General features: G+C 35.7%; 1 protein-coding gene across 4 annotated transcripts; it reads left to right on the forward strand.

Moving 5' to 3' along the window:
* Positions 1–21,365: 21,365 nt before the first annotated feature.
* Positions 21,366–235,806, forward strand: DIAPH2 (diaphanous related formin 2). 4 transcript variants are annotated; one of them, XM_068411748.1, is made up of 28 exons: positions 21,366–21,643; positions 36,374–36,406; positions 38,821–38,997; positions 39,720–39,824; positions 44,014–44,034; positions 48,547–48,686; positions 49,071–49,145; positions 49,229–49,298; positions 50,619–50,755; positions 51,906–52,014; positions 55,372–55,482; positions 57,240–57,358; positions 58,264–58,380; positions 59,502–59,620; positions 61,045–61,109; positions 62,988–63,092; positions 65,358–65,981; positions 71,086–71,200; positions 91,164–91,265; positions 92,782–92,876; positions 98,042–98,143; positions 105,267–105,506; positions 112,933–113,062; positions 125,896–126,019; positions 146,788–146,953; positions 160,082–160,217; positions 173,282–173,377; positions 231,233–235,806. In XM_068411748.1, the coding sequence occupies exons 1-28, from the start codon at positions 21,530–21,532 to the stop codon at positions 231,295–231,297; spliced, it is 3,612 nt and encodes a 1,203-aa protein (XP_068267849.1). In that variant the 5' UTR covers positions 21,366–21,529; the 3' UTR covers positions 231,298–235,806. The 4 variants fall into 4 exon arrangements, with proteins under 4 accessions (XP_068267849.1, XP_068267850.1, XP_068267852.1 ...); XM_068411749.1 differs by lacking the exon at positions 44,014–44,034; XM_068411751.1 differs by lacking the exon at positions 36,374–36,406.
* Positions 235,807–288,358: the final 52,552 nt, after the last annotated feature.

Consider the following 288,358-nt stretch of genomic DNA (forward strand, 5'->3'; position numbering starts at 1 on the left):
AGTTTTGTGCTACAGCAGGCTCAGCTGCTTTGTGGGAACGCTGATTTCACTTACACAAGTGAGTCTGGACCTAAGTTAAAGTTTAATGAAGAGAACTACCTAGTGTCATGACCACGGTATTTCCATATCTAGAATTCACTGTCAGCCTAATAACCAGCATTTGTATGATTTTAGGCTCTTAAGTCACCTCTGCTTTCTAAGACTTTCTTTCATGTGCTCAAATTTGAGACCTTTTGAGAAGAGCATATCTAAGCACACACCAAGACCTTTATTTTGTCCCTAGGCACTACATAACACAAAGAAAGCAACCCTAATTAAGAGGAATTACAGAATCATGCAACTGGGATGGACTAAAGATAAGCAAGCCTCAACAGATCTACTTCCATTTTCAAGCTAGGCCTCAACAGTCTTGCTTCTACTCCCTGCCTGAAAAAAAAACTCTGTAAATTATATATTCAAATGCAATCAACATCACTATGTAGTGGCAGAATTTGTAAAGTACTTAAAATATAAAGAAAGTGGAATTGTATGAAAGGACATTCAGCTGATGACTATAAAACTGTCACTTAGAAAAGCAGTCAGACTGCATAGTACTGTCTCCACACAGCTTGTACTGCCAGCTGATTTCAGCACTGCAGACACGTTCTTCTTACGTGTCTATTTCCAAAATTTACTTCTTAGAAACGTATAGAAACCGGACTTCCATTTCATGGAATAAAGGAGGTCAAAAAGGTCAAATCCAGAATGTCTTCAACAGAAATCAATGTTTTCTGTGCAGAGGATAAATTTATATGGATAAAACGTGAACACGCTCCTGTCTCTTCAATACAAAGACATTTTTGTTATCCACACATACCTCCCTTCAGAGATACACCTCTCCAAAACTACACGTTCTGTGTACTACTGCAGGTTAGAGACATATATTTTAACTGTAATGACTTAGCAGTCTCCAACTGTCAGAGCCTACTTCTAGAAAGTTTTTATTGTAGTCTCAGCTTCATCTTCAACTAACTTGTTGACTTTTCAAATACCTAAAGAGGCAACACTCTCCCATACCATTAATTTGCAAGTCATTTCTACTCTGGCCTTCAGAGAAAAAAAAAAAAAAAAGAATAATTAAAAAAAGGTGTTTCTTCATCTAATTGCTTTATGTTCCTATTACATGCTGGAAAACAGTATTTCTTAAACACAGCAGTTTCTAGTAGGGCTTCAAAGTAAAGTTTCACAGCACAAAATAGACCCCAAAAGGCAATTAGTATAAAAGTGTTAGACTATAAGGGCAAATTCATAAAACATTAGCCCTTGAAGTCTACATTTAAGTCTACATCACAGATTTTGGAGCTTCAATGTAAAAAACTGAAGACCAAAATGATCTTCCATCACTAGCAAGAGCTTGACATGATAAAGCAATAGAACACGTAAACTGATGATGAAATCATGTTTATATCATATTTAGGTAATTATTTCATAGAAAGCATCTGTTTCTGAAATTATTACTTCACTAAAATTTGCTACAATATTATTGCCTCTTGTTAGGAACCATCTGAATTTTTCTCAGAGCTTTCTTACTTAAAGTATACTTATTTCACTCAATTTTGCATTCTAGTACAAAATACTCTAAGAGCCTGGAAGCATTTGGAGCTTCTCAGCATGCTCATGAGAAGGCAGGTTCATTTGAAATTGTATTTCACAGAATTACTAGTGTACAGTGATGAGGTTCCATTACCATTTAATTTTTATTTCTAGAGCAACAAGTAATAACATTAAATAAAACTGAAAAGTCTGGCACGCAACAAAGCTGAGAGGAAATAATTAGCAAACACTCAACAGTGAATTGGTTTTCATCTGGAGAAAATTTAGATGATAGGGTTGTAGCCCCTAAACTCTTGTCAAATCTCCACAAATAAATTATGGTCAAGGAAACACCAGCTAACTTTCTAGACAGCAGAGCAAGCTGAGGTATTAGAAAGCTTAAGGAGTTGTTTTGGTCTGCTTTTCAGGAGCCACTTTAGTAGCCTACTGAAAAGTCAGCCTTGTTCTGTGCTAAAATCAGCCTTTTGCACTGTTAGCTTCTTCCATTTCTGCAGAATTACCTTGGACCTAGCTGCCACAACTGCAAACTTGTTCCAGCCTTCGGGCCAGGGTGGGAAGTGTGCCTTTCCCAGTATCAGACAATACCCAAAGTTCACAAGCCAAGCTGTTTTATACGTAAGAGGATGATTAAGATGTCTAACATTGTTCCTGTGTCCTAGTTAGCTTCCACCTGAAGCAGCCATAGCTGTTATCTTACATCATCATTGTCCTAGGTAAACTTAAGAAAAAACTCTATATCTTAACATGCTGGTATGTAACCCACAGTTCATAACTGCAGAATTATTTTTACTTACTACTTGAAGTCAGATATAAAGCTGCTTTGTAGGAGATCTAAGCATATTTAATTGTGATTGCTTGATGTAATTGGTTGTTCTGTACCAAGGGATTAGTCTGTTGTGCACCGAATTTGCAATTTACATTTCCATATGGCTGAGAGATCTGTTTCGGAAAATTACAGCACCAGAGAATTTTTTTTTCCAGTGCAAATTATAAATGCATGATACATAAGTATAAATCACCTGCTATAGCTAATTCAAGTTACTGATCCAATGAGCTAGTGCAATCATAAACGTTAATTTATATATTTTTTTCAATTTTCTCCTTTTTCCGTGTCATTAAAGTAATTCTAGCCTATAAACACACATGCAAATACAAGCTAGCATTAAATTATTTAATTAGCAGGGAAGGAAAATAAATTATTTCAAACAAAATGAGCTAGCCCACAAGTGCAACAAATCATTTAAGCAGACACCGTATGTTATCCAGTGTCTGTCATATTTAGAGTAGCCAATTGAGAAAGCAATCTTATTTAGTGTGGCTTTAAACAACTCTGAAACTACTGCCTACAAAACACATATTAATCACTACTCCAGAAATCATGTGAGGGACCCTGCAATAACTTGATGAGTTTGGTTATTCACTATTAAAACCATAAATGAAGCATCTATACACAGCATCTGTTCTACAACATACTTTTTTCCACAGAATTAACTGTGAAGATATATACTATTTTTCAGTAGTGAAATCCATCCTTGTTTCTTTCCACCTGATTCAAACAGGCAATCGATAGGCAACCTTATTTTTGGGTGCAGTAGAAAAGAAATCACAAACCAATCTTGCCAACATTATTCTTAGGAGAGAGGCAAGAGCTCCATCTGCTAGAATAATTTCAGAGTTATACCTTAGATATGAGAACCTGAGCAAGACAATTAAGGAAGTCAGGCTTCACAAACTCTTCTGCACATAAGATTAAGTATCCTTTTACAGCCTTAGTTTTGTTTTTATGATCTGTCATAACTCCCAAAGCATGAATTATTTGAATCTGAACTTAGTTATATTTGAATAACTGTAATCTGAGTTTGGAGAAATCAAGGCAAGTTTTGCAATATTATCTAAGCATTGTAACAACAATCTAGAATGTTACAAAACAAAATAAGGATTTAGCATGTGTAAATTGGGTTAACATAATGCAACTTGATTTTCACAAACATGTTTTGTTGGAAGCTTTCTCCCTACTCATATTCCACTCAGGCTTAAATATCTTAAAAGGAAGCACTTATTTTCAGAAAAGGCTGGGATCCTCTCAGATACGTGGAATGGAAGATTCAAGGCTCCAAATAGAAAACAAACCCTCCTCATCTAGTGACCCAGATCTATCCTATTAACAGGTAGGAGATCACATTGCTACCATAAATGCCTGAATTATTTACTTGATGCATTTATTTGTAATATAAATGATACTGTGCCAGTTAAGTACTCAGCATTTCAGTATCTCATAATCTTGTTGTACTTACATGCAGTAAGTATCCATTACCAGTTGGAACACTCATTTGGCCTGCTCAACTGACTGCTTAATGAGGTCTGGAAAGTAAAAGCCTTATCTGCAAAAAGCCAATGCAGAAAGAAGTACGTGTACACGTGTACAAGTATTTGCTCAGTCTTAATGCGAAAAGGAATTAGATTAGGGAGAGTGTTCAGATAAATAGAAATTAAATAAAAGACAAAATATAGAGAGAGAGTAATGAAAGCAATGCTCTTTTCCATTTGTTGGATATTGTATTGTTAGAATTTTGTTTTGTTTTGATAAATACCATTAGGCTTTCAAAATGTCTCCTAGAAGCTATGTGTTCTCCCTCACCCCCACCAAACGAGTTCTTTAGCAATTCCACACAGCAACAGGTCTAGTGCAGCTCCCTTTAACATCTTTTTTGAAGTGTTTATAATGAGTCAGATGGTCTATGTTTCAGCTCCAGAAATACAGAGTGGGACGTCATTAGCAGCATTTACGCAGGTTTTAATTAACATACTAGTCATCACTAAATGTTTAAAGGATACTGTCAGTAAATGCTGGCTACCTCCCTTTCACTCACTACTCATTTCTAGCTACCTGCAGACCCACAAAGCAAGCCTGTTACTGTTAATCATTGCCATACCACTGCTGCCAATGCAAGTTAAAACAACATACTTTACTTTATAGATGCACAAATTGGATCAGGTAGAAATCTGAAATTGTCATTGAGATCATACAGACTGTTTCTTACAATGTATCTGCAGCAAACCCATAAGTCTGAGTCAAAGGCCCTCAGCCACAAGTATTCGCGATCTGAAACATTTCAAATTGAACCGTATACCCTACATGGCAAAAAATGCCGTGACTGACTACAGAGACCCAGGTTTCTTTTAAGAAGCATTCCATGAACTTATACTTCTCTGTCAACTGGGAAACGCTGTTTTAAGAAGAACATTTTTATAGAGTCATTTCAATGCTTTAAATGAAGTTTATGCTCAATTGGTCAATTACTCCAATGGAGAAAAAAAAATAATATTTGTCATTCTAGCAACTGAAACCGATCTGCTTGTACCCACTTTCTTCACTGTGCAACACTGGGCGTCTCCCAGAGCTGACAAATTAATGTTTAATTTTGAGTAGTGTCATGATGAAGCATTCCCCCCAAAAAGGAAGTGTGACAAAAAGCTGTTTCCTGTTTTCTGCAAACTGTGTGGTCACATTATTCATAATGCAACTAACACCAGCTTAAGTTTGTCTACTGAGAAAGCACTTGTTTTCACATACTGATAAACTCAATCGTAAGTAAAAATACAAACAAAAAATCCACCAGAAAACCCCAGGAAAACTGTTATGTAAAATCCATATGCTTTCTCTTTCTATACATACGCGTTCTTTGTTGCTCACATAGGTCTAGCCTGTGCTTATGACAGTTGTCATTCAAGGGTTTTTTTTTTTCCCCACCCCAAAAATAACTCATTTGTCTCCCCTTACAGTGATGTTCTTATTAGTCTGACACCAGTCAAATGCATTTGGTGTGCCAGTTATATGAAGTCTCCATGTTGCTGTTGCAATTTCATAAGAAAACTGCCTTCATTAAAGATGGAATACAGTGAATTTCTTTATTAATTGTAAATGGGGAATGCTAGAAGCAGCCAAAAACTGGAGGAGCTCTGAGCTAGTAAAACTGAACTGCAGTCAGGGGTTGGCCAGGTATATAACCTTTTTGTAAAGCAAAGAGGTGAGTGGGAAGCCTACGTATTCCCAGGATCCCTAATTCTTCAGACTGTGTTTTCCCATTTTCCTGTTATTCCTTCCCTCATCTTTCACCACTGTTCAGAGAGCTCCACAGATGCTGTGAACTGGGCACATGGCAGAACAAACATATCTAAAGGATGAAACAGCACTGCCCCATGATGGGTTAGCATGCACCTATTTCTGATGTGAAATAAGCTTTTACTTCACACTGGAGAAATTTAAATAGTCCTTGAAAGAAACAGGTCAAAACATCTTGGACAAGCATTAACTCTGAGACAAAGCAACCCCTGAAACAGGATACCAATATGATGGTAAAATATTTCTTATTAGCACTCATCACTCAGGCTAAGTTAGCTTACTCATGGCTACTGGCCATGTACTACACAGAAAAAATAAGTACTAGAACAGCCAATGTTGCAGTCATATGTTAAGATCAAGAATCACAAATTTTTTTCTTAGACGCGTCATAGAATCATAGAATCATTTTGGTTGTAAAGGACCTTTAAGATCATTGAGTCCAAACATTAACCTAACACTACCAAGGCCACCACTAAACCATGTCCCTCAGCACCACATCTACTCGTCTTTTAAATATCTCCAGGGATGGTGACTCCACCACTTCCCCAGGCAGCCTGTTCCAATGCTTTATAACCCTTTCAGTGAAGAAATTTTCCCTGATATCCAATCTACACCTCCCCTGGCACAACTTGAGGCCATTTCCTCTCATCCTGTCGCTTGTTACCTGGGAGAAGAGACTAACACCCTCCTCGCTACAACTTCCTTTCGGTGTCTGCCCTAGTAACCTGCTTATAGTTCCAAGATAATCTCAGGATATAGCAACAATGCTCCATTTAATAGTTAATTAAGATACTCCTAAATGAACTAGCTATTTATCAATATAATTAACAATTCTAACCTTTTATCAGTGTTCCAGGTTGCTCTAATTCGTACAAAGCATGTACTTTAGTGCTATGAGTTGCTGAACTGGAAGTTTAGTCAAGTACAGACAAGCAGAAATAATATCGTATGCATCTGAATACCACTTTCAATCATCAATAAAAGATTAATTAATAAAAGAATTAATGAAAGCCATGATTTTATTGTTCCCAGTAGCTTCATGTGCAATAAGAAAAATGCACTAGTTCACAGATTTCTGCGTAAAGGACAGCAATCATGCCAACCAAGAGTTTTGACACATTTTAAAAAAAATTAAATTTTTAAAAAGCAGAAATGCAAATGTCAACCCAGAAATTCCCCCCTCCAACCCACTGGACTTCAAAATTTATATTGTGTGTGGGGGAAGAAATTATTTTTTTTAATTAATTTTGTCCGATTCTCTTTGTTAAGTAAACCACATCGCCTTTAAACCCACAAAATCCCAAATTTTCACCACTTTTCTAACTTCCTACTGCATATTATGTTAAATGCAGGGATGTTAAACTTGTGAGATTCACAGATCCAAGATCTTTTTTTTTTTTTTTTTTTTTTAAAACCATCTCTGACTAAGGCTCTTTGTACATATGCTATTTTGCCCTCAACCAGTAGCTGAGAGAACCTGGGGTTTTTGAACGTGAGCTCTGCCACTGAAGGAGGACTGCTCCGTGACTTTACATTTATGAAACTCTTTTCCTTCCTACTTCAGAAGTACATTAGAATTTTCTCCTTTGAACTGACTGTGCATTCAGAAAGTACATCTGTATTCTGTAATTTTAACTTCTGTCCCTTTGGTCTGTCTAGTTTTTCTTCCCTCCACAATGTGAATAGCACAATACATGTCTAAGTATAAACTATTTCACTGCTGGAAAAAAGTGCCAAAAAAAGTCAAGCTTGTAAAATACGTGTAGTAATGTGATTAAGTGCTCTACTGTATAAAATATATAGTTCCTCATACAAAGCAAATTTTCTGGCAGGTGATCTTTAAGCTAATAATGACTGTTAAAATTGTCATTTTTTCTGAACATCTAATAGTCACTGCATATTGGCAGAAAGTATCAATGAAGTGGAACAAATACAAGATCTTAAGTTGCATTTTTAAACTCAAGGCTGTCACACGTCAGAACTCTCAAGTTCATTAACAAAATCTACAGAGCTACAAATGTACGGTGACACATAGACAAACAGTATTGCAAACTAAATACTTAAACATTGACATTTATAAATATTTAATATTTGTAATTAATTGCATTTTTAATAAAATATAACAATTAATTCCAATACAGCTTGGGTGTCTGATAACGAGTTACATTAGACAGTATATTGCAGTATGTAATTTGGATTCATCTAACAAAGAAAAGCACTAGGTATGCTACTCACAAGACATAATGAACTCAGCACCTCCACTGATTTTCTTCTGGCAGTCTATGAACAGTTACTGTCACAGAAGTAAAATTCCTGAGGTTATGACTTATTTTGCCCAAAGGTGTACAATATAACGAAGCAGATTCAAAACAACCTCAACACCTGTAACATATCGTAGTAACTTCCCAACAACTACCACTACATCGGAATCACACCTTAACTTCCAAAGAGGACGACATAGCACAATATAGTTGTCTATGTAGACATTTCTACAGAAAAAAAGAATTTGAGAGATCCTATGTATACTAACTGCCTGGACAACTTTTTTCTTCAAAATGATTCTACAATCAAATATGGTTTATATCTTTAATAATTAATGTACATGTTTTAGGACAAGACATTTCATTTCAGGCTAATTTTTGCATGCATTTCTAAACCATCTTTTTATGCAAAATACAAAAAGAAACTGCCAAGATAGGAATGTGTTTTAGGCAACCGTTAATGCTTCTAATATATTTCATTTTAGAGAATCAAACTCCTCTATTCCTTTGTTCAGCTATCTGAATAGGATACTTGATTTTAAAAAAAGCAGCTCTAAAATTCTCCTGTTCATGTCACTAAAACCAGATTAGCATAATCTTGGCTGCTGTGCATCACTTTAACACCTCATTAGCTTCAGTTCTAAGTAAGAATATATAAGCCCAGGAACTAATGTTAAGTTACTGTATTCTACTAGCTCCAATAGTTATCCCATTACGTTCCCTACACTTGATTAGTAAATACAATACGCAGAAACTGACAACAAAAGGCATTGAATTCTGCATTTGAACTACAGATGTGAAGCTAAACAGAGAAAATCACGAATTATCAATGAACAAGATTATCTACATTCTGCTTTATTGCTTTAGAGTGGGAAGAAAAGTGTGGACATACCAAACTGTTTCCAGACTGTGGAAGGGCAAAGCGCAGGAAATGCTCTGCTAAGTACTAACCCTCTTTGTGCCAGCGTTTAATCAGTGGTGCTGACAGATTGTCAACAGAAGTCTGAACTGGGTAGAGCAGTAGTCAAAGCACAGCAATACAGACAGGATCTGAAATAGCAGCGGATATGTGAACTAGGAATGACATGTTTTGGAGAAGGTGCATCAGTTTTAAAAAAAGCTTTCCCATCTTCAGAATGAAGCATTTGGCACCTGCCATCCTGCAATAAGAGCATTCATCTTGGGGCTGGAAGGCCAGTTCTCGCATTCTGCTCAACTGAACTGAACTTGGCATTTTAATCTCCCAGACAGTGCTCTGGACTAGAACATTTTTTTTTTTTTAAACATGTCAGTCACTTCTGATTTTCTCATTGCTTCCATGAAAAGATTATTAGCTTAATATAACCCATCTGCCAGGGCAGTCACATTGTAAAAGCCTGAGGTTCAAGTAATTGGTCAGGAATAAGCAAAGATTGTTTCCTCTATCTCAGTCAAGTGTACAGCTGCTTAGTCACTGAGTACTCTTAATCCACTAATCTGAGATGATAACAAGTTGCTTATTATGGTCGCTTACTTTAAATATAAAAATATTATACAGAAATAAGTGTAAGCATTGGACATATTTGAGTGATCACTTGTCTTTCAAAGCTGGTATTAAATTTAAGGAATTCTAACAGGCTGCTAACAAGCAGCTCCTTTTCTATTTTATAGATTAGACTGAAAGATGAAAAGATCGTAGGCAGGACACATACAAATGACTGACAGGAGAGTCTTTCCCAAAATGCTGTTACAGGGGGAAATTAATTTTAAAGTGTCTATAAAATGGTTGATTAATATTCATATTATACACCCCTTTATTTACAAACACAAGTTTACAGTGCACTTTTCCCACCTAAAAAACTGCAACATCCAAAGACTTTCAAAACTGCTATAAAAATTACATAGTTCCAGTTTCAGGTATCACTGTGTTTATCCAGTAACTTGCCCTTAACTGCTGCTCTGGATGAAAGTTAGATTCATGAACATTTGAAAGCCTAATTACTAATTAACCATGGACATAACACTGTAAATTTCCCAGCTTACTGTGTATTACACTCCAGAATGACTGCATAATGAATTTGTGGGTTTTTTCTAGCCCTTTACAAGCATAAGCTTACTACAGTCAACACTGAAAACGCTGCTTACTGGTATGTGAACCTAGAATGTGAAAAATAAGATCCAAGAAGTTGGTATTTGTTCACATAAGGAGCATGACGGCCAGCCAGTGAAGTTTTCACTGATATGCAGCAGAATTACCTGCCAGAGTCCTGACTCATAAGCAGCTTGCTGGCTGTATTTAGCAGCAGAGGAATGTTTAGTTGATTAGCTCTCCTATAATAATAAATAAGATATTATTGAAGTTGTGGAAAGTATTCTTGAGGATTTCAAGGAGTGTGACATAATTGATGTAAAGCGTGAGACTCCTGATTAACCAAAGGACCCATTATGAAACTTAAAATAATGTCTCCGTTTTTAAAAACTGGGAGTCGTTCACAAATATCTCCCTTATCTAAACATTCATATGACTAAAATATTTTTAACTTTAGTCTGTACAACCATAACCAAGTGACTATGTAATTACATTGATTCAGTGACTCATCTCACTTAAATGACTGGTCTCACAAAAACTACAGAGGAGAACAGGGATACGGTGCTCTGAAACCTAGTTTTACTAAATTGTTTTTCTTTCACAAAGCAAATCTATGTAACAAAACTTTTAAAAAAATTTTTATGTGCTAGAAGAGGTACTCCAAAGGAAGTATTGTAAAAGCTCCTACAGCACAGTCCACTACCATGTTTGCTTCTTTAGGTGTGCCTCAATACTAAGGAGAACCACAAGAACTCAGACTAATCAGTTCAGAGTCTAAGCAACATGTCATTGCTATTGGTAATATGCTGACTAATGCTTTTTTCAGTAAGACAAAGGTAACATAGGATACTGCTGTGCATCAAAATATTTATTCTGCCTTAGCCTGTCTCAGTACACTTACAGCCAGTGCTTGTTTAACCAGCTTCCAAACAGGAATAAGTATAGCTTTGTATAGAAAAAACACCTAAGAAACACTGTTCCATATACAATCCAGAAAAGCCATGATGTTCTAATATCCATCTATGCAGAAGATCAAGAAAACTATTCCTGAAGAATAAACAACTTCAATACACTTGCAAGATATGCACTGTCAGACCTACTCACGTCTGCTTAGATGTCATTCAAGACCTAACAAGAAAACATCACCATTAAATTACAACCTTAAGAGAGGTTAGAAAACTACCAATATTTTTTCATCTTTCTTCTGATAAAGAGACTGTTTCACACTACTTTCAGCTAACCACACCTTCCTTTGATTGCAATGTTGTTGTATGCAGACTGTTTCAGGACAGAACTTGCACTTACTAAGTTAACTCTTACTGGTTTATTACTCAGAAACTAAGTCAGGGTTTTAACTCAGTATGCTACTACCAGTCTCTCAGTAAGCTTTAGGTAGAATTCTACCTGCAGATACTGTCTTGGGACAGGCATTTACTTATTAGAGATAAGAAATGGCTTTGTTAAAGTGCAGGTTTACTTTGGAGAAATCATTAGAAGAGTCAATTTCACTGGTTAACCATGACTATTAAAATTATACTAAGATTAAATCAGTAGAACATAAAGGATAAAAAAAGAAATCTGAGTCATACTAAGACTCTAGTGTTTTATGAATTACTTACAAGTTTTGAAGAAACTTAAGTATTTTACAGCTACATTAGGTTCATTAAACACAGGTAAAGAAAACAACTAACAAAACCACAAACACCATATAGAACTCACAGGATGACCTAAAAACATGAGTCAATTTAAAATACCACATTAAGATCCAAAAAAGGTCCAGAAATAAACAAAAATATTTATCACTATATAAACTGATTTGTCTAAAAGGAATTAAATCCAGAAAAGCTCTTCTCTTGTCATGAAACTAGAAGTACTGCATCTTGATACTTCCTATGTAAGTGAATCAAAACACATCCCTTTCTGTAGTTACATAGTACAAGCCGATAGTACTACTAAAATACACCCTCCATCACTGGTTGGGTCACTGGTTCAGACACCTTCAGCCATGAACAGAGACTGCACAAACAAGATACGTATGCAGCTTAAAAACACAAAAGCAGTAATTTAGAACTTAGCACACATAAAATATAGCTTGGATTTAACAAGTTACTTCATTAAGTTACTTCATTAAGAGTAGTACACTCACCAGGCTAATAAAACACCCAAGGAATCCTCACTGGCCAACAAGCAAAAGTCTGGAAATAAAAACTAGCTTTCCCTGGCTGCAGCAATAGAGCCTTACTATTGCTACATGACTATCTTTCATCAAGTCACTAAACCTTTCAGTTAGGATTTTGCGTGTACCTCGGCCTCTAATTGTCATTTTTTTCACCTGACATGGCTGTATTTTACAGGCCTTCTCACAGCTGTTCCTCAATATTTAGCAATTTCTTCAGCAGCCTGAGCCAAGATGACTCAGCTGGGCCAGAGCAGGGCAGGGAGCTGGATTCCTGAAAGGGGCAGCTGAATGGTGAAGGCGATTTACGCTGCTCTTTTACCTATTTTCCCTCTTGTACCAGCGCAGGCATTTCTGAGACCCCGTGATAGGCAAGATCAAGGAACTGAGGCTAAGTTAAAACCAACATTTTTAAACAAGGTAAATTTTAACCCAGATCACTTTTGCAATCCACTTAACAACAGTCATATGAATGTTTGCTGTACACAAAAGGGAGCACCAGGAGACAGGAAAGGATAACAAGTAGAAACAAAAAAAAATGCTTCTGACAGAAGCGCTAAATTTTTAAAGTGAAACCACAGTTCAACTAAAACTTGAAGCAACTTCCACCTAATAACTTCCCATTAGCAGAACTATAAGAAATATACATAGAAAAGGCAAAGTAAACAAGAACTTCAGAGCAAAGACTTCAGGACTAACTGAACTACTATTACCTGCACATAAGCAGTCCCCTACAGGTGTACACTTCCAATGCCCTCAGGTTGCTAAAACAACTTCCTTAATAAGGGGATGGGAGGCTCAAAAGTCCTTGGAGGATTTAAAGAGACAAATTCCCGCAAGGAATAAGCATGATTTAGACCACAGAACCCCAAATTCCAGCTGAGACAGTGGCCGGGGAGCTCTGTGCCAGTTCCACTCATTCTTAGGCTGCAGTGAAACCACCCCCAGTGAAGTCTGGAATGACCTTCTAGCTGAATTGGGAAACCCTGACCTTTCTTGTGCCATTAGACACCTTCAGCTGACTACATAGCTACCTCACTGACCTCTTTTAGCTTCCTCTTATTGCTCTTGATTCTCTTTCAGACACTCTTTTGGATAGTCTCACCTTCTCTCTCCAGCTGTCTATGCAGATTACAGAGCCCTTTCCTCTGGACTTTAACTCTTTCCTTCTGCTGTCTTCTCCCTGGACAATTTCATCCACAGGTTTCTGTAACATTTCTATTCTGAAATTGTAAGAATGTCAGAAAAATAAGTTTTTTAAAAACTGGATAGTAATCATTGCTGTAAATTGAATCTATATTCTTCTACACAAGAAACTTACAGTTCTTGTTCCATCCTTATCACTGTAGCATTGTGTCACCTTCCTATAATGCATTAAGCAATGGAACAAGCATCTGTCACAGGCTTGTGCTCATATTCCTCCAGAGAGGTATATGCAGGAGAGCATTTTGTTTTGGTAGCTTTGTATTTATACTCCCATCACTGAAGAGTCAATAAAGAACACAATGCCAAAGGGTTCTGACCCAGAAATAGGCAATAATGTACACTGATCTCGCTGACAAGCTTAACTGGCCCTCAGCCTATAAACCTTACTCTTTTTGCACAATTTCAATTGATCTTAAAACACATGGCTGTGAATTGTGGCAGCCTAAGTGCAAACAGTATTCTTCCCTAAGTCAGAATGTGGGAGACAGGAAAGGATAAAAAAATCGGGCCAACTGTTGCAGTACAAACTGTCACATCTCATGAATCAGAGCACTTTCAGTGGAGAGCTAAACGTGAGAGTAATGAGGATTTGGTATTATATTAATGTTAGTCTGGGAAACTCTCACTGCCATACTTGTCCCCTATTCCTTATGTCAGAGCTAGGGATACTACAGACATGTAAATTAGGTCAGTAGACTAATTGGGCAGACACCTATTTTTTTTAATCTATTAATTTTGTATCATATAAGTTTGCTGAACAAATACACTTTGCATGTGGATAGAGAGACCACTCGCCACCCTAAGACTCACCTCCTCTTATACTAAATGAAGTCTAATGTGTGTTCTCGTAATGTGAAAAATCACACTCTCTTGGGCAGAGCCTCAAACTCATCTTCAGCTACTTGTCTGACTACAAATATGTAATTGTGCAGGTGCAGGATAGGATTGGAGTTAATCTTGCTTCTCACTTGTGATATTATTTTACCACACTCCACTCATTTATAAAGAGGACTAAGTTGACAAGCAAAGGATTTAGATTACATGTTCCACAATTTTGCTTTTCAGATGTAAGTTCATTGTAAGCAATAGGTAAGGAATTAACAGACACAAAAGAAAGAATAATTCAGAACAAACTAAAAATGTAGAACAAGAGAAGACACTTTGTTTTCTGTAAGACTCATGCAATATCATCTTGCTAGAACTGTGCTCGATGACAAGGAAGCATACAAGACTTCAGAGATAGGTTTTTCCACCAGAAAAGCTAGACATGAAGTTTATTTCAGTGGTAGTTATTAGAGATTTTTATAAGTTAAACACAAATATTAAGTGAATCAAAACTTATATGGGGAATGCACCAAATACATTCCTGCTCAGGGTAATTTTTCTCATTCCTCAAAGTTGCAATACCTGCTTTTCAAGTTCTTTAACTAAGTAAATTCTTTAAATACTATGAAGAAATTATATAACAAAATAGTATTAGTTTACCTACTAAACAATTGCATCATATAACTAGCTCACCTCCCTTTAAAGAAGCTGTTTAAATAATTCCACTATTAGCTCACGTAAAAGGACACACTTTTAAAATGTGTCCCACCATTCTCCCCAAAAATGATCTTTAGTGGAGTTAGCACAGCTATGAAAAAACCTTGGTGCAGACCTGGTGAAGGTAATCCTTCCACACAGTGTATATACCACCAATAACCAGTATGTGCTATGCCCAAGGACAACAACAGTTAAAAAAATAATAAAAAAAAAGGCAATCCCTTTCTAGCAAGGGAAACTATTATTAATATGCTGGACAGGCAATTACCATGGGTGAAAATTCCAGGAATTTTTACCTGATTCTTTCATTGAACAACTTGAACAAAGATTCCTTAACATGATCTTCAGCTTTAATGAGGCCTAATTTTGTCCATCTGCCTGAAAGCTCTTCATTATCATCTAATAATGCCTTAAACATATGTAGATTTCCATGAAAATTAATTCTTCAACTAATTCCAACCAGAAACCTACTACTTGGAGTATGGGCTATGGTGAGATACATTCAAAACTATTCCACTGATAATTATTACTTCCCTGTACTGTAGAATTCTTATTTACTAAGCTTTCATATCACTCTCAGAAATTATAAACACTATTTCCCCATGATACAGCTTTCTTTGTAGACAAAATAAACAAACTAGGAAAGTTACCATGTAGAGTAGCCTGACATTTAAATAACCAGTTCTGTTCTGCTCTGTTCTAACCAGCCCTGGGTAATCATGAGCTATCTGTGAGGGGTTTGCTAGAGAATGGCTGCAGTAGGGTATTGAGTTTTTGTGAAAAGCTGTGAAGATGGAGAAAAACAATATAAATAGAAAGGTCTCTAGTGCTGAACATGGTCAAGGGAACCCACGTAGTAAATAAAGGGAGTTTATATTGAACTGTTTAGTCATGTTTGAGAATTAAACTGTGCCGAGAGATAAGAACATCAAAAGACTTTTTCTAAACAATTTGGGGAACGTATTAGAGCATGATAAGCTATGTAACTCAGCCATCCGTCTGTAGAGATTTGCAGAACAGACAACAGAATCCCTCAGTAGCCTTAGAGGGGGAAAAAAACGCCCCATTCTTAAGAAAGATCTTTCTGTTCCCTTCTGCAGAACTGCAGGCAATGACAGAACATACTCTGAATTACATTGTCAGATATAGATAGTACATAGGTGCTCAGTGTATAAATACTAGAGATGACAGAAGTAGTGTAAAAATTTAGTAGCTTTTACTAAGACCTTGAATATTCTACTTAAATCAACAACAACTATTGGGATTTGTCTCTAAATCAAAAAGATGTACTCTATTGTTTAAAATTGTAAGGTAGCACATAAGTAATGCTAGAGGTACGTTTGAAAACTGAGACTTACTATTTAGTGGCAATATTATATTTTTTTCTCTCTCTGTATAGATCATCTCCAGTTCTTTCAGGCTGGTTTTAAATTACAGCTAGACACAGTAAGTAAAGTTGAACTACAGGTCTGTTGTGACTACAGAGATAATTACCTTGCTAACAAATGCAACATGAACACTTTTTTCAAACAATAGGTGGGAAGCTGTCAGTTTCCTCTTCCTATAAATAAGTACAGGCGAAATGTGTAAGTTGACTTAAAATTGAAAAGTATATAGCCTAATCAGTGAGCTGTTTTGCAGCCATCTCACAGCTGGTTAAAAACAAAATGTAGCTATAGCCAGAGAAAATTAACCTTGCTGAAGCTGTAATCCTTATCCATTTATAGAAATGTTCATAATTAGCTGTGCTTTTAATTAACATTTGTGATACTGTTCATGATTGTAACATGAAATGTCACTTTGTTTTAATGGTTAATATAGGATGGTTTAATGTACCTTCAAATCACTAACATAAATTTTGTATAAATATGATGGTAACTTCCTGTAACTTAATCTATAGAAACACTATAGAATGTATAATTATTGCCTCTAACAGGCCAGGAAATTATTGTTTTAGATTAAATAAAGCTTTAACAAACAACTATTTCTTAGAATTATCTTATCAGTGACTGGATTTTCTCTGGATTTAGGTTTGCAAATAAATCATATTTATTAAGTGGTCAAAGAGAGTATTTTTTGGAAAGTGAGGGTATTTTGTCAATAGGGAATATCTATTCATACACAAATAATGTTCTTCATTGATTTTCATTACATAGTAGTTAATACTTCTAATCCTATTTTCCTACCTGTTAAGATAAGCTACATACACTGTCATTTTCTTTTTATTTACCATACTCTCACTGTGGACAATTTTAGACTGACTTCCTTCTGAAGGTAAATTTTGGGATTTTAAAAATTCCTAAACATAGATTCCAACAAAAACTGCAAAAAGAAGAAAGGGGTGGGAGAGTAAAAACTGACTGCAGTGATGCTACTACTCAGGAAGAGAGACAAGACAATTTGAAGAAAGTTTACAGCTCGACACGAGTAGCGGAAGGACTGTGGTATGTTTTCTGTGGTAGAGTGGTTGTGCTAATGATATAGAACTTTTGGATGGAAAGCTGGGGAATGTACTACTGGGTGACTTAGCAGCATGCTTCCTGTTTGTGGTTAAGTTAAACACTGTAGTTTTCTCTCGTGGTAGTATACAGAATAATTCCTTTTTTTTTTTTTTTTCCCTGCAGTGCATTTAGAACGAAGATTTCAACCTTGTTAAATTTCCTCTTCACTACTAGAAACCTGGAGAATAGAATATTTCTCAAGGACTGAAATCTGACTGGCTGGTTTGGTGACCAGTTGACTTCAGCTGTTTTAGAACTGCTGTTAGTAAGCAGCAGCCTATGCCTCCTCTGGCAAATGGAAATTCTATCACTAAACGTATAAAATCTCATAAACCCAGAACTGTTTTCTTTTTCAGATATTCTTGGAGCATGTGTCTTCTGGAACCTTGCACGATTGTATTTTTCATACATTTAGAGGGAAGGTGCTAGAGGGGTAAGTTCTTATATTGCTGGGTCAGCCAGTCATCTTCAAAGGCCTGTTTTGTTCAAACTCAGATATAAAACAGTACACGCTTTGGGAAGGCTCAAAATATCTCATGCCTATCAGTCTATGATCATTTTGCTGTAGGATGACTGTGTGACTTTTTTTTTTTACAGATGCGCGTTTGCAGTTTCCTGTCACTGTTAGCTGTTGTGGTTATGTGACTGGACGTTACTGAGATTACATGCGAAACCACAAGGAGAAATGTTAGCATCTACGTAGCAGTGGCCTTTCGAAGTTAGACACTTTTAATGTTCTGAAATGATTTTTGTAAAATGCATAGTTTTCAAATACATTTTCTTCAGAGATGAAGCCAAGTTAAGAACAGTTTGTACAACTACAGTTTCCACCCTCAGGCCATACTGTGTTGCTCTTGGAGATGGGCCAAAAACCGACTGCCAAAATGATCTGAGGTTTGTTTGGTTGCCTTCAGGAGAGTTGTGGTTTTCTGGGTATTTTTTGTTTTGGTGTGGAGGGGCTTTTCCATTTAAATTTTCCTGATTGGGATAGTTGCATTATTTCACCTCACTCCTCTTGCTTGGAATTGCCTGCAGAGTTTATATGCTCACAGGTCCTTGGTTCCTACACAGAATATTAGTTTCTCGGTCCTGGAAACTGGGGGAAAAAAAAAGGGAATACTAAAATGCTGGAGTATTGACTAAAAACATTTTCAAAAAGAACATGGTAGGCTTTAACTTCTGCTGAGGAGGCTGTGAAGTAGATACAGTGATGCTTGATTTATAGTAATCTACTCAAAAGCTGGTCTCCAGAAAATCCTGTAGCAATGTTTTATATAACTCAAACAATAATTTTAAGTCACTGCTGAGCACTCTACCTGGAGACTTGCAAAATATTTGTAAGTTGGAGTTAAAAAAAGGTGACTAACTGGACTAACAAATGAGCCATTTATCCCAGGAGAGCAGGCAACAGCAGGAGGAAAAGAGGAACCAAGAGTACTTGTGGGGTAGCTCTTTCATCAGATGTGTAGTTATAGCCTGATGGTTGCACATCTTTTCTAGATGACTTAGACAGGGGTACAGTTATTATTGCATACCAGCAAATACCAGTAAATGTTTTGTGTTTTCTTTTCAATGTAATGTGCATAGTCCCTAAACTGACTTCAGTGCTTTCTCTCCTGTTTTGTTTAAAATCATGAAAGTGATCTGAGCTTTACTCCATCAAAAACTAAAGTAATTCAATGCCTGAATGTACATTTGCTCAGTTTTCTTGAGTTCTGCCATGTGCACTTGTTTTCAGTCATACTGCAAAGTATTTTTGTAATGTTCTACCTGCAGCTCTTGAATCTTAGAGGTCTGTCCAACGTAAAAGTTTTACTGAAGAAGACTTGGCTAAAGCAGTATGACTAGTAGCGTGGCAAATTCAGAAAATTTGGGTAAAAAATGCTCTTGAGCACTTAAGAGTTATGCTTAACAAATAGTGCTACAGAACTTGGATTAAAAACTGTTAAATTTGTGCACACAGATGTCAAGCAGTTGGAAATAAATCTCTGTTTCTTCATACTCTGGAATGACTGACCTTTCTGCTCCAGTTATGGGTGCTGCTTAATACAGACAAATAAAGACAGCACAGAAAAACAAACAGCCATTAGGGCTAACTGAAGAGAAGAAACAAACCAGATCTGAGCATTTCTTTTTACCTGAAACTAGCGAACTGTTGTTAAACTGTTGCTGTAGAATGATGCAGTGTAAATTATAAACTGATGTGGTTGGAAATAACATTATATTGCCCGTCTCGGCAAACAAATGATTAATGTTTACTTGATTAATTTAATAATTCCAAAGTTACGTGTGGTTAAGATAGCATAAACTATGCCCAAATACTTACTGCTAAAATCAGCAAAATGAAATAAAAGGAAAACTTGTACTAAAAAGAAGAGGTGCATCCCAAAGGACAGTTTAGAACCAAGAACCTTGATGGAGCTGGCCTATTTTATAACCTACTAACTACTGCTGCAAAGATTCTACTTCAAGACCCCCCACAAGTTTTAGAACTGTCATTTTATTTGAAAGCTGGTATTGTCAGATTTTATCAACAAGTTCTCACTATTGGATTTTTTAAAACGAAATATTATTCCATTCAGTACCCAGGTAAGTTTCAGAGAGTAACAAGATATGCAGACAGGAACATGAATCTCGGGCATGCTTTAACTCTGTGTGTATTAGACAGAGATGGGGAAAATTGTGAACTGTGTACTGGTCTCACTTGCCTTTTGAAAAAGAACGAGCCCACTGTGGAAGCAGTGCAGAGTTAGGACCCTTTTCTAGGCGGGTATCAAGTAATACGTTTGTATCTAAATTTGGACTCCAAAGATTTGTGGATTGCCCTTGTCATACCAAAACAACATAGCATGATTGTTTTCATGACTGTTTTCTCAGTATAACTTAATAAGCACACGTTCAGCTACATCAACACAAAAGCTGTATTTTTCTCTTTTTTAAAATAACGATTATATTAATATGAATACATTTGTTAACATGAGCCCCCTAATAATCAGGCATGTGATCCTGGTTTCCACTATCCACACTGATACATCCATGCTGAGAGATCTTCAGCTTAATACAGTGAGGCTCCGCCAAAGGGAATCTGTAATCCACAGAAACGGTTCAAGCAATTTCCTTCATTGTTGTGAACCATGAGCACGTGTAGATGACTCAGATATTTGGGACCAGAGTTCTCAAATTTGAGAGAAAAAAAAGTAAGTCTTTTGTTTGTGGTACCAATAGCTCAATTTTAGTTAAAACACCTCAGTCATCCCTTGTCTCTCGTGTGTTTTCAAAATAAAATACAGGGAAACACACGTAAGCCAGAGCCACCTCATGAGGAAACCCTCTGTGTGTGAGGTGTCCGGGTACTCCACACACGGGGCCCAGCAGCTGCTGCGTGAAGCAGATCAGACGGAGACAAGGCTTTTCTCCAAAACACCTACTGCCACGGCCATCGCCGGCCGTCCCGCTCTCCCGGCAGCCCGTGCTACCACAGACCGGCTCCGGCCGCCTCAGCGCTCTGCCCGCCTATGGACCAGCCACCTCCGCCTGCAAGGAGGCGGCCAAGCCCCAGCCTCGGCCTTTTCTCCTCCCAGCAACCTGTCTGAGGAACGACTCAGCTGGCAGCCCTTGGGACAAATCCACCTACACGCCGGCTCCGTGCCGCTAGAGCCAGGGCTGGCCAGCTCTGTTGCACACTTCACCTTTCTAGTGGGCGTTTCTGCTGGCAGCCCCCGAGCTCCGCCATTTCCCGGACGGGCACCGCCCTCCCCCCGCCGCTCCCGCCCTTCACGCGCTTTGCCGCTGCCTCCGCTGCCCTCAACAGCGCACGCGCAGCGCGCCAACACATGCGCGGCAACGCCGGCCGGGCGGCGCGCATGCGTGGAGGCGTTCGGTGTCTGTGAGGCGGTGGATTGGGAGGAGGCGGCAGGGCAGCAGGACCAGGAACCGCTCCAGCTGCGGCTGGGAGGGGACCGGGAGACGCCCGGTAGTGCGTGTCGGTCCTATGGGGCCTTGAGGATACAGCCCCGGGGAGAGCGGGGGGTTCTGCTGGGGCGCAGAGCCGGTGGGAGGATGGAGGGTCAGTCGGCTCCGGGCGGTGGCGAGGAGCCCCCGAGCTCTGGCAGGATGAACCCGAAGCGGAGTGGGCGCGCCGCGGAAGAGGAGAGCCGGAACAAGCCCAAGCTGGTGAGCGGGCTGTGGGGCTGCGAGGGGGGCAGGGGACGGCCTGGGGACGGCCTGGGGACGCGGAGGAAGGCGGGGGAGGAGGGGGCTCGGATGCTGTCTTGTGCTTCCCAAGTAGAGAATCTGAGGCGGAGGGGCCTGGGGGGCGCCGGGCTTTCAGGAATTAAAGGCTCTTTTTTAAAAATCCCGTGAGGTTCCGTGAGGGTTTTTGGGTGCTCCTTGGAAGAGGGAGGTGACAGCTGGCGGGGGGCGTGCGGCGGGCTGAGGGCCTCGCCGTGGTAACGTGCCGGGGGCGGGCGCTGGCAGGAGCCGGAGCCCCCATGTTTTCCGTGAGGGGGGTGGTGCGGGGAGGCTTCTCGGCGGGGTGTTGCTTGGGCCAGCCCTTGGGGGAGAGGTGCGGTAGCGATACTGTACTGTGAGCAGGACCTGTGGGTGTAACCTCTGTTCTGCTCACCTTTGGGGTGAAAGATCACGGGTCTTTTTTTTATTTTTTCTATCTGGGTTGAAGCATCCAGAATATTGGTGGTTATGATGCAAAGGATGTGCTCCCCAAGTGAACTTCTGAATTAATGTGAAAATAATTTAAAAATTTGTATGTTGTCAGTCTTTTTGGAAAGATCTGACAAGCTTTTGAGCACACAGATCCTTTTTAGGACTGTAGAGTTTGTTCATTATGCCTGTGCTTTTTGATTTAAAAGAAGATACTTCTACTTGCAGACCTGATAACTTGAAACTTAGGTACATTTCAAAGCCAACAGCACTGGATTGTATCTCACTTTATAAATGTAGTAACAGCAAAACCGGTTAATATGACAGTGTTTACTTTTAATTGTTTACTTCTGTTACTTACACTTATTTGCTTTAACTTTGAATCAACTCACTTTAGCTCAGTTCTCTGGTGGATTTTCAAGAGCAGCAGTGTAGCAACACTTAAAACTTACCTGACTTTTCTTATTGAATAGAGTGCTAGTTACAAACTACTTAATCTGTGCAAGGTTTTTCACAGACAGTGGTAGAACTAAGTCAACATGTAAGTGCTCCCACCTTGTGTTCCTTTCATCGAGTATAGTGCAGCAGAGCCCTGGGCTGATCAGCCTGACAGCTGTGTGTTTTTTTTCTGTCACTGAAAATTAAGTCAGGATGCATGTGGGGAAGATGTTAAATTCGTAGTGTATGAGGCATTAAAAAGTTACTGAAAGTGATAATTATTTAAAAGGATGACAGAAAGCCAGAATACTGAGTAACTTGAGATGTGGTATTGAAAGTGACCGTGTATATCTTAGGAAAAGGTAACCAAATATGATGTCTTATTTTGTTTTCTGCTGTTACTGGAAACAAACTCATGCTTCCTTGCACAGGATAAATATAAACAAACTTCTTGATATAAACAAGGTGTTTGTTTATGTTTATACTACCTTTACTATTTCCTCGATAAAGTAGCTAGTAAGCCTGCTTGAAGATGCCTGCAGGGAAGTGATTTAAAAATCACAGGAAAGTGCTTCTATTGGAAGCTGTGGACACAAATTTGAATTTTGCTTTAGCAGAGGAGAACACTTTGTTCTGAAAGAAATGCATGATTTAAAACATCAAAGTGAAATCAGCTCAAAATTGGATTGAACAGGACAACTATTTCCATTGCATGTTCTTTTTAGTTATTCTAGAATCACTAGAGTAGACTGTTTTTTGTTACATTTAGTGGAAAAGTACATTATGTTAATATTTGACTTCTTATGCAGTTATACACTTTTGTTTCTTGAGGGGATGATTGCAGTCCAGCAGCAACATGGATCAGAGAAGTGGTGTGTTGCTTGAACCACGTACCTTCTGAAAGATAGTTTTGCCCTGAGATAAAGTGACTAGACGCTGATGATAAAATTGAGTGAATGGGTTGAATGAGAAGGTAGATTTTTTTTTCATTCTGGACACGGTGGACACAGGATTTACCTCTGAGGAAGAAAAGGGATGGGATTCAGGTGTGTTTTAGGTTGAGGCAGTATGAGTGGACAGCCAGATTTATCAATTACTGCTGTGGCATTCTGAGGGGAGAACAAGACTGTAATCAGGGAAAGGCTTCATCCATTATATAGGAGAATAATCTTACTAAATTTTGCTGGCTTTAATTTTGAAAGAGGAATTGGTTCTGCTGCGGCTAGCAGTATCTTTAGGTACTGAGAGAGTAACCTTACTTGTACCTCATCCCCATTCTCTTCAGTGTGCAAATAAGATGATGGTATATTTGGGACTTCTGTGAGAGCAGCTACGCTATTTGTGCAAGTGTTAAGTTGTCACTGAGTTTGTGTACAAAGCTTCTCAGAGTTTGGTGTGGAGATTTTCTTGATTCAGCTTCACAACTTAGAATTCATCAACTTTCAGTAGAGTTACAGACATGAATCAACCTGCACTGTGTCAGTTTGTTGTGTATAATTCAAGTAATTCTACTGTGTGCTGAGAGGAGCGTGTCTCTTTTCCAGAACTTATTTCACGCATCAAGCAGAGTGCTGAACAAGGGCTTGGTGGGAGAGGGTGTGCAACTACGTACAACAGCAGATTTATTTTTAGTTCCTGGCATAGCAGCTGAAATTAGTCAAGTCATTGGGAAGAAGTCTAGGGGAATGATTTTTATGTGATAGACTAAAAATGGCTCTAGATGACGGGGAGCTAGGAAAGCTGAAGTCTTCATTTTGGGGGAAGGGAGACTCTAGAAGAAGAAGGAGGTGGAAGTTTTTTCTTTCCCCATCCCCTCCATCTGAAAGTAAAAGGTGAGCAGTGGTGCTTGGCTGACAGAAGTTTGGTGGGGTTTTTGTTCTTTGTGGGGTGGTTTGTTTTTTTTTTTTTTTTTTAAGGACTGAAGCCTGATGGATGGCACTTCCTCCTCATTGACAAGACGTAAGACTAGGCTATCCAGAGAGGATCTGTGCTAGAAAAGAAAGCGATGGTTTAAATTATTTTTCTGTGAGATAATTGATGCGTATGTACACACACAAATAATTGAAGATGGGCTATATTAGAACTACTAATTCCATTTTTTTCCTGCTTTGGGTCATTTAAGTTTCATGTAACTTGTTGAACGTGACAACTGCACAATGAGAATTTAGTTCCAGTTTTTATACTAGTAGTGTGTAAACTGGAGTACTTTTCTAAAATTTGATGTCTGTCTTATGAGCACCTTGACGCATCACAGCTGCTAAAAGAGCTCTGATTTAATCTTTTTTTTCCTCATTTTTTGCTGGCACAAGGACTGGAGGCGGGAATGAGTGCCTGGTGTTTTTGTCATTATTTTTGTTAACAATGAAATAGGCAGAAAAGCATTAAATTGTTTTGGCAAACAATCATCTGATCTCATGCCAGCCCTGAGAATAGGCTGGCATGAGATGGCAATGAGCGGCTACATTCCTAACTGGGGTTGGCAATGTGCTTGTTCTGCTTGTTTAAAAGTATGCTTGTTATACTAGAGGAAACAGACTAAATTAAGGTTGCCAGGGAGATTGCTGGGATTCCTGTGTTTGTTAATCCTTAACTTAGATGTTGTTTGCTCTACTTAACACTTCAGTATCACATGGGAAGTATATAATTCTGTTGGGTACCTAGGAATTGAGTAAGTGCTTAGAAGTGTCAGGTCTGATTTGACATAGCTATTGTAGCTTAGCTGAACCCAAAGTCATATCAAGTCGTTCATCTTTTTAGTTGAGAAGTTGAAGCCAGGCTTTGTACAGAAGTTCATACTGGTAGAATGGGAGACACGTCATACAAAGGAGCAGGAGAGGTTACTGGAGAGGAGACTGAGTGTAAGGGTAAAAAAATCATTTGAAGGATGATTAAGCATTGGTTGACCAGAGACACTGGAATCCCTGTCCTTGGAGGTTTTTGAGACCTGGAAACCTGGTCAAAGCCTTTAGCAGCCTGGTTTGAATTTGGTGTTGACCCTGCTTTTTAAGCAGGAGTTCGATCTAAACTGAGAAAGGAATGAGATCCTTTCTAAGGATCTTGTTCCTTATGTGCTTCTATAAATCAGTAGTTGAAAAGAGGCGTTATAACAGGATTTGTGGTGTTTCCTGTCTATTAGAACACTGGCTAGAAGTTAATTTGGCCAATGTTTTTTTAATTAAAGTTAATAATCTATTGTGTTGGTTTAGTATTAGCATAACTAGAAATATTTCTGTGCAGGTGGTGGTTAGTGCCATGCTAAAAGCATGCTCCCTTACCCCCAAGTTTACTTCGGGTTTGAGTGGTAGTTATTTAGTGATAGATACTCCACTTAGCTACAAACTAAATTTCTGAAAGGGGATGTCTTCTGAGTGTGATGCTGTCTTTAAAAGTAGATGAGGAGAAAAATCTTGTATAACATAAAAATCAAATTGTTAGGGGTGAGAGAGAGCTTATTTAATTGGAGAGCAAGTGGATTTGGTGATTCATCCAACAAGGAGCAACTCATACTTTGTTTTAAAAGCAGAAATTGTTTATGCTTAATGCCGAAGTCTTTTAAGCCCCGTGAGCTTTGAGATGAATCAAAAGCTATAAACTCAACATTCTGACTAATGTGCCATAAACTAGTGTCAAGCAGTGGAATAAAAGCTTTTATAAATCAGCTTAAAAACAGAAGTAAACTGACGGTGCTTGGGAGGTTTCCCAGCTAAGTTGCTCCACCCATATCAGTTCAGGAGTTAACGAGTGCTTTGAATTGCATGTAGCAGTCACTGTCAGGCAATGTGCTACAGGACCTGCGTTGCACCATCACCTTTGACTCCTAAGGTTGTTTGATGTCATTCTCCTGTGGAGAGATAATGTGCTCTTTACACATGACTTGTTTAGGTGTTTGTATACTGCATACAAGATCTATGAGTCAGGCTGAGCAGAGATTTTTGGGAAATGAATAATATGTATTACATTTGAGATTATAGTGTCTCTGAGTAACATCAGTGCATGCCTGCAGAGGATTCTTACTTCAAGTGGATGCTTGAGGAAAAAGTGAACTGTAATGCTTGTGTTTTAGGAGACTCTTCGCCTTGTTGGATCAAAGTAAGGGTATTCCAGCAAGTGAAGTTAATTAGGGTGAAAATTACTGAAGAGTAAAATTAGTGTCTTGGGAAAATTTTGTTCTGTTGCTGAAAAGTATGCTGATTGTGCACTACTTCTAATGTGGTACAGGAGGGCATGCTTGGTGCTGATGCTTAGGTAAATGCCTTAGCTTTTAATGTGAATTGATACTGGGGCTGTTTAAATGAGGTGATAGATACAGTGATAAGCCTATCTGCTTGTGGTAATTAAGCTTCCTGAACTACAGAGCTGTTCTGTACAATACAGGAAGCTTTGCAAACAAAGCAGATTCCACCTAGGCAATGTGAAAGACATTTACAGTGAGAACTGACAGTGTGCATATCAAATAAAATGGTGCTTTCTGAGATTCTAAGCACTGTGGTGCTGAATATCCAAGTTATTGACGATGAACTTTTGTTTTTGTATTACAAATAGCCTGTAAAGTGTGCTAATGATACTGTGATTGCCGATGACCCAAAACATTGGCTCAGTGGTCAACTGCATCAGTTGCAGTTCTTTAGAGGTAAGCAATGATGGCTAATAACTTTCCTCTAATTCTTTTCATCCCTATCCAAATTTAGAGGTAAAGTAGAAGAAGAGATGGCGATGGCGGTTGCTGCTGAAGCAACTGACAATTTCAGTTGGTTATTCATCAGTTTACTTGTTCGACCTTAAAACCACAAGAAGTTAGGAAATTACTAAAATGAATGTTTTTACTCAGTTCCTTGCAACATGTATACATGGCCATTCTTTAAATTCAGTATTTTTTTAATCATGCAGTAACTTTATTTTGGAGAAAATAAGTTTTTTGTTATAAAGAGCTATGGTGGTAGAGAAGTTACTTTTGAGAGAAGTTTAACTGTTGAAAGACTTTCTTTAGTATTTTTGTAGCAAATTATAAAGTTGCAGGTAGCCAAAGCTAATTTGTCTTAAACTTGCATGTTATTTTTGTATCAAACTGATCTTTTACTTAAGGTCTGGTCAATCAAGTATCTTTTTCCTACGGGTTTCCTCTCAGTTTCCTGCTTTTAGGTGTAACTTCCTAATAGGTAGGTAAGCTGAATCTTGCTTGACAAAGGTAGTACTAACACAGTCTGCAAAGTGAATATATTCTACTTGTTAACCGTTTATTAATTATATGGAAGAAAGGGATGACAATTAAAGAATCAACTTTTTTTGAGGCAGTGGTGTGGGCTTAAGCAGTCTGTATACCCACCCTGGTGCTCTTAAGTTTTTGTTAAGTTTTTGTATGGCAGTGGGACAAACAAGATCACAAAACTGAGCTAGTCAAAACCCCTCCTTTATTGTTTATTCTTCTTTGATTATTTACTAGAACTAATAAGGTTGGCATTACAGCACACTAGATTTCCTCCTTTTCTATTGGTTTGTCTAAAGTTCATCCATTACTACTATTAAATTATGATTGTGTCTACTTTTCAGCCATCTTCTCAGTTTAGCTGTTCAGTTGGATGTGGTGTGAAAGCTGCACATCATATTCACATGGGCAGATCTGAAAGGGATCTGCTATGGCAATTAAATGATACTGTAACCTAGATCGTGATATAAACCATAAACTCATCTGATTTGTAGAAATTGAGAAATACCTTGGAAGTTCAATTCCAGAACAAGCCCACACATGGAAAATGTTGTATGGTTTGATACAGATACTGAAGGTATTTGGTCCACCTGGGTGTGGTAATATTTGGTCTTAAGGTGTGCATACTGTAATATCACCAGACCTTCCGACTTATATAAAACAAAAATGTTCTTAAGAGTTTCTAATATATATAGACTCTTCCTGTGTAAAGAGGAAACTGTAGTTTTGTATTAATTTCAGTCTATTTTTGGGGGGAGAGTGGGAGAAGAGGATGTTCAGGGTGATGCATGTGACAAGTGGCTTTCTTGTAAGGTTCCCTTCTTGGTCCTTTCAGTGATCCTCAGAGTAAATCATTGGAGACAAGATGGTATTGGAGGAAGTATTAAGTATGCTGAATGTGTGATACATGTTTGCTGCTTGTAAGTGTTCTTCGCATAGTGTTGTCAGATATGGAAGACATCAAAGATGAAAAAAAAATTTTTATTACTAACAAATATTTTCAATTTATACTTCATAACAGTGTGTTTAAACTTGTTTTGAAAGCGTAGAATGTAAGTGTAAAAGTCAGTAGCTGATTAAAAAAACAAAATTGGAAAGAATCCGGCCTTATATTCCTCAGTGATTTGTGTGTGTGTATATACATATTTGTATATTTTTTTTTTTAACAAACATACTCTTACTGCTCTTCTAATTGTAGTGGAAATATGAAGTTATCTCTTTATAACAAAACGTAATTAACATATTTAGTTTACTCTTTTATGTGAGAATAAATACAGGAGAACTGGCTTGAGGAATGTGAAACTTCCAGAGCAGTGCTACCTAGTAGTTTAGAACAGATTACTAAATAAATAAGTTAAGTTTGAGACAGTCAAGGAATAGTACTATAGAATCCCAATACTTGGAGCTACAGGACTGTAGCTGTACAGCCAGTAAAGTAGCAATTGTAATTTTAGGTTGTGTAGGCCAAGGAATTGCAGTAAAGGTCCTGGTGAATACAGATTGGCTTGAGGGTACACAGGCCCATTCTTCTGTTCCTTTGTTCAGGGAGCAGCCAGTCAAATGTTAATAACTTTGTCCTGTCTGGGATCACATTAACAGAACCGCATCATAATGCATATCTAGGCGTGAAGATGAGAGGAAATAACCACAGACCTTAAATGTTCTTATGATACCTTTTTGTCACAACCAGTTAGTGTTTACAAGTGGCTCTGTGTAAATTCATGTTGGTCTCAGGGATGGCTGAACAAGACAAAATAAATACTTGGTCAGGAAAAATGTTAGTTCTGCAGTCTGTTATTCTTTCTTCCTATGGCAAAAGCTGATGATGGCTGTCAGAATATGACCTTTAAAGTTGCCTCTGTGTGTTTGTTTTTTTTTTTAATGGGTGTAGCTGTGTGAGGAACAAATACTAAGCCAACATGAGATTCATTAGATTCTACATTCCGAACAACAGATAAAAGTGCTTAGTTCTTGTGTAGTATCGTTTCCTGCTTTCCTGTTACATTTTGGTTCTTCATATTCTCCTGCTGTGAATTATTTTTGTACCTAGAAAATTGAAGCAACTTCTAAAATACTGTGGCTTCATAATGGAACTGTGCTGGATGTTTGCATTTGTAATTGTGTGAGTGCATGAAAAGATAAGGACTTGACAGTTATTAATAGTTGTGACAGTTACATGCAATGTTCCAGTTGCATTAGAACAGCTAAGTATTTGCATAAAGAAGAGAAAAAGATGACAGCATATCAGGCTAAGTATATACACTGATGCCATATATATTTTAATTTTTATGCCAGCCACATATAGAGGGTACATTAAAAAAAAAACTTTAAATACAAAATCTGAAACTCAAAGAGTAAAGCCATGTCAGCTGGCCAAGTTCAAAAGTTAGCACACAAACTCGAATTAATTGAGATCCTTTAGTCTGAGTCTGTCCCTCTTTGTAACCCATACAGTAGCATTTCTATCTAATTTTGTATACATTGAAATAAAATTTACATACAATAAGTACTGTTTTCATAATCGTTGCAAGTCTTTGCTTATAAAAGCCTTAGCCACTCGCAGATTGAGTGAACTCATGAATATGATGGATTAGTAGAAGGTAGTTTATAACCAGACTTGTGACAGAAGTTGCAACCAAAGCTTCAACGCTGAAGTGCCTAGTAACTGATTTTATCCTGACTTTGGTGTCAATACAGTGCTTTATTTCTGGTACTGCTGCCAGTCTTAAGTCCCATGAAACCAGATTATTATTCTTTTTTTTGGTCTTATTATATAATGGGGCAGCAAGAGCTGTTGCTCCCAGGCAATCCACTTCTCTAGAACTGCTTCAGTTCCTTCTTTCCACTTCTCTATGGCAAGTGTATTTCCCACTGCTTTATTCTTATCAACAGAAAAAAGTGAGGTGAGGAAAATCCTTTTAATTCAGCATATGGTTTCTTGCCTCAGCTAGGAATACAGCAGGTAATGTCTGCTGCAGTCTCTCTAACCTTTACAATCCTCTGTTCTCTACTCTTCTACTGTATTCCAGCAGTGCAGTTTCATTTTCATTCTCCAGTTTATTTACAACTTCGTGGAAATATTCCCAAACTAGAAAGGTAAAGAGTACAGCAGTAGACTTCGATAAAATTTCCATCTGTAAACCAGATATACAATTTTCATTTTCATATTTTACAAATATACATTCATGTGTTCTTTAAGGTTAGTTTACAGTATTCTGTGATTCAGACTAATTCCTGAATGACTGATAAGCTAAGCAGTAAAAACATATTTAAAAACAATTGTTTCGTTAATTTATGGGAAAAGCTTTATAAAAATTCATGTGCGTGTTCATGGGCAACCTAAGCACATACTATACTTCAATAAACCATCTTTTTTTACTTACTTTCTCCTGTAGCAGAAGATAACAGATTCTCCGTAACCCATTACAAGCATCTGTGTAATCCTCCTGAATTCCTGTTACTTCTTAATAGGGAATCTCACCTGTACTGAAGTCAAATGATACTATTGGCTTCCTCATTGTTATGTACAATATAATTCCCCTCTATTCACATGCTTCTTCATTTCCTACTTCCCTGAAGGACAAATGATCTTCTCGGGAAGCTGTTATAAACAGGAAAGAATAGGAAAAGGAAGAGAAAGCTCTTGTGTGTGTCACAGCAGGTATAAATTCAGTTTAACCCAATGTGCTTTGACTATTGAGTTACATTATGGTCCATGCACGCTGAAATTATTCGATCTAGAATTTCTGTTCTTCAAGAAAAAGCTGAAGTTCCTTGCTATGGCAGCAGCGTTGCTCATTTTTCCAAGTTTTATTATCACATACTTTTTTCTCCCATAATAATAAACTAGCTTTACCGTCAGCTTTTTTATGAGGGGATCAAATACTGCTCTGATCAAATACTTGCTCTTTGCTAGGAAGTCTGTCTTGTTAATAATTACCAACTTGGGTGACCCTCTGGCTTTATTTAGCATGAGGAGGTGTCTAACTTCTTTTCCTAGTATTTCTCATTCCTGGATGGTCAGTCTCCTGGGGGGGCAAAAAAAGTAGAGTAATCGGGGAAAACCAGGCAGCTTCCTGGTTGGGAAGATGGTTGCCATCCTCCAGTCTGACAGCGCTGACTCTGTGCTGCCTTTGTGCTCCCAACAGGAATAACTTCCCACCTTCATTCTGGCAGCCTGGTGTAAGTTCACATGCTTCTTGATCCCCCGTTGTAGTGCCCCAGGGAATGTTTACCTTCATGTTTAGGCTATAGATTAAATCTTAATTTAATAATTTAAATAATACATATTTAAGGAATTTGTGAAGTCAACAGCTGCAAAGCAAACAAGAATTTTCCATGTGGTGTCATATAGACCACACGCAAATGTCAACAATAGTAACAAAACTATTAGTGTTGCTAACTTCAACTATCTTTGTAATCCATCATGTATATCAACAGTCATTTCAAGTTCTTTTTGAAAGCATGGTGAATGCTCCTTGAAGTGCCAAAAAAAATTACTATAAAGCAAACATTTTATGAATTATATTTTTACTAATTTTATTAGTAATGCCAGGTATACTTTGTCATGGATAACGATCTTGAAAGTCCGAAACAAGTGTGTAGTTCTAGCTTCTGTACATTAGCTAATGTGACTTGAGTATCTTTTCACAATTTCCTAGGTACGTTTTTATATTTAATTACAAAATTGAATACGTTGACAAGTGGTTAAATTTGTCTAATGGGAACGTTACTCTCTATTGAAGAACAGAGGTTGTAGGAGTGAATTATGGTTTGTGGCTGTAAGACCTAGACTCAAATTGCGCACAACTTTTTGTACTTCAGATATTAACCTGTTTTCGGTTTTGTCCCTTTAAACTCCTTTGGTTCAGGCACTCATATGGGAAGTTATTCCTTTCCTGGCTGTATGCAAATTTATCTGCAGCCAGTTAAAAAACACTTATCCTTGAGTCAGTTTTTATGAAGTCTTTTGCAGGTGTTGTCCAGGTAAATTTTAGAAAACTGTCATATCTTAGTTTAAAAACAGGAAAGTTAAGAGAAGGTCGAGTTTCAGTTTGTTACTCTTAAAAAACTAGGACTGCCAGTAGCCATTGGAGCTGTTACCTGAAGTTGTAGCCTGTGTGCAGAAGTGGGTGTTGCAGCTCATCATGATTTGCCTGAGCAGTGTGCGGTGGAGTGAAGATTGCTGTTAAGTTTAGAAGTTACCCAACTGATCACTTTTTCATTATACATATGGTAAAATGTGAGTTGCTTTTATTTTATTTTTGCGGTAGAAGTGAGTCTTCAGTGTAACAACTAAGAGCATTGCAAAGTAATACTTAAATATAATGGAAAGATCAATCAACCCATATAAACACACCCTAATTTACAACTCATGGCCAGCTCAAGTGATCTGGGAGGTTTTATTAATACATAAGTTAGAAAAAGATTCCAAAAAAGTGGACTTGCTGTGAGTTCTGTGTTAAAAGTTAACACAATCATCTCAAGTTGTTTAATTCTTTGAATGTTGACATTGTTACTGCGAACTATTGTTACATTGTGAACTATGGTAAAAATTTGTCTTCTGTTTTTATGTGCAAGACTTCAATTACTCTGAATATTAACATGTCTGAGACTGACCTTTTAAGGTAAAAGAGTGATGGGGTGCAGTTGCATTAGTATATGCTATGATTTTTATGTGCCTTATTGTCATGATCTGTCTGTATTTAGGCAAGGAGTGGGATACTTGGAGTAAACTAAAATTGGGAGAAGTAAGTAGAAAGTGATATTTTTAACTACTGGTGGACTGGAAAGACTATGTGTGAAAGGGAGAAGCTCTGTCACTTAAGTCTTTAAAGTGAAGAACTAAGTAAATCGGTAGGAAATAGTTCTTTGATATAGGAATTGATGAACTTCCATGGTTGTGTGCCCAGGTGGCCAACAAGGCCAACAGCATCCTGGCTTGTATCAGAAATAGCGTGGCCAGCAGGACAAGGGAAGTGATTGTCCCTCTGTACTCAGCACTGGTGAGGGCGCACCTTGAATACTGTGTTCAGTTTTGGGCCCCTCACTACAAGAAAGACATTGAGGTGCTGGAGAGAGTCCAGAGAAGGGCAACGAAGCTGGTGAAGGGTCTAGAGAACAAGTCGTATGAGGAGCGGCTGAGGGACCTGGGGTTGTTTAGCCTGGAGAAAAGGAGGCTCAGGAAAGACCTTATTGCTGTGTACAAGTACCTGATAGGAGGTTGTAGGGAGGAGCGTGTCAGTCTCTTGTCCCAGGTAACAAGCGATAGAACGAGAGGAAGCAGCCTCAAGTTGTGCCAGGGGAGGTTTAGATTGGATATCAGGAAAAATTTCTTCCCGGAAAGGGGTTATCAAGCAGTGGAACAGGCTGCCCAGGGAAGGGGTGGAGTCACCATCCCTGGAGGTATTAATAAGACGAGTAGATGTTGTGTTTAGGGATATTGTTTAGTGGTTGTTTAGGTAGTGTTAGGTTAATGGTTGGACTCGATGATCTTAAAGGTCCTTTCCAACCAAGGCGATTCTGTAATTTTGTAATAATAGAACTAGGAGAGAGATGATATGCTGCTGTCTTAAATTGAATGTGTGTTTGTACATATAGATATTAATTTAATATCCCTTATCTGCAAATGTTTTACTATAGAGATTTCTGCAAAACCTTTGCATTTGGGCTGCTTCTAAAATCAGGGCGTTAGTGTCTTTAGCAAGCTAGGAAAGGACTGATTTCCTTTTGTCTTGTGATGCTCTGGCTGTCTTATAAGTGGCTGAAAGAATAATGGTAGAGGACTGACTACAAAAACTGCGGTATCTTTAACTTCCTCCTGGGGAGGTAAATACTTTTGGTTTATGTTCTTAAATCAGATTGGAAGCGTGATTTCTTTGTTAGTATAAGAGATTGTCAAAATTGTGTGTCAGTGAGAATCTGCAGGTACATTACTGCCTTGCCTCTGCCTCCAGCTACTTGCGGTTTCTGTTCTTCCTGTTAAATGTGTTGCTTATCTTGAGTAGCTACTGGCAGCAGTGCAGTTTATGCACCATAAGGAGATCTGGGAAGTGAGCTTGAGATGTCTGCAAAAATGTTGTGTAGTATCTTGCTTTAGTATTCTGTATTTTGCCCAGAGGAGTTTGAGTGACAAATGCAATATAAATGTAGAGATGGAATAGATTATCCTGTTCCAGGTTCTGTGAGAGATTGACAGTACTTAAATGAGAAGTGAAAAAAAATTTCTAGTACAAGTGACTGCTAAAACAGATACAGAGTTTCAGAACTTCTTGCTTACGTAGCTGCCTCTGCGTTGAAGTTATGGTTAGGCTTTTCTTCATTTGGACTTCTTGCTCAATAATCTCCATTAAAAAGAGAATATCTATTTACCAGAGTAAGGACATCTTCATTTTGACTTCAAGATTAGAGTATTACTTCCTCTTTTTACCCTACACTAAGTCCAGGTAATGAAAATACAGGAGAGGTGTAGCTGTAAGGAAGAGGTTTGAGATATGGCTTAGGAAAGTGAAAGGTTGGTCTCAACATTTGGAGTAGTAAGAGAAAAAGACTTTATCCTAACTGTCTGTACTGGGTCAGTCTGGGATGGAGTTAATTTTCTTCATAGCAGCCCATATGGTGCTGTGTTGTAGATTTGTGTTCTAGACCAAAAGAGTGTTGATACAACACCAGTGTTTTAACTTCAGCTGAACAGCACTTACCCAGTGGCAAGGCCTTCTGTCTCTTATTGTGTCCCCCCACCCGGAGTAGGAATGGATGGGCTGGAGGCTGGGAGGGGATACAGCCAGGACAGCTGATCCAAACTGACCAAAGTGATATTCCATGTCATGTAACATCATGCTCAGCAGTAAAACCAAGGGTGGTGGGGTGGGGAGGAGGAGTTTTTTCCAAAGTAGCAGTTGCTCAGAGGGTGAGTAGGTACTGGTCTGCTGGTGGTGAGCGATGGCTTTTGCATAATTTGTTTCTTTATCTATTTTTATTTTCCTTCACTTGTTAAACTGTGTGGTAATCTTTGTCAGCAGGTTTTTACTACCGTTAGGGAAAAAGTGAGAAGGCGCTAGAGAGGGAGAGATAGTAGTGACTGGTTTGCACATCACTGGCACACTGGCTTTAACCAGTTCACCTGTCTATTTACGTTACTTGGTGTTAAGGTGAATTTAGGAAATGAAGCAGTGAGAGGTTGGCAGAAGGCTCAAGATGAAGTTAGGGTACAGGAGTTCTCTGACTCTGAGTCTCAAAAACTCTGTCAAAACAGAATATCTGCTGACTTGGTTTGAAGTCCAGTAGTCCGTGTTTGGTTTGGAAAGCTTTCTAAGAGATCTTACTGCATTTTTGTGAAATAATGGGGGTGCTAGAGCTATATGGGTTTCAGGTTCGTGAGTTAAATAGTCAAAAGACAAGCTGAAATGGGATGCAAGCCTACTTTTTCACAGAAAATGCAGTAGATTCCATGCTCATTTAGCCGCAGTTTTGTTAGAACGCTTACTGAAATTTCAAGTGCTTTTTAATGTTAAAATAAATGAAATATAGACTTCTTTATTCTGAAACAGTAGGTAACGCTGTCTTTTTTCTTTGATTTGTGTGTGTGTTTTTTTTTTTAATAGAATATTCAAATAAAAACTTTGGCAGATGATGTGGTAAGGTCTTTGTAACGTCTTAATTTGCAATGGTAACTCCACGCTGCATGCTATTTTACTTCAAATGTTGTGGACAATATAACATGTTCTTATAAGGATATTGAGCATTAGATTTCAGAAAATTGAGTTACTATTCCTAAAGATCTTTATTCTGTTGAAGAAGAGTAATTAATGATATCTATTTGGAGAAGCTTCTTTAACCATATTATAAATACTTTAGTAATACTGTGGATATGCCGAAACTGTTCAACAGATCAAGTGTTATTTCTCTTGACGTTCTTTTTAACAGTAAAAGATCTGCAGTGGTTCTTCAAAGTTAATTGCCATGTGATTTGAGTGGAACCATTTTGGGTAATAAGTGTGTACTGTATGTCAAACAACAAGTTTGTATTCAGTAGCACTAACTTTATAATTCTGAATACTTTGAAACCTGTTGCAAAGTATTTTTACAGAAATGTATATCAAAATTTATTTCAGTAAAATTATGAACTTTTATTTTCTGTATATAATAGTTAACGCCACGCTGGCCACTTAGTTAATCATCACATGTCTGAAATGAAGAAATTGTACCTCATAATCATGTAGAAGACTCATTTATGGCTTCAAAGTGATCTCACCGTTGCAATCTGATTAAACAAATTTGTTGTTAATAAAGTATACTCGATACAGATCACAGTATGGTGAAATTGATCTTAAATGGCTTTTTTTGGTGACTGCTGAATGGACATTTTAATGTAAGTGGACAGTAAAACTGCATTTGATGTGTACTGGCTAATTTTAGATACTGCCTTTCAGGCATTGTGTCATATCTTTGGCCTTTTCAATAGGCTATGTCCTAATTTTAGTTTCAAAAAATGTAATGTGAACTATTCTAATAAGGAAAAAATGGGGTTAAAGTAAAATTCTTACCTTGTTAAAGACGTTAAGAATATCCTTGTAGGTAATGTGTTTCTGTCCACAAATGTAAGACTTCTAAGGAAGAAGAAAACCCAACCCCAACCCCCCTTCCCTCAAAAAGGCAAACAAACCAAGAAAACCTTCAAAGAAATTCAAAGGGCATGCAGCTTATCTAGGGATACTTTCCCTTCAAAAATTTAAGGTAGTCTTGTAGGATCTTAGAAAACAACAAAACAAATCCAACAACAAAATAAACCAAGAAAAAGAAACAGAACAATACAAAAAAAAGAAAGAACCTTTCTTCCCCATATTCCACAGCACTTGATTAAATTTCTCCACTCCTGACTGGACTAATCTAAAATGAATCCAAATTTCCTACATATTAAATACTCCATTAAACTTTTCACACCTCACAGAGGTTGTTTAGTTACAGAAAATATAAATTTTGGTTTACATGTCTTCATAGAGATTGCAATAATGGCTATGAATGATACTGGTAACCCTACATAAGCTGCTGTTAGAAGAAAGCACATCTTCATAAGGCTGTTCAGTGCCTGAAACAAATACACTAGTATTTGTTGATGCAAACAGTTAATTTAGAAAAATCGCTATAGAGATAATGTTCTCAAAATGAACATATATATGTATAGTTAAAGACAGTATTATTAAACAAAAAAAATTTCTGACTCTATTCAGAATAGAGTTCTATATTAATAATACAGTAATAAATGGCCTTATAAGGAAGGTGCTCTTGTTGGTTGTTTCCAGTATTAACAAATTAACTGAGTAGCATGCTTTAAAAAAAAAAGGTGGGGGGTTTGGTATAAGGCATAAAACAAGTCAGCCTTAACCAGTGAAACTTCATTGCAGACTGTATGATATGCTTTCACTAATGTCTGTTATGTGTATTTAACTCTGATGGCTGCTTCCGTGTGAGTAATCCATTACCTGGCTTTTTAAAAACAAGCACTAATTTCAGGAGTACTCAAAAACACTTCAAGGAATTGTGAACTATACTTGGAGCATTAATTCCTCTACGAACTTTATTTTACTTTAGCAGGATTTTTTTATAAGCCCGATGAACTTGTGAGTACCTCCTTCCCAACGCTGGCTTTTTCAGTTGTCCTCCAAAGACTTATAGCTCTTCAGGTGAAGGAACGCTTGGACATTACCTTTGTGGTACCATATTTATTCACTATCAGGATAATTAGGGAGTAATGTGAGAAGATGAACTCAAGATTTTGAAATGCTAAGAGTTTAACATAGATAGTCTACTTTTGAAACTGTGAGACATAGTCATATCCCTTTTGCATGTGACTTGCCATGAATTTACCTTAAATGTTGTTGTCTTTCTATGAAAAGCAGTCTCTGAATGTTAGAGTATTTTTCACTTACAGTTCAGTTTGAGTTTTAACTCTGCTGCTTGGATTAACTAAAAATGTGTGTATTACTGCCATGTAATTGGCTGCTTTCCTATGTTTCTATTTCTGCTTACTTTTAAATGGATGTCTTTGCAGCGTGACAGAATAACAAGCTTCAGAAAATCAGCAGTGAAAAAAGAGAAACCTCTTATTCAGCATCCTATTGACTCTCAGCCTTCTATAAGTGAAATCCCGCTTGCCCAGGCACTTGTTGATGAGCGCTGCATGAACTTATCAGAAAAAGAAGTTATGGATCTCTTTGAAAAAATGATGGTAAGATGATGTGCTACATTGTTTTATGAGGTTTTAATTTGTTTTCATTTTGGCATTTATTATGTAGTAGTGATTTTTCAAATGTTGTTTTGGAAGTATTAACTACTTGGGAGGGCATAGCATAGGCCTCATAGACCCGTCTAAACTGGCACATAAACAACTGAGTAACTCATAAAATGCTAGTATTACTTATGTTTAAATTACTCAGTCTACTTCTACAGAGAAAACAAAGTCTTAAGCTGTTGATTGCTTCATTAAGATAACCTCTGTAGACCCTAGTTGCAGTAGTTAAAAACTATCCTTCAAAGGCAGTATCTAATGGTGTCTGTTGTGATAAGATTTTATAAAAAAACCACAGGAACTTCACAAGAGTTAACACTTATGTGATCAATTTGAGGTGTAGAATTTTTGGTTTTGTCCTCTAGTTTTATTTCTTGAGCCAGATTTCACCAATGGTAGTTACCCTTGATGTAGTTATAATTTTGGCTAAGTGTTGAAAACAGCGAACACTTGAAGTGACAGAATTAAATGAGAAAATCGGGTGGCTCAGAATTAAACAAATTGAAACACAGCTAAGCTGGAAGAAGTCACTTCTGTTTGTTTAAAAATGAGCTGTTTGTTTAAGAAAAGGAATTTGTTTAAGAACAGGAGTGTAAAAATAACAAAGAATAATAAAAAGCATGAAATAGAATCTTGATGTTGTGTGGTCTGTTTCTTTACAGGAAGACATGAATCTAAATGAAGAACGTAAAGCTCCTTTAAGAGATAAAGACTTGACCACAAAACGAGAGATGGTTGTCCAATACATTTCTGCAACTGCCAAATCTGTAAGTAGTCGCCTCTCCAAGACAGATGCAAATCAGAAACTTAGCTTCGTGAGTGTTATGCTTTTCAAGCTTGAAACTTTCAGGTTTTTTGTCTAGATTTATCTTCTAAGAGTGGTAGGAAAAAAAAAAATCTGTACTTACTAATACAGTTTGAAATGCTTACAGCTGTGTCTGAAGGGTTAGTTTGTATTTCAGTTGTTGGGCAATGTAGAAGCTTGATGCTTTCTTGTAAACCATAAGAAATTGCAAATCCAGTGATGTGGAGTAATGGATGGAACCTGAGCATATTTCTCTGGAATTCATCTTATGTATTTTTGGTACCAAAAGACCCTGGAAGGGATAGGATGACTTCATGGTTACAGTAATGACATACATACTAGATGTACAATTTGTGGTGTTAGAAACAGGGAATCAAAATATTGAAAGTATTTAAAATTGAAGTAAAGTCAGTATTTTAGCTTAATTTGAATATGTTGAGTACTGTAGCTGGCTTGAAGACTGCATTAAATATTCTGCTAAGAAATGTTCTGTAGGTAAATAAAATATTCCTTTAGTTAAAAGATGGTCTTAATATGAGTTTCAAATTATACTTTGAGTAGAAAAAAAATATGTTCAGACTTTTCATTCATGTTGATCATTCTCTGTACTTATGTTGATTGAATAAGCCTTAGTTGATGGATCCTTCATGAAGAATTTTTGAAGTGTGTCTGTTTTGGGGTGTCAGAAGTGTAAGAGAACCACTGGATGCCCCAGCACTTGTTGTAGTGGAGAAATACAATTTCAAGTAGTGAAGAGCTGCCATTTATTTTCTGCGGTGGGACTATGAGTACTAATTAGTTATAAAATACAACAGTAATGCTTTTTTTTGTGTGTTAAAAATTGACTATGGCAAATGTAGTTCTTATTATGTAAAAGGAAAATATGCCACAAAAATTCATGAATATTGGATGAAACAGATAGAGATATATGTATGTTGTGATTTCCCTAGAAAGAGGTTTTGCCCTGATTTGTGCCACTATTTGTTGTATAAAGAATTTTAAAGAAGCTAGTGGTGAATTTTGAGGAACTGAATGTATTGCAGTATTGGGGAGAAGTGGGGGTGGGGGTGTAGCTTTGTGTATCCACAGGGCAGTAGTATGCTTCAAATGATGAAATTTGCTATCAGCATAGTTCTTCAATAAAAGTAGCTAATGCATATGATTTTATTTGGAAATTAGGATGAATCTCATCTTTTTTTTCCACACTTAAGTTATTGTGTACAATAAAAAGTTACTGGAAATAAAAACTGTGTGGAATAAATGTTCAAATACATAATGGCAGCACTGCTAGCGGTTCTACAGAGCTGACTCTGAGTGCTAAATACAGATAGTGTTAAATAATAATCAGTTTCTTAGTGAAATAAACTGGCAAATAAGATTATGTTGGTGTCTGCCTAGTGAATCTGTAAGTACGGACTGCAAGCAGTACAGCTGACTTGTTTTTCTTTTAACCTTTAAGATCTGCTCTGCAGAGTTAAATTTCAAAAAAATTATAACTACAATGACATGCAATTATTAAATGCAAATGCTTTGCACTAAGCATTATAGACTTAAGTGAGGAAAAACTTGCATTATAATGTGAAAATGATGATTTATGTTTCTGAGAGGAGTGATGTTCCTGTGTGAGTTCATCTTAAACAAAATCTACAGTCCTTTATTCTGTCCTGGAAGCAATACAGTGCTTAAAGCATGGTCTAGGTAAACATACAAGTTAACGGAGAATTAGTCAAGGTTATGCAGTTAATATTATGAAATTTCATGTTAATATACTTTGCTAGACTATCTTCAGGAACTGTTGATTACGTGCTGTAAGGTTTTTGTCTTCACTTGATGATCAATGTTAAGTGTAAGCAAAAATATTTTATTGAAGCAGCAGAAACTTTCACAATGGAAGTACTTGTAGTTCTTTCCCAAAAAATAGTTGGACGATTGTGATCTCTTGTATGTAGTGATATTGAAATGTAGCTGCCTCAAGTACCATAATTTTGTAGCTGACTAAGAAAAGCATGGCTCCCATTGCATGTGTAACTGCTGAAAATTTTAACAGACTGCCACCATATGCGCTGCAGCATGGGAAACTTAACAGAACTGGGGATGTGTTTGCCAAAATGTACTAACAATTTGAGAAAAATAAAATCCCAAAAAGTCCTCATACATGAATGTGCGCTTTGAACTTAAGTAAGCGCCAGTATGGATGTTTTTTATATATGCAAAATGTTTTTCCTAATGGACAAAGAGCTCATATCAAAGTCTGTGTGCTTCAGTAAGTCCTTCTTGCAATTGAATCACAGCATTTGAATGGAATAATTTAAGGTTAATTTCGTCTTCTGTTTAGTTAAACTACTATTCTGCTTAGTTGAATTCAAGCCCTAACCAATTTTTCCTGCATCATAAATTACCAAACTTTATTTTCTTCAGGCCATTTTCAGGCTTATCTTCCATGAAAATGCTGATTGCATTCAGAATGATCTTTCTTAAAATTTTCTACCTTTTTCTTTGGTCACAGATAATTGTTCATCTGCCTTCCTTTTTATACTGAAAATACTTGAGCCTTTTCTTCTGCTTAGAGTTCACGAAACACTTAACAGTTGATGTGACTTTTCTTCCAGTTCATTTCATATTTGTTTTAGTTAGGCTTTTGAGCTCTCTGTACTGATTTGAAAACATCACTCTCATTTGCTGATGTTGTCTTAGCCAAATTATATTTAAATTTGGTGCTTCATTTTCTCTGCCTTGTGTGCTGTCCGCAGCATGTTGACCATGCTTTTCTGAAATGCTGTACTGTCTTCAAAGTGAGAAAGAAACCTTGGTTTTCAATGGGTGAAAAAAAGCTTTCCTTTTCCTTGGGGGATGGAGGAAGGATAGAAGCTAATAAGCTGGATGCTTTCATGTGAAGTGATTATCTGTGCTCCGATTCCTTCGCTCTTGAAGAGAAAGGTTGTTGACCATGGAAATTACACTTGGGAAATGGTGAAGGCTCAGAATTCTGTTTCAGAACTGAACTTGGTGACATGTCATACTGAATGAGTGGAACAGTGGTGAGGGAAGAAGGAAGTAAATTAGGAAAGGAGATTGTCTGGTGATGACAGTCTGTCTTGTGCTTCTAGAGGAAGCTTCATCAGGAAGAGGAGAGAAGAGGTGATTGTGAAAGACTTGCAGGGACTTCTGTCTTCTGAAAGACTTCGTAAAAGAATAATGGAAGAGATAAGAGTAGAAAATGAAGCAGGTAGAGGCTGAACAGATACAATCAAATTCAGATCTCTGAACAAAATCATACTGTCTCAGGCTTTTAATCGGATAAAAGTGGTCATTCAATAAAGTGGCTGCTATCAGATTGCAGCAAATAGCTTGCAAGGAAAGGCCTACAATGCTTAGGCAGAAGTCCATAGTCCTGGTGTTCACAGGAACATCGTCATTTGTGCAGAGTGGTAGAATAGGACAAAGATGTGCTGCCTTTCTACAGAGTTTCTTCCATGTAAAATCAACTTCATGAATATGCAGAGATGCTGTTCCATGGTAAAAAGAGAAGATGTCATTCTGTATATCACTGTTTAATTATCCATGTAACTAAAAGCATCCATACTGAGCAGTTGAAGAAAAATGCCACATGAGACTTTTCTGAAAGGCAAGTTAGATTTATAACTGTAGGCTATGTTTTTGATTATGAAAACTTAATTAAATTCAGCGATGACATCATCTAAATAGATCAAAAGCTCCATAATAAATGAAGCTGTTATATGTACAAGGAAGTCCGTATGCCATTATTTTTTCCTGTAGTTTTCTCAGCGTCATATATAAAATATGTGACCTGATAATTCTAACAGAATGGCATATCTCTTAATCTTTCAAGATGTAGATGTCAAGCTAGGCATTTAGTTATTTGTTTGTCGATGTGTGAAATACTGGTGGTTCGGCAGGAGGACATAAGAATTCCAAATTATTTCTCCTACAGTAGAACTACTGTTTTCCTGTTGAGAAGCTGTAACTCTTAAATAGTTTGATAAAGTAGTAAAAGAATGTAACTACTACTAATGATTAAACACTGAAAAATTTGTATGATGCTACATCCTACTAGTACTTTGCTGTGTTTATTTATGACTATTATTATCTTTTTTACACAATAACCTCTCTTGGCTGACCACTGCATGCAGATAGTCGGAAGTAAAGTTCCGGTGAGTATGAACGTGATAGTTTTGTTTTTTCTTATGAATACACTTCCATTTTTAGAGATTAGGTTGCAATATTTTGAACTTTTATCTTGGATTTAAAAGCTCAGGGGGCATAACTGAATCCTTGTTTTATCAAAATAATTATCAACTACCTCAGTCATGTTTATCTTACCAGTATAAAATAATTGATTGTGCTTTTGAGGGATCTGTTCTTAAGTTTTCAGGAAACTATTTCCAAATACTTCAGACTGACTGAGAACTCATCTGTTCATTGTGAGCAACAAATATAATTTATACTTGCCTTGCTTTTTATTGAAGGCAATTACCCGAAACTTTAAATTTACGGTATTTGTCTTACTTCATTCTGTTTATACGTGGATTTTTTTAATGTCCTAATTGTTAGCATTCATAGTTTATTGTGGAAATGTCAGCTACTGGATATTAGTGTGAGAATAAGATTAACAGAGAGGATTTAGAGGGTCAATTAATAAGCATAAGATGAGATCACTCACAGCATAACTTTTTTCTTACTAAGTGCTCAGCTACATTTTGTGTTAAGTCATGGTTGAATTTAGTGATTTACTCTTTTTTTAAGCAAGTATTTGGGACTTGATTTGTTGGACTGAATTCAGCAAATTTTTGTTTCCTGGAAAAAAAGATTTTTTGGGGAATAATTACATACAAGTTTTAAATGATTGCTGAAAGCAAAGATATACTTTTTAATTATGGATGGACTTTTTTTATTGCAGCCAAGACAGGCTTTTCAGGTACTGCAAGGTTTTCTACTTAGGTCATATTCAGTACTTCTTTATTCTTTTTACTACAAAATAGAACAACCCATGACTTAAAGCTTTCTAATCATTACCTTATATGTACTTAAATATAGAAGGATATAGCACATAAGGATAAATAAATTGCTGTTGTCTTTGCTTTATTCAGAGTGGTCTTTAAGCAGAGTTTTGTGTCTGTATTCACCAGTACTTTTTTAGTTTTGTACACAGTACTGGTTTGTGTGCTGATGGAGAAAATATGTAAGCACGATGAAGATTTTTAAAGGTATTTGATGTACCTTTATATCCCTTGATTTCTGAGGGGGGTATATATTTAAAGGTATTTGATATACCTTTATATCCCCTGATTTCTGCGGGGGAAAATTAACTTTCCAGTTCACTGGGTTAAAACCAGTTTCTGTTTTTTTTAAAATTCCTGCTGCCGTGTAATTTCCTTATGATGTGAATTAGCCTGAACAGCTGCTTTGTGAAGAGATTATTCTATGAAGGAAACTGGTGTATGCAGAATGGGTAGTGGAGAAACTGTCATACGTGTTTTCTTCCCTATGCCTTTTAATTAGGAGTCTGATGGAGAGCAAGAATAGTTATGCGTTAACAGCATGATTTTGGAGAGAGAACTTGCAAAACAGTAAAATAAGAAATGTTTCTCAGAGTATGGCTTGTGCATATTATTGCTTAAAGAATGCATGCATCTTGGTGTGCTGCTTCTCAGTATATATTTTCATAGGATTCACCGCTTGGGAGCTGGTTGCATCTGCCAGCATGTGTAGTTACTTTCCTGAAGATTTACAGATTTGCTGTGGTAGGAAGGAGAAGAATTTTGGACTGTTGGTGCTAGTACTGTTGGGTTGTAGTGACAATTGCAGAGAAGAGGTTTGCCAGTTAATGGGGAGTTTAGAGCTTTAACTTACTTGAGTTTTACTTGGGATCTCAAGCACTGGTGCCCACTTGTAATTTTAGCTGCCTGCAAGATAACCTCTCCTTGCTTTGATAGACAATGGTAATTACATTGAAACGGCAGCTGCACCTCTGTGTTTATCTGTAAGGCATTAATGTAGATGTCTAAAGTAGGATTAGCTTGTTAGTTCTGTTTTTAATGGGTTGAATTAATGCGTTTGACTAATATCTATGGGATGAAGTGGATATGAACTGTGTAAACTTCTGATTTCTAGTTCAGGAGCTGATAGTGTTTCCTCATAGCTTGAACAAGGATACTGCTTTTCTAAGTCAAATGTGCAACGACTAGAGTATATGTGGCTTAATAATTGAAAACACTTTTATTGCTTTTCTAAAACCAAACAAACCTCCCCCCCTCCAAACTATTTGTCTTATCTGACTTTGTTATTATACTCTAAAATATAGTGATTTCTTTGCTTGAGATAGGAACAGAATTGTATTAATAGAGAGTACGCAAAACCTCTTCAGTTAGTCATTGGCAAGGGGAAAGTATAAGTTATTACTTTCACTTCATTAATAATTATGGTGGTACCAGTTCCTTGTTTCTGTCTAAAGAGTGATTTATTTTCTAAACTACAGAACCAGTGTAGTGAATTGGATAGAAGCGACCACCTCTGATAGTGTGAGATTTCTATTCAGTGTACTAGGCTACCAGCATTCTCGCTGAAGTAAACACTGTCTTGTGAAAGCAAAATACTTGTAACTTCTTCAGCTGAACTCGGCTTTAGCTTGAGACCTAATGAGGTCTGAATTGTCTGGTGCCTCAAAAAGGAGTAGTTTGTGTAAGTTTTCCTACAGTGGAAGGGCAAACCACAGGAAATAATATTTTTGGAAAAACAAATACATCTTGCATTCTAGAGTGCTTTTCAGGGTCTAGCTTAACACATGATGGCATTTGATTGAAGTTGCCATTATCTCATCTCTTTATAGATTTTGTGGCTTACAGCAGTGCTTCTGTTCTCTTCTTTTAGGGTTTGGGGAATGGCTTTTGTCTGAAACAACAAAAGCTGTATCCAGTATGGTATAGATGGTGTACGTTACTTACAATCTTTTTCAGTTTCCATCCAATGCAATGAACGGCATAAAGCTGTTCCTATTTTCTAGTTCATTACCTTATGCTCTTTCAGAGCGATGATTTTTCTGAACTATGATGATTTTTAGTGTGTAGTGCTAATATACTTACCTGATTTAAAGTCAGTTCCTATTCTTATAAAAATAACCTCCACCCCTTTGTTTCTTTTTCTTTTGGTGGAAGGGCATCTCTTTGTTTAGGAGGTTGATAGTGACAGATTGTAGTTCCTTCATATCCTGTTTACTCATCTTTGTAGTGGTCCTTCAATATATAACTGGTATGTGTTGTCCAGCTAAAGGCGCTATGTGTGTCAGCAAGAAACATCTTCAAAGTTGACGTAGTCCAGAGGACACTGTTGTCTTAATGCATTCACAGTCTGCGTCAGACTTTTGTTTGGTTGAGGTGAGGACAAACAGTCTGAAAGTATATTGTGAACTTTTACATAGTTCTGTTACATGCATTAATGCTGGAATGTACGTAGGTCAAAATCATTAACTTCAATGTAGGCAAGTCGTTTTGTCATCAGCCATATTTAGTGTCATTTTTGGAAAATGAACAGTAAGAACTTGAATACAGCAAACTGGAAACTTCATGAAAAGTGTGCCTTTTTTGGAAGAGAGACAATTAGAAGATTACAGTAGTTGGAGAAGTTCCTGATACAATTAAAATCAAATACATATAAATCGTATTCTAGGTCAGACACTTTTCATATTGTCTTTACACCCGTGGCATCTTTATCAGGTTCTCTTCAACAGACCATTTAGAGCTAAGGAGCTTTAGGAACTGCATACTAATCATGACCACTCTTCTGAGATGAAGCCTACTTTTCTGCAACTTGTCAGAGCTGTACAAAAGTTTACTTGCACCCGTTGGTAAAGTGTTTCGTATGTTGTTCATGGTTTTGAATACTACAGCTCTAAAAACTGATTATCGGGTACTTTAATATTGAAATACCTCGTAGGCAGTTATTCTTCTGTAATGGCACTTCAGCAGGAAGATGAGCTCTTTGTCAAATCTTGCTAGGATTCTTTTGTAGCAAACAAGATCCTCTAGAGATCTCTGTTAGTGGCCAAACATGGAATTATGGTACAAGAAGAAATAATCGAGTCATGCAGTTGCATGATTTTAAAAACACTGATTTAACAGTTGGTGGATACCAGCTCCTTTTCAAAGTCATTTGCAGTGGCTTATCTTCTTCCTTTCTTTTGGAGAAGAAAGAATTAATTTTAGAGTCTGGATATGTCCATAGTGATTATGCACAGCTTTTTTGAAATGGAAGACAGGTACAGTGGGAATGATCAGACAAGCTTAATAACAAGTGTGGAGGGTTTTGTGTGTCTCTGTTTATGGTTGTTTCTAATACAGTGTTGTGAAGTAGATGTTAAGTGAGTGTGTAGCAGTTAAACATGTTGATACAACTGAATGATGGAATTAAATTTTTATATCCAAGATATATAGTACATGCACTTTACTCAAAGAAGTGAAGAAGATTCCAGAAAAATATTTACCATTGTCATGCAAAACCTAAACTGTTAAACACTTATGACAAATCAAAGTTAAGTCATGTGTCTTTAATAGTTGTAGAGGGAAAATGTTGATTTTAAAATTCATGTGGAAATATTGGCCTTACGTGTTGTCATCTAAGCGCCACTATGGTCAGTATAACATTAAACAGCATTCTGTCTTCTGTGATAGGGTGGACTGAAAAACAGCAAGCATGAATGCACACTGTCCTCACAAGAATATATTCATGAATTGCGATCTGGAATTTCAGAGGAAAAGCTTCTTAATTGTCTAGAGTCTTTGAGAGTGTCCCTAACTAGCAATCCAGTCAGGTAAGTAAGAATTTCTGCTGTAGTTTTCATCATGGTGTTTTTGCTAAGCAATAGAGTTGTGGGTTTGTTTTTTTTTTTTTTTTTTGAAACCAGAGTAATTATGCTAATGCTTGTTGGCACGAGAAAGTAGTTCTCAGCACAATGGAAAAGGATAAGTGAAATGTTTGCAACTGTCTGCAATAGCTTGTCACCTTTCACAGTGTTTCTCAACAACTTCTAGTTGCTGGAACTAAGCATTGTCTTAATGGTTGATCAGGTCTTCCTGGGAACTGAGGCTTAAAGCAGCATCTATGAAGATATAAACAAGCAGTACTGGAGACATAACTTTGCAAGTTTTACATTGGATTAAGAAATAATTAAAAACATTTTTCTTCCTTTTTCCAGCTGGGTTAACAATTTTGGACATGAAGGTCTTGGACTTTTGTTGGATGTATTGGAAAAGCTTCTGGACAAGAAACAGTAAGGACTTGAGTAATTTGAAGGGAGGGGTGGGGTGTGAAGCTTGTGAAGATTGTGCTTATGTTACTTTCCTCTCTTTCAAGGCAAGAAAGTATTGATAAGAAGAATCAACATAAACTTATCCAGTGCCTCAAAGCATTTATGAACAATAAAGTAAGAAATATTTTAAATTCAGATACTTCTAGCGTGTTTGGGTTTTGTTGACTTCAAGATCTGTGTAGCATGTTGAATCTCAGAAAAGGAAGGAAAGCTTGTATAGCCAGTGTCAGCTGACTCTTTGGAAATGTAGGTCTTAAACCTTTCTGAATATGCATTTTGTCTTAGTTTTGTTAAATATTATTGATTTTTGGAAGTAAAATGTATGGCAAACAGAGGATGATAGTATGGATTTAAGGTAAGTGAAATCAGAAATTAATGGCTTGTGAAATTGAAAGTAAAATATTTCTTTCTAAATTCAGATTTCAATACATGATTGTTTTTGTTAATATAATGTACTTTTCACCTGATTTTAAATTGAGTATATCTTTTAGCTATAGTTTTTAAGTTGGTAGGTAGTGGGTAAAGGATAAAACTTCAGTCTAATTTAAGTTATATCTAACTTGTTTCTAACATGGGTTACTCATGATCACAAAGTGTGAGTACTGTTTCTAGAAGCTGATGTGTTAAACTTGTAATATTGCTTTATTTGTGGCAAAATCTAAAGCGGTGTTGTACTGATTTATTCCCCTCCCTACCCGTAACAAACACAACTGTACATTAAAGGTACTTTTAACTACTGTTACTCTGTTTAGTAAAATCTTACAGAATAGCCTGTCCGATGAAGTGGCAAAAGTAAACTTAAACGGTCACATGCTTCCCCCCCACCGTTCCTACACTTAAAGTGTAACTTCAAACAATTAGATAATCTTATTTACCAACTATTCTTTAATTAATGAAAATTAAAACGAAAAATAATTCTACTTTTAAATAAATGCCAATGTGTGCGGTTTTTTTTTGATTTATCTGTACAGAAAGTGAAATAGAATATACAATAAATGAAAGAAGATAGTTGTTTCAAAAAAAATTTCAACCTATATCTGTCATTGTGTGGAAAATTTTATTTCAACTTGCCAGGAGCCGTTACAATCACAGGAAAAAAAAAAAAACGAACAAATTTTTTGTAGTGTTGAGGTGTTTCAGATATAGGTAGAAAATAAAAAACGATTTGTTTTCTGGTGGATACCTGATTTTACAGAAGACGGTATCTTCCTTAGGAGCTGACTCTCTTTCTTAGGAGAAAGCCTCAAATGTAAGATTGGGAAGACTCACTTGTATCCCCAAGCGGTAAAAGCCAGAAGGTTTTAGTAGAGTGTTGCCAAACTTCTTATGTGGGAGAGGGGGTGTGAGGATTCCTAAGGATCTGAAGCCCAAAGATCATGATGAATATTTGAGGCAAATACAATTGTTTCACTGTAAGCTTTTTGTTTCTTTAAGTACGGATTGCAAAGGATTCTAGGAGATGAAAGAAGTCTCTTGCTGTTAGCAAGAGCAATTGATCCAAAGCAACCACACATGATGACCGAAACAGTGAAAATACTTTCCGCTATCTGCATTGTTGGAGAGGAAAATATGTAAGTAAGCTATAGAAACAATTTTTTTTTTTTTTGAATGCTTGTGAGTTTTCAGTTTGGACATAGGTGAGAAAACTTGTCAGTGAAAACAGATGTAACCTGTTAAGTCTTTACGTTCTCAATGTAGTTTAAATGAAAAGAGACTTTTACCTGTTCTGATGCATTAATCCGATATTAAATCAGACAAGCAAATGAACAGAGATCTCCAAACCATGGCTTAAGTAGAAGGTCTGAAAGGACTATGATTGCTTACTATAGTGAAGATAAGGCTTAATGAGCCATAACTGTTCATAAATGGCTGTTCATAGACCTCTGAGTATGATCAGGAACTGTGAACTTTTAATTACTACAAGGAAAGCTGTCAAGATTTAAAGACACTGTAGAACAATGTGTGTTAGCATGGGGCACTACTGAGCCTATTATTGTGCGGAGGATTGAGATTGGGACATCTACCCTGAGGAGGGGAGATGAACTTATTATATTTGAAAGTTACTGATTTGACACCACATGTTAAGATTTTTCATTAGTTTAGTAGATAACAATATAGAAATAAATATATGTATGGATTGTATTAAAATATCACCTCTCTACCTAAACATCACAAATTTGACAGGGGCAGAAACTTTACATTTACAGCTGAAGTTTTGAATAGTTCAAGTGATGGAGTTACGTAGCACATCTCTATGCGCTTTTTAAAACAAGTATAATCAGTTGGCATATGTTTGCTTTGAAAGATTGTCTTAGTTTACTGAAGATTAAAAACGTCAAACTCCATGTCTTGTATACAATAAATGGATAAAAACATTTTGATTTCTGAAAAGACAATTTATTAGAATTCCCAGATGTCAAACACGTCGGCTAGTATCTAGTGCACAGTCTTGCAATGGTAGTTTTTTTTTTTTTTAACTCATCGGTGGTTTCTTAGCTGAATATAACAAAAATGTAGAGATTTATTCACGTTTTTTTAATTGAACATTAATCTTGTAGATGTTTTAACATTTGGTTCTTTATTTCTTTTCAACTTTATACAGATATATGCATTCAGATTCTCTGTCAGTGCACTAAAGTGTTGTGTAAATAGTGGGCTAAGTATCTTTAAAATGAGAAAGTTGGCTGTGGTATGCTTTTTGACAGTTTATCTTTCTCTTAGGCTGGACAAGCTTTTAGGTGCTATAACAACTGCTGCTGAAAGGCACAATAGGGAACGTTTTTCTCAGATTGTTGAAGGACTGGAAAACCATGAATTCTTACAGCTGCAGGTGGGTTTACTCTTTTGTATGCTTGCTAATACTTCAGAAATAATCTAAGATACTAGAAGATTGTGTATTATTTTATGATGTTTAAATTATTTACCAGCGAAATCTTTCAGTGCTCTTACGCTAGTGTTCAGTAAAAGATGAAAAATAAACAGAAATGGCCTGCTGATACGAGATTTTCTAATTACTAACAGTGTGAAACCAAGAAACTCACTTCGTTGTCCCAAAAATAGGATTAAAAAGTTGTAACCTTAATAAAAAGAGAGTAATTAGTGATATTCCTTTTCTTGCATGCCAGATGTAATGCTTAGGTAATAAGTCTGTGAAAACATTTTATTATCTTTGTCACTGCCTGATCTTCATGACTGGGAATTTTCTGTGGTTTAATGGACCAATAAAAATCCAGCTCTCAGTCTGTCCTCTGAAATGTTTTTTAGTTATTATTACTGGAGCCCTGAGGAGTTTGGAATTTAAGGAGTTGGAGGCAGTGTTCCCTGTGTATCTTTTGGGTTTAGGGAAGAAGCATAAAAAAGTACTCTGAAGTTGCATTGCTTGTTTAAACACTCCCTTTTCCCCCAATCTTGCCCCACCCAAAGTAAACAAAAACTGCTGTACTTATGGCTTTGAGCTGGTCCCATTGAAGCAATGTATTTGTAAAAAGACAGAACAAGTTTGTGTTGTGCTCTTGAAGTGAGTATTTGAGTTTAATTTAGAACCACAACTGGAAAGCCTTAACTGAGCACACACTTGAGGTATCTCACTGTTTGAAGTACCTGTGGCAGGATCATACTTCCAGTATTATTCACCTTTTTGTCATATTACTGAATGAAGACATAGATAAGCATAGATCTTCTTAAAATAGTTAAGTATTTTGAAGGGTTTTTTTTGTACTGAAATTTTCTAGGTACTGCAGTCAAAAGTTTTATTTGGCTATGAAGGATTTTGGTAACTTGTTACCATACCATTCTCCCAGGTAATGACAACTTAGGTTAAATCCTAGCCTATATCTGGTAAATTGAATGGTTTGCCTTTGAAAAATTAATGACACAAGGACACTGATAATTCATTAATCATTTAGTAATATGCGAAGTAAATTGAGTGGGAGTAAAACTGCTAGTTTTAGGTATTTAAAGCTCAATGTTACCCAACATAGCCATCCCTTTACATTGAACAGAAATAAACCACAGTCAAAACTAGTCAGTACTTTCACCTTCAGTGTACTGACTTTATAGTCAGCTGAAGATAACACGCATAGCTTAATGTAACTATATTTGTGCAGGGAGTGCTTAGATTTCTTACCAAGTCATGTGTTGAAAAGAATTACTTCAGGAACTACAGTGCTATTGCCCTGTGGGTAGAGTATAGTAATTTATTTTTATGCTAACCTGTCCTTTGGAGTCCTTCTGTTATAACATGTAACCCTGTCTCCTTAGGATAGGCGTGCAGATTTCTTCCATTGCTAAGAAATCCGCAAGATATACATGCAGCTGTGTTACTACTGCTGGGACTTTTGGCGGCAGTATATGCAGCCTCTTAAATATTCAGATATATAATAGCTATGACAGATGTGGATGAGGTGTGTCCATTTTTGTCAGGGTACCTTTTGAGATTAGTAGTGTGCAGCAGGATATCGTTGCTACTTTTGTCAACGAGAACTGTGCATTCATTGGTGTGTGTTTGACATCTGCCCTTCATCAGCCACTGGTGCACCTCTAGGAATAATCTAGTGAGTTTTAAAAATTATTTTTATAAAATAATGAAATAAACAGTCTTCTGTGCCAGTGGTCTTTACTGAGTCGTGTCCTGTGTCCCATGTTCGTTGCTCCTTATGTGTTAGTAGATAAGAGTTTCTTATTCTCTGTATACACCTGAATAGCCCAAGAGTTTTGATTGATACTAGAATGCAAGCTTTTTTAATAGCTTTTTTTTTTAGTGACTGCAAGTGTTTGCATAGAGACCAAGTGACTGAATATCCTACTAAAGGATGACTTTGACTTATTTCCTTCTCATAATACAGGATTTATACAAATTTTGTATTGCTAAGGTATCTTGGCTGAAAGAGATGGAAAACTAGAATGCAGGCAGGGCAGGTATACCTGCATGGAAGGTATACCTTTTCCCATTGTTAGATCATATATATGTCAGCTATAGTTATCTTAACAAGATGTTTACCATCAGTAGTTCTTCTTCCAGAGCTGATGAGTTAGTGTTGTTCAATAAGCTTCTATAAATGACATCCTGATCTTAATAGTGCTATCACAAAAGAATTCATTTTGAAGTGCTCTCCTACTTTATGACCTTGTTGATTTAAAACAAACAAAAACAACCACACAACATTCCGTTGTCTGTCGTCCCCCCCACTCTGAAACCTCACTTACACATCAGTAAAGGTACAATTGCAAGACTCATTAACTTGTTTCTGACAAAGTCGTTCTTTACGTGTAATGTATTAGCACAAGCCATTAAGCCAGAGTCTCTTCTGGCAAAAGCAATCACAGCAGATGGCACCTCTTCTCTCTATTAATTTCAGATTGGACATGTACTTTGGCTTGTTAAGTCATGTCATAGTAGTGAAATAACAAGAACCATTCAAGCGAGCATGATGATACTACATTATCTGAAGATACAGCTGTATAAAGGGAGTGCCTTTGAACGAGTGCTTTAATAGAAATTCAAGACTCCATAAGGTGTTCCATTAAAACTAAATAGTGAATGTAATTAAAACAGGAAAGGTGCTTTTGTCTGACTTTTTTTTTCCTCTGCAGCTATTGATTCTTTTAATTATTTGTTTATTTCTACTCTGATGCTATTTCTGTTTGCAGTTAACATCTTTTACCAAACTTGGTATTTCCCTGGAGTCCCATTTTAGTCTTTTAACGTGTATCAGCACTTTTAGCATTATGCTATTGTCTACCTGTTTTAAAGTCAATCAATTAAAGTGCACAGCTGTTCAATTAAAGCATTAGCCAGTACCCTGAGACTTCAGGTGTTTTGCAGAAGTGCTGTGCAGGAGTAGAAGAGACACCTGGTGATGTGAATTATTTTGAGTATGGGTGGTTTTGGGTTTTTTTGTTGTTTTATTAAAATTTTCAATTACTGTAAAAGCAGGTTGTTTTCAAATTGGTGAATACTGAGGAGAAAGAGAAGGAGTTGCAGTGTGGAACTGTAGTTCTGGAATAACTTTCTAAAAAAAAGTATGATCCTTTGTGATACGATTTTGGCATAGCAGAAGCATGCACAGTATGAAAACAGGAGAATGTTTGATGTTGCTTAATTTATAATTAAACTGAAGCAGTCAAAGACGGTATTTATTTTCGTTCTATATATACTAAAAGTTTTTGCCTATATTTCCGATAACAGGTAGCATGTATGCAGCTCATCAATGCCCTTGTTACATCTCCAGAAGATCTTGATTTCAGGATACACTTGAGAAATGAATTTTTACGTTGTGGCCTGAAGAAAATATTACCTGTAAGTCATTTGTGTATAGCAATTGATCCCAGTCAACTCTCTGTGATTGTTGAAGGTAACCAAATTGTTTTACTGAGAGTAGCAGATATGAAAGATTAGGGGTAGGGGGGGTCAGACCTGGAAAGGGCTACCAATCCAAATCTGCTTTCATTCTGCATAGTTGCAAATTTAGGCTCTCATGAACGATATAAACCAGAATGGTAGTTGAAACAAGTCAATATATTAGAAATTAAATTAGAGTAGTCATCAAATTTAGCACAGTGAGCTCAAAGCACACGCAGTAAAAGTGAGTTTGGCTGTGGAACAAGTCTTGGATTAACTTTGTATATGCCATTCTTGTTTTGTGTGAAATCTGTTGTTCTTTGATCTGCCTTCTGAAAATGCATTTGGAATTTTTAGGGAAAAATCAAATTGGCTCCTTTGTTGTCTTTGAGACTGCATGTCTTCATGGAACTGCACAGAAGTGTGCCTTTATGGGTAGTTGTGTATGAATATTTGTTACTTAGGGGTAGATTTATATCTGCATATAGATATATAGAAACCATGCTGATGCTTACATCAAGAATATGTGTAATTAAGCTACCCAGCAGTTTCTCACAAAAGATGAGAGAAATTTAAAGAGTACCTGCTTATATTTGTCTGAAACAGAATTTATACTGCTATAACTTTTAAGATATGAAGTTTTGAATCATCAACACTTGACAGGAATAACAACGTTCAGTTTTTAGCATGTTCAGCTTTGAAACTGTTACTGATGTGTGTATGTTAATTTTTCGTAGGGTATGTATTTAGATTTTATGCCATGTAGATACATTAGGGGGATCTGCTGTCTTTATTTGCTGTAGAACATCTGAAAGCCTGAAGAACTCTTAGGTTTTTTTTTAATCTACTGAAAGTTTATACAATTGATAAATGCTTAAAAACCTTAAGAATTGAGTGTGGGTTAGGTGGCAAATAAACTGAATTGTAATGACTCATGATAGAAACCTTCGCAGAGTGTACTAACATACAGATATATGAGTTTAAAAGCAATTAACATTTAGTGATAACAACCTTTTCTAAAAATGTTGAACAGCTATTGTGTTGAAATTCTGTCTCTAGTAAGGTTAATTAATATTTTATGTAAGCTGTAATATCAACTAAAATAGTCAATACGATCTTGCTGTTAAATTATTTGTAAGGTATTTATTACAACGTACACATTGAGCTCAGATCATTAATTCTGCAGGGAATGAATGTCCAAGGTGGAGGAGGGTTTTTTGCATTAGAAAGCAACTTTCTTAATGATAAAGCATCTTAAGCAGACTTCATGCTCATAGCTGTCCTTAGGGGTAAATTTTCAAGAAATTTATAAATGAGAGTTTCTGGAACAAAAAACCATCAGGAGGTAGATCCATATTTCTCTCTCTCAATCTGTCCAGATTCACAGGAGCCTTCTCTGGTTTTCAAATGTTAGAATTAGGATAAGCTTCTGCTTTTTAGGGGAACATACACGGTTGCCATTCAGTTTGTGCATATCCAGTTATGATAATTCCAGGCCAATTGTCATTAAAAGCATGGAGTGCATTCACACTAATGGCTTTTGAACTAGTTTCCTTTTTTTTTTTTTTTGTGATTTGCCTAGTAGGAAGCTAAACTTGTCTCTTAAGTGTATATTTTGTCTTATATTTTGTCATTATATAATCTTTGATAAGGGGGGGAATTCTTGCTTTAAAAAAAAAAGAGAAAATTAAGATACACTATGCCTTGAAAAATAGGGCTTGAAAGATAAGGATAATGAAGAGCTTGATATTCAGCTGAAAGTGTTTGATGAGAACAAAGAAGAAGACTTAATTGAACTGTCACATCGTCTCAATGATATCAGAGCTGAAATGGAATATCCTTTATAGAAATGGTGTTATAACTTGTTGCATTGTTTAATAACTTTATTAAATGTAAGTTAGAATGCTCTGCTTGCAGTTTATTTGTCACAGTTGCGTATCTTGGGACTTTCTCAGGCAGATTTCTTCCCACTTGTTTTGGTTAAAAACTTATTTAGAAAATTAGTACTTAAATTTGCATGTCAACTGTAAGTAATTGGGAACTGAATAATAACATTTACTACGCTAAACTCCGTCTTGTAATACATGAAGATACAAACTTCCATGGGTGCAATTTTATAAGTTTGAAGAAAAATAAGTTGGAATAAGAATTGTAGTAGGTTCTGAAGCACCTAAGATGCAGCCTTCTCTAGATGTGAAGAAGCAGTAAATTTAAAGTTAAGTAAGTTCAGAATGGTTGCTTGCAGTTTTTAAGAGTAGCAGCTGGTACTTAAGAAGCAGAGGAAGGTAAATGCAACCAATGAGAGGAATATAAAGTCATTAATAAGTAATGTTGTTGCATTACAGAACAAGTAATTACAGGTAATTTTCTTTAAGAAATTAAAATGATTGACTAGAATGTATTTGCTAATAGCCTGGCTCACTTCAGAGTGAAAATGAAAGCTTGGTCTGAAATATGTTTACAGGATTCCATGATAAGTAGTATGTAGTATAATTTTTCTGAGTAGTAATGAAACATGTCTTAATTGTTAAACAGGGGACAGTTTCTGTGGATTATCTTAGTGGAAGAAGGCTATTTATTAATAAGGATAGTAGTTCAGAGCATTGCAATACAAACAATAGCTAGGGAACTGGGTTTGGGGTGGGGTGGGTGTTGCGGTTTTTTCTTTTTCTTTTTGTGTTTTTTTTTCCTTTTATTTCTGTTTTTTAAGTCCTTGTAATTCCTTAACAATATTTGCACTGATGTGAATGAAGTATTTCATCTGCTGTATAATATGTTGAAAGATACTTCTTCTGAAAACTACTTCTTGTCAATTCTCCAACATTTCCTTCTCATCAGGAATGATTACTATGTCCGGTAAGTGTCAGCTGTCAGGTTTGATTTTTTTTTGTTTTTTTTTTTTTTTTGGAAGGGGTAAGGGAAAGAATATAAATCAAGACCCTGGTAAACTGAGTTGCTCATAATCATGCATAAATAGTTGCTGTGTAACTGATGCGTTATTTGTCTTTCTGCTCAATGTTAATATTGAAAAGATCTTGTTAAGTATAATAACGCTTTTTTCAAGATTTGGACCTTATTCTAACACCCTTATCCCAAAATCTCTTAACTCATTGAACACTTTTTTCCTTTATTCAAGTTTGATAGCTTCATGACTTCAAAGAACTTGAAAGTTAGTTGTATAATTTATAATTGAAAATAGTTCCACAGTGCCTTGTATCTTGTCTTTTCAGTGTAAACTTCTCTTATATGTGCACCTCATAGTGTCTTAGGAGTGTCAAAGTAAAGATACAAAATCTTGTTTTAAGAAGCAATTTTTTGTTATAAAGGGATGGTAGAAACAATTGATATTCAAGATGATAAAATTAAGAAGTAAAATATAACCTGAGAAAATTTTTTTTTTTTTTTTTTTTTTTAATTTGGAAGTTTGGAATATAACCAGTTTAGGTTTGAGGGTTTCCTACTTTGAGAGCTCTATGGTATGTGAAATTGAGATCTAATACCTTGCACTGGTAAGAACTAATAATTTTGAGCACAGAATCCCCTAATGTTAGAGGTTCCCGGTGTTGTTGTGTGGAGATGTACATCAAGAGATTAAGTTAATAATTAACTTGTTTTTTTTTAAGTAGTTGAATAGTGGTACCATTGCCAGTGATGGAATTCACTGTGTTGAGAATGTGCTAAATAATTTTCTCAGCATATATTGAAAATACTGAAGACGTTGTTTATTTTATTGATTATTGTCTGGCAAAGGATAAATGAAAAGTGCACAATATTTTGTGGAGTCCTGAACTTCAGATATCCTTCTGAGAAACTGATAACAGCTCTTTATTAGCCAGAGTACAAATAAGATTTGATCCTTTTACTGGCAATTGTATAATTCATATATTAGGAGTTAAAGTTGCCCCTTTTTCCCCCCTTCATGTTACATAAATGATTGTTCATGTTCTTATTTTCTTGTAAAATGTGTTCTCCGTTAGACCTCAGTATTACAAGATAATAGAAGAATGCATATCTCAGATAGTATTGCACTGCAGTGGTGTGGACCCGGATTTTAAATGTAGAGGAAGAATGGACGTGGATTTTACTCATCTTATTGGTTTGTATACTATAAGCAATTTTACCATTGTTTACTGAAGTGCATGTTTTTCTTTGTAGTATTCTGTCTAGACTTAAATTGACTGTGTGAATTTTTTCAGTTTTCTGGAAATATACATGTAAGCTACAGGTGTGCTTGTGGAGAAGGCCGGATGAGACTCTGCAGCCTTTAATAAAATGACGCTGATGAAGTTTGCTTCTCCAAATTTGTCTTGACTTTTAATCTGAATACAATAGTCTTGATAACCAAAAAATGCTTGTTCATAACTTCTTTGAGTTTCAGGTCTGTTACAAATATCAAAATTTACATTAACATTAATTGTTAATGGATTTATAATTGTTATATGATTCATTCTAAGAATATTTTCTGTAATATTTTCAGAGTGTTTGAGGTTAGTTTAAGGTAAATGTCATGTCAGAAAAAAAGTAGCTGAATAAATACTGTATTGTTTAAATGGCAGTTATCAGCATTTAGAAGCGTTGTTTTACGCTTTTAAGATTGGTGGGGTAGATTGTGTTCTTGAAATACAAAGGCGTCTCTGGAGTAAGTATTCATAGAGGGAAGTAATTACTCTTGGAGAACGCATTCATTTGGGAATATGTGGTTTTGGTGACGTGACAAAAAGAAAGGATGTTGTACTGGTTGACTTTGGGGGGTTGGGGAATGACAAAGTGCTTTCTAAAAGGTATCCTGCATATCTAAGAAGTATTTCTGCATTTTCTGTTCACTTATGACTCTAGGAATGTGATTGCTTGATCTTACATTAAGATCTTACCTCACCTTGCCTTCTGTTTCCACTGACTTACTGGTTTTAGGGATAACTGGTTTGTCTCTCTCTGCCAGTTCCTACCTATAATATATAGTTACTTGTGTTTACCTCACTTAAAAAATGTTGAGAGTTTTATACTGCATGAAAAGTCAATAGAATTGCTTTGTACCATTGTTGAGTGAAGAAATCTGTGCTTCGCAGTCTGTCCAAATTATTCTTGCCTATGAAATAATTTTACTGAAATAAGGAAATGCCTGATTTTGGATTCCTAATCTGAAAATGAGGCTTTCTGATTTAAAACCTCAGAAGTAACTATTACTTCATGCTAGTGTAAAAATTATTTTTTCATCTCTTATTTAGTAGTAGATTCATATAAAAGAGAAGGGTTGCAAACTCGGATCTGTTAGAGACAGAACAACTGTGGTGATTTGTCTTCAACTTTCTTGATCATGTGCCCTCACCACTTTTTTTATTTACGGATTTTGCTTATCAAAATAATTCACCAAATGTTTGGTCAGATCAACCTAGTAATTAATTGTATATTTTATCTGTTGCTTTTGTGTCATGGGGTCATAGGGTAATTATGGTTGGAAGACACCTGAGAGCTATGACACATTTTACCTGACTTATGTGTGGTATTTTATTTAAATTCTAGATGCATGTGTGGACAAAGCTAAAGTAGAAGAGAGTGAAAAGAAAGCAGCAGAATTTTCCAGAAAGGTAAGTCCTGCTCATCACTCTTTTTAAGGTATGGAACAGAAGCTTGACAGGAACACTGTAGGCTTGTTTCACAGTAGAAACTTAGTGGAAACTGGGAAATAGTGTATTGCACAGGCAGGCTGTTCTTTCACATTTAATAGCTCTGTGGGTTTTGAGTTTTTCTGTCTGTGTGTGTGCAAGTCTCAGGTTCCAGCTTACTCTGAATTCAGAAGCAGGTGAGTGCTTTTAGCTGTACATATCTTCACTTGTATTCTTCTGCTGTAGACAACTGATGGGAAAAATTCCACTTGTTGCTATTTTGTCCTGAAATACTTAGTCATAGTTAAATACCTAAAGTGCTGCTATATGCTTTAAAAGAAAAAAAAAAAAAAAAGAGGCGGGGGGAGGGAAAACGTTCATAACTCTTCATCTAGCTTTGTTTTAGAACCTGAAGAAACTTAACGAAAAGCAGTGTCATTCAGAGTTTGAAAAAGCATCAGCTCTTAAGGCACAGAGTTGCTAACATTAAAGCACTTCTTTATTTGCTTATGATGCCCATGATAAATTATTACGTTATGAGGGAGAGTAATTTATTTCCTTATTATTGATGTTTAGGAATCTTACAGTGCATTTTGGAACCTGTTTTGCTAACAGTTTTATTCTTCTGGTCCAGTTCTCTTTTATTAGGAACTTGATAACTAAGTCCTATTTTGGTCATGGGCAGTTTTAATTTATTACTAGATACAGGAAAGGTTAGATGTTTAAAATTATTTCAGTAGGAAGAATTCCAGCTCAGTATATTTCTTGTAATAAATTTTTTGGGACGTGTTTCTAAATAAATTGACAGTTATCCTTCTGCTTTATCGCTATTGGTGTTTGTGCTGAAAATACCTTGATAGAACATATTTTCTCAAGTTACTTAAATTTCTGTTTCCTAGATTATGCTAATAGATAATTTGTTAATCTCAGCTCATCATATCCTATCTAAGGATATTAAATGCTGAATGTACTATATTAGCTGCAGTAGTACTAAAGTTCATATACCATGTTGTTGCGTATTAAAAGCATTGAAAATTTTGATCTTTACCGGCCTGGTATAAGAAGCCTTTTGCAGGCCAAAAGGCAGTACATGTTCTTGAACATGATGATTACAAATTTCAAATGAAATGTTGAATGAAATCATGAGCTTTTCTCTCTTCAGTGTTAAATGTGGATGTATTTTTAGTAGGAGTTGTGGTGTCTGAGCTTTATAGAAAGCAAATTGTTATGATGCTTCCCTGGCAGTTATTTATCATCATGTGCTTTGTTAGTGGCAGTCAACACATGTTCTTCCTAGTGATAAGTTGGTTTGTTCCGTGGAAGAATGAGTAGCAGAAGCTTTTAAAGATGCTACTAATCTCTTAAGCCTAGCAAACAGTAGCAGGATGAAAATATAGAGCAAATTTCTTACAGTCATGTTGTAAACTGGACTTCTGTTTTATACGGGGACATCAGGGCTAAAGGGATCACTAACTTATTTGGATACCTCTTTCTTACGTTACTTTATGGATGATACTGCTGAAGCTGCACACACCTCTGCAGATTTAAGCTTGCTGCATGAGATGTATCCTCGAGTTTAGTTTGAGAAGTCTGCAGTGTTTTGTTGGGGTGGGGAAAACCTCTTGAACTTACACTGTACTAAGTAGCTGGATCTGAGTGGTTCTGTGTCATGATTTATTGACTGAATAATTTATGTGATACTAGAAGAACACATACTGGAAAAGTACTTTTTTTTTTTTCTAAAAACTTTGAAGTGCATCAGTTGGTCTAGTTGTGATATTGTTCAAAGAATTCCTGAAAGTATAATATCTAGTGTGGACATAAATGGACAAACACTCCTGTGTTGGTTAATCATTACAGTTTGATGAAGAGTTCACAGCTCGACAAGAGGCACAAGCAGAGCTTCAGAAACGAGAAGAGAAAATCAAAGAACTTGAAACAGAAATCAAACAGCTACGAACCCAGGTAATAAAACTAAATCATAATAAGTTCCACAGTTGAAAGGGTTTTTTTATTTTTTTTAAGAATTGAAAGGAAATTGACCAAGAATGTGGTGTTTCTATGGAGTTTGAAATGTATGTTACAGTTGTATTGATTTGTTTTTAAGCCAGCATAAACTCCTAAGGATAGTTAATGGAGGTAGCTTTTTTTCAAATAGCAGTATATTCAACATCTGTCACAGATATTTGCTGTATTGAGGGGAAAAAAATTCCTTAGGCTATGAAAAGGTTGAATCCAGCCTGACTTTTTTTTTTTCCCACGTATTTTTTTATGCTTTGACATTACTACTTCTGTATGTTTTGCAGAAAGTGTTTGTTTTGGAAGGCTTTATACTTGAATTGCAAAGGTGGAAATCATGATAGCTGTGCATGCACAGTATACATACCTTTCAGCATGTACATGCAACCAATAACATTTTGTTTTGAACTCTGGATATCAGACTGTAGCCATTTTCTAAAATGAATATTACACTAGCTTTATACAATCTCAGGTAAATATAACAAAAAATGCAAGGCCTTGTGGCAGTGGAAGGTGATACTTAGTTTCAGCAAAGCTGATTTTACTTGTGTTCATTTCCTCATGAATTTTGCTCACAAGCACCAAAACTGTATCTCCAAGTGATCTGTCCTGGATCACTAGTGAAGCAGAGAGGACAAGAGATGCTGCCTGTTGAGCCCTCACAGTATCTCTTGGGTTTCTTTTGTTTAGTGACAATGAATTGAGTTTTAGACAGGTCTTTTATACCCTTTAGGAACCAACAGATACCATAGTTTGTTCTTTTTGCCTTGGCCTCGCTTATTTCCTACTTCTTCAATGATAGGCAAGGTCTGCCTGTTGCCTTTCTTTCCCCATTGTGGATATCTTAATGCCTATGGTCTCATTCGCTATTTGGATAATAAGAGGAAGAATAGCGTGTGATGTGCTATAACCTGGTTGCCATCATCCTGCTTTCAGGATGCTGGTCTTCTGCTGGCAAGTTGTCTGTGCTATAGCCTTATCAGAGCACTGGCCTTCTCATCTTAATGTAAGCACATTACGTTGCACTTAACAGTTGGATTGCTGTTCATTGTGTCCTTTGCTATCAGTACAAGTCATTCTTGTAACTTGTGGTGTCTTATGATTTCTTATTCTGTTTTTACACACAGACATTTCTGTTCATACTTCATTCTTACCAATTTTAATGTTTGTTACAAATATTTACAAGACAACGTTACACTGAAATTTGACAGACTATTTTAATGAGTTCACCAGTTGTTGCATTACAACACTCCCCATACAATATATTGTGGCATTTATTTTTAGATGCACTCAGGTTTCTCTCAGCTTGATTTTTTTTTTTCTTTGCTTGCTTCCTTTGAACTAGGAACAGTAAATAATTGTGTAGGGAAATAGTATGCAAATCAGATTAAATTAACAGCCTATATTACATAATAACTGTAATAAAACATTAGTTAGTAGAGGGAATAGAGTATGAGCTCGTATGGCAGTTTGTACATAGCTCCTGATGCTGCTTTTTGACAGATACTCTTGAAGGACAAAAATCTTGTGAGGAATTCATACTAGGCTAGGATCATGTTAGCACTACAGAAACCTCTCTGATGGTTTAACATGCTGCTGTTTTTCTTCATTGTTCCTTTTACAACTTATTAGAATGGATATTGCAATTGCTCTTTCTTCCTATCACCACAGAAACAACTGCAGCTGAATTTAAAAGAAAGCACGATTGTTTTGGTTTTTGTGTTTTGTTTTTTTTTTTTTTCCCAAAACAAGATGTCAGGATAGTTATGAACAACTGTGGCCCCATAACCTCTTGCACTGCAATAGCTGCTTCAGTGATTTCTGTGGCAAATTTTCCACCAGCAGATTAGTGTTGTTAAAATACAGTGTGGTTATTACCATTTCTGATGCTCCAGCTTGCCGGGATATCCTAAGTGGGATAAATGTTTTGTGCATTGGTAAGAAATAAAATGCTGTTCTGTTCACTTAAACGTTACTGCTATTAAATTTTCTTTAAAACGGAAACAATTTGTTTTTATAAAAATGCTAGGTTATTCAGTTTACTTGGCAGTTTTATGGTACAATCTATTGTTATTGCTTCTCATTTAAATAGGAGAATGATTGCATTTCTCACTTTCTTGAGGTACAGTTGACTACAAGGCACCCTAGTTGGTTCAATTGATATTAAACTTCCTCCCCACCCTGATGAAAAGAATTCCTCTTATATTTCAGGGTCCAGGCCTGACTGGTCAACTGACAGAAGTAGCACCATTACCTACAACCCTACCAAGTGAGAATGTGCCACCACCTCCAGCGCCTCCACTACCTGGTGGAGCAATACCACCTCCTCCTCCTCCACCGCCTCCGCTACCCGGTGGAGCAATGCCTCCTCCACCGCCTCCGCTACCTGGTGGAGCAGCGCCTCCTCCACCACCACCTCCACTGCCTGGTGGAGCAATACCTCCTCCTCCTCCACCACCACCTCCACTACCTGGTGGAGTAGTACCTCCGCCACCGCCTCCGCTGCCTGGTGGAGCAGCACCACCTCCTCCTCCTCCACCACCTCCGCTGCCTGGTGGAGTAGTACCACCTCCACCTCCTCCTTTACCTGGTGGAGCAGCACCACCTCCACCACCTCCGCTACCTGGTGGAGCAGCACCACCTCCACCACCTCCGCTACCTGGTGGAGCAGCACCTCCTCCTCCACCACTGCCTTTTGGTGGGCCTCCAATGCCACCACCTCTTGGAGGTGTTCCTTTTGCTCCCTTTCCGGTGATACCAGCGTTACCACATGGGATGAAGGAGAAGAAAAAGTATAAGCTGGAAGTCTCAATGAAGAGAATCAACTGGTCAAAGGTATTACAATGCTTGGTTTTTATTCCCATTGATAAAAAGTGGCTTTTGAGGAATAAGGAGGTAATGTGCTAGGGTTTACATTAGATAGTTAACAGTACTTAGGAAGTTTGGGGAATTCATTCCGTTCTTTATCCAAAACATTTTTGATGCGGTGATTGTGATTCAGTTGGTGTCGGTTTTCAAAGACACCTTATGCTATGGAGTAAGCTCCAAGTGTTCAATGCTGCCAAGAGCCAATAACACCCCATATTCTGGGGATACCTGTAGCTCACAGCTCTCAAAATTTTGGCCAATTTTGTATAGAGTGAAGTTCTACATGTTTTCAGCTGTAATTAATAATTTCACTTGCCAAGTGAGCACTTAAAGGTAAAATGTCTTGTTTAAAGCAGATTTAAGTTATCAAACAGTTAAAATGTTTACTTTATAAATCATGTTAGTACTTTTTTCAGCCAGAAGTTGAGATAGTTGAAGGATTGCTGGATTTTAGGATGGGGAAATGAATCTTGAAGTAGACAATTGGGTGGAAAACTGTTGGGAAGACTGCCATTTGGGAACTTTGACAATCTGGCAGTTGACAGAAGGATCTGGAGTCAAGGGATAACTATAGCTGTTTGCTTAACTGAAGTAGCTGTGTCTCAGTAATGAGAAAGGATGTTGAGAGAGGAGATGTATTAAGAGGTTTTACTGAGTTTCTAAGTATAAAATGCAGTAAAACTTGATATGAATGGGTACATGGAATTTTGGAAGACAATGCAAAGCAGAACCTTGATTTTAGTTTTGCCTTCTCTGGGTTAAGCAAGCTGTGGGAGCCATAAATTGTGGTTTATGATTTTTTTCCCCCCACCACACCTTGCTTTTTTGAGGGCAGGTTGAAAAGTGCATCAGGCTTTCAGAGACTGTAATTTTAGCTTTACTATCTTCTCGACAGAATAGTGCATGATTCCTTTGGTTATGCCTTCCATGAATTTCTTTTAAAAATGAAGTATGAGTGAAACCGCTATGGTGGTAATTCATTGGGTTATCTAGTTTCATTTTAAAAGCCTTGCATGCAACTTAAAAACTTGACTAGCTTGAAGAGATGAATGGGAAGGCATTGGCAAAAGAATTTTTCCTAATTAAAAGAAATAACTCTATACTTACCATGATAGTAAGTATACAGACTTAAACTACTAAAATTTTCTGTTTAGCTATCTAGTTTTGTGTAAAATTATTACTGCATTTGATTTAGCAGCATGTGATTTGATATTAAACTTGAGTTAGTCATGGCTCTATTAGGGTTGTGAAGCTGGTGTTCCTCCCTCCTTCTTTATTTTACAAATATGGTTGATACTGTATACTATAATGAATTTTGAAGTGAGATTCTTGTCGACATAACGTTGTGTGTGATGTTTGAGAGATGAGTATCCCGGGAAGCTTAGTTCCAGTACAAAATTATTTTTAAAAAGTCTGTGTGTTGCACGTTGCTGAGCAAGAGATACCTTCCCATAAGAGCTTTCAGAGAATGTGTGCTAAGATCAGTGGATTTATGTAATGACAGCAGGAGATGGCAGTAGGTAACTGCTGTGTTTTCCTTTTCTTTTGGCCCTGTCATGAGGGCAGGTCTGAGAGGACATCTGTGACTCCTCTGAGGTATGTGGACTGTCATTGGTGGGTTAATGCTCACTGAATTTCATAGTTCTGCAGACAGTTGTATGTTGGTCTGTGTCAAAGCAGAGAGAAAAACTGTGGTGACCCAAATGGAAAGATGAGGCACCATTCTGTTAGGTGCAGTGAACATGAATTGTGGCTTTGCATTAAGTTGTGTACAGATGTCCAAACCATTAGCAATAGTTCTAAAGCAGTTTTCAAGCATAGATAACAGCATACTATTTCATGTCGACACCTTCTAAGTTTGTGATGTCTGATGTAGTTGTAAGTTGAGATTGCTGGTATCTGTGCTATAATGGTACTTGTAGGTTATTAATCTCAGAGACGTTAATTGGTTGTTTCAAATGAGTGATGTGCTAGGGCAGGGTTATGGCCACTGGGAGGAGCTACGGGACTGCTCAAGGGAAATGTTTGGGCACCATGAGCTTCCAATGAACGTGAGCTTCTGCACGGTCTTAACATGGTTATATTTAATCAGATTTCATTTTGGAGTAACAAATAAGAGCAGGATCATGAACGATTAATCCCACTAACTTTGGAAGGAGGAATCTAGAAGATTGAGATAAAACTTGCGTGGAAATGCATGGCATGTCAATTTATAGTTTCTTTTACCAGAAGAATAAATGTTTGCAAATTACCTTCAGTATTTTGCCACTGGATTTCAAAATATTTGGAGTTGTGCCAAAACAATCTGAGTGTGTTTCTGGTAGCAGTAGTTTAAAAAGAAGCTTTCAAACTATTTAAGTAGAAAGATATTCAAAATAGTCAACCATGATTTTAATGTATTAATTTTAATAAATGTTAAAATAAATTTGAAAAACTCTTTACTTTTTCTGTCTGTAATTCTTATAAAATAATCTGCATATAAGGATAAACAATAACTTTCCTTCTTTGTTGTGGGAGGAAGAATTAAAGGTATCCAAGGGAAAAAAGACTTTCAGTCTTTTGTTTTGGTTAACATGCATCAATGTTATATCAGCATTCTTAGTGCTACAGCACAGTATGACAGTGCTGGCAACTTGAGGCCCGCTATAGAGAATTGTAGATGAGGGTGATGTTATAAGTAACTGTAGAGAGTGCAGCAAAATGAAATTGGTGAGGAGTTTTCTTTGTTTATTTACATATAATTCTCAGTGCATTTCCAGAAAACTGAACAAAAATGGACTGTCTTAAGTAGCCTAGTTATATTATTAAAAAGAAATGAGAATGTATGAGTTGTCATACTGGAAAATGTATCAAGCATTGGAACAGGCTGCCCAGGGAAGTGGTGGAGTCACCATCTCTGGAGGTATTTAAAAGACAAGTAGATGTGGTGCTTAGAGATATTGTTTAGTGGTGGACTTGGTAGTGTTAGGTTAATGGTTGAACTTGATGATCCTAAAGGTCCTTTCCAACCAAAACGATTCTATGAAAAGATGCTCCCGTATTACTTTGAGAAATATGGCATTACCCAGTGTTGGAATCCAGAGATTTGGGATTGCTTTTTTCCTTTGGAATTCATCTAGCCATATAAAAGATCTTTTAGTTCATGTACTCTTTTATGAATCATTTGAATTATACAATTTTATAACCCTTTAAAACCCTGATATAAAAAAGGTAACTTCCCCTCCCATGAAATGTTCATTGTTTATTGAAGATATTTTACCATTGAATGTCCTTATCTTCTTTCCGTTTAGAAGATTACTCTCTTCAAAGCTTCTATTATACAATTTTCTGGATTTTTATAAACTATTTTCCCTCCTTTTGAAATGGAGCTCTAATGTTAGAGAAATGCATTTCTACCTGGGCTTTCAAGAAAATGTTTTGTGGCTATTATTTCCGTTAGCTTCTCTTACAATCTTAGACTTCCAGATTCTTATATTAACCCCTTGTGTCTGTTTGGGTATTTCCGTCTGGACTCTTTTCCTCACAGAATGTAGGTTTCATGACAGATTTATATTTTGCCAATTTTCTTGAGAGGGAAGGAAATTTTTATGCCATGGACAATATCATTCTGTCCTGAAGCTGCTGCTCATCTTTGACTCGCCACTGCTTTGTCTGGTTAAGATACTTTCTCTCCTACAATTCACTTGTCTTGTTCATTGATTTAGGCATCTCACTTAAGCAGGGAAGAATTCCTGCCATACGTGTAACTTATGCTTTCTATGCTCAGTTGTCCAGTCAAGTAATATGTGATTCTAGGGGCACTAGTTTTGTAACTGTGTAACATAGAGAGTACTATCCTGTAAACATATAGAAAAATAAGCTTTTTAGTTTATAATACTTATTTATTATTGCAGCCGATATCATAGTAATCAATTATGTTCATGTGTTTATAGAAATAATTTGTAAAGTGTACATCTGAACACTGTGTATGACAATGGAAAGTAACTGCAGATGGACACTTTGCTTAAGTGCTCTGGGAACAGTGCCAAAGATCTCCTGCATGCTGAAAAAGAGGAAAGGCTATTTGATCATCACTTTTAAGGAGCCATCATTTTGGGAATAAAATTGTTCCTGTTTAATTTAGTGCGTTTTGTTGTAACTGTCTTCCCCATTAGTGTTCGGTTAAGGTGGTTTTTAAAAATGTCTTACCTTCAGCTAGTGGTAAAGCAGCTACACATTAATAGATTGATCATGTGGTGAAAGGCGGAGGACCAGTGTGTTGCCGTGAAATCCTAGTGAGGCTTAAAAGCGTAGGATTGATAAATTTCCTGCATATCATCTTGAGATAAATAGCCCTTGAAAATTAATTGGCATTTAAACAAACTTGTAAACAAGAATTGATAAGACTTTAAAAACTGAAAGAGGAACACACTTTGAAAAGAAAATAGTTGTTCCGAATCATACATGAAGAGTACAATTGGCTTTCAGCTTCTGTACTGCAGGCTACTTTTTTTCTTTTAATAAAGACAGTATCAAATAAGGTACTGTAATGAAATCTGTGTTTACATTTGAAAAGTGGAAACTATAAAAATTATTATGTATAATTTTTCTTGTGATATTTAAGAAGATAATTCTTCCTACAGACTTCATATTGAGTCACTGAAAGGTCCACTTTGACATATCATTTGCAAAGAAGGTATTCCATACTCTGGCAGTGTAAGAAAGATTATTCCTTTTACAGTTCTCAAGTAGCAGGAATGCATATCAGTGGTGAAGAAGAAACTTTGGGAACTACCTAGAAAGTAAACAAAAGAAAACTAGAACACTTTCAAACCCAAATGCTAATATGTTATCAAGCTTGGTTGGAAAACTTGTTGAACGGGAGAAATATAATAAAAAATCATTGTGTAGACAGACAGCAGTGATTCATCTGTTTGTGTTCTGCTTAGGAAGCATCTTTAAGAGAATATAATACCTGGAACATACCTAAACTTAATTCAGTCCAATTATCACAAAAGTCTAGTAGCATTGGCTTTAACTTGGCTATGGAAAATACTAGGTATTAACTTTGGAGATGCCATTTTTGTTTCAGGTTGAGCCTCGGGAGATAGCAGAAAACAGCTTTTGGGTAAAAGCTGAAGAAGATAAATTTGAAAACCCAGAACTGTTTGCAAAATTGGCGCTTACCTTTGGAACACAAATGAAAGGTACATTCTTCTTTTACTTCGTATTATGCTTTTATTAATTTTAAAACTGTGCAATGACAGTCTCTTTTATGCTTTGTGCAATACCGTGGAATTCATATAATGGTTTTCAAGTAGGAAGATGATGTAAAACACTTGTTTTCATTAAGCATAGCAGTCTATTACAAGAATTGCTTCTCCCTCACTTTACAGCAGGGCAGGGAGGAACCTTTTATAATAATACCTCTTTAAAGTGCAGGGTATGTTGCAGGGAGATGTGAATTTTCTTCAAATTAAGTTATAATTAAATAGAAATTCTAATCCTAAAATCACGCTCATCTGCATTAATATTGCTAGCTGCAGGAACTGTAAGTTGTCAGGTTCTTTTAGATATTCCATACATCGAGGTTTTGATGTGTAACAGAAATTTACTTGTATCACTCTGCTAAATCAAAATCTTCTACAAGTACAAGACTTAGAATGTAGCAATTACAATATGCAGTTGGATCACAGCTCTATAATGTGCCTACTGTCATGATTCTGAAATATGTGGATTGAAACCATCATTCTTTACAGAGTTCTTGTGTTTGTGTCCTTTAGTCTTTGCTTTCACTTTTTTTTTACTACTATATGCAGCTCTCCTTTAAGAAAAAAGAAAGTCTTTAAATATACTCCTTTAATTAGTATTTGAATTTGTGTTGTGTAATCTAAGAAGCATCTCCCCCAAGAAGGTTATATACAGTTAAACTGTCACTAGTGAATGATGTAAGTTAGTTTTCAAAGGGTTGAATGTGTGAGTGCACACTCTTTAAACTGTTTGCATAATACCAAGGGAAAGTGTCAGATAGTCTACTGATTTTTGTTGGAACACAGTGTGAAATGTGTCTGACTACTAGAGAGAACAATACAGTGAGAATAAAACCTATGATGGAGCTTTCTGTCAAGTGTAAGTGAGGCTGCTCAGTATGTCATGTAAATAGCTCTTCTGCTGTTGGTTTTAGATGAAAAAAATCATTAATTTCTCAAACACTTAATTCTTTCAATAGGACATATGATGATAATATTTATATCTGAGTTGGGAATGCAGTTACTAACAGCTAAATACCATCCTTAGCTCTTCATGGCTTTCATATGGTCTTTGAGTGCTTCTGAAGCTGAATAGAGTCTCTTCAAGTCTTTTCATTATTATCCATGGTTAATGGTCAATTGATCAGTGTTTCATATGTGGCCGTTTACTGGTAATTTGTTTCAGGCACTGAAAAGAAGCAAGTACTGTTGAAGTATGGTTCAATAATAACTTACTCAGGAGCTAATGAGGAAGCCCAACAAATCAGAGTCCAAAAAGTGGTAGATACTGAAAGAATGAATTACTGATCCAGCTACAAATCTGTTGTCCATTTATCAACCAGTTAGAATACAATATACTTTAGGGATGTGCAGTTCCTGAAGGTGGATGAGCCAGACGTATCAAGTGTTCATAGGCCAAATCTGAATAAGGAAACAAGCACTGAGGATTCTGAAGTGTGTACTGACTGTAAGCATTTTTGTGCTGCTGTTTTTTTTACTTTAACTTTTTGGCTTTGAGAATTAACAATTCATGTGATGCTTTGTATTTTAACCATAGGGATTCTTCTGTTTTAATTCGAACCACTACAATGCTCTCACTTCTACTAATTACTTGAGGATTTTATTACTTCAAAATTAAGTCGTGCTGCATGTAGAGGTTTGTGGTATCCTGGCTGTTGTCTGAATTTCATGAATAAGAACTGCAGTTTATACTAATACAGTGTTTGAAAAGTTAACTCAGGTTAAGGAAGGTCTCTCAGAGCACCATAACTTTCCTGAATCATTCCTTGAATAGATTCCTTGAGTTATTTCTGAGTACGTCTTTTTCTGTGCTCTTTTGAAATCCCTTCAAAGAGTTTGTCATAGCTGTGTTTTTTGTAAGATAAATACAGAGTTCTTTCACTCAGAGCTCTTGCCCTTTTCAGTAGTCACTGAATCTGAACCGTTAGTATTCTGCTTTTACAATGCTTTCTGCTCTAAATGTTCAGATATTACACATGGTAATACAGAAGCGTCATATGTAGTAATTTAACACTTTTTTCCAATACAGAAGTTTGATAGATTCTTGGCTCAGAGCCTTGCAGTGAGGTTAAAATGATGTGGAGTTCGTCACTGGTTTTAGTGTGACAGCAAGACAGGAAAACCTTTAAGGGAAAGATCCCCTAGCAACAGGTAACACTTACAACGCGATGAGGCCCTTCTTAATGAAAATGACAAGCTTCTGCCTTGACCTGAATTCTTTCATCAGAAATGTGAAGAAATGTTTCTGAATTCCTGAAAGGCTTCTTCATTAAAAATGCTGAAAAAACCCTCTTGAAATTTTGACATAGCTGTCGGTTTCATTTGAGGGGAAATTCTTGTTGACGTAGTTGCACAGTTCTAAAACTACAAACAACAGAAATTCTCTAAATAGCTTACTGTGGTCGTAGCCTTGCAGATATTTTTTCTGTTGTTCCTTATGTTGTTCTCAGGTAATGGTTGTAGAAAATAAGATGCCGTAACAAAGAATGGGAAGACTGTTAAAAATGCTACTATGTATTACCCAGGATATTAAAATCTTATTTAACTGACTAGTAGAGAAGGTCAGTATTGTCTGTCTTTAAGCTGAAGTTTTTCTTAAAATTTGAAAACCTACTAGAAGTCAAGAAGAGTCTCAGAGAATTTAGTTGCAGCACAAGCTCAGATAATTGCATTCCACAAGCAACTTTTTAATGCAACTGCTCTCTGCAAAGGGAAACATTAAATGATATTCACGATTCTTCCTCACCTTTTGCCTTAACAACCACAGGCAGCTCATTAATCCCCAAAATACTTACTTCAACCAAAATCTAGGATCAAATTTCTCTTCTGCTTTAGTCCCATTTCTTGGTGTGATCTCCTAGTATGTTGCAGGAGAATGATAGAAATACAAATAGAAATGCATTCTATATTCTCTTGAGAGCATAGTCAGCATGTAAAACAAATAAATGGATGAGTGGAAGAAAACTGACAATTGCCAAAAGCAATTGTGATGACTTCGTGATTACTATCTTGTATTTCATGGCATTTTGGACTGTCAGTGGGAGCTGAAGTAAAACAAATTCCAGTATACATGCTTACTAAAAATGTGTAGTTCCGTATAGGTTGCAGCACTCAAATTTGATTAAACCTCTGAATTATATTCATGATTCTCTGGCACAATGAGAATGACACTATGGGGTTCTTCCTCATTTAACATAGTTTTGTTTTAAGATACTCCAAGAATAACTTTATATTGGTTGTCACTAAACTATATGCTGCCTTGCTATCTGAGTACCGCCTGTTTTCAAGGAAGGCAGCCAAAGCTGTGGGGATGTGGTACTTTTTGGAGACCAAAATTGAATGGGCGGAGGGCGGGAGTGTCATAACAGGACACTTCTGAAGCACAATTTTCATTAGTTAATGAATTATTACATTCTCCAGTCAGCTGCTTGTAAAACATAAGAATGTTTAATCACAGAGCACCAGGAACCAAAAAGGAGTCTTCCCTGACTGGTAAAATAATTTAACTTCAAATATGCTTAGATCCAAATTTTCTTCTAAAAAGTATGCATAAGGTTAAATCTTTACTTGCTACTGTAACACTAAATATTTAATACTGTTGCTCTGTGACTATGTAGAGCGTACTTAGGTTCAAATCAGTACTAACAGTCAAATTGCAGTATTTGGTCTGTGAAATCAGTTACTGAGCACAGTTATGAAAACATCTGTTGTACAGGGAGCAATGGAAACATTAAAAAGTATTCCCTTTCAGACTTTACACGATTTTGAGATCTTGGGATTTGAACTAAGTTAACTGAGATCTAATTATCACTGTCTCAGTACGGTCTGGAAGGATTTTCTCCATTTTTCTTCAAGAGAAATACAGATGGTCCGAATACCTTTTAAGGGCCTCTAATGAATGGACTCCAGGGCTTCAAATTTTCATTAAAGATCTTAGATGAGTGTTTTGAGCTTGGAACTGTGCTTCCAGATGCAGAAATTGAAATAATCATTGTAGTCTTACAGACCATTTTGGCATTTAAATGATATTCCAGATCAGACACACTTGAAAATCAGTGGGCAGCTGTGGTGGTTGTTAACGAGTTGGGTGGTATTAAGATGTGGGACAGTTACTGCATTGTGGGTGGCAATGAAACACACAGATGCATGTTTCCTTGTGTAGCTGCACAGAGGGAAAGAGTAAAGATAGTATGAGTTTCCAATCAGTTACTTGTTTGGTTTTGACCTAGTTAATTCTAAGAGAATGGGATATCATCCAGAATTTATTTTATTGTGAATCACGTGTTGCTTAAGAGTGAAAGCGGTGATTTTATTGGTGAAAATATACATCATCCTTTTACAGTTTTTGAGTCATGACTTGAAAATTTCAGGCTCAGTAGTATTTGGTTTTCAAAATGATCTTGTCATGGGTTGATTTGTGTTTTGATATTTAAATAGCAAGAGACAGAAATTCTGTTGAGGTATTGTTAGCTCAACCTTATCTTCTTATTTTTAAAACAGTTAAATCTTACCTGCAAACACCAGTGTCTTCAGACAAGGTTTTTTTAACAAGGAGGATAACCTTTACATAGTGAGGTTTTTTTACTTTTTAAACCTTCTGTGATGAATTTTAAGCTTTGTGTGATCACATAAATGTTTTCTTAGTTAAAAAAAAATTCCTTTCCAGTTTATGGAGTATAAGGAAAATGTGAAACAAACTCTATGAACAATCCTCCTTAGCTGGATTACATAGTCTTAACCCTGCAGTATTTCTTAATAACTGAAGAGAAGAGACCCAAGTGATCAGATAAATGCATCTTGTCCTTGTGAGTCTATTATGTGATCTTAGGTCATTAATTGCTGTTAATGCACAATGAAATAATGAGGTACATTGTCAACTAAGAATGCCTTCTTGTTGATGTCTTTAGGTGGTCCCACTACCAAAATTCTAGAACTAAAAAAAGTTACACTTTTTTGATTAAATGCATGATAGTAATTTTCTAGTGAGGGAAATATTGTGATGAGGTTGAACAAGAATTTATGCTTAGTATATTAATCCAGTCTGATTATACATTTGGAAGCTTGGACTACTGCTTTTTGGTGGGGTTGGGGGTCTGTGTGTTTGTATTTCTGTAGAATGTCTTAAAAAAAAACAACCAACCAAAAAAAGTCCAACCAACTAGAATGAAGTGCTTAAAATGTTAGAGTTCTTGGCAAGAACCTACTTAATAGCAAATCTTTCAAATCATTTAAGCAGGTCATATTATGTTGTGCAGCTGGAACATTCTTTTTCTAAATTTTGCTTTTGTCCCTTAACTGACATCAAATTATATTTTTTGGCTACTGGTATAAGGGAAAACAACACCATCCGCAGCAGTGTGATGTCTATGGAGCTTTGTGGAATATGATCTCAAAAACTCCCCATGCTGGTGTTTAATTTTGTGAATATTAAATACATATATAATTTCATGATGAAGTGCCTTCTAGCAGGTGAAGGATTAAAATGTTATGACTCTGTCGATAAGTTGTGATATGTCCTATGCTTGGGGCCTCAGTTAGCTTTGTAATAATGTGGCAATACTTAATGTATCTGGCCTGCTGCTATCAAAATCACTTTTTACTGTTTGATTGATAGTCTAATTGCAAAACACTACAAAGCAAGTTAATGCCTTCTCCCTGAAGGATCATGTTAATTTCTGGCTCTTGCAATTTAGGTTGTGTATTTTGCCCGTCAAGAATGATAGTGTGCTCTGAAGAAATTAATTATGTGTACAGTAGATCTGTAAAGGTAGCAATTAGTACATAATAGTCTGTAACTACTGGGATTGTTCCAGTATAGAATTCATTATCCATCCAATTTACCTCAGGGGAAAACTTCTCAATCTGTTGCTTCTTTATGATTAGACTTCTAAAATACAATTCAACAATCATTCTGATATGTTTTCAAAATTGAAGTAAGGTTTTAATAGCTGAGTTGTATTTCTCGCATTACAGGAGTTTGAGTGAGAAAAGACAAGAGAAGATACAAACTTGCATGTAAACTATAATTGAACAAAATATTCAGGTTTTTATTTTTACATGTATAATGTAATAATATATACGTAATATAAAATATATTAAATAGCTAACTGAAATACGATCTTGTTTTAGTAATTACAATGTGAAAACTTAGGTGGCTGTCCAGTCCTAGCTTTGATATCTCCCTCTGTGAACAACTTCTAGGGCTTATCTGTAGCTCAGTTTTAAAATATCAGTAATCATGAAAAATTAGTAAAATGTTGCTAGGATTAACTAAAATTTAGTTTTAACTTGTTCATGTTTTGGGTCAGTGCTAGGATTTTAGTATCTAAACATGTTTTGTTGGTTGAGGAGGGAGAGGGTTGAAGTGGGCGACTGAATATAGTGTGAAAAGGTGGTTGGAAAAATTTAAGAAAGAGCATTAACAAACGTACGAAAAAAGCTGAAGAACACAGTCCAGGGAGACAGTGTTGCTCCTGAGGAAGAAACCACATATGATGTGATAAGGTTAAGAAAAAGATGATGTTTAAATAAGAGTAACTAAAGTGATGATATCAACATTCTCTGTTGTCAACATTATTAATAATACTTATTTGAAGGTGGTAGTTTCTTTTTTAGGCTATAAAAGTTAGACTCTAAACAGTTCAGGTAACTGTACTTGTGCAGGACTGTAAGCAGATAACAGTGCTTACCCAAATGAGTTTATTGTAAACTTTATAAGGTATATGTTTTTAAATTTGTTGGAAATAGCGAGGGGACTGGCTCTAAAAATAGACGAAGGTGCAATACTGACTATTACTTGTATGCAAGTGGTATGAAGGGTGTATGCAGGTGTTGCACTCAGTGTTTTCATAAACAAAAAGTATACAACCCTTATGGAGACTTCAACACTTATTTGTACTTTATTAAGGTGTTAAATCTAATCAAAATACAACAAACACTTATCCTTATTCCAGTTATGTTGATACTAGCACTCAAACAGGAACTTGTTATCGTCCACCCCTGCTTTTTTCTGATGTTATGCTCACCTGGCGATGTCCCCCTGAAGAGTTAAGGTCAAATGATGTTGCAGCAAGTCAGCAGCATCTCAAGTTCTTCACCACAAGTTCTATGATCTTATGGTGGAGACTTTCCTCCTTTTAAGTCTCCTTAGAGTTGTTCTAGCCTTCTGATAAAATCCTATTTAAAAGATACTGACGATTTTCTTTCTGCTAGTAGATGATTGACTATGGTCTTCTGTTTGCATTTGTTGATTGGGGTAGGTCATCAAGACTTCCTTCAGTTCTGGTAAAATTTCTGTACTTTAGTGTTCTCTGCCTTAAAGTGTTTGGATGACTACATTCTAATTAAAGTGAATTATTAAAGCTTGAGCGGTGGTAGTCTTCTGATTGCCTCCTGCTTTCTGTGGATACATGTCATTTGAGATCTAAATGTCAGCTTTCTTGGAGTAGTGAGTTAAAAGCCAGAATGTAGGTGGGCTGCTATTCCCACCCACTTTAGCTTTTACTTCCCCTTGCTTGCAGCATCCACAAGAACACCTTATTACACCTTAAATATATATTTTCCATTGTTAAGAAAACATGCCAGAAAATTTGAACAACTTAAGTATTTGAAATTATTCTTCTTCCCAAAGAAGTTCTATAGTAGAGCAATATGAAAGGCACAACTGTCTGTATTTAATTTCTTCATATGTGTGGAACAAATTAGATAACTTAAACCAGGAGGATGCAAATGTCCTTAATATATTTTTTTTCGGGCTTTAATTAAAACAACCCTTCTCGTTTGAACACATTTTGTTGATACTATTAACATGTTAATTCTGTAATATCCATTTGCAAGTATATAGTGTAGTCTTACTCGTTAGCATCATACAGAAGATGTTCATGTTATGTTCACATGTGGAATACCCATGTGCAGTCTTCAGTGAGTTTTCTTTAAGGCCCCTTTGCTGCTACTTGTTGAGCCGTTGAATGTTCACAATAGATTGTGTCTTTTGAACCTTATTGTACCTTCTAATTTCGGTTGTGCAAGGTACCTTTATGCAAGAAGGGAATGTATAACTGACTACCAAATCACCTAGTCAGGAAGGGCATTTTAAAGCTGTCTTTTGTGTTCTACATCTGATATAAAGCAGGCTGATTATTGATCTGAAGAAACTAGTATGTAATTTTTTTTCCTCGGTGAAACCACCTATTCTTAAAGGATAGTGTCTTATTTGCAGGTTTTTTTTTTTAATTTCTGGAGTAACTTATACTCTTTTTCTATGTACACCTCTGCCAGATATTGAGGAGAGGGCAGACTCATGATGTATTTGTCTCTGGATTGCAAACTGCAGGTGGCTCCCTTAGTCTTCTGATTAATTCAGCATGTGTATGTTTGTTTCCTTTCTGTCCTTGCCCTCTCCTTTTCCGTACTGTATGAATCCAAACCAAAGGAAGATACTGCGTCGCAGTGTAGGGTAACCAAATATTTCTGTGTCTTACAGGGTTTTAATTTAGTTAGACTGTATGCTTAGGTAATCAATCTTCATACCTTAGTTTCACATAGAAGTGAAGCAGGCTGGTTTATTTTCATCTTTCAGTGTATTTGAAATTGTTGTTCTTTTTCAACAGCAGAATAAATTCAAGTACCATAAAAAAAGAGTGATTTATTAGTTTGCCATTTTTCATCTTTTCCTTTCCTTCTCAACTGGATTGTCCAATCGGTAAGCTGTTGAACTCAGGGATGGAAAAAGCTTTGCGTTGTTTAAATAAACTGATGCCTGAAATTATTACCACTTAGCATAGATTTATATGCATGTGTCTACTGGTATTTTTATATATTTACGTATGCATTTTTTTAATTCTTAAATGACCTTAGAATTAACAATGATCACAGTAAATGCATAAGAATGTATTTCTTGATTAGGGAAAAGATATATTTGTATATAATTACCAACGAAATAAAAGCTTTTCTTCCCAGAAGTGTCAGGGGCAATTTGTACCAGATAACAATACCCAGTCTTGCTGTGTTTAAAGTATCAAGAGAAAAAAGATAGGGGTGGGGGAAAGGCGCATGTGTTCTTTGTATTCGATTTTGCATTAGGTACTAAGGCTTAACTGTAGCAGTTGACTCCTTAAAAGTTATACTTTATAAATAGAATTTCACTAGTTAGATTAGCACAGTTTCCAAATTGATCTTAGAAATGATGCATGTAGTTTCTCTGCAGCTGGGCTGTTGTTCAGGAGAATCACAAATGAGGCCTCCCAAGAATTACTTGTATGTATGTATGTTCCTGTGTAAAGTTTTTTGTATGAGGAAGGCACTGTGCAAATGGTAGCTGTTGGACAGCATCTGCTCCTGTTGAAGGGAGTGTGTGTCTTATTTCAGGAGCATCAGTACCCGTTTCATTCATCATAGTACAAAAGGACTAAAATGAGAATAGCATTCTGAAGGGGCTGAAACCAACAGCTTCCAATTAGGAGGCAATGTTTGTAAATTTTATTTCTTCATATTTTATTTCAAATAGCATTTTAGCACTCTTTCCTTTCAATAAGTTAAACGATTCCTTTTCTATGTGGAAAGTAATTTGTAACAATGAGTCACAAAGAATATATATTTTGTTTTGAAAAAACGTACTAAGTAAAATAAATTTACTGTTGGTATGACCTACTAACAATTATACTACTTATTTGCTAGAAGTAAATCAGAAGCTGAATATTCACCCCCAAATTTGTATTTAAAAACCACTTTAACAAAAAAGTGGTTGCTTTACTTAGGAGTGCCTGACAGTTCTATGTTGATTGTATTTAACACTAATTTTGTATGATAAAACACAGTATTGTATGATGAAATGTACAGATAGGTGGTGTTGTAAATATTATTGAGAATAAATGAAGTAGTTCTTTTCATACATGACTTTGCTGATGCTAATATTTTGGCTGCAAGTTTTGTCTGTGGTGGACTCATGTGAGGGAACGCTGGTATTTTGTGAAGACTTTCTTTTGAAACATACAGGAAATCTGAAATCCTTCAGATCTGGGATATTGGAAAGTTGCTAGCTTTGAGGTATCTCATAATGTATTTCACACAATTCCTATAATAAAATGAGTTAATTTTCAAAATCAGCATTATATTTATTTAGAATCCAGGTCAAATGCTCTAATGTGGAGGCAATTCCTTCAGTTTTCGTTTAATTAGCACTGCTTAACCCTTTTGAAATGTCACTAGGACAACTTAGTCTTCCCCACTGGAGACTTGAGGAGCAAGGATACAGTCAGGAAGTAACTAGCAGGGTTTCTTACTTTCTATTACTTCTACAGATACAGACTGATTATCTGCCTTTTTTAGTGTGAAGCGTGAAACAGAGTTTGTAGAGGATGTCACATGTATATATGCTTGGTGTAAGACCATCATTTGGTTAAGAAATCTGTGGAAATGAAAGTGTTGATGAAGAATATTAATAAAAAAACCCCTGCTGCTCAACTTAAGCAGTAGAATTTAAGAAAGGCTATTTTCTTTTTTCTGAAGTATGAGAATTTTACTATCATAGTCTTTCTGCTTAAGTGAAGTATGATAGTTCTACTGCTTGAGTAATTTTAGGTATTTTTTGGTATACCTTCAGTAAACTTGGGGAACAGCTTAGTAATTCTAAAAATGTAATAAATTAATGGACTTCTGTGTTTCATTGATAAAAAAATGATTTTTGGAAATGTTAAGAACTGATGTTCGGAAAGTGTGGTTGGTGTTGGGGTTGTGGTGAACATGTAGAGCAGTGTTTTGTGTTAAAGGCTTGGAAGGAGAAATACTGGAGTGAGAACAGCCATGTATTGTCTTAAAAGGTCTCTTGTAAGTGTTTTTAACAATGGTGTGACTGAGCTGTCTTAGTTATAATGTCTTAGATTTTAGGTGGTAACTTACGGAATTCATGTATTTATTTCTTAGACCCGAGTTCTCAGAATTTAAGAATTAAAATCCTGAAGAGGAAAGGTGGAAGAGTCAGAATTGACTATAAAGAAAAGTCAAGGGGAGGTAAACTCTCAGAGGCATGCACTGTTTTTTTCCTACGTTTGGTGTCTCAGAGGTCCCCATTCAAAAAGAGCAAGGAGTAAGAGTACTTCTCTTACACAAACAAGGGCATGGTACCCACATACATATATTCAACAAGTTTGGGATTCCAGCCTACTGTATGCCTTGATTTTCTAAGGGAAATCGAGCTTTTGTTTGTAGCAGCTTTATAAAATACAGCAGAGGAAGAAAGGCAGTTTTATATTCTGAAATGTCTATTTCAGTCTCGGCGATGCAGTGCTCAAATAAACTATAGCGCATTTAACGAGCAGTTGAGGACAGAGACACATGTACTAGGCACACCAGGGAAAGGGATTGTGTACAAAGACTAATTAGCATGAAATATGAATACATTCATGAAGTGGTCTTGATCTATAATGCTTTTACAGAGAGAGTATTTTTTTTCTATGACTTCGATGAAAATGAAATTCAGAAGTTAAACTGAAAAAAGAATCTGCGTTGAACTGAAAAAAAGAAGTGGGTTTTGTTTGTTTTTAAACAAATAAAAATATGTATTCCTGGAATAAAACATGTTCTGTATGAATAGGTAAAAAGATTAGACTGAAAAGAATGCTTTCTCTAATGTCAAAACAGGAAAAATAACCTTCAAAAGAGAGTTGTCTTCAAGTATTTTTTTTGCAACTTCATATTTTGCAAGGGAATTTAAATTAGATACTAGAAAAATCTGTAGAATTTGAGGCTAGTTACTCAGAACACGATTAAATAGCCCATTCCGTGGATTTTACAGTAATATTTTGTTAAATGAACTGTTAAGATGATCTGTTGTGGAAAATTTCCTAAAGTGTGGCTTACCTCTCCTGTGTAAGAATTTATATCTATATATGTTCATAAAATACACTGATAATGAGTTGGAGGTCAGTCACTTGTCACTTCTAGGTCTGTGTTCTGTAATTCTGCCCGGGGTGGTTTTAAAACGATGCCTTTTGCCTTCTGATGTGTTATTTGTAGCTGTAGCTAATGTTTTCTGGAAACCTCAATATTGGTAAAGGAAGCTCCATCTCTAGGTACTGCTAGAAAGCAGGTTCTTCAGCTGAAGTAAAGCCATGCAGTTGGCTATCAATTTGTGACCCAAGGGAAAGAGGGAGGAAAAATGAAAGTCTGAAGGAAAGGATGGAAAACAGAGCAGCTACTTACCAGGAAAGTTTGTGCTGTTACATAGACTATGCACCTGTATTGTAATATCCTGAAAGCTTCCAGCAGAGTTCCAGGAATAACAGTGTATTTTTTTAAATAAATAAAAACCCACCGTAAACAAAGAAGTAGTTATAAGCAAAATTTATGACATTACTTGTAAAATAATTCTTTTAAGTCTGTATTAAAGAGATGTCCCCACCATCTTTCAGCAGAACCTACTACATACTATATTACTTCCTAAATGTACTTTCTCTCAAATTTCTCTTATATGAAAATCAGTCTGGGTTTTTTTTTTTTCTGTAAAAGTGTAAACTGACAAAATGTGGTCTGATTCGTGGCCTAGTTCCAGCTACGTATTGTGCTCACCTGCAATGATGTCTTGTTTACAAAAAAAGGCTCCCCTCCCCATGCCTGTTGGGTTTATGTGCAAAACTGATCTTTCTTCCTTTTTTGCTGACCAAAAAAAAATATTTCCTCATCTCCTTTTGAGATTGCAACTTTTATTTGATTGATAGTTGTTTCAACTGTAATGCTATTAGGAGATGCTTTGAACAGAATATCTGCCACTGCAGGAATTTCTGCCATGTATACACAGCGTAAGGACAGATCTGTTATCTGAATGAATAAAGGCTCTTTACAGAAAGAGACATCAAAAAGCTATCTAAAGGATTAAAAGTTAACAATTGTGCTATTAACTTTCTTAATTCATTGAGAAATTGAAAATACTAGGTACATAGGCATTAACACAGATAAAAAGCTGATAATTGTGTTGAGTTATTGAATTACTTGTTAATGATCTCTAGAGGATGTAAAGTTGAAATCACACCATTGCATATTCTGTAAGTGTTTTGTGTCTTGCGGAGTTGTGGAAAACAGAAACTTCTCTGAAACTCCATTCTTTCAGATACCTTTTCCTTTTCAGTAAGGTGGGAATATAATTGTTTTATAATACTATTATGGAATAATTTCTCAATGTGAAGAGGCAAGCGATAAGAAATTTATCACTTAAAGGCTTCCTAAAAGCAAAAAGTCCTCATGGTATACTGGCTGATTTTTATGTGTCAGTGTGGAGCTATCTGTAAGCTGTGTATTCTGAACGGTAGCACACATGGAATAAGTTTTGACATTTTCCTTTCGTTGTTTTTTTTTGTTCTTGCATTTAAGACATTTAGATCATTAGAGCTGAGGGCTGCTGCCTTAATGAATCCTTTTAGCCAAATTTTGCTTATGTTGTTAACATAAAGGTAAGCAGAGCATAGATTATATCTGCTAAATTTAGAATATACTGTGGATTCTGTATGTGTATATGCTTAAAATGGGCTGAGGTGAATAGTGAAACCTGGCTGTTGATAAAGGTGAGAGACCAGTAGCTGTGCATTTCAGGACTATTTTTAGTCTGCTACAACGCAAGTGGCTTAATTTAGTACTCAGGTAGGTCCCCTAAGACTAATCCTGTAACGTGGAAGTAATTTATCTTTACCTCTTGAAGGCAGATAATCATTGCACGTGTATTCAGTGAGTGCTTGGGTGTTTTCAACACACTTTGAGATATTTGGACCCCAAGAAAGCTTTTTCAAGGTAAATCTGTTAGAAGGTAGTAGTAACACTTAAAGCCATACAGGCTCAACCGGCCTGAGGACAAAACCCTCGTATTTTGTCTTCATCAGGTGACTGAGAGCAGATGCTTGGCCAAAAGAGTACATGTATGTTAATATATATATATATATATGTGTGTGTGTGTATATATACGTCTGTCTTTTTATGTATATAGACAGAATAAACTAAATAGTGATACTTCTCAGCTTCCAACAGTTGACAGTTTGTTGTGGGGTTTTTTTGGGTTTGTTTTTTTTTTTTTTTGAGCCACAGGTCACATCTTTATACATAGCAAAATCTTCAGCGAACTCATGTTCTTTTACCATTCATAACCTGTGGCAACAATCTCTGTATTTCAAGCAGATGTGTAGTTTTCCAGTGTTTTAGTCCCGCTGCTTGTTAGTCTTCCTGGTTTGTTGCCTCCTTTTTCTGTCATTACAAATTTTATTCAGAACTAATTTAGATTTACTTTCTCTGTGTTTTCGAAGATCACTGTTACATCAAAGGTGCAGACATGCTACACAAAAGATAAACAGTAATACATCATTCAGTGATGGCAATTACCTAATCCGTGGATCTAACTCAGTTCTTGTGGGGGAACCTCACGGTTTTGGTTGTCTTAGTATGAAATCTTCCAAGTCTCCATTACTGTGTGTTTTTCAGAGAGTTACATTAGTATGCCAGAAATGTTTCACTGTCACAGTGTAGTGAAACTATTGGGATGATCTTAGTTAGAGTGATCATTAGTCAAAACGATTGTAATGTGGAAAGATGCAATACATCTTCCCTGTGATGTATGGTGTGGCAGTTCCTGGTCCAAACAAGTCGTGGTCCTCTAATGTCTGGCTAAAACTGTAAGTAATTCTAATCTAAAGGTTGCAATAGCTTGTATTCTTGTCACTGACGTAGCAAAAATATTTGTGCCCACATATGATTAGGTTGAAAGGTATGCTTGTTATAGATCACATGCAACTAAGTAGGTTTATTTGATACTGTCCACCACAAGGCCACAGCTTCAAACATTTGTTTATGGAAGACTAATTTCTCAACATTTCATAAATAAGTTTAGTAGTTTAGTTAGTCTGTTAAACACAGTTTAGTAGGCCTGTTGAGAACATTTTCAGTTGAATCATTGTTTACCTGTTGTTTTTTGATTTCTGATGCTCAGAAGGAGTACTTGCATGTATTTCTGTGATCACTTGTATGTGCGGATTTGTTATATTTGCTTACTGTCTTTCAGCAAAAGCATCATCTTTTGCATTGGTCTTTGGCAGGGTAAAAAGGGGGCAAAATCAGTTGTGTGTGGCTTTTTATTTTTTTTTAAATAAAGTATTTGTGGCCCAGATATCTGCTTGATATCAAGCTGTTGGTAGAAAGCTGAAAGCAACTGCAATATGGAGTGGTTAATTAAGTACACTTCAACAGTACAACTTTTCTGCACAGGTTCCTGATGCAGATTTTCAAATTGCACTTGAAAATTAGACTAGTTTCCAACCATTTTAGGGCAATTTTAATAGAGCAAGAAATATTTCATATAGTCATTAAAAATGGGGTGGTCAAATATAATAACAATCAATTGTATTATAAGAACAAATAATAGGAATGTAGACATCTGCTATTTTTTGACAAAACTCATCTGTAAAACTAAATCATGATTTTTTTTTTCTTCCATAGAGCATAATCTGTTGGGTTGATGTCACTTCCTTCAGCTTGATTACATTAATTAGGCAAAAAACCTAGGAGATTGCAAGAGGTTCCATATTTTTTCTCCTGACAGTTTTGTTTTGTTTTGTTTTTTATTTTGAGAGCTCAGACGAAGATCCACTTTCAGATCTATTGCTTGTTTTCTTTGTAATAAAATTGTTTTCTTTCTCTTTTTTTTTTTTTTTAAATACTGTACCAGGTATTTAGCTCTTCTGATTGCAGAAAGGACAGAGTGACAGCAGGAGTGCTTAATTAATCTTACTTCAGGAATTGATAACAGTGATTTTAGGTGAACTGCAAAGTGCCAGGTGGTATTGGGAATAATTAAGTCGGCAGCTGTGTGATTCGTGTTTGACAAGAGGGCGCGGCTAGCGTCTGTTAATGCTCTTGCATTTATCTCTGGATAGTTGGGAAAATGGTTTGCTGTTTGTCAAAGTTTGAGACCAAATGACAGTGTGGAGACTATAAATGGATTTGGATACCTAACCACTTTAGTCTCAGTTTATGCAGTTCACAAATTGCATGACAAATGTGTTCTGCAGGAGAGATGATGTGGTCCAGGAGAGAAGTTGTGGCTTCAGCTGTGTGAACCATGGCATCTCACAGAGTCTCTCCTCTGGGACCACTTGAACATTTAGTTTCACTGGTTACAGGATTAGATAGAGAATACCTCCTTGGTCACTGGTCCATTTAGCTAGCACCAATGTTTTTTGACTTGTTGCCATTGTCAGGGCTCTGCTTGTTCAGGATGCTTCTGGACACATTTGCACGTCTTGATGATCAACAGGTTCTTTGCATAGTTTGACTCTCTGTTTCCTTGAGCACACAAGCTTGCCAAAATTCATTGTGCTGTCTGGAGCAAGAGGTTGGTCATGTTTCATCTACTTTACTGAAACACGTGGTTGGTGGAAGTTCACAGGCTTATGCTAACAGCTACGCTAACTAGGCCTAACTTGTGTGAACTGCTGCACTGTTTGATTTGAGTGTGGGAAGTATGTGGTTAGGCAAATGGAAAGACTCAGGGGTGGTGTATTGGTGAGGGAAGAGAACAAGAGCAAATTTGAGACGACACTGTTTGACTTTCCTTCCTCTCCTGCTTTCTTTGACTTTTATTTCCATTCTTGGGTGCATCTAGAAGTAACACAGAAATAGAAAACTGTCAGTAGCTTCCCAATATCATCCATTTAGCCAGGCTTAAAGAAGTTTCATTAAGTTGCAATAGAATTGATTGAATTTTTGTGCTACAAAATATCTTCTAATCTTTCAATGGCATTCCTAGGTTCCTTATTTCATTTTTTTGCCAAGTAATATCACATGGGTGTTGTTTTGAGTGAACTTCTCAGTGTAATTAATCGTTTCAGCTGTTCATACTCCTGTATGTATTTTTTCATCCCTTGAAACTGTATGTACACTTAGTTTTTTTCCTTCTGTACCATAGGTGGCCTTTCAGGTAAAGGGAATAATAAAGCAGTCAATTTCTTCTGTGTATTTACTTTAGCTGCCAAATACTAGTAAATGCAATTGGTAAGCCTCTCGCTAGATGGAAATACAAAGAAATTAGTCATTCATTTCCTGTGACAAAGTAAGGGCGTGTGTTCACTGTGGGTACAGACTTGATAGAAATTGGAGTTCAAGGCTCAGATTCAGATAGGCTAAAGTTCACCTAAATCTCTGCTTTCTTTACACTGTAATTTGATGTACTCCTTTTTGTCTCCCTTTAATTTTCACCCTCATCATAATAATGACTGTCAGGTTTTACTGTTATTTATTAAAATTATTCACTCCTTATCTAAAAAAAGAAAGGGGGAGGTTAAGATGAACTGGACATTTCAGCTGAGAGTAAAATGCTTTAGCAGCTCCAGTAGAATTAAATAAAATTGTATGTATTTCTAAAAATTTATTGTGGTGGCTTTTAATGCCATTCAGTAGCTGAATTAATGAAGAGGTGTAGGATGGCAATTTTCAAGAGCCATGTGCACTTGCTTTTGTTGCTACAGAAGCACAAAAGCACTGGTGGTAGAATTTTTGTCTTAATTACATCTCTGAAGTATTTCACCATGTTTGTGTATGTTCTTTGCCATGATTATCATTAGTCTTGTTTAATGTATTTTAGACTTAGATAACATTTTGTTTAGTGTTACCATTTTTTCTTTCAACACTACATGGGTTTCAAGCAGTGCACTGTGGGATTAAATTAGTTCCCAGCTGAAGGCATCAAAAAAGGTATGCACTTGAGGTGCACATGCGCTGTGTAATGTAAGATGAACAGAAAACAATCCCTTGCAGCATGTTGCATCAGCTTTTTTCCTCCAACACTGATAAACAAATATGTTGTTACTAACAGAACTCTAAATTAAAAAAAAGAAAAAAGCAGGTTGTGTAGTGTTGGTGTTTAGATCTGTATTTTTTGGTCTTCAAAGACACATTGGTGTATGCTAAAACTACCTTCTCCTCTTTGGCTTTATCATGTTGGCTCTTTCCCGTTCCCTCTCCTCTCTGCTTGAGGTAGACAGTAAAGAAAAGTAAACTCAAGCAAAACATTCTGTAGGTGTAACGGGTGTGAGGTAACTATGCATCAGTGGGTATTTTGTCATTTCAGTGACTGTTAATTGTTTTTTTTAAAAAATGCTTGCTTCTTTCTTACTTCTTACCAACTGAATGGGGAAATAGTTTTAGACAACCAAGAATATCATGTTCTCCACTTCTTCAAAACAAGAAGTCCACATATATATGTGTGCCTGTTTGTGTGTGTGTATAAGTATATATATATATATATATATATATGTATTCCGGATAAGTCCAAATACTAATCTACATAAATTTGTGTGACAATGGCTTAACTTTCAAGAAGAAAAGCAGAGGTGTAGGGTAGGGGATTTAAAAATGCTTTGCGTCAACACAACAGAAGTGCATTAGCTTTGTCAGTTATCAGAGACACGGTGATGTGAAATACAGCCTGACAGGCCCTTTGAGTCTGAACTCTACTCTGCTGGTACGGAGGCTCCTTTCGTGTGGGGACAAAGTACTTGGGCTTCTTGAATCTCTTACTGAGAACTTCTGAAGGAGTTATTCATCACTTTTGCAAAGAGTGACTTCCTAGAGTACGTAGACAGGTTTAACCACTTGTTGGAGGATTCTGCCATCATTCCAGGGCTGTTAGTGCAGTGGAGGACTGACATAAACTTGCATTGTTGTTGAATTGTCTTTTCTGTTTAACTTTTTCTGCTTTAGGCTTTTTAGAGGTAGCTGAGCATGAGGGAACTATCTTGTACTAGCTTAGTTAGTGCTGGTATGAAAATGCCCAAGGCAAACTCATTATTCAAGTGGTATAAACCCAGTAGAATTATTTTATGCCAGATGTTTTCCTAGTGGTAATGTGTATAAGGAGAAAAATAACTGTTTTCTTTGTTCTGTGTTTTTGAAGAGGTTGAAACGGGGGTTTTGGTGTTATTCTTCATACTAAAAATTAACATCTGTTCTTAGGAGATACCTGTAATGAAACCCACACTGATGAAATTAGTACAGCAAAAAACAATGCTTAGAGAGGAAAGGCATAATTAGTCTGCTTAAAACTTTCTCTTAATTTGACTTCCAAGTTTTTCAGTTACTTTTGAATGTCTTCAAATGTTCATTAAGTTTAATTAATGTTAAGCACCTTAAGTTTCTATTTCATCAGTGCCAAATATGTGATATTTAAAAGGAAATAAATCCTTGTTAATAAGTTTACTTAATTAATACTTAAGAAAATTCTGTGAAAATTAAATATGTTAAATTATGCAAAAATCGGCATATATTTTAAATATTTCAATACCACATTACTATCTATATAATTTTAAGTACTGAATATAAGGCAGGCTAGTGATCCTTGCTAATGAAAAATAAATCAATTTAAAATATATGGTATTTTCTTATTTGGTTTCGCTCTTTAGCAGTGACAACATAAATAATTAGTAAAAACCTACCTTTCTGTAGTGTGATAAATCTCAAATGATTTCTCTTATTGGTTTTGGATTAAGAACTTCAAATGGTATTTGAGTTATTAATATTTCAACAGAGGGCACTCATGTGCTTTGAGGTAACACTAAATCACTGTTTTTAAAAGTGCCTGGAATAAACTGGAGCTGAAGATTACAAATTTTGTTGGTTAAAATGTATAAATATAATTTGATAGTGCTTGGGAAAATTGATCATTGTCATATTAACTTTTTCATTTCACGTTCCTCCTAATTTTGTAAATTTGTTTTGTTTCTTTGGATATTTTACCATTGAGGCAGTGCATTCATTTTCCTTGAACTGATTCTAATAGATGCATTACTATGGCTTTCTAGCTGAGTTGCTATTAGTCTGTTAAGATCGAACAGTTGTAATAAGAATCAGAATTTAATAAATACATTCTTTCCAGCTAAAAAGGCAGTAGAAGAATCAGAAGAAAAGAAAATAGCTCAGTCAAAGAAAAAGATTAAAGAATTAAGAATTTTGGATGGAAAAACCGCACAAAATTTATGTAAGTGATGTCAAATGCATTAGGTGAATATGTAATTAGCATGTACACATGACTGTTCTTAAATATTCTTCTTTGTTTACATGTGCAGTATTCTTTCTCTAAAAACTGGCTAATGGGAACATAAGTCTTAAGTTCAGAAGTGTTTTACATACATTTGATTTGAATTCACTCTTCAAATTTGGATAGTTTTAAAAAGTAACATGGAAAAATGGTGTACACTTAAATGTTCATGAGCTATATTTTTTTGGTAACAAAAAGTTGATTCTTTCATTAATTGCTTTAGACTGGAAGTATAATTAAATGATAATCAGTGGTTCAGGGAAGGCACTGTGCTTGTAGGTTTTGTGGGTTAGGGTTGAGAGGCCATTCCTAATGGTTCTTTCTCATTAGAGTAATGGAGAAATAGAGCTTGGTGGGGGTTAGACTTTTAAAGAGAAAAATATTATAAAATAGGATATTAGGTGCAAATACTACTTCTATAAATTGTAAGGAAAACAGTCCTACTTCTTTTTTTTTTTTTTTTTTAAAAAAAACTTGCTTTTTCTCTCTTTAATTATGGAGGGAAATCAATCATTAAGATTAGTAGACTCTTTTATTTGAATTAGAAATACCATAAAATGTCACTAGTCCATCTATGGTCGTGGCAAATGAAGTGTGTAAAATCAAATCTGTGCATTGTTTATTACCACATCCATGAGCACATTTTCTTAAGAAGAAAATGAACTATGACACAAGCAATATAAATGTTTTTATAAAACTTTTTAAAAGTGATATAAAAGTGATTTCAAGTTTTGAAAATATGGATGCAGGAAAATCATCCATAGTAGTTAGGTTGAATATACAGTCATTTATTAAAATGGTATGCTAATCCATCTGTTACGAATACTTTGTAGTTTATTGAATGGGGCTCTGTTGGGATGTTATAACATCCTGAGATCAAATTGCTTTGAGAACTCCATCTTTGAAGGGTATACAATATACATTGTCTCTTGTGTAAGTTTAGTTACCCTAAAAAGTGGTAGAGTTGGGGTATTTTTTTTGTCTTTGCCCAGCTCTTCATTATCCTTTTGACATGGAATTTTTTCTAGAATGTCATGTAAATATAATTTGGCCAATTGTAAGTGCAGTACAACTGTTAATACATGGTTATGAAAGCAAAAAATAATAAATAAAGTCTTCTAGTGGCTGAATAAGTCTGTTAAAGTAGTAATGCAGATGTTGCCATTCATAAAAATAGGGCTTTATTGCTAGAGATAGCACTGCTAGGGAGCAACTGAGGCCGATTAAACAGGTACAAGTGTTGTCATAGTTTGATTTCTTAGAAATGAAATTCATTGTAAGGCGAACTGCAATACTGTGCCTCATCTAGCATTTGTTTTCTATAGAAAACTTCTTAATTGTGAATCATCTTAATTTGGATCAAGATATGATTTTTCAGTAGCTAGAAATTAAGTTTGCTTTCTTATATAAATCTTTTTGACCCTTTTAATTCTAATTATTTATTACTGAATTTCAGCAATATTTTTGGGTTCTTTCCGTTTGCCTTATGAAGAAATAAAAAATATAATTTTAGAGGTGGATGAAGAGAAGCTGAGTGAATCCTTGATTCAGGTATGTGAAAATATCTCTGGTTTTGTTCATAGCTTATTTCCCACATAAAAATGCTCTAAAGGCTCTAGTTTTTCAGTTTCGAAGGCAAGCATTTACCAGGTGGATAATGAAGTCTCATCAGGCTTCTTGTGGAAACAACTCTGCTTGTTACTAGTGATAGATGAAACTACCTGAATGTTTCAGGATACTGCTACAACCCAAAAGCCATCTGTAAATCAAACCTGCTTTCAGGCTGGTTTGGTCTTATTTTGAGCACAAAATATTATGAGGGGCTGTCTCCTGCTTGCACCCCTGTCCCATTCTCTGTAAGACTTTCTAAATTAATTTCTTCTTCCTTTCTTGGACCTGGGAAATGGTTATTCTGGGGACACTGGGCTAAATTGAGTTGCCTGGTCTTTTCACAGTTAGTTATGTAATTCATAACTTCTTCAAATTTTAACATGAATGTTTTTAAATAAAACTACTATGTTGAAAAATGTACAGTGTAAATGGAATTAAATTAATCAAATTAAATTTGCTTATCCTTTGTCTGCGGTTTTTCTTGCATCACCGAAACCCTCCTCCGTTTCTGGCGTTTTGCTTTCTTGAGGCTCTAACACAAGGGCTGCTGTTTTCTCATAGACCTCACACTATTGGACTTAACAGCATTACATACTGTTACATTTTCTTAGTTTCATATTCTGAAATATATACTACCTAAACTAATGTGTTTGGAAATACATATTTGGTATCCAAAATTCTCATTCATATTTCATTTGGGAAATCCTTGATATTTTTTTTTTAATTTTTTTTTTTTTTTTTTTAATTGCTATGGCATAATGGTTTTGGAAGTTCCCATTTGATGGGAAACTATTTCTAGTCTGACTTTATTTGATGAGTTTCGCTATGGTGTCCTGCTTCAGGCCATGTTGGCATGAAATTGATTAGCATTTCTAATATATATTTACGTTGCTAAAAGTACTATCTTTGACCACTGAGTATGTATTCTCACAAAATTCTTATGCACGTGATACGTAGTATTTGGAAATAAGAAGTCCTAAGTTTATGTTTACTGATCAGGGATATCTGATTGTTTGATTGAGAAGTCTACAAGATTAGTAAAATCAAAAACCAAGAGGGAGGAAGAAAACCCATCTTGAGTACCTCAGATGCAGAATAGTTTCATATTGGTATATTTATCTCTACAACAAATGTAGAAATATCTTGAGACCAAGATTAATAGAAACAATGTAATACGTTATGCTGAAGCATAAGGTCTTGCTCTTCCATGTAAATTATAAAATGCTGGAAGCTAGTGGTGTAGTAGTTGCTTATCAGTTGGAAATGATTGAGAGGCAGTAATAGCCTGTGCTCAGCAGGACTAGTATAGCTGCACTGGGGTGTAGCTGTATGGGGAGCAGCTAAGCCCTTGCCCTGGCCTGCTTGTCAGGGCAGCGGGGGGCAGGTTGCCCACCCCAGGCCTACTTGCAGAATGAGAGACAGAGAAGGCCTTCAAGCTGCACAAGCACTGTTGAATAGTAGCTAAAACATCAGTGTGTTATCAACACTGTTTTGGCCACAAGTCAAAACAGCACCATATGGGCTGCTATGAAGAACATTAACTTAATCCCAGCCAGATTCAGTACAGCATAAAAAAGGCAAATGTGGCTGCAAGGTGTATCAGGTCAAGTATTTCCAGTAGAGGAGATAATTATTATGCTCTTGAATAATGCGCTCCTAAGACCTTATCTAAAACACTCAGTACATTTTAAAAAAAGGAATTTAAAGTGGAAAGCTGAACTTAAAAACTACTTATGATGATTGAGGAATGGAGAAACAGTCTACAGAAGGAAGCTAGAAAAGATTGTCTTGATTAGATTAGCAATATAAATAGCTGAGAGAGGACATGACTACATTATAGCTATGTGGGGAGAAGAGTGATGTGCATAAGCATTGGGGAGAAAAATGAAGTTGCATAAGTAAAAGGCAATGTTAATACCAGAGTAAATGTATATGAATTCATCATGAATGCAACTATCTAGAAACTTAGCTGCCTATAGTCTTAAAAAACCTGAGCCTTTGGAGATTGGTCTGTTTCTGAAGGGAATGGTGTGGCAGAGTTGCTTCTAATAGGAGGGTGACTTAGCTGATAACCCATAAGAGATTCCTTCTGTGTTTCTAAAGATATTCTTAGGAATGTATTGGGTTAAATGGGCTGTATCATCTATTTCATGTTCAGTCTAATCTGGTTTATTTTTATTCTAATCTTCTGACTGAGTTATTAACTAATTTACCAGTTTGACAGTTTTCAGTACTACTGATTGGAAAAATTTTACAAAGCAAACCTTGATTTCTTTCATGCTTAGCAAAAACTTGTCCTTTATAAAAATGCATATGTAGTAACTGCCTTGTTCTGAGTATCAAAGTGGTGAAAGCTAAATGGGTGTAGCATAACTGAGCATATAGAAAAGTGCTTTTTCAGTTATGCTTCTCAAGTCCTCGTTTCTTGCTGCTTTTCAAACTTATGTTGTAATACTTACTAAAATTAATTGGATTAATCAGTTTGAGTACGTGGTAGGCCATATACTGTTGTAACTTCCTTGAGGAAAACTATTCTCAATTCCCATTGTGTCTTTGAGAGCTTAGCAGAATTCAGCTTCAGCATTGTGACAGTAGTAAGTGATAGTTTCAGCCTCTTAATGTTAGCCTTAGATTTGTACTTCTTTTTATGTTTATGCAAACCATTTTTTTTTTTTTTTACTGTTACCCTGGGTTTGTAGGAAAGGAAGCATGCTTAGGTTTAAATATGAGGCCATAGCTTAATTGTATGACATCCAGGTGAATCGGATGCTTATCTCTGTCAAATATATTGAACTCTGCTCACTGAGACACTCGGTAGCTCCCTGGTGTAAGTGTAAAAAAATCTTTCTGTAACAGGGATGCTTTGTATTAGACTGCTTGGTATCTTTTTTTTTTTCCTTATTAAGATGGGTGAACGTTTGATTCTTTCAGCTTGGAGAATTAACTTAACGATCACTTGCAAATTTGACAAATTAGACTGATGCGTTTCTGAAAGTTGTACCTTCATGCCTACTTCATCAAGCCTGACAGTGATCAGTAATCAAATTCTCCTAATGAATAAGAACATTGCAAGAGTGATGGCAAGATTGGTATGGTCTAAAAATAAGGCATGTACCACTAATGGTACAGGTTTTCTCCAATTAAGGTTTTTATATCTGGAAGAAATATGCTTCTGTAGTGCTAGTTGCTGTTCTGATTTTAAGACACATAATTTTTTTTTTGTATTAGAGTCTTTTTGTGACATAGACCTAAACAGTCATTATCAGTTCTCTGATAGCGTCAGTGTGCATCTCCCTTCTGTTTTATACATATCTTATGGGAACACCTGGCAATGCACCTTTTCTGGTGGGAGGGGAGAAGTGATGTGCTAAAAATCTAACCAGAAGAGCTCTAAGTTAAAGGGGCATGTTCTGAAATGTTTTACTTCTATGACTAGAGTTGCAGAAAGTATCAAAAGATTTAATCCCTGTAGCTGTAGCACATTACCCTATCTTCACTAAAATCTGTGTTATAATCAAAATGCTATAGAATTGCATATTCCACAGACACTTTATTGGAAGTAAACCTCTAAACCTGATGGCGAGTCTACTATTTACTTAATGCAAGTTTCAGAGAGCGGCTTCATTATGTAGGAGCTGCTTGTTGAAGAACATTGACTTACCCCTTTTCTCTTTAATACCTCGGGACCCACTGTGTTTGTATAGAAGCCAAAGTGATTTCTGTGTGAAGACATTTTTTTTTTCTTAGTTATTTGATACAGAAGTCATGGCACTGTAGACGTGGGTGAATCTCATGTTGATTTTTTAAAAGCTATTAATAACAAAAGCGCACTACTTCTTTGGCTCCTCTATGCGTATTAAGTGTCTATACAGCATTCAGAAACAGGTCGCTTCCTTTTACTATGTGGTTAGGCAATTATCCCCCCCAAAAACCGTCCCCCTAAGGGCCACAGTGGGAAAGCAGGGGGGGCTCTGTGTTCACGTATATCTGGAGGTATGTCTGCCTGTCTTCTATAGGCAATGTCTCCGACTCAGTCCCTTTGATTTCTTCAGTGGTTAGTGTTTGCCCATAACTCAACACCCTTTCAAATTCCACAGAATCACACTTCCCTCCAAGCTACTGCAGTGTTTTGGATACCATATCCAGTATCCAAAATATTACAGTATTTTTGTTTCTTAATTTTTCCTGCCATACGTCTTTAATATGAACAGTGGTGATTGGAAATGAAGTAAAGGACAACTGCTGTGTGTGGACAGCTGTAGTGTAATCGTATCAGCTAGTAATATTTTAATACACTTTGGTTTTTTTGATCTTAAGATTTACGAAACTTTTTGAACAAAAAAGGCCTATTGACTCTTGCTGGCTGGAATGTATCCATTTTACCTTTGAAGAATTAGATTATTGTTTTGTTTTCAACTAACATATATATCAGAATTTAAATACAACCTAAACTTCTGCTGAGTATCTCTTGAAACAGTGTATTTTTCAGCCTTAATATAAATATTTTATACATTTAGCATATCTGTATTTTGAGATATTAAGATCATATAATAAACCATACAGTTTTCTTTTGAGGGCATAGATAAGATTTCAAGAAAGTCATACTTTTTGCTGAGTTCCAGCATAATTGCCATCCAGAAGATCTGTATAATTTTGAGATGTTGCTCTTTTCTTGTGTAAGGTGTTTTTAAGTAGCATTTGTGCACAGCTATTTTGAATAATGTCTGAAGATTTTTGTATTTTTTTTAGGTAGTTACATCTTGCTTTACTCAGATCAGTTATTTCTTGTTTAATATTTAATGAGCAAGATGCAATTATGATGACAAAAAAAGATGGTGGATAGAGTATAATTCTTCAGGGTCTAACTTTTTAATATACTAAGAAGGCATTCTTCAGATTAGAGATGGTAACAGAGGTACTCACATCTGTATTAAATAATAACTGGTTTGATTTGATGTTTATATAGTATTAAAGCTGCGTAAATAAAATAAGCTTCCTGTAACTTCCACATGTATTTCCATGTTGTGGTATTTTAAGCGTGTTATTGTAAGATCTCAGCTAGCTTAATGTAACAAATTTAATATAATGCTTTTTTTTTTTTTTAGAACTTGGTGAAGAATCTTCCTGAGCAGAAAGAACTCAATGCCTTAGCTGAATTAAAGGATGAATATAATGATCTTGCTGAGCCAGAACAATTTGGAGTTGTGGTATGTATTAGTGCAATAATTAACTGGAGAGTTCTATTTTGTCAAATAGATTAAAAAGAAAAATTTTAGATTTAAGTTATTTGATTAGTGTTTTTGCAAGTTCTGCTGTAGGAAAAAGTTACCATATATTTATTGATGAGCAATAACCTAAAAATCTCTGTAAATAAGTTTTAGGTGTATTTCTGGAAGGAATTATGGTATGCCATTAAGAGCAACAGGCAGTTCTGTGCCAGACCAAATCTTTTGTCTGACTGTCTTGTCTTGTATGTTTATTAAACAGTTATGGAGAACACTCTAGGTTCAAGTAGCTAAATTTCCAAGAGTTCATAACAGATCCATTAGCTCAATGGCATTGACAACTTTGTTAAATTTATTCTGCTGTATCAAAAACTGTAAACAGCTGAAAGGTTTAATATGCCCATAGTATCTCATGTCATGTTTTACCCTTTGGTTAAAAAAAAAAAAAAGAAAAAGTATGTGTGTGTGTGTATATATTTTATGTGTACATGTATATAAAAAATCTGTTTACAAGCACTGGAGGAATACTTTGTTTCCTATTTGGCATGTAATACATACTTTTAAAGTGACTAGAACAATATGATGACATGACAGTCGTACTTCCAGCCCTACAACAAGATGGGCTTTTGATCCCTGGGGAGGAAGAAAGGCCGGGACAATTGCCCTGTCTACTCTCTGCTTCCTACCTGTTTTTGAAATGACGGTGAGCAAAGGATGCCAGGGAGTGACTGATTTGCCAAATGAATATTTCCTCATTTCCCTTCTACATAAATAATGCCAAGCAAAGTGGGAAATTACTTAGATTTTGTGCAAGGAGAATATCTGAAATGTGTCTAAGGAAAACACAGAATGGAAGCAAGCAAAGTGGAGGGAGGCATGAGAACAAATGAAGAATCTGATGCCTATGAATTCTGTTCAGTTGACTACTTAAAATAAGCCAAGAAATTCAGAAAATTGTGCATAATGACCTTGATTTAAGAGACTCTGTAGCCATTCCTCCATTTTACTGCTGTAAGTTCCTTAATATTCCACCACTGATCTTTATAACTTGAATTCTTTCCCAACTCAATCCTTTCTTTTGCCACACATTTCCCTTTGAATAACAACATACCTACCTTGTCTCTTCTCCTTCAACCTTCTACCCTATTTGGTTTTTACTGCGTTGTTCTCTATAGCTTTTATATAAAAGATATTTCTGGATTAGTGTACTGTTTATCTGGATCCTCCCATCATGCTGCTCGATGGTAGTTAGTAGTAAATTACCCTTCTGCTGAGGAAAGCTGTGACAGTGGCACTGCATTCAATGTTCAGCCACCTTTGTGGTCAACAATGTTTTCCTTACATACAGTCAAAATTTCTTGAGTACCGTGTTGTATTTTTCTTCTTGTCCTATCACCATGCACCTTCAAGGATCCTCTGGTTCCATCTTTTCTGTACCTTCCCTTTAGGTAGAAAAAGGTAACAGGGAGTCAAGAGCAGCTATTCAGAAAAGAACAGGACTTGTGGATTAACCCTGGTAGGCAGCTAAGCACTGCACAGATGCTTACTCACTTCCCCCTCCCATGCCCAGTGGAACAGGGAAAGAAGAAAGGAAGAATGAAAGTAAGAACTCGTTGGTTAAGATAAAAATAGTTTAATAAGTGGAGAAAGCAAAGAAATAAAACAAATCACTTACTGACTCCCATGTGTAGACAGATGTAGAGCCAGTACCTGAGCAAAAGAATGCTAACCTATCTAGGCCCCTCTGTTTCACATTTTATTGCTGAGCATGACATTGTATGGCATAGGATATCTCTTTGGTTAGTTTGGGTTGTTTGGCTGGTTGTGTCCCATCCCAACGTCTTGCACACCCCTACTCTATTCACTGGGTTGTGCAGAGTGAGAAGTGGAGAAGGCCCTGACACTGTGCAAGCACAGTAGCTACAGCATTAGTGTGTTCACAGCGTTGTTTTGGGCACGCGTCTAAAACACAGCACTATCCAGGCTGCTGTGAAGAACAATTCACTCCATCCCAGCCAGACCCAGTACAATAGGATTAGTCAAAGTTTATTCTGTTACCACCAAGGTTTGTTTGTTTTTCCTAGGCTTGCATAGAAGTAGATGGTTTTTAAGAATCGGGGTAGCTATATCTGACCGCTTATGCAGACACAATGTGCTCGCTGTTTTTTTTGTAGATAAAATTATATCCCCAATTTCACCTCTATGCAGAAGGTATTATGTGAGAGATTTGTTAATGTCTGCAAGTTCATTAATCACCTAGTCTGAAATTTTGGTGGGGCATAAGACAGGCAGGATCAGGTTCTGCTTTTTTCACTAATTTTGGTGATAGTTGACCAATGGCATTTTCATTTTGGGTATATGCTAATATGCGGCTGGAAGTGAAAGACTGAAAATAAATTTAAGGTATAATTGTTATAGGTATCAAAAGGTTGATCTAAGACATTGGAAATGTTTTTCATTAAGTAAATAAAACCTGCAAAAATAAGTATTTCATTCTTTGCCACGCATTTAGCTTCATCTTGGTTGGATGAGTATAAATTTGGTAAGTGAAAGAATGTAACTCATACTCTTGTTTAACTGTTTGTATATGAATTGGCTGCACAATGAGTATAAATGAATGCAAAAAACTAACTTTTCTGTTAGTAAAGTACTGCGATACTGCAAAACTTAAGTATATGACAACACTTGGAGAGTGTTTTTGTTCTCATCTTTGGAAGATTATTTACCTTCAATTCAGAAGACCACAGGTTAGAAGGAATAGTTCTTTTGCTTTGTCTTGATGTAGTGGTAAAACAGAAGCATTTAATGAAGTTGCCAATACGCAAGTAGTGTGTATTAAGTGTATGAAGATAGTAAGTGTTCTTAGTGCACTTTTTACCAGAGTTTGAATTCATGTCAATTTATGTTTTACTGATAGATACCTGGAAACCACTTGAACTGAGAGGAGTAGCCTTGTTTTTTTTTTGCTGCTGTTGGATAGCTTGCTTTTTTTTTAATTGGATGTTTATCAGTTAGGTCTAGTACTTACTCTTATTTCCTCATTCTTTTTATATAGTAGTATGATTTGTTTCTGTCTTGCAGTGTTTCATTCTGATTCTGTTGGCAGTTTCTTTCCCAGAAAATGATACAATTATAAATGAAAGTCACTTGGGAAACTCTGTAATCTCTGTTGGTTGTCTTACATACGTGAGGATCATGCATTTATCTGGTTTATGATTACTACTGGATTGAAACTAAATGGTCCTTGTTTTTTCAATCGATTGTATTGAAAAAGTCATAAAGTATCCTTATTTTCCGACAGTACTAATATAGTTGTGATCAATTCTTTGTTGATGCTTTCTTTTGAGGAATGACCGAATACAAAAAGTTGAGAAAGAATTTAAAAGTATTTAATGGTACATTAATTAGAAAAAGCTGCTTAATCAAACATCTCTGAATGGTGATGTTTGCCTCATGAAGGAACTAAGTTTCCTGGAGTTTGTTTGCTTATTCAACTTTACCATCTGGTTTAATAAAAAATATTACATTTCATTATGGGTAGTGACTCTGTCTTATTTTTAGAGGCCTCTGACTACATTAATACTACTAAAATGCTGGTTTTGTTTCTGATTTCTCCTATTAAAGTGGAAGAAATGCAGCTGAACTTGAGCTCTTTACTTGACTGGAGTCCTTTTTCACTATGTGTCAAATTAATTTCAGAGTTTTGCATTAATAATAATCTTACCCTTGATGTTAAGAAGAATATGTTTAGGAACAGAAGATGATGGACTATGTTAAGTAATATTTAAAATGTGTACCCTTATTTGTATGTAAATTTAAGTATGCTAATTATTAAGAGATGTTAGTTGGATAATCACTGTGCCCATCAAATTCAATAAAGGTTGGAATAAGTTGTTTAAAATTTGTGTAGAAAAAAGATGCTTAGTAAATGATTTACTTATTAGAAGAGACTGATTAACTTAATATTCAGCTGATCTGTAAATGAAAATTAGAATTGGATTTTCATTTAGATGAAATGTTAAAATCAATTATATATTCAAATTAGTTATTGGAACTGTTTTTGAAGTTATATCCTGGGATCAAAAAAGGCAACACGGCTTAAAATAAAGAAAAGTTTGCATTGATGTTGTAGAGCAAGAAAAATAGATTAACTGTATCAGTTGTATAACTAAGTAACTAAATAAGCTATGCAGAATGTTCTCTGATTTTTAAATGCAAAACTTGTCTTTAAGAGTTAATTTTTTTAATGTCAGCTGCAACTTCAATAAGGATACTTGCTTTGACTTTTGCTGCCAGTTGAACGGTTAAAGTACTATAAAAGTGTAAGTCTCATCTGTGCTATAAAGTGTTTCTATCAACCATTTCCTGTCAACTCAGAGGACAGGCTTAAAAAAAATAAAATCTTTTGCAGTGTTAGTGGTATTTAAACTCAGCGAACTTTACCCACTTTACTACCACCAACTGTGCATTTTGAAGTCGAGTTAAAAGGAGTATTACCACTTTTAAAGATCACCCCCCAATAACATAGTGAAGGTTTTAGTTCACCTTAGTGAACCAACAAAACAAGTGACTGGAGCTGACCAAAGAAATGGTCAGTGTTTCATGACACTCCACAGCATTAAAAAAAGGAAGTAAGTACAGACTGACTGAAGTGCTGTAAAGGATTATTCTTCACATATGTTCAAGTCACACTGTTCTGTTAGCGTATACATGTTTAGTTGCACTCTGTTTTCAGCATCTAAAGGTTTTGACCTTTTTTTCTGTGCCATTTTGAGTAAAATCAGTAATTGGAGATTGTTCTACGAAAGTTAAAGCAAATTCAGTGATTAATTTTAATTTCAATCTACTGCAGCTCAGTGAAGGTAGACCCTTTCAAGGCAGATGTTTTCAGTATAGTATTTCTGAAATACAGAATGATTAAAAGAATAATATTTCAAAACTTTGCATGATGTTGTCTTATAGAGGCTCACAGAAATTTGTGACAATGGAGATGTATAAAAAAAGATTGCAAGTTATGCTGAAGTGCTTCTTTTCTTATCCTTTCCTTTTCCTCATTCCAGTCTGATCATATGAATTGTTTGAGACCATCTGGAGTGCCTTCTTCATATTTATGTTCCGTTTAGTATGAATTCATCATTATTCAGGCCACCCAAGTCTTTCCTGTGGAAATTATTGCTGCTGCTTCTGGTAGCTGTCTGTGGTAGATAACACCAATAGAAGAATCATGGTTCCTCAAGGAGCTGTGGTAAAGCTTTGGGCAACAGAAACATGAGCACATAAAAATCTTTCTGTTTTGATAGCCAAGATCTGTGATTTGTCACATAACAAAGCTTTTCTTTCAGGGGAACAAAGTGCTTCAGGAACACCACTGATAGTGAATACATTGAGGGAGAAATCTTTCTGTATTCTGCTAATTAAAATTAGGAGTTAGATTTGGAAGGTAATCATCCTAGCATTTAAATGAAAATTTTTAAGTGGATTAAAAATTTTCAGTACATATTTTCTCTTAAATTTAAATCTCTCTTGTGTATTATAGTCTGCTGCTAAGTAGGAGGAAATATTACTGATCACTTGTGCAAAATATGAAAGACATGGACATAATTTTGGTATCTAGTCTAAAGAAACTGATCTTGGGGATTTAAACTAATGAATCACTGTTATAGAGACTTTTCAATATCTCTGTCATTTACCATGTTACAATGCTGTGATTTATAACCTCTGATCTTTTTATCAGATCAGGAAGGAATTAGTCCTATACTACCTTTTGCAAAGTGTCTGAAACATAAAGGTGATAGTATCTTGGGCAGTAGTTTTACAAAATTTGTTTAAAAGGACAAAAAGACAAGAGATTGAAAAGCAGGCAGTATGTTGCCTACAAAATACAATGTTATGGGTTCAGAACTGAAAGACAACACCAGAAGTATATCCTTACTTTAGTATCTCTGGGTATATTGCTTTTTTTAGATAGAAATTACTGCCATGAATTTCAGCCAAAACCTCTTTATCCACTTCCTGAATCAGATTATTCTTTGGGATACACAGATTGGGGATTTTTAATGCTGTGAACTTGAAAAGTCTTAGGATCAAATATATATCATAGTGTATCTTTAAAATATCTTTGAGCTTGTTTGATAGCTATCAATACTGGTAGGATTCATACTTTACAAGTTATACTTTATAACTTGCTATAAGTGTAGATAATAACTGAACAAGAGTTTGGGTTTAATTTTAATTAAAAACTGCAAAGATAAACACCTTGTTAGATGTAGCACTGATGTGATCTGTAAATATTACAATTAACAGCTCACGTCAGTACAATGGCAGAAAATATTTCATGAACAATAGTACTAACGTGACCTGGCTTTATGTAAATATCTGACTAGTGAAGCTTGATCTCCTGTGTTTCAAACTCACTTAGATGTTCCCATGTCCTTCCACAAGGGTCCCTCAGAATTCATTGTCCCTCTTCCCTATTGCTCTCCCAGGGACGAAAAGCAAGTTGAGAGCTATGCGTCAGCTCTGTAAGAGATACTATAAATGGAAAGTACAATTCTTCAGCTTAATCAAACTGAAACGTAGCTGTTTGTGCTTGTGTTGATATCAGCACACACGCCTGAGAGATTGTTGAACTGTTTCTGAAGGAAGGAAAACTGAGAAGCTTAGTTCTAGGAAATTGGTAAATAGCGGAGTTCAAGGGTAACTTCACTGGAGATGTGATGAAGTGTTTGCCACGTGTACCGTCAGGCTGATCTGCAGTTCTTGTTAACTGGTGGAATTGGCTTACATTTCCTTTGCTGGGAGGAGGGGTTTTGGCAGGGTGCATTTAGTGCCAGTGAGTTTGGAATTGACAAGTTAAATAGTTTGTTAACACAAAGAACTCTCTTATTTTCAAAATGTTGCTTCACTGAGTCTTTCAGGAAAGCATATGGTTTGGGGACAAATATCCGTGGGCAGGTACAGATTCCTGGAAATCCAAGACAGGCAAAGAAAACATAGAGAAACTGTAGTCTTGGTGGCTGCACAATATTGTTTTTTAATGCAAGCTACTTTGCATAAATAAGCTTTTGTTTTTTTATGTTCTGATTCAATGTCTCTTATTTTGTAGATGAGTTCAGTGAAAATGTTGCGGTCACGTCTCAATGGGATCCTTTTCAAGCTTATGTTTGAAGAGCATGTAAACAATATCAAACCTGACGTTATGGCGGTTACGCTGGCTTGTGAAGAGCTGAAGAAGAGTGAAAGCTTTAGTAAGCTTCTAGAGTTAGTGCTGTTCCTTGGAAACTACATGAACTCTGGCTCCAGAAACGCACAGTCTCTTGGCTTTAACATCAGCTTTCTTTGTAAGGTAAGATGAAGCTATAAAACTTGTAAGAGCAGATTCATGAAACTCACGGCACGTAAGTTTAGGTACAGGGAAAACCATTCAATCAGTGTAGTTTATTCACTGCATCTTCTTTATTAATAATGGATAAACAAATACAGAGTAAACTTTTCTAGGATGGTCCCCTCCTCCATTTGTCTTTCTCAGTGCAATGGGATTTAAGGCAGTTGTTAATTGTAAGTCTGTTCTGACTTTTTCTGACGCATACAAGTAGAACAGCTTTTTTGATCTGAATTTGTTTAGCTATCATCTTGTCAATAGAATATACATAGAGCTCTGAATATGTTAAACAGCTCTAGCTATTCATCTTTCTTCCAGTCTTCTACCCAGCTATCGCTCAAGCAGTGTCACAGAACTAGGTATTTGGGGGTAAAGATGGACATTGTTATCCTAGGTTTAACTTCAATTGTGGTGGCAAAGCATGGGATGCAAGGAGAACTTCAGAATCTAGAGAAGTCAGAATTTAATGTGCAGTGCTTGTTTGTTTATATGGTAAAATGTGTGTAAGGCATTGATCTGAACTTGACCCTTCTCAGTTTGTAAAGTACCTTTGAAAGTATCTTTAAAATAAAGGGATGCAACATTTGTAAACAGATTAAAAAAAAAAGTTAGCATAAATCTTGCATAGGATTTTTTTAATTCTTTTTTGTTTGGGCTAATCAGAGGGTCCAGGTTTCAGGTCCCTCTTTTGGGCACCAGGAGGAAATCTGTTGTGTAACTCAAGGAGATTTAACCTTGGGGGAAAATAATATTTCAAATACACAGTGAGTCTCATGTGACATATTTCAGTAGAGAAAGACTCTGCTTGCTGTAGTTTAATACAAAGACGTTGCTAACTTCTGGTCAAACGAAAACCATTACCTGAGAAATATTTCCATTCTTTAACAGCTTTTTTAAAGAGAGGCCAAGTTTAAGGATTTTTTTTCATAAATCTAGTGCTGGGTTTTCTTTTCGGTATTAGTGGAATCTAAAGGGAAATTAATGTTTTAAGTAGAAAACTACTTATTAATGAGGGGGAGGGGAAATGATGACTGTGCACGAAGGATACTCTAGCATAGCATGGATTTGAGAAGGTATTCTTGCACTCCAGGTGATAGATTTATGAATTGCTGTCAATGCAAATCCCACAGATGTTGACACGGCTAATGTAGATTGACTTATCCTGCAAATTGTTCTCTACTGAACTAAATAATTGCTGAAGCATAGCTATCTGCTTACAGCTAAATTCCATTTAAAATAGCTGAGACAAAAATCTATGACTGTTTAATTAAGTGTTGCCCTCAGAAACAAAATCTATTTGTTAACTATTTTTTTTTGTTTTCAAGATAGGTATTTCTGAGGGATGTGTTCATTTTTTTTTTTTTTTTCCCCCTCCTTGTGAGATTTAGATAAATACTTAAACATTCTCCATAATAAAATGTTGACTGTGCTGTTGCATTTAGGTACTAGGTATATTTTGTTATAAGGTGATGGCTAAAAATCGGGTAATCACAAAGGCAGTGATGGTTGTTGAAGCAAAGAAGGTCTTACCAAAATCTAGACGTGAAATTGTATCATTAATAGCTCTACATATTGATTAAACCTTCTGAATTATCACTCGTAAGTTCCAAACTCAGAACAAGTCACTTAAGTTAATGGAAATGTTGATAAGTTTCTCCGGACAGAGTGACATGTACATTGTCTGCAATTTAAATTTGTTGTTTATTACTCAAGTTAAAAGATATTTTCTACTATTTGAAGTTCTGGTTGTCATTGCTTTATGTATTTGCCATTCTAATTTGAATTAGATCAGTATAATGTGCTTTTGCAGGAGTTATTTTTTCTCAAATGGTTTTGTACCTGTACTTTGTAGAATCATAGAATGGTTTGGGTTGGAAGGGACCTTAAAGATCATCTAGGTCCAACCTCCTGCCATGGGCAGGGACACCTTCCACTAGACCAGGTGCTCAAAGCCTCATCCAACCTGGCCTTGAACACTGCCAGGGAGGGGGGAATACTTATGCTTTAGTATTGTATTTAGAGAAGTGACCTTCTACTCCATTGATGTTTAATGTTATAAATAAGAGGTATTAACACAGTTAGTATTTGCAATGGATTTTTTTTATTTAATTACTGTTAATCCAAATTTATATTTGAGTAATGACTGTTTTTATGCATTGGCTATTTTCAGCTGATAATTGTACTTAGTTCCTTTGTTTAATCGCTTTAAAATTCTGCCCTCCCATTTTTCACTCAAAATAGTAAGATGGCTTTATTGGCTTTGTGTTATTAAGTAAGAGTACAGTCTGAGAGGTCTTTGTTAACTGTTGGGAATAGTACAAAATATTAAACTATATCAGGTGATGATATCTTTTATAAGCACCAGGCTTAATATCTGTCTACAGCCACTTACCAGCTTTATTACATTATTCAAAGTCTCAAAATTTACGATTGGTCAATAATAGGCCTTCACTGTGAAAATGAAAACTTCTCTATGTGTAAGCATGGTAAGGTGAATGTATTGTCCTGTTTACTGACATCTTGCCGAGAATTAAAATTTCTAATTTATGTTTCTTGGCTGAAGAAGGCAATAAGAGGAATAAGTGACATCTGACTGCAAGAACAAGGTAGCAGTCTGGTTGCCAGTGTCATGTGGTTTCCATGTTTTTGCTCTGTGGGGCATCTGGACGCTACTAAATTTTGAAGGCTGTGTTAACATTGAAAGTTCTTGTGGTTTTGTGTTGGTTTTTGTTTGGTTGGTTGGTTGTTTTTTTGTGTGTGTGGTGACAATTTGAGAAGGCACTGTTACCATATGAGAGGTCTTCCCTGAATAATTTTCAAGTGTCTTTATTTCTTCTCCCAGGCAATGTATTTCAGTCTTCAAGCTTTTCTAGAGGAATTTGCAAGCCTTTATTTTGCATTCTGATAGAATATTTGTAAAGCATAGAAATTACTAACGTATTTTAATATTTTGTGAAATATCTTGTGCCCTCTTTGTTTTTATGTATGGAACCATGATGAGCAATAGGATGTTACAATTTACAGGTCACTCTTCCATAACCTTGTGTACATTGTTAGATTAGAAATCGGATATAATGTGCCAAAGAAACTTTGTCCTGATTTGTGTTTTGCTTGCCGTGAAACCTGCTGCTACTTTTTTCTTCTTTTTTTTTTTTTTTTTTAAGCAACTTTAGAATGAGGAGAAGAAATTCTTGCCACTTATAAACATTACTTGCCTAAAGTAAGAACTGGTTCAATAGGAGTTTTAAAATCAAACAAGACCATCTGGCTTAATATTTTAAAATGTTGGTCATTTCTTTGTCCAATTTTTTGACTTTTTTTGGTGACTCTCACTGGAAGATACTTGATGGGGCAAAGTAAGATATAAGTTAAACACCAGTATTTTTTTTAGAACAATATTGTTCTGGAAGGACTTCAGCTGTTATGTGAACAGAATTTATAACAGATCTAGCTAACTGTGACTCATGTTAGTTTTTAGCTGTTCTTTACTGTAGGTTGACGTTTTGCCCAAAGACAAGGATTTAAGTCTCAGGAAAAAATAACCAGAAAACATATTAGGATAAGGGGAATCAAACCACTGGATATGTGATCAATGATTTTTAAAGGCTTGATGTTTAAGTTTTTAGTTTGTGGGTTTGTGTTTTCTTTTCTCTTTTAAACCAGTGATTTAAACTGTCTTTAATGTCAGTGGACTTTCTGTCTGTGATAAGAGAGCTTTTAAATTTATTTTTTTTGAGCCAGCTGTCAGCAAGGTAGAACACACGTCTATGTGTACACATTTCTATCTGCAGAATACACATAGAGTTGTTTTAATGATGAGGTATCCTAATGTGATGAATTCACTTTTCAATAGACCTGGTTTTTGTATTGATTTTTTTGTTTGTCCTCCTTGAACAATCTTAAAATTAATTATCTATATAGTAGATGTAGTACTTACACTGTATGGTCTGAAAACATAAAAGAAAAAAGGCAGATATTGATCTGGGATAAATGTTTGATTTTGTAAAATAAATGTTCTGAAAACAGAGCTATTCATTTCATACCCACAAATCTGTTGTTGTGTAACAACTTTTATTAAAACATGATAAAGAAAAAAAAAAAGAAAAGAAAGCATGAATTCAAACCTGTCTGGTCATTGCTAAAACGCTAATGCCTGTATAGTAATTGCAAATCCTTAAAAACAGATTATCTTTGTGGATGTTGTATTGCAGTGTATGATGTTATTGAAGAAAGAAATTATTTGTAAACAACCTTTGGCAGAAGACAGAGAACTTAATTTTGTTCAAATAAGAGATCTACATTAGAATTCACATGCTGTATCAGGACTGGCAAGCAGTAGCAGCTACTCTGATGTATGCGCTGGAGTATTCATGGTTGCCAAAGTGTTAAGTGCTCTGGGAAAACATAAATATGGCAGAAAAAGTAATAAAGTTCAGGGAGGGTGCTGTAGTAATTCACTAAAGGTAAATCTTTTTACTAGTTGTGGCATTTGATTAATGTGTACGAATGATCCAACTGCTATTCTGAGCCCCTATTGCAGCAATTACTATCTCTTGTCCAGGCCAGGAGAACCCTCATGGTTCTGTAAAGTTATGCTAGGCAAAAATTAAATTGAAAGAAAAGAGGTTTGCTTTAGGCATATATAGGGTACAACTTCTGTTCTTTTTGTGGTGAATTAATGTGAGGACTAACAGCAAACATCCCTCTGTTTTAATAAAGCTTTTGTGGTATTCTAGCTGGATCAATGTGTATTTTATGTAATGAGAAATATTATATTACTTCGTGTTCATAGGGCAAATAGTACAAGACAAGCTGTTTATCTAGTTTGAGTATGACTGAGTAGTGTACATTTATTAATTTTCTACCAACCCCTTTTCTGTTAAATTGTGAAAGATTTCTAGGTTATGAAAAGTTATATAATGTTATGAAAATCAATACAAAGCTTTTTTTTTTTTTTATAGCTATAATAATCAAATGTCACTCTAGTGGTAGTTAGAACGTACATAGATTTTTCCCTTAAGTTGGCTGTCACTTCTAAACCCTCATACCTGAAAATGTAATCCAAAAGTATCTGTGGGGTGAAAAAATATTCTGGAAGTGGGTTATGGTATGATTTGCATGTTGTAAATGCTTTACCAAGATACTACATGTACTGGGAGATTTTTGTTATATTGACGTTCTTTCTGAGCTACAGACCTAAACATCGTACTCCGTGTATTACTTGATTAGAATGGGTGTGCTGTGAGTATTATGCTCTGTGTACATTAGTCTTTAATCCTTTCCCAAACAATGAATCTGATAGTATTGACCACTCAAATTGATGCCTCAACATTCATCTGGAAGCTGCTTTTGGAAGCCTACACTGATCCACTGATTTTTTTTTTTTTTTTCCCCTACTAAATGTGTTATTCCCAAATTCTGTCCCTCAGGTAAAAAAAGGCCATAGAGTCAAAGCCTGTATTTGAAAATTTTAATATCACAGTATTAGTAAGTGAATTCGACACAGTTGTTTAAGAACTGAATGACTGTTTACTACAGGTTTTAAACAACTCAGCAGGTGCTAATATTAACTCTGGTTAATATCATGTTACTGTTGGTGACAAGACGTGTTTCAGTTGTAATCTGCAGGCAAAATAATTTTGTCCATTTAGGAAAAAAAATGCTTTATCTACTTGATGATGTCAGAGAGATCAAAGACTGCAAATCCCACAGTTCTTGTTCACAGACAAATTGAAATGTGATTTCTTTTTACCATGCAGATGTTTATCCACTAAAACTACAGGTTTTTTTAAGTTGGAAAAACTTGTATGTACATAACACATTAAAACCTTTTAACTGCATACCCTTACTGAGGAGCATTGTTTAGTCTTTAATCACCGAATCGGTATGAATTAAATTGCATTCTTAATTGCCTAAATACCTTATATTTTTAAAAGCCTGTTTTTTGACTGCACTCATTTATTCTTAACAGGGTAATCCTTAAAGCTGAAAGGCTTGTATTAAATTGAACATCGATGGAAAGCCTGTCACGAGGATTATAGAATTAGAACTTCTAGTGATTTAGAGAATGAGAAAACAAATAGGAGATTTTACACGCACATTCCTGTATTATTCTTAAATAAATCCTTGATTTCATTTGCTGTGTATGTTGTAGCTTACTTCTCTATAAGAACTGTATGAGATGAGTTAGTAAAATGTGGTTAAAAAAAATGTTTACAGATATACTTGTACTACTAATTCTCTATAAAAAGGGAAGTACGCTCATCTCAAACTCTTGCGTACGCCTACTATCTCTATTGCCTTTGTCAATAAAGGGTAATCTCTGCTTCCACTAAATCTTCCATTAACTCATACATTCATTCTTTGTCTGCATAAAAATGGAGAAACTGAATTTGGACTTTAATTCATTTTCTTAAGTTCATGATGTTCCTTTGCATATATACATGCATTTTGCCATGGGAGTTAGCCACAAGTATCTATGTTTGCTTGGGAATTTGGCACTAGCCCTGTATTTTAACAATTATTTCACAATTATTTTTTTAAAATAATAAACTGTTTCTAGCAGTTGATGCACTTAGGTTAATGGAGAACAGAGGGTCTTATCACCTTCAAGAAGACTAGTTTGTTTCAGACCACTAAAAATTGCCTTTGCAGTTGAGAGGATAGTGAAAATAAGCAATTACCTATTCCTTCACAGTGTGCATAGTTTTCATGCAGCTTTTCATGAATAAAACTGGATGTACTAAATTTCCTTTACTGGCAGTTAGGATTACCTTTGCTTTTCTATTGTCATTTTGTGTTCCAGTAGGGTGGGGTGCGTTTATTTCATGGGTCTGTGTAGAATTTGTCTCAAAGTCTTTAGGATAAAGCAGTATGCTATGTATTTTTCTTCAATAAAAAATTGTGGATTTACGACAAGGAGTTTCTTTAATTTTACTGGTAACAGAACAAATTCTGGCTTTTAGCGTGCTGTCCAGCCATGCAACATTTCAGAGGGATTCCTTTAGAAATCTGGCAGTGGGGGGCATTGAAGGAATGAACTAAATTCTGTTCTGTTTAATCTCTGTTCACAGCTTTTTTTTTTTATCACAGCCAGCATTCTGAACTGGCGTTGCTAAAATGTCAGAACTTTATGGACTGCCTTCAGATTTTGTTCTCAGCATAATTAATTACTCTTCAAAAAATAATAGGGATACATTCCCTTTGTAGTCTTAAATTATAAAGAATTACAGAAATTTCATTTTTTAAATAATTTATTTCATTTACAGACAGCCAGTGTAGGTAACTTTTTTCTAATGAGTTTACATCTGCAATATTCACTTTATTTAAACATTTTAATAAAACAAAAGTGATATTTTTCTTTTTCTTTTCTCCTGTGTTCACTTTTTAGATTCGAGATACTAAATCATCCGATCAGAAAACAACCCTATTACATTTTCTGGCAGAAATCTGTGAGGAGAATTACCGGGACATCTTAAAATTTCCGGATGAATTGCAGCATGTTGAAAGTGCAAGTAAAGGTAAGCAAATAGATAAACGCCTAAAGGTAATAGCTGTTTGCTTTGACATTAAATACTTCCAACATTTCATTTTAGATTGTAGGATTATGTAACCTGTAAGCATTGATAATCCATGTGGATTTTGCTTTTCTGGTGTTCATTGACCTGAGAAATAGTGAAGGGGGGAAAACACTAATAAAGTAACTTCTCTTCTTCTGAAGTAGGTTGTGAAAATAATGCAGCATATTTTAGTAAAGTACTTACAAAATCACGTATCAGAAGTTGTGTAAGCACGTTAATGATGATTAGTTTACCGTGTGCATGTGCGTGTGTACATGCACAGTATGTTTCTCATTATAACACTTGATTTAACACCTGAATAGAGAATAACAATACACTTTCTGAAGTTCCCACTCTGTATATGAAATGTATAGTTTAATTATACTGTACAGTTAGTGATTAATACTGATTTTATTCTTGGTCAGTCAGTAGTATAGCCTGGTGAATGTAATAGAAAAATTAATTCATTTGTTGGACATCTTTTTATGTGCAATATGTTGTGCTGCTTCATGCACTTGTTGCTTACCTATCGAAAGCGAAGGCTACGTGGTAGTGGTTGATGAAGATATCGCAAACTCTTCTATATCGCAAACTTCTCTTTCAGCCCTTCTTTGCTTTCTGTAACAAAGACTTTTTGCAGAATAAATGTGATTTGTGCAAATTGCTTCATCTCTTCCCCATGGTACTTTTTGGTTTTTGTTTAATCATAATGTTTATCTGCTCTGTCATGTGCGGTCACTTTTTCTGTGTAGGCAGTTAACATGCTTTGTGTGGAAGAGAAGATTTTCACTTTCTGTTTATTGTTTGGTGTTTTATAAACTAGTGGTTCAGGGATGGACAGTTGGGTTTATTTTTCCTGTAGGAGGCTTCTTTTGGAATAAATTGGCTACAGACACTGGGGCATTGACATCACTTAGTTATACATAAAATAGAAGGAAATCTACCAGCAAATAATATCTCTATGAATTTTAACTAAGGAAATATGAGCAAAACAGGTGACAATCTGATTTCTTGAGATGTATGCTTCTGACTTCTTAGGCAGAAGGCAGCCTGGTAGTTTGAACTATATGTAAAACTCCAAATACAAGACTTACCATGTTCAACTTTTTAAATAATCTTGGATACATTTTCTCAGTTCCCTGGAAATAAAAAGAAGGTCTTGTTTTGCTTCAAATTTCATATAAGAATAAAGAATCAGCATCTGAACAATGGATATATGATTCTTTTTTTAACAAATAGCAGATAAAGCATAAAACTGGATTTTAATATGAAAAGGTCAATGAGATTAGATGAACTGCCCATGCATGTTCTAAAATCTTCAATAATCTCATATTAGGTATAATAAAATATTTGATCTTTTTAAAGATGGAAGATCACCCTAGAGGTTTATGAAAAGCAAAAATAAATTAGGAAACAGTTTTATTCTGGAAAGTATAAGCAAAGGTCAAACTGATTAACTGTCAAGAGATTATTGTAAAAGTATTCCTTCTTACGTGAAGCAGACTGTAGGAAAGGAAAACCAATTAAAAAGATCACAAGATTGTGACAAACTGGATTATTTGATGGAAGTGATATTCACTTACCTTACCCCAGTCTGCAGTGTTTCCTCTTGTTCCCCTGCAGTTGAAATTATGCAAAGCCTTTATTCATCTTTCTACCTTGTTCACTTGACTTGTTATTCCAGTTGCTGCTTTTCATGGTGTTTGCTCTTACCATTTTATAATCTGTGATTTTACTAAACACCTGACAAATTCTCATCCCTTTCTGCACATACGTTCAAACAAAAACTTCAAAACAAAAACAAGCAGTACCTTACTGAAGTCAGATAACAAGTCTGGATTTTGTAAAAAGCATAATTTGGAATTCCTTAGAAAATATACATATTTCTTATTTTGAAACTCCTGATTGTCAAGCGTCCAATATATTTCTTTTATATGATTGTCAACCATATAAAAGAAATACACGACACGTAAAATTAAGAGGAGGAACATTACCCATGTATTTTATAGTAACAACTTAACTGTTGCTCTTTTAAAATCTGAAATTATAAATCACAGTTCATGGTTTAAACATCGTGTCGATATTTAAAATAAAACATAACCATATCTTTATCAGTTGAACATTGTGTCCAGCTTCTCCTAAGTTTAGCAGGTTTTGGCATACTTATGTTACCTGCTTTGTTTGTCTGCCGAGAGTGGGAGTTACTAGGCTGTGTAGAGTCACAGGGAGTTTTGTGAGCTTGTGTTGTCCCACTGGTGTTTACTTCAGAAACCAGTGGATATAAAATGCTGTTGTCTGTAGTCGGCCATTGGCCGTTCTATATGTTCTCCTGATTTGTTGGACAAGGTAAAGTCATACATCATATGTATAGATGGAGCAGGGGTTTTGGGGTTAGCTGAGCAGTTTTGTAGGACTCCCCAGAAGAGCTAAACTCTAAACAAGGGGCTGAGCTTAGCTGTGAATGCAGCATAAAGTCTCCTTCAGAAATAATGAGGGTTTTTTCCAGTGCTTAACATACAGAATTCTGTGCCTGATATAAAAGTATACCACTTAATAATTCTTTTAGAGTATTGTTAAAAGAAACACAGAGCATTCTGAGTAAAATGAAGTGAAAGATGCCTTGAGGGAGGTGAATTATGTCTGTGTAGCAGACTAGAAAGTACTAATAACAGGAGCACAGATTTCTCACTCATGTTGACACAAAAAATGTATGTCTTTTAATTTGCAAGCATATGGTTCTGATGGTTGAGGCATCTCTCCAGAAAGGACATTAGCAATCAGACACACTGTGGAATGCAAATATGTGTATACTTAATATATTATTAAAATACTGTAAGAAAATATTTATTTTAAAATTCTCTACAGGTACTTCACTCTGATTTAATGTCATAATTTTAGAGTGGGGAAAATATTTTAAAACATTCTGTGCCATTGTTGCTTTAAAGTATAGCAATTCAAAACATACTTATAAGTAGTAGTCATTTTCTGTCAAACAAAAGTTATATAGTTTGTTGCAGTAGAAGAAAGTGTTTTTACAAAGATCTGCAGTATTTTCCACCTTGCGCAGTTTAAATTGCTTAAACAGATTTTGCCCAATCTGGCACATTAGTGGATATAAAATAGACAATGCCTTCTGGCACGAGAAGTTTAATGCCTGCATCTGTGACTTTTCTCTCTGTAATAGAATCTGAAGTTGGCATTTTGCATCATAATCAAAAGTCAATCTTGCACTGTGTAGTGACTTCTATCATTCTTTTCATTCACATAAACTGGAATATTGAAATGTCAGAAACTCTCTCAATGCGTCTTTCTGAATGTAGTAAATACACAGTTAGGCCCATCAAATACTAGACAACATCTTTCTCTAGTAATAGTCCTGTATTTGCATATAGCATCGCCGTATTGATGGTACCTTATGCATCATCTCATTAAAAGTTTTTTCGACAGACGTTTTCTCCTTCATTGACAAGCGTCAGTGAGAAAGACAGGAAAGCTGAAACTTCACAGATCATTTCTGTGTTGTAGTTCCAAGGTACAATTTCTGAAAGAGATCCTGTTGGAGACACGGTAGGATTTTGGATTGACTTAGAGTCTGCAAAATGGCTTACTAAACGTTCCCAGTCTGTGAAGATTTTTATGATTTATTTAGTTGCTATCTCCTAACGTGTAATAAAAGGTATGCAAAATCATGATAGTTCTGAATTCTGAAGCTACATTTTGAAGCTAAAATTTGGATTCTACATTAAACAAAGTTATTTTGTATGGCATACATTTTAAGGATCTGCTTCCTTCCCTGAAGTGTAAATATCAAGGGCAAAATTAAAGAACAGTTCAAATGACTCTCACGGGCTGTTGCTTATTAAAGAAATGAAAGCATTTAAGTATTTCTGACTGTTGTTAAACCAATTCAGATTTGAAGACTGCTTTAAATGACTTCTCAAATTATGTAATCCTTTAGAATTCCTTAATACCAGCCGCTAGAGAGAGGTGGAAGCTACAAACCAGCACTTCTTTTTTTTTTTTCTCCTTATCTGTTCTTGAATTTGCACTTTCATTTGTGTAAGAAAGGTTGTTACACCTCTGGAACCATGGCTTGCACTTCAATTAATTGGAAAGAGCAAACTCCTGTTACAAGTTGAAAGCCTGAAGGGAGGACTGGTGGATGAAGCTGCTCAACACCTTCTCTAATGAGTTTTTAGTAACAACAGATAGGTTGTGTAACAAAAGCTTTGTTCCTTCTCTTTCTTCCTTACTTTCTGCGATTTTTACACACATGCACCACTGAGTATAGTGTGCCATAGCTGCTTCACAATGAATTACAGCATGTGTGTATCAGTTTGATATACAAACCAAGCAAAGTTGGACTATGGAGGAACAGCGACAGGGAAAAATATGGGCTTTTGAAATAAACACAGCAGAATTTAGCATGTTCAGTTAACACTTCCAAATCTGGATGCAATGAATAGAACATCGAAGTCCAGTTGCTTCTCTCCCTTGCCTTGCTTGCGACTTGCCTTATACCTTTACCAGGAAGCTTTGTTCAAGTATGCTCATTTAATAGATAACAGGTTTGTAATTATAAGCCCTGTTTTCAAAATTAACTCGACTTTTGAGATCTTGAAAGACATTTGTAATTAAATTAACATCAAAGTAATGTGAGTTTCTGGCGTGCTCTGGAGGAGATATGCATGTTGCCAGGAGCATGTTACTGGACACAATGCTATTCTCACTGATCACCTCTAATACTTCTGGTTATCTTTCTGAAATTGGGGCATCTGTTTCCTAAAAGATTATTCGTAACATGAAAAGTCAGTTCACATTCAACTGATAAAGATTATATTCTACAGTATGCTATTGTTTGCAGTTCATTCAGTGAAGTAAACCTGAAAAGTTAGGTGAAAAGGCTGGTATTGACAAGAGAGTTCGGAGAAGGAAGGAGGTTGGCACACACAGAATTTATTCAGGTCGCGAAAGTAAGCATAACACTTGTCAGGATTCAACCAGAAGGAATCTTAAGGGCTCAGACAGTTTTTTCTTTTTCAGAAAAATGATCTTTTGTTGCTAATGTATATTTGACCTTAAGAAGTACACAATTTTGAGTCAGTAGTGAGTCGGACAATATGACCTGTCCAAAGGAAGGAAGAGATTTCATGTTCCAGTATATCACTTAGGAGATCAAGGACTTTGTGCTGTGCTTTGGAAAGGAGTTTTAACAACTGGCTTATGTCAGCAGTGATAGTGGTAATGCATTTTGGGCTCCTAAAGCAGTTTGTTGTTTATAATTGATTCTTAATGTCTTAATAAGTTGTGTTATGTGCCTCAAAATTGCTCTTTTATTCTTAAAACATGTACATAGGCACATAATGGCTGGAACAGAGACAAGCAGATTCATTCCCTAAACCAGTTCTGTACATACATTGATATTAAACGTAAGCTACCCATGGAAATTTCGCTTTGTTCTGTGGATATATTGAGTGTTTCAGGATTATGCGTACTGTTTGTAATTTCCTCAGCTCTAGAGGAGAGAAGACAACGTGCTGCTCATGACGTTTCTGATTTTAGGCCTAACAGGCAATGCTGTTTGTTTTTTTTTTTTCCCCACTATCTCACTTGTCAAGGCAAGCTTGTTAATGGCATTTGCACTTCAGTGCGTGTAATATTTAAATTAGATTTCCTCACTTTAGATGGCTGTTATTGTTATGCACAGAAGCTGAAAATCTGTCCATAGTTTGTACCCAAAATTTGCTTTTTATAGCTTTTTAGCTTGTGTGGTATAGTTTTTTCCAGATGTGTGTTTAAAATCTGTCATCCTTTTCTTAAATTTTATCAGCTATATCTGTTTTCTTTCTGTGATAAGACATATGAAAATGTCATATACATTTGTAAACATTTGTATTGTGATGATTTTAGGTCTTTATCCCAGTTGAGATTTTTTTTTTTGGATAAGGAATGAACAATATTGCAATCTAGAGCTTCTGCACATATATGCCTAATTAAACATAATCACAGACTGAAAGATAATTAGTGTCTTAGACTGAATCTCATTAAACTTTAAAGGCAAGAGCTATTTGGGGCTGGACTTGTTACAATGTGCTCTTACCTTAAAATTGTTGCTCACCTCTGCTTGCAAATGGACAGAACAATGGAATCAAGGCACAATTGCTTTATCTTTCATTAACTAAGATTATGATTTTGCTGTAGAAGTCTGAAGTGATAAAGCGTAGCTGTGTCATTGCCTTCCTTCACCATTCTATATCAATGTCGTGATAAGGCAACTAAAATGCAGAGACCCTGCTAGTGAATGAAGTCTTAGCATGCAAATTAGAAGTACAAATGCACATCTATGTGTGAAATGTATCTGTTAAAAATTCTCTTTTAAAGCTTTTTCAAATTACATGTTTTCATTTACAATATGTTGTCATAATATATAAACAAAACATTATAAACAGAACAATTTATAAACAACCATTTGGGCAGAGTTGCTGTTTTTCCTAAACATCAAAGGTTTCAGGAAAAAATCTGTGAAAAATTTACAGGAAAAAAGTGTATGATGCACAATGTATTGACTGTTAAGCAGAAGTAGTCTGTGTCAGAAAGCTTACCCTTCTTTGGAAGGAGCAGATGGTGATGTGCCCTAGCTAGTTAGGATACTCTCTAGTTTTTCCCTTTGATCCCAAAGTGTTTAAACAGCCACTCTTAAGCATTTCTAACACTTCTTTTGAGGTTATGAACTTATTTTTTTTTTTTTGCCATTATTTGGGGTTTTGCTTTGAAATTTAGACACTGTTGGCCTGAGAATGTACTTGTCAATACTTCTTCTTTTGCCTAAGTTATGTTAAAAACACGTGACGTTTGTCTGGAAGGAGGAGTGTTTGCTTGTAGTAGGCTTGGTGGGATGTAATCTTAAGAGTTTGTCTGATCCCACTTGTCTGACTGTTCATCTAGTTTCTTCTTCAGAACTTCTAATGATTAAGTTCAGTGTCTTTCCTGGGAAAAATATTTCAATATAGAGTTATATTTGCTGTTGAAGATTGCTATAGGTCTATCACACTAGCATGTAGTGAAGACCTAGTTTCTGATAAAGGAAATTGTGTGTGTGGTATCTGCATTCCCCCACCCCGCCCAGTGTTCAGGAGGAATTAGGACCCAAGCCATATCTGTACCATGCTTTTCAGAGTCATTCTTCTAATGCTGGATTTAACTTCTTAGCATAATGGTTTATCTGTATAGCAAAGTGCAGCAACATGGTTGATCATAGTTTGTGTCCTGTAGACAATATAGCTGTGTTAGGAAAGACTCTAGTTTGAATAGTGACGTGTTAGTTACTTGAGAAATGGCACGTTAAGGGAGCTGTACTGCTTTCAAATCTGGAAGCTGTTCAGCTATGAAGCTTCAAGTATGGGTGGTTTTGTGTAGTACAGGTGTACTGTGGTATATATCACAGATATATGTGTGTGTGTGTATACGCACATGTAAGTGTATGTACATATACATACATGCCTGTGAGATATACATGTCATGGTACATATGTATCACACAAAAAATGCATATATAAACATAGATATATGTATGTATACCTGTGAGATACATTTATCACAGTAGATGTACATGTATACACACACATATAATATACAGACATACTCCGAGGTACACACGTGCACACTGGTACTCTGAATCCTCAAGTAGGCTGCAGCAGCACTGTTCTCCTAACTCCAACAGAATGTTTATTCTCTTAATAAGTATGAATTGAGTAATCAATGCTTGTAATTCCTGCAGATTATGTATTTGCTCACCCATTTCCCCTCAAACATTTTTCAGATCTTTGTGAGACTACTTCCATCTGCCCTCAGGCAATAAGAAATAAAGAATCATTAGTATGCTCAGAATGTAGTTGTGACACAAATACTGTCTAGACTTACAAATCCACCAGTTCATTTGCTTCATATAGACTTACCTTTGCTTACTAAGTCATTTATATCGTTGGCGCTCTCACTTTAGAGTTTTTACTGAACGCGGACATGGCCATCCCTCTTCTGCATCATGGTCAGAGACCCTTTGAATATATTATGCAAGAGACACAGCACCTAATCAACATGTATAATTTCACCCGTTGTTATAGGGGAGGACTCTTAGTCTGACACAATCTTATTTTGGAAAGGATTAGTCTGTCCTTTGCTACTATTACTGTATTACTGTAAATATAAAATGCTTAGCTTGACTGTGGGGACTAGCGAGCATTTGACATTAACATGAGATTAACTGCTTGTAACATTTTTGTAGGACTAAAGTGGTCTACCAGACATTCACTAAGCCTTCCTTAGCGTGCAGTCTGTGCAACTACTTTCTCAAAAATAATTGGATAGGATTTTTTTTTTTTTTTTACAGAGCAGGAATTAATAGAGGGAAAATAGTAAAGTGAAGAAAAAAATTATCACCTTTCATGTCAAAAGGCCATTGTGCCTTCGCTTCAGTGAGTGTGGATTTCTGTTATAAATAAATAATAATATACAAAATAATCTTTTAATCAGTCGTACATTTGATGATGCGTGATTAACTGAGCTTCATTCAGTATTTGTGCAGAGAGAATATTGATAAATCTGGGTGCTTATATTAGTCTTCCACTGACATGAAAAAGAGTCACAACATATTATGCATAACTTCATATTCACCTTGTTTATGTTAATCCTATATGTTAATGGTAATTCTGTGTGATAATACTTTAGTTAGTTGAAAAATACATGTTTAATTTCTGGTATTGGATTTTTCCTCTGTCTCATAAATCCTTTTATTATAGGAGTTTGAGGTACACATGCTAAAGATGCTGTATTTCTTTCCATCTTAGAGTCACAGCAGCTCTCCACAAGCCAGTCTTTTTGTACTGCTAAATACGAGGCCACTCTGTTACAGTTTGGTACAGATTGAGAAGCCGTGTTGCCTTTTTTCTGCTCTTTGGCCTTGAAGATGGGTCCGTATATAGGTTTTGGGGTTTATGTGTTTTTTGACTTAAGACATAAGGATGTACTAAGTGCCCAGTGTTCCACCCAGCCTGATGCTCTGTCCGGTGCTGGCAGCGAGATGAGCTGTTTAGGGAGAGCACTGCAGTTCTTGCAATCTGTTTCCCCCTCCATCCACACATGTTCTCAGAGATGTATTACACATTACGTCCCTGCCTGTTCCTTTTGATATCTGTTTATGGACCTGTTGTATGTGAACCTAAACTTTTCTAAACTTGTTTATACCATCTGCCTCCACTATTCCCTGTGTCAGCGAATTTGACTTTGACTTCTCAAACTTTCCCATTTCTTAAATTCTGACCTTTCCACTATGGATGGGGGTCTTAATTCTCCTATAAAGCTGTGAGGGTGATAAGGTGGATTGTTTATTGCTGCTGATTTGTTTTACTTTTGAAATGTGGCAAATATTTCCTCTTTGCTGCAAATGTAGGGAAATGTCCAGGCTTCTTGTACGCTGCTTCCTTTTTTTGGGGACTGTTCATTGTAGAGTGGGGGGGGAGGTTGGAGTTTTTTGTTTTTTTTTTCTAGTGGTTGTTGCTGGTTGTTTTTTTTCGTTCTTTTTCTTGTTTTTTAGTATTTGCCTCATTGTTCCTATCTTGAAATCGGATCTTCGTGTACTGGATTTAGTTGGTTGTTTTCTCCTGCTGCAACATTAAATGGAATAGTAATGTAATTGCTGGTACAGAGAGGCTTTCCCAGTGATGGTTCTCGAACAGTGCTTGTGTGCCACTGAAGGCCAAATGCTACCTTTCATGTAGATTTTTAGACTAGTTCTATTAGGATGCCTAAATTTCATGTAGAGTGATGGGCAAATTGAAGGTGAACAAGCCTTTGTCTTGTGACCACCAGCTTTAAGGAGCATAGTGATAGAGACAGTCTTTTAGTATGTGCATTTATGGAATGGTTTCAAAGAAATGGCGTTTTGCTGCAAATAGAGTTTATGCTTTCATAAATTAAAACCTTGCAAGACTTTTAAGAAATTCACATGATTTTCCCTGAAAGACTAAAAGGTATTCATGTTGCCTCCTCTTCACATTACTGAAGTAGTAAATCTTCAATAAAACAGTTTTTTGGGAGGAAATGCAGATATTTTATTATAGACTATATATATACGTTTCCTGTTACATGGTCTTTTTAAGCTTGTCTTGCAGAACAACAGATTCATAAATTGTTTGAACAGAAACTTGTACATTTGTCTGGGTAAGGGAAAAAAAAGAACAAAAATGAATATTCTGTAATGCTTTTTGCTAATTCAGTGTGAATATGGAAGTTAGTTATGGGAAGCACAGCTTTTGAATGTAGCCTTCTTGCTTAGACAGAGTTCCTTCATACTTCCAAAGTCAGTATGCACCTAATCTACACTGTTTTCTGAACTTACTTGAGTAAAACAGAGTTACAGAAGATGCTTTTCTTCCATTTTAATCACAGAGGCTAAGATTTCTTGTTGGTCATTGCTCCCTGAATTTCTTTACACTTGTAAATTTCAGACAAAAATAAACTACTGGTCTTGCTAAGCAGTCATGCATTTAAATATTTTCAGATTGCTGAAAACAGTTAAACTTTTATCTTTATCTTTTAAACTTTTATGTTGCCTATTTACTCACCAGCTGCTATTCTTTTTCTCAACAAAATTACCATTTCCATCCTCCTAATTTATTTTTCAGTTCTACCATTTTACTTCAGTGCTGTTTGTCTCCCTATCCAACTACAAAACAGCCTATAAAAATGTTGTAGTAATTAAAGTTCTTTAGTTCTAGCAAAAATGTGTGCTCCTTTTCCGACAACAGTATCAAATGATTAAACTAATGCAGCCATAACCTAAAAGCTTTGATAATGCTGGTTATTCAGACTGCTTTAGTGGTTGATTTCAAGGTTAACTCTCAAATATTAAGTTAATAGCTACAAGGATGCTGTGGTCAGTGTAGATTTATTTGGTTTTTCCCCCCAATTAAGCTTAAAAAGTTTTTCACTATAGTTTTAAGATTACGTGATTAGTAGTTCCTTTGGTACCGGTATGAAATGGATAAAATGGAAAATAAAATCAAGATTTTGTCTGTGATAAAGACATCTGTATTGATGCCTTGTGTATTTGAACATGCTTGTGAGAAGTTAAATCAGTGGTGTTATGGCTGATATGAATCATTATTTACAAAGAAGATAGTATTAATTCTATTCTGGGAACAGCTTCCTCATTTACAGGATTGTTTATTTCCTATATACTGTTTTTCAAGCCATCTTGAATCAAATTCCTGCTACTGTTTAATGACACATAGTCACAGCACAATGTTTTAAATTACAAGTAAATAGGAAAATAAGCTGTTCTTTTGAAAAAAAAAACCTGTGCAACTTTTGGACAAATGGCTTACAATGGAAATAAAAAAGTGGAAACCCCTTTAAAAAAAAAGGTCGTGCTTATCTTGACTACACAAAGAATCCTTGGGTTATCTGGGATGCAAATCTCCAGCGTTAGCTTTGTGTAGCAGCTGCCTGCAGTCAGTCAAGAGCCCTTGACTTGGCCAATTACTGAAGGGTAGATAATGTGCTGGATGTTCTCACCTCTGATTCCACATAGCAAAAGTTGCTTGTGGCACTGTCTTTTTAAGAACTCACCAGGATTATATGCACTGTCACTAAAGATTAAGTAGTTTGTAGAGTATAAATCGCCTCTGAAACAGAGTATGCTTGAAATATTCTGTACTCAGTTTCAAGGGAGGACGTGGAATGGTGCAAATGTTACAGTGCTCTTTGGGAAAGGTGGTGTTGTGATAGCCTGCTTGTTCTTGAAAGCCGGTAGTTGTAAGCTGTGCAAGAAGAGACAAAGGACAGAAGATAGAATTTGATTCTAAAATGCATCTTTAGATTGAGAGCAAATGCTGATCAAACTACTGCTTATGATTAAATTGAGAATGATAAGTGGACTTTATGTATTGTGTCATAAAACTCAATATTATGGGTTCAGTTTGTTTTAATGTTACAATTTGTCCAGGGGCTTCTCTACAGAGACTGTCACTTTTCATCTAGTTTTGGTTTCTTTGTGGTACAATATTGCTCCACCTTCAAAATTGTGATGTCATGATTTCCAGTGGAGATTTCTCTCAAGATGCAAGTAGTGGCTGTTTAGTACAAGTTACAGAACTAGTGGTTTACATTAGAAAAGCATGACAGAGTAAGCACTGTTTCTTTAGAGTAGCCTCGCTTTTTTGGTGCTGTACTGCGAGTCCTTTACTTCTTTTTAATTATCAGTAGCTTTTAGTATTCAAATCTACCTTTGATGTTAACAGATGATTTCACAGATGTTGGTTTCTAGAAATCAGTTGAATTTCAAGAAAAGAAAAATATTTGATCTCTTCTCCATGTCTATTCCTTAAATCATTTCTGTAACTGAGTACGTGCATTAATAAGATCATTTATTTAACCAAGTACATGCATTAAAATCTCTTTGAACCTTAGTTACTTTTTAATCTTTGAATTAGATTTAAAAGAATGAAATATTAGAACTTTTACCAATAAATTTAAAAAGAAATTGAATAATTTGAACTAATGGTAGAATTAAGTGGTGACATTTCAACATTAAATATGATGATTTGGTGTATTACATTAGATATTTTCACTTAATTTTTATGAAGAGTAGAATTTTCATGAGCAGTAATTCAGGAAAAATGTGAGTCTGCTTAATGGAATCATTCTCCTTAAGGCTATTTATGCTACCATTGTTTTTTCCCCTTCTGATGCCCTTTCTAGAATCTGGAAGCTTTTTACTCATTGTCATTTTTTTCTTAGTTTCAGCCCAGACTCTGAAGAGCAACCTTGATTCAATGAACCATCAGATCCAACGCTTAGAAAATGACATTGCGAATTTCCCTAAAACACAAGACGAACATGATAAGTTTGTAGAAAAGATGAGCATATCCTTTTTGCATGTCTTCATTGGTGATCTGAACACTCTGATCGTCTGGTTAAGTATTTATAGCACTTGAAAATAAGTTTTAAGTCTCTTCTTCCATGCTTTTATTCTAGTGCAGAGGAAAGCATAACAGAACATGCTGAATGTAAGAAAACATATAACTGAGTATAACTTAAACCATTTATAATCAGACTTCCAAGGGGGAAACCAGATAGCTTTCTTGAAGGAAGTAGTTATAGTGACTGGTCACAAAGATAGTAGTATGGGGGTTTTTTGCTGTAAGAAATGATATTTAATGATATTGTTGAATCATTTCAATCTGGAAAACTATCAGCAGTAGAGTTGAGAGCATTTATTATTTTACCTTCAGATATGTTGGTTTTTTTGAAGGGCAGAGTATTAATTTTGTCAATGGTGTTTATTTTTTTTAACAGATCATTTTAGAGAAAAAATATTTACGTTTTTTGTGCTCAAGAGTGATTTGTTCTTTTATTTCTGTAGGGAATAGAGACTGTAGGTTCTTTAAGGACTAGCAAGTAAAATCTGTGGGAGAATACCAATGATATCTGTCTAGCCTGTTTTCCTTCCAAAATTTTCATATATGTAGCTTTACTTTTGCTCAAAAGTATGAAGCAGTAAGTAAAGTATACTGTAGATGTAAGAAGCTCACAAAACTGTGAGAAAGACTAAGCAAAAGTCCTGGTTTTCTTAAAAGAGATTTGCAGGTTTTTATTTTGCACAAAGCACGTTTCTGTGTATGTGGAAGTATTCGGAGTATGGTACATGGTGAAGTCCAAAGCATTTTGTGAATTTAGTTCCTGTGACACCTATTCTTTCTTACTGCAACCAGACAGAAGTCGTGGTTTTGTAGGTTTTTCAAAGGAAAGAAAAAGAGGGGATTGATGTCTAAAGCCATTCGTAGCTGCTCATCACATTTAGTAGGTGGATATAATGAAGAGGATCTCCTAGCTACTGTGTATTTGGAAACTAAGTTTTAGCAGGATTAACCATCTGAATGTATTCAGTGACAGAAATTCACGAGGAGATATTTAATATTTTCTCTATATGGATTTATTTTAAGTTCCTGACAAGACTACAGTAAAGTAGCTTAAGGGAGACAACTCATGACTAAGTGGAAAATTGTTTCTTGTTACTTACGTATTCTCTTCCACCTTGTCTTATTTACAAGGTTAGGAGCCTTGCTAGTAATCACATTTACCAGTTCTGCTATAAAAAAAGAATTTTGTTTTCCGGAGAAACATTCACATAAGAAAATCTCATTATATTACCTTGTAATTGTTCTTTGCCTTGTCATCATGTGCGTACGTTGAATGCTGTCAAGTAAGCCCCGCTTTTGTTCATAAATGAAACCAGCGTATTGAAACGTACCTTTTGCAATCGTGTTTTCTTGTTAAGCTTGACAGCTCTGTTTTAGGCCTGACAGCTTATATACATTACTTTTCAGTTGTGTTGAGTAAATGGCTTGCCATTTGTTGTTTTGCTACCTATGTATTTACAGTACTTATAAAAATTATTTGCATCACTCAAGTGCTTTGGTGAGAAAAAAGAGCCAAGTAGGTAATGTTTATGTTTTTCTGCTCTGCGGTTTATCACCTGAATTTCTTAAAGAAAAAAGATCATCTGACAATGCAAGAGAGTTTTTTAAAAAAAAAAAAGTACTGATGCTTTTCTGTATTAGCAAAAATACGAGGTTGCTATGAAATTTTTTAAAATTAATTGTTGAGAGTGTCCTGAGCAGCCTTGCTTCTGCGCACGTACATTGATGTCACAGCTAGATTACCGATTCCTGGTAATTAAAATAGGCACCCTGAACTGTAGGTATCTGCCAGCTTTTATCATACTAGTGAATTTGGTGCCTTGACAAAATAGATAAGACTGTAAGAAATGAACTGATTCTGCCGAAGGATTTATGTTTTCATAATTAATAGATGACCTGATAAATGGTGTTTTTCTTTTTTAGAAAGTCATCTCCAGTTATGTCAAGTGATCAAATTTGTTTCTGCTTATCATTGAATATTTTTAAATTTTCTACACTCCTGTATTTTTTTTTTTTAGACTGAAGAATAAATTTTAAGGGGGAGGAAGGGGGGAATGACATCTTAGTCTTCAGTATGTATTTCTCTTGTTTCTATCAGCTTGTTGAAGAATTGTTGTTGATAACACATACTGAGATTAGAAAGTTAAGGAATTTCAGGCTGCACATCTCTCTATCTGCTTGAGTGATTCAGAAAATTTGAGACGTGTCTGAACATAAATCATCTCTCAGTAGAGAGTTTTAGGATGCAGGAGTTATACCATAATTAAAGGCATAGTTTCTCTTTCCCATTTCTGCTAATAAACAAAGCTGTTTACTGGTAATTGGGATGAGACTTTCTTCAGAGAATATGAAAGGAGTCTTGCTTGGTATCATACTAAGGTAGGAGATCAATTACAGTAGCAATATAATTCATAGTATTCATCATAATAAGATGAATTAATATAATACAGAAGCAAAGGCTATGAAAGAAATTACTTAATTTTACATTTTTAAACTTTGTTTTAGCAAATAAGGCAAGTTTTTGGTACTGTGAGTGATAAAAAGATGAATAGAAATTCTACTTATATTTTCTTCTAGGATTTCTTTCTTGACCCATTTCTAAGCAGGCTAATTTGTGATTTCACTTGATCAGTTTTTTAGTGCATACAATTATACTACTTGGTGTAACTCTCGAATGCCTAAAAATAGCTTAAAACTACTTTAGGAGTTAAATACAAAGACAGGAGGAGTAGTATTTTACTATTCTACAACTATTTAAAAAATTGCGATATATTGCAGAAGTAATATGTTCAGGTAAATATACTCCATTGATTAAAAAACTTTTAATTAAAGATGCTAAAATTAAATTTTTCAAGTTTTGACTGCAGTCTGCTAACCTGATACATATCAAATGGTTATTTTAATACATTTTTATTATTTAAAAACTGAGGAAAATGGGTTAATGCTATCTGAATAGTTCATATTTAAAGTCAGACTATAGGCAACTAAATGAAATGATTCTTATTAAATAGAACAACAGCAATTTGTGAACTAATTTTAATTTTCAGAAAGGAACACCATTCATTAAAACAGAATCCTTTTTATGAAACAAAAAAGCTGCCGCCTTGAAAGGCATATATTATTTTCATTTGATATATATTTATTCTTCTAGTTCTTTCTAATAACGACTATTGCCTCACAACTAAATATGAGTTATGTTAGTTCCTTACTTGATGTACTTCAGTGGTAGTGAAATGATCTGGGAAGAAATCTACTGTGAGTGCAATTAGCGATAGGACAAGAGGACACAGCCTCAGGCTGCGCCAGGGGAGGTTCAGGTTGGACATTAGGAAGAATTTCTTCTCAGCAAGGGTCATTAGACATTGGAAGGGGCTGCCCAGGGAGCTGGTGGAGTCACCGTCTCTGGATGTGTTTAAGAAAAGACTGGACATGGCACTTAGTGCCATGGTCTTGTTGACATGGTGGTGTCAGGGCAATGGTTGGACTCGATGATCCCAGAGGTCTCTTACAACCTGATTGATTCTGTGATTCTGTGTGTGTGGGGGGGACTTCTATGCACTGAGAATGTTAGATAATATTTAACGTGCACTAAAAATCAACTGATCATTCTCTTTTACGAACCACTGTACTGCAGAATCTCTTCTAGCACCCACTAGGGAAGAAACAAATATGTTCTGAGTCAGAATCTCAGCATCTGGAAATGGCTGTGAACCTTTTTTCCTCTCTGAGTGACTGAGCAGCAGGACATCATTTACACACTGACATGGAGCGCTGAGAGAATGTTAATGGCATTAACACTCTTGTCATCTGTTAACACTTGGGATTTCCACCTAGCTTGTTATGGAAAAATGATTCACTTAGTGTTTTGAGATGTCATTTTTAGGAAAGCCTGGTTTTGTTTTCCAGACAATTTGAAATGCACTGGTGCCTTCATTTATTCATGAATATGTACATTAATGTCTGAATTTGGTCATAACTAGGGGCTTCTCAAAAATAACCCCAAAGCGGGAAACTTTCTAGGAACTTTTGTATATGCCCCTACATTTGAAGTAACTATCTTTTGCTTCAGTATATTTGAATGTATTTTTAAATGTAGAGGCTTTTGTCAGTACTTTGGGAACTGGAAAAGAGAACCATTCAGTGACTTTATCAAATTCTAGGTCATGTATAATCCTTAAGACAATTCTATACATGCGCCTTTTCTTACAGTATTTATGTAAAGTTTTTGTTGTTACTGTCTACCAAAATGACATTTGAAAACACCTTCATTGGAAAGTGCAGTTCTTGACTAAAAGAGGTATTTTGGGAAAACAATAGTTATTTTCCTCAGTAGTGTCCAGGGAAAAAAGGTCAACCTTACTGAAGCTTGCACATCAATAAGATTTTTCAGATTTTTTTTTTTAACTTCTCAAAGAACTTGGTTCTTATCCCCTCCGTACTTCCTTTTCTTTCTCTCTTCTCCCCCCTTTACCCAAGTTAGAAAATCTATTGTCCAAAAAAAGGCAGTGAAAAAGCACTTATTGTGGTTTGAAAGTTATGAAGTATTATGTTATAAAGTATTTTTTTTTTTTAGCTATGGTTACATTATGTGAATGTGATCAGGTGTTTTGTTACTCCTAGTGTTGAGCATTTGTTTAAAGGTAAGCCACCTGCTTACAGTTAAAAACAAACTCCAAGGAACAATCAGCAGAAAGCATGTCTTAAGATGTGCTAGCACCAGGGAATAAAGTCTTGTTTAAGAAGACTTACGAGTGCATGCAGTGGAAGGAAATGAAACAGGAGTGATTTATTCTAGATTGAGATCAAATTGTCAGCTGTTCTCTCCAAGTCTTACCTCAGAAAAAATTAATACTTGGTTAAATGCTTAGACAAGCATTTTTTTGTTTGTTTTCAACCATCAATTGTTAGTCTTTCTTGTTAATATAGAGAAAACAGAACATGTAACACTAAGTTCACATTATTGATATTGTTTGTAAATGAGGAAAGGCTAGAAACTATGGAACTTTAGAAATACAGAGATAAATAAATAATTTTCTTCAGTTGAAGGTTCTCTGGTTTCCCTTCACTTTCTCTCCAAGAAGAGTACAGACAAATATACCATGTTAGAGGAAATGTAAAATCATCCTCTATGCTCTTTCTATGCCGATTTCCTATTTGACTTCTGATTCTTACAAGCCCATACGGGCTGAGGACAACTGCTGAAGTAAGAATCTAAATGGAATTAATTTTGAAGCTATGATTCGGTTGGGCTTCCTGTCTTATCACTTCCATTTCATTGTTGTGTTCTAGGCAGATGTGTAAAATAACAGAAAGGGAAGTGAGAATGCAATCAGCTACAGAAAGTTTGGAAGACAATATAGTAAGAGGAGAATGGGAAGTAGCCAGTGGATGGAAGGATGAAGATTGAGTTTTCAGGTGTTGAGATAAGGGGCACAGTGTCAGAATGACAAGGTTTAGAGGTCCTCTGTTAGCAGCAGGAAAAGTTCAACATGACAAAAAGATGTGAACTTTTCCTTTCCACCTACACCCTGAAAGTTACAAATGTGTGTTCCGTCTTTGTAGGCCATTCTTAGTATATGCTCAGTACTTCTTCAATGGAAAATTCTTTAAGCGTAAGTCTTATTATGCTGTACGTCTTTTGCTTTACAATTCATTTTGTACTTTAGGTGGGATTTTTTTTTTAATGCTTGTGTGTCTTTAGAATTGCAGTTGTATGGATTAATCTGCAGGCCTACTTTTGACTGTAAGCGACTTTTTCTCCTGATTGATGTTCAAGTTCTCTGGATTTCTGTTATCCTAGTGCATTCCCAAGTATATAAATTGTTCATGTTGCGAGGAACTTTTTGAAGTAGAATGTACATTTAAGTACTAGCAATAACATTTTTTCCCCCACTACAGACTTGGATCAATTTGAATTATTTGTTAATGAGATATTAAAATGCTCTTAAGAACTTCCACCTTCTACTACGTATTCTATAGGCTTTTTACTCAAATTTGTATAGTTATTGATGTAATGAGGAAAAAAAAAAAATATGTGATTGTACATTAAATTTTGCATTCAGGATGCTCTGTTCTAAGTTCATGTGCCAAGACAGCAAAATTTGTGACTTCAGTATCAGATTTGAGATTTCAGTGAGTTAGCTGCTTGACTAACAGCCACCAAACGCGTATGCCCCAAATTTGCATTATTTTGTGTTGCCCCAAATGCATGAAAAGAATCGCTGAAATGCACTTTTGAAAAGGAAAGCAACAGTATATCATCTTGAGAGGTTACACTTTAAAACCTTTTATCTCTGAACACTTGCATCGTATTTAAATGGATATGCTAAAGCAACCAAGACACACTTGATTAAACCGATCGTGCTTGTAATTCTTAGAAGTACATCTGAAGGTCTGACGTATTTCATTAGCATAGGCAGAAAATCCCACTTCTGAAAGCACTGTGATAGAAGATAGGAAGAATTAGTACATACATATAATCTGCTTTTCTTTTCTAAACTAGCTGCTTTTTTAGAAAATTCAGGGCATCAATGAATAAACAGTGTTTTCTTTTTCCAGTTTTGCATTGCTAATTGTTGAAGCTCATAACATCTCAGCATTATGAATCCTATTGAAGAACTGACCCTGCCAAGTTCAAAATCAGATTACAAGCAATTTGTGCTATGTTTAGTTATGTATATTCAATTGACATTATTAAGCTATGGGTAAAAAAAAAGGACTATTTGATGTCGTTGAGCTCAAATGTACTTCAGTTGTTTACTTAGTCTTTAGAGAGTGTCTCTCCCCAGCATATAAAATGATCTGTTTGTGCAGATTAGCCTTTTTATAGGTACCAGTTTAAAATTGAGATAATCAGCAGGACAGAAATATGGCCAGGACCTATTGCAATTAGAAGGCACAGTATCAGAAACACATTATGAAGGTCTCGGTCCTGAGCAGCAGAGCAGCACTCACACAGAAACAATCCCAGAAACTGTAATTTTTTTTTTTTTGTAGGAGATCCTGTTGTTCAGTGGCAGTCGTGATACAACTGTTGCTATTCAATTTCGTTTCCACTGAGAAATGTCAGTATGGCCTTGTGGCATTTACTAATCCTTTTATTTACCTAATTTTTCACCCTGAAAAAAAAAATCCCCCACTAAAATTGCTTTGAAATATTTGCGTGACTGGTGTCACATTTTGTATGACTAGGTATTCGTCATGAAGGTCAATAGACATCATAGAATTAATATAATGTTGAATATACTCTTTTTTTTTTGTTACTTTAGTGTTGGTCTTTAAAGGGCTCTTCTCTATCCTCCTTGGTTTCCCCTTCAGTCAGATGTAGGCAGGAAGAACTGAATCATCCGCAAAATGTCTTTCTGCCAGATTCAACACACAACACTTTTTAAAGAGCTTTCAACTTCCTTTATTATTGTACGTTCTTTCTTTTCTTCATTTTTTTCTTATTTGATTCATCTTTCTTAAAGCAAACTGAAAATGCCTATGGTGTTCCAGGTGATAACTATAGGATTATATAGGTATAATCATTGCTTAGACTGAGCTTGAAAATCACCTAATAATGTGTGATGTTTTAACGCATAATGTTCATTTCTCTTACAACTATTTGATATCCGTAAAAGAAATGACAAATCCCTTTGGAAAATGATCCTTTGAACTTTAATTGGTCTGGACTAAGGTATGAAAATTTAATATTTAAAATTACAGGAACTATGGAATGTTATAAATGAAAATAGTGTTACACAAAGCAGATAATAAGTTTTCTTTCTCACAGTATGTTTCTACCTTCAGATCTTCATTTCTTTTTAAGAAGGAAAGCCTTGATGTGAGGGGACAGATTATAATATTGATTTCTTATTGGCCTATGCTATAAATCCTGTGAACGGGAGCGTACAAACAATCTGTAGGTTCCAAGATAGCCTGGATAAAGGAAGAAATTGGACAAATGTTACAAATGGGGAGACGTAATGATACGCAACAGGCAGCTGTGTGGCAATTAAGAACTTCAAATAGCTTATTTTTCTGATTTTTATTTATTGAAAAAAGTATATTCTGTAAATTATATAGTGCAAACTTTTGTACGTTTTTTTAAGCCCAGACATTTGACTATAGATTTGTGTTGGATTTTTGTTTAATCCCTGAGATTATGTAGGTTTACCACATGAGGGAGCTGCATTCTACTCTGCACCTTGAAGACTGCGTCTAGAATTGTGCTTCAAAGCTAGTACTGAATAAGATTGAGAGGATTTTATACAAGAAAGGAGAAAAGTATGAAAAGGTTGCTGAAATGCATTTTTAGAGTATATGTTGGCGAACTAGTGGGAGAAAACTTTCTTTGACAGTAGTCTACACAGACACATGAAAAATTATATAGGAGTAAAAGCCTGCTTGTTTAGGAGATTCTAAAGAATAAAATTCTATGAACAAAAAATCTACTTAAATACATGGAAAATAAAAGGATTCTTGATTGTGAATAATTGCCCGAGGGGAAACTGTGCTTTCATCCTTAAATTTATATTAAACCAAACTGGCCAGATCTCTGAAAGATATTTTTGTAAAGAATTGTGCACTGCTAGAATGATAATTCATTAGAGATCCATTTTCTAATTGCTGTATGCTTATTTTAAAATCTGAAATTAAAGGGAGAGTGCCCTCTATAAATCCCTGGAGCTGCAGCATTAGATCTCAAAATCAAACTATCACGAGACATTGCTTCATCAAAAATGTTGGTGTTGATGGAACTGCTTTTTGCCCTCTACCCTTCTCCACTCCCCAAAAAGAAAAAGAAATAAGAAAAAAAAAAAACAACAACTTTTTGGAGTAAGTGTACTCATTTTCTTCTTTAAAGCATTGTGTCTGAGGTTGCCCTGTGTTATGCTCTTTGCTTTTCTATCTGACCACAACATTTGTTTAAAATATCCTTAAGTGTTTGTTGCCGAGACAGAAATTTGAGGGATTACTTCACTTTCCTGACTTTTCTTTGTTTTAATCCCAGTCATTTCTGTCTCCTTCTCTGGAGACATTCAAAACACACCTGATACCTGTGTGACGTGATTTAGGTAATCCAGCTCCAGCAGGTGGATTGGACTAGATGATCTTTCGAGGTCCCTTCCAATCCCTGACATTCTGTGATTTGGGGCAAAGCTATTTGTGTGCATACGGTGGTGAGTTCCTAGCAAATAATTGCCCAATAAGTTATGGTTAGACATTTTTGGTATTAATATCTGGAGAGAAGAGAGGAGGGAAAGGACATGCACCATTTTACTCAAATCATATATGATGTGTGGTTTTAATTATGCAACTGGTATTCAAAATACTGTTTAGGTGCAAAATAGACTCTAATTTTTAGTCTGTCGCTTTTCACTCTAATTTTTTTCCTGTGCTTGAATTTATGAACACTTCATTACAACAGTTGTTTGCAGTAAACAAATCTCAATTTTAATAAATTTATTCTATGCTTTTTATCAGGTGATGTAAAATCATTTATTTTCCCCCTTGATTTCGAACATCTAGGCTCTTGAAACATTATATGATATGAACTTTTTCAGATTTCTGAAAACAAGAAAATGAGGACTTCTGACATTGCTGCATTAAAGGAAACCTAGAAATATGAGGAGTCACTTCTCTTTTCCTTCCCCACACTTTACCAACAAACTTTATCTAGATGACGTAACCATCAGATCTACTGACTGAAGCTTGTTAAAACAGGGTACAACTGGCAGCTCAAACATAGCTCTCTTAATTAAATCCAGATGAAGTGGGGAAAAACTGCATGATCAAAGAGAAAGTGAATGTGGTTGCAGTTTCTCTGAAAGATTTAGGGCACACAAAGCTGTAATTATTGTCTAAGGCATCTCATTGTGTGTTCCAAAGGTAATATAATATTTCTAGGAGCGGGTACCTTACCATGGGTTTGCTGAAATAGGTATCAACAAGTAAGTTTTTTAGTTGTTGTTAGAACATTGTTTGTCAATGCTTTGTGTTATTTGAAACAGTCACATTTAAATTAATTTTAATATAATATGCAAAACAAATTTTGTGGAATCATTTTGTTTGTACTAGCTGCATTTTAGTTGTTTTCTTTCTTGTTTTCATTCATCTAAACAGATTTTTATCTAATTGTTCTCCAGGGAAGGTATGCTAGAAATCCATTACTCTTGCAACATTTTCTGTTTGTTATATTCTTGACTATCATGTCTTCTGTGTTGTTTTCTAATTAATGCATGAATAATGATTATAATTAATTGTGTGCCACCACAAAAAAAAAATGAGGGAGATTTGAGTTTGAAAAAGCTGCAAATACCACTCTTCATATAGTGTCAAATTATTTTTAAACTAAAATATCACAAATGAGAATTGACTGAAGACCTAGGATGAAGACCTGCATGAAGTAGACAGGGAGTGACTGCTTTTCAGACTGCTTAGTATGGGATTCCAGGCAAAAATGTGATCCATGAGTGTGAAGGACCTGAGCAGAGATCTATGAATTTTGTCCAAGTATAGGAAAATAACCTGTAAAGCATTACCAAACTGGAATAATAAACTGGAGAATTATTTATGTTCTTCTCTAATTTTAGAAGACTCTCATTGCTTTTCTTCTCTCCTGCCATCTAGTATCCATTGTTGTAGCACTCCCATCAGTTACCTCTTCTTCACGCAATCATCACATTGAAGTACCTGCTCTAGGTCTAAAAAGGCTTAAGTACTGCAAGGGAAGATCATGAAATACGTGACTAATATACACTGAGTGTGAAGCTTATGGCTATACCTGTATCCGTCTGTTTCATTCTTCATCTGGTATAATCATCTTTTTCCTTATTTTTTAACAACTCCAGCTCTCACAACTTCTATTTCAGAAGAAATGAAGCTAAATAGTCCATCTCTTTCACTCATAAATGGCATTTTGCCATTCTCTTAAAAGGATGTTTTTCACCCGTCAGGCAGTGTCAGTAAATTCAATTCCTCTCAGCATGTTTTTGCAAAAGCAATTTCAAAATTCTGGTGAGTTCATCAGTGGAAATAAGATTTTTGTTTTGTAAAGATGAAAGGTGTGTTTTGCTTTCAGGAGTTTTAGAGCTTGTAGAAATTGTTTTGATCTTTCCATCTTCTGTTAAAAATGGGAGTATGGACTTTGGGGATTATTTCCCTGTTACAATTATGGAAAAAACCCTTAACTTGGAGATTGTCAGCTGTCTCTTTCTCTGAAGAAAAAATATATTAGTGGTTTTAGGTTAATTTAGGTTAATACCTAGCTCTAATTTTGAAGTTTCTGCAATTTTAAAAATTATTTTAATTTAAGATAGGCAAGAATCTTCCCTTCTCTCTAGCCTGTGACTTTATAAATGCTGCCTTTTATGTGTTCTGTTTGAGGAGCCAAGTGCTCTTATTTACTTCTAAAGTTTTCTTCTTCATGCTACCACAGGAAATTCCTAAATCTGCATCGTAAGTCTTTGAGCAGACGTTCCCAACATAAACCAATTTAAGCAGCACCTTGTGGAGCTTTGTTCCTTGGACTGAATACTTTATAAAATAGGCTCTTGTTTATCAGTTTTTGCCTAGAGAGTTCCTATGGGACTTTTAGAGAAATGAGCGCTGATCTCTGCATCCTGATTAACAGAGGTATAAATAAAAAAGGCAGTATTGAAATTATGTTGACTTAAGCTTTCTCTTGTGCATACTAAAGTGGTATATATAGAATCAATGGAAAAAGTCTTTTCACTGTTGAGAAGTTTGAATGCATTGCATGAAAATTAGGAATTGATAGAGCTTAGAGCTCAGAGTACGTAAACATTGACAGGTTTTTCTCGTGCTTATCACAGTGAAAGTTTTATGACCATTTAGGGACAAGTCAGAAAGTCTCATCTTAATTAACATGAGCTTAAGCATGATTCTGCAACGCAGGGAGAAGGAGCAGGTCACAGCTAGCATTGTTACCAGATGGTTATGATCTTTCTGTGCTTCATTTTCATGCACACAAACACTGAAATAGTGTCTGTGCACAGTGAATGCAGCTGTATTAAATAATTCTGATAATTAATGACTTCTTCAGGTACTAATGTAATGAAGACCAGAGGGAGGAATAGACCTCTTTGCTGTGTGATAACTGAGAAGCAACTGTTCTTCTGTGTTTTTTTTTCCTGGACTATTCTGTCAAATGCTGAATGATGAGGTAATTTGCTTTGTAATGAGAAAGAAATTCTCACACTGAACTTTTTGTGGCTATTTTATTAGGGAATCTTTAAGCTCTTCAGAAGCACATGATTTTGTGTAAACAGATAAAATGGGGCTCCTTCTATAGGTCTTGGTTTCTTTGGGTTCTCATATGGGTAGATGAAGTGTATTGTAATGAAGATTTCTGCCTCTTTTTTTTTTTTTTTTTTTTGGAATACAAAGGGTTTCAACAGGAAGAAGAGATTAGGTATATAATTGTGATTCATAATTATCTGTGTATGCTCCAGAAGTTGTTTTCTGTGTAGTCACAGAGATTCATTATGTATGTAGTGCAAATGATAGAATTGTTAGCATCTGTTTACATACTGATAGCAGGTGAAAATAAAGCTATCACTGTAAATGACTTACAGCATGCTATTAAAGCTGAATTTCTGTCTTCAGCTAATAAGTTCTGTTTGTGTTTCTCCAGTTCAATTCAAAGAATGCTCTATTATGGATGAGCTTGGAGATTAGAAACTAAGAGCACTGGTACATCCTTCATTAAAGATGATGACACTATTGAATCAAACTTTCTCTTCTAGCTATATAAAACATATTTTTTGCCTAGTTTGGCAGTGCCTTGATCCAGAATCCTGCTCTGAAATGGTATGCTAGAGGTTTGAAATGACAGAATAGTGTTTGTATAGTTGAAATATTTTTAGTTAGTTTTCACACTTAGTGGTAGTTGTTTGGAGATAATTACAGAAATATTTGTGTTCTTGTTGAAGTGTATTTCTTCAGTATTAGTTGTAGATAAGTGTAGCCATAGAAAAAAAAAAGTGTTTTGCTCAATGAACAGTGTATGACAATAGATTAGCAAGCAATCTACTTACGGTTTTAATTTCAGGTGATCAGGTCAAGGGATTACGTTATTTTCACAATGAGTTTGAATCATGGGTTTGTTTCTTTTTTGTAACGTCAGACAATGAGTCGGCTTAAGGGTGGATAGGAAGCTAAATCAAACCCAGTGCAGATAAATAAACTCAATTATTTGGTCCTTATACGTGCTTAGCTGAATTGTTAGTATCTTGTGAAATTCTGATGATGATGAGAATAATCCATTTTATTGAAAAACAAGTTTAAATAATAAAGACCATTTGATTTATTGAAATAATGAACTATTCAGCAAGTAATTTTAAAACTGGATGTCTATAGTTCATAGTGAGGATTCTGAAAAGCTGGTTTGTTCTTAGTGTTTCATGTTTGTCTTCACCAGTTCTCATAGTCTGATTGAATTTTGGCATGCTCGGAGTGGGAAAAGCTATATTTGGGTAAAGTACAGTGTGTAAAGTTTATTTGTAAATTTGGGATTTTTTTAATGGAATGAAGTTTCATTATATGTCCAGCTTACAGGGAAAGAAATGATTTGAGACGTTATATATTGAAGTTGAAATTACATATAAGCAGAGTAATCAAAGCCTTGTTCATTTAGATTTGTCAGAGTCACAGAATGGTTGAGGTTGGAAGGGAGGTCTGGAGATCATCTTGTCCAACCCCCCTGCTCAAGTAGGGCCGTCTAGAGCAGGCTTACAGAACCGTGTCCAGGTGGCTTTTGAGTATCTCCAAAATGCCACCGCCTCTCTGGACAAACTGTTCCAGTGCTTAGTCACCCATTTAAGCTCAGTTTGGCTGTTAGTCAGTGCTTAATTCAGACTCAGAAATGTAGACGGCCAAATATTAATTAGGTTGTGAATTTTCATTGAAGTACCCTTGGGTGTAAATGTGGTCCCCTCTGTAGAAGCAGACTCTTCTGATTGTTTTCTGCTTTCTTGCCTACTGTACTGTACACTTAATTTCCTTTTGTAGCTAATTTCTTACTGCTGAGGCTGTCAAGTGCCACCTGTGAGTAAGGTTAATTTGCAAGTAGATCTGGTGATCCACACGTTGATATTAGTAAAATGCAACATTTATGATTAGTGGTGTCACAAATGTTTTTTAATCCTGCTCTTGTATGCTTTATGTAATACGTCATAAAGGCATACAAACAAAAATCAGCTGTTGTGTGAATATTTACATAATTCTTTCTGCCTAATTAGCACTCTCCCAACAATGTCATTTCGAGCTCCAACAATTTTACTTTCAGGCTTTTCCAATAGGCAGTTTTTCAGCACATTTATTAATTTTCCCACAGTGTCTGCAGTAACATGTTATGGATTGAGCTGACTGACAGTTAATGGAAGTAAAACTAACTTCTGTTTCTTCAAAATAGAAAAATACAGAGTAAAGATAATAGACTGGGTTTATACTGTTAAAATGTACATACTCTGTGTTGGATTAATAACCAAGTTATAATTTTATCAAAGCATCGACTGTTGGTATGTTAGTTGTTCCAGATATTCCAGATGTCTCAGTCCCTTTAAATGGTTGCAGTGGGTGTATGTCCAGAATAATAAGGTGGCATTATGTGTGGCTGCATTCCCTTCTGCTTCAAGTGCTGCTGACATTAATTCTGTAGTTCTGCTCAGGACAGGAGAGAAACATTCAAACATATAATCTGTCACGGAAATTTTAATAAGCCAGTTTTAATTAAACTGTATTATCTGAGATGCAGAACATTCTGATGGAAATTGTCAATTTTCAGAACAGCAAATGAGTACTCAGGAGTTTGGAGTAGCTAACAGAATAATAAACTATTTCAAATTGTAAATGCAGTAAAGCATGAAAGAATGCACATTGACATATATATTTTCAGTCTTGCAGTAGTTAGTATTATGAAGGCTCAGAGCTTTATCATTGTGTGATGATACAGTTCATGGACACTTTGCACTCCTCAGGGCAGATTTATCAATCTGTAACTTAAAGCTAACAAACCAACATTGCACCTTTTTCAAAAATGCATTATTTTAAGAAAAAATTATTTACACTGGAAATAGTAAATGGATTACCAGTTTTCGTATTGTAAATTATAAATTGATTGACTGTAATTTTTATCTAAAACCAGTGTGTCATAAAATCTAACTGTAAAAGCAAACAGGAAAGTGCCTAAAGACGACAGATGTGGATGAATTTAAAGGAAATCATATGGAGATTTATAATGAAGCCATGTTTCTGTGTTTTTAATGATGCTGTGCTCTCTTTTGAGAACAGTTTCTGTCTGTAATGAATATTAAGATCAGTGTGTATAGTAGAATAAGAAACCTTGATGCATTCAGTAAAACTGAAATGAAATGAAAAATAAATAGATCAAATATTTAAATAAATAAATTTAGTGGCTTTGCTTTCCAGACTCTTAGAAAATCCCAGGCTGATTATTTTTTACCTCCTCATTATAGTGCTAATTTATAGAATATGCTAAATCCATTTACTCTTCCCTTTAGGTTGAGTATATTTGTAAATGAGAACATCTTTCGTCTCTAGACCCAATAGGCCTTTATTTTCTTTTGTCCTTGTGTTTTCGCTCTCTATTAGGAGTTAGTCCATCTGTAGCATAATGCCACCTGCCTCTTTCTTAAATGATTTTTTTTGTGTCAGCACAAACTTTTGAGAGTCAAGCAGTACATGAAAAACTCTCCCAATGGAATGCTGCTTTCACCTGTTTTCAGCTTCCTGTAACCAGACATGTCAAAAGAACTTCTATTCAGTCTTTGAAGTGCGTTTGGAAAGTGTTAAGAAGTTTCTGGCAGGTATCTCCTTTTTGTCTTGCAGTGGATTCTTCCTTATTCTGGAGGTATCAAAGACATCAACTCTGTGGTCTGTTTGTTTTATTGTTTCAAACCTGTGGTCAACACCCCTTAAATTCCATTTTTATAGTGACTGTATGCCCTGGAAAGGGGCCTCCTTAGCTGCTGTAACACCACTGCATTTTTTATAATTATAGTTAAATTATCAATGTTCTTTCTACTGTGGCATATTTATTGTTGGTGAATGCCAAGCTGTCAGTGTTGGCTTTCACTTTCTTTGTAAATGCTGACAGTAATGGGCCTTGCCTTTGGGCAGGTGAGTTTTTTGGGTGTTCAGGTACTTTATTAACCCTATTATTCAAGTTATTGATATATTGATATGAAATTCATAGCAGATGTTATGGTAGAAGTGATGACTTATCCTCCAGCAGATTTGGGGTATTTAACCTTGGTTTCTCTGATCTCTTTTTTTCCTCATCTGTTTACATAGAAGAAACCAGGAGAAAGCATGGAAGGACCATGGTAGTGGTCCTAATATAGACATAAAGAATTTAATTCTACTATTGATGGTAATCAGTGATTCTTTATCTCTGACATAATGTAGTAGTATCGTGTCATGGTAACGTGTATCCATCACTTGCTTAATTAAGTGAATTAATTTAGGCATTGCACTGAAATGCCAGCAAACTGTAGTCATCTGGTCATCTTTCAGAGCGTAAAACAATCATTGACTTAATGACTGAAAATATCTTTTCTGTAAGTACAGCTGGATTTATGCAGCCGTGCTAATACTTACCTGTATTCTGATACTGACACTAGACTTACATTTTCACTCCAGAAATCCTTATCCATTTGGGTATTTAAATATTTTTTCCCCTTCCTGGTGATGGTCGTTGTCAAGCAAACCACACAACTGGGTGGAAACTTAAGTTGGCAGCTGTAATGCAAGCACATAAGCAAAATCCTTTAAAAAAGAAAAAAAAAAAGTTTGGAAGTTTCCCAGCTTCTCTTTTAACAGGGAGAAGAGACAGGAAAAAGTAGAATTAGTAGATTACGGAAGTTTGGCAACAGAAGTTAATAAAGTAATAAGGATAATGGAAGTTAATGGTCTGCGTTTACCTGTATCTTTGTCATTTATAAGACATGCAGTTTTCTTTTGTTCTTTATTTGCATTTTAATTTTCTTTAGAGTTCTTCAGTGACATGGCATACCGTGTATTTTACTGGATTGCATGGTAAAGCATATGTTGTTAACTTTTTGATACCAGTTACTGGACAGTTAGTTAGTCATTTATTAATCTCAGGGTGATGTGTTGAAACCAGTGAAATAGGATAACACTTTTGGAAGATACCTGTAAATTTTAAACTGAAATAACACTTCTTCAAAAATTCAAACTAGACACTTAGAAAAATTTCAGAATAGTTTTGTGTAGTTGCCTTCTGCAGTAGTATTAAAGTGAAAAAGGAAATGGATTGAAGGGCATAAACTTTCCTCTAGCTAGTAAGCACTAAAATAAGTATTTAAAAACTTCAGTAGGGATTATATTTACAGAGTTGCTTAGATGGTGATTAGATATGGTTCTGTTATTGTTGCAGTGGTGTATTTCCTAATCTTAGTAAAGCAATAAGTCTCCGTATATTCAGATTTACAAACCCATTTTTCTCGGTTTATGTGGAACTTAGGGAGACAGGTATGGTACTGAAGACGGAAAAATATTTCCAAGCGTGTGTTTTTTTCTTTTTTATTTTTTCAGATAGTATTTGCAGTAAAGTCTTGGCTTAGTTTCTTTCATAGCCAGAAGAAAATTCTAAAAAATGTGTGTATGTGTAAAAACAAGCTTGTGAATGGAGTAATTTCCCTTAGTTGAATAAGCATCTTTATACTTGATAGTTCTGTGATTTTTTGTTTTGGTTCAGAATAGTGAGAATGAAACCTTGTTTACAGTTTTTAAATGAGCACTCATTAAAGCTTCAGTCTATATTAATGAAAACTGTTGGAATTAAGTGTTTCTATTATGCAAAGTTTTGATAGCTCAGACTTTTCAATAATGTTTTTTTCATGAAATAGACGAGTATGGCTTTGCTTCTCTGGAATGGTTATACCGACTAAGTCTTTGCAACGACTTGAAGCAGTACATTTCAAGGTGATGTTTCAAGTTGCTAATATTTTATAAGTATGAGGATTGTATGAAGCATATAGAGTGTGACAACGAATAACTTTGTTAATATGACATGGTATATGACTAGAAACTATTGTCTCTACAGCACTGACTTGTTTTCTTCAAAATTAAGTATAGTTAAAATACTCTTCTCACTTAGCTCATCATATTAATTCATCTTACCGACATTCTTTTGTCTTACAAGCCACCAGTTAATGGTGTTTCTTATTTGCAGTTTGGTACTTATTAGAAAGAATAATATTGAAAATACGCTATAAGTTTCTACAGTATTACTTTAACATATGTTCTAGTTTCAGTAGCAGTATTGTTTTTTTTCTTTTTAGTGCTTCTGTTTTGTTATTTTTCCTGTTGAATGTGCAACCTGAATGGAGAGTTTGACTCTGGAAGCTTTGTCTCAGAATTACTTTCCAAGCTGGAATGTTTGAAGGTGTTTTTTCTTTCAGACTTTTCAGTCATTTTTAGTATAGTAATTTGGTTTTCTATTCTATGAGATTGTTTTTAAAGGAACCACAGATACAATTTGTATAATTATATACCTTCGTATTTCTTTTTCTTCCTATTTTTGGTGAGTTGCTCAACACAGGAGTCTGCTGACTCTAAAGCAATTCATGTTTTTCTAAAATTTTCCGACTGTGCTCAATAATTCAGTAATGTGCCATTATTACCTATTCAATGTGTTCTTGCCATTAAACTTTCATTGCCTTTTGTACAGTTAAATGTCATTGAAGACTGAACAATACCAAGTTTGTCTTGTATTAGGATGAGCGATTCAATGGTCCAAGCTTCAAATTCTAACCAAGCAGGTTAAACTTCATTTCAATAAACTGAAAATATAGGTATTATTACTGTGTTTGCACTGGTGTGAAACTGTATTGGTAGGTATTACCATTTCAAAATCTTGATATTTATATATTAAGATCCATTACCGTGTGTTTTTTTTTTTTTTTACCATTCTAAATGAACATTAGAAGCTAAAAAAATGTATACAGCTCTCCTTTTATGCTATTGAGGCTTTAGTGAAGAAGAGATTACTTGGAAAATAATTTCTTAAGAGGAAAATTTACATTATATGAAGTTTTCAATCATATTTTTAAAAACCAGTTTTTAAATGGCTATTTACATACCTTCCCATTAGTTAGAGTGTGAAAATCCAGGTGAAATATTAGGCCTCTTTCTAATGGAAGGTATTTTCAACTTTGTTACGCTTGCATGTAGCTTGTGAAATGACAGCCTTTTAAGTAGTCAACAGTACCCAAACACTATGGAAATGTTATGAATAGAATATCCACCTCAATTTTCTTTCTTTGTTTTGCAATTTGTTGCCTATTTTCTGAGGAATCATTTTTGGGTTTAGTCTAATCTCAAAAATAAATGGTTTGTACGATTTCTCTGTATGTCTCTTTCCCCTCATTAGTTTCCAGGTTGTTTGTTATTTTGCAGAGAGACAGGGATCTCAAAAATATTGAGTCATTAGAAATGTGATACTAGGCAGAGTCTCAAATTGGTCTCATGTATGGGGAAAGGTTGAAGCATGAGCGCTGCTCTATTAAGAACCAGAATCCGCATGGAAGAGAGTCGTTACAAGTAAAAGCCACAGGGAGCCCGGCTGCTTGATTTTTGTAGTTCAGGGAATAACTTGTGTCTTTTGTTCTTGGGTTTTGATATGTACAGCACAGCACTTCCATCAGTTACAATTCAGTATCAGCAGAACTAGTTTAATCACGTACTAGCTGGTTTTAACAGTGATTTGGGACTTTGTGGATATAAACAACCGTGACAGAAGAAAACAGCAGACTGAAACTTACTTGCTTTGAGGCAAACTAATATTTCCCTTAGTAGCTTGCACCCTTCTTGTATTTGCAAATGAATTGTTCTAAGAATATATTTTTCATATGGGGAAAAAAATGCTACATTTTTCTATTTAAAAGGATTATGCCAAACTTTTAATGATGACTGGTGGGATGAAAGTCAGTATCAGTTTCATTTCCAGACTTGTGTACTTCCTAATGGAAAAAGAGACTTCTGTTGTTCCATGGTGTTTTTCTTAGTAATAATTTTTCAAAGCTGTTTGTCAGTTAACTGGGGCCAGTGGGTGGATATTCCATTTTTATAAGTTCTGTGAAATTATATAGTTGACAGTGCGCCCCAAATAAGTGTACCTAGTACAGGAAGCCTGAGCTATGTGGCTAGGCATTAAAGAATCCACAAAGAAGGTACATCTATAATGAAAGGCAAAGAAAAATAGGCATCATACTGTATTGTTTTGTCATTGGTAGTTAAGCACAATGCAAATTTTACATACAAAATATGTGTACATAATACAGGGGGCATGACATCACTTGAACAGAGTGGGACATCATAGGTTCTCACAGCAAACTGATTTTCAGTATGTCTTTTCGTAGAATGTATTTTACAAAATGTCCAAGATATTTGGAAATTCTATAAAGTCAATTGTAGAGTCTATTAATGGCAAATCTTCACCATTGGGAAGGGATCATTTAATGGAAAACTGTGCTACCACCTTATGTTGGTATGAAATTGCAGACGTGTAAACATGAATACATAAAAATATTGTATTTGAAAGCGGGACAGTGCCAGCAAATTTTCCAGTTCTAACCTTTGTACTGAGTTTTCTTTACTTTTTTTTTTTTTTACTATTAGATTGGATTATATTTGAATCATTTTCCTTAACAAAACCTTACAGCTTTGCAGAGAGTGCCCGAGAGCAGTATGAAAAATTGTCCAACATGCACAACAACATGACTAAATTGTATGAAAATTTGGGAGAGTACTTTACCTTTGATCCCAAAGCAATAAGCATAGAAGAATTCTTTGGTGACCTGAGCAACTTCAGAACTCTATTTTTGGTGAGTAATGTCTGCAAAACATTATACATATTCTTATGTCTTCTTTCTCCCAATTTTAATTCTTTCCTCTTCTCTCTATTTCTTGTGTTACAGTTAACTTTGTTTTGTTCTGTGGCAGGAAATTGGATTAGTGTTTCCAGAATTATTTAGCTTTTGGTCACTGCTAGCTATCATCCTCCAGTTAGTAACTTGCAAACTCAACTGTCAATGTGATTGAGACATACGCATAATTAGAAAATATTTTTCCTCTTTTCAAAAACGTGGCTGTTAGTTGATGCGCAACAAACAGGCGTAATACTGTAAAACATGTTAAAATCAAGACCTGTATGGACGTGTCTGTGTTCATGTTGTGTTAGAATCTGGCTGATGCCTTAATGATGCTGTGGTGCTAAGGCTGAGACTTTCAAGATGAGCTCGGTATTGCTGACAGAAATCATGAAGTTCACTTAGATGCTTATATTACTATTTCCAGTCATTCAGTGTGGTTTATGCCAGGGTATGACTTTTTTTATGAAGGAATTTAAGAATTTCATTTTAAACAGCTCAGTTTTTAATGGGTTTGATGTCATCTTTCCTAGTGGCTGTCTGGGAGCCATAATTAGCTGCACCATAGGAAGTGTGCAGGGAAAACAGATGCCTAGAATGTCACATTGTGTCTCTAGAGAATTTTAACATCACTTAGAAATACCACTGTTTACCATACAGCTGTGGCTCACTGATCTGTCTGTTGCCAGTAGCTGGCTTAATTTATCATGTAATCATAAGGACTTTGAGTTTCAGTCTGATGGAGGAATAACAACTTTAAAACATAATTTTCATACGAAGTTTTCTTTATTAGAAAACTTTTACTACGATTTATTTAACTATTCATTTTAAATTGGATGAAATTGGTTTTTTTTTTTTCCCATAAGCAAATCACCATTTTATTTGTAATTACTAAGAATGCCAACACATCTGCGTGAAGACTTGTCAAGAACAGGAATAGTTGTCATGAGATATTTCAGTGCATTTACTTTTTCATAAATCCAAGGCTTTTCAATGAATTTGTAAACCTACTCTATTGTAACTACTTGAAACAGACTTCAGACTAGCAATGTCCAGATATTGTGATGAAAATCTGTCCTCCAGTATGTATTTAAACTGCAGTGAAGGTGATAGGAGCTAGAGGGCAAATGTTTTCTAGAAGGTATGTTAAAATGAAAATACTTCCATTTGCTTACTTTTATTTTCCATCCTTTTGACTTCCTAAAGATCTGGCTGATGGCCTGTTGCTCTTCAGTGGTTATAATAGAATTTCCAGGGAGAATATTTATAAGAGATTCATGCATTGTTTTGGAGTGACTAAGTAATACCGGGGGGGGGGGAAGTGGCATTTCAGGTTTTCAGTGTGTAAATGTGAGAAATTAAATATGAAGTGCAGTAATTCTTCTAATACAAAGCTGGAATATTTTTGTGGCCTTTCCAAATGAACCAAAAGCAGAAAAGAAACTACTATGTGTACATCACAGTTCCAGGAACAGATGAAAATGTCATTGTTTCAGGTTTAGAATGAGTTTCTGTAAGTAATTCTGTAAGAGTGAAGTGTTGAATTCGGGGGTGAGGGTGTTACTGAATCATATGTAAAAGATCTTCATTTTGCAGCAAAAAGATGTATCTTGGACTACATTATGTAGTATTAATGATGTATGTTTTCATATTATGATTTCAGTAACAGTTGTTCTTTTCAATGTTTTTGCATGCGTATAACTGATTGGGTGTTGCTAATTGTTTTGATAAGAAGATGAAGTGCAATCTAGCTGACTACATTTTATCCACACTTATTCATTGCTAGTTGAGGAAAAAGGAATTCTGAGATTTATGTGTATATCCTCATACAGAGAGGGCAAATCTCTGAGTTTCAAGGTGTAATAGTTTTATATTTTCTACATGAACGTTCTCTAGAAATAATGTTTTTTCCATCCTTTAGCCTATAATATAATGGCTATATGATGTATGATTATAATAATGCTTTACCTATGTCTATTGTTTTGATAACTTAAAGCTTTGAAAACTAATGTTAAAGACTTTTGACCATCATTAGAGGAAGTGCCATATATCGAATGGAAAATAATGCCCATCTTTGATTATTTGAAATAAATATATGCATGCGTCATCTTTTCTAATTGCTTGCCTTTTGCAAGTTGGACAGAACAGTATTTAATAAATGCATGTCCACACGGTCTAAGCATTCAGAAGTTGTTAGGCTGAATGACAACATGCAGAGTAGAGGAGAAAAAAATTTTCTGGAACAGTCAGTGTTGTTTTTTCATCTTTCATTCTTCTGATCAAAGTGTAGCAGCAATACAGTGATACTCCTTTGCGTCCAGTAGTTTCTCTTCAAGTTATTTTCCAACAACATTTTCCATATAAATAAGTTGTTATTCTGTTATCCCTCAACAACAGGAGGAAAGGAAATTATAAGTAGGCAGTGGGGCTGATACAGTAGCTGACCTTTCTCGGTTTCTTTGTGAGACATATTGATTGCTGTTGGAACACTTTCTGTACTTTTCCCAGCAATAGACAATTACCCCAGAAATGGACTTATTTGTGGACATCTTGTTGTTCGTTGTTTTATGTCTTTAAAACTGCCCAGATACAAAGTTTCCAGTCAAGTACCAAATTGATCTTTTGTAGTAATTTTTTTTATCAGCATCTGTCTACCTTCATGGGAGAGAGAATAAGTATTCTTTTGGCTGTTCTGTGATGTTAGGAGGAGAAAAAAGCACTGCGTAGTTAATAATTCACGTTCTTAATTGACACCATTAAAACTGCCCATCATATGATTGCAAATAGCCAAATAAACTTACAGCACCTCTGACCAAATATTCCTTGTGAGCCATTTTAGTTCATTGAGCTAAATAATTGTAATAGTAATATAGTGAATCAACCTAGAGATGCAGATAGAAGAAACAGAGTTTGTTTATTTATTTATTATTCTGTATTTGCTCCCATTTTATCCCCAGGCTTCTCTAACCATTTTTGCAGGAAACAAAATTAGAGCCAAGGGGGTAGTGAGCCAACAAAATAAAGTTTACATCACTTTACCCCTCTACCTCTTGCAGTTAGAAATCTCGTCCCTCGTGGCTGTACTGCTTCTTGCTTAGTCTTCTTTTATTCTTTTTTTTTTTGTTGTTCCTAAGATTAGGTAAAATATTTAAACTTTTGAAGTGAGCTTTTAACTAGATTTTTCCTGGTACTTGTGTCACCTCTGTCTGTGTTTGCTTCTTTGATTTTGTGCTTAAGTATGTCTTGATAACCTCATTGTATTTAAGTCATATCACAAGAAATAAGTAAAACACTTCAGCATGACTTTCCTCTGCACATGGAACACGATTCAAGCCTGGGGGAAAAAAAAAGGTGTATTTATTCTTCTCTTGGAGCTGGCGATTACAGAGAAATTGAATCAAAAGTAGCAATAAGGGTTGTTTTGTTGGTGGTGTGGGTTTTTTCTCTTTGCAGTTAAAATACTAGATCCACTGAATAATAATACACCTTTTATATTTGGGACTATTTTGAAGAAGAAATGATTTTTAGATTTTATTGATGTAGTCCTTTCTTCCATTGAAAGTAAACACAAATTTCTGTTGTCCTTGAGGACAATTGCAACCTAATATATTTTGGTTTGATACAGTTTCAGGCTCTTATCAAATAATGATTTATCAGTTGCCTGAAGCAAGATGCCAGTTTGTTCTTTTCTGTTTTGGTTCTTCACTTCAACCTGCTGTCTCAGAGAGTTTATATCAAATGATCTGAAATATTTTTTATCTGTTACTTTCTGTATGTTTGTTGGTGGTATTTAAAAATACCAACCAAATCCATCATGCCTACATTTGCAAATGGAAATAAACTTCCTTATAATCAGATTGTGTGCTTCGTGGAAGTTGTATGAAATATATACTTCAGCATTAGATGGGAAATGTTCTTTTTTCTTACACAGTTTTTAAATGTTTCAGATTTTATTTGCTCTGTGGGCTCCCCCTTTAATGCAGATAGTCTTAAAGGTGAATTTTGAGTCTAAAAAAACAATGTTGTAAAAATGCCTGTAAGAATAGTTGGGTAAAATTTGAAGCAGTAACAACAGGCATTTATGGGCATAGTTGTTATGAAATGCAGAGAAGCTTTTCCCTTCAGTGAAGTGATTTTTTTTTTCTTTTTAATATCTTGTAGACAGTTTATCAGTGGTGACTGCTTCCCTCACCTAGAAAATATATGTGTAAATGCAGCTCTTTGAATAAGGAATTAAATCTTTAAATTACATTATAAATGTACTGAGGGAGAAAGGGTTGTTTTCTAGTACCAGTAAATATTTAAGCAGATGTAACTCGTCAACTGGCAGTATGAGAGATGGGTCCTTGTAAAAGACCTATGAAATAAACTGCCCTTTTGTATCAACACTGACTGCTGATTGATGATGAATGTGTGGCTGGGATCTTTAACAGTGACCCTGTAATACAAGATCCAGAAAGTGAAAATCCCCCCAAAATGATAAGACATATTAAATGATCAGTAAGCTGACACTTCTTATTGGGTGACCACTACCCTGGTCATTCAAGATTTTATAAGATTGATGCCCTGTACCAGAGAGGAAACAAAATATCTGTTATGTTGCTTTCATGAGAAAAAACTTGCACCACAGTGGATTCAGCATCTTGAGTATAAATGTACCTGTAAGACCTTTTATTCTTTCTAATATTTGTTTGTAACTTGCTTCAAAGTAAATTTCAAGCTCCATGACTTGGGAACATTTTTTCTGTGTCTTTTTTGAAATATCCCTTGAATACAGCAGGTCATTGGCTACAATAATACAAAGCAATGAATGTACAAAACATAAATTAATGCATAATAAACATATGTTTTACTATGAAATACAATACGTAGTCAAGCTAAATTCCCGGCTTTCAAACTCATAAATTGAGTTTGTAATTCGAGAGTGGTTTAAAAGAAAGGCTGTATTTATTCATTGTTCTCCCTGGTTATTTGTCTGGGAATACAGTTTCTCCCTTCTGCCCAAAAAGTAACAGTTCTTTAATGTAGTCTGAAAGATAACAGTTTCTAGCTAGCAGGAAGCTATGAAAAAAAGAAAAGAATAATGAGCAAGAAGTATTTCCTCCAGTGAAATTTCCCAAGAGGTAATATCAAAAGTGAAACATTGTCCTTATTAACAGGCAGTTTACAGCAAGCCCTGCCTCCCCCCTGCCCCAAAAACCCACACCAAGACCCTTTTGTAAGCTCCCTGAATTATCATCTGAGTGTACACATCCATCTAGTGCTGAGGAGAATGGTTTTTTTTTAATCATGATATTGAACAAATCAGGGATTAGGTGTAGGCTAGGAAATTTATAAGTAATGGAATCAGAAGCAAAAGAATTCACATGGGAGCGGTAACTCATAAACTTTATTAACAAGCTGTTAGTACTGCTAGATAAGTAGCTACTCTATTCATGACATAGAAGGGAAGGATGACACTTATCTTGGAAGATACCCAGAAGATGTAAAAATAAATAATAATAAAAGAAATTAAACTGAATTACAGTACACTGCCTTTGCAAGCACTTAAAGCAAGTGTAGAAATAACAGGCAGCATAGATCGGGTTGGGATTTGTTTCCTATAAGTCTCAGTTGTTTCTGTGGCGACGTGATTGCCCTTGTGGATGGGGTAAAAGCAATAGATGTCGTATTTCACAGTAGTGATGCCTTTGATTAAGTAATATTTTCAGAGGCAACATAGGAAAACATGGTCTAGACGAAACTATGAAGTTTTGTAGCCTTGAAAAGGAACAGGATTAAAAACTTTTCTTTAGAATTTTCCATTTGATAGTTTTAAACAGACTGTCCATTCAGTGCTGATGGCAGCGAGTCCAACTGAGTAATCTCATTATTCCCACACATTATCTTGAAAGTCTATAATATTTAAATAAGGATTTTGCATCCTCATTCCACTCTGGAAACCAGGCATAGTTTTGGGGGTTTGACTGTCGCAATAGTTAAGATGTGAATCTAACCCAGATGTTGAAAACCTCTTGTAAAGCAGTAGACTTTATTACCTGCTCTAAGTGACTCCCTTTGGCAAGATTCTAGGACTAAAAGAGACTCTTCCCGTAGAAGATGTTTACAGGCTACGGATGCTTACATCTGCACCTAACATATTTCTGAAAAACTGTCATGAGTTAGAAGGAATCTGACATCTCGCTAAAACCTCCACAAGAGTCTTTCATATAGTCTTAGGCTCATCATTCTGTTTGTTAGTATATCATAGTAAGATAATTTGATAATTTGAATCCATGTTTGTCTTAATTGTTATTTCAGATTGATCACTGCATTATTGCATCTTCAATTAGCTTGCTGATGTTGTAGTAAATTATAGCTCATTCACTTCCTTAAGTTCATATTTGCTTGCTTATCACATTTAGGAAAACCCAAAGCATGCTAATAGAATTGGATTATCCTGTCAAAATATAATATGAAGCGTGAAGTGGAAGGTGTAAGAAACCTCAAGAAAAAAAATGGAGATGAATAAGTGTATCCATTCAATGTTGGGTTTTTTCACATTTATCCTTTCTTTGGAGTGTAATGCCACAAAACCCCTAGAACGCTTTCTTCTGATAGTCCATCAGCCCTGTCTTGAAGGAAGTGTGCAACATCTTTCAAACCCAGGCCATTTTATTTTGTTATTTAAATACTTTATATCAATATACACTGCATTGTGTGTAATTCTCACAGTCTCTATTAAAATTTCTCAAGGATTTCTAGCCAGAAACTTTGAAACCTTTCAACACATTATAGTCAAGGTCCTGCTGTTTAAAAAAAAAAAAAAAAAATCACTTTTTGTAGGAACAGATGTTGAAGATTTACCTTAGAAAGAGAGATTTGTTTCTTAAATAATCTAAAGGGTTGCGCTTGCATGATGCTGCAAGGCTGCATGCGCCAACCTATTGACTTGCCTCTCCCTTGATCCAGAAAGATCACTTTTTGAACAAAACAATAATTCCTTGGCCGTGGGCCTTGGTTTCTCTTCTCAGATTGTACAAAAACAGCTAACATTTGTTTTGCTGGGGCTTTTAATTTTTTTTTTTTTTTTTTTTTTTTTTTTTGTGTAATGACAGTAATACAGTTTTGTTAGTGTGTGTGTGTGTGTATTTCAGCTCTCTGTCTCTTTTAGGAATAACCACAATTAGGCATGCGTGTTTATTCTGGTATCCAAATATTGATTTAAAGGAGCTATTAAAACAGTCCCAAATCTGTCCACTTGAGGGCTGTTTAGTAATTATTCAAACTATACTGTTAAATAATTAAGACATACAATATAGTTTTTCATTGGTAGCCTTAAACTTGGTTCAGTAAACACTGAAAACCTCTTCTACTTTACACTGCTAGACAGTTTTGGGTGTTTTTGCAACACAGCTGATGAGCTGACCGCAAAACCCTTCTCCCTACTTGAATATACACCAGCAGCTGCACTTGCCAAAAATCTTCATCTGTAATGGCACGCCCAAGACATTTCATGTCACATGTAATGGCCCTGATGCATGAACCATGGGGCAGTATCCCAAACGTAATCTTTCCTACTTATTGTTTCATGCCCACCCATCAGGAAATTCAATTTGTTTGCTCTTGTTTAATACCAGCTCATTGCATCTCTTTTCCATTATTTTCATAAGGATAACAATGTATTTGAATATGATATCCTCCAAGGAATACTCATGACAGATCTTTCTTTTACATGTAAACTGATGGCTCAATCTGCTGTATTTTAACTCTCTTTATTTCTGTAGATTAACTTCCAGTTAATCTGAGTTCATTATTCCTAATGAGTTATGACTGAAAAAGTTTATTTTATTTTTTTCACTGGGAATTCGGTTCACATACTTTGCATTGCAAGGCAAATTTTGGGAAGGCTTGGGGGATCACAGGCAGCCTTCGTTATTGTGCATGACTGCTTTGTAGCCAACTGCATCTTTAATATCCAAGGAGATTTGTGCATTAGTTTAGTTTCTTTCTTCTTGTTTTTAATAATTTATCTTTGAGAGTCTATTTACAACCATGTTGGGGTGTGAATATCTGTTTGTCTGTCAAAACAAGACATGTACAGAATGCGAGAGATTAATTTTTTTATTTGCTTCTTAAGGAAGCCAAGCTATAAACGGGCAGTCCTGAGTACAAGAGCCTTACTTCAGTGAATCCTAATAAAGACAAGGGGGAACATCAAGCTATGTGCCCTTTCAACTAGCTCCCTTAACAAGAGATAATATTCCTTTCTGTATCTGTTTCTCTGCTAGGAGAGAGAGTAATTTGGTTTTGTTTTTGTTTTTAAAAAAAAAAAAGGCAACCCACACTCAAACTTTCTCTAACTTTCAATATGCACTTGAGTTGGCAAAACTGCATGCTGTTACGCACCAAACAAAAATAGAGGGTCATGAATAGCACATCAAAAAAGGGGTTATATACATAAAAATATTTCTGTGAGATTCACTTGAAAATTATTTCAGTTTTTGCATGCACTTATATGTTTTGAAAAGACAGTGTCTAGATGAATACTTTTCAAAATGTTTTCTGAAGCTGTTGGGAAGGCTTTTATTCTTAACTGTGGATTGCTTCTTGCTTTGTGATGTTTGTCTGATACGTTATATTAGTTTATTTTTATCCTTTAATTAGGGAATAAATATAATTGGGTAGCATACACCTATGAACACTAGTATGTACTTTGTCACTGTTGAGCTACATTGCAGTAACAAAACTGCTGATTTTTTTTCCCCCTCTTTTAAAAGCAATGCCAATTATAGAGCTATTTTTTTCAGTATTCAGACTGATCTCTACCTTTCTAGGTAATTTAGCCTGCAAACCTACACAGAAAGGGTATCACTGGCATTTGATACTTAAAAATAACCTGATAACCTGAAATAGCACTGTTCTGTGTTAAAAGACCACCACTGAAACTCAGGAGTTTGAAAGAGAATATGTATAGAGGAATATAAAAGTATGCCAAAGAAGAGAGGTGACAGCATGAGTTAATGTCCACATTTCTTTTAACTTAAGGCTTAACTTTAGAATAGTGGGGCCAAAATAACATTGTGCAGGTGCAGGATCATGTCATCTTTCTATTAGAAATTGTTAGGCTCGTCCCCAGTCTGGAGGTCTAGCAAGGAAATAGTAAATAATGAAGTAATCGAAGCCACGTGAGAGAGAAAAATAACCTGTTGCAGTAAGACTGTAGAACAGGAAGTTTAAAGGATTGGTGGTATAATTCAGGCAGAGCAAATGCTGTAGAAACCACTATACGTCTGAGTCAAAATTCTCTTTACCTTTATTTACAGTCATCTTCATCAGCTTTGAAAAACTATGATCAAATTTGTTAGTAATATTAATTCAAATATACGGTATGTTTATAAATACAGATGAATATTTTGCTTTCGGCACATAACTTGAAAACAGCTGGGAGTATGTTCTTGCAAATGATTTATTTCAGGCTTTCGTCCAACTCTTGACTAAACGTACAGCACTAAATGACATAACAAATGTGAAATGGTTAAGAGTCAGACTGCCTGATGGAGAGTAATAACAAACAAGTAGATTCCAGGTGGTTTGGTTCTGAGATACATTATGAAGGAAAGGGATTGCATTCACTAAACCATGGTGATGACTCAAGTAGATCTTCCTTGTTCTTTTTTTCACAATATTCATTTTGAATTGGTATGTAGATGAGAAGAAGATATGATAAATTTCAATGAATGTGGCGTAAAGCTATTTGGGTGAGTAGGAGGTTCAAGAGAATCGGGGATGGTAGGAAAGAATTGACTAAGCAGAAATACTAGAGCTGTTACCAAGCAGTTACCAGACTACTACAGCAAAGCTAAGAGCAGATAAGATGCTTTTTTTTTTTCTCTAGAGTAACCCTTTTAAGTTGTTATGAAAATGTTCCTGAAGCTGTATGTGTGCAGTGCTGCATTGCACTGTCAGTTTGGCAACAGCCGATCTAGGGACCAAGAGCCCCAGAGATGTATTGGTGTGATGCTCTGCTGGGGTTTCTCTCTCCTGCCTTGCAGAGTGCCGAGTTTGACCACTGCAGAAAGTGCTGGGTGTTAATGCCCCTTTGCTGCAACCTATACCTGATGTAGCAACATGTTGTTTTGAAAAAGCTCTGCTATTTCAGGTTAGCACTTAGTGGATTTTTACTTGCTGTCCCCAACTCTTCCTTTATAATCTCTGGAAAGAGACTATATGGGAAGATACTCTACAAGCATTTACATTCTGGAAGAAAATAAAATACTAGGAAATGTACATTTTGAAGAAATAATGGACAGGCCCATCTGACCTCTTTGTGCTTCCTGTGCTGCATGTGTTGGAATGGTAGGGTTTGTTTTTGTTTGTATGTAGATATGCATGTATATGAAGGGATGGGTGCAGGTAGATGAAGATAGGCACCCTCACACACAGTTACCAATACTTTGTTACCTTACTGTTCTTCAGGAAGATTGAACCTTTATTTTTAATGGCTTTTGTTTGAATCATCATTGGTAGGCAGCATATTTTATGAACTGCAGCCTGTATTTTCATATAATCTTCCTTCAGCTAGGACTTGTAGAGTCTGGCTCAAAGTGAATTTACGGATCCAATAACTTTCAAGCTTGTTTAGTTTGGTCTATTGTAGCCTTCCTGTTAGAAAATGCAACAATCTGTGATCTAATCGTAGTATGTCAATGGCTAGTAGGCTACTAGTTCAGCCATGACATTTCTTATTTGCTTTGTCTCATAAGATTGTGGGCATTGACTTTCATTACAGTCTTTGAAGTTGCAGTAAAATGAAATCTCTGTCAAGTGTGATTGAATGTGCAGAGACAGAACTGTCCAAAACCAAAAAGGATAAAACATTGATTTTTCTCCTTTAATTCTCTTTTCTCTTTTCTGAAAGCAAAGGTGTTTCTCAGTGCAGTCGGTTATGTGATGGTACAGCAAATGCAGTTCTTGGTCCAATTTTCAAGTGCGTCCACCAGTAACATCACTGATAACTGTGGTATCCAACATCTCTGCAAAAACAGTATCAGCTATTAAAGAAGGGGCTATATGTAGTATTTTACTTCAGCAAACTCTTGAAATGGCATATGCACACTGAAATATGCTATCCGTTGCTTGAGTGAATATTCTGTGTTTAGAGGCATTTGGGAGTGTTAGGTTACCAAATACTGATATAATTTGTATAAATCTTAACACTTAAAGGTGCTTTAGATAAGATTTTCTTTTGGAAGTGGCAGTCGTCATCCGTAGTTTCTTCCTAGCATGTACACAGTAAGGTGAATAGTTATCTTCATTTATAAATATTTGAAATGTAATTTCTGAGGAATATATAGAACTGTGTAATAGGAGTCTGCCCCAGATTTCTTAAGGAAATTTTACTTGTGGAATAATAACTGATAAAGTGTCCTGGATATTTACAAAGACATGCACAAAGAAATCGTATATATTCACAAATAGAAAGAAAGGTGATTTTCCTAGTTTTTAAGGTATGATTTAATTGCATAGGAAATAAAGCAAACATTGACATGGAAAACATTTCTCTTATACCCTGTGCTTAGTAAGTATTGACTGTTCGGCTTTCTATGCTGAAACATCATGCAGTACGTGGCATGTTAATTCTGGACATTTTTGGATCCGGTACCTTCTTTACTGTTATTACTATTTGTTGGACATAATATGTTGGGACTCCCACAGTCACCTGAAGCCCAGAGCTACAGTACTTGTAGGCAGAGGATGTTAGTATACTGTGAGTTGGAGAGGAAAGGGAACAATAAATTTGTAGCTGTTGTGAATATAAATTAGGAAATTATCCCTAACATTTATCATGTCTGTTTGTAACACTAGGTGAAATTCCATCATGACGGATTTCAGTGAATTTCTTTGTGATAAATGAATCTTAGGGAAGGCAAAACTTAAGGAGAAATTTAGGATCTTGGGGAACAGCTTAAGGGAATTCAAATATTTCTTTTTTGAGAGAGCGGGCAATGTAAAAGGAGTTATGAAGGTATTTGTGAAAAGAAGTGATGAGAAGTGTAAGAGGTTTACGTGTCAGGGTGCTGAGAGGAGGGCTGCAGGCGCCTGCTCTGTGAGGAGAGGCCTGGGCTGCCCCATGCCGGACACGGCCGGTTCCAGCCGGTTCTGGGCAGCTCCACACCAGCCCCACCACAGGGCCCAGCAGCAAAGCTGGTGGTGTCTGTGTGAAAACCTGGTTACAAAAGGGCAAAATGTTGCCCAGCAGGGACGAGTGAGGGGGAAAAAATGTGAGAATCAGCCCTGTGAGCACCCGGGCCAGAGAAAGGAGGCGGGGAGGAGGTGTTCCACGTGCCGGAGCAGGGATTCCTCTGCAACCCGTGGAGAAGACCCCCGCTGGAGCAGGTTTGTCCTGAAGGACGGTAGCCTGCAAGGAGGGCCCACAGTGGAGCAGGTGAAAAGTGTGAGGAGGAAGGAGTGGCAGAGAGGAACTGTTATGGGCTGACTGCAACCCCTCCATTTCTCCCATCCCTGCTGCATCACTCAGGGGGTGTGTGAGGGCATAGAGGAGTTGGGGATGAAGGAGTGAAGTTGAGCCTGAGAAGAAGGGGGAGAAGTGTTTTCTTTTTTTGTCCTTGTTTCTCACCATCCAACTCTATTTTAATTGGCAATTAATAAAATTAATCTTCCCCAAGTGTTTTGCCCATGACAGTAATTGGTGAGCGACCTCCCTGTCTTCATGTCAACCCATGAGCTTGTCATCTTATTCTGTCCCCATCCTGTTGAGGAGGGTGAGTGAGAGAGTGGCTAGGTGGGTGTCTGGCAGCAGCCTGTTCCAGTGCTCTGTCACCCTCAAAGTAAAGAAGTTCCTCCTCATATTCAGATGGAACTTCCCATGTTTCATCTTGTGCCCATTGCCCCTTGTACTGTCACTGGGCACCACTGAGAAGAGTCTGGCCCCCTCGTCTTGACACCCACCCCTAAGGTATTTGTAAGTGTTGATAAGATCCCCTCTCAGTCTTCTCTTCTTCAAGCTGAACAGACCCAGCTCTCTATTCTTTCTAGTTTTCCTCAGTGTATAGACACCCAAATACGTTTTATCTAATGCAGGAGGCGTTAAAAGAAAACAACAAGAGAAGAGAAATGGAGGAGAAAACGAAGAGAGCCAAATTAGCAAAAGAGAAGGCTGAACGAGAGAAACTGGAGCGACAGAAGAAGAAGCAGCAGTTGATTGACATGAACAAAGGTAAGGCATCATTTTTAGTAGAGAGATTTGTTAAAAGAAAAAGAAAGGAGTAACAAACTGAAGGCTATTCCTGATCAGTATGAAAAATACTTGTGGTCTGTTTGGAAAGCTGAAAAATAATTATATTTTTCAGTGAAAATTCTGTTTTGTTTTAGCGTACCTGATCATGTAATTCCATATCTGCCACTTACTGTGTAATGTTCCTTTCAAGGCGTTTTGTTGTGAATTATTGACTTGTTTTCATTTGTAGCAGTTAATTGATTTTTTTCATATGGATTTACTTCCAAGAAGAAGTATCTTAGTTGCTTTGTTGCTAATTTCATTCTGTAAACATCTCTGTAATCAAGGTAGTGTGGCAATTAACGTCGGTCTTTTTGGGCTTGGAGGCTCCATGTTATAATGGATGTTCTCCCAACAGTCCTATTAGGAGCTGGAAAATCTGGTTGAGCTTGGAGCCTAAGTACAGAGTGACATTTCAGCATGATAAAAAGCAATGTGTTGAACTTGTCAGCTGTGAGAATATTGTATTTTGCATGAGGCCACCCTAAGAGAGAGGGAAGTAAGAAAGTAGGAGGAATCAGGTGGTCCTGGTATCAGTGCTGTGCGGATCCAGAAGGTTGTAAAACACAGGCTTTATTCTTTACCCCTTTGACTCCAGAAGGCAAGTAGAGGTGGTAAAATTGTACGTTGGATTGCGCAAGAGATTACTTGAGGCTGCAATTTTTTGTTCCATTTCCATGAGTTTGTGTTAATCTGCTACTCTGACCCATCTGCAAAACACTTGTCCTTTTTATCTGCTGAGGAGTCTTAACAGGTACATACTCATGGAAAAATGCTGTTTGTTTTTTGATTATGATGGACTTTATGGAAGATGTGATGATGTATTAACTTTGCATAAGGATGATGTTGCAGTAAACCGTATAATTATGACAAGCTAACCTAGTGCTGTGCTGGAGATTGATCAAATGGGGGTAAGTTTAGAAATAACACTCCCTTTCAAGGGCATATGTACAGCATCTGTAGAGTCAATTTATACAAGATGAAAAATATTGGAGAAATACTACACCAGGTAAACAGACCCACTCCAACATGTGAGAGGATGACTGTGGAGGTGAACACAGAGCCATGAAAAGACAAGGTACTGCTCAGAATTTCCATCACTTACAATGTGGTAGTACAAAAATAATGTCACATAATACTTACGATACCGTTTGGTGTCGCATATATTTAGGATGTCAGCACTTCTGGCACATCAGTAAATTTCCCATCACTAGTCAAAATCTAAGACTTAATATACTGTAATTTGAATACCATTATAGAAAACAAATTATTTATGTGGGAATCTTTTAAAAATTCTTGTGTGTTTGTGTACATCACTTTGCCACAAAGCCTTAGAGTTTTGCTGTTTATTTGCTTAGTTTCTGTTGTTTTTAAAGTGACTTCCCTAGGGCTGGTTTGGAGCTTTTTGCAGTGGTAGTACAAATCCTATTATTTTTTGCCTTGCTTGAAGTGGCAGTGACACTGTGTGGAATATACTGTAGCATAAGTTTTAGTGAGCAACTGTTGCTTTGTGTAGATGACAAACTTAAATTTCTTACCATATAACAATTCTTCTAATAATTTCAGTTTAAGTATTAAAAAAGTATAGAATTTAAATACAGGTGATGCATAAATATATTCTCTATATTTTGTGAAGTTAAGCTCATGGAGATGTCTTATGAGAATTTTCTAGTCCACTCTTTCAGCATTTGACTGAACTTTCTTTAGTATGTGTCACCTGACAAAAACAAGTGCTTTGTAATATGGCCAGACACTTTTCTGTAAGTGGGGTAAGAAGATCCGAAATATCCCATCATCACCCTCCCCTCTACCAGTGTGCTTGAAGACATACTGAGAGAGGTTAGTTTAAATACTACTTAAGACAATGTAAGCAGTTTCATTAAAGACTTTTCCTGTCAACAGATACAACTAAAGTTTAATTTTTCATTATATTTCTTTTTTACTGAAACTGCAAATATGTGAATAACTGTACATGGCCAAATGCATCAAAACTGCCGTTTAAATAACTGATATTTCTAAACCAGTGACACAAAGTTAGTTTAATACTTCTAAAATATTTTTTCCAATATTTAAATATATTGAAATATCCATTTCACATACTACAACTCTATTGCCGTGGTAGAAGGCGGGAGGATAGCTCCATCCCCACTGAATTCCACGACATTGATATTCAATTAACTGTTTTTGCCAAGTAACTATTTTTTCTTGATACATCTACTTCTGTATGCTCATTGCTGCTTATATAAATAGTTTGCAAATTTGTCTAAGCAAATGTGACACAGAAGACTTAGAGGAAGGAGGCAGATGTCCTCTCAAGCTGTCATTTTGACAAGGTGATTTTCACCCAAAGGGTGTTTTAACCTAACTCTCTTTCAGTCATTTCTCTAGCTATATCTTCAGGAATAAAATTCAACGCATTGCTACAGCCTTTCAGGTCAGAGCAATAGGGTTCCTACCTTTTCCAGCCTTTTAGTACATAGTTCTATAATAAGTATTTTTTGCTCTTACCTGGTTATACATCTACAACTTTTTTTTTGTGGCTACTGGAGAAACCAGATTAGAGTTCATTATTCATCAAATATTACAATTAATATCTATTTCTTGGTGTAACTGAGAGTGCAGAAAACTGCAGTGTGGCCAGAATCAAGGACTGTCCTGTATAATTCCTAGTTACAAAGTAACCTCGCAGTTGCCAATATTTTAAAGACCAGGTTACTCAGTTTGGTGTTTCAGTTTTGTGCTTTGTGTAACTGAGATGCCATGTAAATACTATGTAAACTGATATAAATGCTGCTAAATATTCCAAAATGTGTAAAGATGAATGTAAAAATACAGAAAAGCTCTCAAGTTTGTATAAACTTTGAAGTGGTTTACACTGGACAGCATCCTACGAACTTAAATAATTCTAAATCTTAAAATACATCCACATTTCAAAATACAAGTTTTCTCGTGCAAAACCGAAAGTGGGCTGATAGCTGACAAAATCAATATATACCTTCTAAAATAAAAAATTGCAATAGGAACTTATCCAACATGTACACTTCTCTTTGCCTCAAGAAAATGTCATTATATCAATGTGTATTATTTTTTGTAAATAAGCACAGTAATACATACAGAAAGGTTAAGCGCTTCTCAGTTAAACAAAAATAAGAATTAAATGAGACTAAGATCTTTTGAGCCTGTGGTTTATCTTGAAGTCAGTTATATTGGAAGTTGTCTTCTTTTCACTCTGTTATTTATGCATCTCTGTTATGTTTCTTGGACTAGTAAGATACTTCTGTGTGCCTGTTTTCCTGGAGAAGTATGGAGACATAGACTGACGTGACTTACCCACACACCTAGAGAGCCCAGATTTCACAGTCTAAATAACGAACCATTCTTTCTCATTACAGGAGAGGAATTCTGTAGGAAAAGGGCTCAACAGTCTCTTCTCTTCGTTAGCATTCACTAGCTCTATGGCAAGAGAACATTCTTTACAGCTGTTTTTCAGCAGTGTTTCCTGTTTTGGGGGGGATTTAGCAGACTGCACTGTGATACATTCATGCGTAGTCTTTCAGGACTTCCATCTGATTTAACATCTGCAAAATTCTTGCAGCATTGCTTCCATGTGCGTAGCTGAACAAGAGAGAGGAAAAAAAAAAAGAACTGAAGATAGCTTTCTAGGAGCTGAAAAGCATATAACAGCAATTCTGATGCAAATGTTATTTAATCAGAAACAGTTTTGCTCTTCATTATATCTGATTACTATGGCAATTAAAATCACCTTTTAACTACCAGTATTCGGATAAAAGATAGAATTAGCTTCCTCAGTCCCAATTAGTATTAAATTAATTGTTTTGAAGACATATAAACATTCTCCCCTAATGCAGATGAAGATAATGGAAATGAAGTTCTGTGCTAGTGGTTGACGGATATTCCTACTTTTCCCTTTTCAAGTACTCATATATAAGAATTCATATGCTATTTGTTCTAACTGGTCTGTGCTAGTATCAGCAATACTTCTGTTATGTTTCCTTCAGCAGTTGTTACACTTCCATTAGCTGTTGCAGGATACAATTCAAGAAGGTTACTTTTGCTACAGTTTTCTAATGGTTCTGTGCTTTCCTGATTGTTATTTCTTCCTTCTATGTCCTTTAGCATAAACAGAAATCCATACTACGTTTATTACGGGTTACATATTATTTTGTAAATGTATTAGCCTTAATCCTTTTGTTTTATATATTGGCTAGTGTTTGCATGGCGTACCTGGAGGGACAAAACTTGGGGCTTATTTACATTCTACAGATTATTAGTTTATGCTGCTGGATGTCAATGAGGCGAGTGTTACAATTCCTTTGGGAAGTCATTATTTTCATATTGATGTCAATGGTCTGTTTGAATATGCTGCATTCTTTCTGAAATACAATAGTCACAGAAAAATAGATGGAGATTTACAGTTTGCTTAAGTGTGAGCATCTATAGAACCAGGATGAGGGGTTTTTCTTCTTCAAAGCAATTATGCATGAGTTGCTCAAAATTTTTTAAGATCTGTTATGCAGGAGTTTGAAGGCATCTTGAGAATGGGAGTGGAGATGTCAAAATTACTGTAAATGTTATTACTATGGGTCAAAACCAGCTCAAGAGAAATGCAAATAGATGTGAGCATGGATGGGAAGTTAGAAAGAAATTACAATTTAAAATTTAATCTCACTTTTTAAAATTTTGCAATGGAAAAAATTCTGTTTGTTTATGAATATGGCATATGGTACCTTCCAAGTAAACTGATTTAGTGAGGTAATTTGTCAGGGGAAAAAAAAGTTATTAGACTCAGTGAAATCTGAGGTGAAGAAAGGCAGAACAATTGGATTCTTTTCTCTTAATAGTAGGTTTCTTGGGGACTATTTACTGAACAGTAACAAGTGTTAACTCTGGAGAGTTGTCTATGCAAATTCAGCTTTCCATTTCCTTGGAGAAAGTATTCCTTTTTCAAAAAGCAGGTATTGTTGTTAATTTTGAAAATACCTGTATTATTCTTTATCTCAATGTAATTGCTATGTAACGTTATATTTGTGTATTTTGTAGAACTTCCAGTGTTAAAGCATTTCTGTAATAATTAAATTAGTTGATCAACTAACTTCTTTAGTGCAAGGATTGTTCAGGAATCAGGTAACAAGGAGAATTACATGTAGAACTACTGTGAAATGTAAGTTTCCTGTAATGGCAGGACAAGTTTAGTGGCTAAATTCTGTCTTAGGGGAATGATTATGTTTTTCTGTGACTGTAGTATCTCATTTCTAACAGAACTGTCAAGATGCTGTCTTTACAAGAGAGGTTTCCAAAATTATGTAGGAAAGAATGTTATATTTATGAGCTTCTTTCTACTGTATGCTTACTGTTAAACACCCTCCAGTTGTTTAACAGTAGTATATGTAAAGTTAACTCTTAAATAATGATCATTTCCCAATATATATCATAATAGATCTTCAGTAATAATTTTCCATATGAAGTATCGAATAATGAAATGTCGTAACACTTCCACAAATGTTAGTGCAGTTTTCTACTCCCATACAATCATTGTACTCAAAGGTAATTTAAAAGGCTGATGATAGGGCAGTGTATACTTAAACGGAAAAGTTCTGTAAGGCACCAAGGGACATTTATTTTAATGATGGAAGTCTAATTCTTCTCAAATGTAGAGAACTAATTAAATGAACTTGAACTTTATGGCATTGATTTCAGTGCTGCTTTGTTAGTTGTATAAGCAGAGTCTCAACTTGAAATTGCTGGTCATTGGTGAGTTGTGCAATCCACTGGTTGAAGACTTAAAAAATTCTCAGCGTACTACATTTCATCTTCTAAATGTGCAGCAGAAACAAAGACTCTGCTTCTGAATTTGTATCCAAAAGATATATTTTTGTTGAAAGCAGACAGTAAAAATATGGTTGTTTTTTTTTAGACATTGCCAGATGGGCAATAAAGGTAAAAGTACGACTTTGCAGGTCTGGAAATTTACATTTTAAACCTAGAGAGACATGATTTGGTGTCATATTCTGTAAGGTGAGAGCCATAATGTAGTAACATTTTTCTTGAGAGTACAAAATGTTCAACTTTACCACATAAAAAATGATTTTCAGAGAGGCATCAAAAGCTAAAAACAATATCTCTTTAGACAATAAATACTGTAGTAATGAGAAAACTATCAGCTAGAAACTTTGCAGAAAAGTCAAAGTACCAATACTTGGTCTGTGCCACTATAGCAAAGCAGGTAACTGTATTAATGAGGAAATTTGTATTCAGGGTTAGGCTATAGATAATAAATGAGTTCTGAAACTATGTGTGGTTTCTGCTATCTTCTGTATTTTTGTAATTATATACTCTGTAGTAATTATTGTTTTGAGTGAAGTTTTCCATGGCTGCAGTAGGGCTTGACTAGTCAGTAGATTCCAGGTAAATCCTGTGACATATCAGGGTCAACAGTAAATTTCCTCTTGGAAACATCTTGGGCTACACATTCTAAATTCTGGTAAGTTTTGATGTCTGTGTTATATTTTAAAAATTCCATACTTCTCCAGTCCGCTTCAAATTGGTTAATCATCATGGAAAAACAGTGTAGGCTTCAGAGCAACTTTGGAGTCTGTATAGAAAGGATTCAAAACCGGAATAAATTACAGCTTGACACGTGCCATGGCGTTTTTCTCTGCACACATTCTTAGTAGAAAAAGTCCTGAAGTAGCACGCTTGACTTTGCAACCCATATTGAAAAAGCTAATTTGCATAGCTGAAGTTTAATAAAGATCCTTTGAAGGAATTTTTAAATTTCTTTTTCAAACTGGATGTATTATGAGGTATGATGCTAAGAAATTAAGTTCGGCAGTTTAGTCTGAACTAATTGCTTGCTTTTTTTGAGATTAAATGTGGGATAAAAAGTGAAGATGTACTGATTAGGCTGTCAGGAGCTGGCCAAGAATTCTGTAAGCCATTTGATGAAAGATAATTGATTCCCTAGCATATGGGCATGCAGTTGTTTTTGCTCTAAAATAAAATGTATTTTTAAAAAGTTTTCTTTCTTGCAAACTCTGTAATAAGAAAAGGTCAGCTACAGAAGTTTTCTTCTAAAAGGTAGAAAGGCTCATATAAAAAAATTACTGTCTGATGAATATTTTGTTATGTGTCACAGAGAAGTTTCTTTGTTACCTATTTGACTTTGTAATTGTCATCCCAAAATGAAATTAAGATCAACATTGGTCACTTCTGGTTCTGGCACTGAAATCTGGTATTTTTTATGACATCAACTAGTACATTGGTAAAATTGTTTTAGGACTTGGAATAATTTAAATATAAATTGAATGATGTCACTACAAGATTAAAGAATAATAGTAAAAAATTAGCAAGAATATGTAAGAAATCCTCCTTCCTCAAAATGAGTTCCCAAGACTGGTTTCTTCCCTAAAATATTGGAGCAGTTGTTCAACTATAAGCAATTTTAAGAAGAAAGTGATTTTCTTAATGCTTAAAGCATGGATGATTTTGTGCTGCCATATGTATCTGCTAATCACATAAATTAAAAGTTGCTTAATACTGTAACTGAAATGTAGCTTTCAAACAGTGGTAGAACTTGATTACCAATGCATTTAATCGGTTAGGTATTATGGTCATTTTTCTTTAAGTTTTTTGAGTTGCACATTCTTTTCCTTCCCACATAGAGGCAATGTCTTCCCATTTGTTGCTCAGTAATCTAAGTTAAAGCCTGTTTTTTACATTTAGTGAAAGTCATCCTTGCAAGGGGCATAAGTCCTTTCAGGCCATTCATGAGGCCCCAGGGGTAATGCTGATGCATTTCGATTAAATAGATTCCTGCTGAAGTAGACCTTGACCATTGTGACTTTTTCTGAAAATGAAAAAGTGTGTGTATTTCAAAAATTGTTTTCTATAACCTGCCAGTACAACAAAGGACATTTTTTCTCATTCTATTAACTTTATGTAAGCCTGAGATCAGGTTATCATACACAATTAACTTAACTGGGGTGTAAACAAGGATTTGCTTTCTTTTGTGAACTGACATGAGGTATAGGATGACTTATCAGTCATACTGTCCTAACGTGTTCTCCTTTAATTAAAAAGTAAATAACAGTCATGAGATTGTATTCTAGTGCAAAATGCCGAAGAACGCTGCTTCCTGAAGGTATTTATTATGCATGCAAAATGAATTTAGCGAATTAATAAAATGCAAATATATGAGAACACAAAAACACACTTTCCAAAAGACACTGAAAACTGACCTTTTGTGAGGTCAAAGTGAGGATATTGCAATTAAAAGTTCTGGTACTGATTATGAATAATACATCTGATTATGAATAATACTTTCATTCAAAAAAAATCAGTGAAAAAGGAAGTTAAATATTTTAAAAATTCTTTTAAAAATAGCTCTTAAGAAGTGAGCTTGGCTTCAGGTAAATTAATAGTTGCCTTCTTGAAGAAATCAGGAACCTATTTTTAGGACAATTCAGTACGATTGTTTAGAGGAGAGAAACGAAGAACTCCCTTGAAGCTGAAATCATCAGAGCTGGCCACTGCCACAGAAGCAAGCTCAAGAATGCCTACTGAAACAGAGGCAACCCAAGAAGTTAAATATTCCCATTTTTATGTAGAGTCTATGAAAGAGCTCTGATTTTACGTACATTTGTCATTCATGATTCAGGTTAGTCCCTAAACAGAGCACTACCACGTGTTTTCTAGCGTGGTCTCTCAACAGTGCTCTTGTAATTGCAAGAATGACTTTAAACGCCTCATAGCCTACAGCAGACTAAACACATTTCAGTTGTCCATATGAAATTTTAGCAGCTGTTATTTAAAAAAAAAAAAAAAAAAAGAAAGACAGTAAAACCTGTTGTCCTGCCTCAGCTGTAGCTTTTATTGCTACTCAGGAAGCATGCTAGTGGAAGAATGATACTTTACCTGCCTATTTTTTGTCACCTTCAGTTTTCATTTTAATGATATGAGTTATAAATAGAAAAGAACATTATTTTGCATTTAATATTGGGAGATATGGATGTTGGGGTTTCTTTTTGAGGTTTAGATGAGATTTGTCAGGAAGTGATAAAGGAATGTAATATTGACAAAAGGATGCTAAATCTAACTTAAGGGTCGTATTTCATAAGGTGCTAGCAGTGATAGCAAAGGAAAATATTTTATCCTCATCTCCCTGTTGAAATGCTTCCTCTGTTTCAGAGGAACTCTGCTGAAACAGAAAATGGCTACAGAAGCAGGTGAAGGATTGAGTTTGCTCTGTGAAAAATAAGATAAAGTAAACATTCTTTATCATTCTCAAGTGTTTGTTTTCTACCTTTATAACACAGTCCTCATGGTTAATTTAGCAGTATACAGATTATGCTAAAATAAATCACCTGCCTCTACTGAGGAATTTTAGTTCTACATCTATGCCAGATATAGTCATAATACAGTGCAAGAGCAGGCTGTTTCAAATAATTATTTTAAAAAGTGAAGATACTTTAATCCATCTGCTGTCTTCCAGAGGTAGGTTAAATGTCAGCTCCGTACACTTATTTGTCTTGGGTAAAAGACGTGATGTGCTTAATGAGCTTTATCTCTGGACTGTGTTAAGTGTGTGAACTCTCTTTACACAAATCCTCATACAGTGGATACAAGCAACATAAGGCATGCAGAAGAGCAAAGCATCTTGATTTTTTTTCTATTTTTTTTTTTATACATTTCCTCTCAAATACTTGCCAAAGAGAGTTCTCTGTAAGGAGGATGACAATTAAAAAACTTAAATGTATGTACAAAGCAGAAGGGAGACTCAGTCAGTGGTAACAGGACTTGTCTAAAAGCGTGCTTGAAACTTTTAGTCCTTCATGTATTGATTATTATTTTTTTGAATCTTGAATTTATATTTTACAAAGGGAGGATTAAGGATTAACATCCAGAGTATTGCCTTTATGTACAGCAAATTTGTTTATAATGCATGATATGACTATTCCTCAGCATTCATAAGTGGATGGAGCTTATGCCAGTCTTTTTCATGTACACTTTCGAGTTATGGCCTGCTCTAATTCCTTTTTCTTTTTCCCTTTCTCTGGTCAAAAATTATGAAAAGTTTAGATATCTTGATATTAAGGTTGCCTTCTCATCTCAAATGTCTCTATTGGTTCGTTGTATCTTATCCTTTGTCTCTGTCTGTGCCTCTCAGCTTCCTTGGGGCTATTCAGCAGTGTAAGAAGCAGTAATACTGTTCTATGGAAGAAGAAAGTTATTTTTGTCTTCATTGTCATTGAAAGTGGCCAGAATCTATTGACTAACACTGGTCTAAATTGTGGGACCTGCAAGAGGACAAGTCTTACAGTAGCCTCCTAAAAACGCACCCATTTACAAAACAGACTGCATGTGTAAACAGAATCTGCAATACTGGTGTGAAATCCAAATGAAAATGAACGGGGCTTGTAGTTAACACATCAAATTATGATTAAGATTTTTTTGTGCCTTTTCAGTTCTGTTTAATACTTACAGTGAATCTGGCTCTTTGCTAAGGCTAATCAAACATTATAGAGCCAGTCATAAGATGGAGACAGCTTGCAAATGTCTTTGCATGTATGCATACATTTGCTATCTCCTTAATGCTTGAAACCAACTTGGAAAAGAAAGAATGAGCAAGAAAATTGCTTGTTCCAGGTGAAATTCCTATCCTTGTGTACAATGGAAGTTACCTAAAAGATAAATAAGGATTATGTATTTTATTTCCACTGACAATTTCTATTGGAAATAAGTTTCTCCGATTAGAAACTTATGGTAGTTTTTATTTCTGATTTGTGCCTACAAGTTGCTATAGGTAGTGTAAAAAAAAAAAAAAGGCAAATCAAGGCGATAGCTGGTCATATGTGAAGTACCTCAGCAAGAGCCCTGGGGAAAGGCTGAAATGCCTATTGAATTTTATTTATGAATTTTAATGAAGGCTAAGTGAAAATGCAGTTCTTTGTCCAGTTCCCACTTAATCACCTGACGACTCTGATTAAGATGCAGTGCTGAGATCAGACCTAGCATAAATTTTACTTTGAGGAGTTAAAAATCTCATCACTGTGTTCTACAGCTTCCTTAATTCATTTGTCTTTATATTGTGTATTTTGATATTCCAAAAATAGGGTGTTTTTTAGCAGTTGCAGTAATTAGCAGGTAGAGTAGCACACTCAGCAAAAAAGAAGTGGAAGGCTGCATAAACATTTATGAAGTGTTGAAGGATTTTTGTCTCTTTGAATAAACTCTGCCAACTCTTACTTTTCAAGAAGATGGAATGATATTGTAATTTTTCTGTGCATAAAATGTTCTAACATATTAACTAGTTCTATGTATTATAGTCGCATTCATTAAATGTTTCAGATCAACTTGTGTATTAGTTCGGACAAAGTCTATTCACGGACCTTTGATTTAGAAAATAAGTTTATTACAGAGCCAACAATAAGTCAATGAATAAACATGTGTAGGATAAGGAGCACAACGCAAAATAATTATGTTGTATGCTTTAGACAAGATTCTGGCCTTGTATATGTGAGTGTGAATCACGAGAAGCTAATTTACTTACTTATTTTGCAGGAGCTTAGTTTTTTAAGGGTTTTAGACGGAATGTAATTAAAACTGGTATGTCAGAATCTTCTGCTGCTTGCTGTTCTTGCTCTGCTCCCTTTCATCTTATACTGGAGAGAACTATGTATGTGTGGTGTATTATACATAATGGTTTAAATTACGTTGATGTATAATTTAAATTTATCAAGTAGTTACACTGATGATCATCACGTAGAAATTTGAACCAGGTACTGTTTTAAGATGGGCGTGCTCTCATATCAGGTCTGGATTTAGTCTAGTAAATCTAAAGGTAATAAAGAAGCAGGACAGAATACCTTTTGCATTAATAAGCTTCTTTTAAACTTGAACATTTGAGAGCTTGAATGTACATTTAACCTCCTACACTTTGTGTGAGTCAGAAGTGGTTTACTGTAATGTAAATCTTATGCATAAAGTAATTATATTCCCCCTCCATAATGGGGAAATTTATATTAACTTGAAGTCTGAGAGATGTGAATAAAATGTCCACCTACCTTCTGAGTCTACTCTATATTTCAGTTTTGGGTTATAACACAGATGTGAACAGAAAAAGGGGCGCTCATCAATAGTTTTGTAACATTGCAGTTCTTTAACCTCTATTTCTCGTGCTGTTGAATGCTGCGATCAACTGTTATTAACAGACTGAAATGCAAAGGAAAATTAAAGACTTAAATACGTAAAAAGAAAGTAATCTTTCTACCCAGTTTTTAATAATGCACCGTGAAGTCCAGCAATTTAAAGGCTGCAGGTTAGCTTGGATATGAAGAAAGCAAGAGAATTTAGCAGAAGTAAAATTCAGCTTTTAAGAGATGTTATGCCATGTGCTTTCACTGCATGATTCTCCCCTCCTTGTTCTTTCCTTACCTTACCTTAAGATCATCCATGGTATACTGTTACATGTGTAGCATATGGCGTATGTATCCTTACATGTGGTGTAGATAAATATTTTTTTTCAAGGATTTCGTGCATCATAAAATCGGAGGCAACATATATTTGTAGTATTACAATATTTAACTTTGTGCCATTCAGCTTCATCAGATTTTCCATGTGCATTGATTAAATCAAAAAGAGATGACCTGTTTCTGCTTCAGCAAAGTCTTAAAAGAGTTTAACAGTGAAACAGCAGTCATTCACCAGCAGCTGTCTATCTGCATGCTGAAGATGTTCATCAATAATGCACAAGATAACATCTCTAAGTTGAAAGAACAGCAGGATTGGCATCAATTTTGCTTAATAGAGCATCATAAGCAAACTAGACAGTGATACCTGAAGCACTGACAGCATCTGTTACATTAAAATATGTATGTCTCTTATTTGGAAGTGTTATGTAAACTTGACAACACTTTTACTTTTTTTCTTTCTAAAGTCTGATTTCAGTTGCACTGAAATTAATATTATTTTTCTCCTATTCTCAGAGGGTGATGAGACAGGAGTGATGGATAGTCTGCTTGAGGCCTTGCAGTCAGGAGCAGCATTCAGAGATCGCAGGAAACGAACACCAAGAGGACAAGGTAAGATGCTTTCTAAAAACTTTTAGTTAGGAACTGAGTGGGCAAAAGTTGTTTTTCAAAGATTTACCAACAGTTTTCACTGAAAATCGTTAAAGTACTGTTGGTCGTTGAGCTACTATGAAAACTCAGCATATTCTTTGTGATCATGGATTTTTTAACTTGGTAGCTCTATCTTCAGATAACTGTGGGCTCTAAGATATGACAAGGGCTCCTATTGTGTTTGAAGTGGCATTTAACACATTGTTGCACAAAGTATGTTTGTCTTAATCCTTAAAACCGTAAGTATAATTAATTTCTTGTAGGTGGCACTGTGAAAAATATTAGCTGCTTATATCAATAAGAGTTTGGGCGTATAGCTGACAGTCTTTTTCAAGCACTTTGGTTGGAAGTTATAGTGTGTGTAGTCATAAAAGTCAAATTACAATAAAAAAAGTATCTTTACTTTCTAGAGGGAGACAATAATATTGTACTGAATTTAGTCTGATTTACTGGTTTAGTCTGAACAATTATTGCTTCCTGTAAATATAGTTTTGAGAAAACTTGAGAAAAGCCTAAGCAACTGCAGTGTTTCCTCTATTCACTTCTCTTCTGCTTATGATATGCCAGTTGTGTACAGTTAGTGAACTGCATTTACTCTGCATTTACTTTTCATCAAAACTCATGACAGTATACTGTATTTTGCAATTTTTCATTTAAAACGTCTTATGGTAAAAAATACAGTCTTAAAAATTTAGTCTTAAAAATTGTAGTTATTTGGCATGAAATCAAAAGCTTATGTCGGTTATTTGCTGGTAAAGGTTTGGCAAAATTGAGTCATCTTATTTTATAAACAAGCCATGTATATCTATATCAACCTCAATGAGCTGGGGTTAGTTTCATGTTGGTTGATTATTTTTGTTAGAGGAACAGAAGAGTAAAGGCAAATTCTACCCTCTTTCATCTAGCTAGCAAAGATGGTATATAATTATTTTTAATTTGCCATATGCCTGATCTTATGGAAAAAAATAAAAATAAGTTACATAATTTGTTCAAACTAGGACATTAATTCTGCTACAGTTCCAGTATCATTCTTAATTCAGAGCTTGTTTCTGCTCTCAGATCAGAACTGAAAGAATTCCTCGATCAAAACGTGTTTTTATTCGTATCTTGAGAAATATCAATGTGGGAGATGGTATCTTTGCGTAGTGGCTTGGAGAGATTTGTCACCCAGCGGTGACAAAGAAAAGCTTCCCAGGGACCAGAGGAGATTGCACAAAATCTGCTGCATCTGAGAAAGCCAAGGAGATGACTGAACCCAGGTCCAAAAACAGTGACTCCCCTGCAAAAATAGGGGGCAGAGCTAATGAAAAATTCCTTTTATTTCTCTTCTGTTTCGTATAGTCACTTTGACTTCTGTATATTTGAAATTTCATTGTGTCAGTTTCTGTTCTAGTGGGGTCTGACTTTTAAATTTAAGGAGCTGATTGACTTGCGGAGCTTCCTGTGCGAAAAGATCTAGGTAATCTGTTTCCAAGCTCTGGCCAACTGTAAGTCTTCTCATAAGTGGATAAGACCATTATGTAGAGTTCTCAGGAGGCAGCTAAAAATTTAGACAAGAGGCAGTAAACGTTAGTCCCAGTCAAGTATCTGATTTAAACTATTATGTAAATTTTCTCATGTGATTTAGGAACATACACGACATCTAGTCAGTAACTTGTCTACAAACCAGAAGACACTTAAAAATATGGCTATGACATCTCTAACCAGTAAACTATAGCATTAAAAAAGCAGGGACCTTGTTTACAAACTTCGTATCTCTCCTTACAAAATTGAAGGGACAATGACAGTTTTTTCATTGGTATGAACAATAGACTCTGAGTGTTCTGGAGAGTTTAATCCAGTGAGATTTTAATAAACAGTTAACTCCATGCCTCCTATGGTTCAGCAGAAGGAAGAAAAAAGTAAATAAAAGCTATGGAAAGAACAGGTTGGGGGATTTCTGGGCTTTCTGGGTCATTTGGTTGTGATTAGCAAGCATATAGCAAATGGTATGGTGCTGTCTATACACGGGGCACAATGTAGGAGTGTTCTGTACATTAATGATAGCTTGCTGCACTGTCTCTGTAATTAGCGTGTGTTCTTAACGCACAACAACAACAAAAAAGGTGCTGCTATTTTGAAAGTTAGACTTGTACAGCAAAGTTGGTAGCTGTCACAGTCTGAGAAGAAAAATTGTTGTTTTCTGCCTGTTTGGACACAGATTTCATTTTTGTGTGTCACTTATAACTGGTATTTTACATCTAGTGAGGAGAAAAAATGACTTTGGCTTGCTTACTTTTTGCAGTTTTATTAATTACTTGATAACAGGTAGCCCCTACAGAAAACCTAAAACCAAAACAAACTAAAAACTCACAAAATTCTAAGAAAATGCCCCAAAAAAACACTCAGTGGTACAGTAAGTTCACTTGTGTACATCTTCATGCATGTGCTATAGATCTGTCTTGTTGCAAACTTGCTTATTCTGTTTGCACCTACTCAGGGTGAAAATGAAAACTTTAGAAGGTTACAACCCTCTCAGTGGTTGCAACTAGTAGACCATGAAAATTTGGCTTTTGTTGTATTTTCTTCCAGTGGTTTCACAGAATAAATTTAACTCAAAGGAGAAAACTGTAGCATCACTACTAGTGACATTCTTGATCAGTTTGGCTCAAAATTTAAAAAAAACCCACAACTTGCCAGAAGAAAAACCTCTGCAATGGCATGTGTTCACTGCTAGCTTTAGGTGAGTAGGTTGGACCTAGGAGGGATCATTTCATTTGAGTAACAGAGTTCCAGTTACTGCAGGCCTACAGCTACCCCAGAAGAGTGTCATTCTACCAAAGATACTTGTTCAATTAGCCTTTTTTACAGAGGTCCCTGGTGTACCTTGTAGCATATATTTGTGCTCCCATGGTCATGTCTTTAAAATATTTAAAGAGTAAGAGGCAGACTGACTGGGTAAGAGATGGAGATAGGGAGGGAATGGTGCTCTGCTTGTCTAGAATGGGAGCCCTATGCAAGGGGAACTACTCAGTATTGCAGTTTTCCTACTGGGCAAAAAAAATTTGGTGAAATGTACAGACAGGTTTGGAAAAGTAAAACTCATTTAAAATATGTTTACCTGCATTGTTTTTGTTTGTTTGCTAAGCCTGTAAATGAAAAGCTACACTTTAATGGGTTACATTGTAACTATAGGCTTTTCCAGTAAAAATCTTTTTGTTATAAGGTCATGGAAGTAATAATAAAAAATTCCTCTTCCAGTTTTTCATTCCATTGTACTCTTACGCATTCTTTGATATGTAGGCTTTTCAATGTGAAAAAAAGTGTCTGTGTGGTTTCTTTCTCCCAAGCTTATTACTGCATCTTTATTGTTTCTAGCTACTGTATTTTAAGGATAAAGTTTGCCCTTTCAGTAGATTGCTTTGCATATAGAGTCTATAAAATAATAATTAGAAATCAGTTTCTAGAAATGTTGCTTCATCTTTCAAAAATATACTTTATTTTTGCAAGTTTGCTGATATTGGAATGAGAGTATGATAAAGAACGGTATTAGCTGGCATTCATCACAGGGTACCAGTGTAAAATGTGTGTCCAGCACTACTATTGCACCAATTATCCCTGACCTTTTTTTTCTGGCCTTGGGGTATGATATTATTAAGGAAGACTGATTCAGGAATATTTTCTCTCTAATGTTAGCTTAAGCAAATTTCTGCACAGTGCTAACTGTTCGGTTAGAGTTCTTTCTGTTAAGCTGCTAAATTTTTTGCTGTGGAATTTAAGGTGGTTTTTTTTTCAGAAATGTTAATAACTAGTGCCCTCTCCTATATATCCGAACTATTGCAACTGCAGTGGTAATATGTGCTATTATTTCTATAATCTTTCACTACCGGAAAAGCATTGCTATAAAGAACACACATGCAGGTTCTTTCTGCTTCAGATTTCAGTATAAAGTATATTTATCAAGTATTTACTGTGGTCTCTTAGTACACTTGTTTTGGGTTATTTTTTAAGCCATATATCAAAATCAAATCAGTACAGTGAGGTGGATAGTAGGCACAATTTAGGAACTTCTGAATTTGATTTTATTGAGAGTTGCTACACTGTCATTACTATTTCCATATTAGCAGTACACCTTGAGAGAGAAGGAGAAAGAATGAATGTCCTTTGTTCAGTTTCAACATCTAATTTGAATCTTTTATGCAAGCCATCTGAGTGCTGCCACCACTTGTTTGACTTTAATGTTGAGGCAATGGAATATTACTGCTTTTTAATGACTTTTGATAATTTTCAGATGACGTTCAGATACTTCCTTTAAAATATGCTTTTTTAAAAATAAAAAAAAAAGTAGGTGCATATTTTGTATCAAAGTTCATCAAAATTCTAATAAAAATGCTATAGTTTTAGGAATTTTGTGTCTTCTGTTTGAAGACATAGCGATGCTGGAAGTTAAAGGTTGACTTCTATGTTTCTCTTTGCACTGATTTTATTAAATAAATTCTTGAGAGTTAGTTAGGTTTCTGGGTGCACAGTCCTTATTTACCTAAAATGCATTCAAATAAGTCTTCAGTCAAAGCATATCTGCTTTACTGAAAGCATTGTGAATCATTTTGTATGTGGCAGTTTTGGAAATAAACTGATTTTGGCATGCTTATATCTGTCTGTGAATTGATGAGAAGATTTATCAGTGTTAAAATCCAAAAATGTGGTAGGTGCACTTTTAACAGATCATGATTTGTGCTCAACTAAAATGGTGTTTGCGTAGCCTTGTTTGCTGTCTTTCAGTTGAACAGCATGTCATTGTCTTTATCATCAAGTGTCTGTTATGAAGTTAGAGATATCCATAATGGACTATAAAAATGCTAATCTCAAGTTTAAAAAAACAATATGTATTTTTAATGTATTTGGTCAGCTTTTAAAATATACTGTGGTAAAGAACTAGTATTCCTATTGTTAAGTTCAGCTAGTATCTCTTAATTTTTTGTTATTTTACTTTGAGAAGCTGAGTGTTTACAAGCATGGTTTGCTACCTCAGTTATATAATGGAGGTGTTCTGCTTACAGTCAGGAATTGTGGACTAATGAGTCTTACACGTATCATCTAAATGCTTCAGAATTATCACAACTATAATAACAAGAGCTAAATGAGGATCGCCAATAATAAATTTACTGGGTTTGCCATAAGGAATTATTGTGAGATTTAAGTTTGCTTTTATTGCTGAATATAAATATGGGTTGTGTAAAGAAAATCTATTTGTAGTACCATTCAAATCGAGTCTTAGCAAATTACTTTAGTCCAGAGAGCTCCATAAACAGTCCCAAAGCTATTTAAAAATAGGTATTTGTGGTATAATCTCTTTTTACTGTGTATGCATTTTTGCTTATGATTTTTGTAATTAAAGGAGTAGTATTAGATAATATATTATTCTGGTGGCCTAGTGTGAAAGCCACAGCTGTAGTATGTGGAGGTTTAACTTGGCATTTCAGAGGAATTTTACTTAAAAGCAGGGTGAAGGAGAAGTTGTGAAAAAGGGAGGGGAAAAAGGAACTAAAGCAGACTTTAACCTCCAGCCTGCTCAGCCTGGGTTCTCCAGGCTTTTAGATGGACAACACCCTTCAGCATGCAGGGAACTAAGAGGCTCTGACAACACCTCATGACCAATAAGTGTATGGACATAAAGACAACAATTCAAGAATTGTATACATTTGAATAATTGTTTTCACCTGTGTTTTTGTGTTAATTAGCCTTCACTGGAGCAAGTATTGAAGATTGATTAGTTGTAAAATTTTACACTGAAAGTATCAGAACATTTTTCAAGTTTTAGCATTTAAAAAAATCACCACTGGTGTTACTTTACTCATCAAATTGTCCTAAGATCCCAAAATATAAAGTTCTCATTTTTTATGACTTAAGACATAGCAGAGTGCCTGTTTCCTTGTGAAGTAAAAAACACATTGCCCATTAATGATGGTGAGAATTACATGGAAGTACTGAGGATTATTCTGCAGCCTCATGACATTTGTAAGTTGCATCATGAAACATCTGAGTTCATGCCAGTCTGTTGCAGGACTGTGCCAGTTGCTTCAGACATTGGAACTGACTTTATATTTATTTCTTTAAAGTTGGTTTTGTCTGTTTCGTCGTAGCACTCTGCAGGTAGCCAGAACAGCTAGAGAGTTCATACAGAGTGTATATTATGGAGTTTCTTTTTCTGAGAGTTAACTTGGCACAGTTGCTTCTGAAGATCTTAAAAGCCTTTAGAATTCCAAAAGCCTTTTTGAATGTCCTACATTGTGAAATGGTTTTTTAGAACTAAAACAAAACTCTTTGGTTTCTGAGAACCGAAGAGTTGTTCATAGTAACCAGCCTCTCAAAAAGAGTAATCCAGAAGGAGGCTGCCCAGTTCACATGGTAGAATTTTGTACGAGTTGGAAGTCACCCACAGTTCTGGATTTTTTTTTTTAATTCACACTGAATCTGAAAACTGTTCTATTTTAATGAGATATGTCTTGCTAGATGTTAAGGCCTATATTTCTAGAGATGGATAGCTGAGTTTTGGCTACATCTGTATGCGGTAGCTGAAGTTAGAGAAATTACTTTTACACACAGAGAAAGGATATTCATGCATTCATTTACCAACTACATGAGTGGCAATGAATGATATGCAAGGCTAACTTAATTTGCATTTGGACATTTGAATTTTCTTTGTCAGTGCTGATGCTGTTATCATGCAATTATTGTGAAACACTTCTATTTGAAAAATTTTCTACTGTAGTACTGTTTACTGAGGTGATGCACATTGGCTTTAATATTTTAATATATATACATAATGAATGTAAAGGAAAGGAAGGAGATGAAAATCACTGTTGCAGTGTATGACTTGGTAGCATATTAATTTAACTGACATTAGGTCAAAATACTTATTTTGCAGATAGGGATGCTTTCTGTTCCAGCCTGTTGTAGTCATGTAGTGTAGAATTGACAGTCCTCTAACCTCAGCATGGAGAGACTGTCCCAGGTTTTTTACTAGTGGTTGTCATCTTGACTGTAACAACTTAATTAGTTTACTTTCTGCAAAGACAATATTCACCCTACTGCTTATGACGTAACAGAACAAATTATGGAAATTTTAATTTTCTAGTTGTATTTGCCCTGAAACCATAGTCTTTTATTTTTCACTTATAGTAGGTTCTCAGTGGTTTAAACTTCTTATCTGGTGCAAGGTTTGTTCATAGAAGCCTAATGAATTCCTGCCCAAGCCCTCTGTGTTTTATTCTGAAGTCAAACAAGTGATGGGTTTAAAAGAGGGTATTGGTGGCATTACTCTGTATTCATTGTGTTGTCTTTATCTGAAAATCTGAAAGCTCTTTACAGAAGTGAGCACTACTCCCTGTTCCATCATTTAACAGATGAGTAAACAAATGCAGTAGTTCTGCCGGCTTCCAAAGCTAGCATAACCTAGCACTGGTGCGCAAAGAGCAGTTTTGCTCTGGCAGCTTATTTTTTGTTTAAGTTTGTAATAAATTCAATGATTCAGTGTCACTTTGTGGCTAGCCCAGATCTTTATTTGACTCTCGAGAGGGTCTGTTGCTCATGCAACAAGCTGTACGTAAGTCCAGAGTCTGTTGCAGGCAGAAGCAGGCCGAACAGCCAGCGAGTCTGAAGCCAGCCAGCTACCAGTCAGTTTTCTAAATGCTCTTTAGATTTGGCTAAGGCAGTGCTGATCCCAGCCCAGTGAAGACCTTTGGAGGCTCTGAAACACTGCACTAATGCAACTGTGTTGGCTTTTGAGTGACCTGCGGTGTAGCAAAGGCAAGTTCATGTCTGCAAAAGACGCAATAGGCATTTCTTTCATTTTTTTTATAATAGTTGAAGGAATAAAAAAAAAAATCTTATATGTGTATCAAGAAAATAAGTTAAAAAGCATTAAGTAGTGTCCTTTTTTATTGATCGTTTAGGAATCCTGATATTATATTTGCATGTAAGTTTTCTTGGGGTTTAGCATGGAATGATGCATTATAATTACAGTGGAATTAGAAAAATGTCTCTGCAGTATTCTTAGTTTAATGCATTTTTCTATAGAGATGTACCTGGAAAGTACAAAGTTGAAATATTCAAACCAGATAGAACCGTGTAGTTCTCAGCTGTCTAGGGAAACATTCAAACTACTGACGTGCATTGGGGGGACAGACTTTTTAGTTGAGGACAGGCTTTTTACTAGGGCCTGTTGCGATAGGACAAGGGGTAACGGTTTTAAACTAAGAGAGTAGGTTCAGACTAGATATAAGGAAGAAATGTTTTACGATGAGGGTGGTGAATCACTGGAACAGGTTGTGCAGAGAGGTGGTAGATGCCTCATCCCTGGAAACATTCAAGATCAGGTTGGGCGGGGCTTATAGTTGAAGATGTCCCAGCTCACTGCGGGGAGGGTTGGACTAGATGACCTTTAAAGGTCCCTTCCAACCCCAACTGTTCTAGGATTCTATGAAAGTACAGCATCACTTTCAATTTAGGGAAGAGTCATATGCAACATACAAGATTCTTTAGCATGGCATCAAATTCTGCTAGTGCAGTGTTTAAAGGGGAAAAAGAAGCTTGTAAGAAATCTAAAATGTTTACTCCATGTGTGTATTTATAAAATCAGGTGGAATTACTTATTGTTCAGTTGATGGAATTGTTCTAGATAATGAGTTTGCTTAATTTAAACAGAGCAAAAGTCCTTACTGAGGGCCAGATGTCAGAGTGAGTGACGAATGCCTAGAATTGGCACTGTTGTGTATAACAGCAGCAATTATGGGACCTGCTGGCTACTGTGCTTGTTACAGACTCTGGGCAATTGCTGCATATCGCATCCTTTTCCTCTCTGGAGCAGACCATGTTTCTGTCTCTTTATAGCTTAAGTATCTTGCTTATTTCCTGCAGAGAAAGAGAAATCTTGTTTTATTTATGTTCAGCTTGTTCCTTGCATACCTTGTTGAGATTTATTGTGCGGTGGGTTTGGTGATGTCTTCGTAATAGGCACCTTCAGCTGTTGGTTGAATGCCTTTTTTAGGTAAGCCAGCTGAGACTAATTTGAGGGTATTACTGTTTTTCTTCTCAAAAGTTTCACCAAGAGGGAAAAAACTCACTTTCCCCCCCGCGCAAGTTTTGTGTTCTACGTAGCATTCAGTGGGTTAGTATTTGGGAGAGCTGAGCAGTTTATATGTATTAATTGATCCCTTATAAACTCTTGACTGTCAATATTTTATTCTATTCACTGACTTGTGTAATTCTCACTTAGCTTAATTTTTACAGAAGACTGTTTCTAGGCAAACATTAATAATTTCTGATGGAAATACACTGTAAGTTATAAGATACTGGTCAAGTTTCAATGTTCCTATTAAGGTTTTCATGCCAAAGAGCAATTTTTAATGTATTTTTAGCATACTAATAAATGATTAAGCTGCCGAACTGGAGAGTACTATTGCAAATACAAGATCAAAGCATGGAAGTCAATGATAGACAACAGGAAATATCATGAAACAGAACAATTTGCCGATGAAAAAGTAGAATAGTTTAGCTGAGGAAGCAAACTAGTCTTAATTAGAGTTGTAGAGAAGACCTTATATGATCTGTGTTATTTTTTTCTATGCTTAAACTTTTGCTATTATTACGATGTTAATCAGAGGCATGCTACCAAAAAACGTACTTTCATCTTTGTAGCTTATTACAAGTGGAAAATTTTACCAATTTGGGGGTATAGCCTGAGTTCAGTTACTTTTAAGCTTCCAGGAATTTTGGATAAGATAATTTTAGGAAGATATTGGCAAGCTGCTGGCTATTTTTATCCTATGGTTTTTTGCATCTTTCTCCAAAGCGTCTTTGGCCATTCATTCATAATATATTGGACTTAAAAGACTACAGGTCTGACTTTTCATGGCAATGCACTTTGTCAGATTAGATTTCCTACTGTTGTGATGCAGGCAAGTTTAAATTTCAGGGAGCATATTGAGACCTGGTCAATCAACATTTTTAACACAACTTCATGTCAGTATCTCCCTTACATTTCTGAAACTGTAGCACAGGTGGTTCCTCTAATTATTGCACACTATTGCCTCAACGTAATGTAGCTGTGCTGTTACATTTGTAATATATGTAGTTCCAAAATCACTCTCACATCTTAAAAACTATCAGTCCTGGTTATTTGTAATACATTTGCATTGCTAGATTGTTTCGGTTTGAATAGTGTTACATTTTAGAGTGCTACAATTAGGGTGAAGTTACTTTTAATGACAAATAAGACCAAATGTGAGATATTGATAATGTAGGTTAATAATAATTCTAATAGTGATGTATTTCGAGTAACTCTAATTCCAAATCCTAGAATGATCTATATTCTGTAAAAACAAGACACCGACTTTGAAAGAGGTAGTTTTCTTTAGTCCTCTTCAAAACATACTGCAGAAGATAACCTTTGATATGATTTGTTGTGTTTGTCTCGCCAGATCTCTGCATATTATACTCCTGTTTTCTTTTTTGGAGGAAAAAGTGATATAGGTTGTAAGACTTTATGAGAATATTATAACAAGTATACCTATCAGTGTGCACTCATCCTCTTTTACCCTCTCATGGATTTCTATAACATCATAATATTGTTATTTAAAAACCATATACATACTGTACAGTGTCTTCCAGATGGATGTCTAAAAATAAACAAGATACTGGAGTTCTTTGTTAGATCTATATTATGTTTACTTCTCATTTTCTGTGTGATTTCTGTATTTTTTTCCTTCCATTTCCTGTTAATGCATTAGGAATTTCTTCTGTTGTTGCGGAGGATTCTATTTAAATAATTATAAGTCAGGTATATAAAATTGTACAGCAATGTCTATGTGCCAGTAACTCCATGAATATATTACTGAAGTGGAATGTCAGCTTTTCTGCATTTTTTCCTACAAATTTAAGTTACAAAGAAAAATAGAGTTATCACACTGAAATAGGGAAAATGTTCAGTTATTATAAGGATTTTTCTCCATTTTAAAGTGAACAGATTTCAAAAATAACGTACTAGGAAAGAAAATATCTTATTGACAGCATTCCCACAGTAGCTTATCTTCCTCGAGTGTTTACAGTGAGGTTTTTTTGGAGAGCTTGGAACTATAGTGATATCATTGGTGGCTTAGGAGTCAATGCCCAAGTTAAAACTTCAGTTCACCACTTATCAGGGGATGTGTGAAGACTCTCAGACTGACCTAACGAACCTTTCAGCCCATAGAAGCTGTCAGTCAGACTAAGCAGACAAAAGAATGTATTTGGGGTTTTTTCCTCACTAAAAGAGAAAGGGAGAAATAATCCAACTTTAAGGGGTACAGCATTTTCCTTCTGTAATCAAGTTATATTGTCAAATTTTGTAGCTTTAAGCTCTGCAAGAATTATGGATAACATAGAATTGGGTGGAGGATACAAAAGGTCCTTATGACTTCATAGAGCATCGTTTGAATTAAGCTGATTTGAGAACAAAACCAAATTTCCCCGTTACTGGGGGCTGATTAAAATTTAGCAATGTATTAAATCCACTCTTTCGTCAGACATTCCAAAGATGCTTCATAATTTCTTTACAGGTAAACACCGCTCATTACAAGGTGGATTTGACAAAAGCATATTTTACTTTAAAATCTTCTTTACTAGAGTGAAAACCTTAAAGGGAGGTTTACTAAAACTTTCATTTCTTCTCCTAATGGATAACCACTCTAAAGGAAGCTAGAATTATATTTATGGAGTCTTTAGAATATGTATTTCTGTTGAAATAATATAGAGTCTATTACTAAGGAATATACATTTCAGAAAAAAAAGATGATCTCTCTTCACTGAAGGCAATAATTTTCTTTTAAAGCAGTAGCAACATATCATCTAAGCAAAGAGAGTTTGAATCTGTTTCTGTGTTGTGCTTAAACTTAGGAAAATCTTTTAAAATGTGTTGTTAAAGAACGGAAGAGTTTTGTAGCAGTGAGGGGAGAGGATTTAGAGGTATGCATAAGCTTTTAAAAAACTGTTTTAGCAGTTTTTTGGAATTGCATTTCTGTTAGAGCTCTTGTTAGAAAAGTAGTTGAAAGGATGAAGCACTCAAAGACAAAGCAATCCAATGGAACATAAAACCTGTAGAGAAATTATTCTTCCTTGTATGGAGATATAGTCCAAGGTCTGCAAAAATTTCTGTAATTCTGGCCACATAAAGTATAATGGAGGATAAAGTTACATCATGAGAGAGAGAAATCATAAAAATATTTTGTACTTGATTGAGTATCAGTTGTCAGGTATTGAAGACATGCTAGGAAGACATGACGTACCACATGAGTACATGTATGGGTGAGCCTGTAGATAGGGACTCATGTCAATGCGTAGCTGACCTTGTCATTTGATATTAAGGCCACACGTTTGCAAACAGCACCTGTGTGTTTAAGTATCTACTGAAACGTTTATCTCTTGCCATACGGGGATAAAATGGTGTGTCAGAGAGAGAGTGCACAAGCACATGTGTACAGATTTGCTGGTAAAAATATTCTGAACAACTTCAATACATTAGAGTCTGTTGGTTTTTTGTTTGTCTTCCAGAATAGCAGAAATGACATGGGTTTTTGCTTTGCTGGCATATCATAGGAACATTTAATGTTCAGAGAGCTTTCTGAAATTGTCTGTATGACTCTCTTTTTGCACTGAAGCTTCACATAATATCAAGATTGTTTTTGAATTATCACTGATAGTTTTCTAGATACAGGTCATTAGATGCCATCCTTTGTAGGTTTTGTTCTGCAGAACTTTGGCAAATCATGCTCTGTATTTTCCTGTGATTGTTTCATACTTGCTTTGTCTACATACCTGCAGTATTATTTTCTTTCAGGATGAATACAATAAGCTCTCATAAATAAAAGTAAAACTTAACATTAAACAAATGATTATAGGGCGGGGCAGATGACTAGCCTGCCTAAACATCAAACATAAAGCACCTTGTGTTTCTTACTAAGCAATTGCTCTTGTATTTGAAACCTCTTAAAGCATCACATTTATTAAGCTGACTTCCAGGGAATTCTTCTCTTGCATGTTAGTCCAGTGCCTGATTTTGGAGTGCGTTCTGCCCTCTGTCAGGACTAACATCTTCGACACGATTTTCAATTCTCTTGTGTGGCTAGAATCCCTGACTTGGAAAAATCTGTTGACATTTTCAGGAAAGCAGGATGGCCATAACTTTACACTGCTAAGGAGTTTTTAAAAAGTTACTTATAAATGGACCTATTAAGGATAGTAGGTAGAGTACATTTGGGAAATACTGTTGGAACAGTTTGTGTTTTTTAGTTTTCTAGCATACTTTGGTAGGGCTTTGGACTACCAGAATTTGAATACGACACAACTTATTTTAACTAAAAGTAGGAGCTTTCCTTAAAATGTGATTATTTTTTCTTCCAAGGATTAAGAAGGAATATAGTAGAATAAACGACAAAAAGCAGAAGTAGAAATAATGCTCAGACTTCCTCAGACCACAACTATACAACATTTTTAGACAGGTCTTTTAAAGTAAGGCCTCAATACGTGACCAGGTTCTTGTCTGTAACTTTATTGGTGTTTTAAGGAGTGCCATGAATCTAGATGCAGGTTGGGTAAAAGGGCTGCTTAGGCTTCAGTGATGTATTTTATGTTCCATTATTCTATTTATAAAATATGAAGATTTATTCCTTCCTAAAACATCATTTTTGCTTGTAAGTGAAAAAAATAGTTTAATCTCAATAGAAGCAGTCTAAAAACAAGAAAGAAAAAAAAAATTGCAGCTCCAGCTATTAACAGGTTGCATTTAATACAGAAATAAGTACCACTGTAGATCACATAAATAATTGTTTTAAATTTGTAGGAATGTTCAGAAGTAGTTGAAATCCTGAACTCAATTATTTGATTACAAAAACAGTGACAAATAGTGACTGAATCTGAACAGGACAGAAGTTCTGTTTTAAAAAAACCCACAACAAACTAACCTTTCATCTACAAATTAAATTAACAGCTGGTGTTCTGTAAAGATTGTACTCGAAATGGAAATACGGAGTGCTCTGATTTATCTTGCTAAAAATGAGCTCAGAAATATGGTTGTATTGATGTAGGTGTTGAAGTGATGTGATGATCTTGAGTGGTAGTAAACAGAAACAGTAGAACTAGGTACTTGAAAGATAAGTAAGTATTGTCAAACAAATGCATCATTATCTGTTGAAGATAAATATGTGCATGCAAATTATGATAGCTGGTACTGGAGTGACCCTTACACTCCTAACCACAATTCACTTTTAGAATTGTTGTGGGTAGTAGGAGAAATCTTTTCCTTAGCTTGAAAATGTTTTGTTTTTCTCTGAAATGCAGAGAGAACTGGAGGCTGCATATTCTTCCTCCTCCTTTCTGTGCTCTTTCAAAAGAAAGAAATATTAATCTGTAAGGAGCAGATACAGAACTCTTAAATTGGACAAATATTCTCCCATCACGGTTTTTGTTTCAAGTGCAATGTTGAAGTTTTCTCTGCTTAGCCAGAAAACAGCTTTACCTCTACTGTTTGTGTATTTCCCATTCTTCTATGAGTGCCTGTTTCACAAGTCGGTAACATAGAAAGGAGGACATTCAGAGAAGTCCAAGGCAGAGTTATAACCACTCTCCTATGGTTAACCAAGCACAGAAGATTTCTGTTTCTTCTTTAACTAATTTCTCACACTATGCTGTGTATACCCTGTTCCAACAAGAATACTTTCATGCCACTGAAAACTGAAAGATAAACATGGTTTTGTTTCTTAAAAATTAATTTTTACTTTCCAAAAGTGTTTCTGTATTTCTGATTTTAGATGAATTTTTTTCACCAGATTTATCTTATAGATTTGAATATCTTTATATGTACTTTTCTCAATTGAAGTTCCTGGTCCCCAATATTTTTTCATTAATTTAGAACCTGATATAAAATACAAAAAGTACTGGAGAATAATATGTGTATAGGACTGCATAACCTTTTGATTTCCACTTTCAACTCTAGTGGAGTAAGCTTTTTTGTGTACATATATATGTGTATATTTTGAGGCTTTTTTTTAATGTTATCTTTTCAGCAAGGGGCTTCATCTTGAACAATTAGGATTAAAAGATTGCATTTCCTGTTTTTTTCAGTTGATTTTTTTTTTTTAAGAAGAAATCTCTCATGTAATAGCTTGCTTTTACTATCAGTATTTCAAGTTAAGTATAAGTAGTACAGGCTTTGGATTTAGCCTTTTGAAAACTATTCAATATGAACTTACTGTAATGATGGGCTAATTAGTTAAAGTTCACTGAGTTTAGCTAAACATACAGTGTTTGATTTAGAGAGATAAATCTGTGGTCTGTCAACCTTTTCAGACATAATCCTACTTTCAACATTATCTGACAGGTAGTCAGCCCGTCAGGCCTGAGGATGTGCTCTGAAGCAGCTCATTTCTTCACTCTTGACTAGTTATTTATTTTATGAAGCATAATTCAGAACTGGCATATGGAAAGTGGGGAGGACCAAAAGAAATGTTCCTAACCTTCCTTTCCTTCTTTCCTGCAGTATGAAATGGTTTGTAGATGTGGCTGCAACTCACATTCCTGTGTTTCAGGATTTTATTCCCATGGCAAAACACACCCAAACGTAATGTGTTTTGGTTCCCGTAAACTATCTCGTAGGGCTGTATATTCTGAAATATATATATTTGACCATAAATAATATTCTGCAAGAAATTTTTGTTACAAATGTTTTTGAATATTTTGCAATGCTCAAATTTTGCATAATTCCAAATTATCCAATATTGCATAATTATAAGATTATAAGAAGATAATCTTAAGAATGTCTTCACAAGAGAGGTACTCACACTCTTTAGCTAAATAAGTTTTTTTGATTCTGCTGGTAATCTAACATACATGTAGATTTTATTTTATTTGAAAGGAAAATGCTGAGTTGTTTCTGAATATCTGTTGTTGCTGCCAGCATACAGAAGGATGAGTTTAAATCAATCATTTATCAAAGGCTGTGTCTCTGTCAGTTGGTAGATATAAGTTGTTGAAACCAGGGTACATGGTCTTCAAATTCATGTGCTGATGGATGCAACATGCTCACTCGGTGAAAGCAGCTTTCTTGAGAGCGCATTAAAGTACCCAGCAGCAAACTCTTTTCACGAAGCTGCTCAAGTAGTTTCATCCAGAAAGAATTTGGCCATAGAAGAGAACTAGGTGTTAAAAAAACCCAAAAGGACCCACAAAGGTATTGTTTAACTACACAGAAGTTTCTAACAATTCTTTGTAGAATTTTTAACATTTTACCAAAGAAATAAATTGTAAGGGACACAAGGGGAGAACGAGTATGTTTTAAGGAGATAATGACCTTGTCTGGATTCCGGTTTACAATTAAAATTAATTTTAAGCAAGTGAATAACTAATCTGAATAACTTGTACAAATTTAAAGCTTATCCTTGAAATATTTGATGGATCTGTAGGCACATGAAAACTATCATGGAGAGCTTTAAAACTGAACATAGCCTCTTTGTTGTCTACAAATGTTTTAATCCATATTTGTGTTTACTATGCACTTGGAGAAGTCCATGTTTTCACAGTGCATGTGCCGTTAATTTGCCTGTCATCTGTTCCAGTCATGGCCAATCTTTTTACCCCATACAGAAAAGCTTGCAATTACATTCTCCTTGGTTTTACATTTTTATGGGCTAAGCAGAAGCAATGGAAGCCTTTCTATGCAAAACTCAGTCACAATAAAACACTCTTTTATACCAGGAACATAAAAGGAAAAATATTGGGGAAAAAAAAAAAAAAAATCTAACCACACTTTTGAAAACTCTCCAAACCAGTAGTTTTCTTACAGCTACGGACTATACAACTAAGTGGTAGTGTGGACCTCATCATCTTGTAAATCCCATTTTTTGTCAGGAAAACATTAAACTATATTTTAAACTACTATGTATATTCATACTTTTACTGACTCCGAGAGGCTGGTACTGCCAGTATTCATGTACAGATGAAGTTACTACTTAGTTATCTGTTATATTAATTACAGTATTAAGTGTTCTTTTTTAAGTGCTGTGTTTTGATATAAGAATAATGGATGTAAGGTCTAATCCCATTTTCAGAACTAAGCTTGTGGATCAGTTTAGTTTGAATGTGATGGGGCATTGTACAGTTCTATATTTGCATGCAGGTATGTGGTCTTTATATGCAGAAAAGTTCAGACTACTTGGTAATAATAAGTCTGTGGGGGAAAAAAAGGGGTTTTTTTTTTAAATGGCAATCACTTGATACTGCTTTTACTTCGGCTCCTGGGAGTCTGTTTGTCCCACTAGAAAAATCTTGGTCTTTCGTGAAGTCTTATTTCCAGGTGTAAGATTTAATTTTGCTTTATCCTTGTGCCTTTTAAAGGCATAGCCTTGTAAATGTCAAGGTAATAGCATATATGAAAAAATCATTTTAAATAGAATTGCCTGTTTGGAAATCAGTCATAGTCTGTTTTACATAATAAGATTTTAATACTATGCAGGAAAAAAACATAATTGCCATCCTCGAGGAGAACCTTTCCAAGTGCTAAAATAGCAAAGGCGTCTGAAGTCACGGTTCAAGTGGTGTCATTAACAGTTCTGGGGTTTGGCAGAGGAGTCTAGGAAGCTTTCGTAGCACTTGTCCATATGATGCCGCTTGGTCCATATGTCCATGGATACCACTAGGTGGTACCGTTAAACCTCCCTTGTTGAGAATATTACAGCTGACTCACAATCAAAGAGTATTTTAAAAGGACCTAAGTAAAGATGTCTGGTTTTTTTTTTGTTTTGTTTTGTTTTGTTTTTTTTGCCTGTGACTGCAGAAGAAAGAAATTACTACCTGCTTGGCTGAAATTCTTCTCACTAAAATAGGCAATACAGTCTTTCCTATACTACCACCCAGATTATCTATACTGGCAATAATGCCAACTTTCAGGTGTACTCCCTCTGGAGTTTTTTTGAGTATGTGTCCCAGTTGCTGTCTAAAATCCACTTTCATAGTATGTAATCAGTTCTCCAAAAAATAATTAAGGCTTTTAATATGAATTGCAGGTTTGGTATGGTTTTGAACCAGTAATGTCAATGAAGGAGAGCACTAGAACTACATTTTTCAAAATCACTTTTTGTATTCATATAGCTTCATTCTCTTCTTAACACAATAATAACTGATACTTCATTGGACAAACCATCAATTTCAAACTATGATTGTGAATAAGGGGTAATACTTCTTTTTTTCTAATTTGCTCTGTTTGCTTGCATTGTCTTATATTTTAGCTTGTATACATGGATGCTTTTATACAGTAATTAATCTTTTAGTACTGTCACAAGGCCATCCTAATTCTAACTGCAAAAACCTGAAACATTACTGTAAATGGAGATGAGTTGTGAAATAATGCAACAGCAGTAAAAAAACAATCACACCTTGAAATTGTGAAACACCTAGTAATGGAAACAGGTGAAGTTTGTTATTGTGCATTTTTTCACAGACAGCAGTGATAGTAGTAAAAGATTAGCAGAAAAGAGAACTTTTATATTGATAGTGGTTCCCTGTCTCATATTTTCTCTTGTGTCTTTGACTTAGCAAAGATGAAGCTTTTCATCTTGGGATCTACACAATGCAGCTGCAGACAGCAGGGGGAAGAGTTTGGTCAAATTGCCACTGTAACAAACATCTATAAAACAAAACAAAAAAAATTACATTACCAATGACAAATCAAAGCTGAAAGTTTGCCTTGCCTGTTGTCATTCATTGCCATTCATATTTAGAAAGCAGACTGCTGTGATAATTGATTTGATGGTCCAGCTTGAGTGGAAGCACTTCTGGGCATAGCAGGCCTCAGAGATGCCAAAAAAGAAGAAAAGGTGGGAATGAAATAATGCACTACTTTCTCCTCAGAGGCATGTGGCCCAGTTTTTGAGAACAGAAAAACATGCTTTAGAAGAAGGAAGAAAAAAACTTAGTAACTCTGTAATAAATACAGAAGTGACCATATAGCCTCAGTCAGATAAAAATAGGCATTCAAACAGAGACAATGAGTGTACATATTTTACTGGCAGGTGAACAATAGGAGAATGCTGTGGAAATAATCTGATTTTTAACAGACTCTGTCTAAGGGAGTACCTTTTTTTGCTGCTTTTTTTGTGTAATGACAAAAGAGGTTCCCTTTCCTAAAAAACAAGAACAAAACAAAACCCAAAAAAACAACACTTAATTTTTTTTTAAGCTTTTCAAAGAGGAACTGATAGTTCAGAAGAGGGAAAAGAAAGCAATTATTGAATCAAAAGGCAATATATGTGTTTGGATTATCTGAACTCCTATTGAGTTTATTTACTTCAAGCAATACGTGATAATGAAGCTTGTCTCTATATTTTTGACTAGGGAGTAGTGTTCACCCATAGCCTCCTGCTGATATGAATAACTTAGGACACTAAAGTGCTAGTTGAGGAAAAAAGTAGATTAAAAAACTTTTGAATTCAATACTTGACCTCTTAATCACGACTGCCAGCTCAACTGTGCACCCTGTCATCAATTTAAAGAACCAAACAAAACCAGATAAAAGACGTGAGCTATCAAAACACAAAACTGTAATCAGAACTGGTTTGTCTTTTGAGAGATGCTTATTTAATGTTAAAAACAGAGTGGTCCTTCAACTTTGTTGAACTCTTTGTATTCATAGTCTTAAATCTTTTATACACAGCAAAGCAGAGGTAACTGAAATTTACCAGTAAAGATTAAAATAGAGGAGCTTGGTGAAGTAGCAGGAGGTTGTAAGTGTGCTCTTCCAGGTCATGTATGAATATTACTATTTCTAATGTTCAGTTTTTGGAAGTACCTTGCCTGCCTTAATGAGATAATTGTTGGTGTAAGCATGCAAAATATTCTAGACATGTAAAGGAAAGTCTGTAAAAGACATACTAATTTATTAGGAGAATATTTCAGTTTTTCTTGTTTGACTTTTTAAATTCCTTTTTTTCATATATTAGAAGCAGAAGCTTGGAGTTGGATAATCCATTAACCATCCAAAAGTGGGATAACCCATATGTCAGTCTTCCTTTGAATTCTTTTTGGCTTTCTATGTAATTATCTACAAAATTTCTTTTTAAGTATCAAAACATTCCATTAAATTTATGGATAGGAAACTTAGACATCACATGTGGCATGAAATGTGTTGAATGATCTATACTGCTGCCTTTAAATCCTTTCTTGTTGTTTGAGGAGAGGTAGGAAAATGAAACACAGATGCATCAGAAAAACTGACACTTAATCAAGATTTAGTAAAGAATTAACTGGTCTTATTCTCTATGTGACTTTTTTTCCTATGCACACACAGAAACAGAGTTTAGGGCAGTATTAAATGGCCTACATGTCAAACAAACGGATTTCAGAAGTCATTCCCTTAACACGATGTATATCCAATTTCCACCTCCCTCCCGGTGCAAGGAAATGAAGATGGTATCTGACCCTTACAAGAAATAATCACTGCACAAATGTGAAAATTTATGTCCAGGACCCCTGATCCTTTCTGGCTGTAGTGGAGTATCAGCTGGCAATACCTAATTCACTGCCAAATTCGTTACCTCTCATCAATATTTAAGTTACTCCCAGTCACTTTTTCTATTTTTCCTGGACTTGTACTCCCCTTTTTATGTTTCTTCCTTTCCTTTTGCAGTTGTTGCATGTTTTTCTGGCAGAGAATAAAAGAAAATAGGGTCTAGCTCAGGAAAGCTGAGCTTTATCGGCTTTATTCCTTTATCTCTCTCATACCTGTCTTGTGAACATCTGTAGTTGTTTTTGCTTGATTGAAGAGGAATGATGATGAAAGAATTAAGTTTTTGCAAGGCAATGTATTTGAGCAGGGTCCAGTCATGCTGGTATCACTGTGCAAATGAGCCATTACCTGTGATGAGTCTGAAATTCTGGCTATGTCATTTTTATATGAAATATTTTAGTAAACGTTTACTTTTACCTGCAAGGGAACATCATTTTGTAGAAACCCAGTGTGCATATTGAGATATTTTTTTATAATAGTACTGCCCTAGTTTGAGTGTTGCATATTTCTGCAGCCTGTCTTTTAAGACTTGCTCTACTACTCTACTTATCGCTGGGATTTTTTCCCCTGCTATATTATCCAGCTGATGGCTGGCAAAGGCTTTCACTCCTCTGTAGAAAGTTGTAGGATTTCAAGCATGGCATCTGTTCTGTCTCTAAGATTTTTTTGGTAGGTTTCAAAACAGGAGGACTTCAGTGGCAGTGGTATCTTTGCATTAAAGCAGTCTTAGCATCTGATTCTGCTGCCATTACTCAGTCATTACACTCTGTTTTCTCTGGAGTTGATTCAGGTTACAAGAAGTAGTTACATATATGCTTGAATTTTTATGGTAAGTATATAGTGTCATCATTTGTATTACATTGCCAGAAATCATATGATCTTTCTTAAGTATGGTTTGATAATTAGTGGAGCATACATACTTCCCAGAATTTTATCTTTTGTCAAATAATTAGCAGAAACACTTATTACAAGGTATAGATGTGTATTGAAGTGCTTTTGCACAAATGTATTTCTACCTGTATAAGCCCACATATTGTGCAATGTGTTGTAGAAAAGAGTTGTTCTCATGGTTTGAAGACTATCACATTTTCTACAGATAGCCTAGACAGAAATTATTGGCCCAAAGTGTACTTGCATTTCAACAATAAAACCCTCACAATCTGCTACTTCAGGAACTCTGGGGAAGCAGGATATACTGTCAACTAGTTAGTGACTAGAATGCTGTAGCGTTTTCTCCCAAAAGATAAAACTATCGTTTCTGAAGACTTGCAAAATACTTTAAAATTGTGGTATTTGTCCAAATCTCCCTTTTCGGCTTTCATGCTGAAGAAATTTGGAGAGCCTATTCCTCATATTTTGGGAGAAGAAAGAAGGTATTTTTCACAGGAGGTCTAGTTGTTGGCAGCTGTTAGAAATTTTTGAGTCTTAATGTTGAAGTGAATTCTTAGTATAGAGATGGCTAGTTACTGCATCCATGACTATCTGATTACCTGGGGATAAAATTTATTTTGTTGTTACATGTCCATGGAACTTAACATGTTGATACTTTTCTTTGCAGCAGTGTATGTTTAATGCCTATAGATTTATTTCTTTTTCTTAAAATCTGAGAGTCTCTTGCTCTATACTGAAAATGTTGCCATGCCTTCAAATGGTTTTATAAAACTATTTACTTAAATGAGTGTTGTTGCATTTCAGTGGATTTTATAATTTAAAAGTTTTAATACCACAAGTTACACCCGGTTTTCAACTGTCCAAGAAGTAAAGGAAAAGGTATCTTCATTATATGAAGCTATTTTAGAGTAGTGTCTATTAACAGTAAGCAAGGGAATATTCTATATAGAAAAATGCTGTATATAGTAATTTTTTTTACTGTATTCAGTTTCGCTTTTAAGGGCTGTAGATAATTGAACTGTAACATACAACTACTTCTAACTTCTATGTTGTTCTCATGAAGGTAAATGAGTTTAGATACATACTGACATAGATGGACAGTAACTGAAAATTATATCTGCCTACTTACGTTTGAAGGAATTGCTGTTGGTATATCTTCTCAGAAGAAAACTTCTCTAAGAAGTCCTAGTTTGAAGGTAAAGCTGAAGTTCATTGGCAGGTGGGATGCTTCTATTGTTCACAGTGAGCTAGAAATGATGTAGCAAGGAAGGTGGGACTAGTGGGAACTGAAGAGTTCCGTTTTAGTTATGGGAAGTTCATACAGACAGCTAGAAGGTGATGGCAGGAAGAACGCTCAGCTGATGAGGAGAGTTGCCTGGATTAACCCAACGGCATCATTTGTATGTCAGTGCTGAGTTAGTCTGGTCTGAACCCCAAAGAAATTTTACATTACTCCAAACTGTGTGAGTTCTCCTTTGTATTTGTGGGAAAGTATGTACTTACTGTCAATGTTTTTGGAGAATTCGTGAGAAATTACTGTATTTCCAAAGCATACAGAACTTGGCCAGTTTATTGGAGCTAGAACTAGGAAGGTGATTCCTGCTGAGCACACTGTAGCAAATATTAGTAGGCCTTGATTAAAATGTAATTCCAATAATTTAGTTTTTTACTGCAAATTCTGTGTGAGCTGTTGTATTAATAATCATTTTTGGGCCAGGAGTTTGTAGGCATTTCTAATGATTGTTATTCTCTTTTTAAATTGGTCAGCATCACCATCCTTCACTAATTGCATGTGCCTGCCTCTCAGGCATATCTGGTCAGCCCATGACCTGCACAAGGCTTAAGGCCAGAGAAAATCCAGGAAATGGCCCATGCTCAGCATCCTGCCTGGAGAGCAGTGTCTGTAAATGGAAGATTGTAGCAACTGCTGCATTACTTAGTTTACGTGCACATATATGATTATGCAGGCCCTGTTATTTGGCCTGATCTGAGGAGCCCTGCACACTGGCCAAAGAAATCAAGAGACCTTTATGCAACTAAGTACATTTCCATGGAGCTGCTCCCACTGTGTTACCTACTTTATTCATACAGTAAGGGTAGCTGGAATTGCATAGATAAAATCCCCTTTACCCTTTGAAATATTCTTCTTTGGCCATCTTCCTCCAAATGGTAATGTGGAAAGGGGAGAGAACTGCTGTGGTGGTAGTTTCTGTAGCCTGATGCATGTGTTCACCAGATCACAGAAAAGTCTAGTCTGGAAGGGACCTCTTGAGGTCATCTGGTCCAACCTTCTGCCAAAAGAAGGGCTGTAGATTAGGGTCTGCATCCCTGTGAAAGCTGCCTTGAGTTTTTCTACCAAAAGTTCCAACACTTGTATGGGAAGCCTGTTATGTTTGATTGTTGTCACAATGGAGTTGGGTTGTTTTTCTTATATAAAGAAGGAATTCACCCTGAAGGAACTCTTGCCTTTTGCCTCTTGTCCTGTCACTGTGCACCTTTGCGATGATGGTGCCATGACCTTCTCTGTAACTTCCATTTAGGTATTCAGATAATTCTTTATCTGTGTTAGGTAAAACCTAATCTGATCACCAGATGTCATAATATTTCAGAAAAGAGCTACTTCTTCTGTAACTGGTTAAATGTGCTTTCCATACTGTCACATCATTTTTAATAGTCATATGGAACTGCTAAATCATAAAAACAACCTGTCCAAAGCACTTCTCAAAGCAAAGGAGAGATCAGCACAAAAGCACCTTATTTAAAAAGGAAGAAAGCTATTGGAAGGTGACAGCTGGAATTCCAGTGCTTAATCTGTGTAATTAAAACTTTTCTAAGGAGCAGGAAAAGCAGTTTGGACTTGAGGTAGTTTTAGGAGTTAATTAGCAAGGTCTTTTTGAATATTAAGAATGCCTTTGAAGGATAAAGTTTTGAAAACTAGTTCAGGGCTTTCAAACAGCATAAATTAAGGCAGAAACTTTTTTTTACACATCCGCAAGATGCAGAAAGAATCATCCTCCGTAAGCGTGCCATTTCCTTCCATCGGAAATATAATCATACATCCTCCTCAAAGTCTGATCTTCATAAGGATTTATTAACTTACTAACACTACAGTGGTAATTTAACTGGACATAGTATTTTGCAGTGTTTTTTTTACATGTTCACAATTGAAAATATTCAAGTCAGTAGCTCTTAAGTCATAGGTTGAGTTTCTTCACAGGCTGGATACTGTAATATGTTACTGATATTGAAGACAGTAACTTGCATATTTCAAGGTACAAGGTGGTCACTTCTAAGAAATTATAAAAAATGCAGTAACAATAATACAGTCTTGATGTCCTCCATGTTTTCTTCTAAAAATTCTGCCTTTTTACAAGGGAATGTAACTGAAGATATGGCCTTGCTTGCTTTCACATAGGTCTGGTGGGTTTTTGTAAGCGTTTGCCCAGAAGCAAGAGTTAACTACACTGAAAATTTGGCCATATCTTTTAAAACATATGGAGATTATGGGCTTGTACTCTCCATATTTTATGTGCGTTTATGCTTTGTTTTGAGAATGCTCTCACTTTCACAGAAATAAGAGGTCTCTGGTTTTGTACTTATGTATATGGGCAAAATGTAGAAGATTTACTTTACTTTTTACTCATTTTCTATTATTTTGATGTACTTAGTGCTTACAGAATTTCTCACTTGTGAGCTGTTTTAAACAGCTATTATAACAACAGAATGCATCTTGATGTAAAACTAAATAAATTCATAATTCATACAGTATATTACCTGTGATTTTGGAAAGGAAATCAACCTGATAATTATCTATCAACAATAAATATATCAAAGCAAGACATACTCAAAATAAGACTTTGAATGGTAGTAAAGTTCTTGTGGGATCTCTAGACATTCTGTTTGAAGAATAGTGTATTAACTACAGAACAACTGCAGCATTGCGTTGAAGAAGTATGAGTGTATAATTTAGTTACTCTTTCTACAAACGTCCTCTAAAATTAATATTAGAGAAGTATCAAAGTGGAGGTATGAAATTTTCCAAGTAGTGAACTATGCATGTATACAACTATGCGTGCTGCATCTAAAATGTTATGGACTGTATATTTTCAAAAAAGGTAACGGATTACCCATAGTTTGATAACAGATTACATATATCTTGAAATCATTCTGAGGATCTGTTGTTCTCACTGTACTCTCAAAAACTGGACTTTGTATTAGTTACAGGTATGTGAGTGAGAAAGGGTTATGAGTTTCTTTGTACAAACTCAGTGATTCGGAATCCCTGACATTTCTGGGTTTAGATAGACAGTGGTTGTTTCATATAGATTTAGATGTTGCCTAAATGCCACGAATGAATATTGAAGATTTCACTCTTGGGTATATGTATTGAAGATGTTTAAAAATTGTAACATTTTATAGGACTCGGTCATTCATGTAGCTATGCTGCTTTATAGGTCATTGTTTAAGTAAATTTTAATAGAACATATTTGGCGATTTAAACTTTTAGCTTCACAAACTTAAAGATTAAAAAAAAAAAAAAGTCAACGAGCTTCTCAGCCTCTTGATGAAGAGTCAGAAAATCCAGCCCACATGGCAGCACCGCAAAGGAAGATGAAGATCTAAGTTGGTGTATCAAGTTTTACCTCTGATCATTGGTGAATTATTTAGAATTATAGCACTGATTCCCTCATAAAGCAGTACTTACCTTCTTACTTTTTAAAAATACATTGTTCTAGAAACTGTAGAAATTTGTAAACAGAAGTATCCAAAAGTAAAATGCTCTGCTTCTAAGAATATTAGTCTCTTGTTAGAGGACAGAAACAAATATCAAGAAAACCCAACTCTGCAGTTCATTATAAAAATGCATTTTAATGGTAGTATTAAATGTTTGCCTTATACTGAACTAATTTTCACATGTATGTATGAAATGTTGCTCTTGAAAATGCACATTGCAATTGTGATCTCAGCTATACTCAAACATCAGGGTCCAAGGATGAGAATTTGTTCACCATGAGAGCTGCAGTTCCAGCCCAGTTTCACTCTATAGCTGTGCAGATATATTTATCAATTAAAGTTGTGTTCAGAATGCGATGAAGGCCTTTATAGTTTGTAATGGAAGTATATTAGAGTAAAGAAATAGTGGCAAACATAAATAATTTATTCATTTGTTCACTGTGTTGTGAATTTTATGGTAATGCAAAAGAAAAAAAACTGTAGTGGAGCAAATCTCATGTCTCTTTTCTTTTATACTTTAGTTCCATTTTTTAGGATTTTTGGATGCCTTTTCTTTTGTTGCATCTACCTCAAAATCATAGAAGGTGATGATGATCCTTGTCATATTTGTCGGTGTACCCTTGCCCTGATTCTAGCAATTTTCGGAAGGAATTATGAATAAATCCTTTGTGTCATGTTATACATAGGAGTACCTCAGACAATATTTGAACGTAGCAGACAAATCTCTGGGTAAATTGCTCTGTGAGCAAGACTGATATATATAAGAATATATTTTAGACAACCTGTCTGTGGTTCAAATTACAGATGTAAGAGGTGAAATACTTTAAAAGTAAATGTCAAAACATTTTAAAATTCAAAAAATATCATGTCTTTTTATCATTCACTTCATCTTGATGCTGTATAATGGGAATATGCAAGTCTTAAAAGTAATTTTTGCTGTGCAGAAAATGAGACTGAAAAATATGTCTGTATAGATACTATATATATGTAAATGTATGTTTGTATGTATAAAGACACACACATACATGTATAAAAATCCTGTGCTGGCACAAGTATTTAATGAGCTATAAAATTTTATATTGACCATAAGCAGACGTTAGTTCAAAACCAACTTTCTGCATGCAGAAAGTGATTTGTATGAATAACAAAGCATGCTAAGTGACTTCACTCTTCTCATAGTCTTGTCACTCTCCATCTTTCTCCAAAGTTTAGAAATAGCCAGAATAACATTATACTGCTTCATCCTTTCATGTATTTTGCTCTGAAATAATATCTATACAGTGGTATTGGATAATGTGTTCTAAAACACTAACTCAGTTGGACTGTAAATTTAAATGTAAAGAAGTAATACCTTACAAGATCTGCATTGACCAGTGACCAGCAGAATACTTGTCACCATCTCCAGATGGACTAAATCTCTCCAAATTCATTCATAATACTTTTCAATAGTAAACTAGAGTTTATTGCAGCAACCAAAGAAAAAGAACAATACTTGCATCTTAGAGTTTCTGCTGTTTTCAAAGAAAAGTATCTGATACTACGGGGTTTTTGGGTCTACAGAATATGTTGATAAAGTGGTGTCCAGGTTAATCTTTGGCTGTATAATTCATTATCCAAATAAAGAGTGAATTAGTTTAGATTTTAGACCCTCTTTGAGGAAGTTCAGTTTGGAAGTGATTTCTATACAGACAAAGCTGTAGTGGTCTTGTCATATGTGTCATTTTATTCTAACAGAGTTCATATTACGTAAAGGGCAACAAGTTGTCTTTAGGACAGTGTTGATTTTAAAAGTATAACCTCAAAATTAGTAAATGAAAATACATTAGTTGACTTTTTTCATGCAACTTCAAATTAGTCTGATTCTTTAAAGAATTGTTTTAAAGTAAAATATGGCTGTGACCATAATGAAATGGATATTACAGTTCTGAAATAAAGGAAGTGTTTAAGGCTTTTGGGAGATAGAGGTGAAAAAGAGCGATATGAATGTGATGAGAGCCAACCCTGGTGATTTGGCTGTTACGGTGTACAGTGCCTGCATTCCCGCTTTCAGCAGAAATGCCATGGTAGAGTCAAGGTGACTTACCATAGCAAAAACCACGGGCATCTTGACTTTCACATCCCCGTGCTGGATTATGTACAAATGAAAATAGACAGGAGCGTGGTATTTACATTTTATAAAACTAAGTATTTAAAGACTTCTTAATAAACTTATCTTGAAAGCGCTACTGTGCACTAGTTGTGATATCATGACAGTGTCTCTGCAAATGTTTCTGATACTGTGGGTTAGTGTTGTGATACCTCTAATATTATACTGACATTTGCAGCCTTTGCACTGCGCATTATTGGCCAATATTTGCGATATGTGACATTCTTGCTAAGTACTGTCAGGTATAATCTATCATGAAACAATCCTTTAGAGTATACACAGAGACTGTGGTCTTTCCGCAGGCACACGCATCCTTGGGAAGATGACATTCTGAGTTTAAAATTATCTGTGCCCTAGAGAATTAAAATTATTAGGAAAATCCATATTTTAGGCCAGAGTAAGACGTCTTGTGTTACCAAAATAGAAAATTTAACTTTGGGTGTGATGCTAGCAACTTAAAATTAGCCATGTAACTCAGCACAGCAAATTTCTTACGTGGTTCTTTTCCACTCTGCAATAGTAAAACCACTTAAATTATTCTAAAGATCTTCAGACAAAAATGTTCAGAAGGCTTTAATTGCATCAACCGTGTGCCTACTGACAACCTTGCAATCTGCTGAAGCTAGATAGAGAAAAGATACAGACTTTGGGGACTGATGCAAAATTTTGTAGGTTAATTCAGACTTTTGTTTTTCAGAAATGTGGGCAAGGAGTTCATTCAATTTCTGTGCCCTTTATGAAAGAGGAATAAGGTCACGGATTCTTCTGCTGCAAAATAGTTGCAGGTGGATTGGACACAATCACTGCAAAAGAATTTTCATTCTAAATCAGATATTTTGGTTAAACACATGCCCTTTATTTTCCTTTTGAAGAAAGAGGTGCAAAGTTCATATAGAATGGCGATAAGGCCTTGGTTTAGTTGTGTTCTGCAGCTCATGAGATTAGGAAATACATTGTTCTCAGCTTAAGAAGAGTTGTGAACTAATTGTGTGGGCATAATTGAATAAAACCATTTTGTCCTTATGATGAGTTAAGGATGTAAGAACTGCCTGTTATGAGTTTTGTAAATTTGTCTAGATTGTTCAGTTTTATAAATTGCTAGACCATGCTTGTAGGTGTAATGCTTAAGCATTCGGACTGGATTACACCTTGGTATACACTTAATGTTTTCAATATAATTCAAATACTTATCTTAATTTGCATTTTATTATTTTATTTACTCTGATACAATATTTCAGAGAGAAAATTATTACTTTCTTGTATCATCTGTTGGAACTGTTCTGTAATTAACCACGCAAAGTAATGAATTCTAAATTACATTTTCAATTACTTGTGACTAAAATTATCTTAAATTAAAAAAAATTGGTTTTGTCCTATGGAAAGCTTCATTGCTTTATCAGTGTTGTAGTACAGCTCTAGGTTAGGGTAACTTGGTTTTTAAATTAAATGTCAAATATAATTTGCTATTAGAAACATGAAGTGTATGCCTATAGTCTGAAGGAGAAAAAAGCCACTTCAGCATCATTTAATAGTGATATATATGTAAAATCGGCTTTTTAGCAATTAGATAATGTCTGGCAGAACAAAAAAAGTGCGTGTGTATGTATGTACGCACAGCCCTACTTTTGTGTATATGTATCTACCTACATACATCTAGTTACAGTGCTGTAAATATAGGAATCTATATTGGTCACAGATCTTCTAGAAATAATGGATTCCATAATTTAATACTTTTCATAAAATATTAATGGCTTTTGAAATGTGAAATTCCTGCTCTGTTGGTCGTTGGCATCTCAGGATGGTGTTATGTGTGTGAGTGGGTGTGTGATTGGCTGTGTTTAGTAAACAGGGATGTGTGGCTCTCTGTAAATTGTGACCATACAAAACAGCTGCCTCAGCACAACTGAGGGGATAGTGAACAGCAACAGAGGAGCAGGTGGGGATAGGAATTTAAATTTAATGAGGAAATTGTAGGGGATGTGTTTGGGGATTATATTGTAGGCAATACTCACTATGAGTTACAGTTATTCAAAGTTTTCATTGACAGTCTTCAAAACAAAGAACTTTGCCAGCATCTTTTGGCATTTAAAATTGCAGACAGCAACTCTTTAGGGGGAAGGGAGGGAAACTGGGAGGGGAGTAAGTGCTTGGCCTGCAAAGTTTAAAGCTCTTCAGGAGCAGGACTGTGGTTCTCACGGTTTAAGAGAGCTGTAAGGCAAGCTGCTTCCCGACAAAGACGGCAGTACATATCCTCTTAATGCTTTATGCAGAAAGAAGGGTTCTTCTCCTGCCTATATCCCCAGAGATGAACAGGAGTGGATTAAGCACTGGTCTCCTGAGCAGCTGCCAAAATGTACCAGAAATATCAAAACTTATTTCCTGCTCATTTTCTAATAGTCTTGACATGAACTGCTAGCAATTTTAAGTTAAAGCACATAAAGATTTATATGCTGAAACAGGAAAGGTGATATCAAAGAATTTTAAAGCATCTTTCATTTGAGTTTCTTGTCCAAACTCTTACCAGAGTTCATTAATCTTTGCAGAACACCTTCTGTGTAAAAGCTTAGATTTACTGCATGATGTTTGTAACTTGTGAACTCTGTGTATTTTTACATTTAAAAAATTTGTAACATTATGTACTTGAAAGCAACTTGCAGGCAAAACATCATCATCCAATGCTTAAGGTTGGCATAAACTTAAGCCTGATTCAATGTTCAAATTTAAGATATAGAAGATAGACATATGCTACCAGGCAAAAATATTTTTGTAACTGGTATAGGTTAATGTTTGTAGAGAGAGAAAGTTTAGGGAAAAAATAGCATTTTTTTCAAATGCTTCAAGAAAATGTCTGCTTTTCCTTTTCAGTAAATATTAAGTTGTTTTAAAGTTCCTGTATTTTGTTGTTTAAATTTATCTAGTTCCTTCTGAAATGTTAATGTTTGATATTTACCCTTTATGAAGGGAAAATATTACCTGAGCAAGTTATTCCTTGACGTCGGAATGATACCCATGTATTGATATTAGGTAGCAAAGATGACTGCATTCTCTTAAAGAAATACTTGCATTTATTTCATTTTTTTCTCTGTGTTCACTCTGACCTATATATTTTCAGATTTTTTTTGCATGTGTTGCCACTTCCCATCTTTATATTTTTACCTGTCTTTCCTCACTCACACTGATGGTGTAAGAAGCTGTATTGAAAATGTCAAAATGATCTTAAATCTTACCAGTGATGTTGTTTTCCTAGGAACTCAGGTTACCATCCAGTAGCATTACTGACATCTGGTTCTATGACTGTAGAGGGTCATAAATTTGGTTGTTTTTATAAACTGAGTTCACTGCATGTTTGAGCTTTCACATGTTTTTATATTCCTTTCTGAACTTCCCAGGTACTTTTTTGTTACTTCTATTTCACATATTCAGTGCAACCTGCATCTCAGTTGTGTCCTCATATCATTGACTTTTAATGCCTCGCCCCCCACATCCCCCCTCTTGCCTCTACATGTACTGAGAAGGGGAAAGATGAACTTAAACCAACATTTACTTTAACCTCTATATGTAATACTGAGTTTCCTTGTACAGAAACTTTAGGGAGATGCACACACCTTATATCAACACTGTATGTCGAACCCATCTGTACTAGACAGCTGTTAATAGAATATGCATTCCAATAGTTCAGGTATTCTAGAGGAAAGCTCTTCAAATAAAATGATGAGCTTACCTTTTGTAGATTCATGTACAAATAAAATGCTTTGGAGATTGAGGAATTCATAGAGAAAAGTAGCAAGAACTTCACTGCCAAAGTGGCCAAGCAAATTCATGACTAAATACAGATATGGGAAGTCGGTCGTTTTTCCTGGAATCTGTCATACAACACAGGCATTGAAACATATTTTTGTATTATTTGGGAACAAAATCATGTTCCTTTCAAAAGTTCACCTCCATCAGCCCTTCATCTCTAAAACATGTCTAAGGGGATTTGTCACCTTAATCATAACAAACATAGTCGATACAGTAATATTGATCTTTATTATAAATATATGTAGATCTATGCTTTTTGTAGTAATGCTTAAAGGAGTACTTGATTATTATGCAAATATGTTCAGATTATCAGTGTAAAACATTTTCTGTTGGGAGTTTATTGATTGATACTTTGTTATATGAGCTTTCATAGGAATTTCTTCCCAAAATTCTGTTTGTGTTTCAGTCTGATGCTCAGTGCCCATTGACATGACATAATTCAGTTCAGAATGTTTGGGAACGGCAGCAGGAGGAGGAGGTTTCAGGGGAAACTCTTATGATTAGATCAAGTGCATGTAATTCTGAAAATTCATACTTATCAAAAAACCTACCTAAAACCTAAATAAAAAAAAATACTACATGGATTTTTACAACAGCTTTCATGTTGCTTTTTGTGCTTTTATTACAAGCCCTAAGTGAAGAAAAATACATGGATACGTTGATCAGTAAATTATTTTGGCCTTCTTTTTTTGGTGTGGGTACTGGGTGACTGTGTTTTTTATCATTATTACGGCTGCTTTTAAAGCTTCCTTCTTGCATTCTCTTTAACAGACAGATGGTATCTCAAAATACTTTTTCAAATTGACAAAGCAGAATGGGAAGATAGAGTAAGGGAGGGGTTTAAAGGCAAAAGAGTTAATTACTTATTGCAAGTCCCAAATTCCTTGTATACCACTTAAGGTATTCAGCACTTCTCAGTGTGCCTTTTAAGTTTTATGTTCAAAATAGCAAAGAAATAGATTTTATAGATAAGAATGGCATCTTTAGGGAACCCAGTAGTCATATAAAGTTAGAATGAAGGACAACTCAAAGAAGCTTTCACCTTTAACTCAGTCTGTATTCTCCAATCTACTTAATACTAGTGATGTATACAAATCAAGAACTGTATACAGATCAAAGATTTAAATGGTTTAAATGCTCGATTTAAATGTGTGATTAATGTCATAGAAATATATGGAAGCCCGTTGCCAATGTCAGAAACATACTGTTAAAAATAAAACTGCATTTAGGTGAAATACATGATGAGAAGGCAAAAATACTAAAGGAGTTGCAATAAGGAAAACAGAAATGCTGTTTTTGTCTTTCATCTTCACTTATCATTTCTGCTGATATAAAGATTTCCAAAATTTTTTGTCAATTGCTGTACAGAAAGGTTAAGGAAAAGAAATCACACTGTGCTTTCTGAAGGTTTTTTGTATTTCATATTGATATGTCTTAAGATTTTATGGAAGGCAAAAACTTGAGATTCTGCTGTGGCTTTCATTCAAGCAATTAACATTTCTTAACCACTTAAATATCAGTAGCTGAGATCAGGGAAGGTTTTGATCTCACTCCCTGAATCATAACACAGTGTTATAGAGTAGGGCATGCTCCCACCCCTCTTTCTTCATTTGACATGTCTTGTATAAAACATAGATGTGGCATCAGACAAGTTTTTTTCACAGGCCAGATTAGTAGGAACCTCTAAATCCTGTTTCAAGTTTATACAACTAAAGGATTTCAGACAAGCATCTGTCAGGATTTTTTATCACAACCAGAATGTACTGGAACTGCCTTTAGAGCTTACTTTGGCTCTTAAATTTCCCGGTGTAGTCTTTCACTCAGTGCTAGACAAAATGCCACCTTGGTTGAATTTTTTTTGTGTTTATAGTAACTTTGCGTCAAGGAAAGGCAATGTAAGTGCACTGGAGAGATATAATTTTAATTGCTTTGAAGTATAAATATCATTAAACAATATACAAAATAAAAAATGAGCAGTCGTATATAAATAGATTGTCATGGGCTTGTACTTTGTTTTAAAGTGTTTCTGCTGGCAAAGAGAACTCCGGGACAAAAAAAAAAAAATCAGTGCACAGGCTGTACAGTTTCTGCATCTCCATTTTTCACACCACTGTTAGTTGTAATGTTACTTCCCTGCAGACATGACCTGAAAGCTAAAAATTTACCTAAAAATCATTTACAGCATATAGTTTTCATTACATCGGTTTCTCTGTAAAATTGTACAAAGCACATTATTTTAACAATTTTGGCCTGATGTACCTTGGTGAATAGACAGCTTGATCTTGAAAGTGATGTTGTCTTAAAGTAAGCATTATTATTGCAACAAGGTCATTGGGTTAAAATTCTTTCATATGTTTTCCTATTGCAGGCTCTTTTAAAGGTGTGCTTGAGGAGTTCTGTTTGTCTGGTTTATCTAACTAGAGGGTAGCATGGTAGAAGGTCCACAGACATTAATAAATTTTTGCTTGTAAATGTATTACTGTACATATCAAAACATACTTTTTTGCTCTGTGTTTTCTTAAAAATTAGTTACTGCCCCAAAGGAAATGACTAAACGGACATTCTGCACGACGTTTTTCTTATATATGTAAAATAACTTTATTTTCTCTGAATTATTATCTAAGTTTACTTTGTAATTCCTAAGGGTTATCAGATGTTCATTAAATCTTGATTTTCTGTCAGGAAGAATTAATAGTCTTGACTTCTGAGTGAATTTAGAAGCGATAGGGGATTGGAGTCAAATATTTGAATACCATTTCAGTATTAAATCAGTTATTCATGTTTCTGCTTAGGCTGACTGGTAGATAAAAAATAAATTCAATTCATAAATCCTTCTTTGCATTTTAATTTTTTTTCCCCTTAGCTGGGTTAAAAATGTGCATGATTTTGGGTGGGGGTTGCTGCTTGGGTGTCCTGTGCTTAGAACATCTTTTCATACAAGTTCTTAATAAAGAACTTATATAGCTGTATGCATAGATACTCTTAAGAGTAAATTCAGTGGAATAAAATAAGAATTGGTTTCTGGGTGAATTGGTCAACTTTATTTTAAAGATAAGCTAAAGTTAAAGGAAAGACTTTCATATTCTAATACTACCTTATGAGAAACTGCCACTTAACTTTAGAGCCTATGTTTCTGGCTATTATTTATTATGACTCTGTTTTTATTAATGAGACATATTTTCACTCCTCAATCACAATCACAAAGACCTCAGAGAAAAATCAATTAAGCTGCAAAAACTTAAGAGATTTTTGTAGTCTTTTTTATGTATTTTTATGTCTGAGGTATAAGTGAGTATAGAGCCGTATTGTCCCCACACCTTATATTCTCTTCTAGTGACACGCCAGACTGCTGCTCTTGACACAATATGTTCATCCACCACGTAGCATGGCTTTATATTCACAAGATATGGGAGGCAGTTTTATTCTCCGCTTTCTTTATTCTTTTTGTTTGTTTAACTTGTGTGTGCTGCTGCATAGCATTTAATGTCTTATCTGAACCTGTTTGGAAATGTTTTCCTGAGCTATATTATTTCCCTTTAATTAACTTCCCTTCCTTGTTTGTCCTAGTGTGACAGATTTCTGATGAGCTTTCCCAAATCCCATATATTTATCCCATATATATTTTTGTATACATATATACAAAATATACATACAGTGCATACATCATAAATGTACGTATGTAGTAGGTATTATATATGTGTTTATAAGCTTGGAGTCTCTATAGTATTTTGAAGCCATATGTCATCCCGTCTATCCTTTTAAAATAAATAAAATTCTTTGCCTGTGTTTAGGCTGAGCTTGAGGATACAATATTCAGCCCCCAGTGATCCTGAGTTTTGCAAATCTAAAAAAATCTAAATCTAAATCATGTTTTAGGTTCTGAAGTCCAGCTTCAAAAAGCCATGAATTACAAGCAAAGGCATGTTTGCAATTAAATCTGAATAAGTATTTTAAGTTACAGATCTAATGACAGTGGAAATTAATCCTTTTTTTTGGATAACAAGCAGGTTTACTAGAAGCTACGGGAAAATATTTTGTCAGAAGGTCGAAACCACTCTGTTTTACTATCATAAAAGTTAATGTATCTTATTTTGCTTTCCTGTTAATAATGCATAGACTTTCTGTATAAAATAATATTTATACTTTATAGAGCAAAAGCTATTTTTAATAATGTTTTGTTAGTTGGAGACTCTTTTTCCCATTATGTCTTTCAGACAAAGAGCATAAAATCTCACTAGGCAAATATTGTTCATGTAAAAGCAGGAGAATTTGATGCACTTTCACCTGAAATGAGTTTGTTTGCATTCCAGGCAGGACTCATTCAGTTGTGACTGAAAGTTATACCACAACTCAAAGCAGAATCGAAAATATTATTACAACAGATTTAGACCAAATAATTTACTAATTCCTTGAAGTTGCCCTATAATTTTTTTTAATGAAGTTTAGCATGTGTCATATATTTAGAATAAAGTGAAGCTGAAATTGCTTGTGCCTCATGTTTTCAGACCATGCACTCTGGAGAGACATCTGTCAATCACTCCTGTCCTTACAGATACACTCTTTGCTATAATAAGGCCACAAAAAGTAACAAAACAAAAAAAAAGCCACCAAAAAACCCCACCACACCAAAACTCCACACAGATATCAGAAATCTATTTTCTCTTGCTATTTCACAAAGCAGTCAGTGCTGTATTTTTTTTCCCTTTAGTTTCTTTTAACTTCTTAATTTCCTTCTGTTTTCCATGCTGACTCTTCTCTCAGTTATATGTCATTTGTCCTGTGGTACACAGCATTCAGAAACCTCTGTGACATCTCAAGAATTTGTCAAAGCTTGCTTCCCTTCTTGGTCTGTTCTTATTCTTTGCTGTTGTAGAGCAGACTGTCAGTATTGTGTTTCTTTGGTGAAATCCATCAGAAATCTAGGCATAATCAAGTTAAGGAAGGATAACTTAAGTTTTCTTGGTTTTCCACTTTTCTCCCCCCTCCTTCATTATCCTTGCACAACTTCCTCTCTGGGCTTGTTGCTGAAGGTGATGGGAGACAATCTTAAGAGTTTATTTACTTTTCTGTAGTCCAGGGAGGCTGTTCTCCCCATCGCAGTGCTGACTGAAGTCCCTTTGGCTATGTCTATGACATGGGCAGATGTTTGATGGCATATTCAACTCTTGGTCCACATGTTCACTGCATCTGCATCCTGATGCATAGTGTTCCTCCAAGCAATTTGGAAGGAAACCCAGACACACAATCCAGAAGTGACCTAGCTTATTCTCTGCTGGGTACCTCAGATAAAACGAGTAGGTACTTCAATGAGCAATGCACCTGCTCCCCAACCAGGATGGGGCCAGAACATTGCACCATGGTTGCAGGATTATAAAATACTGTGAAATAAACATAGCCAAAAATATCGAACTCCTGCACCGTATCCATGACAGCACTTCCTAAATGCCGGTGTTATGGCTTCAATCACACCTAACTATGGCTGTTTGTCACTGTTTAAGGCTGGGCTGGCTATTAAACTGACAGCACATGCTCTCTATTAACCCTTTCCTTCCCTAGAAAAGAAAAAGAGAAAAGGGAGAGAGACTTATGGGTTGGGAAATTAAAACAGCTTTAATAAATTAATAACAATTTTAAAAGAGTGAAATAATAATATTAATGGAAATAATGAAATATAGACAAAACCAATATTGAGCTCCCCTGATGACAATCACAGGGTGGTTCACGTCACCACTGGCGCTGCAGGGCAGGCACTGGGAAGTCCCGAACTGGACTTAGCAGCAGATGGAAACCAGATTTAGGAACACACCGATCGGGATCGGAGGCAGGAGAACTGGCAGAGTCCTCCTCAGATGCCAGCCTTAGAGGAAGAAAGCACAATTCTCGTGATCCCTCAGCTTTAAACTGAGAACGGCGTGTATGGGATGAAATACTTCGTTGGTCTATTTTGGGTCACCTCTCTGGTCCGCTTCTCCCACAGGTGTGACCCTTTTACACCCTTTCACTTGTGGAACATAAGAGATTTAGCAGTGACCTTGGTTCCTATAGGAAGAAGAATAAGCAAGAGTCTTTCTGCATACAGTTCCTACCATTACTTTAGTAATGACTGTAAACATCAAGTGTTATCAATTCTAGAAGCAGACAATGTCTGAAAAACATGTAATCAACTTGAGAAAGTGTGGTTACTTAGAAGAAACTTAACTGAAAGGAAAAATTACTGAAAGGAGAATTGGTTCTGTCCTAGTCCAAATCAGGACACTTGTAGTTATGAATACGTTAGTAATAATAATAATTTATATCTATTAATTTATGAACCATTACTGGTAGTTTTGTGCAATCAGCAATTTATGAGGCAGCTAGCCTGAGTCCTAGTTCTACCATATCTTATCACTGAGTCCTTAGAGAGTGGTAAAGATCCCCTATCTATAACTTCTGTTTATTTTTTCAATATATACTTTAGCCTGTGGGCATATGTGAACTATTTTAAGAACGAAGCTAAATAATAGATGTTAATTTATTTTCATTATGTACAGCTACTTATGAAGTCTCACTGAAGAGTTCTGGCTTAAGCTTTGAACAGATTAGAAATGATAAATTGGCAAAAAAACCCCTTTCGTATTTGAAAAATGTCACAGAAACCAAAGCCTTGGCATTTAGAACTGCTAAGAGCATGGATGTAAATACTAATGACAGGCCAAAAATAACTGGTGTTAATACTTATTATTTCTGAATCCTTGATACGTGCTTGCCAAGAATTGGGGAGTTGATAGGGTGCGAGAAATGTTTGTCAATTACAGGCGGGGAGATTTTTAATTGCGTAAAGCCAGAATGGATGATTAAGCCATTTTCAGAGGGAAAGAAGGAAAAACAGCTTAACTGCTGGCTAAACTACTAGGATTAGACCCAGAATATCCAGGGCTAAGTGGTTTGCTTAAATACTGACTCTGTATTTGACCTTGGAATTTTGAAAGATACTTAGTGAGATTTGAGCGTGACTTAGATGTATAGGAAATAATTCTGCCAGACATCTATCAGTTTTTGGGCGGTTTTGAAAAACCTTTGTGCTCTTGCCCTTACTCATGTGCTACAGTGGCAATAGTAATGGAAATAACTTCACTGTTTCTTATCAGAGTCTGTTTTGTCTTTGTGAATTTTTTTGTGTTGTCCTGTGTGCATGTGTAATACCTAGTACTGGAGTCATGATGCAAAGATCATGCTGCTTTGTTTCATTTATTTAGACAAGATTTGAGTGTTTGGAAGGATGCCTGCTTGTTTGTAACAACTTCCTGTATCCCACTGCATAATCACACCTTTTTTTGTCCCTGCATTTTTTTTCACTGTTACTTGGTATGTCTTTGCTGTGTATTTCTGAATAGGGTGTCCTTAAGCATTCTTCACGACACCTGTAAGAGGTGAATAATCTGTCCCTTAACTTTTTAGACTACTTTCCTCTCTTTTTTTTGTTTGTTTGTTTGCAGTTTTTTGTTTGTTTTTTATATAGGCCTCCTTTTTCAAGTTGAACAGAACTGGTCAATTTTCAGTGTGGTTTTGCTCATGCAAGGATGTTAAGGCACAGTACCACATGGTTACTATTACAGGATAGACCTTAAACTAGATCTTGTAAAAGCTATTCTGTGCCAGCCTAAAGGCTGCCTTTCCTCTTTTGGGCTGCTCCATGGGATAGTCACTGACAGGGTTAGAAAGGTTGGTCTCTACGTAACAATCCAATGTGACATTTACCCAACCTGATGGGGTAGGGCAAGGGCGCTCTGTTGCTGCCGTGTTCTGTGCCCATTCGCTCCTCTCCTCATGTTGCAGCCAGCATCTATTTGCTCACACAGTTAGCAGTACAGTCCCATATATTTTCCCACTGCTGTTATTTTATACTCTTACAGCCTCCAATATAGTACAGAACTCAGTTTGTTTCTCCTATTCATCTCTCTTCCATATATTCACCTTTCTTTTCTGGAGTGGCTAGATCATGTTGTTAAACAGCTTAGGTGAAATTAGATTGCAGATGTAGATTTTACGGCTCTACAATTTAACTACTATGTTAACTAATGTTTTATTTACAAAAGTATGAGTGCTATGCACTTGTTAGACACTTCAAAATGTAATATTGTGAGGAAATGGGCTTGGTGGGATGTAAATTATTTTTCTCAGTGATAAATTGTTATGAAGATGCTCCCTTTTTTTATTTTTTAGACACCTGAGGGTTTTTTTTGTGACACAATTTAATATGCAAAACAGTTTTTCTGAGGTTTATCTCTACCATGAATCGTATCAGTTAGCGCTTGGCAAACTGCGGGCTAAAACCCTGTCAAATATCCTTATTCACAGAAAAATTGTGAACCCCTCATGGTTACTGTCGCTTTGTTTTGGTTTTTGCAAAGATTCTGAAACTTTCTATCACATCGCCTTATTACTCTCTAAAGAGATGGACATTTAGCAGTAGATTTAACCTTTTGTACTTCCTCTTATGAAGCAGAAATAAAATAATAGAAACAAAATAATTTAAAAAAATAATTCAATTACAAGCAAACTCAAGAAACTGAGAAACTCAGAAATGTACAAAGTTACAATAATCTGTAAATGTACGTATTTTTTTCATAATAAAATATTGCAGTATGCTGTTAACCCCTTCATTAAAGCTGAGAGATCTAGTGAAGGCAAATGAGAAGGAAACTAGTATTTTCAGCAGCTGGTGCACAAAATACTCACATGAATTCAGCTGTTGTGTTGCAAAGCTGACAGGGATGATGACCCTGGGTGGGGAGCATCCAAGAAAAAATGAAAATTATGTCAGTGCTTAAAAAAATTTCTAAGGAGAAAAAAAAAATATTTTGTGTAGTAAAGTATTTTCAGAAAACTTACAATTTACTGGAACCATATTTACTACAGAAACCTATAGTTGCCCTAAACCTAAAGTTGACTTCTCTGTTTCAAAAATGTTTTGGGAAAAGTGTTGAAAATTGTTCAATATTCCATTTCAGTGGTTTTTAAAGGAAAATATTTTAGTTCTTCATTTAGTCAGTTTATCAGAACTTCATTTTAATATCATTTTTTGGATTTTTTTGATAACATTTTCTAGACCTGTATTTTTTAATTCAGATTTCAGATGGCAAAGATTTTTGAAATGCCCTGCTAGGAGAGCATTTTTAAAGAAGAATTAAAATTTACAACTAGTTTGAAAGTGATTTGCTTGTAATGTCTTTAAATTGCAAAATCATAATTGTTTTGATATGTTCTTCAGTGTTCAAAGGACCACATGTGAACAGTAATATAGGTGGTAACCATTTTTACTGGAGTATTATAAAGCTTATTAATTTCCAGACATCATACAGGTATGTCAACTGTATTATATATATAGTCATTACCTATGCTATAAATAAAAATCAGAGGTCTTGGATATCAGCTATTTAGGTTAACTACTGTATCATTTTTTTCCAGTGAAACTTTGCATGTTAGAGGATATAATCTCTTGTTTAAGTGGTATAAACTTACTTTAAAGCACATAAGGCATTTTTATTTGATGTTCAGAAGGTCCCTTCTGTGAACAGTGATAATGTAGAAGAAAAGGGGATGATCTTTTTTTAAGAGGCACTGTGTTTCTTGAATGGTTTTAATAGTTCTTTTGCTGTACTGCTAAATGATTGCATCAGTCACATCAAACAGCTATAACTGGACATACACTGATTGCAATGCAGAGTGACCTTTGTGTTTGCTCATCATTAAGTTTAAGTTAGTAGCCCTTTCAACCTGATGCAGATTTTTTTTCAAGGCACCCTGCTGTACTTTTGCTGGTTAAACTCTTGAATCATTACCTATTTTAAGGATCTACTGTGCCTTGAAGGTATTGTGACATTTACTAATCCTTCCCACTGGACTTTCCAGACATTGTGGCTATCTCACGCTGTGCTGGACTTGAAGTACATAAGGATTTTAAAAAGTTCCCATCCTCACAAAAAAAAAAGTCTGTAGAGATGGCTTTCTCTATCCAAAGCCTAGCTAACTTGCAAGTCAAGTTGTTAAGCTGAAATACAGGCTCTCTTTTATTTACTGTTGTTTTTCTTGCTATTTTCTATTGAAATATTAGGTTGGAAAATTGGACATCTGCTAATTGATTTTTTCATTCGTCATAAACAGCTGATGAAGTAGTGTAAGAGCCTCAAAAATGTCATTTGTTCTTTAAGTTTACATCGTTGTTTCCTTGAGTACCTAGTGCAAGTCAAGTACTTGGGCATCAACAAGAATTATCATCAATGTTCAGCAAAGTCTCAGTCCTGTTTTGTAGAAAATGCTGTTTAGAACATCTAGTTAAAGAGAATGCAAACAACAAAAGTAACATGCCCTTTGATCAAAAGTTTAATTCAACAAAACAGGCTTTGCATTGTGTGCTCTGAAATCTGCTTCACTCTGCTTCTGGTGGACAAGCTGTTCATGATTTTCATTGCATTGGCTTTAAAAGCAAGCAGAATTCCTTGGCTTCAAGAGTTATGAGAAAATACAAGGAAGAGATGTGTGATAGTTAAAAGGCCACAGTGCCTAGTGAATCACAAATAGGTGTGAACTGTTAACACACTGACTTTGGTATTTGCAAAGATGAAACTAGCTCAGGAGTGAAAAAAATATTCCCTCAGATGAAATAGAAGGAGCTTGTAGTTAAAACTGTTTACATACAGCAAAACATAATTCTAAAGGACATTGCCAGCTTTGGGCAAAAAATATCTGATGGATTAATGTTATTTTAGTGGCACTAAGGATGTATTTTCCTAATAATTTTATATGGCAGCAAAATCTGTATATGTTCCTGCTCTCTCCCACCCCAGACAGAGGCTCCTGACTTTCTTTTCTTCCACCTAAATTCATAATTTCCTTGTTTGTATGGTAAAAGTAGCTTTGAAGTGGTACTATAAACTGGATTTCCAAAAGAGGAAAAAAGTTGTAAAGAAAAATGTTTATTTTGTGGCACAAAATATTATTTTCAAGGCTAGAAGGCATCTAAGAGGAGATGTGGGATTCTAAAGTCTCTTCCACATCACAGTAAAAAGGATTACTCGGCAACCCTCCTCCTTATTAGCAAATCCCGTCCTCTGTGTTCAGAAGATGTTTAAGGCCAAGGTTTGTCTCTGAGTGACTTGCTCGTTTTTCTGCACTCTCAGCAGTGACCTGTTCTGAGCCTCTTCTGCTACCTTATACACAGCCAAGCTACCCTTGCCCTATCCTTTCTATCCTTCCCTTCTGTTGCTTCAGTCTGGAGAAGGGTGATGAGCAGAAATTAAATTCCAAAATCTTCCTGAGCATCTTTGTATGAGGTGCCATTACTGCTTCCCATCCAACCCAAGTGAATACGAATATATTTCTTAAAGCTTTACATTCGCACACATTGCATGAGCTGAGTAAGTGAGCTGGTTTAGTGCCGCTGCATCAGGATAGATAAAAAGTCTGAGTGACAGTCTCCTTTTTTTCAAGATATGGAGCAGCATGGGGAATGGTGGGATGCTTACCTAATGTTGTGGATACCAAACAAAACTTTTGGTAGAAAGGCTGTATAGTCACATTCTGAAAATGCTGAGAGGGAAAAGCAGGTAAAAATGAAGCTGATTCACCTACAAATTAGCACAAAACCAGGTATATGGGTAGAGTGGGCTCATTGTGGAGAGGAAGTTGATGGAGGACTCCAAAAAGATTTGAAGAGTCTGTGTAACAGTTGTTTCATGTTCTGTCATGAAGAAGGCTGAGAATGGGAGAGGAGGTTGAAACAAACAGTAAGAGAAATGAGCTTTACTTTGTCATTCCTACTAATGAAGTAAGGGAAAGCATTTTTTTTTTTTTTTTTTTTTTTTTGCCTGTTTTTGTCACTGCTGGAACCAAGAAAGTACAGTCATGGGCAGTCATGTTCTGTAATGTAATCAGGTGAGGGAACGTACTTAACCAGTCCTTTGTTGTATGTTGTGCTTCAGATTCTTGCTGATAGAAGCATAAATAAATGACAAAAGCAGCTAGTGACTATTAGCTAAACAAAAAGGTGAAATACAGAATTCCTTATGGTTGTCTTTGTTACCTAGAAGTTGTGGTATCTGGCTTGTGCAAGAGTTGAGAAAGTACCGATGATTTTCTGTTCCTGCTCAGAACAGATCTGCTCAGTAGTTCTCAGTTCCCTTGTTCATATGCAGCTCATTTTCAGTTATCAGTACAGAAGTTGGAGTATGTTATATCATTAAGTGTTATCTTAAAGAGAATTTTAACGTAGTGTAAGTTTAGTATGTCAGGGAAGAATAACTGGTAAGTCATGTATTAAGGAAATTAATGACTGACAAAGAGGTCAGAGAACACAGGAGGATTGTGAGCAACTGATAGGAAGTAGTTTAACTTTCAGAAACAATGCAGTAACCAAGCGAGACTTAAAAGCATAGAACAGCAGTTCTCACTGCTCAGTGGAGCTGGAGAAGTGTATTTTTCCAACACAGTGTAGGTAGAGTTCTTCAGTGAGCAAGAGGGGCAGTAAAGCCGCAGAGAAGCCAGACGGGATGGCGGAAGACAGCAAACAGGTAGGTGTCCATAAACAGCAGTCCTGTATTACGGTAATTAAGATTAGGCGACTAGATAAACTTAACACCAAAGGGGGCAGAAAGAAATCTGTTTATATAAGACCTCCAGGAGAAAAGGCTATAGACTATTGCCAGAAACTTTTGGGATGAGTATGTTATTTAAAAGAAGAAGGTCATGCCTGAAGTTATTAAGGAAAGATTAATTGTCTGGTGTAGTCAGCACGTTACTATAATTTTGCTTTTTTGGCATTCATGTATGTAAAAATGTTTTTATTCATATTATGAATGTTGGCGTTAGCATTTGGACATGGTTATTTTTGAATCAAAGTAATAGTTAAAAACTCATCGGAAAATAGTTCTCATTTAACTCGTTCATCTGTTACCTAGCTTTGAGTTGTAGTGTAAGATAATTTCAACTAAAAGTGCTTAAAAGACAACATACAAACATTTAACAAAATATTTTTCAAAATGTGTAAGCAGTATTAAGACTATCACTACCTGACAAAACCAATGACAATCACTGTTAACCTTGGCATTGCTTGCTCTGGAGCTCCTGTTGGAAGTGGTAAGTCATTTCATAAAAGGTTATAGCTCTGGTATTGAGAGGTTGAAAGATGCCAATTAGTTTTCCATTTTTGACATTTGTCTGGAGAGTGCAACACTTGTGGGCTGTAATAAGGTATCATCTGTTAATTGGTGACCTCAAGAGCATTTTTGGTAGAAATAGTGGGATGAAGAAATCTCAGTCGGTTACAAGAGCTTAACTTCTTTTTAGCTCTATATTGTTTATTTTTCTTTTAAAATAAGGTGAAATGGTTATTTAAAACTTCTGGAACTTGCATTGAGAACTTGCTAAATATTCTTGTTACTAATAGGATGTGTTCTTTAGTGTCTATCAAGCCAGACCTGGTCTTGCTTTTAATACAGATGATAACATTTTTGGGGGGGGCCCTCTTCATAATGCATAATACAGGCTATCAGCACTGTTGCCGCTCAATGTTTAGAAAAGGAAGGGTTTGTAGTTATGCATCTGGGAAAGGCTGAAAAGCTTGACCTCAGAAGGAGGTTACCACGTGTGTATAGGTATTTTGCTTCTGGAACAATTGTGTCCATATTTACATAATTGCATTACTTTCTGAACAGGGATTCATTTAGGGAGTCCGACTCATTTGGAAGTAATATTTTGGTGTATGGTCTTAAAAAGCCCTCGAGTTTTTAAACTTGTTTTTAAAAAGCAGACAATAGTAGTACACCTGAACATTGTTGTCCCGTTAGCCTTTGCAAAAGGGCTGTTAAGGCAGTCCTAAAATACTCGCGGGTTCTTAGGAACCATCTCAATAACAGAAGCATGTGCTGTCATCACATGCTGCCCCTGCCCTTCCTTTGAGGTCCTGGCTATTATGACAGAAGGAACTGCATTGGTGGGGAAGGGATACATCGGTAGGTTTTGCAAGCAAAACAGATCAGGATTATGGAGTGATCAGGTGTTAATTTTGGGGTTCCACTAATCTGAGAGAGCTGTTACTGAAATGGCACAGGAAGCCTTAGAAAATGACACTCCTCAGATACAAGTATTAACAAATAGAAACTATTTTGAGCTCTTCAGTGAAAACTTGTTGCCCTCTCACAGCATTAACTGCTTCTGTACTTTTATTCTTTATATGAACATAAAGGGTCAAATGCTGCCTTATGTGAGCACTGAGGTCTCATGCTGAATCATAAAGGAGTTGTCTGTGGTCAGCCAAGAAATTCAACTCTTAAGTTCCGAAAAGTTGTTATATTTTATCTTATAGTCTGTCATGTATAGTCTAAATTACTTTATTGTATTAATTCTTTTAATAAGAAACAGTTTCACATTCACATAACCTGCATATGCCTTCACTGCAAATAATTCATTGTAAAAGTTACATGCTGTACCTGGTTATTCTCAGTTAGGATATGTAGGGAAGTAACAGGTAGTGATGAGATCATCTTGCCGGGCTCAGACAGGAGCTTTTCTTTAATGTTATACAATGAAGGTGCAGACTGGCACAGAAGGCTACAGCCTGTGCCAGCCGGTCATACAGGAGTGATGTAGTTTTAAGTTTTCTCATAGCATATTCAATTCTATTTAAATATTGCAAAATGCTGAATGGTAAATGTTAACCTAGCCATGAATAAAAAATGCTGATATTTTATTTAATAAAAAAATAATTATGGATAGCCTGCCTTTATTGTATTATTTAAAATATTTCATTTTACATGTAGACTACAAGTTATTGCAGAGTTGTTTTTTTTTATATATATAAAGAGAATTTTTCTGATGCATAAAAAAATACAGGAGACAGACTTTTGCAGGCTACAAGGAAAATTGTTTGCTTTTGACAAGGGCTGTCAGTTGTCAGGGTATGGAGAAAAACGATGGTAGCCAGTTTACGTGAACCAACAGGAAATACTTGCTTTTCAGGAGTGTTATCCGCCTCCTGTTCTGAAAGAAATTCCCTCACAGAAAAGAGAGCGTTCTCTTTTTTCCCTGTCATTGAGTTCATTACTTTCATGTTCTATGCAAAGAATAAGACATCTATGCATGGGAGATGTAACTTCCAGTATTTAAACTGCTAACCGATAAAAATGAGAAGTGGAGGTGATCCTACTGAGCAAACATGTTCTTATGCCGCTCTTTAATAAAATCTTGTAAGGAATAGCTAGAAAGCTTCCCCTTTGACTTTCATCTGCCAGGTTTTGATTGTAACTTTGTAAAGGAATTGGTATTGACTTCTGGGAGGCAGTTTCGGAGAAGAGGTGAAGAGCCTTCTCTCATGACTTTCTGTATGTTTTGTCAAATCGAATACTTCCATTTGAAGTGCGAAGTGAAGGCTGATGTCAAGAAATGCCTTCAGCACAAGCTGGTGCTGGTCTCTCGCGACTTTCTTCTTTCTTAAAAGTATCAGATTAGATGGTAAAATGATGGCAATCTAGCTGGACATAAACACGTTTATTGCAGGCTCAGCAGCCATTACATATCATTAGTGAAAGGAGGCAAGGGGCAAGGGGACCACTTTGATGTCAGTTTGATTCTTTTTAAGGACAAATGCATTCGCATGAGCAGATGATAACTTCATGGCTGCTTATATTCTTGAAGTTCAGAACCTGCTACTGTCTTTATTTCTTACCTTACAGTAACCTTACAGTCAACTTTCAAAGCAAATACAAATTGTAAGAGCATTAGTGTTAATAGGGGAGCTGGGAATAGGACATTTTGGAAGCTCTTTTAAATTACATTATTTATGAAGAGTGTGGTTTGTTACCATCAGACCAAATTGTTCAAAATGTGAATACGTATTTTTGCAATGTCGTATGCTTTTCCCTAACAGTAAAATAGTAGGTACGATTAAAACAGGAAGCACATCTTTTACATCAGCAAATCTGTCCTCTGGCATGAAATGATTTTTATTAGAGAATCTAATTTTACTTTTGGACAACTGATAAAAGTGCGTTTGTAGTCATGAAAGGAGAGACACATTCGCTGTGTTTTGAGGTTTGGTTTTTTTCCTTACTGAAGCAAATCTAGTTTATTTATTCTCTGAAATTTTTTTCCCTTCGGATTCATACCTTTTGCACTGTACCTGAGATACAATAAAGGTTACAAATTAGACGTTCAAGGGAAAATATCTGAATAAATGTAATTTTATTGCAGTGGATCTCTTTTTCTATTTGTTACTGTTACTTAGACCTGACCTTCTTCCAGGATTTGACACATCACATCACATCACATATCTTGTTCTTTTCTTTGTGTTATTTTATGAAATACTTTCAGTTGTCTCATTTGGTTTAAAGCAAATCATACATTCATGTCCTAAATGTTTCACTAGTCAGAATAATTAAGTTGATCAGGTCTGGGAGCATTGGAAGGAAAATAATAGGGTCGTTGAAGCATTCAAACTCTAATGGGAACCTGAGTTCATTGAGATATCAAATCTAATAATTGCTTTACACCTGTATACACAGTCCCAGTGAGCAAGTTCACATTAAAGGTTTAGCGGTACACTTTCAATAGTCTGTTCCAAGGGAATTTTAGTACTGTTTTTAAAACACTGAGTTGTTTTGACTTTTTTCAAGTTTGTTGTTGTTTGTGTGTATTGTAGTTTAGCTGATTAGTCATCTTTATGCACTGGAAGATATTTTTACATGAGAATTTCTTACTAGAGATATGATGAGTAATGCATTATAAATCACAGTTAATAGCAATCAGAAAAATATGAAGGCTATCATCTGAGTTTCACTGGTTTCAAACAATTTATTAGCCAAGTTAAAATTTACTGTATACAATTTAACAGCATTCAAAGTCTGAAACTCTGAGTTTATACATGATTGTGTGTGTAGCACCGCATAAGGATTGTAGGGATACTCATCGCCATGATTGCTGCTTGAAAAAGGCAATTTCATAAGAATGAGGAAAAAAATCAGCATTATTTTGTGAGATTGTATGAGAAATGAAGCAATAATATAGCTTCTCAGGAAAAAAATCAGCATTATTTTGTGAGATTGTATGAGAAATGAAGCAATAATATAGCTTCTCAGTTTAACTAAATTCTGTGACAAATCTCCATGAATGGTGCTGGTACAGGTTGTCACAAAAATTCAAGTAAATTTTGTCACAAACAAGAATAAAAAAATACTGACTAGGAAAATGACAGCTATTCATAGCAGGTTTCCGTAAATTCCAGACTCAAATGCTGGCACAGTGGTCCTTGTTATTGGAGAGGACTTGAACTGATGCAATCATTCCTCTTCATCTTCTCTTTATTTTCCCACCTTTATAAGTTTAGTTCTCAGCTGAGAATTCAAACTGAAAAAGAAATGGAAAACGGCTGTAGATGTGCCTGTGTTGTACTGACACGAAGGCCTATTTTCCTCTATAATTTTACAGGCCAATTACCCTTGGAGGAAGGGAGAAAAATAGATTGATTTGTCTTGTAACCCCTGAGGCAGGCATGTGTTGTCTCAAACTAAGGCTTTTCCATTGCAACTCTTGTGGAAGAGCTTTCAATGCACATCCCAAGCGGTACTATTAACTAAGACAGTGAAGTCTAATTAAAATATTAAATAGATAGTTTAAATGTTTGCGGAATCTTAGCTCATTGGGCCAGTTCATTTTTTTTTAAAATCTTTAAGGCCTGGAGTAAGAAATAGTAAAATTTATTTTAAACAGATTACTTGAAAATAGGGTTTACAAATCCATTTTTATTCTATGAATACTTTATTCGATTTTCTTCAGCTCTGAACAGGATGGTTTGGGGTTTTTTCTGGCTAATGGAATTGTGATACAGATGGTCAACATCCTAGATTTTGGTTGCAAAAGTGTTACTTTTCTTGTGTTCCCACACAGTATTGAGTGTGGTCACAGCTGGATTGCGCTGAGCTGGGAAATGTCATCACACATGCCATTTAACATTAAAACTTCTCACATTATTCATTTTTAAAGCATTTTTATGTATAACACATAGAACATAAATAAATGGGTTTGCTACTGAAGTTCTGCATTTTCATACAACTCAAAGGCTACAATTAGCGGTGCCCAGCAAGCTGGGTCTGAGTGGCAGCAGTAAGATTAGACGTCTCTTTGTTCCCTTTTAATCTGAGTGAAACCCCTTTATGTCAGGACTTAAATCCTTTAGCTCTCTGTATTTTAGACCTGGCTCTGTACTACAGTGCTTCTGGATAGTAACTACTTTTATTTAGCAAGTTAAAAAGACTCCAAACATCCACATATCTTCTCAAAGAGAAATTGTGCGCATAGGCTGGTCTGGGAACCTTCTTAAAATGAAGGTACTGTGTGTTATCTAAATGACTAACACTTTTGAAGGAAATATTTTCAAACAGATTACATATCTACATACAAATCTGTCTTGCCTTAAGGCTTACTATGTTCTGATGGTAATTTTGGCACTCCTGACTTCTGCAGATAACTCAGGAGATGTGTGTGTTTCTGCTTGAGAGACATCTTTTTAAGTTTGTTACAATTCTCCTTAATACTTTTTCTTCCTATCCTAGAAATCTTCTTAATGGCTATGTAGACCCATTTTTTTTTCTTCCTCCTTCTTTCTTCTAACACCTTTTCTTACTCTTCAGCCCCTTCTCTTATGTATCAATATATTGGTAAACATCCCACTAACCAGGTCAAGAACATAATTTTTAAATTATTATAAGATCAACACATGACGCATTTACAATTAATATGTTTGGGCTGTTTATATGTGATGTCTGGTTTTGAGGGCTTTAAAAAAAAAAGAACAAACCAAAACCGTGCTATTCCTTTGTCCCCTAAAGGTAAGTTTCTTTTTCTCCATTATAACAACATATACTGTGTATGTGCTCAGGTTATCACTCGGCTTTCACATGAAAATCTAGGGTTGGGCCTAAACCAAAATAAAACAGGCTTTATAGAATTTGACCTCACAGCTACAGAGTTTGCTTGAAATATCAATGTTTTCTTTTAAATTCATGCTAAAATAACCATTTTAGCTGTCATTTAAGTTTGATTGTCAAGACTTTGAGATTCTGTTTAGGCAAAAAAGCTGAGAACAGGGATGTTGTATCCCTTGATCTTTTCTTATTTTTGGTTACAAAAATACCAAATCTAAATGAATGTAAAATGACCCAGTGTGGTGATTATAAAGGGGCTAGTTCAGATTTTGACAGGCATGTGTACGGTGCCTGTTGATGTTGAAATGAGAGTGTTTAAAATACTAAGGATTAAAAGAAAACATAACTGTGCAGTTTCCCTTAACCCAGCTAGAGAACTGTTTTATTTGCTTGTTTCATCTATTTGCAATAAAGATCTTTTGGAAAGCATTGTCTGTTTCACAGAGTTCTTTCTGAGGTGTTATTTTGGCTGCATTTCTCCCATAACTGATTTTTACCTCGTTGCTATTTTTTTATATAGGCCACACATTTTGAAAGATCAATTTGAAATCAAATCTCACAGAGATGGACTGAATCTTAACAGAATTGGCGTTAGGAGAGCCATTTTCTCGCAAGGTGCTGTTTCTCAAAAGGATTTTGTTCTAGACATTGACAGCAGTTTTGAAGCTGTTAATTTCCTTGACTAGCTTATTTCTCAGTTGCTATTCTCTAATAATGTTATAGGTACAGGCCAGGCAATATAGAGAACAGCTTTAGCTGTAGCTGTTAAAGAGGTGCTGGAGATTGATGGGCTTCCCTGCTGTCTTACACTATATCAAGTCTGCTTCTGTCATGTTCTGTCAGTTCCAGTTTCCAAAAAGATTTACCTTTCGGTGTTGGTAAGCTAAGTTGATGAAGGTACACGCAGTCAATAAAGAAAAATAATAAAGTTAATTCTTGTCATGCATTGCTCTTTAAAGCAATTGATAATATGCCGTTACATAAATGACATTGTAACTTGGCTTCAGTTTTCCCTATGCATAGATGGCTCAAGGAGAAAACTAGAGGCCACCCAGGCTCAAGTGATTTAAATTTATTCTGACTTGTCCCAATTTTAGTCAATGATACTTTCTAGAAAATATTTAGTTATCTCTATCAGAAAAAAAATGACACTTGTAAAGTGCAGTTCAGATTTCCACCTTTTTTTGTGTCATAATTCCATACTTACAGGAAATGATCTTGCTTTTCTGATTGTTTTCCATGTTATATATGTCTGTGGTGCTTCCTGAAGTACCTGGGACTGTATGAGTATTTTCCCTTGGGTTGCTTATGAAAACAAGACGTGTTTCAGTAGGATTTCCCAGTGAGCAAAATTTTACATGAATGAATAAATAAATATTTGATGTAAATGCTTTCATTGTTTCCCAAAAGCATAGGCCATACAAATTCCCTTACAGCATGCATTTCTACATCTTTTGCATAGTCAAAATTATTTCAAAAAGATGAAATTTTAAATATTTTATTTATTGCTGAGTGTTCTACCCTCTTCATATGGTTGTTTTCAAGTCAACTCAAGCTGGTACCTTCTTTATCTCTGAGCATTAAACACCTTTTATTATTGCCAGCTATGGGAAGGTTAATTCTTTCACCTTGGGGTGGGTAGTCAGGAGGGGGAACAAAAAAAAAAAAACACACACAAAAAAAAGAAAAAAGATGTAGTAATTGTGCAAGTTAATGATGTGAGCTTTTTAAATAAATTAGCATTTCAAAGTTCTCTTCACTGGGGCTCATGCCCTCCAGCGTGTGCTCCAGCACAGCAGTTGCTAGCTGAGCACCCAGTGCTGTACACCACCTCTCTTCCAGATTCAACATTTTGGCACTATTTTAAGCTCTTATTAATGTGATTCACATATCATTTATTAACTAAGACATTCTTTAAAATACATGTTGTTCAGGTATGAGGGTCCCGTGACCTCTGTCTTTGAAGAAGGCAAAATAGTTCTGGTAGTACTCATCGCTGAAAACCTCAGTATTCTTTTTAGCCCATTTTCCTACAACATTTAGATGCTTGTCTTCTGCATACAAATTAATGTTTCAACCTTTTGTTTTTAAAAAAGGGCAAAAAGTAGTTATCTGCACCAGTCATGTTTGGTTGTTGGATTTGTGGGGGTTTTGTGTGGTTTTGGGGGATTGTTGATTTTTTTAATGCTAATCTAGGGGTGCTGCAGTTATTTACATTTGGGGGGAACTTAGTCTGATGAGCACTCTAGGAAAGTCTGCAGGGAAATAAGATTTCAAAATCAGTCTAGTGTTTGAATTGACTGCTGTAATTAAGGCACAAAGAAACACTTTTAATGCTTTAACTGATGGGAAAAAAAATGTTTAATCCTGGGGAGTTAGTCAACTAAGGTACCAAGCCCAAGGTAACAGTTTATAATACATTTTTAATTTTAATATAAGGCATGTCAAAGAACTTTTTTTGTGGTTGTTACAGGATAATACAAATTCCAATCAAATACCTTTGAGGTATGGTTTTGTAGACTGCCTTTTTCTATTATCAAATATCTCAGTCTCATGACTAGTCCGTTCGATTGCACAACATCTATATTATTACTAGCATTGATTGCTCATAAAAAGGGAGGTTTATAATTAGGAGAGCACAAAGTTACTACCTGGAAGAGTGGATAAGATGAATGTGAAATGGAAAAGTCACTTAATCTTAGTATTGCAGTTCTGCACAATTTCATTTATTTTTCTCCTAATATAACTGAGTTTTATGTTGATAACAAGCTACTGAGTTAATAAATCTGTTGCAACTATTGAGACTTTTCATTTAATAACAGAACTAATGAAGGAGCATTAAGGAAAGGAAAAATACGTTTTGCAGAGTATAGTTTTTGCAAAAATATTTTCCTCTCCCCTACCAATGTGGTTTTAATTGATTGTAGTTTCTAATGCTTTATACATACGGAGTATAACGGAGAACGTCTTAAGGGTGAAGTTGTTAAATTCCATAAAATTAAAATATATGGTCTAAAAAGTAACTGTTTAGGGTTTTTTGATGACCTCATGACGTATATTTGTTTTACTTATACACTAAGCTTATTGTGGTTTTGCTTATTGTTTTTTACATCAGTAGATTTGTATTACATGGTGAATGATGTATATGTATCAAAACCACCTCTAGAAATATCTTATATGTTGTAGATATTATTTATTCCCATCTTGGTATTATATTGAGTGCAAGAAGACTTGAGCAAGTGATTGTTATAACAAAGTCCATGTATTTCTTCCAGTGGAGGTGTAAAGTTTGCATGGTCAAGATTATGTTCTAGTATTATATATACTAAAAGGGAACTACTGATTTGCTTTCTCAGTATTTAATTGTATACTTACTTCAGTTGAATTTGATCCAGCTAGCTAAGAGATGAAGATTATTTAATGATATAAAAATACGCTTTGTTTTCAGTTTTAATCCTTTATTGCTTTACCTTTTACTGCTACAAGAAAAGGTTCATTCAGCTGATTGAGAGACCACTTTAAAAAAGTTCATGTGTTTATTTCTGAGACAGATTATAGTGTCTGTAACACGAGCATTGTGGATGCTTCTTAAATGGCCTGCTTTTTAAAGAGATGGACTTCTGACATTAAAGTAAGAAACGAAGTTTTCATCTACACAGGAATAGTTTCACCATTTATTGATGTTATAGGTAGCTTTATGCTAGGGTAGTCGTAGTCACGTTTATAAGCCAGTCTGGCTTTGTGTTGTGTTCAATATGGTCTGTAACGTAAAAAAAAGTAAATACAGCTGTTGGAGATAACTGAATGTGTATGTTGAAAGTGTTATAAATTTCATGATTTTTTTTAATTTTTGCTTGAGTCACTGAAGTACCAGCCCAAACTAGTGAAGAAATGAGTAATTTCTTTGTGTATGGATATGTGTATGTACACATACTAATGCTTCTTTTTTTAACCAGTTGTAAATATGCAGACACACACAAGGTTGCTTTGTAGATTCACTGTCTCTAAGTCGGTCTCTTTACAAAGAACAAGAAATACTTTATAGTAACCTCCAAAATTTTCAGATGTTACAGCTTTCACGTTGATAGTAAGTAAATCTAATCCTCCTGTCCCTTTTTTATAATAAGCTGAAAGTTTTATCAAAGTGTAATTTATATCCTACTTGCCTTTGTTTTAGTAAGATTCACTATAAAGTGGTCTAAACTTTGCCGTAAAATCTCTTGCAAATGCTGACATTGTGTCTTACTGGTAATAACTGAATCATCGCATCCCAGTTTCCTTGATTAGAAGAACCCTGTGGTTCTTTCCAGTCTCTCTTGAATATTTCAGATTTTGTATTCCTATCTCTAGAAAATATAATCACTTCAAGCTGGAAACTGGAAGTGATTTAAAAGAATAGTTTACTTCTAATAATTGGGAAAATACTTTGTCATCAGCTGAGGAAGGAAATTATGATGCTTCTAGTGTTTATAATTTTGTTTTGTGTTTTATTTAAGTCCCAGCTCAGTTGTGCAATTACAGGAGAATCTGAACTGTCATTTGCAGAAAATGTTTGTCTTTACCATCATGAAATAAAAGAGAAAAATCTAAAAAACAAGTATGAAGAAATCAACAGTTCTTAGACTCTCTTAATCTGTTTTTAGCCTGTACAGCGGACAATCTTGAAATTATATCAAGAAATAGTCTACGAGTGAAGGCACTTCTCCCCACTGAGAGCAAGTATCACTAGCCTCTCTATTATTCACTGTTACAGAGGAACAGCAGCACATCTGAGTTGATAACTCTTCTTCTTGGGTTTTAGACTGCATTTTTGAGCTTTAATTTCCAGTGCCTAGTGACACTGCAACCAGTGTAGAGATTTATTCCCCTGCAAAACAGATTGACTTAGGGTAATTTGAATACTTTATGCATGGATAGATTCATTAGGAAAAGGAGGCAAGGCAGAACTATAAAAAGAACTAATAATCTTGCTAAAGGAGCCGTTAATTCCCTATAGCAGTGGAGACACTTGCACTGAACAGGGAAAAGGAAGGTTGATTTTGTGGAGTCCGTGCAGTCTCCACAGGCATCCTCTGTTCTTTGTCCAGAAACAGATCAGAGAGGTGACTTTCTTTGTCTTCTCCAGAACCTTATTTAATGTACTTGGACCATTTCTGGCTTTGTTAGCTTAGAACAGAATCACAAAATGGTTGAGGTTGGAAGGGACCTGTGGAGGTCGTCTTGTCCACCCCCCCTGCTCAAGCAGGGTCACCTAGAGCTGGTTGTCAAGGACTGTGTCTAGACAGTTTTTGATATCTCCAAGGATGGAGACTTCATAACCTCCCTGGGACAACCTGTTCCAGTGCTCAGTCACCCTCACAGTAAAAAAAGTGTTTCCTGATGTTCAGAAGTAACCTCCTGTGTTTCAGTTTGTGCCCATTGCCTCTGGTCCTCTAACTGGGCACCACTGCAAAGAGCCTGGCTCCGGCCTCTTTGCACCCTCCCTCCAGGTATTTATATACATTGATGAAATCCCAGATTGATTGTAGCTCCAGCCTCTCCCCTGGTCTCTGGAACATAGTGATTCAGTCAATAGCTTTCTCAAAGCATATAGTTCTACCCATCAGACGTGTTGGGGTCTCGTGCTTTATGTCTGAACCTTCTGCCTCGGCCCAAGTTTAGCACTCTCCCACAGCAGCACCAGTAACACGTGCTTTTATAGCCTGCTGCACTGCGGAAACAGATAGAGCTAAATTGGCTCATTTGGAAAAAAGCTGAGAAAACCTGCTTGCCTGCACTTGGGCAGACTTTTTGCTTCTGAAGTGACTGTTGTTTTATAATATTCCAGTACTACGTAGGAGTTCCAGCCATATATTGGGACACCATGGTGCTGTAGCAATGTAGATAGTATATGATGCAAACGAAGAATAGCAACCTGAATAAGACACAAGAGAATAGAAAAGGCCAGGTCAACAGTAAGCAGTCACAAGAAAAAAAAAAAGAATTGCGTGGCAGGACCACATTTTAAAAAAGAAAGATCAAAACCTCCAGAAAACTAAGCGGAGCTTAATTTTCTGCCCCCTTTTGTGTGTGTGCATGTGTATATTCATCGCTTTAAAATTTTATTTTAAAGGCATTTAGGAATGTGGCTGGTACTTCATGATTATTTTCCTGTGACAGAGACGTATTTATTATTCATTGCAATAATTACTGTGTAATATTTTATACTAAAAGTTGTTCACATTGCACAATCAGGAAATGCTTCAGAAGCGGCTGATTTAACTGTTCTATTTTTATCTCTGTACCAAATTATAGTGAACAGTGTTAGCGCTTTTATACTTGTAGCATCTAGTAGGCTTTTCACCACCACACTGGTCAGTACATTCTCATGAAACTTGAAATGTATTTTTCCAGAGCTTCTATGCATAAGTTGTTTATAAAGTAACATTTTTACCCAGAATTTTAGTTATTGTGTGCTGTTTCCAAGGGGACTGTGTTTCAGGATTCTCCTAATGCTTTTATCACCCAGCTTCTCTGATCAAGAAAGTAATTTATTGCTGATTGCAGAACTCTTGAACTCAGTCTGGCAGCTGCAGTGTGAAACTTCTCTGATCCAGTCTCCTGGTTCCTTATTTACATATCATTTGAAATGATTTTCAGGGCTGTTTGAAAACCTCTTGACATTGCATTATCCATGTTTCAAATCTTATGGTGATTTGCTTTTTCCTCTCTTTGTATTCCAGATAACAGACGAGTAACTTTGGAAAGGTCTCGTTCTCGCCACAATGGAACAATTGCAGCTGTATGATTCTTCTGATGCCAAAGAATTAGTGAATTGTTTTATTTACAGTTAAATGGGTATACTTTGAAAAGAGTTTATCATACAAATTGGCAATGATCATAAAGGAATACTGGCATTGATTAAATGAGGTGGTGTATAAATGTTACGTACTTTAAAAGCTATTGCTAAATAATCCACATACTGTATCTTATTACCCCAACTACCAAGATCTGTAAACAGTGTTAAACAGTAGGATATATATCTTATTTTCTTATGTTCTTTCTTTCTCCCCACGCCCCCCCCCCCCCCACTTTTTTTTTTTTTTTTTTTAAAGCTGGCAACTTACATGAAAGGAGTTGGGTATTTCTAGGTTATGTTTTATATGGGTAAGAAAATACAAATTTGTTGAAAGAATACAGCTGTGGATTCCATTTGCAGTTCTGATTTGGACATGAAAGGAAAAAATAATAAAATTGTATGTTAATAAATTCAGAGATGAGCTGGTCTACATTATCAGAATCTTTTTTGTAACCATAAAAAAAGCAACGCATAGCCCCAGTCAGGTTGCTGAAAATCTTATCTCAATGAAAAGCCTGTGGATTTAGCTATTTTGGCTGCTAGTAGGATATACCACATATCTACACTTTTGGTGATACGATAATGTATAGTTACTTATCACTGCTAAAAAAATTTAAATAAAACAGAGCATAGGATTCTACCCAAATTAAATTATATCAAGGGCAGAATATGTTTTTAACTGTGTCTAAGGAGGGATTTTTCTAATTATGCACTTATATATTCTTTATAAAAATATTTGGGGGAAAATATGATTGTCCTATTTTAATCATGCTAAAAATACCTTGTGTAGGTTTTTAGAGACAAGCTACATTATAAAGTTATTCAGAACTGCCTCTGAGTTTTTCCTCTGTTTCTCAGGTAAAATATGTAGCAGGATCTCTACTGGTGGATTTTAGTGCTGAGGGTTTAGCAGCTAAGAACAAATTTTCTACCTGGAGCACTATATAGCAGTGATCAATGATTGCAGCAGTCTGATTTTCCGGGAAGCTCCTCCCATTCTACTTTGTATACAGGCCCCTGCACTGCAGTACCTCAGGTGAGCAGTCAGTTTAGTAGCTGACACTGTGTATGTTCTGCCACTCAATGGGAAACTCGAGTTCCCTTTTCTCCCCAGACTCTAGTTGAATGTACAGTCTGTTTGGTGTTCAGGTCAGTCTTCACCATCCTTTTTACTAAAGGTTCATCGCTTATCTGGATGGGATGGAGGATTCTAAGTGGGAGTTCCAGTGGAACTACTCACATGTTGCTCAGCTATGATATTTAAAAAAACAGGATACAATGTAGTAGATGGCACTTGTTCTCAAATTATTATTGCTTTTCACTGATTGATGAATTATTATGAATACTTTTATTGCCTGGTGTTATGGGGAACTTTTAAAGTTATATAAAGAATATTTTGAAGGTAAGGTGTCACATTGTTTTCTGTGCACAAACTGCTTGCTCTAGAGGAGCATTCAATACTGAGGCAGTGTATCTTTGCACTACTGCTTGAGCCAAGCATCTTTGTACAGTAGATTCTTTTTGCTTCTCTGGTAAGATACTCTTAAGTCTATCTGACTAGTTTGGGATAAATTCTCATAATTTCAAACTACAATGATCAATTTATAATTATTGTAAGAAAAGATACAGCTCCTTTTCAATCTAGTACTGAATTTTTTTTTTTAAATAGTCTTTGAAGGAAAGAGGGGGTTTTGCCCTTTGCTATATCTCTAAACATAGGAATACGACTGAAGCCTAGTGAAATGTGTGCTGTCAACTAATACTTTTCCTAAACTGTTTGGGATTTTTTGTGTTTTTAGTAACAAACTAAAGAGTTGTATGGTACTTCAGGAAAAAAAAAAAGCATGCAACAGGATTCTGTCGCCCTGGTTATCAGTAAGAGATACAACAAATTATATCCTGTTCTGTGTAAGGTCTACATCAACCTTGTACCGAAGCATAACTTTTTAAAATGGAACTATTAAATTTACAGTTATAAAAATGTGCTTAATGTACAAAGCCAGTTTAAAAGGATTAGGTTCATAATATCTATATAAATTTGTAGTACAATCAACAGTATCTTAGAATTCAAATTTTAAAATGAGCATTTTGCTGGGATTTACAAGTATTGGTATAATCTTTATATGTGGAAGCTCAAAAGCTCACAACAGAATCTTTATACTGTAGCAGTAATTATTAGTGCACGAGTTTTTCATTTCCATGGGTTATATTTTTTTTAAAGCTTCGTGAAAGCTGACTACAGATTTTCAAGAACCAAATCTTAGGAAACAAAAAAGCATATCCAAAATAACATCATCATCTGATGCTTCTATTTTGCTACTATTTTTTTCATATTTGAAACATTTCTATAATTTAATGGACATATATGTTAGAACGAAAGTGTCTTTCAAAGGAAAACTAGTTTAGAAGATAATTTATGTAAATATAGGGTGCTCGTATTTATGAAGTCTAAAATATTTTCTGAAATTGATGCTGGTCACTTTGTCTTTTGATAGTTTTTCAGTCTATATTAAATTGCAGATATTTTTAATGTTTTTATTATTGATCTAATTTTCAGAGGTGTCACTTGTTTATCTAGAAACGTAGAAGAGTAGCACCTTTTTCAGAAATGCACTTGCCTTATTTTCTAATTTTAAAATATGAAATATATCAGTTAAATTATATTTGTATTCAAAGTAATCCCAGAAAGAAAATTGCTGGAGGGTTCATACATAAATTTCTTGCTAATTATGTTTCACTATGTGTCCTCTGAGACATTACGTTAACAATATACCAGCACATCTGTTTGCATTCACATTTTACCAGTTACAAGTACTGAAGAGATTTATTTTTTTTTATGATGTTACACTGTTTACATTTCTTAGTTTATTTAAGAGGAAGATAATCTTACCTTTGCGATGAATTGAACTAAATTTACAATTGACATGGGAATGAAGTGTTTAAATCATATACAAATATACATCTCTGTTGGTTAACTATTGGCTGTACAGATCAGAAATGTAAAGACACTAGGCATTTTTTGCTCAAGTTCTATGCGGTTTACTGAGAAAAAAGTGCAACACAGTTTGTCATGTATGTTTGTTTGTGATTCAACAAATATCCTTTCCCAGCGTATAAGTGATGTTTGGTTTAAGTGTTAATCATATTACGAACTGATGCTAAAGCCAAAACAAAATTAGTGCCTCACGTAGGGCATTGACAACAGCTTCAGGAAGTATTCCCAGAAACCCTATTACATAAGTTGTTCTGGTTTTAGACAACCATGGTTGTCAGTAAGAAAAATGTTATCTAAAGTTATCTTTTCTTTCATGAAAATTCAGATACAAATGCAAGCATTCCCATAGTTCCCTTCTGTAATATGCAAATAGTTATTAATATCTGTATATTTTTGCATTTTTGTGTGTGGTATATGTACTACCTCAGACAAATGCTGTAAAAAACCCTAATGTTTTCATAGTTTCTATCCAAACCACAATTCATCAATGACCTACTTTAAATTCATCCCACAATATACAAATGGTTTGCAAAACTCTGAGAATCTGGCTGAGTTTTAGGTTTGGCTCTGGAAATCCTCCTATAGCATTCAGTAAGAAAACTTTGCAGCATTCAGCTTTTGCATCCCTCAGGCAAATCCTGCTTTGATGGGTGAATTTAGTACTTCCTATATTGAGAATGATATAGCTAGTAAATATTTAAAGCTGGTAATAGTTATGTGGGAGCAAACTTATCTATATATGTAAATTGCTTCTTATCCATTAAACAAAGGCTTGGCTGAATTATACTTTAATGTTTGCCTTCAAATTGCTGAGAGGTCAGGCATAACAAATGCCAAGTGATAAAGCAATGTAAAGCCCACCTCTTATGTGCCATACTGTATTTGCAAGTTATTCATTTTAAAATAAGTATTGTAAGAAACCTCTACATCTCTTCTGCAGTATCTACACACATGCCCACGCATGTACACAAAATGTAAATAAATTAAAAAAAAAAATCAAAGCAGATAAAGCCAAATCCCTCAGCTTCAGGTGTCTCTATTTCATATCACATATTGCTTTTGTGCACAAGAAAGGGAGTTGTGTAAGCCTGTGAATTCTGCAGTCCTGCAAGCTGTCACTCAGCACCCACTGATGTCATTAGAAGAATGTTAAAGGAGAAAGATTTGTTCTTGTAGTGCTTCTTTTAGCACTGTTTGAGGTGATACATATGCCACAGAATGCGAACAATAATCTGTTACAGTTTAGTCAGTCTGCTCTCATGCACCATTTGGTTTCCCTTTTGGAAGTCATATGACTCCTGATGCCAAAAAAAAAAAAAAGGTGACAAAACACATGCTTTTCTATTTTTTAAACAGCTTTGTGTTTGTATGTGATGTTTAAAATAGGAATTTGATGAAATCACAGCCTGACCATTGTTAATCCATGTATTCTGAAAACTGTAATAAAGATATACATAACATGATTTGCCAGGTGCGCCAATGTTTTACTTGTTTATAGTGATTATTACCTATTGAGTACCATCACCTCAAAATCTGTTTTTGTTACATAAAATTATCATGCTGAAATTACTATCTGCTTTAGCTTACTGACATTTTATGGATCTCTGGGTTTTTTTCTCTAACATGTCAAGTATTTTTGACTTGAATTTGGGCAAAAAGATGCCTTTTCCAATGGAGGATGACTTTAAAAACAAAGTAATCCAAAAAAGTATATAGTTTTACAAAAACAACATTAAATCGTGGTGATACCATTTTATTTTTGCAAAAATAACAATAAAAGGGAATCACTAAGCAAATTACATGGGTCCATATTTATTTTAAGTGTCTGGATTCCAGTATAGACATTTTAAGACAGACACATAGACAGCTATTTTTGGTGTTTTGCAAGTTATTTACTTCTCTCAGTCACAAAATGGACTTAATGGAATAGAAACTTGACAGACTTTTACCTTCAAAACTGTATATTGCACCTTAACTTAATGTTGTCACCATAACAGACTGAACTGCACAATAGCATAGAGAGATAGCATTGAATTTCTGCAGTAAGTACTTAAGATTCTAACTGAATGGGATTCTAATGAATATGATCAACCATGTTGATATAACACTCCTTAAGTAACATTTGTATGTGGAAAAGATATGCCAAGGGATGGTCGAAGGCACAATTTTATTTTTAATGAACTGAGCTATAGTTATAATGCACCATTTGATATACAGTGAAGCAGTAGAGGTTTATGTTCTTATGGGATTATCAAAAAAAAAAAAAGAAAACTTGTAAGTGGCAGCTATAAATGTAAATGCTGTGATTGTCATGATTAAGAAAAATGTAGTAACGGTGTCCTACATATACCATATTCTTGTTCCTTATTTTTAGGTAAATGTTCTTGACTTTCTAGTGTGGGAGTCTGGGATTCCCATCATCCTCTCAGATATTTTTGCCTTTGGGTGGTTGGCAGGCAGAATTTGTCCTGAAACAAGTGGCAGGTACCTTAATAGCTTTCTCAACAGTAATTGTTTCTGTTGCTTCCTCACATGCTTAAGAAATCCTGTATGTGAACTTCAGATTGATAGCAAGTTATGGTGCTCTGCCACATAGATATACTTTTTTATTATATTTGGATACTTTCTTTAAATATGAGCTATACTCTTCCCCTCTATTATTTCTTCCAGTTGTCATCTCAATATTAGCGTTTCCACATTTTATTAAGGAAGTCAGTATTACTGGGCTGTAGTAAAATTATAGAAACATACAATTGATTTGCTTAGAAGTATTTGATGAGTACTTAATAGCCATAATTAATCCCTTTCAATAGATGTGAAACTAAGATTAAGAAGAAAAATCCAAATAATAATTTTTTTTTTTTGCCTGTAGGCTGTGAGCAAACACTAATTTAGTCCACTTAAATTCACAAGGTACTGAAAGCTGTTTATTTGTGTTAGTGTAGAAATGAGGCCAACCTAAGAAACCCGTCTGAGAGGCAAAGGATATTACCTCAGGTGCCACGCGAACAAAATCACACAGCTTTCTGATTTTAACTGGCTCTCACGCTGCCTGCTCAGGGCACATGCAGGGCAAGCTTACGTCAGCCTGCAGTATACTGCTGTAGATGTACTTACTCACTGTGAGGCAGCAGTAGAGCCAGGTCTTCAGGCCAGGTTTTTGTAAGGGCAATGTGCCCAACTTTCTTCCATTGAAAGAATTGATCTCTGAGTCTTAAGGGGCAAATTATCTGTGAGGCACAGATGACTGAAAGGCCTTGTGAGTGCTTATCTGCTTTTTAAAGTGCCCCAGTCCTTAAGAAAAAATATTAAATAAGACCTGGTCCCGAAAAGGCATTGGTCAGATCTGGTGTAAACAAACTCATTCTAATTCTCTGCTGATGTTACAGCAACTTGTCATGGTTTAACCCCAGCTGGCAACTAAGCCCCACACAGCTGCTCATTCACTCTCCCCGGGTGGGATGTTGGGGAGATTCAGAAGGGTAAAAGTGAGAAAACTGATGGGTTGAGGTAAAGACAGTTTAATAGGTAAAGCGAAGCCGCACACGCAACCAAAGCAAAACAAGGAATTCATTCACTACTTCCCAGCAGCAGGCTGGTGTCCAGCCATCTCCAGGAAAGCAGGGCTCCATCACACGTAATGGTTACCTGGGAAGACAAATGCCATCACTCCGAATGTCCCCCCCTTCCTTCTTGTTCCCCCAGCTTTACATGCTTGAGCATGACCCATATGGTGTGTAATGTCCCTTTGGTCAGTTGGGATCAGCTGTCCCAGCTGTGCCCCCTCCCACCTTCTTGTGCACCCCCAGTCTGCTCACTGGTGGGGTGGGGTGAGTGGCAGAAAAGGTTGACTTGTGTAAGCATTGTCCAGCAGTAACGAGAACATCTCTGCATTATCAACCCTGTTTCCAGCACAAATCCAAAACCCAGCCCCATACCAGCCACCACAAAGAAAATTAACTCTGTCCTGGCCAAAACCAGCACACAAGCCCACATACCCAGGCCTGTGACCCACAGAAGTTACTCCTGCAACACTCGGAAATATATGTTTTGAAATGTTTGAGAGTACAAGAATGGCTTGATGAATAATTATCAGATTGGCGATTCAGTGGTGTTAGAGATTCATGTCAGGCTGTTATTGTTTTAGCACTTTGATGATGCAGATGCCCTGAAGTGGCTCAGAAGGCTATTTTGTTTGTGGACGAAATTGTTAATGATCACACTTTCTCAAACATTCTTTATCTGCTGGAGTAGTAAAAAGGGAAAAGGACTACTCTGAAGAGGTAAAAACAAATGCTAAACAAAGGTATATATATTATAAACTATGAATAAAGTAGTAAATTTAAAGAAATAACATTTTAAATGTATCACGGCTTGATTCCATACCTATTCAAGTGAAGTTCTTTTACTGAAGTGGTACAGGATCGGTCAACTTAAAGAACAACAGTATTTGCAGATTAAAAAAAAATACAGACTAAATTAAAAAAAATGAGAATTCAATGTCTGAATTCACTGCCATGAAGAGATAGAAGATTACAAAGGCAAAAAGTAGTGACAAACCTGTAAGAAGGCCTTTGCTCTACATGTAATGAGTAGTACTAAAACCAAACAGAAAAACAAGAGCGGCAGATTTGCCTACATGCATTTGGCACTGTGCATAATAGATTTTAGAATTGCTCTGTACACTTTAATGAAGATTGTGGGATTTTGAAAGCTGTGGTAACATAGAATGGCCAAATGAAAATTATGTTTCCAGAAATATTTCAAGATTCTGTTAGGCCAAGAAAGATCTAATTTAATCTCTGACAATGTACATGTAAATGTAATATGTATTTTACCAGAAACTAATTAAAATGTCTTCCAATAAGCTGTAGTTTCAATTCTAGTGAACAATAATTTGAGCAGGATTTAATGAGTTTCAAATAGTACCTAAAATAGAGTAACACAATATTTTATGTATCTTATTTATTTTGTGTCTAGGTGCCGGGACTTGAAAGAGTCATAGCATCTTTTTCTTAGGAGGAGATGCACTTGCAAACATTAATAAAATCATTTTTATTTCAGAGCAAGTAACTTGGACTCTGACTTTCATTTCATCACCTTTAAAGTAAAGATAGATGGGCAAAACTTGCACAAGATTATACTGTTAGCAGCTTGCTTTTTGAAAGGTAGGCAAAGAAATTGTTCCTTGCATTGACTAGATAAATTGGTCCAAATTCATTTTGTCTTCCCTCTCCTCGGTAAGACATTAGCAGATTTCTCTAGTTAGTCTGAAAACCTATTTACATTTCCTCAGCACTAACACCTGTCGAATTCTGAACAGTGAATTGCAGTGGAAAGAAAAAAAATACTGAAAATAGTAACAGATGAAATACAACAAACACATTTTGTTGTTATGACCCGCATGTGTTATTTGAAACAAAAATTTGTATTGTTTCTCTTTAGATACATAAGTTTATCATTGAGGTATTGCTGCTGTAATGATATGCAAGTGTCTCTATCACAAATACAATATGTTGCACAATGCTAATGCTTTCTGTATTGATTGACTCAGACCACTATTCCTCATAATCAGTAGGAAGTCTTAAAGCCTGATGCAGATGCTGGAATGTGATTATGTTATGATGGAATGGAGCTTATTCAGCAGTCCTGTGATTATTAAGGTAATGAGGGTAATTTATAGCCTCTTACGACCTACTGGTAGCAGAAGCTAAAATGCAGGTGTTAGGGGAAACAAAACCCTATTTCAAGAGCTAATAGACACAAAAGCTCATCAATTTTTGTTAACTGTGGATAAGATACATAATGTAGCTTGTATAATTTATAGAGAGCCTTAATTAGTTCATATTTGGATCTTTAGGTCTGGTTAATATGCCAAATCAGACATCTGAAATGCTCTTCAGTTTAGTATTATTAGAGCAGGTACTTTATGTATTATTGTAATGTTTCTGTGTACTATAGTCAGTCATCTGGATGCTGCTGTGTAGGTTATGCATATTAAGCCTGGCTCTGCTGATTTCAGGCTGATACTCTGACACTGAACGAAAAAAATGGCAACTTTTCTGTGGACTTCAGAATCATTCCCCATCTGTATGTCAAATTATATTTATCCATATCTATAATGAAAGATAAGTTCTCCATCAAAAGAAAAGCTTCTTCATATAAAAAATTTCCCCAAACTATCTGCAAGTGCCCACATATTTAACTTTATGTAAGGTTTGATTCTCGAAGCATGATTAAATTGTTTAAAAAAAAGGGTAGGATCAGTTGTATGGATTTATTGAAATTTGTTACTTTCTTTAATACCCTTTATATGCTGATAGAATATGTGTTGTTTTATTACATAAATTTTTTCATCTCGTTAGTTGCTAAAAGTAGCTGGTTCCCCACCTTTAAATACTCATATTCTGAAGTTTAAAGGTAAGCTTAATTGTGGTATCAGGTGGTTAAAAATTATTTTATAAACTCTTTATCACCAAACTGGGCATGGATTCTGTTTGGGAGAAAATATTTCCAAGTATCTAGTTACTGTGAATTTAACTAAACATAATGGAAATGCCTTTTGAACAATCTACATTATGTTTGTACAGTACAGTCACTTAACAAAAATGAATAATCTACAGTCATTCACAACAACATAACTTAATTATTACTTTATTATAGCGTTCCTACCCAACTGGATATTCAAAGTATACATTGGTAGAAAAGAGCTATCTCCAACTGAAGTGAGTGGGAGACAAGCATCTGACTTCTTAATAGTGAAGGATCGACAAAAAAAAGGAAGTGGAATGGTGATAATCAGCTGTCAGTCTCAGCTCTCAATCATACTGGTAAAAATATCTCAAGGAACTTCGTGATTTACACTGGAAAGCAACATTCGGTATAATGAATAATGCCAGAAAGGATAGGAAATAAATAATGAGGAAGAACAAAATATAGACAAAATAGCGTTATAAAGTGATTTATGAACGCTGGTGTTTCAGAAAGGAATGAAGATACGATAATGCCTCAAAGAGAAAACATGGAAATTGGTAGCACAGAGTGAAAAATTCTGCTATATTAAGGAAGAAAAGGAGCAAACTCACAGCATATGGTTAGTTTTATCATCTAACACAAGGTGTTGCTCAGCTCTCATCCTTCAGTTTGCAGTATAAAGCACCGGCATGTTTGTCCATAAGGTTAATGCTGTTGCACAGCCTGTGAAAGGTGTCAGGGTGGGGAAAGGGCAAAGGGTAGGGGTCAATTCGCTCAGTCAGACAGAACTGGGTTCCAACTGCCTACGTTGCATTTTTAAAATAATAACCATTATTTTCTTGCCTGCTGAGATTTGGTGGTCATCTTTAGGCATTACTGCCACAGCACTTCACTAACAAAATTCAGCCTATGTCTCTGTAAAGCAGACCATCTGCCAGCTATGACTAGTGTCTTAAGAAATCACTTAAGAAATACCATAAACAAGCAGACATAGCTTAGAAAACAAGTTTCACTAATGCCACTTTAAAATATATAAAGCTAAATTTAATTAAAAGGATGTTTCTTAAGTGTAAGGTGGAATTAGATATCTACCTTTTTAAAATGTGGAAACAGGAGAAACTGCTTTGCCACTGAAATACTTCTGTATTGTAAGACTTCTGTACATGCTGAAGTGAGGTGACTTTTAGCGCTTTTTTAAAGTGGAACTTTGCCAGAATACAATAATCATAAACTGGAGTAGATACAAGTTACAAAAGGGGACAAGAAGATAACTATGCTAAATAATTAATCAAAAACTATTTCAGGTGCTTTTGGGGGCTGTTTGCATATGTCATTGTATTTTCTTCCTAAATAATTTAATTTCTGTAATCTTACTTTTACAGCAGCACCCATTTAAAGAAGCACTAAATCATAGGCAGTATAATCCCTTTTACACAAACGAACAATTTAAAAAGGATAAACTTCATTTTTATGGGTTTCAGTGAACTGTGTCAGGGAAGCATTGTCTTTTCCCATTCATTTAGTTACTGTGTTTGCCTTGAGCTCGCAATGTGTTTTGCCCTGTAAAATCTTGAGTGTTCTTGATTCCTGCCTTGGCGAAGAACTGACATTATAGATATGAGGTCTCTTGATCTGTTTGCTTATGTTGTCCAACAAGTGATTCAGACTTGCAGCTACTTATGTGTGAGCTACGCAGACTCAAATGTGAGGGTCAAGCACAATTTCTTGTGAAGCAAAGTTTAAAACACTAAATGTAAGTAAACAGAACTTGGAATGTAATAAAAATGCATCTGTTGAACGCTCTCTCTGATGTCTTTGGTTTGGTTGGACTGTTAGAAAATTTTGGACTTTGCATAAAATCTATTTATGCATATTATTAAAATACCTGGTAGAAAAGTTGTGCCAGGATTAATCTTAGATATTGCTTACTCCTAGGATTATTCACCTGTGTTTCGGTTGTTGCTCACTAATTTCACCATTATCAGTTTTCAGTTTGAGCCAGATTGATGAACACTATTACATTTGAGGAGAGGTGTACCCTGCCAATTTCAGCTAATGCGTGTCATTGATCAAGGCAGGTAAGAGACATCAGTCCCTACTGATGCAGTTAAGCAGGGGCAGCCTTTAAAGTAAATTCTGCTGTGTCAGCAAAACTATAATTTTACTGTAGTATATTGTATAAAGAAGAAATCAAATTATATAAAACATAGATCTGTCATCATGAAGTTCTTTTCCTTACAAAGTATACTAGTTTTCCTAAATTAATAAAGCATTTGCTCCTAGTGAAGACATAGCCTGCAATTTTGGTACAAGCCACTACCAACAGTCATAATTTTCTTTTTTTGATTTTAATCAGATTTCTTTCATGGAGGATCAGTTGCAGGTGCCCGAGTCTAAAAAGGAGCAGATGTGAAAGATCAGGTAGGATCTGATGCCTAATCTAAACCTTGAGGTTTCTGTTGAATTTCAGATTTTTTTCACCTGTGGAGCGATTTCTGAAATCTTTTGCTTTCCCTGTGTGTTTCATCCAGTATTCTTTCAGTTATTTTGTCTCCACATAATTTCAGTTGCAACTGTGGTGGCTGCCCTTTGCAGAGCAGAAAATTGAAGTTATCAGTGAACATCTGCACTACACATTTTCAGACTGGAAAAGTAAGGACTATCCAACAGAATGTGTGGGAGAATTTTCTAAAGAAAATTCAGCAAACTGAAATAGTGAGACTAGGGCCCTCATAATTTTCGTGGAAGCAGCCATCTTCACTCATATGGGTAGACTTCAGCCCAATGAAGCCCTGAGTGTTAGTACATACTTTAAAAACATACTTCTTTTTTCTCTACTTTGAAAAATGGCTATTACCTGAGGCGCAGAACTAAACAAGGATCTTAAAATGGTGGAGATCTCATCCAAACAGCTTCCTGTTTTCTTTTTCTGGAAGCTGCCAGTCTTTTGCAATATAACTGTTTTCTCTTCCTCACTGTCCAGAATCATTTTGTGAAACAGTGAGGTTGAGTTAGGTACAGTAGAGAGAAATAGTCTGTTTTATGGACATCTCTTGAGGAGGCAGAATTGACCACAAGCGAGACTGACAGAAGTGTCATTAGTTTATTGATGCAGCATGTAGGGAAACAGAACATTGTGTCCTGAATGTGGAGGACTTTTTACTTAGTGCAAGGGAGAAGGCAAGGTAAATATGCATGGAGGGATGAGGGGATGTATGTTCGCTGTCAGTGAGCAATGACAAGAATTGTATTCATCAATGATGCAAGGGTAAAAGAAGCAGAGGTTTATATTTCTCAGAAGGCATTGCTTATTCTGGCAAAATGTAAATACATCAATCTATAACTGCCCAGCAGTGTGTGATGTGAATAATTATTTTGGCCCCAATTCATTTTTGGTGCAATTTAACATTCGTGGAATTAAAATCCAATCCTTTAACTATAGGTTTTGTCTCCCTCAGAGGAAACAGTCCCCTGTCTGGCTAAATGCCATTCTCAGAAAAATCTTCTCAGTAAAAATGAATCTCGTTCTGAATGTGTCAGTGTTAAATGTGTCTAAAACCACTACCTTACTCTAAAACCTTTTTATGCCTAATGCTGGGCCCAGCCTTTTTGCAACATTTGTTGTACAAGACAATGATATAAGTATCCAGACTGATTGAAGTTTTCCATATAGCTTCTAGCTCGTTGCAATTTAGAATGAGTTGCTATACTGAGATGCTGAAAACTGTAAACAGTATTTGCATTTTGATATGAATATTTTGCATAACTTTAAGGATGTTTTCTTTATTCCCAAGTGGGTCTGTTTTGAGCCCATAATGTACTGTGAAGTTTCAGTAACACAGAAAAATTTGTTGAGCACAAACAGGCCAGTATCACAGCAGACGTAACAGCATTCAAGCAGAGAGTGTTTTGCATCAAAAATGTGTATACATTTGCATTTTTGATGCAAAAATCTACCTAATCAGCACTGCAGATGAAGCCCATAACTGAGGCAGTGCAGAATTCTATGAAATTGAAAAGTTCTGTGTAATTTCTGAAAAACAAAGTCTATTTTGCACAGCTCTAACTATAGCTAATATTTAAACCAATTTAATCATCAGTGAACTAACATGGCAGAAATACTCTGAACTTCTTTATCATTGTAAGTTTTTAATGTCCTTAGCTCTGTGGAGTATGCTTTTTTTTAACATTTCTTAATTAAACATTTATCCTATTTAATTGCTAGGAAAAGGAAAAGCGTGGAAAGATTGAGATCTGAATTTTAAACATCATCATTTTAGACATGTTGATTTTTTTTTTCTCAGTTTTAGATGCTTAGAGAAATTATGTTGGGGAAATTCAGCACGCAGGATTCCTATTGGAAACCAAAGGTGTTGCAGCTATTGTCCACGTCAGTTGGTTGTGTCACAGTTGAGGTATCTGTTCTAGATGTTTCTTCAGAAATGTGGTCTATGATGGCTGTCCAGAGTTGACTAAGAATTCCGGAGTTTTATTCCCAGAATTCTGCCTTTTGAAAAGGTTCTTTTATCCAGAAGGGGTTCTGTTTTCTAGCATTTGTGAGTCGCCATAAATTGGTCTTCTGAAATGGATACTACCTGGAAAAGGGAGTGAGCTCCATCCCAAAGCAGCTTTTAATCCAGTTAATAGTTATTATCCACTGTTATTTCTTTTGGATTTATAATTTTCTTATGCAGTTCTCCTTGCTAGTGTTGATTGATTTTTAGTGAACAAGTGTCTGCACTACAAAAATTCCACCAGACCTGACATTTAGTCTTACCAGAGGACTGCCTAGACCATGCAACCTAAACAACAGTTTTATACCTAGTCTCAATCTCATCTCCCTGAGATGAGGAGATTATAGATATGTGTAAACTGGCAAGGACTCCTCCTGCAGGCAAATGACTACTATTTTTCTCTACTGGCTGACCGAAAGAATTTCTTGCTTGGTCTCCAAAAAAGAAAGAAAAAGAAAAAAAAAATTTTTTAAAATCCCATTTTTTTTTTAAACTGAGATTCTAAAATAAAAGTGAATTTCAAGGTAGAATCAAAGGAAACATGTTTATTTTTAAGTCAGTAGTGTTTTTTTTTTCTTTTTTGCATTAACATTGTTAAAATAAGAGCTGCCTTTCACAGAGTAACAGGAGAACTATGTTGTCAAGGTCCTTCTATAAGCAGACTTTCTTGTGTAAAAGGTTTAAGACATTTTACAAATACTATAACTGCGCTAATATATTTTGAAGCCTATGCTTGTGATTTTAGGCGTTGCATTTCAAAACAATTCAGTAAGTCTAAATAGGGATCTTGGTCAAATGTCAGGCTTCTTGTCTGTAAGGTATTTCCACTCTTAAATGTAGTGCAGAATGTCACTGTCATTCCAATTAGTGCAGCTGATTGGTATTAAATTTGTTTTATTTGACATACTACAATATTTTTGCTTCAAGGCAGACATTTTGTATGAGATACAGAAACACCACATAATCACAACAGACATTAAGGCTAATGGCAGAAAAGACCTATAAGAATGTGTAAAATGGAAGAAACCAGCTTTCTGATTTTTGCAGTGTTTCAGCTGTATTTGTTATAACAATATTAAAAGACATTTTAGGAGAATACAGAGATTTAAACCATGCCATCTACATTGATATTTTCCAGGTTGACTGGACAGTAATGTTATTCTTAAAACTTTTCCACATAAGGACATCTGTTTTTAACACATAACTCATTTGTCATTGTACCTTCTTTGCCTAGAAAATTGGGAAGATAAAGTTTAAAGTAATATTCTTACTATTAGTCCCTCTCTTCTTAACTGGCTTCTGAATTGGTCTTGTAAGGCTTTGGGATCCCAAGATCTGTCACCACAGTGGAGTAGCTCTCCTTCACTGCATGGATTCATTAGCTTATATGCTGAATTCAGCGTATCGACTGGAGAACGGTTGCTGGGAGTGAAACATTTGTACCATAGTCTGAATCCTTAGAGTGAGAGACATTCATAAGTGACTTTCTTTGTTCATGGATAAAGGTACAGGAAGAGGATCCTGAATGCTGAAACGCTGATGTTTGACTTGATCTTTATCTTCTCCTAAATGGCATGCAGAGTCTTTATCTGACTATCTGATAGTAGGTCAAATCATCAACAGTCAAATACACCTTTCATGCCTTAAAGGAGAATATTCAGTGAAGAATTTGAGAATCCTAATGGTTTACAGAGACATCTGCAATCTTGTTTGCAGTTTTGGAAGAGAGGCTAAAGGCTGAATGGACTTGAGACTGAACTGCTCTTTTGCCTACCATTGTAGGCCATGCAAATTAAGCATAAGATATGTTGGCGAGGCACTGGGGAAGAAACGGCAGAAGAGAAGATGAAGAAGAAGCCTCCATCAGCACTGCCGGTTTTTATATATATAGACTTTTCTCTCTCTGCCTGTGAGTCAGTCATCCTCCACTAGATTCACATAAGAAACACTTATGCATGCCTAACGTAACATTTTACCTTGCTACAGTGCACTCCTATTGAAAAACAAGGCTCAGATATTCCATTTGGTATTAGTGGCATGCACGAATATCAGGAGAGGACAGTTGCTGAACTAAAGAAACTCCTCAAACAAACACAGTTTTCCGTCCCACATTGACACATTAGTGTAATTACACTGATAATGGGGCAACTGTTAATTTTTCATCTGCATGACAACTTTCTTGGGATCCCTTTCAGGCACAAACCTGGGTATCATTTTCATCATGGTGAGCCGGCAACCTTCAGGAATTTCCTGGTTACAGAAAATGTTCTTGAGCAGAATGATAGGAAACATTCTGACTCTAAGGGATGTGAGAAAAGAAAGGTATTATATATTGAGACTGTTTATTTAGAAGTATTTGTAAAAGTAATTCCAGAAAAAGCCCTTTCCTATGTCTTGAAGTGAATGTCACAAAAGGAAATTTTCAGAGGATAGACTCTGATCTCTTCAAATGTTTCCTGTAATATTATTTATTACACTGGCATTTGGGGAATTATTTTTGTTTTCGCTTAGTGTGTCTTTCAGAACTTGATGCTACTATCTATGTTTTCAACCAATAACATGACATTCACAGACATCATTTCTCTGAGATCCAGTGATGACCGGAAATTCGACCATCGTCATCTTGAAGTATTGACAAACTACAATTATATCAAGTCAAGCATCACTTCCCTTGTCTCAAATGTGCAAACCAAACTATGGAGCTCTAATAAACACAACAGACTGGTCCTTTAAGAGACTCAGCTCAAATGAGAACCCAGAAAAGGTTCTCGTAGTTCAAAATTTGCTTTAATAAAATCCTGAGTAGAAGAAAAATAATCTTACAAGGTGCAGTGCTTTTATTTTCTCCCCAGGAAAAGGTACAACCCTTGCTACCATATTTATCTGGGGCTAACAATCCCTAATATTTAAAAGTAACACAAGAAAACTGACAGGGTAAATGGAAAATTGACACTTTGGGGAGGGTAGTACACCCCAAAAGATTAGTTTCCTTTGACTGTTTCTGTTCTTTTCCACAGGCTCCCACACTTTTGTTTAAAAACGGTAACTGCATCAGACTTTCATTCTTCCATCTATGAAGAACACCTTTCAAATGTATTGCTATTCTTTTTGTCTATCCTCAACACTAGATAATAGCAAGAACTATAAGTGCTTGGGGTTTCCATAGGCCTTTCAGTGCAGTTTAATCCTTAAAGCTGGGAGGGAGCCATTAGACAGGGAGTCAAGTCTAAGACCATGAAGGTGTGTGTATTCACATGGGTTGTATACAAACACGGTGGCTGCATTTGGCATTAGCAAGCTCTGGGGAAAGCAATACTGTTTGTGTGAGAGAAACATATAAATAGGAGTCTGGGATTTCACTGCCGTGCCTTTCAAGTTTGCTTGCATGAGCCTTACCTGTCTTAATGCCTGTTAGTACTTTGTTGCTAACTCTGAGGCTGAAAAATGGGCAGTAGTGTCCTGACCTTAGAATTACTCTGAGTAGCAGATATCATTAAGCACAGTGTACTGTCAGCCTTACTGGGTGTCATCAGGAAAATGGTGTGAGTAGTCGAAGTTTGCTTGAGGACACAGCACTATTGACTGTTCTGTTTTTATGGCACTTAGCTGCCTTGAAAACAGTTGCCAATATGTATTGACCAGATCTGCCTCAAAACTCTTGAACTCCCTGAGTGACTGGTGAAAACAATACCTGTTCCTTTGGATCCTACTGACCTTTTCTTTGCTGAGAGTCTCTGGCCAAGCAATACACAGACCACGTAAGATGATTGTAACACATTTCTAAGCGTATAGAAAAGGCTGTCAACATGCAAATATTAAACCATGTCATGTCTAAGTCTTGCTTTCAGCCAAGGCTAATATCTGTGTAGCAGTGGCAACGTGAACACATGCTCTAAGAGCAGTAAGAGTTCTGTGGTCAGTTGCTGGAGATGTGTTTATATTCCTTGCATGGTTTTTATTTTGCACTCCATTTCTCTGTGGTAAAGTTGGTCAGAGGTCAGGGAAGTGCATGAGCTGGGGAGCACAGCTGAGTGTTATTTGCACAGTATATTACTGTTACTACTACATAGGTACCATAAATTTGTTCAACAGTGCCAGGAGACTCCAGTGAAAGTGAGATTTAAGGTAGACAAGTAGTCATCTTTCTTGGAGAAGGAAGAGATCCCTGTCCAGTAGAACCCAGTAATATGTGGGTTACGGCTTCTGTCGGTCCCTCTAACTATAAAGGGTATGAATTGGAAGAGCCAGCAGGAGCACTGGGAGATTAAAACAAACAAAACACTTCTTTATACAGCTATTCCATAGCTTTTAATAGAAATGCAAAGCTGCACCAGGAGCTGCTGTGATTGGGATAAAAATAATAATAATAATAATATATTCTGTAGATAAACATAACAAAACATCTTACGGAAAGTATGCATGCTCCTTTGTGATTTTATGCTATACCTTTATGGGCTTTTCCATAAGGATATGTATTAAGTCTGGTATATTAAATATATGTCTAATTACTTGTAACTCTAGTGGCTGTTGACAGAATTTATTCCAGCAGCTCTACTTACGTATGAGAGAGAATACTCTATTATCTCCTGCATGCAAAGTCTACATCTGTTTTTGTTCCATTCTGCTGCCATGTAGCTTTAGTATAGTGAGTAGGAGTTACTTCATTCCGTCAGAACACATAATCATCCCAGGTTAATTCAGAACTTTCCTTCTTTCTCCCAGCGTTACCCTTTTACGTTCGTTGCTTCCTTTGTTTTGGGTCACTGGGCCAGGCTTACTGTCTTGTTATCAGAGTTTTACAGTTCACAGTCTGAAACCCCTCCAGTTCTTAACAGATGTTGCAGACAAGAGATATTTAACCACTACTGCTGCACTGGTAAACAGAGCTATCACGGCAGAAGGTGAAGAATTGCATTCAGAAATAGAAATGACACAGTAAGATATTTTACTAAGGCTTATCTTACAATTATTTGATGTTGAGAAAAATTACAGTGTACCACTCCATTGTTTGCCTTCAGTTATCTCTGGGATTTCAGTCCCACTGCTTTTAGAGGCTCTAACCAGCAAATAACTAATATTGCTCTAAATACTGTATTCTACAGTAGCACTCTTCTTTCACAGAATTGTGTATCAGGTCCTGATCGTCAGTCTGAACAGAATGATGGCGACTACAAGGCCCCTGGACTTTTGGTCTAATACAGACTTTATCCAACTAAGTCTCTTTTGTAGAAGATGTCTCCAGACCTTGACATCAGACCTGAAGGCCACTAAATCTGTGGGGAAGTTGATGAGTCCAAAATCCGGGGAGAATTTATGGCTGAAACTGTTTCTAATAACAGGACAAGAGACCTATTGTTTCTGTATAGATAAATGTGTCAACACACTTTTGTGTAACTTCATCAAAAACAGTGTTAGGAGCTCCTTCCCAAGGGTTGCAAGAAGTCCAAAGCAATTAATCTCCTCTTGACATTGTCACTTGTTCACCGAACTTCTCTTTTATCATCCTAGTCCCTATATTTTTCTTTTTTTGTTTAACATCACTGTAGTTTAAATGCCAACAGAAGTAAAACCTAAAATTTGGGTTTGTGGACAAATATTTAGAAGTAAGGATAGGTAGAGAGAATGGAACTAATATGTCAACCAGTTTTCATAATTATTCCAGTATAGCATTTTCCAGCCAGTTATCTGTTTCTCTGCTTAGAATGTTCAGCAGGGGATGTTGACCATATGTTTCTATAACGTTTAGCCAAGTTAGATCCTGAGGAGAGCCTGTGGACCACTAATAAAATGTAAGTAAATAGTAATAAGTAATAAGGATCATTCAGAGATGACCTTCCTTGGTGGCAGAGCTTAGCTATTCATAACCTTCTGGTAAACACAAATGATGAAACAGAGGAAAATGATATATGAGAAACAGGTGTAGCATCTGGGGAGCACTGTACTCTTGAGCTGTTTGACATGCTCCTTACATCTGCATTTAATAGAAGAGTAGAAATTATTACTTGTCTTGGCAAATTGGATACGAGAGGTAATTAGATCTGTATCCCCTTGAAATTTCCTGAGCTTGTAAAATGAGTGACAAAACTTTACATTTCCAGCTCAAGTATTCAAATATAGTTGGGAATTGCCATTGCAATTTTAGTGGACTAATCTGTACAAACTAGAAAATATAATCAACTTCAGGATCCAGTTAGATTCGGACTCATTGGTTTTTGCCAGTGCTGCTTTCTGATGGATAGATAGGCCAGCAAGTGGGACACAGCCTGAGATTCGAGAGACCCGGACTCAGTTTGCTGCTGTGCTGTAACCTTGTCTGTGACCTTAAAGCTGGATGGACAGACTTGGTATGTATCTTGGAATGTTGTAACCTAATGGTATGAGATCAACAACTCTGAGGTAAGTACCTATGCGCCTGTGCAGTGAAGGGAATTAGGAAGTGGAATTTACAATAGTCAGTGCAGAGAGGGGACATCATCCACACTGATCAATAGGAAATGAAGAGGGGGATGTATATTAAAACTTAAATTCCTTGTCAGTTTAGGAGTCTAATTCTGGTTTATTCTGGAGTTGAATAACTGTGTCATATGTCTCAATAATCATCTCTATTTTCTCTTAATACACATCTAAAGAAAGATGTATTTCTGTTTCCTGCTGTCTCCTTTCATGTCATAACTTTGTGGCCCTATCATTTTCTTGAATGATGGAAATAATCTTCCCAGAAGCAGGTGGTAGCATTATACTAGCTTTGTGTTAGCATTCCTCTGTGGTACTGTAGGCTCATGCTCATGTTTCCTACTCCATAGAATATGTTTATTCAACACTTTTTTTTCCCTCTCTGTAAAATGTACAGACAATCCTTTCAACTGTTGAACCACTGTATTATAAGAAGCCCTAACAACTGCTTTTACTCTGGCAAGCTGCTATGCTTGCTGTGCTTCCTGTAGAGCATGATAATGCATGTAAAGTATGGCCAGGAAAAGCCCACTGGGATGCATTACATAGAAGGGACAGACAGCCTGAATGGGTTTAGATGTGACACCTGTGCTCAGCCTCTCGGTCCAATAAAAGGTAGTCCTAAGTGTGTGGTCCTTCAAGTATGAGGAAATGTAGAATTTTCCGCACTGTAGACACTGCAGCGGTTACCAGTGTTATGAAGATAAATAGAATAAAAGTTGTGAATTTTAAATATATGAACTACAGCAGATTTCACTTCTACTTGTGATACTTTTACAGTCAGGAAAACAAAACTTATGCTGTTGTGTCAATGTTGTCTCTATTCTATGGATAACTTCAGACTCCAGTGCATCTACTCTGGCACCTTTCACAATTGTCTTCTATAGGAAAAAATGGGAAGTTTAACTACATTTCCTGAAGGTGTTCTTGGTCTTCTATTTCCCTGACTTTCATTATAGAATCTTTAGAGAGATGATGGAGGAAAAAAAAGAAAGCAGTTACTTTCTGTCCTCATTTTTCTGAGTAAAGCATGAGCAGGTGCAGAAGGACATATTTTGCCCATTGTCCATTTTCCAGTTCTGTGTTTATTCTTCCATTAAATCTTTAATGCAAAAGCTTCATATGCTTATCTGCTTGATTAAGTATACACTATCTTCTTTCACCTTCATCATTACACTGACTGTAATTACACAAAATTGAATGCATGACCTCTAAGTCTTTGCCCCAGTAAGTATACCAGAGAAAGACTGGTTATACTCTAATCTGCTGTCATCAAAGTTACAAAGATTTAGTTCCTCCAATTCAGAGACAGTGATTCACATCAGAAAAAAATATGCAGATAATTACCATTTATTACCTGCAATACAAATCAGGTCTAAATCCTCTGTCTGTGTTGGCATGAAAAATAACCACTACTCAGCGGAGCAAAAGGTGATGACCCCCTGGCTAATGAAGTGTCAAAATGAAGCCAGGAAAAAGGACTGACTTTCAAAGTCAATGAAAGGTACAGGGAAAAATAAAATGGTAAATATTTTATTTGTTTTCCAGGATTAAAACTAATTTGGTTTCTTATTTTTTACTTACTGTTATTAATTCAATACTGCAGAATAGTGTCTCTAAAACCAAACATTTTTGTTGAAAATTGTATCATGTTGAGGAGGCTTAAAAATATAGGCAAACCCCCATATTATTCAAATAGAGAGCTCTTCTACTTTTCCTGCTTCTGTGAGATTACAAGCTTCAGGTACAACTGACTGTCTTATGGATGAAGTAAGACAGCACTGCTTCTGTGAAATCATCCCACAGACTTTGACAGTCTATAGTATTACTGCTGATGCTTCACCACAAAAATCTAGTTCTGCTTTGCTTTGTCTAGAAGGGAATGGAGTAAGACCATGTTTGGTTTTTGCACAATAATCAGGAATAAATGTCACTCCAAGCACTTCCCGGGCAAATGGCTACATCTATATTTAAAATTTTGACCTAGATATAACTGGATCTAATCAATCACTAATAATTTTGAATTTAAACATACATGAAAACTAGTAAAATTCTGTTCTTCAAAATATTTCTCTGGTATAGCAGCTTTGATTTAAACTATTCCAAGAGAAGCTATAGCGTCACCGGTCAACTTCTAAGCTACCTTTCAAGAATCCAAAAGAATTAAAGTTTATTCATTTTAGCTTGAAACTATTTCCACTAGCTGTTGCAAAAGTTTTGTTTGTCTACATGACAATTTACTACTTTGGTTGCTAACTTGCATCAGCTGGCACATAATGAGATCAAGTAACAGCTCAGCCTTAAGCTGTCTGTCTGTCAGCATATTAGCTATTCTGTCATGGAATAGGAACTAGCGGAGCAGCTTGGATAAATCAGCTTTCACAGTTGTCATTTCCTTCTATATGGGGACTGTATGTTAGAAATATATTTCCTAGATTAGGCATGGATTGATAGCTGTGCTCTCCAGGAATGATGAAGAAATACCAGAGATGATCATTATCCACATAGTCAGCTTCTTCCGGCCAGTCACAGCTTCGTGTTCCATGGGAATAACTCCAACCCATCTCCTCTTTACAGCTGGGCTCATGAGGGAAACAGTGAAAAATAACATCTGCAAGTGCTTTGTAACGGAGCTGAGCAGCTGGCAGAACAGAATTCCTGAAAGCACTGCGTTGGTTGGACACAGTTTCTTATGAGGTTTAAGGAAACAAGAAGGCAACATCAGATTTCATTCAACAGGAAGTTTGTAGAAAGAAAGGGTAAAATAGAAACAAAGAAACAAATAATAAAATTGAGTCTCTGCAAAGCAATGTGAAATGCTGAACTGTGTCACAGGACTAGAGCAAAGGTTAAAATTGGAATCTACAGTGTTGTACAAATCTTAGCCCCACTTTCAATCCCAGTGCATATCAGAGCAAATCAAAGCTGCTGTAATTTAAATGGTGGCAGTCATACACACCAGAGTATGCAGATGTCTTCTTTCTTGTGACTAGTTCTGTCTAGCAGGGTTACACAGCTTACAGGAGTGCTGCGTGACTCGGGAAACCATCACACAACAGCACAACAGAATCTGACCCAGTAATCATATGAGCTATGACATGTGGGTTCTTTTTTTAATTTTCATAACTTTTCTACTACATTGCTTCATTATTTGTAGAAAAGACAGGGAGAAAAATTCTGTTAAAATAAATTTCTCTGAAACTTTAAAGGTATTTCATATTGTCACATTCTAGTTTATCTTGATCCATCATATTAGATCTTGTAATGCCTCCTTTTCCAGCTATCTTCCCTTTAAACCCTCCTGTCAGAAAAGCTAGAATTACAGAACTTCTGTTCTTTTAACCACCTGATGAAGGAAACAAAGACCACTGGCAAGTTTTTCTCCAGTGAAATGGGCTAATGATACAGCCTTCCTAATCATGCAGTTATGTATCAGATGACTAACGCACTGGCTCAGGTAAAAACGATCCTTACACATAGATCACTGACTCTGAAGAAAAAGCTGATTTCATAGTTGCCCGTAAGAATCCTTTGATTTGAAAATGCTGGTTTTCCATATGAGATATCTGAAGGATGAATATTTCCACCAGTGATAGAGCTTTCCCCAGGAGCATCTCCCAAACCCATTCCAATATGTCAATCCAGAGCTTTGCGAAGCAGAGCCTGCCATTCATGCCAAAGTCTGATCTGGTTTTGAGATGTGACATATGGGCACTGAGATTAAACCTCCTAACTTATCACTTACAAATTAAGCTAGGATTGAACATCAGACACATCAGAGTTTTTTTGCCCACATCATAAATTGAACAGAATTTTTATGGTATTCTGACAGGGCACAAATAGAAGAATCAAATCAAGCAAAAATTGTAAAAAAGTAATACAAGAAATGAAATCAAATACTGTAGGAGCTGAAACTTGAACTGGGAGGAATTGATAGGAGCTTCTTTTGTACTTGTCTAAGAATGAAATAAATACTATCTTGCAATTTGTGTGGCAATGTACTGGAGAAAAATAGAGAAGGTAATCTTAGAATGATAAGATTCCTGACCCCATTTCTTCAAATGCTTGTTGTTCTCAGTCTTGGAGCTATTGTTATTTTTTTAACGCTGATGTGAATGGGGTAAAAATCTTATTTCAATCCATTACTATTTCACTGTTCATCTGAAAACACATTGAAAATATGAACTCCCCTGTGAAGGCCCCAATATTGCAGGGTACTTACTCATGTGCCACCTTTAAACAAAAATAAGCACTATTGGCTTTAACACTAAAGGTCAGCGGTAAATTGAGGGATTTTTGATCCCAGTTACTACCTTTATACTACCATGGGACTCTACTTCATGGTCTTCACAGAAGGCTTTCTAGCATCTGTATAGAAGCAGAGGATAGCCTGTACATTGCAGTTTGAAGTGGGGTTTTTTGTTTGTTTACCTAATTTCCACTAAGCCTTTGAAAGCAAGGGAACATATGGACACTATATATAGGAATTCTTTCTCTCAAAATAAAGTGCAGCTACCTGTGGGACTCAACAAAGCAGCTGTTTAAAGATCACACTAGTTTTTGAACAAGAAATGAAAAACTTGATTTCAGGATCACCGTGCAGATCAGCAACATCTGTGTTTAATGCAACAATCACTTTGTTTTTGCAAAAATACAGGATTCAGTTTAAACTTTTGGGACTTAAAACTGATCAAATTAAGGATCAAGCAAGGGACTGATACTTTAAAGGTGGATACTAGTGTCATTTGCTTAATAGAATGTCATTACAGTTGAGAGGAAACAGTGAGACACACTCCATTGTCCTGGTTCTTTTCTCTTTTTGAAAAAGGTGTGGAAGTGACACTGAAGCCATGCTCAGACATTGCCAAATAGACTGCTTGAGCAGTTTGGGGGGATATGTCAAGCTGTTGTGCTTACCACTTTGGCAATCGGTAAAGTCAGAGCTAAATAAAAAGGTCTGGTTAGTATAATGCTTATGTCATATTCCAAGGGAAAAAAGGTGCCAGTGAGACTGTGTAGTTTGGTGGGCTGAATCCTTCTGATGGTCTTCTTGTACAACCCATGCTAGTTTCTCCTCTTTGTAATGATCAGTGAAGACAGAGCTCTTTGTTTATAGCTTCAAGAAGATTTTTTTTCCAGTGAGAAGCATTGGCCATGAGACTTTTTTCCAAAAGAAGCATGAGAAACATGAATGTGGTAATCATCCTTGGGTTGAAGGGATCAAGTAATTTAAAATTCTGATTGGCATTTCAGGCACTTCCAGCAAAGTTTTTTACTGTTTACTCATCTATTTTCATCTAAATTTCAAGAACAGAGGTCAAAGTTTGATAGAACTGATTTATTTAAACATTTTATTTAAATATTTTTAAATCATTTTATGAAAGCTTCCTGAATAAAGACATCAAGAGATACAGAGCTTAGCTGCTACTTCTACATGCCGTTTTGTCTAAAGACATGTCTGTGAATGAATATTTCTGTAATTAATCTAAAGTGACTGATGATCACAATCCCCTTAAGACCTAATTGTAGCAACAGCTGAGAAGGCAAACTTAAGCATCAAGGAATATTTTAAAGAATGGTCACAAATCTCTTCATTGATCTAGCCATAAAAAAGCAAACAAGCCAATAGTTAGATTTCACCATGGCAGTTAACCCTGTCCTTACTGATTGTTACCTGTGCCACCATCTGGAACAAACTAGCCATAGTCCTCTTGTAGGACCTGTCTTATAAATGACTATACAATATTAGGAAGTATGAAATAGTTTTCCTACTTGATTTGCCATTTGGCATGGATTTCAAATAGTTTTCCTACTTGATTTGCCATTTGGCATGGATTTCAAATAGCATAATATAAACAATGCAAAAAGGTTTGCATAGAAAGCAGTATATTTCAAGTCTCTGTTAGGAGAACTATGATCCCCAATATATCCAAAATGTGGTACAACATCTATTTCCATAAGCTTTGTCTGGCTTAGCCAGCTGATTCAGAAGAAATATGTATTATTTATGTATAAAGAAGACAGAAACTGTAAGAAAGCATAAAAAAAGTCAATTTTCATTAAGTGAGCCAATGCACAACAAAATTTTGGTAGCTGATGTTGTTTCATAGAGAAAAATCTATTTAGCTATCTAGATATTAAAAGGGTTTTTCACAGACATACTTTAAATATTTAACTATGCCATTAAGTCTTATTAACATTATGTTTTTCTTTTCAATTTAAAAAATTCACAAGTCTTCCCAAGTCTTTCATCTTGATAAGGCTATATATTTGTCTTAATAAACATTCTGTGAATATTTAATGTTAAAAATAAAATATATATATATTTTCCCTTTTGCTAAGAGCTTCATGGAGATAACACTGAAGTTGCTATTTTGTGTACTAGCTAATGTATATTTTTCTATAAGCCAAATATTTCGTTACTATTTGTACAGAAACCTGGTTATAACAGTGATTTTGACATCTATTTTGCAGTCATCTGAGGATGCTGGAGTGTCTTGCTTTCTTGAATAAACTATGTTTGTAAGTTAGGAAAACACGATTCTCACTGAAAATTCGGTAAGAATGTCTTCCCTTAAGATCAAGCTTATGAAGGAGGGTGTTTGAAGCATATCAAGTGGAATTTCCATATGTGGATGGGAACTTCCTTCTAGGGATGGTTCAGCAATAACATAGTATAATATAACAACGTACCTGCACATTCTTTGCTTCTTCTCAGAAGGGTATCACTCTGTGGCGTTGCAGAATGGTAGTTTTCACAAGAGCTGGAGAGAGACAGTTCAGATGTATGCATTTCCATAAGACTTAGAAGAAAAGTTTGCAAAGCCATGAGATAGTGGCTGTATCTCCCTGACTTGTAAAAACTTGCCTTCACTATAATGAGGTGTGGCAACAGTGAGCCTGTTGCAGCTTTTGTTTCTGATTATATCTGAGAATAGTGGACAGTTGCTTTGTTGTTCATACATTGACCATGTGGTCAACTGTCTAGGCTGATACTACTTTTGTACACAGAAAAGAATGCTTGGTACACTGTGGCTTTAATCTAAGAAAAATCTTCCTGATTTTAGCCTAATCTCTCTTTCTGATGAAACTGTAGTATAAAGCTGGATACTGTCCTTGCCTAATTCTTTTTGATGCCTTTCTTCTGTAGTCAGCATCAGTGAGCTTGGATGTTCCATATTATGAACTTTAGCAATAGTCTCTTTTGCATTTGCATATACAGCACTAAATAAACACGAACATGCAGCATAAAGGTATATAGTATATATAATAATTGCAATGCAGGAGGCAGAGATAGCATGTGCATGCTAATTATTTTCACTCCTGTGTACTTATGCTGCATTTGCCCACTCCCACCCTACTGAAGGTGGTCATATGCCATCTTGATGTATCTGGTATAATGGACAAATAAAAAGAACAGATGAATTATTCTTCAATTACTGAGTCGTGTTTATCAGTTCAGTAATTGTTTTCATATTAAATGTTCCTTTTATTTGCTTCTGTTTAAACAATATTTGAGTATTGTGAAAGATTGAGATGTGAAAAGTGGTGCATTCTTCACACCCATTCTTTACTGCTAGAACTATTACCAATAAATCGAAGAATTCACTTCAGTGGTATATAGTTTAACATTTTTTTTCTTCAAGTAAAAGAAATAAGTATGGTGTTTGCCACCTACAGAAGGGTTTGTAATATGTAAAGGTTACATTCAAAATAAATAAAACCTAACATGCAAACTCATTCTGGCAGTAATTTTTCTCCTTAGAGCATCCCAGCTACTCTCAGTGTATTACAATATGTAAGCCAGAATATGTTTACTTTCCAGCTCAGTGCTGGGTATCATTTCAAGCCTATTAGGTCAGACCTGAAGAATGATTGTTCAGAATTCTTGAAACTCTTAAGAAAAATTACTATTTTGGTCACATTAAGACTTTTACCTCTCCTCCTTCCCATCTGTTTTTAAATGCCTGGATGTTCAAATACCCATGTAGGAAGGTGTTAAAAGAAATGCTCGTCATCGTGTCTTGAAGTAAAGGAACAAATGTCTTATGAATGCTCACTCTGATATCTTCAGACTTCCAGAGCAGTGATATTTGTAAAAGGTTTGCAGTCCTCATTCATTGCCATGTTTCCCAAGCACAATTGCAGGTTTTGAAGGCTTTACTTCCAGAATGCAACTTTTAATTAATATATTTTAACATAAGCTTTATATTTAGCTTCCCTTGTGAATAAATTATTCTACTGCTTCTGAAACCTGTGGAAATAGGATGTTGTTTTTAATGGGCACAAAGACCATGACCCTTGTTTTCTGGTAAGATTTCCTAAGTCTGTAGTGGATATGTGTTGCTGGAATATGCTATTTGAGTTTTTCACAGAATCACAGAATCACAGAATGTTAGGGATTGGAAGGGACCTCGAAAGATCATCTAGTCCAATCCCCCTGCCGGGGCAGGATTGCCTAGACCATATCACACAGGAACGCGTCCAGGCGGGTTTTGAATGTCTCCAGAGAAGGAGACTCCACAACCTCTCTGGGCAGCCTGTTCCAGTGTTCAGTCACCCTTACAGTAAAGAAGTTTTTCCTCAAATTTAAGTGGAACCTCCTGTGCTCCAGCTTGCACCCATTGCCCCTTGTCCTGTCAAGGGATGTCACTGAGAAGAGCCTGGCTCCATCCTCTTGACACTTGCCCTTTACATATTTATAAACATTAATGAGGTCACCCCTCAGTCTCCTCTTCTCTAAGCTAAAGAGACCCAGCTCCCTCAGCCTCTCCTCATAAGGGAGATGTTCCACCCCCTTAATCATCTTTGTGGCTCTGCGCTGGACTCTCTCTAGCAGTTCCCTGTCCTTCTTGAACTGAGGGGCCCAGAACTGGACACAATATTCCAGATGCGGCCTCACCAGGGCAGAGTAGAGGGGGAGGAGAACCTCTCTCGACCTGCTGACCACACCCCTTCTAATACACCCCAGGATGCCATTGGCCTTCTTGGCCACAAGGGCACACTGCTGGCTCATGGTCATCCTGTTGTCCACTAGGACCCCCAGGTCCCTTTCCCCTACACTGCTCTCCAACAGCTCTGTCCCCAACTTGTACTGGTACATGGGGTTGTTCTTGCCCAGATGCAGGACTCTACACTTGCCCTTGTTATATTTCATTAAATTTCTCCCCGCCCAACTCTCCAGCCTGTCCAGGTCTCTCTGAATGGCTGCGCAGCCTTCCGGCATCTCAGCCACTCCTCCCAGTTTTGTGTCATCAGCGAACTTGCTGACAGCGCACTCTAATCCCTCATCCAAGTCATTAATGAATATATTGAATAGAACTGGTCCCAGAACCGACCCTTGCGGAACTCCGCTAGACACAGACCTCCAACTGGACTCTGTCCCGCTGACCACTACTCTCTGGCTTCTTTCCTTCAGCCAGTTCACAATCCACCTCACTACCCGATCATCCAGACCACACTTCCTCAGTTTAGCTGCGAGGATGCTGTGGGAGACCGTGTCAAACGCTTTACTGAAATCGAGATAGACCACATCCACAGCTTTACCATCATCTATCCACCGGGTAACATCCTCATAAAAGGCTATCAAGTTGGTTGAGCAAGACTTCCCGTTGGTGAAGCCATGTTGACTGCCCCTAATGATCCCCCTATCCTTGATGTGCCTAGAGACAGCACCAAGAACAAGTTGCTCCATCACCTTTCCGGGGATGGAGGTGAGGCTGACCGGTCTATAGTTACCCGGGTCCTCCTTCCTGCCCTTTTTGAAGACTGGAGTGACATTCGCTTTCCTCCAGTCCTCAGGCACCTCTCCTGTTGCCCACGACTTAGCAAAGATGATGGAGAGTGGCCTAGCACTTTTGTCTTAAAGATTACAAAGAACAAGCTTTCTTTTTAGCATTTGTTAATTGATGTGTTAGGTTTCTTTTCATTTTTGAAGCTATAACAGTGAAGCAGAATGTTTTGAGGCCATCCTTATAAAACAGTTATGACATACCAAGACTGAAATCATATTAAATAGTAGCTATAGGAATTAAATAGTAACTACAGGAATGATATCCAAAGAATGGCACCTTGAGACGGAGTTAGATTTTTAATTACTTCAGTTCATTAAATAAAATTCACTTATTGACTCAAATATGATACAATTCACAATTTTATATACATATATCCCAGTTGTAATCACAAATATATAGATGCAGCTATAAATCTGATTGCCACAAACTTAATTTAGTAAATACCAAATACAAACCTTAAATTTCTTCAGGTTCTGACATCCTGTCAATACATACTCATCACAGCATGTGATGGCAAGCCTTAGTTTGCCCATAGGAAGCATTTTTCTGTTCTCATAGTAAACTGCCACTCTGTGGAAGGTATCTGGGAACCTTAGTGCGAAGCATGAATTTGAACATAAGGCAATTTTTATGCTGCTGAATATGAAATCATAACGTTTTTGCTGCTTAAACCAAGCTTATCTCACAGCCTGATTTATTGTAGCACAGAAAAAAAAGAGAAAAAAGCATGAGATACTGAGTCATTGAAGTGGATAAATCTTTAAGAAAGCCTTAGCACTGCTGTTAATTTAAAAAATCTGCCTAAACCTTTTCTGTGTTCAACACATTTTTATACGTACTGTATAAAAATGGTGGCTGTTCTTCCTCAAAATTAAGTTTGGTTTTCTTTTAATGAGTGGTTTGTGGTGGTATTTTAAAAGCCAGTTCTGCAGCACACAAAGATGGGAAGAAGGGCAAGTAAAGGGAGGAGAGCTTTGCTCAGATTGTTCTGTAGGTGTGCAGGATGCCTAACTCAGCTTCTCAGACAAAACAAACAAAAAAATCCAGGCCTCCAGGTGGATGAGGAATTGGTAGTTGAAAAAACTGCTTGGTGGTCAACAATAGAAACTAATTACCATTTCATCCTACTAATGGTACCTGTGCAAAAAGTTTTTGACACAAGTAAGTTTCTTTGACTGGCTAAGTGTCTTCAGTGAACAAAGTTAAAAGGCAAGATTAGCAAAACACTTCCAGAAGGAAGCATCAAATCTCTTCTGAGGAATCTGTTTGGAGACTAATCATCAGAGAACTTACAAAGTCAGCTTTGTTGGCAACAAGAGAAAAACAGTATTCTAAAAAGTTCTTCCTGTTGAAAGCATCGAGTTTGAGTACACGGGGTTTTCAACAAGGTTAAATTGCACCTTACGAAATACGCAGTGGGAGTTCAGTAGATTTTCTGCTGTGGTCCTCCACCAGATTGAAGATTTAATGCCTTAGCTGGGCAACATAGAGCATGACTGTCCCATCCCACAGCAATATCAGCAACGAACAGAACATCTGACCCAGGCTTATGCCACAACACAGCTCCTTTCCTGAAAAGGAAAAGGTTTTACTAGTGTGAATTGGGAATTCTTTTAGGGTAAATGTGATGAGACAAGCAGTGAGAGTCTTCTTCATTTTCAGAGAAATAGCAGTGAGATTCCCATACATTTTCAGAGAAATAGTGAGTTGTAGAAATACTCTGCCCTCCCTGTGCCCTATTTCTTCTCTGCCTTTAAAGCTATAGATCTAAGTAACACAGATTCAGGTCAGTGGAGCGTAGAAAGTGGTTGCCTGTGGCAGAATTTGGCCCAGAACATGAGATTTCCATTCTCATCTCTCCTGTAGTGGAGAGGAAGGTAGACAGTTTATAAAGTCTATAACTTTATATGTTGGGGTTTTGTAGGCATTGTTAGTAATTTTGCTGTTTTACAAATGTCTTGAATTAAATGAGATGACGGAAAAAGTCCATTCTAGTTTAATCAAATTAAATGTAATTAGATTTTGTATTAATTTTTTTCTATGTGAAATTTATTACCTTTAGGAGGATTTGTAATATAGTATAAATTGTAGCTCATCATAAGAAGTCAGAGTAATAGTGAAATGAGTTTTTATTTTATTAGACTTTACAATACTGATTAATTTGTTATTTAAAAAAAAAAATTGTTTCTTTACTTGACAAGTCAGCATTTATGAACAAAACTTTTCAATTTAGTTACCATCACGTCACTCTCAAAATCAATAAACTTAGGTTTTTATTATGAACAACAGTTGTGCTAATTTTAGTCCTATGGTGCAGAAAAGAAAAAAAAATATTGAGATTGGTTTGCTTCTTTCTGCTTTGCTGGATGAAGTAGAAGTTCTGTCCCCCAGTGTATTAACCAACACTTGAATTCCATTTGTTAGGAAAACCTTCCTTTAGTAGCCAAACTTTTAGAAAGCTGACACAAAACCAGATATAGATCCAGTGAATGTATGAGCACGTTTCCTGTATTTGTGTTGCTAATAGAACAAGTTGCATGTTTTTATGCTATATATGCTGATCAGGTCAAAAAGGAAGACCCACCTGTAACTGTCCTACGCATGATCCTATGAGATTAATTTCGGTTAAAACAAATTTAGGCCATTGCAAAATGCTGATGATAAAACCAGCTTGTGTTTCTCGGTCGCTACCATAAGAAATGGGATTTTGGTATGCTGAAGGGATTGTCAGGTGATAGTTTCAGACCTTAGCTGTGCTGTTCCCACCCTTTTTGTGAGTGAGGAAGAACTTTCACTGTGCTCCAGATCATCTGCAGTGAACAAGAGCCTCTCCCTTTCATTTCTTCTGCTGCTTCTCCTGTACAATCTGAGAGTGAAGCAGACCTTTGCCATAAGAAATTTCAACATTCCCATCTCCAGCTCCTTAACTCACTGTAAAATACTCTCAAAATTGGATTCATCAGCTCTTGCCAGGCAACAAATTACTGCAGATGAATAATAGATGTACCATGCTACCAGATTTGCTTCTTTTGCCATTATTACTTTCCTCCTAGGTTAGGCAGCCTCCTCTTTCACCTAGTCCTCAGACTGGCCCTGCTTCCAAGTGTTGGTCTGTGCAGTCTTTTCAGTTTACGATCAAAAGCAAACAATTGGCAAGGTGCAGTAAGTAGCACGAATTCATCATCCATATCTCAATTTCATGAACATCCTGCATTTTTGAAACTATTTTCATTCCTTTTGGAGCCTGGAGACTGCTGAAGTAATAAGAGCTTACCCTAGGAGCAGATTTCTTAGTAAACACTATACCTTTGTGAAGAAATAGCTATTATTATGTTCTAAAGAAAACTAAGGATACAGTTTTTTGGTGGGTTTTTTTTTTGTTGCTGTTATGCCAAAATATTTGTTTCTTTATTAAAAGAAACTGAAAGTTTTGGGGACTTTTATCCATCTATTCTAGCATGAATCAGTGTGATTTACCATTTCTGAGTAACTTTTTATGAAACTGACAGTATCTAGAGATGTGTTGGTTGTTAACTAGATGCTTTGTAACGCAGCTTGCATCTTGGTATATCGCAAGCCAGAATTACTGTCTACTGAGGAGTAGAACTCTTACCTGTGTGTTAAGTCACAGATTTTTGGAAGAAAGAAACTCAAACCTTATTTGGGACTTACATCTGTATCCTTCCCTGTAGTTCAAAGTATTTACAGTCAGTAGCAACTGAAGATCTAAGAAAAGCATTTCTATTTTGATACCTACACAGTAGAACATGGCTCTGGGAATTTTATGCACTTTGGGTACTTATGCTACATATAAAAACAGCTGAAACTGAATCAATATTTATGAAAAATTACATTTTGTCTATAAATATTAGTGGAAGAGTTTAAATATTTGGTTTCACACTGCTCAAACTAGTCCATGCAGTATCTGAAATTAGTGTAGAAGTTACTGGTGGCACATAAATTAATCAATGCATTTAAGGCATCCATAATCTTATTTACCTCTTTTCACATAATTGGACATCGATGGGATGTACCCCAAGTTTCTTCCCAAAGCTAAAATATTAATGTATAAAGGGAGATATATAAGTCCTGCAGTTCCTACAGTGGCTAAACATTAAACGTCTACAATAAATAACTGCTTTTTAGGCAACTGGTATCACTACGAAATGACAGCTTACTGCTGCACATTTCATGGTGTGCTGCATTTTGAATCCTTCAGAATACAAGGCTGCTGCACATTTTGCTAAATCAAAGACCAGCTTATCAATACGTATAATTTTAAAAGCTTCCTACAGATTACATTTAAAAAACAGCAAGAATTTGTCAGCAATTAAATGTCAGCTGTCCTTTGGATTTATTGATCAAGATCCTATTTGGTGGTAATAGCAAAAGTATTATCTCTGGATCAGTTTTCCTTCTTTACTAAATTTGATGATAGAGCATCATAAGAAAAAATACTTGGAAATATAATTCTCTTGATAAGGAATGCAAAGTATTTCGGTCTGTTTTTCTTGCAATAAGGTATTCACAACACAAACTGTTAAGCAGCCTATATAATCTGTTGATGTATGAGCAGCTGAAAAGTGCAGACAAAGTGGTGTTATATAGGTCTTAATTATAAGATGCCTTTCACATCTCTGATCAGCTGTGAGAATTCTTTTATATTAAGTCTAATTACTACAGGTATTCCAAACTAAAGAACCATAATCTCATTAATTCAATAAAATATCTTTCTGTATGAGCAAGCTACAAGTGATCTTTTGCACAGATCTATTAATAGTTACAATAAAGAAGAAGAAAAGGTGTTATAAAGCTATAGATGAAAGTGGCTAAAAGGTGTCTGAATTGTGATCGATTGACATTGCTTGATGTGGGTATACAATAGAACAACTGCTTCCAACATGTTTATGCCAGAATTTAAGTTCCTCATTTGTTGCTTTCCAGACCATCCAGTCAAGTCGTGTTATGGGCTCAAACACACAGCACAAAGAGAATAGACCTGTAACTGAGGCATGAAGAACTAGTACTGAATTAGTTTCTATCTTCTCTCAATGGCTGTTGAAGTCTACCTTGACAGAAACAGAATCAATTTCTGTTTTGGGACTTAGAAGTGATTGAATCTTTGTTGAAAGTGGCCCATTTCTGAAAAGAAAGAGAAAAACCTGCAAGATTTTTCTCAAAGTTAGGTCTTTTTTTTTTTTTTTTCTATTTCAGCTGAAAGCAAACACCATTCAGGTGTTTTCAATTGATATTTAAAAATCTTATTCATAACGTGAGCATGCAACAGTCACGCTTAACAACAAATTTGTTGCAATTTCTCTAGCAAGTAAGCTGTGTAATTCTGGCTGCCTGTACTCATCTTGCAAGGTAACTGCTAGGTGAAGTTATTGGCATGAATAACGGAAGGATAAGCAAGTGAGTGCCTTGTTTCTTGAGAGCCACTAGACTTGGGCTTTGGTTATTGGAGAGGGTGAAATCCAGCTGTGTTCCATCTCTCAGTCAGTTCTCCCACAGGGAACAGTGAGTCTCTTCTGATCACCTAACCTGGTTTCTACTGAAGTCAGAGGATATTTCTGTAAGCTTCAGTGAACTAAAGTAAGATTTTCAATGCATATTTTCCCCATTTTTAAAGGCTTTTAGAGAAATCTTTTGAGCAATATAAGTAGCAAATTCTGTATGCTTCTGTGTTGCCTTTTTCAAAACTAGAACTCCTAAGAATAGGTTACAAATAATAATTTCACTAATTGGTTAGATGAAGTACAAAAAAACTACGTCATCCTTTTTCTCAGTCAATAATTGCTTTGTTTCCACAGATACTGTTGCCATATTTAATTTTTAGTAACTCTTTAATTACTTGTGACCCTAAGAATTTCTGTCCATGCTATCGATATACTGTATTTTATTTATTTCTGCAAGTCATTGTTCGGTTTCCTGTTTTGTAATATAACTCTCTATTAATCTATCACTTTTTTATACAGAGTACATTGTTTATCTTCATTTTTCATCTTTGCTTAGCTCCTGCAAATATCTAACTTTTTTTACTGCATATTGCTCTCCTTTTGTATTTCATTCAACAACTTATGTCAGTGACATAACAACTTTCCTTTTCCTGCATCTGAACTACTGAAGATTTCCTCAAGTGCTTCTATGCTGATGTTTTGTCCTAAATGTGTATTATGCTCTCTCCACATTTTTGTGGTTATTGCTGTGCGCTCTTCAATGACAGTTTTATAGTTCACTTTATTCTTTATCTTTTGTATTCTATTTTCCAAGTGTAGTGCTTTTTGCTTTCACTCCTGTTTTTTGTCACTATAATTATCATACAGACATGACACTATCTTATTAGCTTCCTTATATTACTTTACCTGCTTTTAGTTCTCATTTTTAATCTTGGTTCCTACTAATAATGTTCTTCTGTTCTAAAAATTGTACAGTATATTACAATCCTACCACATCTTTCCCCATCCTGCTCTTTCTGTTTCTACTTCCCTTCTCCACTGTCGTATCCTAGTTGATACCATCTTGATGAATAAATTATCAAGATTGTTCTACAAGAAATCTGTCATGTGGTATGTGACCTCTTTTAAATCTGAGATTTAGCTATGAATTCCGTATTAGTACTACATGAGGTACTCTTATGTAAATGTATAGGAATTGGTGTCTGGCAGTTTCTTCTGAACACTTCCTGTCTTTGTTCTGCTTTTCTACCCTTCTATAATTTATCACTTCTAGGACAAAGTAAATGACTTTGAAAAGGATGTTTTGCCCCAATTATAGCTTGATTGAAGTCAAGTTCAAACAGATGTACTCAATACAGAGTCTTGTAAGGAAGTTAGTTATTACATATTAAGAAATAAATACACATGGACACATGAAAAAATATGTGGGTTTTTTTTCTCTGCCTTTATTCTTTCATAATTAATAAAGGGTAAAAGCATCACATTATGATAATCACTTTTAGATTTTTAGCTCAGCCAGGAGAAGGTAGTACTGAAAACCTCAGTTAAAAAGTTATCTAAATATTTTTTCAAATGTTCTAGATTAAGTGAACATTTGTACTGTTTGGCTTTTATTAAAACCTATCTGAAAAAATATCTTAAAGTACATCCTTTAGTAGTTAAGGAGAAGACCCAGTGGTAACGCAATGAACTTTCAAGGAGAAATATACATTTTAGTGTTTTCCTTTTGTTATGAAAATGATGCAGTCTCAGACTTTCCGTAACTATAAGAAACATTAACAAGTGACAAAGGGTAAAAACAGGTTGGAAGAAGATGAGTGAAAAATAAAGCTTTTCAGTTATCTGGCTGTTCTGGGCTGTTTCTTAAAGCATAATCATCAATCTGATATTTAATCCCATGTGCTGTTCTTTCAAGTGTAATGTTTTTAAGGCGCATTTCTGTCTCTCACGATGTACCACAGGTCTTCAAACAGTTGATGCCAAGAAGAGGTAACAGTTAACTCTGCCTTCTAATACAGTATGTAGTTATTGGTACAACTTAAGTTCCTGCAATAAGCTAGCTCTGAATCATGTTCATAGAATGAAACTCTTGCAAAATGGATTCAAATCCAAGACAGCCTTTGTTTAAGAACTAGAAGGAGGATAATATGTTTGGAGTCCCTATATAAGGCTGTTCCTGATATCATTACAGTATAAGACTGTTACTAATTAAACAGGTAAACACTCATTATGTCCAGATTGCAAAGCAATGCACAAAATGCAACTCTACTTCTCCCTGATAGTATGTTTTCTTTGTATAGTCAGTGAGGTGTAAAATGAACATCTTATGTTATAATCTCTATTTTACATTACTTCTATACAATAGTATTATTGAGCCAAACCGCACTCATATTTCAACAAATAGAAACTATAATGAGTTCTGCCTGATACATTTTGGGCAGGCAAAATCCACAGAAGAAGGTATAGTCTGCCTTCTCCTGCAGAAAACAAACATGGTAAGAAAAGATTCTACACTAAAATTTCTCAAAAGGTACAGTACATGTCATCAGTTACACAAGTGCCATTATTCACAAAGTTAATACATGTGTAGACCCAAGTGTCCAGGTCTAATATCCTTAAATTGTTTAACTTGCACAATAAAAGCAACAGTTAGGGTAACGATTGATGATTAGACTTTGCATCAGAAAAATACAAAGGATTAAAATCAGTGTTCTCTGGTTTATATTTATGACATTCTAAATGCAAGTGGGAAAAGCACATTAATGCCTTCCCAAATGTAAGACTTCTGTTGTCCTAGGCTTAGGAAGTCTTAAACTCGAAAGTGAACTATGGAGGGCAGATTTTAGATTTTATTCTGCAAAGGAAGAATATTTTTTATGTCTTTGCAACTGTATGTAAGAAATAAATGAAAAAGTGGTAACTAAGTAAATTCATAGTCTGAGAAAGCACTGAACAGCAATGATTTTTATCAATTTTCAGTTGTTTTAAAGACTATACTTTAACCTTTCAACTTAACTGTACTTTAACCATTTATATTACACGGAAACTTGGTAGGCTTTAAAAATGTCCCAGAGAATGTTTGAAGGCACCCAGGTGCTGTAATGATAGATACAGCAAGCTAGGTGCACGTAAGGACTAAGGCAGAACTTGCAACTATTTGTTTATGATCATCTCAATTCCCACCCCCCTAAAATATCTCTTCTTTCTTCCTATTATTAGACCACTGTCTTATCCTTTATGAGGTCTCTCTCTGCCCTTTGTGAGGCTTTCATAGGTTTGTTTTTAAACAGGAGCATTTAGAATTTAATTTCTTGTAATTGTGAATCCATATTAACTGGATATACTTTACGTACATGAGTATGTTTCATTATCTCAGTGTCTTTCCCCACGAGCATTATACAAGAGACAAGAGACCCTATTCACCATGCCCAACTAGGCAAAGCCAAGTGATCATTTCTGTGCCAGGTCATTTTGGAAAATATAAGTCTACCAAACAGAAAATCCAATCTTGAACAGGCAAATCTTGTACATCTCTCAAGCATTTTCATACGGATTTCTTGGAAGCATTATTCTCCTGATATATCTTGCATCAGAACAGCAAACAAATTGGTTTCATTATAAAAAATGTAGAGGACTATGTGGGTCTGTGTGCATATGTCTGAGATCCAGGGAGAGAAAAGAACGATAACAGACAGCTAATTCTTAGTTTGAACAAGTGCTTTTCCGTATGTTGAAAGAGTATGTATAATCACAAAGTGAATAATTTTCAGAAAGCTTCGGAGATTTTGCAGGGAAAAGGGTGTATTTTGGGGAGTTGGGAAATCTCTGTATTTTATCAGAATGTATTCAACCCTGAAGAATGACATTTCTTACAGTATAAAGCTCTGAAGCTCAGAATTCAGCTATGGGAGACTTTGGTACAGATATGCAAAGTATGACATTTCACATAAAGAATCAAAAATACACCAAAAGGACAGAGAACTGAATAAGTGTTTTGTTATAGTTATTAGCTGCAATTTGATTAGTTAATAAGGTAAATGGGGATTGTAGTAACGTGTGGTGTGACATAATACAAAAATGCCTGTACTAGTGAAGAAGTATAAAATTTAACAGAAGAATACTCTCAGTTCATAACTGTTTGCATGCAAATTCAAGAAAATCTTAATCTTTAAAGGCAAATATCTGTGATTTATACAATGCAGCAGAGTAATAGTGGATGGATTTGCAGAAGCTTCACAGAGAACACAAAAGAAAATAAGAATTACTGTAGAAAGATAATGACTTTTGCCATACTTTAAACCAGATTGTGCAGTCCTCCAGCATCCGCAGTGAAAGAGAAAAGCAGCTGGGAGGTGGAGAAGCAACAGATTCTACTGAGTGAAGATTCTTACAATATTTAATTCCTTCACTGTGCAGCACCTGCTGTGTTAATGCACACCAGTCTCGTCAATGTAGTAGTGCTGTAGTACATTGTGTTCACCAACACAGTGGGTGTTTCCTATCTGCAGTATTTGGCAGTAGGCAGGAGGTTTCTTGGGCTGGAGAATGTTCTTTCCAAGCTTTGTGTCCTAGTTTCATACACAACTCTATTTCAGTTTACATCTTGTAAGTTCATTTTTTCCTCACTTCCAATCCTTACAATTTTCTTTTAGTTCTTTACTCATATTTCACAACTCACACCTAAGTAGCTTTACAGAAGATTTTCACCAAATGTTTTCATTAACAGTATATAGACCAAGCCTGAAATACTAGAGCATACATCATCTGCTTTATGCCTGTCCAAGACCTCTGTGATCTCACAGATAGATCTTAGACCTTTAATGAGCTCTGTTGATGAACTCTGGTGGCTATTTATCCACCTAAAGTAGCCTAGGCAAAAAGTCTTCTCAGTTCAGGGGTTATCTCTGTAGGTTTTTCTGTCTCTGAATGAGTCACCCTGTGGCTGCAGAGAGTTGTGCAAATAAGGTCTTTCAGTTCATATTGGTCTGTATAAGACCTTTACTCTCCCTTGTTCATTAAGTGAATGAGGTAATTTTTTTTATTGTTTTTTATTTGTGTTAAATTTCAAGGCTATTTTGCCTGCTCCAGAGTCTGAAAGTTAAAGAAATTAAAATGTTAGAAAGTTGTGCCTGGCAGAAGCACTTTTTTTCCCTCTGATTCAGGCTCTGTTTCCAGAGTAATGATGCCAGATCTATTAATTATTGGAATATCCAGCAGTACAAGTTTACATGCTTGTCTGTCTATCAGACTAAACTCTACAGGCACAAGCAAATAAACAAAAACAGCCAGTGCAAAGTAGTCAAATGTTTAGAGCAATTCTGAATCAGCTGAGTGAGATTGTATCAATCTACCCCTGTATTTTTGATCTGTAACCTGGCTCTGCAAAGCCAGATTAATTTTATTGTCAAGTCAGGTGGAAAGTTACTTGATATTGAAGCAAAATGCCTAGCCAGTATGGTGTCCATACCTTAAGTATGTGTATATCATTATAATATAATGAAAGTAGAGCAAAGGAAGTTATGATTTGCTTATCCTTCTAAATTGATCAAATAACAATGGATAAATAATATCAATCTTAATCAATCTAATGATATCTCTTGTGCTTTTATTTTGTGAAAATAGGTTGATAAGGGGTAAAATCGATGCTGCCTAAGAAGTACTGAGCAAATGCATATAAAAGTCAGTTTTACAGCCCCAGACTGACGAAATTTGCCTTTTTAGGTGACAAGAATCAGTATCATCAATAACCCTTCTTTAAATACTATTGAATATTCTACAATATAGCAGAAATTGGTTGTACATTTCAGTTACATACAAACTGTGAAGAAGTCCAAGTGAAAAGCTAGAAAATCTTTGTCAAGTACTATAGTTCCTTGACTTTCACATGTGAAAAGTATTCAAATAATTAATTTTACAGGGTTAAGACATTCAAAGTCATTTGGGCCACCAAAAGATTGTGAAAGTTGGCTTCTATTAGTGTACCTAATCTCATCAATAGTTGTCAGTATCTTTACCTGAAGTCAGTAATTACTACAAAATTTTAGATCAGTAATTTATTTTAATATAAAGGGAAGCATAAAGAATCCAGCAGCTGCTACATTTATTACAGCAGTATACAGAATTTTGTTTCTATAATTTCAGGTAGCCCCTTTCCTTCCTGAACTTTTTTTTGAAAAGGAAAAATGAAAAACTTAAAAAACAATTCTGCTCAGAACATAAATGAGATGGCTTCCATGAGTGGCTACGGTTCCATTTCTTCTCGTGCTTTCTTTTGATAATTCCATAGTAGCTAGTGACACCGAACTTCTGGAAACTACTCTGCTCCAATTATATCTTGTTACTACAGATATAGGGGGGAGGGGGAAAAGGAATTGCTCATTTTTTGAGTCAACACAGAGTAACTCTGTGAATTCATTCTAGAGGCTGTACCCCTGTGCCCTGAAACAATGAAAATGGGTTTTACTGAAACTGCCAACAAGATTTCTGGAATGCTTAACTGTATATTTACCACTTTAATATACAGCAGCTACAGTGGTGTTTTCTATCTGCCTAAGTGTTTTGGGGAAAGAGAGAAAGTGAATCCAGTACTTATTTCCAAGGTGAAATCGATCTTAACTAGAACCAATGCATTTTATATTCCTGTGCGATTCAAGACTAACTTAGTATTCATGATGCTTTTCTTCATGCAGTACTCATGTGGTGTGTTTCATTTGCAAAGTGGCATGCACAGGAATAAAGGCCCAGAGGAATATAACCCTTCTACCTCACACCAAAAGTAAATTAGGGCTTCTTAGCATTCTGTCTCTTCATCATCTGGAAAACCTGCTGCTAGTGAAATTTTCTTCTGATGTCCACTGCATTTTCTGATAAATCTGTAGCTTGTTTAAAAGGCAGCTGCAGTTTGCATATAATCAGCAAACATCTGCAATAATTCAAAAGGAAAAAGTAAAACATTAGCACTAGACAAAATCATCAGAGAAGATCAGGTACAGCAGATGCAAATGCTATTAATAACTGAAAAGCAAGTGAGCTAGATGGCTTAAGGAAGTTCAGTAGTGTCCAGGAAAGATAGGAGTTGTTGCCTGTCCTGCCACACAGAACAACTGTTAGAGGAACTGCAAAAAAGTCTACAGGAGAAAACATAATGACATTTCTCAGTTCCAGCTTGATGGAAAATGTTTGGTTTCTCTAACTTCTAATATAATGCATTTACTAACTACTGAGTGTAGATGCAGTTTTGTATGGTATACACTTAGTGAACATTGATAAATATTGTAATTGTCCTTGTGTCATTGGCCTCGTACTGATAACATGTCCCTAAGGTCAGAATTTAGCACTGTGTGCTTTTGCAGTAGAAAGATAACTATTTCCACACACGCACAAATGACTGTAATATGCATTTTGTTCATTTGTTAAAGTTCATAAAACCCCAGATATCCAGCTTCTGTTAGCTTTTACATTTTCAAAGTAGTAGACAAAATCTTTTCTTCATCTTGTAAAGTTGCTGAGATTCTGACTCTCCCTAAGGCACAAGAGTTGGTGGAGGAAAAAAAGAATTAAGACAAGCTTTTCTGGCTCCCCATTTCATGTTATTAGCCATCAGATCAAGCCAGCTCTACACTCAGCATGTTTCAAAGTGCTTTCTTGGGAGGATATCACTGATACAAAGGGGAAAATGTGTAATTTGGGTGTGTGCTGTGTATAGCCATCAGGTCTATCACACTGTTTCTAAAAGAGCATGAGAGTCTCACAAATTGACAGCAACCATTAAGTCACTTAGTAAAATTCACAACAGAGGTCACCATGTCCACAACAATTTTTTCTCCTCTTTCCATTCCTCCTACTCAGTAGGCAAACAAATATGTTGTGTGTGAATATATATCACAACAGACTGGCAATCACTGAGCAACCAAAGCAAATTACTGACAAAATCCCTCTGTCAACTTGGTAGCAAAGCTAAACACCACAAACTTTACTATGATGAATATAATAGAGAAAAGAAAATGCTGAATATGTGATTCTGCCATAAACTAAAGGAAAATAATTAACTGAAACCCTAAGCAAGAGATTATGTCAATTTACCTTCTCTTCTACTGTCCTCATTTTTAACTTTATTTTGTCTGTCTGTCTTAACTCTACTTCACATAATTTTTCTCATTTTATTAATGTTCTGATGATTTTTCTTTCTCCAAGATCAGTTTTTTGTATCCATAGTTATAGCCACTCTTCTCATATGCATCAAGATGCCACCTTTATTCCTCTTACTAATGATTCTTCTCTGTTCTGGCTTTAATTTTTAAACACCAAAAGATCTTGGAAGTTTTGAAAATCTTACTACTTAATAGTTCATATTTAACTAAAGTTAAACTGCTTTAATCTTGCAAATGTCAGTCCTTCTATTGTCTAAACTGGTTGATCTTCCCTTAGGTTTCATGAGTATTTAGTGATCCGGAGTTAGAGCATTGCCCATGTTTAGTAATATTTTTCAAGTACAAATGAAAATTCAGATGACTGGAAGGTGTCAATAAAGAAAGGAAAGCCTAGAACTTCTAGAACATTTAAGTCACTTCTCTAATCCAAGAGTGAGATTTACGTTAGGACCTGAAAGCAAATTCCACTAGTGACTGACATTTTCCTGGAAAACAAAGTTTTGGAAACTTTTAATTCCCCGCTGAAATAAAAATGGAGCCGCTTAATTGTTTTCAGAGAGGGGGAACACTATTACAAAGTTTATATTGGGCATTGGCTTATGAGTTCCAGATTCCATATCAAAAGATTTGTATTCCACACCCCTTTGAATCAAGCAAAACAGGAGCTTAAATGCTGTCACAGACCAGTATGTTAATTGATCAGCAACAACTTTTGATTCAGTATTCCAGCCTAGGTCTATGGAAATAGTTTCACTAGCTTCACTGAACAATTGGTTCGTTGCATATAATGTTTTTTGACCAGTGAACCAAATCCTGCCTGCCTTTCTCTTTAGTTTCAGTGGGAGTTTATAAGCAAAGTGACAGAGCTCAGAAAATGGCATGCTATCCCGCTTGAACTAAAGGGAGAATTTTAGGTAGGTGGGATGTAATTATGAGACTGGAATTCAGCCAGGATTCAGGCAGGAGTAGTGGATCTGTCAAGCAACTATGAAATGTGTCTCAAAGTTTTCCCCAAAGTAGAGGGAAACGAAATGTTTTGTCACCTACACAGTATTAGGCTAAGAATTCTGTTCCTTTTCTCTGCTTTCAACGTATGGAGGTAAAGGGGAAAAGTAAGAAATGGAGAGCGCCGCGTTGCAGAACATTCAAAGAGAGGCAAAGGAAAGTTCCAAAGATGGGGGAAAATATCAGTGAGCTTCACAGCATGTATTTTATTTTCTGTCCCATCCTGTTAGGAGGTGGTAAATATAAGCAGGGTGACTAATGTTCACAAAGGCAATAAAACATCTTGAAGTATGCAGAGTGTGGGCTGGCTTTCAGTCAGTATTTTACATAATAGTCCTTTGTAGGAAATGCATAGGGAGAGGAAATTAAGGTGCAGAAACCTCATCAAAATCCAATTTTCTGAAGCATTAGAATTGGCTAAACAGAACTCTGTGACCAGTTATCATGAAATTATGAGAAGTCCTTTATTACCTTTCCCCACTTGCCTGCAGTCTGGAAATCCTGTTTAGTGAAACTGGCATTTTCAGGAACCAGACAGAGCCATGGTTCAAGAAGTTGAGACTTTTTTTGGTGCTACTGTATTGTAAGAAATAAGGATAGATTTTTGATGGTTCCAGTCAGTCTCCAAATTGACATAACAGTAATTAGAAGTGATTTTCTTTTTTCTTTCTCCCCCTTCCCAGTTCAGTCTTCCTAGGCAATAACATTCTCTAGAGATTAAAGTGACAGTCTGTAGTTAAGTTGGGAAGCAACACATCAGAAATAGCTGCTGATTGCTGGATTGGCAGTGTTGGACTCCAGGAAGACCCACAAAAATAAATGGGAAAACTTTACTTTTTAATTAATTTTCTCCCTGGTTCTTCTTTCCCCCAAGGAAGTGGTGTTTTGAAAGTCCTGTCTGTTTTCATCTGTATGTTGAAATAACATGTTATTTTAAAAGTTTCAGTAATTTTTCCATTCCTTATTAATTTTAAAATATTTCCCTTAAGTTAAAATTAGTTCAGAGACTGTAAGAACAGCCATGCTCATTTGTTTGGGTTTTTTTTGCCCAGTAGTATCTCTTTTCAATAAAATAAGAAGTACAAATCAGATACATGCACAGTAAAAATAAATGACATTTCCTTAATCAGATTATCAAGAATGTGGGCAAAACCAAAACATAACCCCAAAATTCAGAAATGTGTATAACAGAGATATTCTTTGGTTAAAAAAAAAAAAAAACAAACCAAAAGAACCAAAACCCCCTGTTTAATACTTCAAGAAACTATAATTAACTTCTATAATAAATGTTCCTGCTAAATAGCTACACAGGGAAGCATCTTCTGAAAATGGAATATAAAATAATCTTAAGGCAATTGCAAAGAAGTTTTTGATTTGCAAAATTTAGTATAATTATGTAGTTTTCTTTTGTGTGCAAGCAGGCTTGGCATTGAACTCCCACAACATGATGAGTCATATGGAGCTGGTTATTTCCTGGTGAATAGCAAGAAGCAAGCAAAAATTATCATTTGAATACGACATCCCATGAGTACAATGCATTAATCTAATTTTACAGTAGATTCAATGCTAAAGTTCACTCTGATGCTTAAAGACGCTGTACCAAAGGTGTTATCTGGATCACACGAAGGCCTGACAGGACGTCCATGACAGGCAATGTTAAAATGCTCCTTTACTGAGACGTGAAAATGCTTTCAATCACCACCCTCAGATGAGTTCACTCCTTTAAAGGTTTCATTTCTTTGCCAGTATGTTTGCAATGAAGTAGCTGCAAGAATGTGTTTGACTTTATTACGCACTGTGAAAGGTGAACATATTGTAGACTTTTAACAGGTTCCTTATATCAGGCTTGTTAAAAATGGAGAGCTTAGTAAAGGCAAATGTTGCCCAACTGAATACATGACATTACATGTGTAGATATATAAATTTGTGAGAGTAAGTATATATAGGCAAAGTAAAAGTATATATAGTTAGTGATACCCGTAATCTAGATTTTAATGACTAAGTGTGCAGGCCTGTAACAGAAATTTGCTGAGCTCAGTGTTACTAGGCCGCAAAATAATGTGGATTACGCCACGTTTTTGTTTAGAGGCAAGCAAATACTATTAAATTATTTACAAATAAACTGCTATTTCTTTTATATCAAAGTCCTTGAATGAGTCTGTTACTGAAAGGTGCTTCATCATATTCCAAGAGTCCAGTGTTCACCAAAACCAAGAATTCAGTTGTGGGGAAGACACACTTTGCATTAAGTGGTACCTTTTGCATTTTTCCAGAACTGCAAATGTTTTTTTTAAATTTATTTACAGTTTTTTTCCTGTATAAACTATTATTAGGATTAAGTCCCTTTGAAAATTACAACCAGATGTCAGTGGTGCCCAGTGACAGGATGAGAGGTAACAGGAACAAATCATGATACAGGAAATCCAAGTTAAACATAGGAAAAAACTTTTTTTCAGTTAAGGTGGTCAAGTAGGTTTGCCCAGACGGGCTGTGAAATATGCATTCTTGCAGATAATCAAAATGAGACTGGACCAAGGCCCTTGGCAACGTGCTCTAGTTGACCTTGCTTTGGGCACGAGGGTTGGAGTAGCTGAGCTCAGGAGGTCTCTTCCAATGTCAACAATTCTATGGTAAATATTAATCAATAAAATGGATTATTCACTGTATTCAGAGAAAGGAATTTCTAATTAAAGCACCCTTCTCAAAATCAAATATGTCTGTACTAACACAGTTTTTAGAGTAGGACTCTATTTTGGAACTCATTTTTTTCCAGTGGATTCTGACTCTGGCAAGAACGTGTTGTGCCATCTCTCATCATTAACATATACATGACATGTTCAGAGGACCAAACCAAGTGCTTTTTACAGGACATATGCTATGTGACTTGAGAACATTAAAAGGTAATTAAGTATATTAAACAATAATTTGATTTATTTCATATTTGTTTTATATGGGGATATAAAAACTGGTTCATGCCTAATTCATTTCCCAGGCAATCTCTTTTCATGGCACAGATATTTAGCAAGCAGAAACAATGCTGTCTCTACAGTACTTCTCATGTAGTGTCGAAGAAAAACTTGATCAGACAGTCTGTAATCAAAGAAGCAATCACATAATGAGGACAAATACATTTGATTGCTTGGAAACTAAAATTAAAAACAAAATCCCTGAATACTTCTAAAACAGTATGTTGGTCAGAAGTTGACCAGAGCAAATAAGGTGAGGACCGCTAAAAACAGTTAAAGGCAGTTAACTAGGAGAGGAAAAAAAATAAACCCAAATTCTATTGCTAGAAGTTTTCTTCCCAATGATGAATAAAAGTTACTTTTATCATATGCAAAAACTTAAATAAATTTTGCTAATATTCTCTTACTTTTCTATGCATGAGTATGACTGCTTGAATAGATGAAAGCTGGGCAATAGACTTAAAGTCAACAAAAATTATCATTTCTTCTTTGTTAATCTTCTCTGAATTCTGTTTTTCCAAGCCAAATGACACAGTGCTGTACTGTGACTGACATTGTCCAGAAAGACACGCTGATGGTGAGCAATAATAGACAAGCATTAGTCTGTTAAGCTGTACGTTTTTTCAAATATAATTGGACAAACTTCAGGGCTTATCTTTTTGAAAAGCTCAAAATGATGTTCAACCTGCAGTTGTACAGCTTGGAAAAGCAGCAGATATTGTGTTCCAGCCAGTCAGAACTGGAAAAGTGGGCAAATAGGACAACTTCCCTGAGAGACAGGTATCACTTCAGCTCTGGTCTTGACTGGGTAGAAGTGTGCACTAAGATGCTCAACCAGTGAAAGACAGTATCATGCTAATTCTCCTGGTTGATTCCATTTGTATTTTGTTTCGGTCTAAAACAGGTACAGATTTATTCCAATTTTACAGATACTGAAGGATTCTAATAACTGAAAATGGAAATATAAAGTTATATATGCAAAAACTTAAATACAAAGTTTATAATTACTCAAAAAAAGGAATCTTCCACTTCTGTGTTAAAACATATTCTGATTTGGATAGCTGGCATGTTATCAGTAATCCATTGCTATAAAATATCATTTGTAAAAGACCACTTAACACATCTTGTGTGAAGTATCTATTATTAGCAGATTGTTGATTTTTGAAAAGGAGAAGAATACTCAAAGTAGAGGTGAGAATAAGGATGAAATTTCATTTTTGTAAGTACAGTTGTTAAGAAGGTAAAACAAACCTTGGAAGGTTTTAGCAATTATTATTTTGGAATACCATTATTTTAGAAATACTTAAGAGGATGAATTAGAAGTCAGGTTTAGAAACAAATAGAAGTAAGAACATGGATATGAAAAGCAAAATGTCCTATTTGAGAGCTTTTCCAATATGATCTTGGCATAGTATCAGTCATTCTCAAACATTCTTGCACAGCAGTCAAGGTCATCCACCATACATCATGCTATAAACAAATCCACCCACTGAGTTGGTCTGTGACATGAATGTGATTTGGAAGAACCTAGCCCTAGTATGATTTTCACCTTACCAGGAGGCTCAGAGATCAAGGGTCTCTTCCTGACATAGTCCACAAAGACAATAGAGATGTAGCTACACTTATACTTCAGAGTCTTCATTTTTGATGTCCCTTGTTATTATTTCTCCATTTACAAATTCCAGATTTTTTTTACTGGGGCAGAACTGTGTCAGGAATCCAGGAAGCCAAAGTGTTCTTAAATGGTAGACAAAAACACATGGAAGATTATGGTATGCTGGCTAAAGTTTTGGTTTTCACCAATATTCTGAAAGCAGTTTGTGATATATTGAATGAAATTGCAGATGTATTAAAAATTATGCTCTTTCTTTTACAAGTAAGAATGACTGTCTGGAGATCAAGACCCTTAGCTGAGCAAGAGTCCAGTCTAACGAAGCTGAAAGGAGGGCAGATCTGAGCTACTTCTGTGTTCCTAGTCCTGGATCTGCCTAGTGTTCAGACAGGCTCTGGCTCCTAGCACAACCTGAATTGAAACAACGGCTGGAAGTCGTCATTCAGGTGAGAATTTTCAGACTTGAATTACTCATATTTGACATTAGCATTTCTTCATTAGCCCCTCAATGTTTAAAAAAAAAGTTACATTCTAGTATGAATGTACATTTTTATAATGGCCAGTTCTGAATAAATTGGACCCATGAAAAATGTTTATTTGGGGTCAAACTTTGCAGCGTCTCTGTAATTTCAATTCCAAAGATTCAGTCTTAAATCTTGCACAGTGGTCAGAACGCTGAGGCACTGTATAATTCACAGGCCTCCTTTTGACAGACAGTACAGCTTACTACTTTTTTTTTCTTTTTTTTTTTCTTTCAGAATATGCTCTGCCTTTGAAGGCAGAACTGGGAGGTTTTTTTGGTGATAACTTCAATAGATTGTGTTGAAATATTTTTAAAGATTTGTGTACCAACAGGATGTTCCTTTGTTGTTTCTGTAAATTGATAAAATCAGTGTTTAATATCCATTAATAATCTATTTCTGTTAGGATGTAAGTGCGTGCAATAATCATCCTTTTATTCATTTATTTGTATGCTCTCACTTAAAAACCCCATTTGTAGATCATGGTCAGGTTATGCAGGGCTATCTGCAGACCTTTAACAAAAACCCAAGTTTTACTCCAGAGAATTTACAATATACATGAAAGAGAAAGTGAAATAACAGGGCAAAACAGACAATCAGGGTTGGGGAAGAGAAGGAAGATAAAATAAAAAATGAACAGAACTGAGCAGAAAAGCAAAAGTCACTGATGACTCCTGGTAAAACAAGAAACATAAGTATTAAAATATCTCTGATCAAAAATGTTCTTAGGTGCACAGATGTTAGAAAAAAATCATAATTAATAATATCTACTTCAATTATTTCTGATTCATTAATTAGTTTCATGGATTTCTTAACATTTTAGGGAACAAGACTCACTGCCTCTATCTACTTTTTATGCTGTTTTCTATTTCTCTGAGGATTTTGAGGGCTTTTGTCCTCAGGGTCTTTGGCTTATCTGGTCTACTTCTCAGTTTTATCAGCAGTGTCCTCTGTGGACAGTTATTTCATTAGTTACTTTGTGCAACAAATAACTAATTTTGAGAACGGATCTTTCATGCTCTAATTCCAGAGATGCTTAGAAGTCAGATGAATTATTTTTGTATTATATGCAGAATGTGCTCTAGGTCCATATTCTACATAGTTATTAATTCTATATAGTTATATACTAGGTTTTATTTCTTTTCCTGATCTGTCTTATTTTCTTCTCCCAATAATCAAGTTTCAAAACATGTTTCCTTCATTAAGAAGGACAAATCTTGACCAAAACTAGTTTCTAGCTTTAAGGAAGGTTCCATTTTCGTGTTGTCTCACATTCTGCGCTAGAAAATTTTGAAATTTGATTTCTTCCTTTTTCTCTGTCTTTTCTATGTTCATGTTTACATCTATAGTCATATGCCCTTCACATACACATTATGAAAGCTTTGCAACTTTAGAGAAAAATATGTCAAAATAAATACACAAAAATTAATTCCTACTTCAAGATTGTAATGGTTTTTGTTCTTTGGCAATTTGTCATTCTAGACTATTATAGAAATAGTAAAACTTTGCATTGTAATGTTCTCAAATTCCCTCAACACCTGTTTTAAGGGCATGCAGTTCTGCTGATGAATGTCCCATGCTTTAAGTAGTGATTTGTCATTAATCACATTAAGAAATAGACCTAACGAACCATAAATTAAAAGTAAGACTGTGTTACTAGCTCTCTTTTTAGTAAAGATTAAATAGTCTATTAATATCTCTGCATTTGAGATAAAGGAACATCTGGATATGTTATTGCGATGATAGGTCCTTTTCAAAGCAATATTCCCCATCACAGTGACAATTCAGTCTTTGCTCTGTACTAGGGAACAGTGACAGAATTAATTCCTATGTCGCTGCTGTTACTTGTATGAACTTTCTCTGAAGAATGCGATCCATATTGCCCACACTCCCTGTCGAAGTATGGGCAAATTACTGAAATCTAATCCTGATTTATACTTTCTGTGAATAGAATTAGAAAACTGTTAGGCATTACAGCGTGAAGCACTCTGGGAATGATATCCACCACTGGAGCTATTTCCTTGAACAGTTACATTGAAATTGTGATTATCAGAAGCTGCATTATTCAAAAAGGTAAGTTACTGCAAGCAAGAGATATAATTAGCATAATCTGTTCTTTAAAAGATACATATGCCATTAAAGTTTTAAAGAAAGAAAAACTTAGCTGAAATAATCTTTGTATTTTACTAAAGCTCATTTCTTTTCCATACCATTTTGTCAGAACAGCACAAACTTGGTGTTGGAATAGCCTGAGCCTACAAAGTTGTGTTCGGTTTATATAGTTTTCATATGTCTGTAAGAATGACATTGATTTCCTCAGATTTGGTACAGTTTTTCCATTTGCACTCTCAGAATTTTATAACCACAGTTTTGAGCACGCAAGATTGATGAGAAGCAATTCTCTCTGTTACTGAACGCAGAACATAGGTTAGTATCTACCACTTAACCAGTCCAACCACTATATATCTCCAAGAGGACTCTGACTCCATCTTCTCTATACCCTTCTGTTAGGTAGCTGAAGATAACATTAAGATCCTCCCCTTGTTCTTCTGTTCTTAAGGCTGAACAACCCAGTTCTCTCAGAATACGTTGTGCTCCTACGTCCTAATGATCTTGATGGCCTTCTGCTGGAAGTTTATCCATGTCTTTCTTGTGCTGGGAAGCCCCAGACTGGACACATTATTCCTGATGCAATCTTGCAAGAGTCAAATAGAGGGAAAATATAATTTCCCTTATTTTTTTGGCTATGCTTTTGTTAATACAGCCCAGGATGCATTTGACCTTCTTTGGTTCAAGAGCACGCTACTGACTTGTGTTCAAGTCCTTGATCACTAGGACCCCTAAGTCCTTTCCTGCATGTTGGGAATTTATTCAGGACCTGAATTTCCTGCATATTTCTCAGATTTGCTTTTGAATTTAAAAAACACCAAGCATCTACAACACCTATTCACTTTGAATGGCCTTCTAAAAGCTATTCTAGAAAGTCAGGCCCCAAATTTTTACAATCCTTATTTGCCAGTAGGAGAAAAAAGACAGAAAGATCACATTCAATGAGAAAAAATAGGAGCTAAAACCACAAAGGTCTCTTTTCACTTGTAACTGCAAAGATCTCTACTTTCAGTTGTTATAATGTCTTAAGTCTTTTATTCACCTATGTGCCACCTCTCCTTGGGCATGTGAAAATTCTCCTTCACTTATGCACATGTAACAAGAATTAAATAAAGAGGGTTTTTGAAGCCCTGAACTCTACAGTCCATGTGTGACTATTTGTAATATTCAGGTTTTTATTTCGGGACTCAGTAGCAGTAAAAATTTTGTTGTTCATACATGCTTCAGAGAAACTGAAAGGCCAGAACAAGTCACAGATGTGTTAAATGATCTATCTTTAAACTTCTTAACTTTTTTCTTAACAGGTCAGGGACTTTACAGATGAAATCAGATCTGAGGCCACACATTCTCTAATGGATCATGTACTAAGGAAGCATCACGGCATAAGAGTAGCAGATAGTCTGTGGGCACTGGTGACACTGCTTCTTGTGCATGTCCTTTCCAAGACATATGTGCTGCTCTGTTACATTAGGGAAGTGCATGAGTTGCCAGGGATTGCTTATGAGGGCTGATCAAGTCCAAGACTTGATTGCTCTTTGTGTTTAAAGGCATTTTCTAACTTCTACTTGCTTTCCTTTCAATAAACTTAGGCCTTAGAGACAGGATTATGTGGCGGGGGAGAGCAAGGAGAGACTCCAATGCTTTCCCTCCTATTTCATTGTTCAAAAGGGAGGATCTGAGCCTTTCACAGTGAACTATAGAATTGGGGGGCAAATCATGCAGTGGTAAAATCTGAGTTTAGAAATCCTTTTTTATCTGTTTATGTTAGGTGTGCTATAAAAAGCATATTACCATGGTATCCCAGCTCTTTTCAATTAAAGAAAACTATTTCTACCCTTTACTTAGCAACTTTGACAATAGCCTCCAGCAGCAGTAAAACAACTTGCCTGCCTGGCATTTTACAAGACAAATTCTTCACTGTCTGTTTTTTCTTGCACTGTTGCTTGAAAAGACTGAAAAAGTTCCTGCTTCTTCAGCCACTGAGGCTGGTGTTGTTACACTCACTTGAGCTATGGATCACTGGGTACACTTTGTACCTTTACATGACAGTTTGAGAAAAATCAATTTTAGTCTTGAAGAGATGAAACTAGTGTTGCAGAAGATCAGTGCACATTTCCAGGTGCTGCAGGGCACTAGCATCTTGATGGGGATTCAACAAAACATGACATAGGTATGGTGCAAAATTGCTTACTCTTATGCTAAGAGATCTTCTGAAAAAAATTACAGAGTAAATCAGAATACTGTGAAGAAGCGAAAGTCACACTAGCTACAGTAAACACTTCTACATTATTCCCAATCTTAGCATCAAAACCATAATTTATGTTACTAGCTACGAGTTACTATATGCCAATAAATGTTGTAGGTACAATAGAAAAATCAGATAATATTTAATATAAAGATTAAAAAAACCATATGACTGATGCTGAAGAAAGAAACAGTTTGTGCATAATAATGAGTAGAAGTATTTAAAATACTTCTGTCCTGGTGGAGCTTGATTGTCACCTAACTCGGAGATGATGTCAAAACAGTAGTGTTACCCTCTACCTTTTTCTTCATTTATATTTTAAATCTCTGAACCATTTGTATATATCTACAAAACTTGAGAAATGGATCATTTACTTTCTTTTCCCTGCTGTATTTCTACTCAGATAGAGAAATTAATTTTTTAATTTTCTTTTTGTAATTTAGAAATGGGTGTAATCTTTCCTGGTTTGAAGGACTCAGATTGCACTTCTGTGGGATATTAACTGTGCTTTCAGTGGGCACAGACCAGAGATGCTGAGTCCAAATAAGACATTCTGCTGAACTCATATAAATGTTCTCTTACAGATCATATTTATTAACATTTTTAAAGAGTAACTTTGTCTCGGAAAAGGTTACGCTAGATCAAGTATAATCTGTTTGTGAAAATCTATCATAATGCTAGGTCAGGTGTTGTGTATTCTCCTGCAGCTGATATAAGTCAGATTTATTCTGGTATAAAGTATAAACAAGTATATATATATTTTAGTGTGCATTCAGGCTAACTTGATGCAGATATAGTCTTCATACTAGCTTGAAGCAGGTGCTGCTCCCCCAGCCCTTCTTCCTCTTCATGTCAGTATTCCCTGTAGAAGGTGGTCCTTTTTCTAATCTGACGGATTCTCTTATCTGTATGCTTCTTAACTAAATGATCCATGTTAACAAATAGAGCACACGGAGTAGAATTTTGCTAATCAAACTGATTGGAACTGAAAAAGGTTAGGAATTGCTTATACAAGCAGCTCTGCTGGGAGATTAGAGGAGGCAGTAACCTCTAACTACTGCAACACACTGAAGGTGGTAATTATTTCACCAGTGGTGCTCTAGCTGGAGAACGATGTATGAAAACAGCTTAAATGATAAAAAAGGTATGGATCCTATATAAATACAGATTGGAGCACTCACTCCATTTCCCAGTGGCAGCACTAAATATGCAGCCAACTGCAGGCTCGAGCAAAACCAAAAGAAGAACAAAAAGGGTGATTGCGTAAAAAGACTTATCCAAGGTATTTTTCCTTTTTTTTTTTTGCAGTACAGTTTTTCACGAAATACTGTTGAACATGCAGGAATGATTTTGAAATGCACTCTGCATTCTTCCCATAACAAATATAGATTTGTGCAGAGATAGTCAAAACTTGCCTAGTCATACCAGCTTTGTATGCGCTCTATTTTGAAAGGAAAATGCAGGTGAGAATTCACTTCCAAATATCGATTTCGTAGAACTAGCTGGATAAAGCAGTTATAAAACAAGGCTGATTTAAGAAATTCCAAGTATATAACTCAAGTTAATCATAAACCTGATCTTCACTCAAATATGAAAAACAAACAAGAAGGTTTGAAGTGCTTCATTAAGAAAAGTCAGTTTTTTTCCTTTGTTTCCTTTAAAAAAAATAGCTGGTGATGGTGACAATGATTTTGTGACAAATGATTTTGACATTTACATATTTTACTTAAAGCTACTGGACATTTCTAATTTATTGTAATGATTTATGAGTAAAAAAGCCTACCAGTGTTTAAACTTTGATATCATTTCTGTAATGCTGGAAAAGGTTTTCTAAACAATAACGTTCTCCTTTTGTATTTTAGGATTTCTATAGCACATTTTAGATTATGTTTTCTTTTGTTCCTACAGGGAAAATTTCTCGGTGACGACACTTTCACTTTATCCTCCTTTTCTTTTTTGGAGAGTACATTTGAGCACAAATTATTGATTTTTGTTGTATTCCTAATGCTATGATACTCCAGTTGCAGATCATTTGTATCACAAGTTATTGTATTTGTAGTGCATCAGGAACCATCTAATTATACTTTCAGCTGATTATTATAGTCCCTCATCCTCATCTGGTCTTATTCATGGTGGCAGATTCCTGTGTTTGCACTGAGTCTCAGTGAACTTGGTAGAAGACTGCATGGATGCAGCACTAACCCACAAGTAGTAAATGTTAAGATGAACACTTAATTCCGGCGCTGAAGTTGGGATCCTGATTGCGCTGTGTTCCCTCTATGTGCCATAAAGCAAGGTAGACAGCTCCAGAATGGGATTCAGCCTGCCAAAACTATAACTAATCTTCTGCAGATGTCTTTACAGGAGGCCTAGGGAGATCACACACCTGATAGTCATCTTAGCATGGTGCGTGAGTCACAAGTGCAGTGTTACATGCAAACCAGTAAGCAAGCCAGAGACCATTGCGCTTCGTTTCCTCCCTCTGCACTTAGCAGCTTCATAGTGATTTCAGAGTTCAAAAATATAGTCAAGATATCCAGTCTTGGTTCAAATTAGCTTTTACTACAAGCTAGGCTTCTGTAGACAACATATACTTGAGGTACTTCTTTTCACAGCAAAGAACTCTGAAAAAAGAATCACTTTATCTTGGAGAGGTGTTGTTCCATTTTTATTTAAAAAGAGATATATCAGGAGCCTGACTGATAGATTAGGA

This window comes from Nyctibius grandis, chromosome 13, assembly GCF_013368605.1.
Source record: "Nyctibius grandis isolate bNycGra1 chromosome 13, bNycGra1.pri, whole genome shotgun sequence".
In the NCBI taxonomy this organism is placed as follows: Eukaryota; Metazoa; Chordata; class Aves; order Nyctibiiformes; family Nyctibiidae; genus Nyctibius; species Nyctibius grandis.

Coding starts and splice junctions, on each gene's coding strand:
- DIAPH2 (XM_068411748.1), top strand. CDS start 21,530: ATGGAGGGTCAGTCGGCTCCGGGCGGTGGCGAGGAGCCCCCGAGCTCT. Junction 38,998..39,719: donor ATCTCTTTGAAAAAATGATG/GTAAGATGATGT, acceptor GTTTCTTTACAG/GAAGACATGAATCTAAATGA. Junction 59,621..61,044: donor GGATTTTACTCATCTTATTG/GTTTGTATACTA, acceptor TTTAAATTCTAG/ATGCATGTGTGGACAAAGCT.